At 32.0% G+C, this 243793-nt stretch overlaps 9 protein-coding genes across 11 annotated transcripts; 4 read left to right on the top strand and 5 right to left on the bottom strand.

Moving 5' to 3' along the window:
• Window positions 1-2737: 2737 nt before the first annotated feature.
• On the bottom strand, window positions 2738-38506 carry LOC134710178 (uncharacterized). Its single transcript, XM_063570402.1, has 5 exons — window positions 38379-38506; window positions 25977-26392; window positions 23922-24151; window positions 7729-7981; window positions 2738-6337 (listed from the first exon to the last, which is right to left on the bottom strand). The coding sequence occupies exons 2-5, from the start codon at window positions 26209-26211 to the stop codon at window positions 4092-4094; spliced, it is 2964 nt and encodes a 987-aa protein (XP_063426472.1). The 5' UTR covers window positions 26212-26392; window positions 38379-38506; the 3' UTR covers window positions 2738-4091.
• Window positions 38507-51058: 12552 nt separating this feature from the next.
• On the bottom strand, window positions 51059-51433 carry LOC134710403 (sex-determining protein fem-1-like). Its single transcript, XM_063570758.1, has one exon. It carries the CDS (start codon window positions 51431-51433, stop codon window positions 51059-51061), a length of 375 nt encoding a protein of 124 aa, XP_063426828.1.
• Window positions 51434-51511: 78 nt separating this feature from the next.
• LOC134710184 (ankyrin repeat domain-containing protein 17-like) lies at window positions 51512-53046 on the bottom strand. Its single transcript, XM_063570411.1, has one exon. It carries the CDS (start codon window positions 52758-52760, stop codon window positions 51672-51674), a length of 1089 nt encoding a protein of 362 aa, XP_063426481.1. The 5' UTR covers window positions 52761-53046; the 3' UTR covers window positions 51512-51671.
• Window positions 53047-61352: 8306 nt separating this feature from the next.
• On the top strand, window positions 61353-75977 carry LOC134710182 (sphingosine-1-phosphate phosphatase 2-like). Its single transcript, XM_063570409.1, has 3 exons — window positions 61353-62123; window positions 68158-68247; window positions 69225-75977. The coding sequence occupies exons 1-3, from the start codon at window positions 61461-61463 to the stop codon at window positions 69798-69800; spliced, it is 1329 nt and encodes a 442-aa protein (XP_063426479.1). The 5' UTR covers window positions 61353-61460; the 3' UTR covers window positions 69801-75977.
• Window positions 75978-78354: 2377 nt separating this feature from the next.
• Window positions 78355-106611, bottom strand: LOC134710177 (tyrosine-protein phosphatase non-receptor type 14-like). Of its 2 annotated transcripts, XM_063570400.1 has the most exons (20): window positions 106453-106611; window positions 103338-103561; window positions 101070-101248; window positions 100436-100533; window positions 99702-99772; window positions 98855-99013; window positions 98472-98560; window positions 96358-96439; window positions 94802-94884; window positions 93906-93959; window positions 92244-92268; window positions 91781-91850; window positions 89610-90781; window positions 88689-88811; window positions 86345-86563; window positions 85745-85873; window positions 85364-85438; window positions 83490-83649; window positions 82758-82915; window positions 78355-80832 (listed from the first exon to the last, which is right to left on the bottom strand). In XM_063570400.1, exons 2-20 carry the CDS (start codon window positions 103509-103511, stop codon window positions 80704-80706), a joined length of 3249 nt encoding a protein of 1082 aa, XP_063426470.1. In that variant the 5' UTR covers window positions 103512-103561; window positions 106453-106611; the 3' UTR covers window positions 78355-80703. The 2 variants fall into 2 exon arrangements, with proteins under 2 accessions (XP_063426470.1, XP_063426471.1); XM_063570401.1 differs by lacking the exon at window positions 93906-93959.
• Window positions 103527-111333, bottom strand: LOC134710401 (uncharacterized). Its single transcript, XM_063570756.1, has 3 exons — window positions 110643-111333; window positions 109164-110429; window positions 103527-103561 (listed from the first exon to the last, which is right to left on the bottom strand). Exons 1-3 carry the CDS (start codon window positions 111331-111333, stop codon window positions 103527-103529), a joined length of 1992 nt encoding a protein of 663 aa, XP_063426826.1.
• LOC134710174 (centromere protein F-like) lies at window positions 106788-144578 on the top strand. 2 transcript variants are annotated; one of them, XM_063570394.1, is made up of 17 exons: window positions 106788-106845; window positions 114249-114411; window positions 115957-116169; window positions 116699-116909; window positions 118086-118207; window positions 118517-118865; window positions 119280-119428; window positions 119641-119853; window positions 121076-121227; window positions 121775-121902; window positions 122425-131468; window positions 132443-132634; window positions 133347-133733; window positions 134958-135077; window positions 135909-136065; window positions 141183-141635; window positions 142190-144578. In XM_063570394.1, the coding sequence occupies exons 2-17, from the start codon at window positions 114274-114276 to the stop codon at window positions 142384-142386; spliced, it is 12225 nt and encodes a 4074-aa protein (XP_063426464.1). In that variant the 5' UTR covers window positions 106788-106845; window positions 114249-114273; the 3' UTR covers window positions 142387-144578. The 2 variants fall into 2 exon arrangements, with proteins under 2 accessions (XP_063426464.1, XP_063426463.1); XM_063570393.1 differs by having other exon boundaries at window positions 119277-119428.
• A 10011-nt stretch (window positions 144579-154589) lies between these two features.
• Window positions 154590-156176, top strand: LOC134710187 (adhesive plaque matrix protein-like). Its single transcript, XM_063570414.1, has 3 exons — window positions 154590-154654; window positions 155289-155423; window positions 155866-156176. The coding sequence occupies exons 1-3, from the start codon at window positions 154597-154599 to the stop codon at window positions 156174-156176; spliced, it is 504 nt and encodes a 167-aa protein (XP_063426484.1). The 5' UTR covers window positions 154590-154596.
• A 42001-nt stretch (window positions 156177-198177) lies between these two features.
• Window positions 198178-207199, top strand: LOC134710400 (ankyrin-3-like). Its single transcript, XM_063570755.1, has 5 exons — window positions 198178-198394; window positions 198594-198823; window positions 201830-202229; window positions 204246-205072; window positions 205307-207199. The coding sequence occupies exons 1-5, from the start codon at window positions 198178-198180 to the stop codon at window positions 207197-207199; spliced, it is 3567 nt and encodes a 1188-aa protein (XP_063426825.1).
• The last annotated feature ends 36594 nt before the right edge of the window (window positions 207200-243793 follow it).

The following is a 243793-nucleotide window of genomic DNA, read 5'->3' as shown; positions in this document are numbered from 1 at the left end:
CTTGTGACCTTTGTACACCCATCAAGGTCAATATCGAAAATGTTTAAGACCAAATGTATCGGTCTGGTTGAGCGTTTCATGCTTTTTGTACCCCGGGATGTCGCTTATTATTAAATGATCCATTTTGGTTGAATTTGTGGATGATTTGGGTTATTGTAGAGGCTACAACTTCAGTCTTCTCGTAATTGTATGCAGTGAAAGGCTTCATTGGATCATGCCCCAAACTGCATGTCGCTGGTTGTCAGAAGGTCCTGGCATTTACTCAGATGTTTATTGCAGTTTCCTTACAATAAGGGCGGGAAAATTCATGACATTAGCCAAGCTTTAAATGACAAAATCGTTAAAATGGTGCGTATGTTGAAAAGCGGTGAACTCGGTTTATTACCGTTCAAAATAACCCTTACTTCGCATTTGTTCCAAAAATCACTCAACCGTAAAGTTGTCGTCAATTGTATTAAAAGTCATTTTAAACGAACTGTACAAAGTTCTAATATAAGTAAAATAAAAATTATAAGATTTTTTTGAAAAACAAAAGTGTTGCGTTTTCATTGGCACTCAGTATATATATATATGTATAAGAAAAAATTACGTAAAGTTACGTATATATATATATATATGTTAGATCTGTAAATTTGCTTTCGCAAATTTTTGGTTCTTCCCTCGCCGGGATTCGAACCCATGCTACTGTGATATCGTGACACCAAATCGCCTGCACTGCAGCCGTCCCGCTAGACCACACGACCACCTGGGCTCTCAAAAAAAGAGCTTTCGGTGGGCATGTATCACCTTTTCACGTCAGTTATATATATATATATATATATATATATATATATCATGTACTGTAGTACGCCGTTAGATTAAAACTGACGAGGAAAGGCAACACATGGCCAGCGAAAGCTCTATAATTGTAGAGCCCAGGTGGTCGTGTGGTCTAGTGGGACGGCTGCAGTGCAGGCGTTTTGGTGTCACGATATCACAGTTGCATGGGTTCGAATCCCGGCGAGGAAAGAACCATTAATTTGCGAAAGCAAATTTACAGATCTCACATTGTTGGGTTGATGTTTAGACGAGTTGTATATACATTATGTACACAGCCATGTATCACCATCATTGATGGCGATCCGATGGATACATCTGTTGTAGAGTTGTCAATGACTCAGACGTACTTATAAATATAATTATTTTCTGTTACTGTATCTTACATTCATTTGTAGGAGCCTTTAAAATAGATAATTTAGCTGATCTGTAACAATAACATCTTCATGCCTTATATATCATGAGCTGAAGTACGCCGCTAGATTAAAACTGACAAGGAAAGGTCACACATGGCCAGCGAAAGATATATTATTGTAGAGCCCAGGTGGTCGTGTGGTCTAGCGGGACGGCTGCAGTGCAGGCGATTTGGTGTCACGATATCACAGTATCATGGGTTCGAATCCCGGGGAGGGAAGAACCAATAATTTGCGAAAGCAAATTTACAGATCTAACATTGTTGGGTTGATGTTTAGAAGAGCTGTATATATATTTATATATATAAATGGCGATTAAGGGCGTAGCAAGAGATGATTTCTCGTTCAATGGCAGAATTGGGTTTTTCTTGTCAGGGAATGAGGAATCACTAAATATCGGTATGTCTCAGGAAATTTATTTGGAAAAAAGTGACGCAACTTACCATTATGGAAAAGGAAAAACTACAACCAATCCTTTCTTAATGATTCTTTATTTGCTACATCAATCGAGGGAGACGTCCTTACATTGGTAGCATTTAACTAGCACATGTCTTGTTACAGGTTTCTTAATGTACTTTTTTTATATATAAGTATATCACAGACGACACAAATGTGAACAACCAGATAAATTTTCTAAACAATTTTATGATACCTTTCAATTAATAATGTGCACTTCATTAGGGACTTTCATATGCTCATTTTCCTATTACATGTACCTTCTGATATGTGTGGTTTTTTTTGTCTCTCACATCAAGGACTTATATAGACTTATATATTCTATATACGTCCCTGCTCTGCTCACATATATATATACTTCCTATTAAATCAGTCAACCATGTTCGACAAAGTTTCATATTATTACTCGCCAAAACGTAATACTAAAAAAAATTAAAGACTGAAAGTATATATACATAATATTTATGTTATATGAATTTAAAGTCATAAGAAACCTCAAATCAAAAAAAATAATGCATATGTTTTTTATAACTCAATGGATAGTTTTCATTATAAAACTTATGTACATATACTTTTTTCTGACGAAAATTCTTTAATTTATTCATTTTTAGAAGAAGTTTACTTTATTTTAATTGCTTGCTTCCAGCAACCAATTCCCCCGACATATTTTCCGTATGCAAAGTGACCTCAGTGTAACCCATCTCGTAAAACTCCGGTGATCACAATACGCATGGATGTCCTTAAAATAAACTATTATCTGAATACACATGTTAAACACGTGCTCTCTTTCCATGCTTTTTTGTTTATTTTTTGTCGATTGTTGACAAACAGGTGACCATCGTTAAACTTCGGCTTCAAAACACGAACTTTAATTACCTGCCATATTTTCACAACAACACTGACCGATTGAAAAAAAAATTGACGATTATACGAAATTTACAAGAAAAAAATGACAAATTCGTGCACAGAAGACTAAGTTTATGATGTGTGTATGCATTGGTTCAAGAATTGGAAGAACATAATTTTTCACCGGTCACTCGTTTCTTATGACTTTAAGGCGGAATTTCTACATAAGTAAGCCCCCTACCAAAACCAATAACAACAACAATGAATACGATTTGTAAGTAACAATTAATTCCATATATATGCTCTAATCAACAAAAGTTTTGTCACACTGAGTTATATTAACTAAATTATTAGAACCTAAATGATTTATAATATGAGAATAGTTTGGTAAACAAATATCTCTACACTTTATAATGTTTCTTAAAATATCTATCCTGTCCTTTAACCCTGACCCGATCCATGTAAAATATGTCATCCAAATGGTTCCCTATAGAATAGTCTGTAAATGCCTATATAAACCTTCTTATTGATCCCAATTTCAGAAAGACAATTATACAATATTTTTGAGAGTATTCAAATGGCTTATCTGTGGATTATAACATCTAGAAATTTGAGGTTTTTTTTCAGTTGAATAACGAATTTCAGTTTGAATTCACTACATGTAAACTATTTGACAATTTATAAAATCTTATTTTAAAAGTCTTCTAAACCGTGTTCCAATTTTCCCTAGATGTTATCAACATATTTCCAGTATGCATACAGCTGTAGATAACTCTTTTGAAATTATTATTCTTCACATTGTGCGAGGTAAGTACAATCATAATCCATGACCTGATGAAAACTGATAGCTGTTCCTTCGATTTGAAGAAAGTCTTTCTTATCATGCTGAAATCATTAGTTTCTAGGTTCATCATTTGAAGAACATCTTCAGTTGTGCTTGATTTATAAGATCGATTTTCTAATGCATTTTACATGCTTATCATGCTTCTTTTCCTGGTACACTTGGATACAACTTAGTTACATCTAAACAAAACATTATTGTGTTCTCTAGTAATTAATGGCTGTTGAATTTCATTTAATTTGTTTAAAACATCAGTTGTGTTTTTAATATAGCTGCACACAAGTTTCGAAATTAAATCGAAAGCTCATTGTTTACTACTTCATCTATCTTTTCTGTAGAATGATTCCGTCCATTAATAATTGTTCTTATAGATGATTGTTCTTAATATGCAATTTAAGATTTGCTTTCTAGGACATGTTACTTTCGGCACTTCAGCTTTTTGTTTGTAGTCTTCTGTGTTCATTATAACAACACAGATGGATTTATACCTCAGTATTATCACGATGATTTCAATATATAACAGTTCTGGCATTACCTTTTTGCTTCTTCCTTGGTAATTAGAAATATAAAAATGTGGTAAGAGTGCCAATAAGACGAATTACTATACTAACAATTATAGGTCGAAGAACGGCCTTGAACACAGATCCTTGGCTAACACCCAACCGGAATGTTAATTTTAAATTTCAAAATTAATCATTGATATAAACTATAAATTTACATTATTCATTAATTAAAGCTGACTGGTCATCACATCTATTGTAGTCTGCTCCTCTATCTAATAACAACTTTACTATTTCGGTATGGCCTTGTGTGCAAGCCTTCATAACAGATGAATGACCTAATTTGTCACATTTATCGTATTCTGCCCCTCTGTCCAACAACATCTTTACTATTTCTGTATGACCATGAGCACAAGATATCATTAGAGGTGACTGTCCACGTTCGTCAAATGTATTAAAGTCTGCTCCTCTGTCTAGCAACATCTTTACTATTTCTGTATGACCATGTGCACATGCTATCATTAGAGGTGACTGTCCACATCTGTCACACCTATTACAGTCTACTCCTCTATTCAACAACAACTCTATTATTTCTGTCTTATCATGTTTACAAGACATCATTAAAGGTGATTCACCATAAAGGTCACACTCATCACACTCTGCCCCTCTGTCTAACAACATCTTTACTATTTCTTTATGACCATGTGCACAAGCCATCATTAGAGGTGACTGTCCACGTTCGTCACATTTATTCAAGTCTACCCTTCTGTCTAACAACATCTTTACTACTTCTGTATGTCCATGTTTACAAGACATCATTACCGGTGACTGTCCACACATGTCACAATTATCATAGGCTGCACCTCTGTCTAATAAGATCTTTACAACTTCTGTATGACCATGTTCACAAGACATCGTTACGGGTGATTCACCATACCAGTCACATGTATTACAGTCTGCTCCTCTGTCCAACAACATCTTTACTATTTCTGTGTGACCATGTTCACACGCCTTCATTAAGGATGACACGCCATAAAAATTACGTTTGTTGACATCCACACCAAGTTTAAAACACCATCGAACCAAATCAATATCACCAATAACACAACATTTCAAAAGAACACTATCATCCTCATCATTATCATTATCGTCATCCTCATCATCATCCTCCTCTTTCTCCTCCTCCTCCTCCTCATCATCATCATTATAATTTTCATCATCAATGCTTTCCCTGTGTTTGGGTTTATTACAGATGTGTGCAAGCTGTCTTTGGTGAAATTTATCAAGTTTATACAAATGAATAAGAAATTGCTGTCTGAAATTAGACATTTGCATATTTATGTTATTAAATACATCTTGAATTTTTCCATTTGACCAATCACTGATCATTCTCTGGATATATGAATGATGATACTTTTGAGGTATGACAGTAATAAACTCATCCAAGCAATCTGTTTTTTCGAGTGAAAATCTCTCCTTGATCAAACCACTGTTTGCATTTTTTATCAAGCAAGTAATTATTTTTTGTCCAAAGTAGTAAGTTAGAAAGTCAAATATTTTATCATGTATGATCTTGTATATGTTTTTTGATTTCTTGATGAATGTATCTTTCAGCGAGTTTAGTTCATCCAGTAATACAAATCTTGATGTTCCCCTGTCTAATCTACATGCCTCAAATGTGTTCTCAAAGATAATCTTTGTTTCTTCATTTACCTCTTCTGTCAACATTTCATCTTTTAATTTGTTGTTAAATATCACGCATAAAGCCAAAGCACAGTATTTAGTGTTATGTCCTTTTTTATGGAGCTTTTCAATCTCCGCTTCATAAACTGAAAAAGGTTTTCGAAAGAATTTTGTAACATTAAAATTAGGATTATCATGGTACAGTTTACATAAAAGAGGGAAACAATCATATAAGTTGTAATAGTCAGTAATAGCTGAGGCTTCTGTTTTCAGATATAATTCTGCAATTGACTGTTTTTCACTTTTTGACAAACACATGTTCTCTGATAACATGTTACAAACACACGATTTGGTGAAAATTGATAACGATTCAAACTTCTCATCCTGATACACTTGTAACCGACATGCTGCTAATATTTTGGTTTGATGTTTTTCAAGCATTTGGTTTATCTCTTCAATGACTGGTTCCCAACTTTTAATGTCACTCTGGTTAACAGAAAAATTTCCGCATAAATCATCAACAACAAACAATGTTTTCTTATTTGTATTGTTAAACTTGACAATGTCGCCTGGATCTGTCACCAGAAGAACATCATACTCTTCTTCTGCCATTTGTAAAGCTACATGTCGGAGAGTGACTGTTTTTCCTACACCAGAACTAGCAGTTATAGTAACACAACTGTTTTCCTTTATTGATTTAAGTACTTTTTGGGCAGCTCTTGTGGTTATAAACATCTTATCATCATTGTCCTTCCAGGATTTCAGTGTTTCTTTAGTTCTTTCTGAAATATACATTAAGGAATATTTTAAAAGAAGGGCGAAAGATACCAGAGGTTCAGTCAAACTAATAGATAAAAAATAAACTGAAAATGACAGGACTAAAAATAAAAAGACACACATACAAATACTAGTACACCTGTCACAACATAGAAAAGCAAAGACTAAGCAACACGAACCCCACAAAAATCTTGGGTCGATCGCAGGTGCTGGGGAAAGGTGAGCAAATCCTGCTCCACATGTGGCTCCTGTCATGTTGTTCATGTTATGACAAACCCCGGTTAATAGTCTAATTTCCTACGGTGTAGGTTTTACATTTTTTGGTGTATGGACCCTGAATATAAATTAAAAATCTGTATTACACATTTACCTTAAAATTATTTGAGTTGTTTCATCATCTTTAAACATAAACAGATATATTTTCACATCAACAATTGTGTTTGTACTCTAAAAGAAATAAAATGCTTCGCTCAGCACAGTCTGATGAGTCAGCAGAGGTCAAACCCTGAACATTCGAGAAGTTTGGACACAATATTCAAGTTTGATGCTGTCTAAATTTGGATTGTGATAACATTTTTGACATGATCTAGGTTTCTGTAACAAAGTGAGTGTTATCAAAACTCTACAAAATTTGAAATGGGACATTTAATGATCTTAGTATTATTTTGTATCCGAAATCTGACAACATGGTTATATTCAGCATATTAAAATAAGGCCAAAAATTGAATTTAAGTTGAAATCAACTTTATTTTCGGACCCTTCTAACATAATATGGACTAACTTGAAAACAGGGCTCTAAATAAAAAAATCAAGATGCACAATAGGATTCAGCATACCATAGAGCAGCAACAATTCAGTTTTTGATGAAATCAAATAAAGCTAAATTTTGGAATCTTTGAACCCCAATGTTGACAAATTCAAAATGGGGCCAAATATCCATATAAATAGCAAAAAGTGAATTTAAAAAAATAACAAACTCCAGGAAAATTCAAATCAGAGAATTGGTAGCCAAATGTTTTGTGAGTAAAGATGTGTATTCTGAATCTAACCATGTTGTTAGATTTCAAGTCATACTAGGTAAATCAAATGTCCCATTTCAAATTTCAGCCAGTTACGATTGCGATCAATGGAAATCATTACTTTGTGCATCCGCAATTCTATAACACCTTCAAGGTCACATTAAAACAACTGCCATATACCTAACTTGGTACAAGCATTTCAAAAAGAGAATGATGAGTTAAACTACAGTTGTTAATAATGAGAGTATTGTACTGAAATTTAAAATTAATTGGTAATTTTAAGGTTTTAATTATATTACAACAAAGATCGTTTTCACTGTCAAATCCTTCCAAAGTATAATACTTATTAAGTCAGCTTAATAAAATGAATTGTTTACCTCTAACATTCCAAGGTACTGTATCATTTTGAACACTTTTCAACCTTTTTACTTCTTTTGTCATTTCTATATGATTATTTTGAAGGACTTCATGGGATCTTTTTAAACTATCAAGTGACTCTCTCAGTTCCCTGATTTCCTCATTAGAACGTTTGATATCCATCATAATTTCTCTATTTGTTTGGTCCAGTGTTTTGGTTCTTAGTTGATCACAGTCCTCCTTCATATGCTGTCCTCCTAATCTTCCTATGGCCTAATCATCAATAAGAACAATGTTAATTTGTGTGTTTATCAAATTAACATATATCATCATAAACGAAACCCAATTACTTTACATTGCCAATAAATTCATAATGATTGTAATAAATAATAAAGACGACTTCAGTATGTATCATAAAGAAATTTATCCTGTTGAACTAACTTTAAATAAAGCTAGCTAATACTAACAATGACCACTGCCCTTTCGTCAATCTTGATATGTATATCATAAATGGGAAGCTTAATACAAAAAGAGATGATAAAAGAGATGATTTTTCATTAATAATCCATTTTTAGATGGTGACGTTCCATTGTAACCATCTTATGGTGTTTATATATCTCAACTTGTATGATACACTCATGTATGTAACAACATATTACATTCTAGAGAGAGAAATTTATGTATTACTGAAAAATTATTACACCAGGGTCTTCGATATAACAAACTAGTCAAAACATTTCTTTATCATCGGTACAAGGACATCATTTGTAAATATAACTCAACATAAAATTGAGAATGGAAATGGGAAATGCAGACTTAAAAAATATCTTATATGGTCAGGTATTTCACATCAAATCTTTTATGGTAATATTCTTTACAAAGCACAAAAATGTCAGATTCACTTCAAAAGCTAACAAAACCTTTAAACAGATTTATTAAGAAGGGATAGATACCGGTAGTTACAATACTGTTGTGAGGTCATTAAAGATGGCATATTTGGCTTTAATATTGATTCACTTACAGGGTCTTTGCATCGGAATTAAACACATTTATCCTAAAACCATTTGTTGGCATGACACTGGTTATGTTCTTTTCATATATTTTATGATGGTATAATACTAAACCCGTTATGGGAGGTATTGTGCTTGATATTCATATGATGAAGACATAATCTTTCAATCAGTATAATTGAGATCTGGAGCTGGCTTGTCTGATTAATTTAATTTGTTAATTTATGTATTATTGTCATTTTGTTTAGTTTCTTTTGTTACCTTTTCTGACATCAGACTCAGACTGCTCTTAAACTGATTTTTACTGTGCATATTGTTGTGTGTTTGCTTTTTCTACATTGGCTAAAGGTAAAAGGGGAGGCTTGAGATCTCAAAAATAAAATTGAGAATGGAAATGGGGAATGTGTCAAAGAGACAACAACCCGACCAAATAAAAAACAACAGCAGAAGGTCACCAACAGGTCTTCAATGTAGCGAGAAATTCCCGCACCCAGAGGCGTCCTTCAGATGGCCCCTAAACAAATATATACTAGTCCAGTGATAATGAACGCCATTCTTATTTCCAAATTGTACACAAGAAACTAAAATTAAAATAATACAAGACTAACAAAGGCCAGAGGCTCCTGACTTGGGACAGGCGCAAAAATGCGGCGGGGTTAAACATGTTTGTGAGATCTCAACCCTCCCCCTATACCTCTACCTAACAATACGCACATTAAAATTCAGTTCAAGAGAAGTCCAAGTCTGATGTCAGAAGATGTAACCAAAGAAAATAAACATTAAAGAACCTTAGTGAGCACGCTCACATACCCCACGTCCCCACATTGTCTTTGGAGAAATTAAATAAGTGTAAGAAAAAAAATTGTATAAGAAAAATTAATTTCCTGTTAATATGCACATCTAAATAGTATGTCCTTATTATCTAAAACATTTCATGAAATTCTGTTGTGTGGTTTCAAAGGAGTTGAGATGACAAACTGTTGCAGAAGTACATTGAAGCAAATAAGTTCAAAGGGATGTAACTCCTAGAAAAAAAATTGAATCGCAATTTCCCGTCTATATGCACAACTACATAGTATGTCCTTATTATCTACAAAATTTCATGAAATTCTGTTGTGTGGTTTCAAAGGAGTTGAGATGACAAACTGTTGCAGAAGTACATTGAAGCAAATAAGTTCAAAGGGGCGTAACTCCTAGAAAAAAAATTGAATCGCAATTTCCCGTCGATATGCACAACTACATAGTTTGTCCTTATTATCTGAAAAGGTTTCGTAAAATTCTGTTGTGTGGTTTGAGAGGAGGTGCGATGACAAACTGTTGCAGTAGTACATTAAAGTAAATAAGTTCAAAGGGGCGTAACTCCTAGAAAAAAATTGAATCGCAATTTCCCATTGATATGCACAACTACATAGTATGTCCTTATTATCTGAAAAGGTTTCGTGAAATTCTGTTGTGTGGTTTGAGAGGAGTTGCGATGACAAACTGTTGCAGTAGTACATTAAAGTAAATAAGTTCAAAGGGGTGTAACTCCTAGAAAAAAAATTGAATCGCAATTTCCAGTCGATATGCACAACTACATATTATGTCCTTATTATCTGAAAAAGTTTCGTGAAATTCTGTTGAGTGGTTTGAGAGGAGTTGCGATGACAAACTGTTGCAGTAGTACATTAAAGTAAATAAGTTCAAAGGGACGTAACTCCTAGAAAAAAAATTGAATCGCAATTTCCCGTCGATATGCACAACTAAATAGTATGTCCTTATTACCTGAAAAGGTTTCGTGAAAGTAACTCCTAGAAAAAAAATTGAATCGCAATTTCCCGTCGATATGCACAACTACATAGTATATGTCCTTATTACCTGAAAAGGTTTCGTGGAATTCTGTTATGTCATGTGGTTTGAGAGGAGTTGCGATGACAAGAAACAGGACTGACAGACGGACAGACGGACTGACGGACGGACGGACGGGTCAAAAACATTATACCCTCCGCATCTCGTTGCGTGGGGTATAAAAATGACAATAATACATAAATAACAACAGACTACTAGCAGTTAACTGACATGCCAGCTCCAGACTTCAATTAAACTGACTGAAAGATTATGATTTCATCATATGAACATCAGGCACAATCCTTCCCGTTAGGGGTTAAGTATCCTACCATCATAACATATATGAGAAGAAGATAACCCGTGTCATGCCAACAACTGTTTTTAATAAATGTGTTTAGTTCCGATGCAAAGACCTTATCAGTGACTCAATATTAACGCCAAAATATGCAATCTTTAATGACTTGACAACAGTATCGTAATTATATCCCTTATAAGTTTATTCAAAGGTTTTTGTAGGTTTCTGAGGTGAAAACTGACACCTTTGTGCTTTATAAAGAATATTTCCATAAAAAATTGGATGTGAAATACCTAAACGCATTAGACGTCTGCATGTTGAGCTATATTTATGAATGATGTCTTTATACCGATGATAAAATTTAGTAAATGTTTTGACTAGTTTGTGATATCGAAAACCCTGGTGTAATACATAAATTTCTCTTGTTCAAATCTAAATAAAGGCAACAGTAGTATACCGCTGTTCAAAACTCATAAATCCATGGACAAAAAACAAAATCGGGGTAACAACCCAAAACCGAACGAAACGCATTAAATATAAGAGGAGAACAACGACACAACACCGAAACGCAACACACACAGAAACGGACCAAGCATCAGACAAAACACCACGAGAATAACAAATATAACTTGAAAACCAAATACATGAATTTGGGATAGACAAGTACCATGCCACGTCTTATCTCAATATCTCAAAAATAAGAGAAAACACAAACGACTCAACGTTAAAATGCAACACACAGAGAAACGAACAATAATATAACTATAACCATCTTCCTGACTTGGTACAGAACACTTTTAAAGGGGAATAAAAGTGGTGGGTTGAACCTGGTTTCATGGCATGCCAAACCTCGCACTTTAATGGCAAAGTTAAATATAACATTGAAGTGACAACATAATATTACAGGACTACAATACAAATAAATAGGAGAACATATTAGACAAAGAAAAACATGATTAATAGATAACAAAAAGCATTAGGTTTAAAATTCAATACGCCAAAAATGCGCCTTGTCCACACAAGACTCACCAGTGACGCCCAGATATAAAAGATTGAAAGTGAAAAAAGTACAAAGTTGTACAGCACAGAAGATCAAAAGTTAAAAAGGTTTCGCCAAATACGGCATTGTTTTTATGCCCGCGATAAGAACATTCTTATTATATAGAACAATTCATGCTATTGCAAACAGTAAATTTTATCAAATGAATATGAAAGAGATATACACAAAGAAACTGAAGTATTAACTAATTACAGAAAACTAAACCTGAATACATAACGCCTAGATATAAAAGATCGAACGTGAAAAAGGTACAAAGTTGTACAGCACTGAAGATCAAAAGTTGAAAAGGTTTTGACAAATACGGCATTGTTTTTATGCACGGGATAAGAACATCCTTATTATATAGAGCACTTAATGCTATTGCAAACAGTAAATTTTAACAAATGAATATGAAAGAGATATACATAATGAATCTGAAGTATTAACTAATTACAGAAAACTAAACCCAAGTTTATCACAAAATAGACACACATCCGAATCAGTCCAGGCGTCAACGTAATTTAAAAAAATGTGACGTCACATACGATGGCGAAAAGGCAGAAACGTTATGCCACATTTGAATTTATGAAATTTAGAAACAGCATGACGTCACATATGAAAAACTATCATTCAAAAATGAGATAGAATTAGGATTGATTTAGAACTTTAGTTATTTCGCAAACTGGCCCATCTAAAACATTGTTACATACACGAGCGAATCGTACAAGTTGAGATATATAAACACCATAAGATGGTGACAAGGGAACATCACCATCTAAAAACGGATAATTAACGATAGGAAATGAAAAATCATCCCTTTTATCATAAATTTTAGTATTCAGCTTTCCGTTAGTGATATAGATATCAAGATCGAGAAAAGGGCAGTGGTCATTGTTAGTATTAGCTTTATTTAAAATAAGTTCAACAGGATAAATTTCATTAATATACATACTGAAGTTGTCATTATTGAGAGCCAAAATATCATCCAAATATCTAAAAGTATTATTAAATTTGTTTGTCAGATGTTGTTTCTATGGGTCTTTGCTTATTTTTGTCATAAATTGTAACTCATAACAATTCAAAAACAGGTCCGCAATAAGTGGTGCACAGTTAGTCCCCCATTGGAATTCCGATAATCTGACGATATACGGAATCCCCAAAGCGAACAAAAATGTTATCTAGTAAAAATTCAAGGGCATATATAGTATCAAAGCATGTCCAATTAACATAGTTTTTTTGTTTATTGCTAATAAAAAATGACCTAAAAGAGTTTGAACATATATATTCACATTCTGATTTTTTGAATGCCCATTTAATTAGGTGTGTGAATTTTTTCTTAATTAGAATGTGAGGCAATGTGGTATACAGGGTAGAAAAATCAAAACTTTGAACAGATTCAAAATCACCAATATAAGCATGCAATTTATCAAGTACTTCCAACGAGTTCTTGACACTCCAAAAGTAATTTATTCCACTATTTTCGAAGGCCTTATTTGAACAATTTATTATCAGGTTTTTAATTGTACCAAGTGTGCTGGTAAGAAGAATAGACAATTTAGTAGTTGAACAATGGCTTGAAGACGAAATAATTCTATATTTGTAAGGGGTTTTGTGTAGCTTCAGAAGCCAATACATAGTTGGGACTTTCATTGTATTTGGCTCTGCTTGTAAAGCGGTGGCTAAAAGTTTATGTTTGTTACAGATTTCGTTTTCTGAAAATGGAGTCAGTTGGAATGTTGGTGAGTTGGTGATTTCCTTTTTCAGAACCTCAATGTAAAATTTAAGTCAAACAATAATAATATTATTAGCAGCTTTATCGGCCGGGACAAAAACAAATTCCTTGGCTAGTTCTTTTAGTTTATGTTTGATACGAAAAATAGGTTTATTGTGGTTATTGTTAATAGTAAAATGTTCTTTAAAATGTTGAATACGTATATCAACTATCTTCATTTCTGAATTAAAAAAAGAGTCCAAAGATTTTTTGTCACCTTTTTCCCGTTTTATCCATTTCATACAGTTTGTATGGCGTGAGTCGTGGATGATATTACGACACTCATTCCAATTAATAATTGATGGGGGACGATATTTAGGTCCTTTACTGAGGAATGATTTTAACTTCGTCTTGAACGATGTTAAGATCTCCTGTTATAACATGGGAAATGGGTCCATAAATATATTCGGAATTACTGCAATTACATGAAGTAGGTGTATTTTCACTGATATTAACATCTTGACACAATTGACTATAATTAAACACAAATTTCTGGGTAGATTTCTTGTAAATATAACAAATAAGAGGTAGCTCAGTATTGTCAAAATATCCAGGAATTTGTTCTTTAACAGAATGGTCGTTAAATATACCCGCAATATTTACAAAATCGAAGCCTGTATTGACATACTTAATTTTAATAAAATGTTTTTTATGATCTTCAGTGCGATTAATTTTGGGAAATAATTTAGAACAACAATATGCCATAATAATTTGAACAATTTCATACTTAGGACTGCTATATGAAATTGTGTTGCAATCCTTCAAAATTTTATTTAACTTATTAACCGGTAACGAACAGAGTTTTGCTAACAGATAATGTCTGCCGTTGTTTTTTGAAATAGAAATTAGGTCCGAAATATTGGTATGATTGGCCCGAGATTTTCTTTGATTGCGATTTGTTCTACGACCATGAGAACGTTTTTTACGAACAGTTTTAGAAACTATATCCAAAATGCTAAGGGAATTGGTTCTAGATATATTACCAATTCCCATGATATTATCATTTAGACCAAGAGGGTAAACTGTCTGTAATTTTTTAATCCAATTTAATTCAATAATTTTCCGTGATCGTAAAACATGTTTAACCCGCCACATTTTTGCGCCTTTCTCAAGTCAGGAGCCTCTGGCCTTTGTTAGTCTTGTATGATTTTAAATTTTAGTTTCTTATGTAAAACTCAGAGTTCAGTATGGCAACCATTATCACTGTACTTAGTATACATATTTTTTAAGGGGGCAGCTGAAGGACACCTATGGGTACGGGAGTTTCTCGCTACATTGAAGACCCATTGGTGGCCTTCAGCTGTTGTCTGCTCTATGGATGGGTTGTTGTTGCTTTGACCCATTCCCAATTTCCTTTCTCATTTTTATCATAGACTGGGCCACTCACCTTGGTCTATTGCATATTTAAAAATTTGTAAGGGTTCCGCGGAACCCAGTGTCTCGCCTACTTTTGCTGTAAATTGCAGGATCAACAAAAATGAGGGAAAAAAATCAATAAAACTATTCGCTTGATACCATGTTTGGGTTGTAGGAAGCTTCTGTCCAAGTTTGGTAAAAAATCCTGGATAGTTTATGAATCTAATAAATGTTTTAAAAACTTTAACTGCAGACTGTAGTGCGGTGACTAAAGGCAGATTTTTTTGAATTTAATCTCCCCACCGAACACACACCTATATAATATATCATTGGAAAGAGGAAATCGTGTACTATAATACTATGCCTGTCGTCATCACTTGATATGGTCACATTTTTTTCAAATTGAGGTCAAAGGTCATATGTAAAAATCTTTGAAAATTTGGGAGGGTTTGAATTTTGACATTTTTTTCTATTTCTAAACTATACCTAAATAAAAATGATACTGTTTTGGCTTTATTAAGTTTGTTATTATACATTAACCTCAATCATTGAGATTTTTTTTATTAAAAAAAATCCTAAAACGACGTTTTATAAACAAAACTTCAAAAATCAAGTTTTCAACCTATTAAATGTTTTTAGCACCTTAACCTTATGAAAAATTTCAATTTCGGTTAAAAAATCAAGTGTCATGCAGGGCAATACTTTAAAATTATTTTCTAAACTATCATTTTGGTTGAGGTATCAAACCAAAGCAATATAACTCTTCAGTCAAATATGACCTCAAATTGAATTTGTGGATACTTATATAGACTACTCATTGTTTTTGGTTGTTTTTTACAATTATTACTACTTCCATAGTATAATTTGTTGTTGTGTATTTAACTCTGGTAAATATCTATTATATCATAGGTTTTGTACCTATATCCCCCCTTTTTTTCCTTGCAACGTACCACAAACTTTAAAAGTATTTCATATAAGAAAAAGAAGATATTATATGATTGCAAATGAGACAATTATATGTAACTCTCCAAATGAGACCAAATGAGACATAAATTAACAATTATAGCTCCCGTACAGACTTCAACAATGAGTAAAAGTTATACCGCATAGTCTTCAATTCCAGAAATGAATAATGTAAAACAAACGAAAAATCTATCGACTTGATTAATATACAAAATTAATAAGAAAGAAACAAATATAGTTTATAGAAAAAAACGGCAAACACTGCATTACCGTCTCGTGACTTGAAACAGACACATATAGAATGTGGCGAGGTATAACTTTTTTAAGGGCGCGCCAACACTCCCCTAACCTGGGGCCTGGGACCGTGTGTACCAGTGCAGAAAGCTTTATACCTAATCAACCGTCATCCCCATCATTTTCTTTTCCATCAACCGTCACAAGACATGTTTTAATATTTCTACACATTTCACTCATGGCCACAGGGGTGCACATGAAAGGTTCTGCTCAAAGCAAACACCTTATTTTGAGTTTTTCTTTACAAGTACAGACAAGGTATTGTAGGAAATCTAAGACATTGGTTCCTTAAAAATAACAGCTTCAAACCATCCCTATCAATTTATCCAAAATTTAACAGAGCTCTAAAGGGGTTTTTGGAAAGTGCGATGGCAGCCATATGCTTGTCTGCAAATATACTGGGGAAACATAATCAGAGACGAACACGCTATCTTGAATTCGCTGAATTTCATGGTTGGCAACACATTAGGTAGCGTACTAGCGTCGCACTTCAATTTTAAAAGCATAAAATCCATTGGCATTCAAAGTTTCAACAAGGTGTTTTAAACAAAACTCATGGTACATTTGTAATGCCAATCCTAAATGAAAAGGAGGGGGGGAAAAGGCCACACAAACGACTGACTCAACAGTTGATTAGCATTTACGCAATTTCTCTGGTGCCATTTTCCGAGAATAGTCTTGGCTGTATGCAATTTCATCGAGTAACCATAAAATGAATTGCGATAAATACAAAGGCATTGGCTGAATTGAAGAAGGAAGAGACGATTCATCCGAAGTTGGGTATTCTTCTGTAGAGTCTCGATGTCTATTCTAAGCATACATGAGCGGAATGAAACATCTGTCCGTGATTTGTATCTATTACAGTTGACATTGAGATTCCGAGGTCAGTTTTCAATTGACTAGCAGCTGATATGGCATCTCAAATAGTTGTTTGTTAAATATTGTTATATTTGCCTTGAACTTGTTGAAATTGTTTGACAACTGAATTTCCATAAAAATCAAATGATAAAATTGAGAAAGGAAATGGTGAATGTCAAAGCGACAACAACCCGAGCATAGAGCAGACAACAGCCGAAATGAGTTTAGACTACATTTTACAAGTAGAATGTTTTAAATCTGAATCAACAGGAAGGAAAGATCTATATTTATCAAGTAACGGTGTCATGGGAATTACAATTAAATTGTTTTCAATAGCCAAATTTTTTTTAGTAAAAGCAGTATCGTGATCTGAGATATCTGCTTTCATGGGTTTGGATTTTCTTTTTTTTTTCGTTAAGTTAGCAAATAATTTGTAATGCTATCAAAATGACAGTGCTTGAAGTTAAAAAGATGGACGGGAACCTGTTTTAACTTTAACCCTATCTGACACGGATAAAACATTCTTAATACGCTCATCTGATTCAAAATTTCAGTGGATTTTTTTAAGCACTGCATAAAATTTAACGACTTTTGTCTTTTCTTTGGACTAAAATGGAGCAAGTTGCAACGGACTTAATATATCACGGAATATTTACTGAAGCTATACGTCAATTATTTTGATTTTACAATAAGACTTTTCTGACAAAGTATATTTGTTGTTTTATAACAAAAAAACATAGAATATAAACATATTCAAACAACGTATGTGGCATATATCAGTGTACAATAATGAAAATATGTGTATATAATAACGAAAAAGGTAGTAATTCCATGTATCAGTTGAAAGCAAATTATTGACTAATACACAAAATGTGACGGAAGGCAAGTGATTCAGTTCCGTGTTGAAATTGAAGTTTTTTTCTCATTCTTATTCCATTGATTTCTTAAGGTTTCTTTCATATTTTAGTTCCGAATTTTTATCACTTATTAGTTTTATGAATTACTATATGCTTAAAATACAATGGGATAATCTTTATATCTACTATGAAGAAGAAACTGAAGTTTGTGTCTAAATTTGCAATTAAAATTACCTCAATTTTAAACAGTCCAAACTTCGCAAATTTTATAGATTAAAATAAAATAAAATACGGAATAGAATATTTTGACATATAAAAATAGCTCAAGGAAAAACTATTTCAATTAAATTTAAGCAAACATACACTATTTTTCATTTTGAAAAAGGGGGATTGAAACTCTCCAATATACTACTAGTCATTAAAACGACTTTTTAGAAAAATGTGACCGTACGAAATTTTGACGACAGGGCAAAAACGAAAGAAGACATATTTGTCTTTAAGTTAAGACCATTTTTAGCCGTGTGTTATTTGGGGAGATTAAACTCGCGATCTAGACGTCTTTTTACACTTCTGTCACCGCACTACTGGATGTTATGTTAACTGGAAGAAAAACTAAGTCCATTTATAAGTAAAATACAGATACACAGGTAAAAAATATAAACAAAATTTCCTTCTAGATACTAGCTTTTGATCATAAACAAGCTTCTGTCTTAGTTTGGTACAAATAAAAAATAGTATAAGAAAGTTATCAAAATTTAAAAAAATTTAAACACAGAGTGTTGTTTCCTGGCAGAAAAAAAGTCCATTTAAAGTAAAATATGGAAAAAATGGATTTGTCATTTTTCAAAATTAAAAAATACTCCTGGATACTATCTTATGATCATAAACAAGCTTCTGTCCAAGTTTGGTACAAACCAAGGATAGTTTAAGAAAGTTATTAAAATTTTAAAAACTACAACCACAGAGTGATGTAATGTTTTCCCGCAGAAAAACTAAGTGCATTTATAAGTAAAATACGGAAAAAATGGAATTTTATTTTCACAAAATTTACTTCTGGATACTATCTTATGATCATAAATAAGCTTCTGTACAAGTTTGGTAGAAATCCAGGATAGTTTAAGAAAGTAATTAAAATTTTAAAAACTTTAACCACAGAGTGTATGTAATGTTTTCCCGCAGAAAAACTATGTCCATTTATAAGTAAAATACGGAAAAAATGGAATTTTATTTTCACAAAATTTACTTCTGGATACTATCTTATGATCATAAACAAGCTTCTGTCCAAGTTTGGTAGAAATCCAGTATGGTTTAAGAAAGTTATTAAAATTTCAAAAACTTTAACCACAGAGTGAATATTTGTGGACGCCGCCGCCTCCGCCGACGATGGAATGTAGGATCGTTTAGTCTCGCTTTTTCGACTAAAGTCGAAGGCTCGACAATAAAGGACAGTAAAGTTGACAAGAATAGAATTCATGCCAAAAATCTCTGTTTTGTTGATATTGTTGTACTAATCAATGAGTGATTAGTTTCTCTTTATCGTCTTTAGTCATGCAAGTTTTTGCTTAAAACACAAAAGTGGGTAAAAAAAATCTCCTTGAAGAACACTCACTCCTATGTAGAGTGACAGTCTACAAATATATCCATAAAATTGGACTTTTTAGTAGAATTTGCCTTGTTGATAATTTTTGCCATTTGAAGTTTCTTTTTATCTTTTATGATTTTTAAAAATCATATAAGGCATAATGGGGGGAGAAATTGGGAAAATCTTCATTACAGGGCAATAACACCAATTATCGATTTTTATAGTTCGTTCTTATGTTGTACTATCATACCACTGTCCAAGGTTACCGGAGAGTTGAAATACCACTAACATGTTTAACCCTGTCATATTATGTATATATGTGTCTGTCCCAAGTCAGGAGCCTGTAATTCAGTGGTTGTCGTTTGTTTATGTGTTAACATATTTGTTTTTCTTTCATTTTTAGTAATTAAATAAGGTCGTTAGTTTTCTCGTTTGAATTGTTTTACATTGCCATTTCAGGGCCTTTTATAGCAGACTATGCAGTATGGGCTTTGCTCATTGTTGAAGGCCGTACGGTGACCTATAGTTGTAAATTTCTGTGTCATTTTGGTCTCTTGTGAAGAGATGTCTCATTGGCAATCATGCCACATCTTCTTTTTTATATAGTATATTTCCACCTTTAGAGTAGATCTTGTTTTGGTGATCATTTTTTATTTTGCTCATTTTAGTTTCTTTCCATTATAATTTTTAAGGTAAATGGCAGAAAACGCCCAAAAAAAAGGTCATCACAAGGCAAACAATTGAGGAAGGAGTTTTCTCCACATTGTCTCAAGAGTAAATCTTGTCTTCTTAATCATTTTTGCTTAAGTTTCCTATTTTCGATTATATTTTTTGAAAGATGAAGGTAAAACGCAAAACATTGTTAAAATTGTGATCAAAGGGCAATAACTCTTATACATTTGTAATTTGAATCATTTGAAAATATGGACCATGTGTGTGTGGTCTAATGTTGTACTGTTACACCACTGTCCCAGGTAAGGTGAGGGTTGGGATCCCATTAACATGTTATATAATTATGTTTGTGCTTATTCCAAGTCAAGAGCCTGTAATTTTTAGCGTTGTCCTCTGTTGCTGTTTTACAAATTTGTTCATTCATTTTTTTTATTAATTAATTAGGCCATTAGCTTTTTAATTTGAATTAATATTGTTTACAATTTGTGATTTCATGGCCTTTTATAGCCGACTTAGCGGCATGGGCTTTGTTGATGGCCAAAGGGTGACCTGCAGCTATTAAATTCTGAGCTATTTGGTCTCTAATCGAAAGTTGTCTCATTTGCAATCATCTGATAATTATGTTATACTGGCTAGAATAACATGTATACCTAACATGCCTTATAATCATCTTATACACTAAATATAGTTGACCAGTTATTTAAAGAACTTAAACACACAAAAACACAAATGAGTTCAAGGTCAGATGATACCTGCCAGACAGACATGTACACCTTACAATTATTTCATACAACCGATATAGTTGACCTACTGCTTATTTATAGTACTAGAAAAACAGACCAAAACACCAAGAACTTAACATTGACCAATAAACAATGAAAATGAGGTAAAGTTCAGATTAAACCTGACATACTGACATGTTACCATTACAGTTATTCCATACATTACATAGAGTTTACTGCTTATAGAGAAATGGACCTTATCATGTAACTTTAACCTTGATCACTGATCTATGAAATGAGGTCAAGGTCAGGTGAATCCTGTCTGATGGACATACAGACGTTGCAATTTAAATAACTCATGTACCAAGTACATTATTTCTTTTACTCATTATATATTAGTGTGAAATTCTTATAAAAAAAAAACTTATTTTCAAGCAGTCACTGATCCATAAAAATAAGGGTCAAGGACATTGGACATATGACTGATGGAAACTTTGTAACATAAGGTATCTTCTACCTTCTGAAAAATAAAGCTTTACACAAAAAGTTTACGCTATCGCTGCCTGATAGTAATAACTATGTCTTACATACTGGGACTTCACAGTTGAGACAAAAGAAAACATAACTCAGAAATATATCATATTAAATTTATAAAACTTAAATGTCAATAGATATAAACCATACACCAAATTTTCCAACATTTAACTGTCTGACATGTTGACGACGGAGGGACAAACAGACAGACAAAAGTATACCATAATACCTCCTGTAAAGGGGCATATAAAAATTAAAACTTCTACTTAGTTTTTTATACCAATGAGAAGTTATACGTGTTATATGTGGCTCTGTTTTCATGATATGGAGGCAAAAAGTTTTAAGTGAGTTCTTTTAAATTCAAATACATTTATGCTATATACATACTGCTATACATGTACATTACATTAAATATTTCATATCACATTGCAGACTGTTCAGGTTGTTAGTGCTGATTAAAGCATATTCTAAATAGCCTTTTTATCAATTCAGGAAAATACATACATTAAATTGAGAATGGAAATGGGGAATGGGTCAAAGAGGCAACAACCCGACCATAGAAAAAACAACAGCAGAAGGTCACCAACAGGTCCTCAATGTAGCAAGAATTCCCGCACCCTAAGGCGTCCTTCAGCTGGCCCCTAAACAAATATATACTAGTTCAGTGATAATGAACGCCATACTAATTTCCACAAGAGTGCACACACTGAAATGTCTCGCCTTCTTTACTAATCATTGATATTATGTTGATAGTCCTAAGTATAAAGCTGTATTACAACTGTCACATAAACTTAACATTAACCAAGACAGCTAAACAAAGACAAATGAACCATGAAAATGAGGTCAAGGTCAGATAAACCATGCTAGGCAGACATGTACAGCTAACAACGCTTCCATACATTAAATATAGTTGACATATTACTTATAGTTTAAAAAAAATAGACCAAAACACAAAAACTTAACACTGTGCAATGAAACTTGAAATTAAGGTCATGGTCAAATAAAACGTGCGGGTCTGACATATAGACCTTTGGCATATATTATTAGATAAAAAGACCAAAACTCAAAAAGTTAACTGTAACCACTGAACCTTGAAAATGAGGTCAAGGTCAAATGACATCTGCCCGCCAGACTTATACACCTTACAATCATTCCATACAACAAATATAGTAGACCTATTGCATAAAGTATAAGAAAAACAGATCAAAACACAAAACTAAACTTTAACCACTGAACCATGAAAATGAGGTCAAGGTCAAATGACATCTGCCCACTAGACATGTTTAGTATGACGTTCATTATCACTGTACTATTATGCATATTTTTAGGGGCCAGCTGAAGGACACCTACGGGTGCGGGAATTCTCGCTACATTGAAGACCCATTGGTTGCCTTCGGCTGTTATCTGCTCTATGGTCGGGTGGTTGTCGCTTTGACATATTCACAATTTCCTTTCTCAATTTTATGTACACCTTACAATCATTCCATACAACAAATATAGTAGACCTATGGCATAAAGTATAGGAAAAACAGACCAAAACACAAAAACTTAACTATAACCACTAAACCATGAAAATGAGGTCAAGGTCAGATGACACCTGCCTGTTGGACATGTACACCTTACAGTCCTTCCATACACCGAATATACTAGCCCTATTGCTTATAGTATCTGAGATATGGACTTGACCACCAAAACTTAACCTTGTTCACTGATCCATGAAATGAGGTCGAGGTCAAGTGAAAACTGTCTGACGGGCATGAGGACCTTGCAAGGTACGCACATACCAAATATAGTAATCCTATTACTTATAATAAGACAGAATTCAACATTACAAAAAATCTGAACTTTTTTTTCAAGTGGTCACTGAACCATGAAAATGAGGTCAAGGACATTGGACATGTGACTGACGGAAACTTTGTAACATGAGGCATCTATATACAAAGTATGAAGCATCCAGGTCTTCCAGCTCCTAAAATATTAAGCTTTTAAGAAGTTAGCTAACGCCGCCGCCGCCTCCACCACCACCGCCGGATCACTATCCCAATGTTGAGCTTTCTGCAACAAAAGTTGCAGGCTCGACAAAACTGTACACAAGAAACTAAAATTGAAATAATACAAGACTAACAAAGGCCAGAGGCTCCTGACTTGGGACAGGCGCAAACATGCGGCTCAAAATACATGTAGTCATGATAGTCCAAATAATTATGACGTCTTGAAAGGCTATTATAATTTTTTTCTTTGACGCCTTACATCAACGTCGATGTAAGGCGTCAAAGAAAAAAATTATAATAGCCTTTCAAGACGTCATAATTATTTGGACTAGTAGTCATGATAGTAGTATTACTGTAATCTTGAACTAGATGAAAACCTTATCTTCAAGTTGATTAGCATTTGTTGTCATGGTTGTAGACAGATTTCAATAAAAATACCTACCCCAGATATAATTTCCCATGCTGTATTGAAGTCCGTTGTCCCTATTTTCACTTCAACCAGGTGAGCCAGGTAGTTCCGGTAGTATTTAATTCTAGCCAAATCGGCACCTGGTGTGGTTTCGATGTCAGTAGGTAAACAGTCAAATCCACCATGAGGATGGGTTATATTAGTGAAGTTTCGAAGAAGTGTTATCATCAATTGGATGTCAAATGTCTTGGAATCTGGAACATCTGGAGAGAAAAAATTACCTTCAATATTGACTAGTTTAAGGTGACAACATAACTATTCCCAATAGTCATCAAAAAATGGTAATCTAGTTATGCAATAATCTCATGAATCTTTCTTCTGATTATTGCTCTTTTATTCACTTTTCTTAAATCTACTATATATACAGCAAGAAGGTAGAAGGTACAGCAAGAAGGTAAATATAAAAGACTCCAAGATGACTGTTTAAACATGTTAAAAGCCTATGGAACATATTTTTTTTATTCATATAAAAGTTCATTGTGGTATGTCCTAAATAAAGATTATTTAAATTCATTTCATTGCTAAAATCCTTGGAATAATAAATAAAACAAAACTCTTGGTATAGGTTTAGTTGCTTGCAGTTACTTTTCTCTTTTCTAGCAAACAATGTTTAATAACATTTAAACCCCCCAAAAAATATATTTAACATTTGTAACAACAATATAATTTATTCAAAATACAAACAAAATTATCCAAAACATTTAAATGGACTGACACTTAACTTGATATTGTAATCATATATTAATGCAGGACAATAAACTACAAACTGTCACTGTTACAGTTACTGTGTGCGCCTTTTGATGAAATGACACCCAAAAAAATGTCTTTTATATATATATATAACAGAACCCAACCTTCTAAACCGCCAGAGTATAGACTAAATTGTTTCTAAAGATCAAAACAAAATGGCTGCTTCAAAGGAATATTTTTCAAATTTAAATAAAAATCTTAAATAATTTAATTGAAAATAAGAAAATAAAATAACTGACACATCATGCATGTCATGTTAAGTGTTATTCTTTAATTACTGTCAGTTAACTATGATTTTCTCATAATTTTGTCTTTTTTGTTATTTAAACAAATTGAATAATGACTATAAAAACATAACATTACATCATAAAACTAATGTAGGGACTTGCAAGTTTAGTACATAATGAATGTCTTTGATTAAGTACCTATGATTAAGAACTGTATTTCAGAAAGTTTAAAAAAGAATTGTCTATATACATGCAGTACTTATTTGAAACAACCTGCATCTTAGGTGGATCCAGGGGGCCCTGGGGGCCAGGTCCCCCCTTTTGTGGGAAAAATTTGTTTGATTATATAAGGAATCACTGAAGAATGACTGGACCCCCTAGGGTTTGAATTGCACATATGAGCATAAAGTTAGATTTTTGTGGGCACATATGAACTACCAAACTGCACATGTGAGCAGTCTGATATGCATACATGTACAATTCTTACTAATGCGTCTCATGTGCTTTACATGTGAAACATTATTGCTGTTTACAGTTTATCTCTCTCTTTAAAAATATTCATGATAATAACCAAAAACAGCAAAATTTCCTTAAAATTACCAATTCAGGGGCAGCAACCTAAGAACTAGTTGTCTTATTCATCTAAAAATTTCAGGGCAGATAGATCTAGACCTGATAAACAATATTACCCCATGTCAGATTTGCTCTAAATGCTTTGTTTTCGGAGATATAAGCCAAAATCTACATTTTCCCCTATGTTCTATTTTTAGTCATGGCAGCCATCTTGGTTGGTTGGCCGGGTCATAAGACACATTTTTATAACTAGATACCTCAATGATGATTGTGACCAAGTTTGGTTAAATTTGGACTTGTAGTTTCAGAGGAGAAGATTTTTGTAAAAGTTTACAGACAACAGACAAGGACAACAGACGCCAAGTGATGAGAAAAGCTGACATGGCCCTTTGGGCTAGATTGGCTAAAAATACCAATGCCTGAAACAAAAAAGAAATTTACATATCAGTAGATTATAAACTGGGCTTTCTGTACTTACCAGGAAATCTTGGGAACATTTGACTCCACTGTGATTGGTTGATTCTGTGTTTGCTTTTTAATTCCATCAAGTTGCAATACTCTTTTTTCAGTGCGGCATATAAACATGCTGGATCAAATTCACTATCAAAGAAAGTTCTAGCTGCCCGTGGAGAAATTCCTGTTAGTAGTAAACTCATTCTAACATAGTTTTCTTCCTCTACAGAAAGGGAGGCCATCCTGTTGGATGTGCTCATCAGAGGTATGAACTGGTATAACAAAGTTATTGACTGGCTCCTTTGGCGCAGGAGATTTGATGAGCATTAGCTGGAACTAAGTTAACAGATACTGATCTATGATTGGCTGTCATGATAATGACAACATTCTAGATAAACTGCACCCTCTTTGATGACATCTGACAAAAATCTGGAACTATTCCTGAAAAAGATTTTTTTAAATTACTTAACTGATGGCTAAATGATCTCCTTCCTAATGTTTGAGTCTTTTTCTTAAAATGGAAGTAGCTGTATAGACAATACATGAGGGTGTCTTATCACAAAATCCCTTATTTTTGCTTAATCTCAATTTTTTAAAAGTTTTATTTAACAATATTCAAAAATCAGGATAAAATAACAGGTCATTTTTTGTCAAAGTACTTTAATCAGTTACATGTACAATGTATTGTATACTTTTAAACCCAATGCAATAAGTCAGTCTGTTGTGCAGATTCTCTTTATCTTATCAATATGATATAGTTTAGTTTATATATATCTGTTTATCATATACTTCGACTAAATAACATATGATTTTTACTGTATGATAATAGCATTAAATTAACGTAAATTTCATATTTTTCGAATTGGTGCTTAGCGGGCTGATATGAAAAGTTTATCACATGCTTCGATTGTTATCACATGCCTTTCCGTAACGTTATCGCATGGCATTCCGGTGATACTCTGCAAATTCCGGAAAAAACACCTGAGGTGACCTCAATGTTACGTTTTTAGTGAAAAACATTACAAAGAAGTGTATAAAACAATTATTTGGATACTGGAAAGTATATTGTGTAAAATAAAATAAAAAAAATAAAAAAAGAAGACAAGCAAACAAACAAATTATAAAATAAATGCATTTTTAAAAGATTCAAACATGATTTAGAAAGTTACTTTAAAAAAGTTGACTTTTCCAAACAGTGTAACAGTTCATTGTGTATGTTTTTGCCGATTAGTCCATATTAAAATATTGTTCTTCTCTGTTGAGGCATATGATGGAAAGATTGCATATCGAATGTACTAAATTTGGGATCCGACGTTATTGAACTTTTCACTCTTTGAACTTCAGAATCTATCTGGGAACCACGTAAAAGGATCAACATATGAATCTGTTATTTTTCTCCATTGTTGAAGCATATGATAAAAAGATCAGTATGTGTATATATGTTACAGTGAATTTGTATAATCAGGGATTATGTAGAATCCCTGATTTTTCAGGGAATATGTAGAATCACTAAAATCATTAGTAATTATATATAATCCCTGAAAATGACCAGTGATTTTACATAATCACTGAACATTTTAATAATTATTCTACAAATTCCCTAATGTGATTTCAGGGATTATGAATAATTTAATGGTCCTTTGTTTAATAAACAAAATTAATATAGACAAATTATAATTTTAAGTTTCTTTCATTTTCCTTGCCAGATGAAATAGTTTAGCTTTTAAACACAGAGGATGATCTAAAAGATATAACCAACACAAGGTTTCAAGATATAGTTGAAGACTTCAAAATTATAAATATAAACCTTCCCTTTATAACGATAGCTTTAAATGTATTGTTTGTGTATTAAAAGCCAGGTTCAATGGATATTAATGCTCTATTTGTAAATCCACAAGCATGTTTTTTGTGATACATGTAAGGCAAATGGTGAAGTAGATTATGGAACGACTGTTTTGTGTGGTGTTTTTTTTTGTTCAAAGAACAATTTGCATGAAATTCAAACTGTCATCGGAGAATTAAGGCATCTTAATGTAAAGAAAAACAGGCAGAACTTGGGATTGACAAATAAAAAAAACTTTAAGAGGAAGCTTGCATATTCTCATATCAATTCGACAGGATAAAAAAGAAAAGGGAAACCCAAAAAACATAATGGCAAGTCTTAAACTAGAGGCTCTCAAGAGCCTGTTTCGCTCACCTGTTACTGTATTTACTGATGTCGGTCATCTTGGTTGGTAGGTGGGGTCATTAGACACTTTTTTTAAATAGATACCCTAGTAATGATTGTGGCCAAGTTTGTTTAAATTTGGCCCATAGTTTCAGAAAAGAAGATTTTTGTACAAGTTACAAAAATGACAAAAAGTTGTTCAATATTGACTATAAAGGGCAATAACTCCTAAAGGGGTCCTCTAACAATTTTGATCATGTTGACTTATTTGTAGATCTTACTTTGCTGAACAGTATTGCTGTTTACAGTTTATCTCTATCTATAATAGTATTCAAGATAATAACCAAAAACTGCAAAATTTCCTTAAAATTAACAATTTTAGGGCAGCAACCCAACAAGGAGTTGTCGGATTCATCTGCAAATTAGTGAGGGGAAAGATCTTATTCTGATGGACATTTAAATCTTGAAAGATTTGCCCTTAATGTCTTAGTTTCAAAGATATAATTCAAAAACTGTATTTTATCGCTATGTTCTAATTTTAGCCATGTCGGCCATTTTGTTTGGTAGGTGGGGTCATCGGACACATTTTTTAAACTATATACCACAATGATAATTGTGGCCAAGTTTGGTTAAATTTGGCCATGTAGTTTCAGAGAAGAAGATTTTTGTACAAGTTACAAAAAATGACGAAAGTTGTTAAAAATTGACTATAAAGGGCAATAACTCCTTAAGGGGTTGACTGACAATTTTGGTCATGTTAACTTATTTGTAGGTCTTACATCGCTGAACATTATTGCTGTTTACAGTTTATCTCTATCTATAATAGTATTCAAGATAATAGCCAAAAACTGCAAAATTTCCTTAAAATAACCAATTCAGGGGCAGCAACCCAACAACAAGTTGTCCCATTCGTCTGAAAATTTCAGGGCAGATAGATCTTGACCTGATCAACAATTTTACTCCGTCAGATTTGCTCTAAATGTTTTGGTTTCAAAGATATAAGCCAAAATATACATTTTACCCCTGTATTCTATTTTTAGCCATGGCGGCCATCTTGATTGGATGGCCAGGTCACCGGACACATTTTTAAAACTAGATACCCCAAGGATGATTGTGGCCAAGTTTGGTTAAATTTGGCCAAGTAGTTTCAGAGGAGAAGATTTTTGTAAAAGTTTACGGACGACGGACGACGGACGACAGACGACGGACGCAGGACGATGGACGACGGACGCCAAGTGATGAGAAAAGCTCACTTGACCTTTCAGGTCAGGTGAGCTAAAAAAGGTCTAAAAAAGGAACTTGCCTGACCACAAAACAATGGTATCTTTATATTTCTTGCTCGAACCAGTTCAAGGTTGCAAATTCCCATATATATTTTTTTTCTTTTTTTTTGTGTGTGTGTGTGGGGGGGGGGGGGGGGGATACCTTCGTATCTTTTTACTGAACTTTTTATTTCTCTTAGGCGTGTTGTTAAAATCTGATTCGATATGTGCAGGAAAAGGATTTTTAACCTGTGGATATTGTGGTAAAAACAGATGTGAAGCATATTATCTTAATATATTGTGTTTAACATTTTAATATAGTGTGCCTTACTTTTAAAACAAATGGATTTATCATTTTGATATATTGTTACAATTTTTGTTAATTTATTACGATGTTTTAATGTGATTTTATAGAATATATTATTTCATTTTTTATTAAATTTCTTTATGATTACAACTATTTCTTCATTTCAGTTATTATGTAGAATCCCTGACGTTTTTTCTCGTGATTATACATAATCTCTGAAAATTTCAGGGATTCTACATAATCACTAAACTAGCCAGTGATTCTACATAATCCCTGAAAATTTCAGGGATTCTACATAATCACTGATTATACAAATTCACTGTAACATATATATGTCTCTGGGTGAACCAAGGACCTCAAATAAAAAAAAAACTCACTACAAAGGATCTACAATGTAACAAATGGGTGAATTCAAAATAAATGAGGCACATCATATTTGTCCAATCATGGAAGTAATATATCCAATATTACTTCCATGGTCCAATTAACCTAATTTACAGTCTGAATGATTTGAGGCAAACCATATGATGTGTACTTGTATACCAAAAATCTAAGAGATATCTTTCAAAATAATGAATTGGTGCAAAATGATGCTAAAAACTTCAGGAGTGCAACACTTTTTTGTAACATAAAAAAAAAGACTTTTCAAAGTCTGGCCTTTTAAATTAAAAAGATTTATATCAAAAGGCAGCTGATTTTTCAAAAACGTCAATGTATATAACTTTAATTTCAAATAATGATTAAACATTTGAGGCATAGGATGTCACTCTTTTCTCAACTCAAAAAGGTGACATTAGTGTACCCTGTCAGGAGTGCAAAACACAAAATGACCAATTTGTTTAGAATGATGTATTTTTATTTTAAAGATTGCAATGTATGTATTAAAGACATTTAAACTTTTAAAACAATATCTCATCTGTCTAATCAAACACGTCCAATTTGTGAGAGCCAATTTATTGAGCATACCCTACATGGTCAGGAGTGCAACATTTTGACTTTTGACAGTTACAATTCAAAATAATCACTTCAATATAAACTTTTGCTTTATTTTTCTGGAGAGGCAGTATATGAGACTTGTTTTTTTTAATTTTTGCCAACAGGGCTATTTACTCTATTTCAGGAGTGCAGCACTTTTACAATACAGTTATTCAGCTTTGATGTTTATCATAAATAAGTACTTTTATATGTAAATTATTGTCAATGCATTAATTCTTACCATTAGTAGAGGTGTTTAAGCAAAAAAAAAGTATTTTGTTATTGATTTATTTATGATACAGTTTTCCAATTGAAAATTAGAAGAAATCATATTGGTAATATATGAATTCTTCTATTTTTCATTATATTTGTTGTTTCTCATTTCTTAAAGATAAACATTACTTACCGGTAGTGAATGAATCCTTGAAAAGAATTATGAATGCAAAACACACTCTTTTTGATTATGGACTTTCCGAATTGATTTTCCTCTAAGTTCAGTATGTTTGTGATTTTACTTTTTATAGTTTTAATCCATTTAATAATTGTTCTACATTAACAATGTCAGGAGTGCAACAGAAATAGGTGAAATTATGGTATATTTCTATGTATGTCAAGGCTCCGTGTTGAAGGCTGTACATTGACCTATAATGGTTTAATTTTTTAAATTATTATTTGGATGGAGAGTTGTCTCATTGGCATTCACACCACATCTTCCTACATCTATCTATAAAGAAAATTTTAATAGATATTTATGTCAGAAATCATATATGTTTGCTTTGAGAATACTTATCATTTAAACAAATCAAAAAATTAAGGATCAAAACCAATTGGTGATCTACTTCCATGACTTCAACTACTTTTTGAAAACAAAATGGAAGATAATTTGAGATATTTTGGCATTTTTTTTACATTTTTTATTAGAAAAATTACAAAATTGTAGCCAAAATATATATGCAGAAAAATTCATTTACTATATTTTTTTTAATATAAATGTTAGATTCATTGTTCTTTAGTTCATGTATTTTTCATTGAATTGTTGTACATAAACAGTGTCAGGAGTGCAACAGAAACAGGTGAAATTGTTGTATATATTTTTCTTTGTGTGCATAAAAGCAGAATTGATATAAAAATATGACTAAAATTATATATGGTTGTTTTCAGTATGTCTGTCATTAAGTCATTAAAAATGAGGCATTTAAATGCATGAAAACTCTTTTTTAACTAAAAAAACCAGTTTATTATAACAAAATTGACTATACACTTCAGGATATTTTGTCAAAAAAAATTACAATTTTGATAAAAAAAAAAAAAAAATCAACACTACAAATGGATGAAAATTTCCTTTACTTTAATTATATATTATACGAGAAAACTAATGGCCTTATTTATGTTATAAAAATAAACAAAAAAATAATATGTAACACACAAATAAAGGACAACCACTGAGTCACAGGCTCCTTATATCATGTTCTCAAATCTAGATATCTCCCATTTAGAAAAAAAACACTTGAAAAAATTAACCTATTATGTGTTGCTCTCCCAGCTACAAAATGTATCCAAAGATGTTGAACATGTTCTATCATAATCATTTGGTAACTAATGTAATTACTGTCTCCCCATGACTGTATTGAACATAAAAAAAATATCAAATAAATAACACTCCTAATGCTCAGATCGGTTGTCACCTTGCAACACAGTTATTGACACCATATAGGAAAAAACATAGAACTCTTTTTGTCATAAGACACTGTCAAACATCCAAACATCCACACTCATCTGTGTCCACACTTGTATATTATATAAAAACTTCTGAATCAACTTATTCTTCTTTATTTCATATATTTTCTTTCAACTGTAGTATAAATGGTAAGTGTCAGGAGTGCAACAAAATCAGGAAAACAGGGTTTTCATATACAATGTATCATTTTTTTTATTTTTGATATTTGAATAATTTTTTTCAGGTGTTTGCCTTCTATAAGGATTACTCTTACATGGAAATTAATTAATCTTCATTTTTCTTATCATTTGTTATCAATATAAAAACTTTTTGAACCATCTCTATAAAAAATGAGGGGGAAAATGACAAAACAAAATTAATAAAAAGAATGTAAAACAAACTGTATTGCTGTATTGACAAGCCTGAAATAATAACTATGTGATTAACTGCACTGTAAAAAACTGTCAATTTCTGTATTGCATTCTTTTCAAAAGATAATATCATGCAATGTGTTCATGTTAATATTTTTTTTGGTTATATTCTAGCTAGCTGTTAGGTTTTGAAATCAAACATACAAAATTTCTTTACCCCCCCTATAATATTATTTGATCCCCCCAGTAAAAACATCTCCCCCTCTATCAGACATGCAAAAATTCTAACATGCAAAACTAGAGGCTCTCAAGAGCCTGTGTCGCTCACCTGTTACTGTATTTACTGATGTCGATCATCTTGGTTAGTAGGTGGGGTCATTAGACACTTTTTTTAAATAGATACCAAAGTAATGATTGTGGCCACATTTAGTTTAATATGGCCCATAGTTTTAGAAAAGAAGATTTCAAGTTACAAAAATGACGAAAAGTTGTTCAAAATTGACTATAAAGGGCAATAACTCTGTAAGGGGTACTCTTTCAATTTTCATCATGTTGACTTATTTGTAGATCTTACTTTGCTGAACAAAATTGCTGTTTACAGTTTATCTCTATCTATAATAGTATTCAAGATAATAACCAAAAACTGCGAAATTTCCTTAAAATTACCAATTTTAGGGCAGCAACCTAACAACGAGTTGTCCGATTCATCTGAAAATTTGCGAGGGGATAGATCTTATTCTGATTGACATTTAAATCTTGAAAGATTTGCCCTAAATGTCTTAGTTTTAAAGATATAAATCAAAAACTGCATTTTTCCACTATGTTCTAGTTTTAGCCATGTCGGCCATTTTGTTTGAAAGGCGATGTCATCGGACACTTTTTTTAAACTATATACCACAATGATAACTATGGCCAAGTTTGGTTTAATTTGGCCATGTAGTTTCAGAGAAGAAGATTTTTGTACAAGTTACAAAAACTGTAATAGTATTCAAGATAATAACCAAAAACTGCAAAATTTCCTTAAAATAACCAATTCAGGGGCAGCAACCTAACAACGGGTTGTCAGATTCATCTGAAAATTTCAATGCAGATAGATCTTGACCTGATAAACAATTCAACCCCGTGTCAGATTTGCTCTTAATGCTTTGGTTTTTGAGTTATAAGCCAAAAACTGCATTTTACCCCTATGTTCTATTTTTAGCCATGGCAGCCATCTTGGTTGGTTGGCCGGGTCACCGGACACATTTTTTAAACAAGATACCCCAATGATGATTATGGCCAAGTTTGGTTAAATTTGGCCCAGTAGTTTCAGAGGAGAAGATTTTTGTAAAAGTTTACGGACGACGGACGCAGGACGACGGACGACGGACGCCAAGTGACGAGAAAAGCTCACTTGACCTTTCAGGTCAGGTGAGCTAAAAAACCACTTGTCATGTTATTTCACGAAAATATTGAAAATGATATATATATTCTTAGTGGATTGAGTCAAAAAACATATTTGAGGGTAAAACGTCTTGAAATAGGGCACTTCCATGAGGCCTCTTCCATGTTTATAAGTAGGTAGTGCAAGCCAGTGCTTTGAGATATTTGTTTCTGACTTTTTTTTCTAATTTCCTGTATTGTGCTACAATGTATTAAATAAAACTTGATCCAAAGTAACTCTAAATCAAAGCGCTGTAAGCACTGTAGGCAGTTAACCAAAAACCAAGGCAAACATAATTATGAAAACTGTGGCAATGTTGCTTCAACTTTTTTTAAAGATTTAAAAGAACAAACATCAAACATTCATATATAATTGTACATTTATGTTCATTTGATGAATTAATCATTAAGGCAAATAATTCATATTTTATCAAGGTTTTCAATAACGTGGCCCCACGAACTCCACCTATATTTCATATAATTTGTTATATTGTCCCATACATGAATATATATGGTTTAGGGGTGGGGATCTTGACCGTTACCAAGTTTAGGTAATTTTTGTCTCTTGTGGAAAGTTGTCTCATTGGCAATCATACCACATAACTTCCAGCTATTTTAACTAACCTATCAAAATTGAGAAGAAAACAAGAAGTAAATGTAACAGGATGCTGTTACGAAGTCTCCCAAACAAAGCTCCCATAACTCGCCATGCATATGGTCCCATGTTCATTTGATTTGATGATTTGTCCCATACAAGAATATATATGGCTTACGGGTGGGGATCTCCACCATTTACAAGTATTCAAACAAGAGGGGGAGGGGATGACCCCTAGGGACTTTACCTATATTTCATTTGATTTGTTTTATTGTCCCATACAAGAATATATATGGGTTAGGGGTGGGGATGTTGACCGTTTGCAAGTTTTCAAACAAGAGGGGTTGGGGTGACCCCCTCAGGACTTCCCTTTTATATCATTTCATTTGTTTTATTGTCCCCCACAAGAATATATATGGTTTAAGGGTGGGGATCTAGACCGTCTACAAGATTTCAAACAAGAGGGGGTGGGATGACCCCTCAGGATTTCCCTTTTACTTCATTTTCATTTGTTTTATTGTACCCTACAAGAATATATATGGTTAAGGGGTGGGGATCTGGACCGTTTACAAGATAATAGTACATTCTCAAATTGAACGGGGTGGGGGTGACCCCAAAAACTTCCATTTAATTTCATTCAATTAGTTTTATTGTCCCATACAAGAATATATATGGTTTAGGGGTGGGGATGTTGACCGTTTACATGTTTTCAAACAAGAGGGGGTAAGGTGACCCCCCACGGAATTCCCTTTTATTTCATTTCATTTGTTTTATTGTCCCCTACAAGAATATATATGGTTTAGGGGTGGGGATCTGGACCATTTACAAGATAATAGCACATTCTCAAATTGAACGGGTTGGGGAGGACCCCAGGGGACTTCCCTTTAATTTCATTTGAATTGTTTTATTATCCGATTCAAGAATATATGAGGTTTAGGGGTGGGGATCTGGACCATTTACAAGATAAAAGCATATTCCCAAATTGAAGGGGTGGGGATGACCCCCAGGGACTCCCCCTATATTTCATGTGATTTGTTTTATTGTCCTATAATCATTTCTGAAGACTACATGTATCTATCACTTACAGTTTTCAAGTTATATTCATTTAAAAATTTTAGAAAATAAAATCCCATAGGGTTCTTAGTAAACCCCACCCTTTTTTCTGCCCCCCCCCCCCCCAAAAAAAAATACCCCTTAATAGACCCCAATGCACAAACAAAAGATTGATGGCTCACCTAGACATATTAGTCTAACATTCTATGAAAGCCTAAGTTAAACTTTGTTTGGGAGACTTGAAAATACCCCTTGAAATTGCAGTAATATGTTCAACTTGAAAAGCATTTAACACGCATTACCAACATTTATCACTGATAAAAAAAAATTATACTGTTACCAGGTTGTTAGATAAACTGTTCCCAGCTGTAACAATGTATTGGATTTTCACATTAAAATTGGTGTACAAAATCTTTTCTGCTTTTTCTTTCTTTTACATATATGTCTTTTGGTTTTCAATTCTAGTGTTTGTATTTATTTACCATGCATAGATGTATTTTGTCACCTGTCTGGATTTTTTTAGTAGCCAAATCCAGGATTACCCTTATCCGCTTCCGGAATCGAATCCGATATTGTAATCTCGTGGCAGCCATTTTGGTTTCAATGTTGTTTTTGACAGATAGTGAGATACGATTTTACTCGGATTTACACATTATTTCTCGGTGATTTTATGTATAAAGCTAGCGGTTGAACAAATTGAACATCGCTGCCATGAATAGTAATAATGAAAATAAGTGTGAGATCGTTTATTAGTAAACTTTGGTAAAAATGTTTGCAAAGTTTTTATATTCTTTCAAGGTCCGTCGGGCATGTGCGTAGCTAGTAACCAAGTAGAAAGTCCGACAGCAAAAGTGGACGGTCGCAGACCTCGCTAATTTGAACTCCTGCGTCCAAATTATAAAGATACGAAAATTTCGTCTTCTTTTCAATTCAAAATTGCCGCCAACAGTGTGATCAGTTGAACTTATATACGTAGTTGATTACGTATAGACGACAAACAATATTCCTACGACTTTTGCAATTTAGGAAATCTTAACTACTTGTCTTTAGAAATTTTCGGCGATTAGATATTTCATACATTTGTTCTTTGACATCTTAGCCAAAAGCTCAGGGGAAAATAAACTACATAAGGATTCCTAATGTGCTCTACTTCCTATGTGCAACTTCAAAACTTTTGGGAAAATCGACAATCATTTAAGGTTTTTCTGGTCATATTTTTTGTAATCCAGAATAAAAAGCATAAAAAAACTGTCCAATAAGTCACAAATAATATAGTAGCCAGCTAGATGATAACAATGACACGTATTTCAGCATTTATTGGGTAGCACACAAATCAAGGGTGCTCGCATAAGGCAGCTTAACTGCCTAAAAATAACTTTTTGAAACAGTTACAACACGTTATTTACTAAGAGGACTCTATTATATGTCCTTCTCTTGAACAGTCAACACTATTTAAACTTAAGTTTTATGTATAAGGCCTTATTGAAATGTCAATTGAATCGCTAAACTTTTATACTCATTTATTGTCACATTTCATTCATAAATGTGTGATAGCACATGTAGCCTCAAAATTATGATTTATTAGCCTGAAAGTATAAATTTTGCGGGAGTAAAAGGTATAAATGGACCTAATCTTGTAATGAAAACAAAAAGTTACATTAGTGGTGTTCACCATCTCAAAATCATTTTGTATTCAATATTCAACTGTTTGTATGCAGCTCCTAAGATGAATATATATTTAATCATTTATTGGAGAATTTATTACTCTACACAATATTCTTTCAAGATGCGACATGCTTTGTTTTTTTTGGACAAAATTTTGCACAAATCACTGTAGATTTTGCTTGAATTTTTTAAACTTAATTTCTCTCAAACTATTAAGCTGATTAAAATAAAACTTGGCAATAATGCTTGTTGATTTAGATATCAAAGTGAGTGAAATATATGTTTAATGACTGAATTATTTTGGATTATGAAGCACCTGCATCACCTAATTATTGATGTCTCAAAATGTACATTTATATTCCAATTTGACTGTTGCAATGGTTTTTTTTGGACATATTGTCTCTTGAAGTATGTGAAATACTTATTTCCATGTGTAAAAATATTGATCCCCCCACTTTGAATTTATAAAAATATTTGAACCCCCCTTTTCCACATACAGAAATAAACTTGACCCCCCCCCCTGTATTTTGACCAGCCCCCCTCCAGATAAATAATGATAAGTCCCTTTAATATTAATAATAAAAATGCTGAAACTTTTTAAATTATTTCTTGATGTTATTGCCCTCTTGGATAACAGGGGCTTGTTACAATTTATCACAATTGCCGGGTTTACTATCCATACGAACCCCTGTTTTTTAGGGGTTCGTATGGATAGTAAACCCGCCCCTGTGCTTGGATTTACGAACTTCAATGAACATACAATCTAAAATTACAGTATGTCATCAATAGTATAGATGTAGATGTAGAAAATCTATTTCAGCTTGATTGACCAAAAAATTGAAGTTTGTGCCTCATTTATTTTGAATTCAAACGTTATGAACCTTAAAACCTACCAGAGGCAGAGCGTGTCCATTTCAACTTTAAATTATTTGAGTGTTTTGATAAAGTTCTCAATGATATTATATAATCAATCAAACGACCTGGATAACGGCATGTTTGTTACATAATGATCCATAATATTGTTACGAATTTGCAGTTTAAGAAGGTTATAATAGTTCTACAGTTATATATTTTCCGATATCTCTATTACTTTTCCATATCATCCGTTTATCGTTGAAAACTGTATCTAAAATCATCCCTTTATCCTTGGTTGCTATCAGACGCTTTACCTGTACAGTTGTTACTAGGGTGCTCTCTTCGAGGTCCGCGTTAGAAGTATAAATAGTGGGTAGCTATCCAGTGTAAATGTCATTCTTATCGGAGACATCGGAAGAAGAAGTTTGAAAAGGTAGGACCGTTAATATTTATAAAGACGAGTAGCAGGATAAGTCAAACAAAGTGGAGTGTTTGAAACCTGTTGAGAATATATAGATAGTTTCGGTTTCGTAGAAGTTGTATAAACAGGATAAGTGCGAAGGTTTTGCGTTCCACATCTCTCACTATTGCAGTGAGTGTTTGCTGTTAAACCATACCTTAGTGCTGCCCTGTCTCAACAGCTTTTATAAATATATGTTAATAAAGTTTCAAACATCGAAAGTTACAACAGTTTGAATAGTTTCCATACATTCGTTTTATTTAGGTTTCAAACAATAGTTCCAAACCGTTTGACCCGTTTCAAACATTTAGGTTTCAGACAATAGTTCCAAACCGTCTGACCCGTTTCAAACATTTAGGTTTCAGACAGGTTCCAAACATTTGGGTTTCAGACAATAGTTCCAAACCGTCTGACCAGTTTCAAACATTTAGGTTCCAGACAGGTTCCAAACATTTAGGTTTCAGACAATAGTTCCAAACCGTCTGACCGGTTTCATACATTTAGGTTCCAGACCAGTTTTATACATTTAGGTTTCAAACCAGTTCTATACATTTAGGTTCCAGACTATAGTTTCAAACAGTTCGTTTAAACAGAATAGGACAAGTTCGGGTTAGGTTGATAGGTGTTGAAAATCGTTTTATGTAGTAAAGTAGTTGTTTCATATTTAATAGTGATAGTGTAAACTTTTTATTCACTTAAGTACTTTTGAATTGCTTTTCAAATCCCAGGAAACTGGTACGAACCCGAGGATAAAAACATCTAAACGTCCCCGCCCGGTTACACGTTACAATATTTCCTCCTTTGTTGTTTCGTCTCGGATCAAAATACCAAAAAGTAATAACGGACTACAATGTAACCTCACGATACCAAAATCACACATAGTATAGTGTCAAATTGCACCTATTTAGCAAAAATAGCAGCATAATCTTACAAGATTTCCTAGAGATTAAAGAATTTCTATTTTTATGATTTGATACTTACTAGTTTGCACGTCTTTCAACATGGGTAAATATAAAGATATTTTATTTCCTAATCATAGGTATGGCACGCCTGAACCACTTTTATTAATTAATCTTAGATTATCTGAGATAAATTAGGTTTATCTGAGATAATCCCGGTTTATCTCAGATAAACTAAGATTATCTCAGCTTAATTCAAATTCGAAAAAATCATAGTTTATCTCAGTTAATACAGAAAATTCATTAGTGTAACCCCAATTGCGTCATAGATCAGATGGAAAATCCAAAATCCCGACTAAAAATAAACGTATCTCACTGGTCAGGACATATACCCCTGTTTGACATATTCTTCCATTCAATTTCCTCAAGACAGAAACGTAAGGAAAGGGGATGAAGGGGAGGTGGGTGGGACCTATAATTTATGATGGTAAGTATCGCAGAGCGTGTCCATTTCAACTTTAAATTATTTGAGTGTTTTGATAAAGTTCTCAATGATATTATATAATCAATCAAACGACCTGGATAACGGCATGTTTGTTACATAATGATCCATAATATTTCCTCCTTTGTTGTTTCGTCTCGGATCAAAATACCAAAAAGTAATAACGGACTACAATGTAACCTCACGATACCAAAATCACACAAAGTATAGTGTCAAATTGCACCTATTTAGCAAAAATAGCAGCATAATCTTACAAGATTTCCTAGAGATTAAAGAATTTCTATTTTTATGATTTGATACTTACTAGTTAGCACGTCTTTCAACATGGGTAAATATAAAGATATTTTATTTCCTAATCATAGGTATGGCACGCCTGAACCACTTTTATTAATTAATCTTAGATTATCTGAGATAACTTAGGTTTATCTGAGATAATCCCGGTTTATCTCAGATAAACTAAGATTATCTCAGCTTAATTCAAATTCGAAAAAATCATAGTTTATCTCAGTTAATACAGAAAATTCATTAGTGTAACCCCAATTGCGTCATAGGTCAGATGGAAAATCCAAAATCCCGACTAAAAATAAACGTATCTCACTGGTCAGGACATATACCCCTGTTTGACATATTCTTCCATTCAATTTCCTCAAGACATAAACGTAAGGAAAGGGGATGAAGGGGAGGTGGGTGGGACCTATAATTTATGATGGTAAGTATTTATCTAATAAAATCCAAATTTACTTTAAAATTTGAATATTTTATAGCTATAAATACGTTAAATTACCATCATAAATTCTGAGTAACAGAATCTAACGTAAAGCTGAATCCCCTGTAACAGAAGAAACAGGAGGAAAGTTCAATCTTTGTGCTGAAACTATAGGTCCAAGATAGTATAAACTCTCGGCAAAAGTAGCCATATATTGGAGGTAGTGAGATATAAAAGAGTTCTCATTTCTCCAGAAACCTACAGACAGTACCTCTTCTAAAGATGCACTGTTAAACAGAGCCCAGGATGTAGAGATACCCCTAACATCATGAGCTTTAACATTAAAACTATTTAAAAGTTCTGCCTTAGAAGAACCATAAGCTAAAGATATGCATTTGCATATCCAAGTAGAAATAGTTTTAACAGAAAGATCTGAGATTCCTTTTTTAATAGGAATAAAGAGTCTTGAGTTAGAAACAGAACGTAAACTACACGTTCTAACCAGAAAAATAGAAAGGATTCTTACTGGACATAAAAGTACAGAAATAGAATCGCTAGGGAGTGCAGGAATCACGACTGGTTCTGCACCCTTATCTGGAATCTGATTCTTTGCCAAAAAAGCAGGATCCGTTAAAAGAGTAACAGAAGATTTATCCCTGTTAAATCGAAGGCAAGCATCAGAAATAGAGAAGGCATGGATTTCACTCCTTCTCCGTCCAGAAGCCAAAGCTAAAAGAAAACAGCATTTATAGGAAAGAAACCTTAAATCTATTGTTTCTGCTGGTTCAAAAGGAGGAAGTTTTAAAAAGGATAAAACTAGTCCAAGGTCCCACTTAGGAACTAAAGTTTTTTGTCTTGGTCTTTCAAGACTAAAACTACGAACCAAAAGAGAAATATGCTCATTGATTCCAAAATCTGGGCCACCAGAAATATGAATAGTTCTTGAGATAGCTGATCTATATCCCTTAATATTAGAGGGACATAATCCTTTGGATTCAAAAAGAAAAACTAGAAAGTCTGCTAATTGTTGTACAGTGACTTGGAAAGGATCAATTTCCCGCTCACTACACCAATCAGAGAAGATTGACCATTTTGCATCATAGACAATGCTAGTGGAGTCTCTGACAGACTTTGTGAGATGCTTGGTTGCTCCTTCAGAAAAACCTCTCTTTCTGAGGCTAACCCTGAGAGAAGCCAGGCGTGTAGATGAAGTTTTTCTGGATTTTGATAAAGAACCTTGCCCTTGATTAGAGACAGAAGGTCTAGTCTCAGAGGTAGAACTAGAGGACAAGCACATGATAGGCGCAGAAGGTCTGGAAACTAAGACTGTTTTGGCCATGCTGAAGCAATAACTATGATCTTGCAATTTCCCCCTGCTATTTTCTGAAGTACTGGGGAGAAAAACCTGAAAGGAGGGAAGGCGTACCCGAACATTCTTTTCCAAGATAGGCTCATTGCGTCTACCGCAAAAGATTTTGGATCTGGAACCGGAGACACAAATGTTAGAAGTTTGTGATTGAGACTGGTCGCAAACAGATCTATCTGAGGTGACCCCCAATGAAGAGTCACAGCTTTGAAAACTACTTGAAGTAGTTCCCACTCCGTGTTTACTGGGGCAAGGGATTTTGATAGAGTGTCGGCTAGAATATTGAGGTGCCCCGCAATATGTCTCACCACTAGATGAACCTGGAGAAAACACAGAAGGAGAATGTCTCTGGCTATCTGATAAAGAGAAGGTGAATGAGTTCCTCCCTGATTCTTGAGATAAGCTACAACTGTTGTGTTGTCCGTGGCCAGAATGACAGACTGATTCTTTAGAGACATTTGGAAATGATTCAGTGCAAACAGAACTGCTTTCATTTCCAATACATTGATATGCTCTTCCAAAAGATCTGGATTCCAGACTCCCGAGATTGTAAGCCCCTCCAGATATGCTCCCCAACCGAGGGTGGAGGCATCTGTGAATAATGTTAGACTGGGAACTTGAGGGGACAGACATAGGCCCCTCATTACATTTTCCCGTACTAACCACCATTGAAGGTGTGGAAATAAAGGCTGAGTGATTGGAATCAATGCTTCCCATTCTTGAACAAAACTGGCATGTTCTCTCTGATCTTGGCAGTGTAATATTTTTTCCATGGTCATCAATTTTTCGTTCGTAACGGCCTCTCTGTATGCGGAGACTAACTATTCTAAATCTAGTTAGTATGACTCTCTTGTCTCTGATTTTAATATTGAAGTAATCTTCAAAAGTGAAATTATGTTTAAATTTAAAGTAGTTGCTCAATTTACTGTGATCATCTTTTTTAATAAAGTCTTTTTGATGGCTCCAATATGTTAAAAAATCAGTTTTGATACATTTTCTAAGTAAAATTTTGAATTTATCTATTCTGAGTTTTTTACAAAGTGCTAAATTTAAACCAAGTTTTTCACTAAAAAACTATTTAGAGATATATACAAAACATCTAACTTAGGCTTACTGTAGAAGACGTAGATAGTTATCAAAAGTACCAGGATTATAATTTTATACGCCAGACGCGCGTTTCGTCTACATAAGACTCATCAGTGACGCTCAAATCAAAATAGTTAAAAAGCCAAACAAATACAAAGTTGAAGAGCATTGAGGAACCAAAATTCCTAAAAGTTGTGCCAAATACGGCTAAGGTAATCTACTCCTGGGGTAAGAAAATCCTTAGTTTTTCGAAAAATTCAAAGTTTTGTAAACAGAAAATTTATAAAATGATTATATAATTGATATTCATGTCAACACCGAAGTGCTGACTACTGGGCTGGTGATACCCTCGGGGACGAAACGTCCACCAGCAGTGGCATCGACCCAGTGGTGTAAATAGTTATCAAAAGTACCAGGATTATAATTTTATACGCCAGACGCGCGTTTCGTCTACATAAGACTCATCAGTGACGCTCAGATCAAAATAGTTAAAAAGCCAAACAAATACAAAGTTGAAGAGCATTGAGGAACCAAAATTCCTAAAAGTTGTGCCAAATACGGCTAAGGTAATCTACTCCTGGGGTAAGAAAATCCTTAGTTTTTCGAAAAATTCAAAGTTTTGTAAACAGAAAATTTATAAAATGATTATATAATTGATATTCATGTCAACACCGAAGTGCTGACTACTGGGCTGGTGATACCCTCGGGGACGAAACGTCCACCAGCAGTGGCATATGAACTAAGAAATTAAACAAAAGCTCTGTTAATCGACATTGTTGTTGACGGTGCGAATTTTAGCTTTATAGTGATAGATTTTGTTAAATTGTATCTATGATTTTGTTTAGGGAGCTACCATTTGAGTTGGGGGGGGGGGGGGGGGGGGGGGGCTAGGATGAAATTTGAAAAAAATAGGCAGGACAGGAGTTTTGAGTAAAAAAAAGGCAGGATGAGACACTTGCAAAAAAAATGTCAGGATGACAATTTATGTAAAAAAAGTCAGGATAAACTAAAAAAAAAAGCAGGACCGGATAGAGTGAAAAATAAAAAGCCAGGACAGAGATTACAACTAAAAAAAAATCAAACGGTAGCTCCCTTATGACGTTATTTTTTTAATTTAAATCCATTGGATGCTAGATGTGTTTAGGATTAATATAATTTAGATTAGATGCATGATATTTGTTGACTTTGTTGTTGGCTTTACACTAGCTCAGTGTCAGTAACTGCGATCGGATACTGACTCGGGGCATTTTATAGCTGACTTTGCGGTATGGGCTTTCCTCATTGTTGAAGGCCACATTGAGATAATCAAATTTATATTTGTACATTCATGTGTCATCAGCCTAAAAGACCATGTGAGCTTTTCTCATCACTTGGCGTCCGTAAGTTGTCCATCGTCGTCGTTAACCTTTACAAAATTCTTCTCCTCTACTGGACCGAATTTAACTAAAGTTGGCCACAATCACCATTGGGGTATCTTGCCAGTTTAAAAAAGTGTCGACGACCAAGCCCGCCAATAAAGACGGCCGCCATAACTAAAAATAAAACATAAGAGACTTAGATTTAGGCTTATATCTCTGAAACTAAGGCATTTTAAATAGAACAAATCTGATAAGTGTAAAATTGTTCATCATCTCATAGTCTGATTGCCCTGAGATTTTCAGACAAATCACACATGCCGTTGTTGGGTTGCTGCCCCTGAATTGAAAATTTAAGAAAATTTTGCAGTTTTTTGTTATTAACTTCAATATTATTATAGAGCAACTGTAAACTGCAATAATTTACAGCAAAAAAAGGTACAATTAAGTCAACATTACCAAAGTGGTCAACTGAATCTGATCCCTTAATGAGTCATTGCCCTATATTCATCAAGTGAAGTTCTATCTGCCCTGATATATTTAGGAGAATCAGACAACTCGTTGTTGGGTTGCTGTCCATGAATTTGTTATTTGAAGGAAATTTTGCAGTTTTTGGAAATTATCTTGAATATTATTATAAATAGAGATAAACAGCAATAAAGTTCAGCAAAGTAAGATCTACAAATAAGATCAACTAACCAAAATCGTCAATAGACCCCTTATTTATGGCAAGCCGTTTTACGATTTATTCGAATTTCAAGATATCTCCTATAATATATAAGATATCTCCTTTAATATATAAGATATCTTATATAATTTCATTTTTATAAGATATCTCATATATTATATAAGATATCTTTAATATTATATGAGATATCTTTAATAATATGTGATATCTTTAATGTTATATAAGATATATCATTAAGTTTATATGATATCTTATATACTTTATAAGATATCTTCCAAAGTTTATAAGATATCTTATATAGTTTATTAGATATCTCTTATAGTATCAAAGATATCTTATATAGTTTTTGAGATATCTTAGAAAGACAATTATATAAGATATCTGATAAATTATATGAGATATCCTATAAACTATATAAGATATCTTATAACCTATTATCTTATAAACTGTATAAGATATCTTATAATCTATATAAGATATCTTATAAACTATATGAGATATCTAGACATCTTATAAACCTTAGGATAATATCCTATAATATTTGAGATATCTCCTATAATATACAAGATATCTTAAATAATTTCATTTTATGAGATATCTTATACATTATATAAGATAATTTGATGTGTTATAAGATATCTTCTAAAATTTATAAGATATCTTATATAATTTATAAGATATCTTCTAAAGTTTATAGGAAAATCTTATAAAGTATATGAGATATCTTATAAACAATTTTTATATAAGATATCTTATACAGTTTATAAGATATCTTATATAGTTTATGAGATATCTTATAACGACAGTTATATAAGATATCTGATAAATTATGAGATATCTTATAAACTTTACAAGATATCATATAAATTATATAAGATATCTTATAAACTATATGAGATATCTTATAAACTATATAAGATATCTTATAAACTATATAAGATATCTTATAAACTATATAAGATATCTTATAAACTATATAAGATATCTTATAAAGTTTATGAGATATCTTGAAGTAAGAATAAATGGCAAAACGGCTTGCCATACTTATTGTCCGTTATAGTAATTTTTTCGTTAATTTTTGTAATCTTTTACAAAAATCTTCTTCCCCGAAACTAATGGGCCAAATATATTCAAACTTTGCCACACTCATCATTAGGGTATTCAGTTTAAGAAATGTGTCCGATGACCCTGCCTGCCAATAAAGATGGCAAACAGTAGAATATATTGGGTAAAATGCAAGTGTTTTCTTTTTTTTTAATTCTGATAACCGTTAGAAAATTTAAAGTGGAAATCTGAAAAGAGTAAAATTATCCAGAATGTTGAGCTTTAACAATTATCCATAAACGTCAAAACTGTCAGACGATTTCCTGTAGGAGTTATTGCCCTCAAATGACAAATTTAACTAACTTTTTTCGATTTTTGCCTTTTATCCTGAAAACTATAAAACTATATAAAAAAAATAGAGAGAGAAAGTTAAAAAATGATCAGAAGGACAAGTTCTACCATTTAGTATTATACTTGAAATCATAGGTTGACTCCTTATTGGAGTTATTACCTTTGATGCCGAGTAATTTGTACATTTCCTTTTGAGTTTTTGTCTTATTTTTAATTATATATTTTTAAATTGCAAATGGCGGCTTTTGTACAAGCTTATCTTGTGTTTTTCGACAACTGTTTCACATTTCACAGCGGTATAATACTGACCTTATTTTTTTCATCCATTATTTTATTGATTTAGTTTTCTCATTGTATCATATAGATCAAATTTTATTCGTTCAGTGTATGTCCACTTGTGTTAATATGTCTTTTGATTGAGTAAGGCCATTTCAATTGATATTTTATAGTGTGTCTTTCTATGTTGTGATGTTACACTATTCATTTTTAGATAAGGGTGGAGGTTTTGTACCATTAAAACGTGTAAACCCGCTGCAATTGTTTGCACCTGTCCTAAGTCTGGAATCTGATGTTCAGTAGTTGTCGTTTGTTGATGTGTTTCATAATTGTTTTTTATATAGATTAGCTTGTTGTTTTTCCCGTTTGAACGGTTTTACATTAGTCATTTTTGGGTCCCTTTATAACTTGATGTTCGGTTTGAGACAAGGCTTTGTGTTGAAGGCTGTACCTTGACCAATAATGGTTTACTTTTAAAATTGTTACTAGCCAAGGATGGCTTATTGACTGAGAGAAAAGATCCAAGGAAGATAAAAATGTACAGTTCATTGTGTATTTTGTATCTAAGCAGCTGCATGGTTCAAACCATTTGACATCTCTATCGTTTACTAAAGTTCTCCTTCCAAATTTAATACAGATTAGAAAAGTAGTAAGAACAATTTGGTGAACAGCGAAAGTAGCTTAGCAAGGGATAGACACCTAATGAATACCAATCAAACAAACAATTATTTTATACTGATATCGCAAAGACGCAAGGTATTCCTTTGAAATTTGAATAAAGGATAACACATTTTTATACATTCAGTTGTGTATGTCTGTTTCTTATCTTGTCTTACATTTAGAATTTTACTGATCAGTAAAAAAAGTTTATAACAAAACAAGTGTTTTCCCGCTTTTTTTTATCTGTAATAAACGGTTCTTCACGTTTTTTATTACTTATTTTCACGAAACAGCTAATGCATATCCTTATAATTTAGAAAAAGGCAAATGTAAAGCTTCGATAAAACGACAGATGCCTTCATTATACTAATAATAAAACCCCTGTTTTGAAAACTGAACTAATTTCTTTCTATAAAAAAGTTCGGCGAAAAGTTACAGACATGTTTTGTAGTGATTATTTGATTACCAGACCAAGTATTTTATTATTATTTCCGAATCCAGGACTGTATTATTACTCTCCTATCGACGAAGTCAAAAGTACCTTAACGACGATTACCCATAATGTCTGTTTGTTTTGGTTACACGTCAATTTTTACGTTTTCAATATAATGGAATTAAAAGCGACTGTCATCATAAAAGTGAGAGGTTTAGCTAGCTATAAAACCAGGTTTTATCCACCAGTTTTTACATAAGAAAATACCTTTATAAAGTCAGGAATATGACAGTTGTTATCAATTCGTTTGATGTTTTTAAGCTTTTGATTTTGCCACTTGATTACAAGAAACTCTCCATTTTCAATTTTTCTCGGAGTTCGGTATGTTTTGTGATTTTACATTTCTCTCAGTTGTTATATTAGTACTTTATTTTAGATCTATGAATTTGAAAGTTCCTCTCGTATCTTTCGTCCCTCTTTTAATCTTATAACCCTGGTACCTTTGATCACTATTTACACCACTGGGTCGATGCCACTGCTGGTGGACGCTTCGTCCCCGAGTGTATCACCAGCTCAGTAGTCAACACTTTGGTGTTAACATGAATATCAATAATGTGGTCATTTTTATAAATTTCCTGTGTACAAAACTGATTTTTTTTCTCGAAAAATAAGGATTTTCTTATCTCAGGCATAGCTTACCTTAGCAGTATTTGGCACAACTTTTTGGAACATTAGATCCTCAATGCTCTTCAACTATGTACTTGTTTGGCTTTATAAATATTTTGATATGAGCGTCACTGATGAGTCTTATGTAGATTAAACGCGCATCTGGCGTACTAAATTATAACCATGATACCTTTTATAACTATTTACTACAACTCACATGTAAAGACTTGCAAATATTTTTTTATGCATATTTACTTTTAATTTCACCTTTCGGTATATTGATGATGTACTGTCTCTTTATTATAATAGATTCAGTGATAACTTATATTTAATATATCCAAGTGAACTTGAAATTAAAGATACTACCGACTAAGATAAATCTGCTTCATATTTAGACTTTTTTTTTATCGAAATGAGTACTGATGGTAGGTTAAATACCAAAATTTATGACAAACGCGATGATTTTAAATTTCCCATGGTCAACATTCTATTTCTGTGTAGCAACATCGCAGCGGCACCAGCATATGGAGTATATGTGTCTCAATTGATACATCACTCTAGAGCTAGCTCAAAGTACGTTGATTTTGTTGAACAAGGAATACTGCTTTCTCAAAAGTTGCTAGGACAGGGCTATAAATCAATCAAATCAAGGTCATCACTCAAGAATTTTACGGTCGCCATCATGAGCGGATTGGCCATTATGACAAAAGTGTGTCAGAAAACATATCTGATATTCTTCTTCAGTCATAACAACTTTCCATCATTATCGGACTGAACAAAGAAATAACACGACGGGTGCCGTATACGGTGCAGAAAATGCTCACCATTCCGGAGCACCTGATTTCATTCCCGGTTTTTAGTGGAGTTCGTGTTGTTTCTTATTTATTATTTATAACTGTTGATGTAAATGTCTTTTGGTTTCACGAGTCTTTGTTTACTCATTGGTTATGATTGTTATTGTATTAAATTCTGTAAAACTACCATGACTATCATGGTTATGGTTGTCATCAGCCAAGGCCTCTGTGACTTTAATTTGAACTACTCTCTCCAACAAAACACTTTATAATGACTTTTATGATTGTTCTCTACATTAATTATTTTCAATCGATTTATGAATTGCGAACAGCGGAATACTACTGCTGCCTTTATTTATGATATTCTTATTGGAATTTTTCTCACCAATAAAGACCATCAAACAACTTTAGTCCTTGTTATAACTAACATTGGAATTACTCTCATTACAGAAGACCTTATGAAAATTCAAAGGATAATTTCTGATAAAAAAAGACCTCCGCATGACTCTTATAAAGGCATTACAATGACTGGTGCCAGTGGTACGTATATATCTACATTTCCCCTATATTCATATATTGGAACGAACATAAAAGATCTGTCTCAAAATAAGAAAATGTACAAATATTTTACTGATAATACAATAAATACATAGAACTATATGCTTGACATAATAACATAAATAATGACATAAATAATGTGATCATTGAATATGTTAAACATTTACAGGAAAACTATATCGTTGAAAGCTATTCCCTTCTCTGTTTCAAAATAACATATAAATAAAATTGAGAATGGAAATGGGGAATGTGTCAAAGAGACAACAACCCGACCAAATAAAAAAACAACAGCAGAAGGTCACCAACAGGTCTTCAATGTAGCAAGAAATTCCCGCACCCGGAGGCGTCCTTCAGCTGGCCCCTAAACAAATATATACTAGTTCAGTGATAATGAACGCCATACTAATTTCCAAATTGTACACAAGAAACTAAAATTAAAATAATACAAGACTAACAAAGGCCAGAGGCTCCTGAATTGGGACAGGCGCAAAAATGCGGCGGGGTTAAACATGTTTGTGAGATCTCAACCCTCCCCCTATACCTCTAACCAATGTAGAAAAGTAAATGCATAACAAAACAAGCTTGATAAAGACTATTATACATTGGTAAGTCGTCAGAATCATTGTTTTTGAGATAAACTTATTAAAAATTTGGCAGGAAAAAATTATCTCTAGATTTTTTCATCCATTTAATAATGGCACATATTTTCTTTCAAACATAATGATAAGTTGGTCTTTTAAAAAGTGGCAGTATTTCCCTTCCATTTTTTTTTACAACAGCAATATTTATGTTTAACCACAGGTATACATAGTTTCTTCACAATTTTGCCTGTACAATAGGAGATAATTTGCCACTTTCACCTGATCGAAAGACATTATTTAACCATTTTTGTCTGACTTGAATGTTGATTAATAATATCAACTATATCTTTGTAACCTTTTCTAGTAGCAATATTTAAAGATGATTGACCCTTAGAGTCACATCTATTATAGTCTACCCCTCTTTCTAGCAACACCTTTACTATGTCTTCATGTCCGAGCTCACAAGCCTTCATTAAAAGAGACCCACCCTTATAATCGAATAAATTCTTGTCTGCACCTCTTTCTAATAACATTGATATTACTTCTGCATGACCATTATCACATGCCTGCAATATATGTGATTGACTTATCTTCTCACATTTATTAGAATATGTGTCTTTATCTAACAACTTTACTATTTCTATATGTCCCTGTTCACAAGCTATCATTAACTGCGACTCATTCCAATCATAACATTTATTACTATTTCTGAATAATCATTTTCACAAGCTACCATTAAAGGTGATTTACCGCCACTGTATCATTCATTACAGTCTGCTCCTTTGTCTAACAATATTTTTACTATGTCTGAATGACCATTTTCACAGGCCTTTAGTATAGGTGACTCAGCCCACATATTACATCCATCACAATCTGCTCCTCTGTCTAACAACATCATAACTATTTCTATCTGACACATGCCTTAAGTAAGATAGACTCACCATCATCGTCCCATATATTATGGTCAGCTCCTCTGTCCAATAACATCATAAATGATTCTGTGTGGCCTTGCTCATAGGCGATCATTATAGGAGATTGGCCCAACCTGTCACATTTGTCATAGTCGGCTCCTTTGTCTAACAACATTTTGGCTACTTCTATTTCACCACATTCACAAGCTTTCACTAAAGTTGGCTCTATCGAACTGTTACATTTATTATAGTCTGCTCCTCTATCTACCAACATCTTCACTATTTCGGTATGACCATGTTCAAGCGCTTTCCTTATAGGTGACTTATTATCATCATCGCATTTATTAAAGTCTGCTCCTCTGTCCAACAACATCTTTACTATTTCTGTATGACCATATTCACAATCCTTCATTAAAGGTGACTCGCCGTCATTATCGCACTTAGTATAGTCTGCTCTTTTGTCCAACATCATATTCAATATTTCTGTATGACCATTTTTGCAAGCTGTCATTACAGGTGACTCGCCATATAAATTGCATCGTTGACTGTCTGCTCCACTGTCTAACAACATCTTCACTATTTTTGTATGCCCATTTTTACAGGCTTTCATTACAAGTGACTGACCATAATCATCATATTTATTATAGTCTGCTCCTCCTTTTAACAACATTTTTGCTATTTGCGTATGACCATATTCACACGCCACCATCAAAGGTGACTGTCCCCATATACTAGTATCACATTCGCTACAGTCAGCTCTTTTGTCTACCAATGTTTTTACTATTTCTGTATGACCAAGTACACAGGCCTTCAGTAATGGTGACTGGGCCAAGTTATCACATCTAATAAAGTCCGCTCCTCTATCCAACAGTAACTTTATAATTTCTGTATGACCATGCTCACAAGCCTTTATAACAGGTGACTTCCTATCACGCACATTACAGTCTGCTCCTGTGTCTAAAAAAATCCGTACAATTTTTGTATAACCACGCTCACAAGCCTCCATTATAGGTGACTCGCTTTCATCATATGTAATAAAGTCTACTCCCCTGCTTAACAATATCTGTACTATCAGCATGATCATGTACACAAGCTTTCAATAAAGGTGACTGGCTATAATCATCTGTTTTATTACAGTCTGCTCCTCTTTCTAACAAAATTTTTACTATTTCTGCATGACCGTATTCACAGGCTTTCATTAAAGGTGATTGGCTATCATAATCGTATCTATTAAAGTCTGCTCCTCTTTCTAACAAGATCTTTACTATTTCTGTATGACCATGTTCACAAGCCTTCATTACGGGTGACGCACTTTCATCATCACATCTATTAAAGTCTGCCCCTCTTTCTTACAAGATCTTGAGTATTTCTGTATGACCGAGTTCACACGATTTCATTAAAGGTGACTCATCAAAATAAATATAGTTGTTAACATCCACACCCAAATCACAACACCATAAAACCAAAGAAATGTCACCCATAATGCAGAATTTTAAAAGAACATTATAACCGTCATCATGAAGTTTAGGCTGATCACAAATATGTGCTAGCTGTCTCTGGTGTGTTATATCTAATGTATCTAAATGAAGCATAAAATGTTGTCTGAATTGTTGCATCTTCATATTGATGTTACTAAATACATCTTGAACTTTTCCCCTTTGACCAATCATCAATCATTCTCTGTATGTACATTTGGTGATATGTTGGTGGTATAATAGTAATAAACTGATCCATCTCATCGTTGCATGCTCATAAAAACCTATTCTGGATAAGACTACTATCTGCATTCTTTATCAAACATTGTATTATTCTCTGTCCAAAGAAGTAAGCTAGAAAGTCAAATATTTTATCATGTATTATCTTGTACATGTTTCCGACTTTCCTGATGAATGTATCTTTAAGCGAGTTCAGTTCATTCTGTAATAAAAGCCTTGGTGTTGTCCTATCCAGTCTACATGCTTCACATGTGTCTTCAATAATAATCCTAGTTTCTTCATTAACCTCATTTACCAATATTTCGTCGTTCAATTTGTTGTTAAAAATGACACATAAAGCCAGAGCACAGTATTTAGTGTAATGCCCTTTCTTTAGTAGCTTGTCTATTTCTGCTTCATAAACTGTAAATGGATTCTGGAAAAATCTTTAACATTAGGTTGAGGACTATCATGGTATAATTTACATAAAAGAGGAAAACAATCATATAAATCACTATAGCCAGTAATATCAGGGGCTTTCGTGTTTAGGTATAAATCTGCTATTGATTGTTTTTCAGTTTTTAACAAACATATGTTTTCAGACAAGAGGTTACATTCAAATGACTTAAAAAACTGACAAAGATTCCAATTTTTTATCCTTGAATACGTGTAAGTGACAAGCAGCAATAATTCTTGTTCGTTTATTTCCAAGAAGCTTTTTGATATCCTCTATAACAAGTTCCCAACGTTTAACGTCACACTGTTTGACAGAAAAGTTTCCGCATAAATTATCATTAACAAACAATGTTTTTTCTCTAGGATTGTAAAACCTCACAATGACACATGGGTCCGTAACCAGAAGAACATAAAACTCATTGGCATTTAAACGAACAAAAAATGTTTGAAAAAAAACATTTATCTAACCACAATTTAAATAACAAAATGAAGTGTTTTTGTACAAAAAATGCATTTTACAACTTTTACTGTAGTCGAACTTTACAATGTCAGAAATTTCAAAATTAATCTTCAGATGATTGTTCACATCATGGTTGATCGTTATGCGTCAAAGAATTAGTACTTTGTGCGCAGCCTCCATTCAAACGGATAACCGCCTCTTAATGCTTCTGATTCCTGCCTTAAATCGACTAATGTGTTGATAAGGTAGCTGAAACCGTTTCTGATGAAGGTCTTTGTTTATTTCTTAACGTGTTTAAACTGGGGTGTCCTTTCGCGCGCTTTACGCCCAATAGTGTCCCATATATGCTCGATATGGTTCAAATTCGGGCTACGATCGTGCCTAGGAAGATGAATCGAATTCCATTTGAACAATGGGTCTTCCTCCACGATGCTAATTCCCAACTTTTGCGAGCTCTGCACTACATTGGATACGGACAACTGTGTGTCTGTTCGTAAGCAAAGGTTCCAGAAAATTAATGTTCTTATCGCACGATAACCAGTAGCGATGAGTCGATCTCGAACAGTTCTTGTTAAAAGGCTCCTGTATGCCCACCACTCTCTTTTTAGGATTGTATTGTATGCAATGGGTTTCCTTCTGACCAACCTTTATTATGCTTGATTTTCCCTAGCAGATGGTATAGGGGGTCTTCTTGATCTCGGAAGATCTTTAACATCGTTTATTGTCTGCTTTTTATTATTAAAACGACTTATAGTGGAATGGTGATGACCAACAATACGTGCGGTTGTCACAGCGACATTCCTGCATCCCTCGGGCTGAAAATCGGCCATCTTGCTGCAGTTAAAGAGTTATGGAGGACCCATTACAATCACATGACTGTATACACTTGGTTATTTAAAGTGTTGTAAACAATGAGGATAAAAACATCTGTTTTGCTGTTTACGGGTACAGTAGCTGCATGTGCAGATAAAAACTTATCGAGTCAATATTTATTGATTAAACTCAGGTGATATTTAAATAATGTTTAACTAGTTCTTTTTTTAACAAATTATATCACAAAAAAATAAAGAGTGGTTTTTTTTATTTCAATTTCAATTTGGTATACTTTTTTCCATATGTATATGAAAAAAACACATGTGTTGTAAGACTTTATAATATAAGAATTTGCAAATTCAACCTTGATTTTTGAGGGGGCTCGTGGGTATAAATACTTTTTTTTTAATTATAGGATTTCTCTATGTTTTTCTTTAAATAAACTTTGCCATATACTTTTAAAATAGAAAAAAATAAATAAAAAAATGGAGTTACCGATCATTTAAGGCTCACAATCTGCTTTCAAAAGAAGCATGCATTTTCGTAAAGGTACTTTTTCTTTTAATTAAAGTAATGGGAGAAATATTTGTAATATCGAAATAAAAAGAGAAATAAATAAAGAAATCATTTAAATTCTACAACATGTTAGTTTAAGCTTTGAAAAAAATGAAAATAAACATAGGTCACCGATGAGTGAAAAAAAGATATTTAAATTTTAATTCAAAAACATGGCATTTTTGGGCCAAAGGGAGATAATTTGAAACTTTTTCGATGATATTAACATTTTAAAGTCATCTGGGGCCAAACCGATTTTTTTTGTACCATATCTTAAAGGAACAACTAATAGTGTAATAAATAAAATTTGTACTGAAAATAAAAATGTTGAAATTTTGGCTGAAATTTTTGTACCTTCGAGTCTCCTTAATTGATTTGCAAGAGTTTTACATTGGTAAACCTTTGTAACCTTGGTAAACCTTTGAAACCTGCAGCTATATCTATATTGCTGATATTCCAAAGAGTCAGCATGTCCTTCTGTTTACTGCTTATATATAAAATATGGCATGAAACTTATCTCAAGTTTACCTCTTATATTGCAAGGTACTGTATCATCGTGGGAAGTTTTCAACCTTTTAACTTTATCTGTCATTTCAGCATGTTCCTCTTGGAGTTCTTCGTAAGATCTTTTCATTTCATTATGATCTCCTTCGAGTAGTACTTCATGAAATCTCTTCCGACTGTTAAATGACTCTTTTAGATTCTCCATTCAATTTTTAGAAAATTCGATATCCTGTAGTACTTCATTGTTTGTCTGGTCCAGTGTTCTGGTCCTTAGATATTCACAGTCCTTTATTATTTTCTGTCCACCTAATCTCCCAATGGCCTAGAAAATTTCACAAAAATTAAAAGTCTTTGCATGTCTTTGCATGTCTCATTACTTGAAGTTGATTTTTTTTAGGTGTTCTTATGTTGTGATGTTACACTAATGTCCAGGGTAAGGTGGGGGTTGAGTTCTCCAAACATGTTTGACCCCACCATGTTCTATATTTGTCTGACCCAAGTCAAGAGCCTGTAGTTCAGTGGTTGTCGTAGGTTCATGTTTGTCATAATAATTTTTCGTTAATTGATTGTTATAAACTAGGCCGTTATATGAACATGATGCAATAATTTTTTTTAAGCATACTTCACAGTGGTAATTGTAATTGTATGAGCTCTTATTTCAATTTTTGTGCATGCTAATACAATAGAAACCAACACATAACAACTCACTACTGTCAGATTGCTGACCAAATGAGAAGTCATTGTGTTCAGTAGTATCTGTTAAACGAGTTAGTTTTAAGGACATGAGAAGAGTTTTCCTTTGCTATCGATGATGATTTAAAAGCTGTGTTCACTACTGTCTGAAACCTTACATTTTTAAGTATCTATTTTACCGTTTTACATATAAAATTTAGCGTTCTGACATAATATTCTATATCCAAGTCAGTCTCCTTTTGTATATCTTCTTATATGTTATCTAGACATTAAATGATTGGCATGTCTACAGTAATCAATCCTATAAACAGCTGATCACAATCTTTCTTGAGTTTTGCAAACTGAGGTGTTTATACGATATGAATACTGTAATTTGTCAAAAAGATTTTACGGAATGCTGTATTCTATATATTTATGTATGTAATACCATCGTGTTTCAATAAATTGAAATATAAAAACTCCAGTAATTTACTTACTACGCACATCAATCACTCGGATTGCAACTGTGTACAACATCAAATTAGAGTTGTCTCCCTTTACACATTTCACCAACCTTTTATCTTTGGTGATTTTTTTTCTACTTTTCAAACGGTGTGTCGCGCAATATATTGTCTTTTAGTTTAATTATAGAAGATTTGATTTGGTTATGCGAATCAGTAATATTTTCAGGCAACTGCATGGCATAATGAAAAAATGAGAGACGGAATCAGAAACCACCATACAGAAAAACTGACTACTGAGTAAATTTTTTATTCATTTGTCCAAAGTTTCTTCAAGACGTCAGACAAACTTTTTAAGTACCTGCTTGGTTCGTAGGGGATATTCATATCTACTGACAGAAATGTTCTTAACCTACTGGTATTTTAGAAATCACGATGGTTTTACACGATTATTTTGGCGGGCCGGCTGTACCGTGTGCAATGTGTTGATGTTTGTCTTTTTCTTAGTGTATTTACTTGGAGGAGTCGAATGTTTGTGGTTAATGTAGTCTGTTCACGGTGCTGTCAAAATATTTCGATTATAATTGATATTTTTTTGATGGGCAATCAGAGGTCAAATAGGGTTTCAATTTAAAACACTTGCAAATTCTGCTATATGCCATCACAGTTTTGATAAAAAGTTGCAAAGGACTTATGCATGGCTCGATTTTGATGAAATCTTCACTGTTAACCTCATAAGTGTCTAAAGATGTTTATAGCCACGGGTAAATATTCATACTACATTATATTAAACTCAGAAAGTATTATTCTCAAACAAAAATGAAATAAAATGTATGTCGTTTTCATTTATGACAAGTGTGGACACAGATCAGTGTGGATAGTATGGTTGTGTGTTTGACAGGGTGTTTTGACTAAAAGAGTTCTCTATGTCCCCCCGTATGATTCTTTTCTAAACTGTGTTAATCAGAGACAGTGAACCTGTACCAAACACTCAAAATAGCAGTGTGGTGTATATATAATATTTAGTTTCAATGTTCATTTTTGTGATAGTGGATTAAACATCAATTGCATGTGCTACCAAATGATTCTGATAATAATGTTCCACAAATTTGAATTTGGATAGCAGCAAAATCTCAAAATTAGAAGAGGAACACATTGGGTTCATGATAACACCTTTCTGCAATATGTAATTTTAATATTTAATATGATAGATAATGTCTGAGAATAATGTACTATTTGTATGGTTCTATCTATGTTCCTTTGTGATGGTCATTTCTTAACTTAGGTTTATTCACAAAATCTGTAAATTAGTTCTCACCAATTTTAGTCCTAGTCACTTGGATTTTCATATGTAACCCTGCATATTGATTTGTGCAGAAGTTCCCTAAAGATTAAATTAAACAAGCAATAACCGAAGTAGATGATCCAGATGCATGTCAACATGACTGACTTCAGATCTGACGTTAATAAAGCATATTATTGATTCTTTAAAATATGATGAAAAAGGGAACACAATAAAGCAAGTACCATTGACAAGAATATTTTACTTTTTTGCACATAATGTATCAGAGGGACACTCATAAGTCGAAAACAAACTGACGATGACATGGAAGAAATCATAATACCAAAAAGACAAACAACCGAACAGATTACAAAAAGTGATCTTGTGTGTTCCGGAAGGGTTAACATATCATATATATCATATTCCACATACGATTTTTACCCGTCTTGTCAAATAATAAGATACGTTTATACGTTATATCAAGTGATAAGGCATCGCAAATTATCGTACTAGACATTGACTGTTATCTTTCCCTTGTTAAAACATCATCCGTCGAAGGAGTAACTTCACGAAGGGGTAGAATATGCCCTAAATAAAGGCAACAGTAAGTTACCGCTGTTCGAAATTCATTAATCCATTGAGAAAAAAAAAACAAATCCGCGTTACAAACTGAAACTGAGGAAAACACATCAAATATAAGAGGAGAACTACGACACAACAGAAACACAACATTACAATCGAAGTAACACACAGAAACGAACTATAATATAACAATGCCCATCTTCCTGACCTTTTAATAATAAAAAAATAATAATGATTTTGTGGTATGCCAAACCTCCCGCTTTATGGCAATGTTAAACATTAACATTAAAATGACATAATTAATTATAAGGACTACAATACAAGTAAATGGGAGAACATATAGGACAGAGAAACAAACGAATAATAATAGCTAACAAAAGGTGTCATGTTTAAAATTTGAAGCGCATGACGCGCGTTTCACCACACAAGAGAAACCAGTGACACTCTGATGAAAAAATTTCGCAAGTGAAAAAAATAAAATGGTACAAAATAGAATAGTATTAGGGGCCTAAAGTTCCAATAAATTGTGCCCTATACTGCTTGGGTTTTTTGCCTGGGATAAGAACATTATTATTTTAAGATTTTGATGAGTGTTTCTTTTTACAATGAAATCAAAATACTACAAATTTCACAAAATAGAAAAGATATTACTATATCAAATTTCATTTTGTCACATCAAATTAGATATGACGAAATATTTACTCATTACGTATTATTTGTGTTGAAACGTTACTTTTGGTTAATTTTTAATAATTCTAGCTAGTTTTTAGCATAATTTCATTGGTCCGTCACCCATGGTCCAAAACATCTTTGTTTCCATGGATTTTATATCATCATTGGCAACTTTTGGTTATGAAACATAGATGTCTCATTGGCAACCACACCAGATCTCTTTATTTATATATTTTGACAGTTTACAGATACTAGATATAAGTATAATATAAAAAAGAAGATGTGGTATGATTGTCAATGAGACAACTATCCACAAAAGACCAAAATGACACAGACATTAACAATTATAGGTCACCGTACGGCCTTCAACAATGAGCAAATATCATACCGCATAGTCAGCTATATCATGTCCCGATAAGACAATGTAAAACAATTCAAACGAAAAAACTAACGGCCTTTATATAAAAAAAATGAACGAAAAACAATTATGTAACACATAAACAAACAACAACCACTGAATTACAGGCTCCTGGCTTGGGACAGGCACATACATAAATAATGTGGCGGGGTAAAACATGTGAGGGGGGTCCCAACCCTCCCCTTAACCTGGGACAGTGGTATAACAGTACAACATAAGAACGAATAAGACAATTTCCAACAAATCTGAGACTTACTCTAACACACTTTTTAGTCAAAGGCACTTGACTCTGAAAGTTTTTTTCATTTTATTATCACAACTGCTTGGTTTTACATTATTAGTAACGAGACATATACTTTTAAAATACAATTCGTCTATGATAAGTCCATAACTATATATAGCCATTTATAAACTAATCGAAATACAAATGAACTTTTTGATATATTATATCAAGGATTTGTATAGTTATTTGTATAGTATTTGTAACTATACAAATCCTTGATTATATCGAACAAAAAAAGACCCTTGTATGTTAATCATTGTAAATCAGTCCAAATGTGAAAGATTATTTTTATGCAAATTAAGGTTAAGTGCTTATACTGTTTCAATTGAAAGATCGCGATATTTTAAAGTACCAAAGCAGAGTAGGAAATGTCTTTGCTGCAAAAATGAAGACATTGAAGATGAACTCTTTTTTCTTTTAAAATGTTCATGCTAATATATGAGAGTAACCTCATAAAAACATTTTTCTCATAAGTATCCACTGCCACTCTTTCATAGTTATTGTATTTTTTCTTTAATGTGTTGCCATAGACCATTTATTGTGAATGTATTAGATCTGTTCAATGACTGTGCTTATAAGTTATCTTACAGCCTCTTATCTTATAATCTTTTTTTATCTTAGTTATAAAGCCTTTCAGTTCTTAATTCAAGTATTGTTTTTTTAAATTAATTAGTTTGTGAAATACATATCTTATTTTTGTTATGTACAAACACCATCGATAAGAGTTTAAACATCAATAATTTAAAATCTCAAATTAATATTTTTAAATCACTATCCCTACGCGCTGTATTTATGCCTCGATTATCAAACAGAGTTATCTCCCATATTTATGAATTGTCGCTGTTGCTTGGGTCAAGATTAGTCACATCGGGACCTACACACAGTTTACACACTACTACAGTGCAAGGGAAGTATATATTTACAAAGTGAAAATGAGTTCTGTTATAAATTATATATTAGGACTGAAAGACCCATCTCTTGTAGCTAATTTCCAGAAATATTGTCAAATTGAAATTTTACCTGGAACTGAGTCTGAGGAAAAGGATTCTGAGTCTGACTACCTGTCATCCTCATCTCATGACAGTCATGTGACCAAAGGAGATTTACACCAAAGACTTACCAAAACCAATGGGTTTGTGCAGAATAATAGCAATGGTGTCATTAATAACGAACACTGTAGTCAAAATGGCTCTATACACTCAAACAATGTTGACCAAATGGAAAATGTGCAAAAAGACTGTACACAATCCGAGAATAAACCAGAGACCAGGTATATTATACATAGCAAATTTCTATATTGGACTTTTCGATTGGGAGCTGGATTTGGGAATGAATTCTTTTATTTGACATTTTTCACGTTCTGCTTATGGAATCTCAACAGCTTAGTAATGCGACAAATGGTCATTATTTGGCACGCCGGAATGTATTTAGGGCAAGCGGCAAAAGATATTATTGAATGGCCTCGTCCCTCTTCACCACCATGTGCCAGGTTAGAGAATAGATACTTAGAAGAATATGGAATGCCTTCAACCCATGCGACTGTTGGGGTTATAATTCCCTTTGGACTAATAATTATTGGCCATAGACATTATGAGGTAACTATCACGATTATCTAGACAGCTTTTGAGTTTGTGCACTTTCCAATAAACGTCATACATGTACATGTATGTCACAATAGTCTATAATTATGTTATAAGGTAACAGTCAGTGACAGTAAGAAGGTTGAGGAGACCTTTATAGCTCATTCAAAAAAACAATTTTAAATCAGTGTATTACAAAATTTGAACAACAGACCAATTTCACCAAAAAAAAATCAAAAATTCTTGTACATTTTTGTAAGCCATTAATATTATGATATTATAACTTGGTATCAGTTTTAATGTAAGATGTTTTGTCAAACATTTGTGAAAAGAGCCAGACTCACACTCACAGTTAAAAAAGTGCAGTGTTGATGAACATGATGAACAGTACATGTATACATGTATATGCATACAATGTACATGGGTAAAAAATCATGTACGCTGCCAATACGCTAGTAATTTTGGATGCATTCAACCTGTCAATCATATCTGTATCGTGTGCACAATGAGCTTTAAGCATGTATTGGGCGTAGCTTAGTGTATATTGGGCATTCAAGTAATGTTTGTTGACGCATATCTGGCATGTATGTTACTTGGATGGAATGTACGCTACGTATGAAAAAAAACCTCTTGAAGGTATTTGAGACGCGTCCCTGTCTGATTTGGAAGTTCTATTATGGGGTATTTGTTACAAACATACCTGCATACGTCTTTGATAAAGAAGAATGGTCTTGAAGCGTATACAATGGCCCTAAACAAGCTCAAACTTATCTGTAGCGTTTTCAACGCGCTTGTAGCGTTTGTATTATGTACCTGTAGCGTTCAGGTATACATTTGTACACTACCGTCACTAGACACACGTTTGAGCTGGATGAAATTTTTTATGCTGTTGCGCATAAAAATTTCCTCGAGTTTGTAGTGTTCACCAAGCGCATATCTTTGTATTTGGACGTACCTGTACATGTATTACAAACTCATGCAATGCGTGTTTAAAGATTGCTTAGCGTACCCCTGTTGTGCAATAACGTAAACCATCTTTGTCAATTTTCTCTGTACCTTTGGTGCACACCAGTCTATACATGTACGCTAATGTGTGACACCGGCATTAGAATTATTTTCTAAACAAGGCAAGGGCTACATTTTTGTACATGTATGTACAATGTACATGTTTGTAATTTGAATTTATACTTTCGTTTACATATATTATTCATGTTATTGAAAATGATGACTAGGCACTTTATCGATCAGCTCCAAGGCATTTCAGCACCCTGTCCTGAAAGAAGCTGTATTTGCTCTATACTCAAAGGCAAATTTTATTATCTAGCAAATACATTTAGACTATACCACTATCTGACTATATTGAGCATTGTACATGTTGTAAAATTTGTTGAGAGTGATACAATATTTACTCACTCAGGCCAGTTAAAGTTTTAAATATTTAAAATTTAACTGTCAAGAGTGGATAAATATCATATTCAAGATTTGGTGGTGGAATCTGGTTCTCTAATGATTTTTGAAAATATGAAGCATATGAAGATTCAATCCTTATTTTGAATCATCTGCAAAAATATGTAACAGGCTATTATTTCTACTTGGAATTATTTTTAATTATGGAATTTTCATAATTTCTTGTTCTTGAATATTTTTAATAAGTTCCATTTTTATTCTGTATTTTAATGTTCTGCGCAACACACAACTCTTTCTACAATGTATAACATATATTACATTTTCGATAGGAAGATATTACATTTTCGATAGCTACATTGTATACGTACAACATGATGTACATGTACTGTGCTGCGCATTACACTATCTATATAAAAACATTGTATGGAAAGTGTTATGCACTGCTCAAAACACTCTAATACAGATCTAGAATAAACATGGAATTTATTAAAATTTAAGCACTAAGAATTGTGCAAATTCCATAATTAAAAAAAAATTCCAAGTTGAAATAATAGCCTGTTATATGTTCTTTCCATGTGAAGACCTTTCTTCCTGACGTCACAATATTAAGCATATTCAGAGAAAAGCTAGAAAATTTATGCGACCTTCTAATTGAATTTTGACCGATGAAGAACTCAGAGATCAAACTCAACACTTAATTGAAAAATAATAATCAACAGGTCTGGAAAAGGAAAAATCATGTAAGAATTAGAGAAAATGTATAAGAATCTAGGAAGAATAAATAAGACATTAAATTAACAATTCTTGTGTTTTTTGCATTCTCCTGTTTTTAATTGACCATTTTGACAGACAATGATAGAGATGAAACAATGATCTTACTGATCAATTACTAAAATCTATTAAGATTATGATAATAGAATATTCTTCTGGAAAAAAGCTGAATATTTTCTTTTTCAAATCAATGCCATTGGAGTAAGGAAACAAAGTCCTGAGTGAGATTATTTTTAAAACTTGATAAGAAATGATGATGAAACTGAACTCAGCTGATATAATCTTAATGCATCTGTGTACTGACCAATAACAAAAAAATTAGGAGTAGGCTTCATGAACTAACTCAAATGACAACCCTAAACAATGCAACATTTGCATGCAATTTGGGTATGAGAAATTCCCCACTCTGATATCCATTTCTACCCTATATCCATGCATTAGTTCATATTTATATACTTACTTTTCTAATGTTTCATGCATTGCTGAAAAACTATTTTCATGGATATTTAAATTTCATTTCATGGTTAAAATTTTCTGCACACAAGCATACAGAAAAGACAATTTTTTTGTTGAAAATTCAAATGTATAAATCCTTTGTTGACTTGTGACCCACCAAATCCCCCCATAAATTGGTATCCCAGGAAAAATGGTGAATCAACAGTCATGACAGTCAGCCATGATTATTTTGAAGTACTGTAGTAAAATTCTTAAATAAAAAGCAGACCACTGTCATGACGGAGAATAAGATTTTCTCACTTGTTGAGGAAATAACAGAAAGTTTGTCATCCACTACATTTCACTATAAGGGTTTAATTACATCCTCTTCCTTTAATAATGGAAATTACATGTAGTGTTCTGATTTGAAATGCAATCACAACACATCTCCTTATTTTGATATTAAAAGGAAACAAAATAAAGGTTTGCCTTTTTTATTCAAATCAAAACGGGAAAAAAAATACTGAACTGTTTAACCCAAGTTTAAAAAACCAGACAAACACAAGCAAAGAATTATATGTAAAAAAGTAAGGCAGTCACAAATGTAATGCATGTAGAATATTTTCTTTCATGCGTTATCCGTATGTCCATCATACTAATAATACTAGGTATACATGTTCTTAAATGTGAAGGATAAACTCTCTCATGTGTAGCATGCTGTAGGAGTACAATATCTTTAGGCTATGTCACAAAATATTCACATGTTCATAAAATTGTAGTCAAATTTCAAACACCCACATAGGGGATGATACAATGTACTTGTATAAGTACAACATATGAATAATACTAGGAATTAAATGTGAAATAATGTCAACATAATTTAAATGCCACAGACATGTACAGTATTAGCATTTTTATCATTGTGATCAATGTGGTGAATTTTAAACCCATGATTGATCAAATTTTATTGATAGCAATACATCGATGTTTTGTCCTTGGTGGTTCTTTAATGTAATTGCTTTCTTTGAAAAAAGAAGTGCATGAATATTTCATTCAGGTCATACGTATACTCTCTCTTTTGTGTTACAACTGACACAATTTTTTATAATGAAATAAAAAGTAGGAAACAAATGTAGAACGGTTCTGAACCCTAGTTTACAGACATTTAATGTACATATTTTATACAAATGTATATATATAACTACAAACAATTAATATTGATTTTACATAGCATAATTAATTTTAATTTTCTATTTGTACATGTTGTAAACCACTTTCAATAATTGATTGATACATGAGTATATAAATAGGTATCAGGCTGTCTGTGGGTGATGACCAACTTCTTTCTCACAAAATTAATCATGATATATATATACAACATGATGTTTACAAACAGGGTCAAGGATTAAACTTTTCTATATTAGTATATGATAACACTATATATTTCATTTAAGACTTGTTTATATAAATTGTAATTGGGCCATTCCAGTTAATATCTGATAATGGGGGATGGATGGTCCTTTCTGAGGGGTGTAAAATTTATACATCTTAGGGGTGAAATTTTGGGTTTTTTCATCTGACAGGTAACACTTTTACGCAACAATTTCTGAGGGTCTTGCAACAGTAAATAATTTAAAATAATAACATCTTAGGGGTTACAAAAAACACCTATTTCATATCTTAGGGGTGCTTTGGAATGTAGATAGTTTCATATTATGCATTACCTGGTATTGGATTTAAAATTCTGATGGGAAGAATCCTTGCAGTAAAAATTCTAATAGGTCAATTTTTCCCATGAAAGCCCATCCACCCAATATGAACAGAAACTCTACATCTGATAGGTCTTAATTTATAGATCTGATAGGTAGTTTTTCATGATGTTTTTTTCTGATGAACACATGTCCAAATCTCCCCATCCATCCCATGGCCACCTGTCAGAAATTAACTGGAATGGACCATTATAATCATGATACAATGTAGTTACAATCCAGGGGCATTATGTTTTCTGGTCTGTGCATCTGTTCGTCTGTCCGTTCGTTCGTCCGTCCGTGTGTCCCGCTTCAGGTTAAAGTTTTTGGTCAAGGTAGTTTTTGATGAAGCTGAAGTCCAATCAACTAGAAATTTAGTACACATGTTCCTTATGATATGATCTTTCTAATTTTAAAGCCAAATTAAACTTTTGACCCCAATTTCACGATCCACTGAACATAGAAATTGAAAGTTCGAGTTTCAGGTTAAAGTTTTTGGTCAAGGTAGTTTTTGATGAAGCTGAAGTCCAATCAACTTGAAACTTAGTACACATGTTCCCTATGATATGATCTTTCTAATTTAAATGCCTAATTATATTTTTTACCCATTTACACGGTCCATTGAACATGGAAAATGATAGTGTGAGTGGGGCATCCGTGTACTTTGGACACATTCTTGTTTTTTATAAATAAGGTTGTATCAGAGTTAATAAATTCAATGAAAACTACATATGTAGGTGAGACATGCACATAAGTGATAGATACATACATGTACACACATGCATGGTTGCTGCTACATTTTTGTACTTTACATGAAAATATTGGTCATTAGATGGGCTGTGGTAGAGAGTTCTCTGTCTGATCCCGAAATGCAGTGTTTACTAATAATTGATCCTGAATTGTGCTAGATAGATTGCTATAGCTAAAGGGGTTCCCTATCTTGCTAATGTGGAGTTTTTACTGAATTTGGTACATATCATTTAAATTAATACATTAGTTTAAACATATTTATTTAGAGTGGATTGGGAAACAAGTTTTGCAACTTATATTAATCCCTTTCCACTTTGCAAGTGCGAGTGCTGCCTTGTAGCGGCAATAGCCTACTCTTTTTCGAAATCTACAAGGGTGTCTTTAACGTGCAAGAGATATGGCTCTCTCTTAACAATACATTAATCATATATATATGCATCGAAAAGGAATGGGCTGGATCGTAACCCTTAAATGTACATTGTAGCTTCATGACGGAGGGGAACTTCCCCTAAACCCCTTAATCCACCTCTGGTATACTGTAAATTCAGAAATTGTTACAATTTTCAAATATTTTGTAAGAATTAGACAGAATTCTTCTCAAATTTTTGAAAAATTAAAATCGCATTTAAGTCTAAATTGACAAAACTGCAATAATAAATGCACACAATAATTTCTCAATTTACAGTATATTATGAAGTGATTTCAACAGTTCCCCAAAAAAAAGAAAATTTCAAACAAAAAACCACAATAGGAAACAACATTGATTAGGCCAAAGACTCTCATGACTCTAAGGTGATATTGACTTCTCAAATACTGTAGAGTATATGTATGTTAAGTTAGAAACAATGTGTTTACTTAAAATTGAATGTTTTTAAAATTTATGTTATCATGGTTGTAAAGTTCAAAATAATCTAATTGCATGGTGGTTTTTTTTTCAGTTTGATTTCCCTCTTCCATTAATAGTTGCATTTTTTTGGGCAACAGTTTGTGGACTGAGCCGAATTTATTTGGGAATGCATTCAGTTTTGGTAAGTTTCAATAAGTAATAAAATAAGTAGATTTGGTGTGATTGTCAATGTGACGACTATCCATCAAAGTTAAAATGAAGTGGATGTAAGCAATTAAAGGCAACTGTATGGCCTTCAACAATAAGAAGAAAAATTCCAATTTTGTATAGTTGCCTTTAAAAGGCCCTGACAGGAAAAAAAAGAACAGGTCAACATGTTCAACTGAGAATACTAATTTTATGAAAAACAAATATGATGGACCTAAACCAATGACAACAGCTGAACTACAGACTCCTGACTTAGGACAGGCACATAAAGAATATGGCATTTCATCATTATTTGTGTTAGGAATTCAAAATAATTAGACAGCAATGATTAATAATAATGGTATAATTTTGTATAAGTTTAAAATGAAGAATAAAGTGACATACTTTCCCTTATGAATAAAAGAAAGAGTTTGGAATTTGCCTGCAGTGAGAGAGCATAAAGTACCTGTGCATACATGTACATGTATCATATGCAACTTCTATACATGTATACTCTATCACAGTGTTTGTGAGTTCCAACCCTGAACATGAATGAATCCAAACTAGATAGAGTAGTTTTCTAGCCTAGGGTTACTTTTTCTCTCCTTGCACTCTGACTTCCTCCATCAAAAAGAAACCATCAAACATTCAAAAGTAGTGTAAAACACCAATAAGGAAATGTGCCTTATGACACCCTAAATCATTTAGTTTGACTTATAACATGTATAACTGTTATACAATACATGTGAAAGCATAAGAATATAGTATGCCCATGTGGATTTAGGACACTAGTTGTGTGTGACGTTTTATACATATATGAAATGATTAGTGTTTGTTTGTGAGAGGCTTTAATAATTACATAATTTTTGAAAAGTAAACGTGTCTAGAATTTTTCTCTACAATTATACACAATTGCAATACCATTGACCTTTGACTAATAAGAAGTCTGTATACATTTGTATTTATTTTTAGGATGTCATTGTTGGAGCAGCCATTGGAATAATCCTGATCCCACTCATGTTACCATATGTAGAAGCCCTTGATAATTTCCAGGTTACCAGCATGTACAGCCCTCTAGTTGTGGTTGGAGGAGAAATATTCTTATTGTACATATACCCAAATGCAACAATTTGGAATACGGCCAAGGGAGATACAGCTACGGTGGTCGGCATCGGAGCTGGAATAGCGGTTGCCACATGGTTGAACTATCAGTTAGGTTTTATGATGCCGTCGGAGGTGGCTAAACCTTATCATATACCATCGCTATTTACATTAATATCAATGATACCTTTAGCTGAAGTTCGACATTTAATAGGTATTCTAGTTCTAGTCATTACAAGGGCTGTTGCCAAGCCAGTCACTCACAAACTATTCTGTCTATATTATAATGTAGATAGCAAAGACGAAGAAACACAGAGGAAAATGGGCATGGAAAAACCACAGAAGTTTGTTGCCTACTTTTGTGTGGGTTTCGCTGCTATATTTATAGTCCCTAATCTGTTACGGCCTTTAGGATTAATGAGAATGTCATTTTATACAGAATTTTAAATATGTATTGAAACAGTGCAATCAATTAGTTTGTGTTTTAATTTTTTACTTGTAGACTTAGCTGTTTATATATTTGCATTAATTTTTTTAATGTTTTATAATTATTCCAGGGCCCTGATATTAATGCATGATAAATGTTGGACTACTGTGACGATCCTTATAGGAATAATCAAACTGTAGATTCATTTATTGTTGTAGATCAAGGAAATTTTTTTTTTTGTGGATATTTGAAATCGGCATTTTTCTAAAATATGCTTTAAGAAAATTAACTTTGTGATGTACCTTTAACCCACAATTCTGCAAAGAAAGGACTCCCATGAAAAACAATGAATCCACATTAAAAGTTTTTTTTTACCTAGTCCTATATCCATCAAAAATTTGTATCCCTTAAAAAATAATGCACATGGGATGTTATGAAATGCACCAACTGATACTTATACCCTGACAGAAGGGTTCTATATAAAAATTCATTTAAGAAATTTCCCCTCATCTGCACCAGTTGTAGTTCAAAGTTTGAACTTTTAGTTTCATTTAATTTATAATAATGAGAATTAGCTATATGGCAACTACCGGTATCACACTTGAGTTACAATTTCACAGATATACTCTGGATTTTTTCTTGAGAACCAATTTAAAGTGGGTTGACATGATTGAGGAAAACTTGTATTTTCTTTGATGTTCTGGTTTTGCAAACATAGCCTTTAGAAAAATTGTGTACGTTCTTTTTCAATTAAATTCATAGTTCACCTTCACCCTCAATTTCTGTGAAAATTGGGTATCACAGGAATAATAATAAATCCACAGAACAAGGAGCAGTAATTAAAATGGTGATTTTATCAATTTGAAAAGTTTTGGAGGAGCTTTTATGTTGAAAACACTCCAATGCTGTTTGCCCAAGGCCAGTATAATCATGTCATGTTTTAATTGGATTTATGAATAGGAAATTCAAATTCATTTTAATTCATCAGGATCAAGGATTTCATATTAAATATCTGTTAACGATCCATGTACATTATTGTATATATTCAACACACAGGTGTAATAGAGCATTGAACATATTTTACATAAATAAAGACTTCATTGTTTTTATTTTTTTTATCATTTCATGATTTCCTCTGACAGCCAGTATACTATAATATGTAATTCACCATAAAGTCTTTGCTATAATAAAGAAGAATAATTATTGGATACTTTGTATAATTACATATACATTGTTTAAGTAATTTTTCAAAAACAACTAAAATATGGAATAAAAAAATAAAATTGAAATCTCAAATAGAAAGATCTTATTTATGAAATCTGTGTTACCATTACAACATTGAAGAGCTAAAATAAAAGTTTACAATGTTGGACAGAAAAAGATCAATTTCCTGATAATACTCAACAAGTTCATGGTTACCTGTCTGTACGATGATTCGGAACATTTATGTGATATTAATCAATTTAATATGATCTGGTTTAAAGACCCTCAAAAAGTACTACCTGCACTTTGAGCTTTGATTATTACAAAAACTGATTTAAATTTCTTCCTGTTATTTAATAAACTTATATAAGAAAGTTGAGTAATTTCTTTGTTAAGGTTATGTCTTTCAATGAATACTTACTTTCAATTCTAAGAAGTTTGATTTGATAATTATTTCAACAATATACACATGTATAAAACTGTCATAAATACTTTGAAAATTTTATTATTAAATCCTAAAGAAATATAAACATGTATAAAACTGTAATATACTGTGATAATTTTTATGTTTAAATTCATAAGGAACTAGATACTGGTATATAATTGTCAAAAGTTTATTAAATCAGGAAGAAGATGCTGGCAGGGGCGGATCCAGCCATTTAAAAGGGGGGGGGGGGGGTTCAACTATATGGTCCCATTCAAATGCATTGATTGTCCAAAAAAGGGGGTTCCAACCCCTAAAACCCTCCCCACTGGCTGGTTATTCAAATATTTTTAGATTATTTTCTGAACTATTTTTATACTACATTCCTTCTGTTCTGATAGCAATTGATATTTCACACTGTCCCTTTTCTAGACGTGTCAATTGTTGACTTAGATTTTGTTCAATAAATGTGATATAGTGTTTCTCATTTGTGTATTATATACATTTGTACCATGACCTCATGAACTTGATCACATGCTTAATCCTGAAAAGATGTAGGACTGCATAAAAATTTATTTATTAATTTTATGTTGCTTGTATTTACATGAGATATAAGGTTATACATGTATTTGACACAAGTTGCAGAATAATTTTCCTCGTGTAGACTGTAAGACGTCATTTTCATTTTTTTTTACTTTCTGGTTGCTGTCTTGTAGATATGAAGTAAACTATTCAACTCATTTACTTTAAATTTTCTTGGCACTATGATGCCATTGTATGTATTTGAATATCATGCATTTGTCATGCTTTAATCATAATATCAGGTAAAATTGCTTTAAGCACCCCCTTCAAAAATTTTGAATTTGATCATTCTATTTTCAAATTAAAAAAAAAATATATTGAATATCTCTGTCATAAAAATAAATGTCACCTTGGATTTTTAAATTGGTTTTATGCACCGAATGTACTGATAAAAATTTACAACAGGTGACGTACTATGGGCTGACTTTTAGTAACCCAGTTTTGTTATCAAAACTATTATAAACTTTGCACATGGTGTCATTACTTAACTTACATAATGTACTGAACTTTGAACCTTTGTGTGTAAGCTTCAATCAGGTGACACAGGTATTTGCCCCACCTTTGACCTTTTGATATTTTTCTAGTTTATATTGTTTTATATAATAGAAAGTAGGTCTATTCAGTATTGGAAAAATTGGAAATCTGATTAAACATGTTAAAACAATTTTGATTTGATTATTGTAAAAACTCAATCATAAGTACATTTAATAAAACCTATCAGAAAATGTTTTGTTTTGTCCATAATTCCTAGATATTCATTAAATAATTATGCAGTTATGATATTCCGGTGATTATTTTTTTTTTGATATGCATGTGTACTTAAAAATTAGGACAAATATTTTTTTCTTGATAGATAAGTGTCATGAAAAATGGACAAAAGATTTTATTTGACCAATTAATAATTGATAAAGAATAACCAGTGTAATAATAGTTGTATGGGCAACTTAGACTTGTATCTTTTATGTAACATATAAGTTCCTTATAGAGATTTTATGTATTGAGGTCAGGTGATAAATGGACAAAAGATTGTATTTGACTAATTAATCTCTGAGAAAGAAGAGCTCGTGTAATACTGCCTGGCTGACTCAGACTGGTTTCTTTTATTTAAGATATAAGCTTCTTATAGAATTTATGTATTGAGGCCATGTCGAATTAATTCTTTTCTTTTTTTCTTTTTTACAAATATTTTAAACTTTGATTATTTTTCTAATTGTTTGAACAATTTAAAAAAAAAAATATCCTTATTAAAAGTGAATAATTTAAGAATATACTAACAATTATTTTTTGGATGCATGTTTGGGATGTCTAAGGATAAAGTTCTTATCAATGATTTTTAAAAGATGAAATTCCTGATAGCAGTGAACTGGAATTATATTTTAAAAAGGAATTGTTCCATGAAATTATACACAGATTTAAGGCATTATTAAACATGGTGAATGAAGTATAAAAAGACCTCTCCCAGTTTTTAATTCTTTTGAAGAACTTTCACTTGAGAACAAATAACAGACATAAACTATATAAACAAATATACTATAGAATATATTGATGTGAAGTCTTTCAGTCAGCATATACTCATTATAAATTCAGCATTGATATTTTTGCATTTGAACCATGTCTTATTTATGGATTTCTTTTTGACATGTTTATTTTGCTATTGAAAATGTAAATATGTAAAGACCTAAGAGAAGAATGTTTCAGTTATAGCAAGTTTACATTCCAATGTTTGATTGATAAATAGTTTAACATGTCCTTATCAAGGTAATAGGAGACCAGAGAGTTTAGGGGGAGAGAGGATAAAATCTTGCTTTATGGGAGGATTCTTTTTGTCCAGCTACAAATATTACATTTGTTTTTCAAAACAAAACCTTTGCTTCCAATTACAGGGTATATTAAGAGCATATAAGGTCCACTGGACGACCTGTTACCCTATATGGTCACATTATTTAATAGCCTCCTAGTAGGTTTTGCTCTTTTTAATATCAAAATACCAAGTGCTTGGCAAAGAAGTAATTTATTGTTGTCTTTGCTGTGATCCTGTAGGTTTACCAACCACAACCTCCTTATACATGTACTTAAGTTAATCACTCTATCACAAGACCAATTTAATATGTTTGTTGCCAGTATTTCCAAGTTTATTTTTTTTTGCCAGTTTGTTCATTAGTCCAATTGATTGTTGTCAGTTTTAGAAAATAAAGTTGTTTGTTGCCAATTTTTTATTCTTTGTTTGTTTCGAAGTAAAAAAATGCTGGTGAGGCTTTGAACCACTATCAATCAATCAACTACAGTCAAACCCAGTTGATATTGAGTGTGTTCATAATTTGCTTTTGATGACCAGTTATTATGTATGTGAAGGTCCAGTGTATGTAAATTTTACATTGTATATTGTTCTGACTATTTACATGATTGTACAAATTCATATGTTCATTTTATTTGTACAAATTCATATGTTCATTTTATTTGTACAAATTCATATGTTCATTTTATTTGTACAAATTCATATGTTCATTTTATTTGTACAAATTCATATGTTCATTTTATTTATTTATTTTTGTCTTTGTCAAGAAATGTCTCATTGATTTTTAACACCTTTTTCCATTTAAAATATAGTGCATTTATAAAGCATTCCCAAATAACCTTGTGTTTATGCCAAAATATTTTATGAAAAGAAAACAAGTTGTTATACTAAGAATTATTAAAGTCTAACCCGGGAAGTAGATATTATTTTTTAACGGTTTTTAAGTGCAACAAAGGAAGTAAAAATTGATAAGGCCGTTCTAAATTAATTCTATGTTTAAAAGTCGACATGGCAATACCTGCAATACTAGTAAATGTAGAAGCTTAAAGCTTATACAAATATTAGATTGGGAACAAAAATAACAAAATTTACTATTGAATGACATTATTTTTCATTAGTCATTTTGTAAATCTGTAAAAACAAATTATTTAAAGAAATATGAATACTAGTACATGTAGTCTCATTTTAAATATGGTACTTTATGTGTATTTTAAAGTATAAAAAGTGAATTATTGAGTGAAATTTCAAACTGATTATGTCAACAGTATAAGTTCAACATGATATCTTTTTTACTTTCTTTCTGAACCCTATTATGACGTGTGATGTTAAAAATAGAATTATTTTTGGATGATTATAATTATTAGGTAATAGTATGTGAACCTTTGACCTTTCATTGTTTACACATAACATTAGTACATGTAGCTCTATATATTTAAATCAATCAGGATACTGACTGTGAAAGGGTCATCCTAAATAAGTTTATATGTTGTAAATCAACAAAAAAAAATCCGATTTTTCTAAAAAAAAAAATATTTATTTTTTGGTACATGCAGCAATATGCATGATCAGGATAAAAAGTAAAAAAAATAAAAAGCAAAATAAAATGTCTATACTTTATTGTAAATCATATCATGATGGCATTAAAAAAACCCAAAGAACATGAAAATGAAATACTAGATCTTGAAAAAAAGATGAGATTAAGATTCTAGAGGTGCCCTCAATGATGGGCAAACAACCTTTGGATATTTTTGTGGTGAGAATAGCATGCTTGTGAAATAGATGAGGTTCCTGAAAGAGAGTGGCAAAAAGAGAAATTTAAATGTTTATTTTATTATTAATGGAAAACAGTTTAAGGTAGAATGATACGTTTGTAATTATTGGCAATAAAAAAATGTAAGTTTTCCCATCCTAGTATTAAAATCAGAAATCATTTATTTTATTTTCAAATATTATATGACAAAGTTCATAATCTACAATAAAAAACTGTAGTTCATTGTATAGTTTAAATACAAATATGAATATTATTAAGAACAACTGACTCTATAGAGAGGTATTATATGTATAAGAAATCCTATGTGAGTAAAATGCCTTGTAGAAGTAAGAAAGATATGTTAATACTTCTTGCTGTGATATGTGTGACTGGCAATGTATTTGTTTTTACTGTGAACAAAGTTAATAAAATTCATATCGTTATTTCTTTCTTGATTATTCTTTTCGCCATGAATGATTATAATTATGATAAAAAATAGCAAAGATGGTGATGATTAACATGTATTACTGTTTAGCTTCCATTGGTGAAAAATTACATGCATATCAGGACAAGAACATGGAGCTTAGTTAAGTGGTTACCATTGGTTAGTGTTGTGTCATATTTGTTTTTAGTATAAATAAGGCAGTAAGTTTTTCTCAATTGAATAATTTCGTATTTTTCATGTCAGGGCCCTTAAAAACCAACTATACAGGATTCTCGTTTCTGAAGGCCTTGCTGCTGTCCATAATTGCATGAAAACTAAAACATGTTAATGAGTTATAAATATAGACCCTGTTTTGAGTTAAGAATACAGACCCTGTTTTGAGTTATGTATATGGACCCTGTTTTGAATTTTTATGTGCTGGTTTAGGTGGTTTATATCCGTTCTCATTCTGTAGTTAGTCACCAGTTTTATCATAAAATTGAGAATTGAAATGGGGAATGTATCAAAGAGACAACTACCCGACCATAGAAAGAACAACAGCAGAAGGTCTCCAACAGGTCTTCAATGTAACGAGAAATTCCTGCACCCGGAGGCGCCCTTCAGCTGGCCCCTTAAAATATATATACTAGTTCAGTGATAATGAACGCCATACTAATTTCCAAATTGTACACAAGAAACTAAAATTAAAATAATACAAGACTAACAAAGACCAGAGGCTCCAGACTTGGGACAAGCACAAAAATGTGGCGGGGTTAAACATGTTTATGAGATCTCAACCCTCCCCCTATACCTCTAACCAATGTAGAAAAGTAAACGCATAACAATACATACATTGTACATTATATCTATTATATAGTCATTTTATAAAAATTTACTATATGCAAAAGTATGAATTATTCTAAATGATAAGGATTTTCTTATCCAAGGCAAAAAAACACTAGCCGTATTGGGTACAACTTTTTGGGACTTTTGGTCCCAGGTGCTCTTCAGCTTTGAACTTGTTTTGGCTTTCAAACTTTTTCATCATAGCGTCACTGGTAAGTCTTGTATGGACAATACTTGTATCTGACATATTAAATTTTAAACCTGGTACCTTTTGTTAGCTATTATTCGTGTTTCTCTGTCCTATATGTTCTACAATTTATTTGTATTGTAGTCCTGTCATGTAATGTTGTCATTTTAATGTTATATTAACTGACATTGCCATAAAAGTGGGAGGTTTGGCATGCTACAAAACCAGGTACAACCTACCATATTTTATTAATTAAAAGGTCCTGTATCCAGTCAGGAATATGGTCATTGTTATATTTTAGTTCGTTTCTGTGTGCGTTACATTCTAATGTTGTGTTTCTGTTGTGTCGTAGTTCTCCTTTTATATTTGATGCGTTTCCCTCAGTTTTAGTTAGTAACCTGGATTTGTTTTTTTCTCAATCTATTTATGAATTTTGAACAGCGGTATACTACTGTTGCCTTTATTTTGTACTAGACAGGCATACTCAGCGTTCTCATTCCAAATTTTATCATGGCAGTTTACAAGATAAGTCTTTTTGTGCCAATAACTGTTTTTCAGGGGTATGATTTGCACCAAATTTTGTTTCCTGAATGTGTCAATTGCACCAATTTTCCTGTACACATATCTTTCATAAGTATTAATGATTGATATCTATTCTTATTTTTGGCTTTAAAACTATCATATGTTCGGAGATATTTCACAATTAAGATGAGCATCTGGATAGAAATGACTTGGAATGTATTAGACAGTACATGTAAAGAGAGAGAAGAAAACTTATTGCTTTGCAGAATATTTAATACAAGATATGCCAAAAGAGAAGAATAGAAACTTTAAATTGGTGATTATTTAGCAATATATGTTGATGACACATTGCTTTGTTCCCACGATCCGTATGGGTTGAAACTATCTACCGCAAGGCATACCAGTAATGGAGCAGAAGCATTCAACAGGCATTGTATAAACCTTTGTATGCATTTCATCCTTCAATGTTTGTCTTTTTAAACAATAAAGTGAAGTTACTAGCTAAATAGTGAAGTACCCATGCAGCAGCAATAAGACGAATGCACGTTTCAGAAGAGGAAACATTTGTTGTGTAAACTGCCAGTTCAAAGTCCAAATAAAGGAGGAGGGACGTAATTTTTCTTCTAATTGTCGCAATCGTAGGTTTTATTTTTGGCGCAAATGATATCATGTAATCTTAAAACAGGTGGCGCAAACGTAGCATTGGAGGAAAAAAGATGCGACACAAAAGGAAGCATTTTTGGCGCAAACAGATCTCTCCCATTTTAATCCTGTTATCTATAAAGATTTTGTTTATCCACATCTCTTAAGTGTAATGTCATAAAATGAAGAAAGACACATGTTTAGTATTTTAAATATTTTATTTCAACAAGAACAACTTATTTATTAAAATAAGAATTTAAAATGTGTATTTCACAATAAAACAAGGTCTAGCACCATAAATCAATTATGTTATGCATGAATAAAGCATATATTTACACATGTGTAAAGCTTAATAAAAAAGTTTATACAAATAAAATAGTATATTGGAATAAAAAAATCTATATACAATGCAATTACAACCTATTACAAGTTCTTGTTGTGACCTTCATTACCGAGAATCTACTGACCTTGACAACATTACTGAAATCTACCGGCCTTGACCTTCATTACTGAAAATCTAATGGCCTGAAATAAGAACCTTTTAGTATTCAATTCATTTGTCAGGCCAGACATTCAACTTTTTTCTAAACTATATCACAAAAATAAATTCTATATGTGAAGAAAAATAAATATTTACAATTACATGTACTGACCATTGATAAACATAGACAAAAATTCTGAAAGAACTAAAATATATTACGAGTACAGTTATTAGTCAAAATTTATATATACTCAATTTCCAAAACCATTTCACCCTCAAAATAAAGTTTACTGGTGGTATATATATTTCATTAGAAAAGATAAATACATGTTATATAAATAAACACTATAAGTAAAGAACTCTTGGTACTAAAAGCCATGTACCATATATGTATTTCAAGAAAAAATACATAAAATCTATTGGACACTGTGATGTTGTCTTAAGAAAATGTAAAAAATCCACATGAGGCTGTAGTATTGTCTTCATTTAGATCATTTTCTTATTGATACTTTCACAGTGTTTAAAAAGAATGTGTCCATAGTAAACGGATACCCCACTCGCACTATCTTTTCCGTGTTCAGTGGATCGTGAAATTGGGGTTAAAACTTTTTTTAGAAATTAAAATTAGAAAGATCATATCATAGGGAACATGGGTACTAAGTTTCAAGTGGATATGACTTCAACTTCATCAAAAACTTTAAACTGAACCGGGACGGACAGACGGAGGCACAGACCAGAAAACATAATGCCCCTCTACTATCGTAGGTGTGGCATAAAAAAATGATTGTCATATTGTCTATAAAAAAAATAAGTCCAACATGGACAGTGTCACTATTCTTCTAATGACTTCACAATATATAATATCATCCTAACCCTCCTGATAATTTGAACCTGTCCTTGACCCATTTGCCGTCTGTCAACTTGATATTCTTATTATAAGTGAATAAATAGAAAAAATACTAAAAAATGTATTTACAAATAAGTCAAATATACATAACATTAATTTCTTAATTCCAAAATAATTGTATTTTGAAAACAAACGATAATGCACAAAGTTTTCTAACTTTTTGTTTTTTTTACATATTGAGAGAAGCATAAATTAAACTGCATACAATCCTTTCCTTTAATATTGTTATAATGCTAATCTTGAGTTACAAATTTTCTGCTGTGTCGACAATTTTTTTTATGCTTGATTAAAAGGTATATCAAATATTTGACAAATCTGGGTTCATATGACACTCATTCACTGAAGTAAAGTACTTTAGAAATATTTATTACTGGTATTATTGCCATAACTGAATATTTGACAAGAACATTTAAAAAATTTTTTTTTTTTAAACCTATTATGTCACAATATTTTATGCAAATATAACAAAAATATTGAGATTTTTTTTTTTATGAATTTACAATACCGTTTTTCAGTGAAATAAAAATATTTTAAGCCTTTGATAGTAGTTAATCAAATATATTATAAGACGAATTCCAGATAGCATACTTTTGAGATGCAACCAGTTATCTTAAAGATGTCAGATAATAAAAGACAAACAGTTAAAGTTCAACATGTTAAAGAGTAAAGCACAAGTTCATCAAAAGAAAAAAATTCGGTAAGAACTTTCTTAGAAAAATACAATTTAAGATTACAATAGACATGCACCACATAAACATTCAGATAACAAGAAGTGATAAAAAAACATTAAAAAATTTAAACAGTATAGAAATTCATTCATTTTATAGCAATAATATCTTTAAGTGAAAGTATATTTTTTGTGACAATTTATATTTGCTATTCCTTTTCCTGGAAAACTAGATTGTTTATCATGTTTGCTAGTTTGCTTCTCAACAAGCTAAGTTCCACTAGGTGCAATAACGCTATATATCAAATGCCAGTTACTTGAATATTTTTTATGTGTTTTATCCATCTTTTCCTGCAGTATAAAATTTAACTTTCCGAAAGTATGAAAAGAAAATTCTTCATAGTATAGCTGTTCAGAAGAGAATAGATGTTTTAAATAATGAAATTTAACTCTTCCGTTATAAACACCAAATAAATGTTGTTATATGAACGTTTCAAATCAACCTTGTATTTTTAAGATACTGTATTAATGTTTTATGTATAAAATTATATTGTCCTAAAGTCTGCACCATAAACATTCTTTGGTTTCGGATTCCTGCAAGAGCTTTTGGCAAATCTATATCCTGAAAAAAATATTTATACATAATATAAAATTAAGATGCATATCTAAATAAACTACAGTCAGAGTATTTTAAAATTATTAACACAAATTCCCTGCAACAACTAATAAATTATTTCAGTTTAATCTTTCAGTTAAGCAGTGCTAGGCTTTCAAAATGTTGTAAATTAAAAAAAAAATCAAGAAAAAAATATCTCACCAATAGGCTTTGAACATTTTGACAAAATGCTGTGAACATATATTTAGTATATTATGAGCATGCAAGTCAGGAGGTGAAAATAGTGGTTGTCGTTTGTTTACTTGTTACACATTTGTTTTTTGTTCATATTTTGAACATAAATAAGACCGTTAGTTTTCTCGTTTTAATTGTTTTACACTGTCATTTAGGGGCCTTTTATAGCTGACTATGTGGTATGGGCTTTGCTCATTGTTGAAGGCCTTATGGTGACCTATAGTTGTTAATTTCTGTGTCATTTTTGTCTCTTGTGGAGAGCTGTCTCTTTGGCAATCCTACCACATCTTCTTTTTTTTTAAAGAAATTTCAGAAAAAGGTGTCAAAAGTCAAATATACCTTGGGAGAGGACAGTTGTTTTCTAGCCCGGCTCATCCTTTTTATTCCCAAAATTCCCCCTTTTTTATTTTCTATTATTTTGATAACACATGGATAATTGTAGCTCTTAAATGTATATTATGTACATTCATTACTATAAATTGCATATTTGTTTTTCGTTCATATTTTGTACATAGATAAGGCAGTTAGTTTTCTCCTTAGAATTTTTTTACGTTGTCATTTCAGGGCCTTTTATAGCTGACTATGGGGTATGGGCTTTGGTCATTGTTGAAGGCCGTACAGTGACCTACAGTTGTCAATTTCTGTGTCATTTTTGTCTCTTGTGGACAGCTGTCTCTTTGGCAGACATATACTACATCTTCTTTTATTGAAATCAATATTTTTTTGTAAAAGATTTAATGAATTTCAGAAAAGGTATCAAAAGTCATAGGTACTTTGGGACATGACAGTTGTTTTTCTAGCCAAGCTCCTCCTTTTTCCCCCAAAAATTCCCCTTTGGTTTCTTTTAATTTTAATAACACATGGATAATTTTAGCGCTTATCTGTATAGTATGTACATTCATGTGTATTTGTATTTTACTTTAATTTTCACTTTACTAATCGATCCACGGGCCAGCAGTCATTGATATATTATACAGACTCTCTCAAATAATAAACTCTGTGACCATTGTGGATAGTTAACTTGAAATGATATCAGATAGAAAATACTCTTTATTCCTAGTATATGTATGGTCAAAGTATAAAGAAAACGCAAACCGAAAGTCTAATCTGACTTAAAATTTCGTCCAATGACGATTTTTTCTCGTTTTTCTCCCAAAATAACTCAATCTGAATAATCATATGAATGGATGACAAATGCGACTATGCCATGTACCTGTAGGACATAGAGGCAAGATGATTAAATTTTGTGGAAAGAAGAGAAGCGACACACAAAATGAGGTCTTCTCGTTTAATAGTATAGATTTAGAATTATGACAGTTTTTCTCCATTCTGAAATACATTTTTTATTAATGAGATAGGAGAGATAATCATAACATTTTTTTCCTCCAAAATTCTGTTTTAACATACCTCAACATCTTGAGGCAAACTGAAGTAACAAAATGGAAACTATAACTTTTGCAATTTTTCCATTTATAAAGGGACATTACTCTAAAATGGTTAAAGTGACGCCACCAAAATTCAAACTTGATCTGTGTTTTGCGGTAATAAGCACTGTGTATAAGTTTCGTAACATTTGATCAAAGGCATACTCAAGTTAAAGAACGGAAACCATTATGTACAGACAGAAAAGGGTAAAACTTAATGCCCACTTCGCTACAGTGGAGGCATAAAAATTCAAAAATTGTTTGAAAACTTACATGATTATGTTCTAAGCACCACTTCATAACCTGTGTAAGTATGACCACACCCGTTCTCCCTACTCCAGCACTACAATGTACCACTATGGGGGATTTCTTACCACTACCCTCCTCACTTTCTGCCAATCTTTGGACAGAGTCAACTTCATCTAAGAATCCTGTAATAAAGACAAGAAAATTATATATTTTTTCTAATTATCTCCCCTGAATTTTACCTGTCAGCAAAACATTTGGTGACAATTGCTAAGAGGGTATATGTAGCAAATAACAACAGCATTGCTGTATGCAATGTTGTTTTTTTTAAATGGAATTCAAAGAAAACAAAAACATACATAACTTCAACAGAAAATGCTCATCTTATGGAATATATGTTGACATATTTTGCTTTAAAATAGCTGAGAATAGATAACCTCTGGTTGTTAACTTCTATTTTATTTTGTATTTAGTTGTCCCACTAGGAATCACACTACATCTTTTTATTTTTAAATTGAAACTTGATGCATGGACAGTAATTACAATGATTTCCCCCCTATTCTCAACCTAGTAACTGGGATTTGTATTCTATCTTTTTGTGTCAGTTACTTTATAGTTTCTAGTTAATTTTTAGTACTGTGGGACTAGGTATTTTGAATTCATGTCACAACCCATACATCTTCCCCACAAAAACATTTAACCACTAACATGAATAAGTTAGATAAACATGCAAGATCTGTCTCCCTTTACTTCACTTACCCAGAAATCCATACATATCGTCAGGACAACCATGATCTGGCCAATCAGTATACTGTAAATGCCATATCTGCCTTTCCTTTTTAGAATTCGTATGGACCACAGAAATTCTGTTTGTGATATAACACAAGGAATCATTGCAAAACAACAGGGTCACCTCAAACTGAAAAAAATAAAACAGCTCATTCATTATAAGTTTTGTTTTCAAATATTATTCAAACTTTTTCATGTACAATGTATTTATTTTAAAACCAACCCTTTAAAGTCATTTCAATTTTTTGTGTTACAGTAAAACCTGTATAAACTGGCCGGCTACGGGACTATGAAAAGGGCCGGTTTGGAGAGTGAGCCGGTTTATTCAGGTTTCTGTTTTGACCGGAAGTTAATGACTTGTGACGTGCGACATTTTGCATGTAGAAGTTCTCTTTGATTGTAAATTATATCTAGTAATTTAAAATACTTTCATTTCGTTTTTCATTGTTTGCATTTGCTTCATAATGCTCGCGTTGTTTGGATTGTAAGACAAGAATTTCGATTTACTCCCGTGATCAAAAATTTGAAATGTTGATTAAAGAGCCAGAATATTATCAAACGTAATTTCATCACTTTCGAAACGTTGTCGTACAGTGTACAATATCCATTGATTGTTGTCATCCGGGTGTTTTTCATTATCAAGGTCATTTCTTTAGGGGTTCACAACAGGGAACCCGGAATTTCGAAATCACGATATGAATTTCATTCTCCGCAATTTTAATTGTTTATTCAAGTTAAAACATAACTTCAATCCGAGATATATTCGCTGTGTCTTTAATATGGTTTAATTGACATGTTTATAATGTTTTAATAAATAATACAGTTCACTACTGTACGATTGTAGGTTCACAGTTTGACACCTGACTAATTGATTATCAAATATGTTTTGATTGCATATCGATCATCGGTATTAATAAGACAGTTTTGACAGGTAATAATTAATGTAATAAAGAGTATTTGGACTTCATAATTAGATTGGAATTCACCCAGGGTCTGGTTTACAAAGGGTATTTCAACAAAAACTTTGAATTAAAAAATATGGGACTTTCATTTTGGCCGGAATGGACAGGAAACCAGTTAATTCAGGGTCCGGTTTAATCAGGCTTGACTGTAGATTGTAAATGTTTCATGCAATATTAAATCCTAGAAAAAAAATCAGATTGACTGATCAAAACAACCATGCCAAATTAAATACTGTAAATTCAGAAATTATTGTGTGCATTTATTATTGTGATTTTGTCATTTGAGACTGAATTGCGATTTTATTTTTTACGATTTTGAGAAAAAAATGCTGTTTAAGATGGCTCGTGGGTAATAAAATTTCAGCAAAAAATTAAACCTTTTTTTTATTTCATTTTTCTTTTAAGTATATGATAAAGTTCATTTATAAAAAAATATAGCAAGATCCTATATTAGAAAAAAAAATTGATTTATACCCAGGAGCCCCCTTAATTCATATAAAATTTTTCAAAATGCAAGTTTAAATTATTACATTTACAACTCAGTCGCATTTTTCTAAATAATAAAAACCTTGCAATAATTTATGAATTTACAGTTGTTGAAAAAGTAAAGAACATTAGCAGTGGTTGAGACTAATCATGTCATAATTATAGTAATTGTCAGTCCAAGATACCCTTGATGATGAATAATATTTACAATGCTGTGCCCAAATTTAAAAAAAAAATGACTATAAAGCAAAGCCTACTAATATCTGTATACATGTCTATCATGGCGGGTTGTCTCATTGGCAATTATACGACATCTTCTTATTTTTATATAACCTTAAAAGTTTTAACTGTAAATCATATTTTATATTTAAATCAGTATTTGTAATCATAACTTACAGGTCCAAATGTAATTGTATGCTCTGGTCCAACTTCTTGTGGCCAGTAAGGAAAACATTTCTGTCTACCCATTTCCTGAAAAATTAAATATATTATTTTAATTTATGCAGAGGGCAGAACATTGATTTGGGAGTATAGATAATAGACTATAGTTATAGCGACCAGGCTGTTAAAGAATTGAATGCATTTAGAAGGAGGAGGGTTTTTTTTGGTTTTTTTTACCATTACCAGATTTTTTTCAGATTCCCATATCCCACTGTTTTATTAACAGCGCTAAGACATACATATTCTGCACATGCAATTTTTTTAATAAGTATAATTCATATAAAAGGTTTAAAAAATAATTCTCCACTGCATAAATGTGAAAATAAATCAGCATACCACCAAATCTGTCAGCATGGCTATAACATCAACTTCTTGTTCCCATATCAGCTGCCAGAAATCTATACATGTGTTGGGAAGTGGTGCTTGAGTGGCAATATACCACCAGACACGATCCCCAACTGAAAGCTGAAACATAACAAAAATTTGTTATTACTTGTGTGCAGAACTTTATGTAATGATATATGCAACAGAAATAACATGGTCAAAACAACTGACATTGGCAAAGTTTTTAAACACGAGTTGATCTGTCTTTGACTGCTACATTGGACAGAAAAAGTTATTTTAAAACTGACCTCTGATTGGTAAATTAAACATAACTTTATACAACTTGTATCTATAAGACTTGTTGCTTGCTTGTTTTATCCATTTTATGCATAACACATAAGAAGGATATACATTTCAGCATGAAAATTGTAATTTATTCACTGTAAGAAAGAATACTATTGTTTTGACCATCATATCATCACTTTTTTATGAAATTTTTCTTTTGATCTTACTGACTGACAATTTCCTTTCTCAGCAGAGTAGAGTGATATGAATAATGATCGCTAGAAACTAAGGGCGCATGTGCAGTTGTCAATGTTAACATGTTTTTACCTTTATATGAGAACCATTAACATATCCAGAGTGATTATCTTTCCTTGGAGCAAGTTTAACTCGGGATGCATCATAAGGTAGAACATCTTTGAAACGATTTCTTGGCCCATTTTCTGGAAGTTTGGCCACAGAACAATCATTGTTTGGATTTTTCTTAGGAATTTCCTCAAATTCTTTAAAAACTAAATTTTCAGATAATTTTGTTTCCAAAAGTTTTCTCTGTAAAAAAAACAGAATTCATTAACATTTAAATGGCATTTCCACATTAAACAAGTCTACAAATGAAGTTAATATGAGGGGCCTGATGGGGGGTTCTCATCACGATTCACGAGTTGATTTTTTTGTCAATCACGAGTCACAGAAAATAAATTTCCTTGATCACGGATCACGAAAATATAAAAAGAGTATCGCCAATCAATCTCGATAATAGAGATTCAGAAGCTGGTTGTTTGTGTTGTAGATTGGTGCAATTAAGCTACAATCAAATACATTACTGGCTCATTACTTGTTTACATGTTAAATTCTCCCATGTTCTAAATTAAATCGTTAAAAACAGTCACATTCTGACTTCTTTTATTGTATGATAATAATATTTCATAGAAATGTTTTACTGGCGTAAATACCACGGAACCACATCTGTGTTTTATCTTGAGACTAAACTAAGAGATTATAAAGTATATATATTTATTTTGTCAATAAAATTTACTGCTGAGCCTGATTGTTTTCTCACTCCTGCTGGTTGTCCCTTGAAGAAAAGTAAGACATTCTGGGGTGTCAATAACATTGTCCGTTTCTTCAGTGTAGTCCACATCTGATTCTGAATCATATTCAGAAACTTGATCGTAGTAGTTGCATTTTTGTACAAATTAAGTGGTAATGTGCCAGTGTTGTACATTGTCGTTTGCTGTCGTACTGATCTTTGTCGAACACGCATTTCTCGTTCCTGGGCCCACTCACGCATTTCTCGTTCCTGCGCCTTTCACAGCAGGGCTTTTGGTTTCAAGTGCTCCAAAGCACTCAGGGACGACAATAACATGTCATTTTCAGGAATAGGGTAATAAGAGGAGGGATGCGTAAAGTAGTAGGCAGCCCATAGGACACTCCTTTTTATTCCCTCATACACCGTATTGCTTAAGTTCCGGGCATGTTCTAACATAGTTGGTAATTGGCATTTGAAATGTCCAAGAGCATGTAAGTTTTCAACGTATACAGTGAGACAAGACAACATGTTAATGCGAATTGACGAGTTAATTGACGTTATTTGACTTTGCAAATAACTCAGTTCACCACATGTCTACGGACTTAAAAGTTTTCGATGATATGGTTACATCTGGCCCATTAAGTTTCCGTAATGAAAAAAAAATCACGAGAACGAAATATATGTCTCAATCACGAAGAACGAACATAAAATTCTAATGAAAACGATTCACGAACAATAGTTTCATCACGAATCACGAAAAATAAATCTGTAGAAAAACGGATCACGATAGCGAAAATGCGCCGATCACGAAGAACGTAAATAACCCATCAGCCCCCTCTAATATAGTTTAACCATAATTTAAATGTTCTATATATAGACTTGCATGCAGATTTTGGAAAACAATGAAATAAAAAATTCACAAAAATATAATTTTTGCTCATATCTCTCTAAATTGCTACCAATGATAGGAAAATATTTTTATACAGTGTCCTCTGAAAACAGCCTAGCTGGAACACTGATGAATACTTAAGGAAGCTGGCTTGGCATTTTTAGGAATTTTAATCAGATTTTCAGAAACCTCTGGTTTTATCCATTCTAATGCCTTAATAAACTTTGCCCAGTGACCCCCATTTTTCTTTTTATAAATCTTTTTAATGTATAATGATAAGCTGTCTGATAAAGACTTATAGAATTTTTATTATTTTTTAATAGTTTTTGAAAACTTAAACTTGTCAATGATAAAGCTATGAAAAGTCGAGAAAGACTTTTCCTGCCAAAATTTCAATGGCCAATATATCGAAAACAACCAGGTTGACCTCTATATTTTTTTTTTATCTCTTTGTATTTCTTTATTAATCCCCTATAATATAAACTAGTGTTTTGAACCTGAGAAACGAACTCCATTAATTTTGGAGGTTTGCCTAGGTGTACATACATGCTTAAAGAAATTTCTTATTTGTTGTTATATTTCTTGTTCTTGTTCACCTGTACCCTTGAAATCCAAGAAAATAAGTATTCAAGAAATAATTATGAATCAAATAAATATTACATTGCACGGTACTTAATGAGAAGTTTTAAATTATTTATTATGGCTTTTTTTATATTGCTTTATATTTTTTACTCAATACATGTAAGTAAACAAACCCTTTCATCCTTTGGTGCTCTACTTTCATCATTCATCAAAGCTAGAACCATTGGCCTTGACATTGACAAACCATTCATGGCAGCCATCTTTAATGGTCCCATTCTCAACTTAATAGTACCATCCTATATAAACAATACAAATTATTAATTTTATACAGATTACACAAAAACACACTTTATTGATTACCCAAGTATGACAGTGCCACTTAAAATACAATATTTATAAACAGCTATAATGGAGCAGGAGCTGCTTACTCTTATGAAGCACTCACAGTTTTAATGAGGTTTAATTGACATTTTAATTTGGTGTTTGGTTCTTTGTAAAAGTCATGCTTTCAATTTTGGTTTACAATAACGGTTTACTTTTATAAATTGTTATTTGGATGGAGAGTTGTCTCATTGGCACTCATACCACATCTTCCTATATCTATTTCTATTGAACACTTATGATTTTTTTCTTTTTTTTTTCAAAGACTTCCTCTATTAAGTTTTTTTTGGTAATGTGAACACTCAATTATTTCATTTTCAATAAAAATAAAATCTGACATCAATCTTTGGCCATCGGTTAACTAGTACATAATTAACTTTGATCAGATCTGTATGTATTTTTCACAATTATACGATGGGTAAATGTGAACTAACACTCAAGATATTCTTAACACAGACATATATGAAATAACATACACATTTCATTCATAGAATAACTTTTTATATAAATAAGGCCGTTAGTTTTTCTGTTTGAATTGTTTTAAATTGTCTTCTTGGGGCCTTCATACGGTCACCTATAGTTGTTAATGTCTGTGTCATTTTTGTCTCTTGTAAACAGTTGTCTCATTGGCAATCATAACACATCTTCTTTTTTAATATTTACCTTGTACAATTTTTGAGAGACTTAACACCATAAAATAAACTATAAATTACCTGATCAGAATCAGAATCTGTGTCTCTTTCAGCTTCCTGATCTGGTTCCAGCTGTGTGCTATCACTTTTAACCAGAGCGTCAACTGGATTCTCTAATCCTGCTGCTTTCTCTGATGTAACTTCAGGTATAACAGATGTATCAGAGGAACCAGTTGCAGAATTGTCAGCAGAACTCAATGAATTAGGATTAAACTGACCTGACCTATTTGCAATCATTAAACGACGGAAACTCTCTCTCCGTACCACAACCTCTTTTGACGTCGATGGAGGAGGTGCTTTGTTAGGGGCCACATATTTTATCTGGATGGGTGTGTCCTCAGCAGGTTTATTATGAGCATCTTCTATTTCACTGTCTGTCTCCTTCACATGAAATGTTGTTTCTGAATACTCACTAGAAGTGTCATCAGTTTCCACGTGACTGATTATTATTGGAGGTGGATTGGTAATCGGTTCACTTGATGGATTTATTTCTTCCACATTCTCTGTAGGAAAGTCATGATCTCTGATCTCTTCAATAGATTCTGCATCAGGGGGAGGTAATCCCATGTTTTTGCGAGAAATAAGATCGGGACTATCACTAACATTAGTTCTGATTGTCTGAACTGCCAGATCTGGTGTACTACTACTTGTCCTGGGATAAGGGGGTGGGGGTTTATATTGAAAAGGTAAAGGGTCATGGAATATATTTTCCGTAGGATATTCCTGTGGAAGCCCCGTTAGTTCTGGAGAACTGTATGTAGGTTGTATTATAAGATTACTAGTTCGTTCTCTATATTGCATGTAATTCTGTTTTTCCTCTTGAAACACATTTGCATATAATGTATTATTATTGTAGTTGTGTATTGTCTCACTATTTACATAATCACTTTCTTGCCGACTATAATTAGAAACATCAGACCCAATGTCAGGGTGACTGTAAGTTATATTTTCCTGAGGGGCAGAATACATTTGTGAGTTAGATATATTTCCTTTCTGTTGTTGAACGCGGTGTCTCATGACTTGATCATAGCTAGGACTTGGCCTATAAGCTGGTAACATTGCCTGTCGTGGATCAGGCTGTGTGGGACTGTTCTGAGATTCTGCACTATTGTATTTACGGCTGCCAGTCTCTAAACTTTGCTGTGATTGTCTGAAAAAATCCTCTGCTGATGTCGTTGTTGATTGGGACAATTCTGTAAAAAAATAATAAGAATTTTTAAAGCCTTTAATATGCCAAAGTATAACATAAATTATTTACTAATCGATGGCTACTAAATGTCAAGCAGAAAATATAACATACATATTCAAGACAATTATAAAACAAATTTTATATCCTAAAATGTTTTTGATTGACAGGCTGAAGTTTTGTTTAATAAGTATTCTTATGCAAAATTGTTTGTAACATTCATTTTGATTGGATAAAATTACCAATTTACATGGCATCAATTTACAATTAATGCTATAAAAATGTACGTGCAAGCACAGACAATGTATGACAGATTTTAAATGAATGACTTGATGTTTGTTTTCTGTTATTTTTATAAGAATGCCAATAACAATATTGTGTTTTAAGGCATCAATTGGTGATTTGATGGTTGCAAATACCCATTTACGGTCTCCACTAACATGTCGTCATTAAACTTAATTTGCCACCATCAAATCATCACTGATGTCATATGAGCTTAAATACAATAGTTATCTCTTAAAGTCACAAGGTAAAAGTCAGCTTGAAGTATGATACACTCCTCATGTAAATTATATCATATTTCATGCAAACCAACTTTAGCTCTTAATGCAGGATGCTTGACAGAGAAGAAGTGATGAACTATTTTAAAATTATACCCAATCATGACCTATAGGCAAACATGCTACAGTAATAACACTTGCTAACATTTGGAATCATAAAGCAATAAGTTTAAAAACATCTAATAAATTGGTGACAAAATTCTTCTTCCTTAAACTAATCATACACGTCATATTCAATGTACCACTTTGAGTACTTCAGTAATTAATTTCTGTATGAAAATTGTTCTGATGAAGACTGCCTTGCAGGTGAAACATGTAGACCATAGCAAATAAATTTGCAGACCATTTGAAATTGAAGTGTTGTTGTCAATTTGGAGTTTTAATTATACATGTATACAATAATTATCATATTATTTTAATAGTCGGACCTCTGACAGTCAACATACCTTGATCAAATCTTTGGTCCTGTGATTGATAAGAAAGCTGTGAATAGGTTAATGAAGTCTGTGATTGGGTCTGCAATGAAAATGTCAGATTTTCATACAAACAATATAGAGAAAATTGGTATTACATGAGTAAACAAAATACCAATGTCCTTTAAGTTATCAATTATTACACATTTGTAAATAACATATTTATTAAACTAAGTCCAACACAGTGATTGCAACAAAATATTAATTTCTTCTCCCACCATTCCTATTTCCTGTAACAACTGTAAGAAAATAAGGAGATATAGTAATATGGCTAATAACTTAACTGTAAAATGTAGTTAGCAAACTGTTAGCGATTTGAAAGTGTCTGTTTTTAAAAATATGCACCTTAAATAATTTCAATAGATAGAGGAAAAAGTTAAAAATATGGTCAAAATTATATAAATATTATTTATAATAAATGTAACACAAATCTTACCAGAGGGTCCATTGGAGGTAAATCTCTGAAAAAGATAATAAGGAAAACATAAAATTGACCATAATTTATAATTAGGATCACTGAAAAACTGAAGAAAAAAAATCTCAAATCAGAAAACAAGTGTTTAAGTACTTTTGATTTAAAAGGAATAATCAGAGAATTTTCCTTATTGAATTTTTTTTCCACCTTATGTACCTTTGTTCTCCCTGTACACATTGGTTTTACACACTTTATATAGTATCTTAAACTGTTGGATTATTTCCCCTTCCTAAAAATTATAAATTTTCTTTTAATGTTGACATTTTGTTTTAAAATAGATAACCTGCAATCCTCTACATTTGATCATTTCCATTATATAATCCCCCCTGAAACTAAAATTAAAAAAATCTGAAACTAACTTTGTTGGTACATTTAATGCTAGTAGGTTCAAAATCTAGATGTAATAAGTATCTGACCGCTTATAATGAATCATATTTATTCAACTTTCTTAGGATCCAATTATTTTTTTGAATTTAAAAATACTATGCAAGCATCTAATTCAATAACCAGTATGAAATATAAACTACTAGAAAATTAAAGTTAGATAAATGGTACAACAACATATGAATGTTAACATTCCCTATGGATATAAATGAATATTTCTGTTTAATATGATTAAATTTGATTTGTATCTGACTTCACCAAACCTATCAGTTTAGCAATTGCATGACAAGCTAAATATTAATATATTTTCCCTGTTGAGAGATACAGATTAAACAAGAGCGCAAATGTTGAAATGTCTGGTATGCTTAATCTATGATTATGGAATAATGTGTTGACAAGTCTTTAAGATTAGGATTTGAAGATCTCATACCATGCAGAACAAACATCTATTTTTACTTATTACCTCCCCTTGAGTTGAACTATAACATTGGAGAAAACAGTTTCAGAAAGAATATGCATGGAAGGAATATAAAAGAAGAAATAAGTTTTTAACATTATGTAGCAGTTATAAGTAAATTTAGGGTTTAATAATATGTATGAAGATTAAAGTAGATGTTAGACTGGTAAATCAGAGATATATAAACATGTTTATATGTATGTGAAAGACTCAAGTCTTTTGAAGAAAGGCATTATCATTTTCTTTAGAATAGAGCTACAGAAAGTTGTATTTAAAATGCTGTTGTAAGGATACAGAAAAATCAAAATGTAGGTTTCTTTGGAAATAAACACAAAGCTAAGTAATTTTTGGAAGGGTAAAAGTGTAAGGGTGCATGTATAGTTTCCTTGAACTAACTTAATAAACCTAAACTTCTTGAATACTGGTCTTGAATTTTTACACAAACATTAGTTATAAAAATTCTGCAAGATTTTACCAACATTGAAAAGACTAAGTGACAAATATAATGCCCTTATAATCTAAATTTTAATCTAGCTCTGACTTTTCAAATAATAAAATATAAAATAGAAGCTGTCCCTTTATACTGAGTGAAAAAAATAATTTCAAACACAAACAAAATATTCTTCTCTATGGTACCTATCCCCCACCATTTAAAAAACTAAGTGTTGAAATACTAGTGTTCCATAGTAAAGGAGGTCTTATTACTAGTATGTATATAAAGCCAGATGATGATATAGATGTTAGTCTTGTCACCTGTTGAATCATGCGTGAAATATGCTTACGATATATACATGTTGCTCGTCTCTGGAAATTCGTTCAAATCTACAACACTTGAACTGCAATCAAAAACCATGCACAAGCAGTGAATAGGTGTTTTGAAAACTCAGCAAATAATTAATAGAGAAAAAAAAATTTTGTTGTTCAATTTTGAAGTAAAGCTGTTTGAATTGTAGTTTGTAAGTTATTTTCAAATTAAAATCATTGTTATAATAATATTTTTTTGACAAAAAATAGACTTTCATTACAGGTTGATAATTTCATAATAAAAGCCTTATCACAAGCTGATACTTATTTCAAAAATAAATTTGCAAATTTGTACATTTTGCTAAGAATGCTTTTTCCTCGATATACAACCGCCCTAATTTTTTTAATCAATTTTACTTGTTTAAAAGGAGGCTGTATAAAGAGGATATACCAAATACAAAAAATTGCACACAAAAATAAAAATTGAAAAAAATAAGCTGTGAATAGAAGATATTGTTATTACTTGCAAAATAAAAATAAAATACTAGCCATGGACCAGGTTTCAATATTTGACATTGTGGATTGTAAACACTCAAAAATGTAGATTTTTTAACATAAACATAGAACTTTTGCAATAAAGTTACGATCTGTATTGACAGTGTTACATTTGCATGTATTTTCTTTTTAATTTTCTTGCTAATTTTAATAACATCCATTCATTCTGTTCACTATATTGATGTGTAGTGAACAAAATATTTCTTAATTGCAAATGAAGATTTTTTTTTAGTGCAAATGCATGTCTCCAATTGAAAATTCAGGTGGGGTGAGCTAAAGCCAATCAAAATGTGGGAGGAGCTAAAGCCAACCAAAATGTGGGAGGAGCTAAAGCCAATCAAAACATGGGAGGAGCTTCAGTCAATCAAACTTCTATTACCTTGGTGTTGTTTTATTCATCCTGTAAAACTTTTGTTGTAACAAACCAAATCTTCTCACATATTTTGCTGTATCACTATCTTCCTGTAAAAAATTGAAAGCAAACAAAATCTTAGTATTTCTTCCATTCATTGAAATTATAGAGTTTTGAGAATTTAAGGGGCCAGCTGAAGGACGCCTCCAGCAAGGCTTCCAAAACGGTCATATATTCCGGTCATTTGTCTAATGTCCGTTCAAAGTCAGGCTGGGCAAAGCATGAAACGGTCATATACTTTTTAGTTTTCAAGACTTTTTAGGTCATTTAAATATAATTCACGATCTTTTTGACCCAAACTTTTGCTTTAAAAGCCCCACATTTCCGGTCATAACAGTGACATGATGATTAATTACTATCAAAACAACCCCAACTTCAATACTTTCTAATTTTAATCAAGGCAAATTAGTTGTTGGACAGCTAAAAACTACCTGTTCAGGTGACAGGTAAACTATAATTTTCAGTACAGTACTGGACATCGTATTTAAATTAATGGGTCTATTCACAATTATTTTCGTACATTTCAGCGATTTGTATCTAATTGATTTAGTCCAAAAGATTAAGTTATAATAAATTCATTTATAAACATGATTTGATGAAGCATTTAAAAAGGTTTTAAATGAAAAATCATCAGAACTACATTGCATCAACAAGTACACGTGTGCGCATGTGCACAGTTGGGAAATTTAGGGAAATTTAACTATGCATCCTACATTTCTTCAAAAATGCTAAAATTATCATTGATACCTGTATCTACCGTTCATTTCAAGTATTTTGTTGAAGAAATAACGTGGAAAGAGCTTCTTAACTCAGTCGTGCTTTGTAAACGTACACAGATTTTACGTATCCGATTTTGGTCCATGTTTTACCATTGACAAGTCAACATCCGGTTTGGGAAAATGTGACTTTAAAAACTAAATAAAGTTTTTGACAATGTCATTTTGCACAAATAAAGAGCCCAAAGCAGATATGAGCACGCTGATGTGTACACTTTGAATGATGCACTGCCAATTTTAACAGTTTAACATCGAATTCATATTAAAGTAAAGTTTAATATCATTTTTTTTTAATCTAGACTAATGTCAATCATTGGGATGGCCATCTGATTACCATAATTGCCTTGTGTGACGTAGTCTTAGATATTAAAATCGGGATCATAAATAGAATGTCCGGCTGGCTCAAAAATTTTTTGGAAGCCTTGGCCTCCAGGTGAGGGAATTTCTAATTACATTGAAGACCTGTTGGTGACCTTCTGCTGTTGTTTTTTCTATGGTCAGGTTGTTGTCTCTTTGATACATTTCCCATTTCCATTCTCAATTTTATTGAGTATATTAAATTAAATGTTGAAATAAGTGTATTTTTTTATATTTAAGTTTTTCTTTCTTTGTTCAAGGCATTACTAGTGATATTAAAAATATGGTACTTATTATACTAAGATAAATAATGATTAGACTAAAATAAGTATCCTATGAGTTATAACTGAATAATTATATAACACAAAATCTTAAGAATTATGATATTACCATGTGGTACTGAGATGAACTTTTGGATGTGTCTATTTCTAACGTTTTCTTACTCTGGTTTAGACGAGCTATTTCATTCCACCTGAAATAGTAAACAGAATTACTATAATTAAATAATGCATGAATAGTAGGAAATATGTGAAGCATACATCAATGAAATAGCAACCAGACTACACAATCAAAGTACTTGTGAGCACTGAAGGTTTTTTTTATTTTGGTATGTGAACTTAAAATTGTATTTCGCAGTGAATCACGTTATATATTTGGAATTGGATTTATCTTCCTTTGTTTTACCATTGAACTTATTTTTATATCTGACAGATAGATGGAAAACTTCATGGAAATTCTACATAAAATTATTTTTTTGGTGGTCTTGTGGTAGTGTGTTTGCCTGGAGTGCTGGAGGTTGTTGGTTTGAACACAGACCGTGTCAAACCAAAGACTTTAAAATTGATATTTGCTGCTTTCCACTAAGCATGCAGCACTAATGAGTTCAAGCAAAGACTAGTCTGCTAAGAGTCATAATAATCTGGCCACATAAGGTGATATGTCTTCTTGCAGACTGTGAACTAGCATATAAAACTTCCAGCTCAGTGTATAGGTCTAGTACAAAGCAGGATTAATATTCATATAACATATGCATATTAATTTGCCACTGGAAGTTAAGGGCATACGATACAGTTTTGATCCTGTATTTACAAGTTGATGAAAATTTGCATATAGGCTATTTTTTACCTGATCAAATCAAATATGTGATAAAAAATATACATTCATGTGCTACTTTTTGAGTAAAATGAGGTCGAAATTTGGTATCATTGCTCAAAATTAGGATTTGTAGCCGTATATTTTTCTTTTCAAAAGAAAGGCATAACTTTTGTGTTTTAAAAGATAAACACAAATTGTATTTTGTTAAATACATCTATAATACTAAAATTACGAGGTCCAATTTGTCAGCCGTCATCACGTAAAAACGACGAATCAAAGAATTCAACTTTATATATAACTAATATAGTACAAAGGTGTAGATTAAAAATTACACCACTCCAGGCCGTTTCGTTTTCCACGTAATTAATATTGCCAATAATTAAGAAGTTCCGGGTCGAGTCCGATACCGATTCCAATATAATATTCATCTGTTACCTATTACCTTATATGTACGTTCCGCATTTGACAGGCGCACCACCAAACGGTGTATTCAGGATATGCTATATACACGGGTCATAATCATAGGGTTGACACTACTAAATTGTCAAATTGTTACCTATTGTAGTATTTTAATCAGTAAGACTTTATAAGACAACAATACGAATACTAAAAATAAGGCGTATATGTACAGTTTTCAATTTGTTAGCGGGCATGACGTAAAACAGCGAATCAAAGAATTCAACTTTATTTATAACTTATATAGGACAATGCTGTTGATTAAAAAAATACTCCATCCCAGGACCTTTTGTTTTCTAAATAATTAATATTACCAATAATTGATAAGTTCCAGTTAGACGGGTTCAAACAGAAAGATTTGAAAGCAGAGAAAACTGTGATAACTATCTTATAATCGGCTTGACTTTATCAGATGACAATGCTAATAGAAAAATAAGTCTTGCGCATAGTTATATACTTTAATTCAGTCACGATATCACGGGTGTGTTCTAGTGTAGTTTGTAATTTCTCTATTTTATAAGTAACTCAAAAAAATTATACATTTTTAATTAGAATAACTCATATTTATCAAATGATCATGAATGTAGGAAAAAACATCATTTTTTGCTGTATATTTATCAAATTAAAAAAAATTGCACTATTTACGTTTTCATGAAAATTGGCACACATAATCTTCTGGCGTAATCAAACCAAATGGCATATTAAAAAATAGGGTCCATGAACTCGTTTTTAAGTTAAATGAGTTTGAATGATAAAAATCAGTCAAAAACTGCATCTTTTCTCAATAAGTCATAGTTTGACGTCGCGAAAATAACAATTTACGTTAGCAACATCATTACCTCCCCTGTAACTGTATCGTATGCCCTTAAGCAGCCATCCATCATCAGCAATGATAGGAGATCTTTTACCAAACAAATCACTGATAAAAAGTAACAATTTATAGGGAATCTTACCTGAAAAATACCGTAGCCTCTCCATGGAGATAACGAGCAAACATTCCCTGATAAAATGTTCCTAGATACAGTTCTCTCCCTTTCTCATCCTGCAATAGATACAGCAAAACATACTATACATAGGAACTTGCCATTTGACTTCCTGTTTACATATACATGTACATGTATGTTTCTTAGAGTTTTGTTGGACATTTTCTTTCTTTTTCAAGGCAATTACTTACATAACTTCAATAAATAGAAGAACAAGCTAAAGTGCAAATTTCCCTGTGTCAAATCAGTAGGTCACCCATGATACAATCAGTACATGCACAGATCAGCAAAAAACCCACACAAAATAGGAACAGTGCTTTTATTGCTGTTCTCCATATCCTAATTGTAATTACCTTAGCAGCATAGTAATCCATTCCATACCCATCCATCATTTGTATATCCTTGATGTAATTGATTTCAGCTTTAACATGATGTACACCATGTAAACTTATGTAACAATTCAAGGCTTCGTGCATCATTTCTGTAACTGTGGTCTCATCTTTACACATGGTCTGTTAAAAATAAACTTTTATTTAGTATGAAAATGAGGAGATGAGGTATGATTACCTATGAGACAACTATCTCTCAAATTTCAAATAAAGTGGACGCAAGCAATTAAAGGCATCCGCATGGCCTTCAAAAATGAGAAAACACATGCTGTATTATCGGCTACAAAAGGCCTTGATAAAACTGCAGAAGAGGTCAAAGAAGCAATTTATTTTAAATTTAATTAAATTTGAAATCAAAGAATCAACTGTGAAATTTTTTTGAACTGTTGAAACTGTAAACTCAGAAATTAATACGAGGTTTTTATTATTGTGAAAAATGCGACTGAGGTGTAAACACAATAATTTAAACTCGCATTTTGAATTATTTATATGAATTTAACATGTTTAACAGGATTTTTCTCAAAACCTTAAAAATTAAAATCGCATTTACCTGTTAGTCTAAAATGAAAAAATCGCAAATAATAAATGCACACAATAATTTCTGAATTTACAGTACTGTATAATGCATTGAGAATAAAATTGTCTATTTTTCTTATGGACAAGAGATAACCAAATACATGTTTCTCTCTTTATAAAGATATTCACTAGAAACAGGAAAATCAAAATAAAATACAATATCCTAAGGATTTTACCTAAAAAATATGACAGTGCAGATATTTGTGACTTTGAATAGTAGTTACACAAAAATTACCTTAGGAAATAAAGCGTTATCTTTGAAGTAATCTTGAGCATTCTTATCTTCTTGGTAGTCATCAAACTCAGCTGGAAAGATAAAAATATAACATAATAGGTAAAAATAAGAATGAACAACCTGTGCCACCTCATGCCATACATTTATTCAAACAAGCACTGGCTTTATAGTTGTAGAACATAGAACTTCAATTCTGGTTAAAATCAATTCATGTTATGTCTCTTTTTCAATGCATTGTATTTTTTATACATATTTGAAAAGTTTTGAGTCAACCTGATGGAATAATCCTATAAATTTCAGAAGAAAAAATCTTCAAGAAAAATAACTTGTTAGTCAAGATCATTTCATATATGTCATCTATATTTACATGTATTGAAAGCTTATTTGAAGTACATGTACCTAAAAGACCAAAAAAAATGTTTTACTATACATCATATTAGGATTTATAAGATAACACATCTTCAAATGACCTTTACCTTGTAAACTAAGAGCTGAGAGACGAACAGCCTGATCTACAGACAATGGAATTCTTCCATCTACAATATCATAAAGTAAACTTTACCTTGTAAACTAAGAGCTGAGAGACGAACAGCCTGATCTACAGACAATGGAATTCTACCATCTACAATATCATGAAGTAAACTTTACCTTGTAAACTAAGAGCTGAGAGACAAACAGCCTGATCTACAGACAATGGAATTCTACCATCTACAATATCATGAAGTAAACTTTACCTTGTAAACTAAGAGCTGAGAGACGAACAGCCTGATCTACAGATAATGGAATTCTACCATCTACAATATCATTCTTCAGTTGGAGGAAATATTGAAATCTACAATGTAAAAATGCACAGAGACTTTTAATACTTTTGTTCTTATAATAACATGTATGATAATTTTAGGGCCCTTTATAGCTTGTTGTTCGGTGTAACCCAATGCTGCATGTTGAAGGCTGTGCTTTGACTTATAATGGTTTACTTTTTCAAATTGTAACTTGGAAGGAGTTGTCTCACCTTGTAAACTAAGAGCTGGTGTGAGAGAAAGCCTGTGATTCAGTGGTGGTTGTGTGTTGCTGTGGTACACATTTGTTTTTCATTCTTTTTTTTGTACTTTAATTAGGCTGTTAGGTTTCTCGTTTGAATTGTTTTACATTTGTGATTTCAGGGCCTTTAATGCTGACAATGCTGGTTGGGCTTTGCTCATTGTTGAAGGCTGTACATTGACCTATAGCTGTTAATTTATGTGTCATTTGATCTCTTGTGGAGAGTTGTCTCATTTGCAATCACACCACATCTTCTTTTGTCATATAACACTAAACAATTTTAATTTAGTTTTTTTGCCTTAAATAAAAATTCATATTAATGTTTACCTTGCTACTTCATCTGCTAGTTTATGAGCTCCAGGTATATAAAACATAACCCCAAAGTATAACCTCGGTGAATTGGAGGCTTGAGCATGTTTGTCTAACTGTTTCTTCAGTGGTTTATCCAACTCGATCCAGTGAAACTGTAATTTTTTAGTCACATAGCGTAATCCAAAATACTGAGTCTGGAAAACATATAAATATTTTGAATAAGCATGAAAAGTAATACATTGTATATTATGTAACAATTCAATATTTCACATTACAATGCCCTTAATAGTGTATTTGTTGTTAGCATTATCATATGTATTCATTTATATAAAAGTAAAACTTTGCTGCATGCTAAAGACCTTAATGCAAATTTCAGATGAGAATATCAACAAACCTATTGTTCCTTTGTTATTGTATTTTTCACACATATATAGTGATTTTTTGTTTCATGAATTGATGCACTATATGCTTTCTGTTTAGCTTAAAACAGAAAATACTGCCATTTAACTTTTTGAAGTAAAAGTCAGATATTAAAATAGCATTAAATTTCCATAAAGGCTTGGGTATTTCTTAGTATGTTAGGATACATGCTGTTGTATATTACATGTATTATATCTGCTATTACTACAGATCTTATTATAGGAAAAGAAAATCTAAATTTAGCAATGGCAAATGTTTGAACAATTTTTTAAATCACAGTAACAAAAGGAAGCATTATTTTTTTAATGTTACATTTTTTCCAAATAAATGATAAATTTCAAGGTCCACTTCCTTTGTTAAATATACTGTAAATTCTTAACAATTAATTCAGAAATGACATTTTTATTGTAAACAAATATTAAAAAAAACTTCATTTACAATCCTATTGATATATTTGTATGTCTTTTGTTACATGTATGTTGAACATATTTTTTGTGTCATTCATATATTGCCAATTATGATAAAAACATAATGTACAGTTGTCTTTTTAATCTCATCTATATTTACACATAATCTTTTTTTTTAATCTCATCTATATTTACACATAAACTTCTTTGTCTGAATTATTTACAGATAAAGATACGATCAGATAATTCTGATAAGACAATCATGTTAGACAAATATGTGGTAAATATTTAAAACAGAGATTTAAAATCAATCAAAGGTAATAAAAAATGTAACAAAGGGCTGTTGAAGTCATCAATAAAACAACAAACAAATGATTCAATCATGAATAATAAAATTTAGTCTTTTTTTAAAATGTTACATACGTGACATACATGTATAACACTGACCACGCATACATGTAATAAATTTTAAAAAAAAACATGCAATAAAAAAAATAATAGATCTTTGTTAATGATTAGACTAAAAACAGCATAATTCATCAAAACCATGATAAAATCTTTTTTATAACAAATATTTTGTAGACACAGTTTATAGTGTACATGTGTCAGAATTAAAAAAAAAAAAAGTTTGGTCACAAAAAAAATCTAAATATCTCTTCACCAAAGAATATTCAACAGAATGATACATTTAAATCTTTGTCATTAAGATCTTCCCCAAATTGTTTACATGGTAAAATCCCTACTTTACTAACATGACTAAATAGATGTAGGAAAATGTGGTATGTGTGCCAATGAGACAACTGAAATCTCCATCCAAATAACAATTTATAAAAGTAAACCATTACACTAAATGTATGTTTTATAAAAGCTACATGCCCAGACTGAATGAAGACATAATATTTTCAGTCATTTTACAAAAAAACTCCATAAAAATCCTGACCAAAGCAACTCTATAATATTGAGACAAGAAAACCTAACTTAGATATTTATTATATTTAACCATTTCCCCCTGAAAGCAGGATGAAATACTGCAAAGGTATATCTATGACCTTTGTGAAACTACAAAATGTATTTCATATGAATATCATCGAAAATATTTTGTAATGAAATATTTGACTAAACATGCTAAAGATTCATTAGTTTCGATTTAGACAAATTAATTATAATATTTTTATTCAAACCTAAATAAAAGTGGTATTTTGACATGTTAATTCACTATCACATATTGTTGCCATTTGAATTTATTTATTTAAATAAATTGATAAAAAGTAGTTACAATGAATTTAATTGTGCTGTAAAATTAAAAAAAAAATTCAATAAAAACTGAAAGGTTTTATTCATACATGTATTTGATCAATGGGTTGCTGTCTCTTGATGTTTGCCCTGGGCCCATATCTCCTTTTAATTCTACTAATCGGCACAAATTATAAAGAGAAATAATAAAAGGTCAATTTACCTCCTCAAGTTCAATCCTTTGAGCTATGCTGTCCAGACATTGTTGACCTGTACTCTCTGAGGTTAGTGTACACTCTAAATAAGAATTGTCCAGCATGTGTACACCAACAACCAACGCATTCTTTGATGATATCTCATAACGTCTTGTTCTTTTAAATTTTATTCCAAACGGCATTATTTTAAGTAATCATTAGTCCTTGTCTTTAGAATAATACACCACAAAATCTGAAAATAAAACAAACAGGAAATAATGAGTAAATATAATGTACAATAAACTGCAATGTTAACCCAAAGGCCAATAGGAATCATTTCCAAAGTCAAAATCCAAATACTTAGAAAAAAAATATGTCATACTGATAGACAAAATATGAAATAAATTCAGGAAAATGAAACAGAAATATTAACATATCTATTACATTTGTTTTGATAGTTATTTATTGCAGCTAAGTTTACAAAAAAAGTTTTAACATTTTCTTACCTTTGGTTCAGTGATTGACAGATATAAAGTTCATGAAGTTCATCAACATTAAAATACAAGAATGCACTAAAAACCATAAAGGGGTCACCATTCTTCAGAATTATAGAAGAGTGAGAAGTGAAGACCCAACAGAAAGACTTCAGGGAAACTCAATGGATAGAATTTATACTTTTTAACAATTAAATTATCTAAGAATATAGCTACATGTATGCAAATGATCCAGATTGACGTCACAATGTCTATGATGTAACTCTCACAACATTGAGCGCCAAATTCAACACATTCCAGTTTCCCTGTCTCTGTATTGAAAAAGTCTTATATTTAACTACCATTAAGGTTCTACCATACACCCCATATAAGATATGTCAAATTATGGCATAATACACCATATACAATGTAGCTACATGTATTTGAAAATCTGTGATAGTTGACCAAAGAATCTGTGTCTCTACAACTTATGATGTCATCACGCGTACAAAATTATAAGGCATATTATGCCTGGAAATAAGGCGTAGACCAGGAGTAAGTGGTAGCTACGTGTCTATATCCAGGCGTAAGGGAGCCTGAAACGTAAATTTGTAATCCTTACGGGCATAGAAAAAAGTGGTAAACCTGGTGTAAATTGAAATTAGCAAGCTAAGACATAAATTTTCTTACAAGCGTAAAACTGATGGTATGACATAAAAAAAAATATAACCATAATGATTTGTTTGAAGGATCATAGGATTTTTTTTCAAAATTTGGCTCTTTGGTTTTAGTTTGCAAGAGTTGAACTTGGAAGCTTTATATATTCAGGGATAATTAGCTTTTTTATATTGTTTAGTGCTTTTTGGAAGAATTTGAAATTTGAATAATGGAATCAAATTGATTAATGAAAACTGTGAAATAAAATGAAAGTAGTATACATGGTTAATAATAATTATGTGAGTTGAACTAAGTTAATAAGTTTTTAATGTTCTATCAGTAATTTTGAAATAAAAATAAAAAAATCTTGGATAATTACATTAAAATCTTTTACTTTAGGTTGAATTGCAGTATTATCATTTATATTTTAGTTAAAAAGAAAAATGCTACATTTGTTTTAAGAAAAATTAATTATCATAATTCTTATTTGAGGCAGTGTTTGTCAAAAATGTATTTATTTATAAATTAGCTTCTTCAATGGTTAATACTTCAAGTTTTTTGTCAAACAATTAGAAATAAAAGTAACAGTACAGAAGTTTGTATCAATACACAAAAGTACATAGTTTTACATTATTTATGTATGTGCCTGTCCCAAGTCAGGAGCCTGTAATTCAGTGGTTGACGTTTGTTTATGTGTTACATATTTGTTTTTCGTTCAGTTTTTTACATAAATAAGGCTGTTAGTATTTTCGTTTGAATTGTTTTACATTGTCTTAGGCCACACTTAAAAATATTTTGGTTTGCCCAAACCCTACCCAAAGGTTGAGACAGTGGGTAGGTAGGTAGGCATTTTCTTCTTTTTTTTTCAAAAGAAGAAATTAAAGTATCAGATGTTTATTAGTCTTCATGTCTATTTGATTAAAAAAAAACTTCTTCAAATCAGGACAATTAAAGAATTTGAGTAGGCAGCTTTTTTCTGGGTAGGTAGCGTTTGGGCAAACAAACCTATTATTTATTATGGCCTTATCGGGTCCTTTTATAGCTGACTATGTGGTATGGGCTTTGCTCATTGTTGAAGGCCATACGGTAACCTATAAGTGTTAATGTTTGTGTCAATTTGGTCTTTTTGTGGGTAGTTGTCTCATTGGCAATCATAACACATCTTCTTTTTAATATATAGCTATTGTAATACACGGATCTAAAATAAGTGTAGTATTATGTAAGTACAAAAATGTAAATTACGCCTGGTTTATTTATTGACCAGACATACTCATTTGCATATTAGGCCTGTGTTTTTGTAGGCTGCCAGACATACTCATTTAAATATTACGCCTGGTTTCCACCTCAGTTAAAACAGTTATCTTTTTTGTTTTTCATTTAAAATCTTCAATGTTTTACTCATACCAAGCTATTAATTCATTCAGTAATTACACCAAAACAATTTAAAACAACAATCATGATGTTCCAATTATTCAACTGGAATATGAATTAAAATTGGGCGCGAACATTTAGAGTGCAAAGGGACCTTAGGTGCGAAAGTGTATTGGGCACGAACAGACCAGATACTGTCATTTACCGGCGTCACACTTCGTACAGGCACTTTTCCATTACTGTGGCTTCAGATATTTTGTATTGTGACGTCAAAATTTATTACAGAAACTTTTTAGTTGTCCATTCAATTAAAATTGGACATCAAACAAATAGTGTTATTGAGGTGAACCAATTTATGATGAATTAAATAGATTCAACTCGTAACTTGGAAGAAGAAGAAATACAATATCTGTTAATGAGGGAAAAATCAAAGTTGTGTGTGCATTTCTTATGAAATATATATTCAATTTGAATGACTATTGATTTGATAACCTGAATCGAAGAAAAAGCATCATAGTGTGAAAAATAAGAAACTTGTTTTGTTACATGTCTATGTAAAGTAAGTTATAAAGTTCTGCATAACATTTTTACAAAGACCTTCGTGTTTTATTTTTCGTTTCTAAGAGTAAAATAAACAGCTTACCTATGTTCACTTAGCTGTGCAATAGATGTATTTTTAAATAACGCATCTTTTATAATAAATAACTAAATAATCGAATGCAAATTAATGTATCATTGATGCAGGTGTGCCCAGGTAGATTTAGAAAAATTTGTCAACATTTCAAAATGTCGTAAATCGTGTCGTGCCACGGATGTCGTAATATCAATGTTATCAAATTATTTAATTATTCTTAATAAAAAAATAGTAAAAACATAGTTATTTGTTTGAAATTATAGTTTATACGTGTAAAGACTGAATATCATTTTCAAATGCTTTTGATTTTTTACGATAATGTATTTTTGGCATATTTGCGCACGCGCACTTTATTAATGAGGGAAATTTGAAAATATAAACAGCAACTTGTTGAGTACCTAGGTATAATTCGAAAGGTTTCCACCCATATTTTATTCTTTTACATTACCAAAAGAACCTAATTCTATCCATTTCATTAAGCACAAATCGAACGAAATATTGGTGAATGAAGATTAAAGTGAAATAGAAATTAGAATAGAATATAATAATTTTATTTCCCCAAAAAATTATGGCAAAATTATATATGATTTGAAATAATTTACAGGAGGACACATAATCGACATAAACTGATAAAAGCTTAACTGGGCATGTTTTAATTCTCATATGAGGCAAGCATTACCTGATTAATACAAAATGGGGATGAAGTTTGTTTGAATTATTTTTTTTTTAACTTGAATATTTAGTTAAAACCACAGGAGTTTGAAATCCTATCAATAACGGAGTAAAAATATACCAAAGTCGACTATCACAGTAGCGCTTCTCTCAAAGAATTTAGAACTCCTGTGTTTAAACATGAAAAGAAACAGAAATACCGTCACATTTCCAATTTTGGTTCTGTTGTTATGGATTATAGTTGTGACTATTTAAGTTATGAGGTCATATGCAATGAATCCAGGTCCGTCCGCCCTGATTCTGGTTCGCCCTAATACCTGTTTGCCCTGAGTCCGTTCACCCTGATTTTATTTTTCAGTATAGTGTTGCATTGTGTGTATAGAATAGAATAGAATAGAATAGAATATTTTTATTTTCCAAATTAGGGCCCCAGGAGGGCATATGATACAGACAATATTATTATAAACATTAACATATGCAATACACACATAATAAAAGATATATAACAGTGTTATAAAAATAATAAAATAAAATAATATACCACAGAAAATACACTCAAAATAGTAGCAATGTATTATTATTCAATGAATACTATGTTGAAATTGACTCAAGTGCACCCGGTAAGTGTATCTTCACTTTAAAAAGACAAACATGAGGCATTAGTAGTTTGTGCGGAGAAATGTCAATATAAAAAATGACTATGAGGTATACTGCAAATAACAAAGTATATTTAATAAAGGATATTTAATATGACTTATCTGCAGAAAGCACCAAGAGTCGGTGCTTAAAGGGGAGTCCCTACTTGTACTTTATGCAGATGAGTCAAGCTCCTTAATTATTGAAAATATATTTTTAAAGCATATTTTTAAGATTATAGATTCTGTGTCCAGCCAGCAAAGATCATCAAGGGACGTGCCAAAGAATTTGAAATTCTTCTTATGATCTGTGCAGGCTGAACAGGATATCCAAATTCATATTAAAGAGTTATAGTAATTTAGTTATTGCAGATTAAGTTGTACTTTAATTCTTAGTATCTTCTATATATTTGTAAAATGCAAATAGTACATTGGGATCCTCATTATTCATTATCCAAATTAATTTGTTATCAATATTTAAATTTTGAAAGTTTGGACATGATTTTAATATATTTTGCATCAATTCCTCTCTTTTTAACAAATGAGTATCACATTTAAATAAAAAATGAACTTCATCCTCAACCTCACCTGAGGTGCACCTGAGACAAATTCGGTTTTGTCGAAGAGTACCCTGGTATCTACCAGATTCAATTTGCAATTTGTGAGCAGATATTCTTAATATAGTAATACATTTCCTTTGCTCAAAATGTCGAATTATTGACAAATAATTTTCAAAACCGAAGTTGCACTTGAATGTTACATAAGTTCGTAGTTTACCAGCTTTATGTATATCTAGCTGTTTTTTCCACAATGCAGTATAGTATCCCTTAACTATCTGGCCACAGTGTAGTTTAAATGTTGAATATTTTTCAAGAATATGTTTTTCTATGCCTGACATTTTTTCCCTTAAAATATTAATTGATCCATACCAAGAGGTTTTTTTTGTTTCAAATAGCTTTTTAGAACAATTATATGCAGCTTTTAACAAGGGAAATGATGAGCCAATATTTTCTAAACGATGCCAATATCCTAAAACATGTTTGACTATATCATAGTGAAGTGGAAAACGGCCTAATTCAGACAAAACTGCAAAGTTTGTACTCTTCCTATTAACGCCTAAAATATATTTGCAGAATTTAATATGAAGTTTTTCACAAAGTATCCTTGAGTAAATTGTATCCACTGTTATGTGCTCTTTTTTTAAACGTGCAGTAAAGGGATTGAAATATCCCCAAATTTCACACCCATATAAAAGTATAGGCTTTATTGTATGGTCAAAAACATGAATTGCATTTTTAACAGTAGGATTATGCACTAAAAAATCATTACATAGTTTGAAGTATGCTTTTAAGGCTCTTTGGTATAAATCATTCTGAGCATATGAAAAAGAACATGATGCATTAAATTGGATACCCAAATATTTATAATTAGATACACACTCCAGCTCATCTTTGTTGAAAATAAATTTTTGAGAGATATGTCTGCCTGCCTTGTTGAATATCAACACTTTAGTTTTTTTAGTATTTATATCTAAGCACCAGTCATTGCAAAAATTATGAAGTTCATTTAATTTCTCTTGTAGTCCTTCAGCTGAGTTAGATAAAATTACAATGTCATCAGCATACATAAGGCAATGAATGAGTTTGCCATCCAGCATTATTGGATCTCTGGTTTGTGTAAAATAGTCTGGAAGGCTATTTATAAATATTTTAAACAAGTTAGGACTCAAGTTATCTCCTTGTTTAACACCAAGCTTTGTTTGAAAGAATTCAGCTATTCTATCATGTATTTTTATACAAGATCTAGTTTCAAGATACATATTCTTTATAACGCTATAAAACCTTGAACTAACCCCAATCTCTAACAGCTTAATTCTAATTCCTGTATGTATTACTTTATCAAAAGCTTTATGAAAATCAACAAAGCAAGCAAACACTCTCCCATCCTTAGTATTACAGTATTTATCAAAAATACATTTTAAAACAAACATATGGTCAGATGTTCTTGCCTTTCTTGTGAAACCTATTTGACAATCATTAATTACATTATTTTCTTCTAAAAAACTATCCAACCTTATATTAAGTATACTGTTAAAAAGCTTACCAATTGCATTAGTGATTGTTAGTCCTCTATAATTATTTGGGTCAGTGACTTCACCTGACTTATGTAAAACTGTAATATAACCTTCGGTCCAATTTCTTGGGTATAAACCATGAGACAGACAAGAATTAAATATTTTTGAAAGAGACGATAGTAAAACATTTTGACTGTGTTTAATCATATTGTTTGAAATGTTATCCAAGCCTGGTGATTTGTTACAACGTAGTTTAGAAATGGCAAAAGAAATTTCTTTCTCTGTTATAAGTTTATCAAGATTATTAAAACAAACATTTTTTTCAAGATTATCTAGCTTTTTTTCCAACTTAGCCACTCTTTCTTTGAATGACTCATGTAATTGATATAATCCATTGAAATGTGAAACCCACACAGATGGTGCCACAGCAGAACTATGGTCCTTATTATCATTATTTTTTAAATCATTAATTAACTTCCAATAAGATTTAGGATTATCATCATGTAGATTCTGTAACTGCTCAACAAGTGATTTTTTATATTCTTTATACTTAAATTTTCTAAGTTTAGAATATTGCTTATTAAGCTTATAATAGTGACCTCTCACTAATGGGTCATAAGGAAATTTTGAATATATTTTACCGTAACTTATTAATTTGTTTCGGAGATGGTACAGATCTCCATCAAACCATTTTTTTGTCTTTATTTTCTTATTTCTTAGTTTATTTCTTTTTAAAGAATTAGTAGCAGCAGACAAGAAAATATGTGATAATTCTGCTGCAGCCTCATCGACAGAGGATTGAGACTCTTTAATTATACTTTTATTAAATGTATTAATTTGTGTTTGTATATCTGGTAATAATAGAGCTGTCTGAAAGTTTGTAGGTGATTCATCTGACCATATGAAATTTGGAGATTTATCAAACAAATTAATATTACAATCATTATCATCAACAGTAAATTTACTTGACATTTCCCATTCCAGTATACAATGACAATCTGAAATGGTAGGCATAAAGTTGTGAACATAAAAATATAAAATTTGATCCAGAATACTCTCCGACACCATCACATAGTCAACCACACTACTGCCATTTGGCGTATAACATGTGTACTTTCCAAAAACATCCCCTAGGACTCGACCATTTAGTATCCTTAACTGGTTTAGAATACAGAGATCTAATAGACTCTTTCCCCTTGAATCAATTGTTGTATCACTGCTTTGTCTTTTTAAGATTTGCTTATCAATTGGGTAGTTATCAAAAAGAGGTAAATAAGATTGATCATCATTTAAAATATAATCAGGGGAATTGGCAATTCTTGCATTAAAATCACCACACAGTAAAACATTACCCATTTTCATATATTTTGCAGTTTCCTGTTCTAAACATTCAGTAATGTCCCGGTCGAGTCCCTGAGTATATGATGACATTGAGGGTGGGTTATACACTACACACATATACAAGTCTTTTTGAAAACCAAAAAAATCCTTTTCTAACTTTATCCACATAATGTCAGTACAAGTGTTTTTAAGAATTTTTACATAAGGTTTGATATTTTGTTTAACTAATACTGCCAACCCACCAAAAAATCTGTTGTTTGCCCTAGTTTTAGGTCTACATACATTATAACAATTAAAAGGACCTATTCTATGAATATTGGACTCATATCCGATGTGGGTTTCAGCAAAAAAAGCCAAATCATATTTATCAATTTTGTTTAAGAAAAGGGGATCATCCGTTTTGTTACCCTCCTTGTTCATAAGGCCCCCTAAATTAAGAAAGCACATTTTTAATGATGTGACTGTTCTTGGTGACATAGTCCCTTCTATTCTTGTATTTATTTTAAATATCAAAGAAAAACAAAATGAAAAAAGAATTATTTAAATACTTTCCAAGTATATAAATATTTTATAAACAATATGATAAAGAATATATGCAAAAAGATAAACCTTTTTATAAGGTGCCAATTAAAGAATTAGAATTAAATGGCCGTCAAGTTAAATCAGTTGATTTTGTCCTTCACTTGATTTTGATTCCTTTTTTATCTTTCTTTTTGTAAACTTAGTTAGTCATGTTAGTAGTGTACCAAAATTCCCTTGTGTGCAATTCACACATTCAATTGTAATAAAGGGAATAAATCTAAGGCAATCCTTGCGTTCTTTGATATTCACTATGTTATTTAGAACTAATTAGTTGAATTTATATATGAGTTTTAACTTTTCAAATAATAATGAACAATATTAAAAGTTTACAATGTAATGTTTGTTCATTTATGACATCCTGAATTTTATATGGAAAAACAAAATAGAACATGCAAGTTCTACTGCATATACATGTATTTGTAATGAAAAGATAATTATGTGATATGAATATGAACAATATACATAATATATGTGTAGAATAAAATTGACATTAGTATTATTATACAAAGTTAATCTGAATCTCCACGGCCACGACCACGACCTCTACCTCTTCCTCGTCTGTTCCGTGATTGGCTCCTAGGCCGACGAGTGGGTGGGAGCGGAATATTGAGAATTTGGTGTACTGCTTGTTTAATATTTGATGCAAGAAATGACACACCTTTATCGTTTAAGTGATACAAGTCATTCTGCAATAAATCCTCATTCGCCTGACCCTCATAATACATGTTATTATGTTCAATGAGTTGGAATTTCTTAAGCTCTGTGTAATGCCTTCCATAGAAATTTTGTTTGATGAGAGCATTAACAATCTGCCCATTAGTGTGGTGCATCATGTCATCCTTTCTTGGTGTAGCAAGTGATACTAGACATTTAACTTCACACCATTTCTCTTGAATAGTGGATATAAGTGCAAACAGCTCACATGCACAATCCTGTGGGTTTTTTGTCTTCAGATCGTTGGTAAGTATGTGTAAAACAACAACAGCTGGTGGAGTTTGAGGATTATAACCAAGGATATATTCATTTGTTTTATCCAGATAATTGAATGTGTTGACGTTAGTCTAAAATTTTGCTGAATATTTACGATGTATTATGTTAACTTGTATAAAGCTAGCTGTTATACTATAATTTTTAACAAGCCAGGAAAATTTTTAAAATGCTGTTTACATTTTGGAGGTAAAGAGATTGAAAGTGAAACATTATATAGATATCTTGGAATCACATTTACATCTAGTGGTATTTTTAAGCAGTGTAAAGAATTATACAACAAATCTTTATAAGCATGTTTTAAGCTACAGAGATGCTTATTATTTGATGCATTTATATGTTGAAAAAGAAACCCTATCATCATATCAAGGATCGAATTATTAAAAATGAAATTGGTATTGCGTTAATTTCCTTCCTATTTTATACTAGACTGAAAAATATATATTTTTCTCAAAGTTTCATACAAATGAAACCGGAAAAAGGAAGAACATTGTAGATTGTTGCGCAGATGCAGGAATTCAAAACATGACATCAAAAAGGCAACAATTTTGAGTTCATTAATACAATGAAAATTTCAGGAAAAATTTCCCAATTTTTTTGTGTTTTTGTTTTTAATGATTTTTCTACTGTTATTGGGGACTTTGTCCCCATTTAATCATCATCATTGATCATGAAGGACATAAAAATTATCTGTTTAAATACAATTGATATTTATAATTGAAAATTCCACCAATAAATATTTGTTTGTTTTTGTTTTGTTTTGTATAATTTAGCCCTTATTGAACATCTCACAGGTTCCCATAAAATTTTGACTTCAGAATTCAAAACATTTGAGGCTACAATGGAAAAGTGATTGTTGTATGACAACAATAGGTCAAACCGCCTTAATGGGACAGATTCTCGGGGGAGCTGGGAATAGCGATAAGGTGTACATGTATGCAATTTTTAAATTTCCCAAAAAACATAGAGGTACATGTAGCACTTTTTTCGTCACATTATCTGATGGAGCTCCAATAATTTGAAGAGAACCATAATCATTCACAATAACGGTTTGGTTTCCAATTATAATACAATCTTCCACTTGGGTAGGTTCTATCGTAAATTCCTCAGCCATGTTTGTGCAAAAAAGGTGTGCCCTTGATTTGCAGAAATCCAAAACAAAGAAATTATCTATAATTTATTATTTCCAACCGTATTTTTAAGATATCTTTTCTTCTATAATCATACATGTCATAAATCCAAATTAAAATACAATTTCCTGACTCTTCATAGAATTAAAACCATAATTCAAATACATTTTTCCCAAATATAAAAATCTAATTTGCCTATGAAAGGATCAACCTCGTTCAGATTTGTGTCACATGATTAATTGTTCATTCATGTGATTCTGGGTAGATTGGACTTATTGAATTATGTCTATGAGCTGATACATTTATAGATGAAATGTCATCAAGGGGACAATCTGTTTCCATATACATGGGTTTTCTATGTTAATTTTGATTTTGTCATTACAGGGGGGAGCTTGTACCCACATACGCCATGAGTTGGGTTCAGGACGAATGGAAGGAGGGTTTGCCTTATAAGGCATTGCAGAAAGTCAATCAACTTGAACAACAGTTTGAACGATTGAAGAAAGAAAGAGATCAAAAGCAGTTTCAGCTTGAAAGCTTAGAACAGGTATGTTTTACATATAGATAAGCTGAGTTTTATAATTTCCAATAAGACAACTGTTGATGGGAGTTATAATTTTCTACTCCCTGCTGAAAAGTTGTTGAATAAAGGTTTTCCTAATACATGCACATGAAAAGGATAGCAGGAACTGCTATGTACTATAACATTGGACTTTTCACATTTACACACTATAGCTTAAAAAATGTAAAAACAAAGACAAACAGAACATAGAACAGATAACCCAAAGTTATAAACATGCAAAATGTGATTGGGTTTAACCAGCTTTATTTCTAACTTTAAGGTAGATCACCAGTATATATTTTTTGAGACAGAATTTTTTTATAATTTGCCAAAATGAAGATTTTACTGTGCTCTTTTCAAAAATTTAATAAAAAGTATGGGTCACCGTGCTATTTTTCAAGCTATGAGTCGTTGAAAATTGCCAAAATTTGGTTAGTTTGTTCATGAAAAAACACATTAGTGTGCATAAAAAAAAATCTATGAGATAGAATTTTGAAATAAATTGTGAGAAGAAAGGTTTCATTATATATTTTAAGAAAATAAAAAGAAAACATGGTGTCACCGAACTTGTTTTCTTGCTACAAGTAAATATAAAAAAATTCCCTATTAGCCCAGTATAAATTTTGTACTAAAAGAGTTATCTCCCCTTAAATGGCTCCTTTGAAAAAAATGATTTTAAAACCAAAGAAAATGATTTTTGTTAAAATATTTTGTATAATACAATTAATTAACAAGTTTTCTATAAATAGAAAAAACTTCTAACAATTAAATTGCAAATCTGTCTCCAAATTTGCAGATTAAGGCAAACAACTAGACCGATTTTGTACTGTGTTTGTACAATCCAAGATGGCGGTATACCATCAATCTACCTTAAACCATATTAAACATTGATGACTATTCCTGAACAAAATAAAATGGATAAATTTGATAAAATTATAATGCAACATATCAGACGGCTTTATTAAAAAGATCTAACCAGTAAACACACACAAAAATTTGTGCTTAAAAACCATCAGAACAACTATGACAAATAAAGCTTCTACAATGTTCTGTGTAAAATCTTATTTAGCAGAACATTGATTATTTGTAAAAACTTGTACGCCATAAACAATGATTAAAGTTATGTTCAAAGAGAAACTTATGGTCATGCAGTCTTACAGAGTATGTAGTTGAGTTTAAATGTTTTCTAAGATTAGGTAAAAAATAATGCAGAAAATTCTTGTATAAATTTTACCTCTGACTGTTCCTGGGATATTACTTTTCTCTTATTATGTGTGCAATGGTTAACCACAAATTTTAGTTTTCAGTTACATGTTAATAAAAAAAAATTATAGGCTCAAATGCTGAATTTGTTAAGATAAATGAATCAACAGTAATTATTTTAACTGAATTGTTTTCTCTTACTTTTTTATTGATTCGAATCATGACAATTTGAACTTAATACTTATTTTCATTACTTAGACATGTTAGAGACATCAGGTATTTTAAAAACAACACGATTTAATCTATTCACTATTGTATGTATTTCAGGCTCTTCAAATTCAGAAAAGAAAAGTAGATGAAGAGAAAAATCAGTATTCAGGACTCAAAAGAGAAAATCAGAATTTATCTGAGACATGTCAGGAAATAGAGAAAAAGAGAGAGAAGTTAGCCCATGATTTGACACAGAAAGAGAACCAGTTGTCTTGTCTGGATGGGAAACTGTCTCATACAAAGTCACAGTTAGATGCTGAAACTAAAAAAGTAAATAAATATATTTTACTGGAATTTTGAGTTTTTATTATATATCAATTTTTAATTCTTGTTAAAACAAGAAAACAAATAAAAGAAAAAGAAAATAAAACAAAGAATGGAGATTGAAGGAATATGCTCAATTTTTTTTTGTTTTTTTTATAAAAATTATTTACTGATAATCAGGTTATTAATGATGCTCATGAGGCAGTATCACAAATAAATATATTCTAAAACAGAAATGTATTTATGATGGACATAAAATGAGAAAATGATATCTGGTGGGGTCAATAATCTTGAGTGGTAGAAAGACTTGTACACTATATGACAACAATCCTTAAAATATCACATGAACTCACAATGTTAAGAAAACTAGGTTCATGGCAAAAAAAAAATCTTTTAACAAAAAATGAAAGAAAGAACAAAACAATGTACATGTCCTATAAAGGTTTTTTGACAAACAAAAAAAGTTTGCTTGTGTAAAAGCGCCAGGGTAGAACTTTTTATACTAAAATTTTATGTATTTATGATGTTTTCTCAGTCAGCACAGACACAGACAGAGCTAGAAAAGATACAGAGAGATCACCAAGAGACAGAAAAGAAACTAGAGAAGTTAACTAGTGACCACAATAAGTTACAGGAGTACAGTAACCAACAAAGGGCACAAATAGATCAGCAGACCGACAAAATTAAGCACCTGGAAAATGACTTGAAAAAAATAGCAGATAGTGCTTGCAGTGTATCTACATCAGGTAAACAGCTTAACTGTATGAATGTACAACTGTTTAACAAATTTATGTTTTTTTTCACTCATCAGGTTAAGTATAAAAAAGAAGATGTGGAATGATTAGACAACTCTCCAAAAGAGACCAAATGACACAGAAATTAACAACTATTTGTACAGCATTCAACAATGAGCAAAGCCCATACCTTATAGAAGTAATGTTCAGCTATAAAAGGCCCCAAAATCACAAATGGAAAACAATTCATTTGAGAAAACTAACAACCTAATTAATGTACAAAAAAATAAATGAAGAACAAATATGTTACACAGCAACACTGAATTATAGGCTCTTGACTTGAGACCTGCACATACATACAGAATATGGCAGAGTTAAACATGTTAGCAGGATCCCAACCATCCCCATACCTAACCTAAAGCCAATAACAACTAATAAAGAAAATTATGCATCTAAGAATAAGGGTCATTTGTAGAGCTAAAGTGAATTTTGCTTATTCAACTCTGATATCAGATTAAAGTCAACGATCCAATATATATAGATACAACTGAAGCAAATTTTGTTAATTCCACTCTCCAAGTAAAGAGTAAGCTTTACACCAGTACTGCATGTACTGCTTCAGTAAATTTTTCTTTTCTAGTCATTAGAGATTACTCTGACAGTGTTTGGGGAAATTGTTTATGATTGGGATTCCATTGTCAAGAAGATATTTGAAAAAATCATACACAACTTGTTTCCTTGTTAATTGTTCTTTATGAATAATGAAAAATTAAAATTTCGATATTTATTGAAAAGATAAATAATGGATAAACACAAAAAAAGATTTAGTTACGTCCAGATAACACACTATTACTGCAGAGTTTACGAAAAGTGGTGGTCCTCAGGATTTTACCACCAAAATTTTGCATAAGACTGACTCAACTTTAGTATTTTTCAATAGAATTGATATTGAGGACCAGCAAATTTTCTTCAAGGACCAACATGGAAAAAAAGATTTCGTGAACGTGAATTTTGACTATTTCAAAATAAATTGTTCAAGGGCTCAAAGAATCATCGACTATGTACCTTGATTTAGAGTGACTATAATTGCTATCTAATGTTCATCATTTGAAATATATTTTAGTAGAAAGATCATGTACATGAATACAGCCTTCACATAGTCATGACATACTAATATTTAATTTCAAGGTGTGAGCAGTGGATCTGATTCTGGACTTCAAGAAAAACTCCAGCAAATAAATGTATTACGTGAAAGAGATGCTCAAGAACTGAAGCAATTAAAGGAGGAGTACAATAATCTAGAAAAGAAGGTAGATATGTTGTAAAAAAGGGCTTTTAATTTTTTAGGCACCTAACCACTAAAGTCTTTATCTTTTACAAAGCATCAAGTTGGTTTTTAGTGTTGAAGATTTACTCACATCAATTTTGCATATAAAATGTTTATGAAAAAATGATTTAAATTTATTTTGAACGAAAAACACATAAATTGTGGGGAAAATATCATTCACTCCTGTTTTAAAACATTTTGTTAAATTTTAAACAATTTTCATCTCTGAATATAAAATTTAAAGTTTTGAATATCAATCATGGAAAATAAAATCTTAATTTTTTGCCAAAAGACAGCACAAGAGATTGAGAGATACCAGACAGAGTTGGCCAAATTGAAATCAGAATCATCAGACCAGCTGATCAAGATAGACAACTTTAATGCAGCTAATACTAAAAAAGAACAAAGCAGCTTTCCAGGTCATGGAACTGCTACACAAAGCATGGTTCAGAATAGGAACAATGTTGATAATGATCCTTTTGGATTTGGTATTGGGAGTACAGGCAATAATAGAAATACAACTAAGGATAATGATGCCTCAGGGTTTGGACTTGGATTTGGAAACACGTCAGCACCCAGAAATCGATTTGGACAAGGAAATAATCAGAATTCAGCTCCTCCTGGTTTTGGCAGTACAAATGGTACAAATATTAAACATGGACATTTTCATCTTAAATTGTAAAAATTGTGAAGATATATGTTTACATATAGATTGTCATTTGAAGGTCTCTTTTTAAAGCCAGCTTCAAATCATTTAGAATTTGACGATTTTTAAGACATTTACTTTTTTAGTGACTCAGTTTCTGACTAACTGTCCGGCATGACATTTTTTTTCTTTCCCTATCTCAGTTATGGCTAGCAAGTTATCAATAAAATTTAAAGTAGGAGTCAAAAGGCAAAGCAGAATTTTTTTTATAGATAATAAAAAATGTTAGAATCATTATTTAATTTATAGGGTGTCAAATGACGTTATAAATCATCAAAATTGTTCTTATATATACCATCTATAATTAATTTTGAATTAATCCTTATCTGTATTCTTTCTTTCTTAGCAGGTTCAGAAACCAGCAGTTGGTCATCAGGAAATTGGCAGGATGGTTTGTCATCTGCAGCTTCAAAGCATATATCACAGTTGGAGACACAGGCTGATAGACTAAAGAAAGAGAAGGATCAAAAACAATTCCAGTTGGAAAGTTTAGAACAGGTATGTATTATAGAGAACGGTTAGAACCATTCCAAATGGAAATTGATACCCACAAAAATACATAAATCTACAGTATTTGCCATTTTGTATTTTCATGTAAAACCATCCTTTCTAGTTATTTTACCAGAATATACAAGAGCATCAATAATCAATGATTATTTCATGTAATAAAAGGAACCTCATGGATGATAATGACTATACTTTTATTACAGGCACTGGCCAACCAAAAGAAGAAAGTAGAAGAAGAGAAGAACTTAGGAGCGTCACTACAAAGAGAGATACAGAATTTATCTGAGTCATGTGAAGATGTAGAGAAAAAAAGACAGAAAATAGCACAAGAACTTCAGATAAAAGATAATAAATTATCAATAGTGGAAGGACAGCTTAGTCATTCAAAAGCACAGCTAGACACAGAGTTACAAAAGGTAAAACAAAAGCATATCACATAATTATTGGTCATCGCTTTGCTAATATCATGTTGTTAAACATGTTTTACCTTTTCATGTTAACATTTTGTTAGCTTGCAAATCAAAGAGAAGCTAACATTTTAATCTTGAAAATCCAACTTCCAGAGCTTTAGGCTGTAGTAACTAACTGAAAGCTTCTTTTAATACTTAGTCCATAGATTTTTATACTTATAATCCAGGAAGGTGATATTGGTGCATATTATAAAAATAAGGAGATGAAGTATGATTGCCATTTACACAACTATCAAATGAAAATGAAAAGCAATTATCTGCAACTGTATGGCCTAAAACAATTAGAAAACCCCATACCATGTGGTCAGCAGTCAGCAATAAAAAAGGTACTGACATAAAAAATGGGAAACAAATTCAAATGAGAAAATTAACAGCCTGATTTATGAAAAAGCAATTTAGGCAAACAAATATGTGACATGAACCAACAAGAACCGCAGAACTACAGGCTCTTGACTTTAGGACAGGCACATTAAGAATATGGCGGGGTTAAAATATGTTTGTGAGCACTCAACCAATCCATTAGCTTGGTGAAACAGGACAGCATACAAATCATTTGAAATTGGCTTAACTGAAAAGATCAGTACATTACACAAAATTGCTGTACTAGCATAAAAACAAAGAAACAAAGCCTGAAGAATATTCACAGATAGTGAAATTTTAGTTCAATGCAAATTATTACAATCAATGAATAAACCATGTTCTCCAAAACTTGGGTATCAACCAGTACACATCCAACTGACTTGCAATATAGATGTTTGCACCTTAGTCAGGAATCTGATTTACAGTAGTTGTTGTTTGTTTATGTAATTTATATGTGTTTCTCGTTTTTTTTATATAGATTAGACTGTTGGTTTTCCTGTTTGAATGGTTTCACACTAGTTATTTTGGGGCCCTTTATAGATTGTTGTTCTGTGTAAGCCAAGGCTCTGTGTTAAAGGCCTTACAACCTATAAACCTATAATGGTTTACTTTTATAAATTGTTATTTGGACGGAGAGTTGTCACATTGGCACTCATACCACATCTTCCTATATCTAAGAATTGTAGGCTCACCATACAATCTATATTATGTCCACTGTCCCGAGAATCTTGGGATTTTATTAGGTGTGATTACAGTTGCCTCAAGCTATTAAGATAAAACATTTGATTTTGATTTTTTTTTTTGACAGACTGGTAAGCTTCAAATAGAACTAGATAAAAGCCAGAGAGAACACCAGGATTACATGAGAAAGACTGAGCAGACTGCTGCAGAACAGAGTAAACTACAACAGAGAGCTCAGATGGCTCAACAGGAACTACAACATACTCAGGAAGCTATCAGGTATGTACTGGTTTAATCCCTTTAGTCGGTGATATCTTTTATTGTTGTTCTTCATCTCAAAGTCACAGAAAGGACTTTACTTGGAACAAAAAAAACTCACCTCACTGCAAGTTTAATACGGCCCCTAGCACTGACTTGAGCGTAATTTTTTGCAATACTAATTTTGATAGACTTTTGAAAGACTTTACACCATCTAATCAGACCTGGTTGTTATATAACATGAGTTGGTTTTTGCTGTTTTATTTTTGATAGTGGGTTTCTTGTTCCCACCTCTGATTTTCCTTATACAGAAAATCTACAGTATATTCTTAGTTGACTTGTGTTGCTGTGTTTGAGCATTTTAATAATCACATTTATATAAGAATTAACATCTGAGTTTTGCTTTATTTTAAAAAAAGAAAATTATGAAAAGAAAATTTGAAAACAACTGATTGATTCATAATTTAATTTTTATATCATGTTGATAGTAGTTTTTTTTAGTACAAAATGTTAAATTAAATATATTGTTCTTCTATTAAAACTTTATGTAAAATTATATATTTTTCAGTGCACTGAAAAAGTCAGAAGCAGATCACCAAAAGAAGTTGGAGTTTAAAACAGAAGAGCTAGAAAAATTAAAGGATGAACAGAAAACTATTAAAGATTCAATAACAGAGAAAGATAGAATGATGCAAGGTATTATAAAGGGAAATAGTATTTTATTTTAAACATTCAAAGGACAGATCAATCTAAAATTCATTAAAAAGGTGAAACCTGGGATAAAAGCCTACACATAAACTCAAAATTTAAAGAAATGCACTGGCCACATCCATTAATCTCATTGAAAATCAAATAATCTGTTGTTCAGGTATATAACTTGAAAGTAAGGGATCTAAATTTTGAATTTTATTCCTGGAATCACCAACATCTTTTAAAGTAGCTAAAATGGAGATTTCCTAAATGAATAAATAAAAAAAAAAAAAACACTTATAAAAATAAAACATTCTGTGAGAAGTTTGATTTTTAATATTCAGACTATAGTTACATTTTTTTCAGAAAGCAAAATATCAAAACCTACCTTCTATTTCTAATTTATTTGTTATAGCTATTATTGTTATCAATAATACTGTGACTACTGCGTTAAAATATATATGCCATTGATTTTTTTTTTAACATTTTCCTCCTTTTTATTAATTTTTTTTCATTATTTGATTACAGAGGCTAAGAAAAACTGGCAGCAGACAGAACAGAGCTTGAAAGGAAACCTCCAGGAGAGGGAAAATGAGACAAAAACAGCTACAGAGAAAATGGTATCCATGGAAAAGGAGTATAAACAAATGCAGAACGAGTATCAAGGATTAAAGAACCAGATCAGTGATAACAAAGCTACAATTGATAAAAAGGAGAAAGAATTACAAAGTGTTAATCATCAATTAAACCAATGCCAGGAAGAGTTGAATACTCTACAGGGTAAACTGACAAAAAGTACTGAGGATTATCAGTGTCTCACGACAAAACATGATCAACTACATTCTAGCCACCTGACCATGACCAGTCAGATTCAAGACTTCAAGAAACTGGTGGAGAGTAAAGACCAGACTATTGAGGAGCTGCAGGGTAATATGGATAAACTAGAGAAAGAGAAGGAAGACAGAGAAAATGAATTGCAGACAGAGATTACCGACCTCCATCATAAACTTCAACAGGCTCATACAGCAACGGAAGAGAAAATCAAAGAAACAACTTCCCTAGAAATGCAGATACTTTCTGTTCAGATGCAGGCTGATAGTTGTACATACGATAGCTTGGAGAAAGTCAAACAGATGGAAACTGAAGTGAATCAGCTCAAAACAGACCTAGAAAAGAAGCAGGATGTACTAGTTTGTAAAGAAAAAGAATTGTCCGAGTTTGGTGAAAAGTTTAACGACATGAAAAAAGACCATGATGAAAAATGTCAACAAAATGGAAGTCTGCAAGAGAGTGTTGACTCCCTGACTGGAAAAGTTAGTGATTTAACCTCTCAAATTGATCAGATAAAGGATGCATTGACACAGAAGGACAGTGAATTGACAGAATTAAAGCAGCAGGTGGCCTTAGTTGAGGACAAGGCTTCACAAGATTTACAGATCATGTCTACTGAGCTAGAAACAGTCAGATCGCAGGCCAAGGAGGTCTCTGATGAGAAGGAAAAGATTGCTGATATACTCACACAGAAACAATCGCAGATAGACGAATTAGAAAAAGTAGTTTCTGAATTAAGAAGCGAAAAAGATGAACTTCAACGTAAATCCATCCAGTTGACTGAATCATACGAGGATCTCAGGGAGCAAATACAGACCAAGACTACACAGTTGGAACAAGCAAACGATGCCCTGTCTCAAACAACCTCACAGCTGGAGATAAAGAAAGAAGAAGTACAGCAATTACAGACAGACGTCGACAGTCAACTTTCTAAGAAAGACGAGACTATTAAAGAAACCGAGAATCATGTTAAAGAACTAAAGGAAAAATTAGAATTGTCAGAAAGTACTGCTGCTATTAAAGAAGATGAAATAAAATCGCTGAAGGAAGAGGCGATTGGATTGCAGTCACAGACTACCAGCTTTGGGAAAAAGCTCCAGAGCCTTACTGAGGAAGTTGAAAGTCTGAAATCTCAAGTGGAAAATTTGACAGAAAAACTTGCCAATGCATCTGAAACTGTAGATGCCAAAAATTCTGAATTGGAATCGGTAACCAATGAACTTTCTCAAATTAAAGAAGAAAGTGGGAACTTTGTTAAAAGACTGGAAGAGAAAAATGGAGAAATTAATGAACAGCTTAAGACATTGTTAGAGGAAAAGGACAAGCTTTCAGAAATTGTAAGCTCAAAAGAGAAACAGATTGAAGACTTGGAGAATAGAGACATTGAGGGGAAAACAGACATTGAAAAGATGATGAAAGATTGTTCAGCATTACAAGAAAAGAACGAGGCACTTAATACATCAGTGTCTGATTTGACAGCTAAACTTCAACAGGTAGACGAAACAGTTACCAGGATGTCAAGTGAACTTCAGGAAAGTTGTAAACAGCTGGAAGAGGTCAACGGACAAGCAGCTGAGGAACAAATATCTCTGAACAAGGAAGTCTTAGATCTGAAGCAGGAACTAGAGGATGAAAAAACTAGCAAAAATAAACTTGATGAAGTTCTAAGAATAAAAATGGAACATATTTTGTCACTGGAAAGTGAGTTGCAGGAGGCAAAAACTGAAAATAAAAATACCTCAATTCAGTGTAGTGAACTGACAGAAAAAGTGTCAGCTTTACAGGAGGAATGTGACAAAGTGTATGAGCACCTTCAACAAGCCAGTGATGCATTAGAGTCAAAAACTAGTGAACTTCTGAAGCTGACAACTGACATGGAGGATTTAGGTAGGGAATCTGGAGAATTGAATATGAAGCATGATAATGATAGAACAAATCTTTGTCAACAAATATCATGTTTAACAGAGGAGAAAGACAAACTACAGAATCTATTGGAATGTAAAGAGGAATCCTGTAAGGCTTTGGATAAGACTTTGTCAGAACTTAGAACTGAACATGAACAGTTAAATGAAAAAGCTGGAACTCTTCTGAGTGAACTGACTGATTTGCAGCAAGTTTACAGCAATGGTCTGACTCACATGCAACAGGCAGAGGAAACTGTTAATCAGAAAAATCAGGAATTGTTGGACATGAAAAACCATCTTGACAAGCTACAAGAGGAAACTGCATTGACTTTGGGAAACATTTCATCTGAAAATACAAAACTAACAGAAGAAGTTGAGAAGATGAACGCTGAAAAAGAGAAACAAGGAGATTTGATTAGAGCATTACAAGAGGAGAAATCATCCTTGATAAAAGAAAAGGGAGCTTTGAATGAGCAGTCTCAACAAATGCAAACAAAATTGGACATGTTACAAATGGATTTGGAGGACCAAGCGGATGGCATGAATGGAGTCCAAGAAAAGGCGGGAAAATTAGAGGAGATCATCAACAACCTTAAAGATACATTACAAAGTAAAGATGCAGATTTGAAAGCTGCTAAAGAAGAACTAAATAATGCAATGTCAAAGTTAGACAATCTTACCCAAGAACATGAAGATCTTACTAAGAAACATCAAACCATTTCAGAACAATTTGACCAGCAGACGACAGCAATGTTAGAACAGACAATATGTCTCCAGCAAGAGAGAGATAACCTGAAATGTCTCCAGGAAGAATCTCAGACACTGAAAAATCAAATGGAAACCCAGAATGTCTCATATGGAGAAAAAGAACAGGAACTATTGGAATTGACAACAAAATGTGAAGGCCTTGATGGAACCGTGAATAGTTTGAAACAAGACCTTGAAACAAAAAGTCAAGTTTCACAAGACATGGAATTAAAATGCATGCAGATGCAGGAAAAACTAGAATCTCATCAGGATAAACTGAATGATGCTGAAGAAAGAACCAATCAGATGTCAAAACACATGGCTGAATTAGAAAGTCAACTTACAAGTTCAAGGTCACAGTTGTCTATTAGGGTAGAGGAGACTGAGTCAATCAACAATAAATGTTCTAGTCTGATGGAGGAACTTGATGATAAAAACAAGGCAATGAATGAATTAGAGTCCACCCTGGCCAAACACCGTGAGGCTATACAACATTTAGAGAACAAGGTGATGAATGTGACATCAGAGAAGGAGTCATTGTCTGCCAGTACATGTAAGGATATTGAAAACATGAGAATCAAACTTGAATTCAAACAGGATACTCTGGAACGAAAAGTTAGTGAACTCCAGAAGTTACAGATAAACATAGTTGATATGGAGAAAACCGTACAGAAATATAGAGCTAATTTGGAACAGAGAAATACAGACAGTAAAAATATTTCTGATAAATGTGCTCAGCTACAAGAGTCATTGGACAATTTAACGCAAGAAATGTTAGAAAAGAACGAACTTAGTCAAAGAATGCAGGATTCTTCAAATATGATGGAAAGTAAGTTGAAAGAAGTTCTACAGAAAAGTAATGACAAAGAAAACGAATTTTCTGCTGAATCTAATACACTCAAAGGGAAATTAGAAAAGATGGAATTGGAGATGGATGAAAAACAAACTCATATTGAAGAACTTAATGACAGAATACAAAATATGCAGCAGAGCATGGATGTTAGTAAAGCAACATGTGAAAGACTGACACCAGAAAATGAATCACTGAAGCATGAACTCAATCAGTCTAAATCAGAAAATAATCATTTGAAAGAAAGACTAGAAGAATTTAGTGAAACTCTGAACATTCATAAAACCAAAGGCACTGACATGGAAAATGAATTAAAACAAAAGATTGACCAGTTATTGAAGGAGAAAACTGAACTGAAAGATGAAATGAGTAAGCTTAGTACTGAACTAGACAGTGCCAGTAATTTGTGCTTAGAAAATCAAGATGAAATAGAGACATGTAAGAACACTGTATCAAATCTAGAAAGCCAGCTAAAACAATTTGTAAGTAAAGCGGAAGATCAAAATAAGAAAATACTTGAAAATTCTGATGAACTCAAATCACTGCAAAATCAGTTCACAGCATTGAATGAGGAGAAGGACAATTTAATGAATTTGAAAGATCAACTTGAAAATGACCTCAGTGTCTTTAGAAATAAACTTACTCAGCAGGATGAATTGTTGGGAGAGAAAACTTCTGAAATTGAAAAATTGAAGAATTTAGTTGGAATGATTGAAAAATCCAAAGAAGACTTAGAGAATGACATTGCCACACAAAATGAACAGTCAATCATGCAGGAAAAATCTTACAATGGAATGATGCATGAACTTAATTTGAAGGTCGAATCACTTCAAGGTCAGCTAGAGAGTTCTAAAAGTGAGATTTTAGATACACAAGGTCAGATGAAGGAGCTGAGTAGAGAGAAGGATGATCTGGAGATAGCAATGTCATACAAACTGGAGACCATCCAAAATCGGCTGAAGAAAACAGAAAATGAAAAGTGGCAACTACAACAAGAATTAAATGTATCCAAAACAAAGGAGGCAGAACTTGGTCTAGGAATAACCAGTAGTCAATCAGAATCGGACTCACTCCAACATCAGTTAGCGGAGATGGAAGAAAGTCTTACAAAGGCCAGGTCAGATGCAGAAAACCAAGATAGCAAGTTCCAGGAAGAGACTAAACAGTTAAATGATCAGCTGACTTCTGTCAGGATGGAGCTGAAGCACAAAGAAGAACACTTGTTTGAAGTTGAAACGAAATTGGAAGAGTTGACAGCAGAAATTGCCAGTAAAGAGAAATTGTTCAATGATACCAAAAATAAATCAGAATACAAAAAATCTTGTATGGCAGATAAAATTACCAAGTTGGAAAGTAATCTAAAGGAAAAGGAGGATGAAGTTGATAATTTACAGAAAGAAATTCATAACCTCTCCATTCAAAAAGAAATTGACGACTCAGAGCAGAAACAGATGCTGGACATGCACCAGAAGGAAAAGAACAGTATGTTGACAGAGTTTGAAAATCAGTTGAGTATATCAAAAAATAAATTAGAAGAGGAAAAAGATGAACTTAGATTGATGTTGTCTCAGATGGAAGATGCATGTTCACATTCAGAAAAGGAGTTAGAGTTCGTCAGGTCACAGTTGAATGACCTGAAAAATATTTCTAACGTTAAGAGTGTTGAGGAGTCACAGTTGGTGGCTGGCCTGAGAAATGAAGTTGGTGAACATCAGAACATGAAACTAGACTTTGAACAGCAGATAGAGAAATGTAATCAAGAAATAGCAAGTTATCAAGAAAAGGTGAATGGTATGGACCAACTGATTTGTAATCTAAGGTCACAAATAGAAGAATTACAAGTATCTGTTTCAAAAACTGAGGAGGAATGTAGTACAAAGGTTATGGAGATGGAACAAATGTCACAGAATCTTACTTCTATGGAGGAAAAGCTTGAGGAAGAGACAAGTAAAAACCAGAGGGAATTACAGAGGGTTCACAGAGACCTTGAAGACGTAAGATTATCTGATGTAGAGAAAGACAAATTAATTTCAGATTCTCAAAGTGAAATTAATTGTTTGGTTACGGAAAAAGATCAATTGGTTGAAATTATTTCTAGACTAGAGAGAACAAATGAGACATTGGAAGAAAAACTGTCAAATCTGCAACAGAATCTTTCATCAGTGGCCTCAGAGAAGGCTAGTACAGAAATGACTGCCAGTGAAACTACATTTGCCTTGGAAACATTGCAGAATGAAGTTGGGTTACTTCAGGAGAAACTTGTGACATGTGAAACAAAAATTTCATCTATGGATGATGAGATGAATAAGTTAACAGTGGAAAGAGATGATCTAAAACAGCAGCTGCTTTATATTACAAAGGAGAAGGAGTCTACACAAACATCATATGATGAACTTGAATCTCAATCTAAGCAGGAAATTACTGAATTGAAGGAAGAGTTATCTACCTTGAAAAGTAAAATGATGGAGGAAGATACTAAATTAAGGCAAAAAGACAATGAGAATATTTCTCTTCAGAATAAAAATAATGATCTGGAAAACAATGTTACTGAACTTCAATCTGAAACAGAACAATTAAAACAGAAAATAGATTTTCTTTCTTCAGAGTCGGGTGAAAGAAAGCAAGAATCCTTTGGAATTGAACAAAATCTAAAAGATTTACAGAATGATCTGGTACAGTGTGAACGAAAATGTTCAGATCTGGAGTCTGAAAAGACATCTTTGGAAGAAAACATTACAGCAATACAACAGGAATTAGCAGAAACCAATGAAAATCTACAGTTAATGAAAGATCAATTGTCATTAGTAAAAAATGAACTTATTTCAACCAATAGTACATTGGAAAACAAAAAAGAAACAATAGAAGAACTCACCAAAGACATTAATAGTTTGAATGAAACAGTATCAATGAAGGAGATAGAAATTCAGGATCTGAAATCAAGTATGTCTTCTCAGAATGTTCTTGAGCAGAACCAAATAAAAGAAGTTTCAGAAGTTCAGAGAGAGGTTGAGCAATTGAGACTTCAATTGATGGAGAGAAATCAAGAATATGACCAAGAAAGTGCTACTCAGTCCAGCAGATTATCTGACTTAGAGTCTGAACTCGATTCAGAGAAGGAAAGAGTGTGTTTACTTACTGATCAAATTGAAAGTTTACAAAACGATAAGGAAATGAGTGAAAGGAGTAAAGATTTATTGGAAGAAGAAATGTTGAGTCTTCAACAGGAGAAGGAAGATCTAGAAAATAAACTGATAGATAACATCTCAGAAGTGAACGAGCAGAAAGATCAATTTCAACAGTTACGCAGCCAAATTGAGCTTCTGGAAAGTGAGAAAAATGACTTAGCCTCACAGATTACAGAGTCTCAATCTCAGCTTATGTCAACACAAACATTCTCACAAGATGTTCAAAGTCAAATGGATGACCTTTCTAATGAGAACCAGGAAGTAAAAAGTCAACTCACAACAGTGAAAGAGGAAAGGGACCAGTTGCAGGAACGTCTCCAGCAATTGGTGGAGGAAGCAGAAAGACAGAAGGAAGAGCTGGAAGGAACAGTAAAACAACTTCAGCAAGAAATTGACAATTTTTGTACTGATAAATCTGATCTAACTGACAAGCATAGAGATCTGGAACAGAAATATAGTCAAATGTTGATTGAAATTAAAGTTTTGGAAAATAAAAACCTTGACCTCAGCGATCAACTAAAGACAGATGAAAATGTTAAGTCTGACTTGGAAGTCAAACTGAATGAGGTTCAAAGTTCACTGAGGGAGAAAGATGCAGAATTAAAAGATAGTGAAAAAATGATGAAAGACTTTGAAAATGAGGCACAAATTTGGAAAAATCTCCACGATGAGTTAGTAAGCAAAGATGAAGAAAAGAATGTTGCTGGAGGTAGATTAGAGTCGGAACTTTGTGAACTCAAATCTGACAATAAAACACTAAAGGTAGAAAAATCTGAGTTGTTGGAAAAAGTGAAATATTTGTCGACAGACTCAGATAATTTAAGAATGGAAATTGAAGCTTTGAACATGGAATTGTCAAATGTACGAACTGACAAAGACAATTTACAAAGTGAATTTCAGCATTTAAATGTAGAATTTGAAGAGAGTAAAAATCAACAAAGTAAATTATTTGAAGAGGCCAATATGTTGGACAGTAAATTGAAAGAGGCTATGAATGAACGGGAAAGACTTTTGTCAGATGTAGAATCGATTGCGCAAGAGAAAGATGTTTTGATTGAAACAGTAGAGACAACAACAAAAGCTGGACTCACTGATTTCAAAACCACACTGGAAAAACTTCATGACACTATTAAGAAATATGAGGAGTCCCTTCAAGCTAAGAGAGCAGTTATTGTAGAAAAAGAAAACCAACTATTGGAAAAGAGAAAAAATATTGAGATGTTAACTAACCAATCAGAACAGAAAGATGGTGAAATAGAAAGATTGACAGAACAAATAGACGGATTAATAAAGGAGAAAAAGGCTGCGGATTCTGACATTGAGACATTTAAAGACGTCATTGAAGGACTTGAAATGGACAATGAGGCTCTAACCGCAGAGAAGTCTTCTTTGGAATCAGAACTGAAGATTGCAAGTACTGAACGTGATGACCTTATTTCAAAGGTTGAGAGGTTGAATAAGGAGGTCAGAGAAATTGAGTCTCATAAAGACTCACAATATCAAGAGGAGAAATCAGAATGGGACACACATAAAGTTGAACTAGAAAATAGAATAGAAAGTTTAAACGCTGAAATGATGGAAATACAGGACAAACAAATGTCTCTATCTCAAGAGGAGGACCAATCAAAAGTGGAGATCAGTAGATTGCAGCAGAATCTTACAGAGTCCCAAGACCAGTGTAAAAAGTTCGAAAATGAAGTTATCTCCCTTACTGATAGAATTGATATACTGAACGCTGAATTTTTAGAGATGAAAGATAAATATGAATTATTACAAAAATCTGAAAGTGAACTAAAAACAGAGAAAAATCAAATAATTGCTGAGTTAAAGGAAAATTCTGAAAACAGCTCACAATCAATTGAAAAATATGAACAGGTGGTTGAGGAAGTTAAATCTTTACAGAAAGAAGTGCTGTCTTTGACGAGTGAGAATATCAAATTAGAACAACAAAACGCTACCAAGGAAAGGGAGAAAGGAGAACTTCTATCGCAGTTCTTGAGTCTTGAGGATCAGAAAGCAAGCCTTAAGCAGACTAATGATGCCTTACTGTTAGAGGTAAGTGTATAGAGTTCAAGATTTCTAATGTAGTGAATGATATACCATGGAGGTATTGATATAACTTAGATTAAATTGGAAGACATGTTAAAAGAAATATGACCATGGCATTAATATATAAACTAACACATATAACTACCAGTAAAGTATTAGCATGAATAAACAATAAAAGGAAATGTGGGATAGTTGCAAAGGAGACAGACCCTCCCCCACCCCCCACCCTAAAAAAAACAAAACAAAAGAAACAAAAAACAAACCAAACCATCTAGAGGTCAACATACAGTCTTCAACAAATGATAAATGCCTATACAATAAATTCAGCTGTAAATCACTGATTTTAAACAAATTTAGAGACAATCACAGAAATATAGTCCCAAAAAATTTTAAATGACTAAACAGTTTTAAGATATATATATATATATATATAGACTGACATGACAAAAGGCCACCTCTAAATTTTTCTTGTTTTCATATCTTATGAGGGAATATTAACTGATAAATAATATTCTAAGCAGTATAATTGATTCACTTTAGTACACTGCTCTACTGTCTGGAAATGTCATATGTCTGATTCATTTCCATGACATGATGTTGCATAATGAACTTAATGGATGAACAGAATTACTGCCCAACATCATATGAAAATAAAAGAACTTGAATGATAAACATTAAGGGGATGGGTAAGATATGGGCTAAAAAAGAGGGACTAAAAATAACAGAGGGACATTCAAACTCAAATCAAAAGTAAACTGACAACACCATGGCTAAAAATGAAAAAGACAAATAGACAAACAATAATACACATGACACAACATAGAAAACTAAAGACTTATCAACACGAACCCCAACAAAAACTGAACAGCTAACAGTGCACCTGTTTATCGAAAAGGAACAGTTAATTTAAAAGTTCAAAAAAACATTCTTTTCTCACGCATTAAACCGTTCTGTTTATAAATTCATAATGATTTCTGTAGGTGAAAGATGCTGAAAATGAACTGAAAAACAAATTTAGTGAGTTAGATACCTGTAAGACACAACTGATAACACTTGAATCACAACTATCAAGTAAAGATGATATTCTGTGTTCACTCAGACTTGACCTAACTGAAGCACAAGGTTACCAAGAGAGATATACACAGTCTAAACAACTACTAGATTCTACAAAGGTAAGATAACTTATATATGGTGTGTGAAATGGAAAAGATGTGATATAATCTTAAAGACAATTTTTTTTTAGGGCAATTTTTGAAACAATCAGACTATTATTGTAGATTCATTATTTTTCATTGGATACCTATTTTTATAGATTGAGGAAATGTAAAATTTGTATTTTTTTAGGTCTCTGATTTCATGGTTTTGCCCAAGTCTTTATACCAGCCTTTTGTTCTTCGATTACCAAATACATAAATTTGTGGTTTATCATGAAATCAATGAAAACTATTATTATTTGAATTTCAATGAATCTGCAGTATAATACCTAAACAGAAAATTTGAATTGTCAATTTTATACATCTTTTAAATCTATTTTGGTCTAAAACTCTTGATTTGCAAAAAAGGAAATGGACTTGACCTGTTTTCTCATCACAAACAATATCTTAAAGTTTCAAAACAATTGAATGGTTTTCAAGCGGTAAATTTTCATTGAAATAAATGTATTTTACAGAAAAATATTTTTCTTAAAAATCAATTAATTGATTCATGGTCATCAACAGGAATCTTTGAGGAGGGCGTAAACTCCAATATCACTTCCTATTGAATATCAAAAACTTTATTTCAAGAAAAAAATTTAAGTATTAAATTCAAAAAATATAATAGATGGTTTTATTTACTAGAATGAAATGATCGTTGAAAAAAAAATGCACTTTTTTTTTTACACAGGCTGAAATGCACAAGAAGACAGATATATTGGAGAAAGAGATAGAAGAAAAGAACAAAGAATTACAAGTGTGTGTTAAAAACCATGAATCAGAAATCCAGAATCTGTCTCAAAACTATGAAGCACAAATCAAAACAATTAATACGGAACATAAATCAGAGATAAAGAAACTTGACGAGACAAAATCTCAGGAAATCTCTCGACTCAGTTTGGAACACTCAGAAGAAATATCTAAATTGAAAAATTCTTTGAGTAAGATAGAGGAAACACAATCGGTTAGTAATGAGGTGATGGAATTGAAATCTTCACTAGAAAAAACTGAAGAAGAATTAAAAGAATATAGAGGGAAAATACAGACACAGGAAGAGGAAATACAAAAATCTTCTGAGGTATTTATTCAATTTATGATTCGTCTTAAATATGCATGAAATATTTGCCACTGGACATTAGGCAACAAACACTATATCAATCAATCATTTGATGATTCATCAGTCCTTCACCATATCTTTACTGTTTCTTTTGAGGAGAATTTACTGAATTAATTTAACCCTTTCCTCCATAATGACGCATTTCTACCCCTGTGTAGTACCTCATTTGAAACGTCTTACCTACAAAAAATCTGTATCAGACTTTATAATATTTGCATTTTATATAAAAAGGATATTCATGAGAATATCTTACTGGAATTTCATCGATGAAATATTCATTTTGCAATAATTACATTAGATGTATGTTTCACTATGATACATTATTATGATTGGCTAACTGCACTGCTCGTGTTATTCCGTAAGCAATTGCATTACACAATAAAACTTATCATTCATGACAACACCAGGTCCCACAATAAAGTGCACGGGTGAATTAAATAAAAAAAATGATAAAAATAGTGTTTTAATTATCCTAGCTAAAAAATGTAATTAGTATTAAATACTTCTTTTTGTAACTTTATAGGGTTGTAAAAGCGTTGACCGTTGCGCACATTTTTAGAATGAAGCGCGGAAAAATTTATTTCGGTCAACACTTTTACACCCCAATAAATTTCCAAAAAGAAGCATTCAATTCTTAAATGCATTAATACTTTAAACTGTTTTTTTTATTGAAAAAATCCTATGCGAATCAAGAATGTAGAAAAATAAAATCCATGGAGGAAAGGGTTAAGTACATTTGATGTTTTCCAATAGTTAGAATTTATCTATAAAATTTAATTGAGCATAGGCTCCTTTTTTTTGCTGCTCAGTAAATCTGAGAGATCAACATCAGATTTATATCATCAGTAGCTGAGAATAGGGTAAATGAAACCCTTTGACAGAAGTTTTTAAATCTTACAAAATACTTTAAAATTATATCTTAACCAATAGCTTATCCAAAACAATTGTTAAAGTTATATAAAAGAATTGAATGTTTCCATTGCACATAAAATATTCCTTTTTCCATCTCTCTTGAATATAACAATCGAATATGTATCAACTGCAAGAATGTAATAACACTTTTAACATATAAAATGAAAGATTAAAGTGAAAAGAGAATGTGAAGTTCATACAAAAATGCATTGTGGGTACATACTTAGTTATTTAAATTAAAACATACAACATAACCATGGTATTTTTGTTAAGGTTTTGATCAAATGGGAAAGCAGATGTTCACGTCTCCAAACAGAACTCACAGCAGAGAAGTCGAAATATATGAAGTTACGTCAACAGTTAGAAAGAAAATCTCAATCCAGTGACGAGACAGTAAGTTTACATAAGTTTATATACATATATATGTCCTACTGCCAAAAAATTGATCTGTGGAAAAATTATAATATCCTGAGTCAAAAGTTGGTATAAATATGAAAATAGTCTATAGTATATATTTGATCAAAAATGGTACTCTGTCTTCTTCATATGCGATTTCTTTATGAACAATGTTAAAAAAGACAAAATAATTGATTTTCATTCAATTAGATGTAGTTTCCTTCTAGCATAGAATATTTACAGTATAAAATCCATTGGTCCCTCCCCTTTCGGGTTAAAGAAATGAAAGAAAGCTAACCTTGTCTAATCTTCAAGAAAGGAGACATTATGTTTGGGTAGTACTTAATCTTCTCATAAACACAAGTCTGGGCGAAAACTTTTATCTATTGACACTCGAATATAATATTTGCATGAAGGTGTATTTCAATAAAACTCTGTTTAAGACTGTTTTGCATATTAAATTACCTTTCTGTGACCTCAAGGTCAAAACGTTTTATTTATTGATTATGACCTTTTTGTTTTGCTGAAATAATATTTATCCTTTGACATGGCTATTTGGAGCACTGAATGAGAATGTTAACCTAGATTCCAATGTGGATTTGTGGTTATTGAGGATTCATTTATTTTTTGTGGATTGCTGAAAACTTCATTTTTGTGGATTTCGATTCTGTGTTTTTGCCAATCTTTGTTTACAAATCCAATTGAAATTATGGTATTCATTGAACATTTGAATTTTTGGGTTCAACTGTTACCACGAAACCCACAAAATCTGTATCCAACAAATAATAATGAATCCACCATATTCATCTGTATTGTTTAATATTTCAGAGTATGAAAGAATTGGAAGCCAAAGTGACAGAATTAACAGAGGAGAAAAACAAGGTTATTGAGGATTGTAAACAGGCCTTTATTAAACGGAATTCACTGCAGGCTGAAAACAAACGTCTGACTGCCACTGTCAAAGCTTTGTCTCATAAATTAAAAGGTAATTGTATTCAAATAGATAACATGTAATTTAAACATCAATGAAAAATAGAATAAACCTAAAGATGCTTTCTATATGTATGTAATGTAATGTAAAATTAGCCCAGTGAAAGTAATGAAAGCTTTTCTTCATGTAGAACAGTGACGATACAAGCAATTCCATGTGGAATGAAAAGTTTCTCTGACTGAGAAAAACTGTTCACTGTGCTGAAATCACACTTTCCATTCCTACATCTGAACAGAACTATTTAATATTCATTTATTTTTTAGCTTGACAAAGGAGTTACATTGTATGAGCTTTTTTAAGATCTGTACAACAACAAAATTCTGTTAGCATTTTATTTGAATTTTTCACTATGTTAAATCACCCCGTATAACCCCGATACAGATGAAACCGGACGTTGACGCGTTCGAATCGAACACACCGTGTAACACTGAGTTCAGACAGTAAGAAATTCATACTTGGGGCCCTTTATAGCTTGTTGTTCGGTGTGAGCCAAGGCTCCGTGTTGAAGGCCGTACTTTAACCTATAATGGTTTAATTTTTAAATTGTTATTTGGATGGAGAGTTGTCTCATTGGCACTCACACCACATCTTCCTATATCTATTTTAAAGACAATCCAATATCTAATCTTGGGATATTTTGCTCCAATATATTCTTTGCCATAATACTCATTAGTTACTAAAAGGTTTTTCAAAAATGTGACATTTTTATATACAAACATAAAAAAACGCACGACGATATCAGTGATAAAACGTGCTTGGTATTTTTAAACATTCAAAACTTAATGTTTCTCGTTCCTCATAGTTTTTAAAACATACATTTTTGAAAACTTCATAGTATAAATTAACAAACGTATAAAGGTCGTTTGTTTATGTTGTATCTAGAAACAAAAAAAATACACGTTTTAAAGTGTCTTTATTTTCATGTTGTGTACGCTTCGTTGTCATTACACCTTTTTATACTGTACGCTTCGTTGACACAATATTGCGTTTTTCAATGAATTTTGCATGTATTATATTATGCTTTGATATGATTATAACCAATATGCATGTTTGAAAATAACAATTTAACACCATAACACGCAGACAGCAACCGTTGTATTGTCAAAAAACTCTTGGAGGAAATTTTTACATGTAAAAATATCCTGCGGCTCATGTATACGAAAGTGTGAATTGGTAGGAAAATACAATAATTCGACAGATGCAACTATGGCTAAGCATACAGATACACACGTCCGATTTCTAATTTGATAGAATTTTTGAAAGTGTTTACCATACGACATTCAATGTACGCTTAGATAGTGGGTTGGGTGCCCGCTAACATGTTTAATCCTGCCATATTCTGTATGTGCCTGTCCAAAGCCAGGAGCGTGTAATTCAGTAGTTATATATATTTTTTGTTCACTATTTTGTGCATAAATTGGGTCGTTAGTTTTCTCGTATAAATTTTACTACATTTGTCATTACGGTGTGTTTTATAGCGGTGTAGGCTTTGTTCATTGTTAAAGGCCGTACGGTGACCTATAGTTGTTCATTTTTGTTTCGCGACATATCAGAAAACGGGAGCGATGAGAGATCGGTTTTTAATTAGATTGAATGAACATGTAACTGATAGCCATCAAAGATATAAAGACGAAGAGACAATTCTTAATTTTAACTGGTTTGATTTCTTCAATTATGTTTTTGTGTTTGTTTAATTTTTAAGGTATAAAGATTATGCTTGAATTCCTCGAACATTACAGTTTATCTACTTTGGTGCAAAAGTCTAAATGATTGGTCAGGTCATTCTGGTTATCAAAAGCACCTTAAAGTCTATACCCACCCATATGCATTTCATTCAAATTTTGATTTATTTCGCAGAAGACCACAGGAACCATATTTATATTCCCCAGTTACCCTTGGCGTCATTGGTAAATTGTCGGTTGAGCAAAGTATCAATCATCAACCTAACCTTAAACATTTTCTTCTTTCGTGTTGGTACTGAACAATTTATGGACCCTTTTATTTGTTTATGACACGCGTACGTAATGGCTGATTGTTGGTTGCTAAACGCTCAATTGTTAATCTGGCATGCATGTTCAGGATAAGCACAAAGTAGCAACATATAATAAGGACACAAATGTTGCATTTCAACCGGCTATTTATGGACCTCTCTTAAAGTTTTTGCAAGGGTTCGTACAGTGTAGTTAGCGTGGTACTCTCTTTACACGAGACATTGGATTTTATATTCCAATTCGGACTGGACTGTGTACTTTTACATACCACACAACTAAACGGGTGGCCAACTTCTGTCAGTTTTTACTGCCGGTCTGAAAAAGACCAAAGTGATCATATCTAATAGTATATATCCCAGTCACCCTTCGCCAAATTCTTTCATAAATAAAAAAAAAATGGCCACAATAAAGAGAGTTTTGCTGTACCTGTTAAATCAAAACTTCACTAAGTCTTAGCATTATTACAATGTATGCACACTTATGAGAACTCATTATACCGTACATCCTCTCGATACTGTTTATATTTGGCATTGCACAAGTTCATGCGTTTTATTAAGCCACTTTACCCAAAAGCGTAGGATATATATAGATTCTTACATTGATACCAGTGGATTATCGGATTTATCCAATCGAGATAGTTAAATTATAAATTTTAAAGTCCAATTTAACTATCGAGATTGGATAAATCCGATAATCCACGAGTAACTATGTAAGAATCTGTTTCTCTAATGATTAAAAAGACATTTTCTTTTTTTGTTAACCGAAAATCCCCTTCGAGTGCCTTTCACATTGCACGAAGTTGTCAATTTCATTAACACCTGTTATCGTATTTTGATTCATTCTGTTAGCTAAAAAGGTCATGACCCTCAAAATCATCCAATGATCTTTTGAGATCACCAGCAACCACACGTTGATTAATTTTTTTTATACAATGGGTTCGGAAAGGGATAAATTTCCATAGAGTTAGAGAAACTGATTTAAAACACTTTAGATACATGATTTACTTCTTAGTTGTTATACGCTTTAAAATAACTATCAGTTACTACAATACTCCTTTGTCGATAGTTGATGTATATGGTTTACGTGCCTTTTACCGACATTTTGAGTTTAGCCAATTGCAACTGATCTTTTTTTATCATCTTGTGCTGTTACACCAGTGTTCTAGGTTCAGGAGAGGGTTGGGGGTTTACGTGTTTAATCCCGCCGCTATTTTTTGTCGGTCCAACTTCAGGATCCTGTAGTACATTGCTTATATAGATCTCTCATTTTTTTTCTTCTTTAATACATAATTTATAAGTGATAAATAAATAACCGTTAGTTTTATCGTTTTAATTTTTCCTTCTTTTTTTTTTTTATAGCGGGGCCTTTTTTAGCCGACTGTATGGTATAGGTTTTCCTCATTGTTAAATGTTTTACATTGGACTATAATCATTTGCTTTATACACCTACTTTATTTAAACTTTGGTGGAAAGTTGTCTCACTGGCCATCATACCACATCTGCAAAGCTTTATATGTAAAACAAAATATTTTAAAAATAGCAGTTGGAATGCCATCCATGGCATTCGTCAAATTAAGTTCAACGAGCTCTTACATGTATGTCGGCCTTCGTCTAGGGGAATTTGGACTAAGATCGGCATTTGGAAGAGCCTCAAATTGTGAAAAGGAAGTCATTAAAGTTTTAATGACTGTACTATACTTTTTGAAACTTTATTTCCTTTGGAATATTTTTGTTTACTGTTTATTTCATCTGGAATAACATTGAAAGTCTCAATTTCCAATTAAAACATTCCCAGCAGATGTACGCTGGTTAAATATTACAATTTTAGCTTTGTATGACAGACATGTTAAGTTTAACTATTTTGACTAAGTTAACAGATAAATATTTACAATAAAATACAGAAAAAGGGTCGCCGATACCATCTCGAAAACCTTGACAAGAAAGTGTTTGGTAAGGTTTTTGTCAACGAACTGTACAGTGGTTATTTCAAAACGCACAACGAACGCGACACATTTGTTGGAACGAACAATACAGTAAGAGAAATTTTATTTTGTATGATATCGCGTTTATTCTAAATTCTATTGCACATTTGAAGGCACGTAGTAATTTAATGTATAGTTATTTAGTATTGCTTAAGATATTAATACGCAAAGGTGTATGCACGAAAAGATATTCAGCATTGTTTATATCATAAACCGTATGAAACTGCACCATGTCTGTGCGTTTTGCATCTAGCAGTTTTATCAAACGTGTTATACAATATTTAAAACTTACAACACCTGTATAATTGAATAAATAAACTAACATGCATATTGGCATATTTATATATATATTCTCAAATAAGTTCCAGAGAGGCATTCGAAATTGTTGTCATCCCAAATGTTGTCCTGATTATCGCTTCGAACGCGTCAACTTCCGGATTCATTTGTATCGGGGTTATACGGGGTGTAAATGAACTAATTTTGTTTGAATTTTTCACAATGTTGAATGAACTAACTTTTTTTTACTGTTTCTATTATTTTTGCATTATGAGTGGGGTATGCTTATGATAACAACACATACATTTCTGTTCTGTTGTTGTGGGAAATAGTCAGATATTGACAGGATTGTCATTTGAAAGATAAATGATTGGTATATGAGTTGTCATATCTTGCACTTTCTTGAACTGTAAACAAAATTGTGCATTCATTTATTTTTGTGAGTACCAATTTTGTGGATCTATGAAAACGTACATTTCCTTTTATAGATATTTGATTTGTTATAGCAAAAAGTTGTAATTCAGTGAACATATAAATTTTTATTTCCCATGTACCAATGAACTCCACAAAAATTGGTATCCAAAGAATATCAATGAATACACAGTACTTCATGCAAATCAAACAACAAACACAAAAGGCTGTGGGGAGACCTATGGTTGGTAACATTGTTGGTCATGCAGATCATATGCATGCTTTTTCTATGGAAACTGTCAGGTCAAAATGCATACTTAGTAGCATGAAAGCCCTTGTGATGAAGATATGTCATTTGGTCAAGGATTGATAATTGTCTCATTGGCATATCGTCTTATTTTGCTTATACATTGTACTGAATTAAATCAAACAGAATTATGTTTTATTTACAGGAGACCATACCAAGCCAGTATCTACAACAGAAGAAACAAAAACCCCAATGGGATCTACTGTTTTATCTACAAAGACTGATATCTCAGAAACAAACTCTTTAGTTAGTGGAAAATCTCAAATTATAGACTCAAGACATTTATCATCATCAAATTCTAAAAATAATCATCCATCTATATTTAGTTCAACAGACTGTGCTATAATTAGACCTATTCCTAAACATCCTGCCGTTAGTCAGGAAGTAACTATGTCTTTTGAGCAGTCGGAATCTGGTCGTAGAATGAGTATTTCTAAATCTACTAGTTCTTTACCTGGAGGTGAATCTAGTCAGAGAATGACAAGATCACATAGTGTTGCTGCTGTTCAACAAAAAACAGTTTCTCCTTTGACAAAAATATCTGAAAAACGAAAATTACCACAAGATATAGAGAACAACCAAAAGAAACTTAAATCAGGTTTGTTTTTCTTCAATCAACTAATTTAAGATAGATGATACATTTACATACCTATTTCTTAATGAAAGTTTGATTTTCTTGGTTATCTCCCCTTATATGGCTAAGCTGGATTTTTTTAAAAATTAAACACAAAATATTTTGTAATCATAAAAAATAACTCAAATAATAAGATAAAACTAATGTTTTTCCTCATTTAGATGAAAAACCTTACAACTTTCTCAAAATTTGAATGTTAAAGGGATCTGGATTGATTGTTTTCTGTGATTGTTACACTTCAAGATGCAAGAAGACATCCAATTTACCACAATGAGGCTTCCTCATAATCTTCACCTTATTATGCCATTAGGCACCTTCAAATTTTTTTTTTTCGGAATTAGTTTTGGGGTTTCCTTACAGTAGCAAATTATGTTCTTTGCAGGGGTTGTGTGTATCATTTTGTTAGCTTAACTTTCAGTACTGCTAGTTCAGATTGATATTACATGTGTATCAGAAAAATGTTCACACTGTTTTTGACAAGTGGAAATTAACTGTTTATAATTTTTTTTTCAAACTAGATTTCCATGTAGAGAAGAAGCCACTGAGTACCATAACTAATAGTCCTTTAAAGAAGATACGGGAGGAATCACCTCGTGCTTTACCAAAACGTACACTCAGTTTAAAACGGTCTCCAGAGGTACGGAAAAATCTAAGACGTCCAAATAGTCCAGAAGAAAAAAATAATACTGACAATCAAGACTGCAAAGTATCATAGCGAACTTCATTTCAGGATTTATATTGGGTTCAATAACTTTCAAGGACTTTAAGTAGTATAGTATTTTCAAAAACTTTCAAGGACTTTACGTGGTATAGTTTGCTCTATAGCATTCAAGGACCTCATGTAGTTTTGGACTTATTTTTTTATACTTACAACATACGTGTAGTTTAGCATTATATTTTTACTATTGTAAAAATTTATAAGAATATATCTGTGCTTGTTTTATAGCTATTTCTGTGCAAAATTGTAATTATAACAGGATTATGCATAGAATAATCACAATTATATGAATAGAATAAACAGAGTTTGCCATTGAAGGAGATACAAAACATTTTACATTTAATGATTTGACAAGAAAAATAGAAAGAGTATGATAATTATTCATTTGTTATTCACATATTCATGCTATCATAAATGATATCTAAGTTTTCTCCCCTTCTTAAATTTTTTTGAAATAAATAGAATTAGTTATGTTGTTTTTTAAGCAAACAGTTTTTACATTTACTGCATTCCAAAATGGCTGCTGTTGTTAATTAAAAGATTGTAAAAGTGCTTTAAAGATTTTTAATTGACCTATGTAATCTGTGAAAAGCCTTACCTGATATTATATTTTTTCTAAACAAAACTTACTTATTTTGTTAAATAGATATTTTAGAAATATGTATAAATCTTTTCATTGTATTTTGACCAAAATTTGTACCAGTAGTTCACTTATAATGTGTCATACATTAAATTTTACATGCAAATGTAATACTTAAAGGGAAAATAGTTTATTTCCAAGTATCCAAATCTGATAACCTATAAAAAAGTTGATGTATTTTGATTGTTAAAGATTCTGTTATTATTAGGTTAAGTGTTAGTGGAAGGAAATAACTAAGTCTCTGATAGGTATTTATGTTTAGCAAGAAAAACAGTAAAAAAAATATTTCACTGTTAGTCTTTTTTTTAAAGTTTTTGGTGATCAGTTCTTTTTGCCTACGATTTTTGTAAATTTTTTACTGTATTCATTTATGAAAAGATCCATGTGTGATTTGTTGACGATGTATTTTGTATGCATTAGTTTTCTTGTCACAAAGAATAATGGCTTTAATAAGTAAAATAAGTTGGTTGACAGTATGCCAGAAAACTTTAAGCAAAATGTTTTCTATAAAACTTTTTGAATGTTTTATTGATGTTTATTATATGTCACTGTTCTTTATAGAAAGAAAAGAGTAAGTCAGTTTGTTTATTGAATTGAATATTAAATTAATGGCTTGAATGATTTATCTGTAATAACACTTACATAAAAAAATGTCTACCACATGCATATAAACCAAAGAAAATGTGTATTCAAACTTTTAAGCAAACCATTATAATGCATCTACATAATCTTTCAACTAATATACAATTGGATCAAATGAGGTCATACGACTGCCTTTGTTTGTTATTTATTATTTAAGTGTGTTGAATTATTTTTTGTTTATCTCATATGTGTATAAAGCTCTTCTGCGTGTTAAAATAGTTTTAGTTTACCACATTAGTGTTTAAAGAAAGCTCTTCTATGTGGAGATTTTTATACAAGTTACATAAATAAATATTGTAAAGTCACTTTTTATCATGTGAAGAAAATTATTCAAGTAATTTCTATGTAAATATTTATGAATCAATGTTGAAGCCATGAAAGTATAGATAACTTGTTTGAACCAGTAATGGAATAAACGAAAATATACGCAAAAACAGATTTATTTCTTGTTAAATATGGAATATTTTTTCTATGGAATGTTCAATTTGTATTTAAAAAGAATGATTTGTATTATCTATGTGCCGTTTCTATCTTTTGTTATGACAGGGTGTAAATGGAAACTTTGTTAAACTGCATTTATGATGTTTTATAACCTTAAAAATAATTATCTGTGTGTATGTGACTAACTCAATAGTATATAGAAATTGGATGCTATGAAAACATAATATGTTCCTCTTATATTCATCTTGACCTCTGTCTTTAGTCTATAACCTCATTAGAATTTTTAATTGTGCCTGTATATACCTTGTATTAGAAGCCCAACCAACAATATTATATAAATTACAGATGTTTTGTATATAATGATCCCCACCCAGTGACTATTTTGAGTTATTACATGTTATTGTTTTGTGTTGTCATATTTTTATTTTGATGTAATTATTATTTATAATACAGACTAACATTCTTATTTGCCTTTATTTTTTTCTATTTGAGGCTGAGTTGTAAGAAAATTCCTTATCAATGGAATGAGAATATGAATTTGACTTTAATTTTGTTTCTGTGAATAAGCCATTATGTGTCAGTTGCTGCTTTTTGGCTGTTCTACTTTGGCTGTCAATTTGCACACAATAGTGTGATTTATCTCAACCACTGTTCTTTGGTTCCTTGTTGATTAAATTTTGCTTTTTCTTTTTCTGAAAATCTTCATGAAATCTACAGCAAACTGCAACAGAAATTCCTAATTTTTATCAACAGAAATCTTACTGGCAATAATTGATTCTCTGTAGTCAATTTTCAAAATCGTATAAATAAAAAAGTTATGGAAGATCGCAATTGAGATAATTATCCACCAGAGACAAAAAGCATAGATGCAAGCGACTGTAGGTCACTGTATAGCCTTTAACAATGAGCAAAACCAATACTGTATAGTCAGCTATAATAGCTCCTGGAATGACAAAATGTATAACAGTTGAAATGAGAAAAATAACTATTAACCTGGTTTTTGTAGAAAACAAAGAAAAACTATATAATTGACAGCCACCAATGAAAACCAGTGAATTACAGGACTTTATATTTGATAGGCACATATAAGATAAAGTGGGCTAAAATCAGTTGGAAAAAAAGTTCAGATTGATACCAAGCACAAACAAGAGTGCACACACTGAAATGTCTCGCCTTTTTTACTAATCATTGATATTATGTTGATAGTCCTACGTATAAAGCTTTATTACATTTGTCACATAAACGTTACATTAACCTAGATAACTACACAAAGACCAATAAACCAGGAAAATAAGGTGTTCAGATGAACCATGCCAGGCTTACATGTACAGCTAACAATGCTTTCTTAAAACAAATATAGTTGACCTAATACTTATAGTTTATAATTAAATAGACGAAAACACAAAAACTTAACACTAACACTGGCCCATGGCGTATAGTATCAGATAAAAAGACTAAAACTGAAAAACTTAACTTTGACCACTGAACCATGAAAATGAGGTCAAGGTCAGATGACATCTGTCCGCTAGACATGTTCACCTTACAATCATTCCATACAACAAATATAGTAGACCTATTGCATAAAGTATGAGAAAAACAGACAAAAACGCAAAAACTTAACTATACCCACTGAACCATGAAAATGAGGTCAAGGTCAGATGACACCTGCCAGTTGGACATGTACACCTTACAGTCCTTCCATACACTGAATATACAAGCCCTATTGCTTATAGTATCTGAAAAATGGACTTGACCACCCAAACTTAACCTTGTTCACTGAGCCATGAAATGAGGTCGAGGTCAAGTGAAAACTGTCTGACGGGCATGAGGACTTTGGAAGGTATGCACATACTAAATATAGTTATCCTATTACTTAAAATAAGAGAGAATTCAACATTGGACATGTGACTGACGGAAACTTCGTAACATGAAGCATCTATATACAAAGTATGAAGCATCCAGGTCTTCCACCTTCTAAAATATAAAGCTTTTAAGAAGTGAGCTAACACTGCCGCCGCTGGATCACTATCCCTATGTCGAGCTTTCTGCAACAAAAGTTGCAGGCTCGACAAAAACCAAAGTACATATTTAATACTAAAAAGATAAATACAACTAATAAATAAATCATGTTCTCCAGACTAAATCAATCAGCATACATCCAATGGATTAATTGTAACAAAAAATCATAATAGTCTGTGTAAAAAAAAGTGTGTACAAGGCGAAAAAAAAATCATTGACAGGATGTGTTATCAGTATTTTTAAGAGACTACAATTAAAGTTATTAAAACATCAAAAACCCTTTCCAAACCTTCATGGAAAAATTGGCAGAAGCTTCTTCATAATTGAAAGATACCATATAGGAAAAAGTTCAATAACTTCTCTGGAACTGAAATTATCAAGATGCTTGATTTTTTTATTGACAACATATTTGTTACGTTTAAAGAACGTGTTTTTCAACAGACTGTCGGCATTCCAATGGGAACAAACTGTGCCCCTCTACTTGCCGACTTATTTCTTTATTATTATGAGGCTGACTTCATGCAGGAACTTCTTAGGAAGAAAGATAAGAAGTAAGCAATATCCTTTAACTCTACTTTCCGCTATATAGATGATGTTCTTTCACTAATAATTCAAAATTTGGTGACTACGTGGAACGCATCTTTTCCATTGAACTCGAGATAAAGGATACTACAGATACAGTCGGCTTCATATCTTGACTTACATCTAGAAATTCACCATGAGGGTCGGTTGAATAAAAAACTTCACGACAAAAGAGATGATTTCAGCTTTCCAATTGTGAACTTTCCATTTCTAAGTAGCAACATTCCAGCAGCACCTGCATACGTAGTATATATCTCCCAATTTATACGATATTCCCGTGCTTGCATTTCCTATCATATTTTTTTTGATAGAGGGTTGCTGCTCACAAGGACGCTATTAAACCAAGAGTTTCAAATGGTGAAGTTGAAATCATCCCTTCTTAAATTTTACGGACGCCATCACAAGTTGGTTGACCGTTATGGAGTAACCGTTTCACAAAGGATATGTTCCTTACGTCGTAACTACAATCCCCTTCCCTTTCATGAATGTGACCTACCGAATTAGACTATTTACCGGATTTGATATCACATAAGCAACACGACGGGTGCCACATGTGGAGCAGGATCTGCGTACCCTTCCAGAGCACCTGAGATCACCCCTAGTTTTGGTGGGGTTCGTGTTGTTTATTCTTTGGTTTTCTATGTTGTGTCATGTGTACTATTGTTTGTCTTTTTCATTTGTAGCCATGGCGTTGTCAGTCTGTTTTAGATTTATGAGTTTGACTGTCCCTTTGGTATCTTTCGTCCCTCTTTTATAAAACTTGGCCACAAGTTTATTCACTATCAAGATAGCTCAGTGAGTAATATATGTACATTTTCTTCATTTTGGTAACACCTAGCACCAAAGTTACAAAAAGCGGTACAGAGGGATTGCAATCGGGGCAGCTGCAGGTGTCAGACCAGCAATTTAAGAACGTGAAAGTAGCCCTACTCGGACAACAAAGGTGCATTTGATGTCATTTTTTTCCTGAAAATTTACTTGTCTATGAGTTGCATTCAACATTGAGGATTAATGCACTCTATAGTATACCAAATTTAGATTTCCAAAAATCCAGGGGTTATTTTTAGGGGTACTCCTATTCGGGAGACCTCTTCTTTCTTCTATGATTTTAAATGTATGTGGAAAATTTGCATGTAGAAAGCTGATACATGAACAACTCATGATATATCTGGTTTCCATGAATTAGAAAAATAAATTTCAAAATTTGATCGAATAAGGGATTTTTAATTGGTGGTCTGACACCTGCATACACTAGTATAAAGCTTTATATTTAAAGTAAAAGACCAGTCTTTCTTACCTTGTTTGCAGATATTTACCTTATTTTACACGATGCATATAATGGATTAAGTGTAAAAATGTCCCTAAAAGTCTGGGTAGAACACCAATTAGAGCAATGTCAAAATTTAATTTTAGACAGGATGTAAGTACATAAACAAAAACTATACGTTTGATAATTATTTTATACTCTGAAGAACATTTTGGGGTGATTGAATCACTTACCTGGTAACTATGATTCACTTTTTTTCGTTTATCTTAGAGACTACAATTATATACAGTTTGGTGTTATTAATGTGCATGGTTTAATTCACCATTTTTTACCTAAAAAAAAGTCTGTATCAAGTCAAGAATATGACAGTTATTTTCCATTTGTTTGATGGGTCTGAACTTTTGATTTGATTTGATAAAATACTCTCTTTTTTGAATTTTCCGTATTTTCATATTTTACATTTAACAAAATCTTTCGTATGTCAATTGTCCTTGACCTCAATTTTGTTGTTTGGTGATTGCTGGTAAAACATATAATTTACTATGAGTTATGACATAACTATATTTGGAAAATGGATTTTACATGTCTGGCAGGCATAGTTTTGTCACCTGACCTCAACTTTATTCTAATGGATTAGTGATCAAGATTAAGAGTTTGTGATCAAGTTCGTATATCAGTGCAATCAATCAATGTGTCAACCATATCTATATTGTATGGAATAATTGTAAAGTGAACATGTCCGACAATCCGAGTTTCATCTCAACTTTATATATAGTTCGTAAATCCAAACGGGGATGTATGTGAATAGTTATCTAAGGTACCAGACTTATAATTTAATACGTCAGCCGCTCGTTTCGTCTACATAAGACCTACCAGTGGCGCTCATATCAAAATAGTTATAAAGCCAAACACGTATAAAGTTGTAGAGCATTGATGACCCAAAATTCCCAAAAGTTGTGCCAGATAAGCTTTTTATTTCGTCGGACAATTTTCCAAATATGAAGACGCGAAAACCAATAAACTCATACGATATCGATCAACGGAACAAGTGCAAACCAAATGATATATTTCTGACTTGGCATACACACGTTTTTGTCGGACATATTACATACAGTATGCACTATTCCCTTTCTCGACGTTGAATCAAAATTAAGTAAATAGTAATACAGGGTAAACAAAACAAAAAACTTTATAAACGCAATAGAATGGTGAACCTATGTTTAAACCTAACAAGTCGATTTAGAGAGAAACCAAGGTTACTATCAAATATTGATGGAATCGCATGGAGTTCAAATGCATTGTTCATGATGCGCTGATTTGGTAAGTTTCTACTGCTATACATCATGCATGTGATAAATTATAAAAGGGGAAGTCGATAAAATACTCACAAAATCAAACGCTATCAAACAATGGAAGGAAGTGAATAACAACTGCAATATTGCAAGCTTGCATCAAGGCACAATACAATTTCACAATCGGGAAAAGGACACATTTACAGATTTGACGACTATTCTGGTATCTATAGAATAAAGATCGAATAAAGATCGAAGATTGCGAGAACATATGTCGCAAGTGAGCCGAGACACACGTTGACCGTCAAAAGTAAAAGAAACAAAAATAGCAAACTTAGATGTAATTCAAAACGGAAATCAAATGGCAAAATCAAAATCTCAAACACATCAAACCGATGGATAACAACTGTCACATTCCTGACTTGGTACTGCATTTTTATGTAGAAAATAGTGAATTAAACATGTTTCATAGCTAGCTAGCTTAACATGTATGGTAGTCGCATAAAATTTAAGTATCTTGAAAATATATATCCCCAGGAGTCAGCAACTCAGTGTTGACATGAATATCAGATATATGGTCATTATTATAAATTTCCTGTTACAAAACTTTGAATTTTTCGAAAAACTAAGGATTTTCTTATCCCTGGAATAAATTACCATAGCCGTATTTGGTACAACATTTTGGAATTTTGGGTCCTCAATGCTCCTCAACTTTGTACTTGTTTGGCTTTATAACTATTTTGATTTGAGCGACACTGATGAGTCTAATGTAGACGAAACGCGAGTCTGGCGTACTAAATTATAATCCTGGTACCTTTGCTAACTATTGATGATAAGTATACTGAATGTTCTCATTAAGCTTGAATATAGATTTGTGTTTGTTATATTTACCAAACAATAATGGCAATACTTTTGAGAAACGATATGGACAATGCGAGTGACAGGTTCTTGAAATTTTCAATACAACTCAGTATTTCAGGGTGTCAAAAGTAGTTGCCAAGATTCTCCATGTTTTGATTAGAAAACTTTGTTAGTTATACTTAATGCTGTTGTATGTGATTTGTCGGAAGCTCTCATTGAAGCTAGAGTTTGGTTGACCCACTGTCTGATCTAAGTGAAAACAGTTTTGAATGTAAAAAAAAGTGCAATTTATAAATTGTGGTTTTCCCTTTTTTTCTCTCCGTTGTTTGTTCGAAAGGGCTTATATCATTGACACAGAAAACGAAACTACCCTGACAAAATCATGTACACCCACCATAGAGGCAAATGCATAGAGCAACAGCGGTAGCAAAAACAGATGAAGAGCCTAAATGAATAAAAAATATGGTTATTCCTTTCATTGACTCACCTGGACACCTGATATTCAGAAGAAAATTGAACCATGCCATTATATTATAATCTTGATGCTATATTATCGAGTCAAAATGAATAAGGATTTATTGTAAATATTGGTAGAAGAATTCAAAAATAATATTTCACTTAGTCCATTGGTGACAAAGATTTGTGTTACATCTGTATTCTATCTTATGCAATTTGGTAATACAGGCACAGTTTGAAGCCTTAAAGTAAGTATGTAAGACAGACAAAATCAAAATTACAGATACAAAAATCTGACCAGCAGACGTTTTATATTGGTTTTTTCCGTGGTTCATTGGGCCAAAATTTAAAAAAAGAGGCCTCATCATATTTTTCCTTTAAGTTTATCGCAGTTTATATAACTGTATATCATTACAATAGCATATTTTTATCGAAGAATTGAATCGAAGTGCACCGAAAACTTTTTTTTATCGAATACTTGTAAGAACAAGTAAGCTCATTTTGGTTACCAATATCATACAATGAGATTAATACGTAATACTGTTGAAAATCGTTTGTAGTCGTTCATGTATAATAAGAATGAAATTGTTTACAAGCATTGCATTTAAAACATCATACTTTGATGTAATGCACCGACCACATTGTATTGTAATGTCAAATGAAGGCTAACAAACTTTGTGAGGTAGACGAATCGGTATTAAAATTTCAAATTAACTATGTATATGCAAAACTAAGCAGACTGGTTATATTTTCTCTTCATTCTTTATAAGACATGTAAACGTTATTTTCTGTTAAGACACACACACACACGTTTGACCTTGTATGAAAATAAATTTTAATAAAACACTATGTTTAAAGAAAACACATGATTTGTAAAGTTTTTCAAACATTTCTGAAGAATATGCTTTTTTAGGCTAGCAATATTCCTTAATATTACGAAAATGATTTGAAAAATAGCATATCTCAACCAGTAATATGCAAAAGTAAAATAACAAAAATATCGAACTCTTTGGAAAATTCAAAACGGAAAGTCCCTTATCAAATGACTAAAATGTAAAATAACAAAAATACTGAGCGCTGATGAACATTTAAAACAGAAAGTCTCTAAATTAAAAGTCCCCTATTAAACTATCGAAGAAGTGCGTAATAAAAATGCAAAATTCAGATAAATAGAATATGAATGAATTACATTTTAAAGGCATTCAAATGAGGAACTTCAAATTAAGTTAACTTACCATATCAAATTAGTCTTGAGGTATATATTCCAGGTACTGACGTTGTTTATCATCTTAATGACGTGTTATAGTGTTCATTTATTTGTCTTTGAAATTCATTAACTTTTACTACTGTTTAGTGTTTTGTGGTAATATCCTTTCGGTATGGCTAGGCACTTATACATCCCACCATTGTGTTATGGTAATTTTTGTCGAGCCTTCGACTTTTGTCGAAAAAAGCGAGACATAGCGATCTTACCTTCCCCCGTCGTTGTCGTCAGCGGCGTCTACAAACATTCACTCTGTGGTTAAAGTTTTTGCAATTTTAACAAATTTCTTAAAGGAGGGACAAAAGATATCAAAGGGACAGTCAAAATCATAATTATAACACAAACTGACAACACGGCACAGTCTCGCATTTCCCCGTTTCTAAGCCTCATCCTTATATCGTTGATATGTCAAGTCAATGCACTATAATTGTCTATTTACAGGTTTTTCAATTATCATTAACAGGCACTAAGTATTGTATTGCATTGTAAAGTCAGCAGGTCAGCAACCTTACACAATTAGTTATAAAAAAGACATCTATTGGCTGTTTCCTATATATATAATTATCAAAGTCTTGAAATTATCAGAAACTCACTTTGGACATTCAGAAATTAAAAAAAAAGTTTACAAATGTTAAGCTAGTGAAAGAAAATATTTCTGACTTATTTAGCTTCTGCATTAATTTAATATCCGCCAAGCAGAGACCAAAATGCAGCTATGAAAAGATCTCAATTTATTATATTGGATTTTTCTGTCTATTCTAATTTATTAAGTTTGATAAAAATTCGATTGCATCAATATATCTTTGCTTAAATATCTGAACGATTATAAGTCAATGTACGGCCTTCAATACGGAGCCTTGGCTCACACCGAACAACAAGCTATAAATTGCCCCAAAATTACTAGTGTAAAACCATTCAAACGGGAAAAACAACGGTCTAATCTATATAAAAAAACGAGAAACGAGAAACATGTATATATTACATAAACAAACGACAACTACTGTACATCAGATTCCTGACTTAGGACAGGTGCAAACATTAGCAGCGGGATGTTCATTTCACAGTATTACCATCTTCAAAAAGTGTTTCCATTTTGACTAATATTCAATGAAGCGAAATAAAGAAACGGTCGTGTTTTACTTTAATTGGCATGCATGATGAATTCCGCCATCTTATAATTCGGATTATTTTATCATCAATTTATGTTATTGAATTTAACCTTTAAATTACTTTGAAGTCGAATCAGTTTATATTGAGAATTCAGCCTTGCTTCATAGCCGATGAGACATTGTGAAATACAATGAAAAAAAGTTCGAACACACGTAATGTTCTGTGGTTTTCTTGGCTGTAAACCTGATACAATATATCAAGAAATAATGCTGATATTCTTTTAGATAGCATAACTTTGAATTTCCTCAAGGTCATCCTTCGAACGTATTGATTATTTATTTTACCGTTCTTTCTGTTATTCAGAGATAGCCTTTATTGACAAGAGTAGACCGGATTACTCTTTTTGTAAAATTTATTGTTGAATGGTTTCCTATTTGTAATTACATCCATAACTTCGAGATTAACATCTTTCATAACAAGCTTTCCATGCATGTTAATTCCGTATTTATGAATTGCTAATGTTTTGTAAAATACAACATCATTCTTTGTCAATCTGTTTGCACATCAATACATTTGAAGTTGAAAAAAATGTAAAAACAATGTAATAATGTAAAATCATGTAAGATCACCTAGGAACAAGCCACAGGAGCTATGCTTTCGTGTCCGTCGAAATCGGCTAACTTGTAAGGTATCTTTTTTGCTTGTTTTCTTTTTAACCCGCATAATTCCACTCTCACTGGTGAAAAGATTGTGTACTCCAAAGAAATCTCTGTAATTGTCAATTTTTTTTACATGTCGTTTATTTAATCCTGGTAACTTCGATGAGGTCTTTTTTGGAGCCTCATATAGCTCTCTATGCGATATACTGGTTTTGCTTGTGAACTCTCAAAGTTCCCCTTACTTTGAACAATTGTTTTACAGCACAAAATAGACAAAAAATGCAAATTTGCGACTCACTTGTTGCAATGACGGCAATGTTATCCCTACTGAATGTTTTGTACTCGTAAACTATAAACAAAAACTGTGTTATCGTAAGAACTTGTACACATTCTTGGTCTTGATATAGTGGGCTGATATACAAAGAGACTGTTGTGACTCACAGACCCGTCTCTTTTAAGCTATTTAGAACTTTCATAATCATATTTGAGATCCACTAATGTAGACGGAGTTATCGTAAAGCAAGTATGTACCAAGTTAGGAACATGCCAGTTGTTATCAATTCGTTTGATTTGTTTGAGCTTTTGATTTTGTCCTTTGATTTGGTTTGAATTTTTGTCGTAGTACCGTGTTTTGTTATTTTACTTTTTACAAGAAAGCGATTTTCAAGATGTACATGATGCAAGCAGCAATATCTTATAATAGTTAGTAAGCCAGGTGAGCGGTACAGACTCAACTAAGCCTCTTCTTTTAAAATGTAATCATCATTTTCCACAAATTTGTTATACATTATTTTAAAAAGCGGAAGTCATCTGTTGTGCGTGGTTGTAAAGTATTTTAATTCCATTTTAAAAACATAACTTGCGAAATCTTGCATGTAATTAGTGCCACATCTGTTTAAAAAAATCAATGTCACGTTAATATTTAAAGCAACGTATTCAACAAAGATACCACATTCGTAATCTACAGCACCAAGATGATCGCAGCCCAAATAATCCTCGGAACTTTAGTAATCGCCGCTCTGTGCGGTACAGGTAAGTTCTATGTCTAATAAAAAAGAACTGAATTTTCCTCTATTTCTAGAGTGGTTGTTTTAAATAAGAAAAGGATATGAATACCAATTACTTCAACTTTCTATCATTTTGAGGGTTCATACTATGTTTTGAATAGTAATACTTGTATGCAGAAGTGCATTAAATTTTGTATTTAGAAAATAGGTACATGGGTCGCACATTGTGTTACACCCAAGAATTCAAATTTAGTTTTTAATACAGGGTTTGAAGTTTGTTAAATTTTGATAGGACGTGATGTATTTATACAGATTTTTTAAAGCTGGAATATAATTATAAAATGATCTATTTTTTACATTTAGAAAAAAAAATGGCACCTTATTTCTTCACATCTATAGTACTACTTATTGTTTACATTGACTATGTGTATTGCTTATCACAACTTCAGTAATAATAAAAGTATAACAAGTAGGATATCAACACCAACAAAACAAAAATCAGAGAGAGAAAAATCATTTTGATTTATTCATATTTATTCTATCTTGATAAAAAGACAAACTGTCAAATTGTATTTGTTATCCCTCCACCACACGATCACCTAGTTTTCCTTATATGTATATTATTTCTTAATTAATTTCATTTATATTTTAATTATCAGGTTACTCGTTCCATAAGTGTGAAAGTGCAGGAAATGGCTATTGCACCCGTCACTATTGTAAATATGGTTACTATCTGGAAACGGACCCAAAACTAAGTGATTGTAATGACTATAAAAATTGTTGTCGACGTAACAGTAAGTACTAATACTAAGTTGATAATCCTTCATTTACAATCCGTTTAAATACAGCATTGAAATTCCCTTGTATGTTTGATTGAGCAATCGATTGATTATTGGTGTCTAACGTCACTTTCAGCCCTGCTGAAGTCTGAAAATCAAAGTTTGTTTCCTTCATATTGATATCTGCAGTCTAAAGTAATGAAATGAGTACATTTATTATTTGTAATATTTAATTCATATGTTACTTATAAACATGTTATAGGCATGTTTTATACGCGTCTGGCGTATAAAATTATGATCCTGGTACTTTTGATAACTAATTATAGAACTATATGACTATCAAGAATTGAAATGTGAAATACTTTTTTTATTGATGCGATATTCAAAAATTTTCACAGTTATAAAGTGTCTGCTATTTTCGCCCACACCTCATTCAATTCATGCTCATCTTTTACAGAACCTGGATATGGAGGATATGATGCAAAATATGAACCAGAATATGCACCACAATATGCACCACAATATGCACCACAATATGCACCAGAATACAAGCCATCATATAAGCCAGCATATGAACCAGCATATAAGCCATCATATAAGCCAGCATATAAGCCAACATATGCACCAGCATATAAACCAACATATAAGCCAGCATATAAGCCATCATATAAGCCAGCATATAAACCAACATATGCACCAGCATATAAGCCATCATATGCACCACAATACAAGCCATCATATGCACGAGAATATAAGCCAAATTATTAAACAACGGAATGTCTTCCACACGATAGGCTATAAACGGAATCTTCAATGTTTTTGTTTTTTTAAATAAAATTTTCGAAATAGCAATTTGTCTCTGTTGTTCTTGGTCCCAAATGACTGATTATATGATTAGCAAAAGGATCAAACATATTTATTCTAAAATGCTCTTTAACTGTTTCTTCTGCTGCGGTTGCTCTTTGTCTGTGTCGCCCTGCTATTACGGTTAATAGTAATTTCTGCTACAACGAAAGATGACTTTTCAAATAAAAGATTCATTGTCAGTACAGTGATTAGGACCCATTATGTCAACTAAAAGTCTTGCTTTAATATGAGATACCACAAACTCACATGCATCAGCTTTGAGTACTCTATCAAAGTATTTAAACTTTGAAGCTGCGATTTGTATTGAATCAGAAGCGCTCCTTTGGATTAAACTTCAACAGAAACGCTCAAAGCCAAATATTTGAAAGCCGAGGCTGTATAAGTATCGAAACAGTCACAGAGCTATAAGATCAAAGAGGGACGAAAGATACCAAAGGGACATTCAAACTCTGGCTAAGAGCAAAAAAGACAAACAGACAAGAATAGCACACATAACACAACATAGAAAACTAAAGAATAAACAACACAATCCCCACTAAAAACTAGAGGTGATCTCAGGTGCTCCGGAAGGGTAAGCAGATCCTGCTGCACATGTGGCAGCCGTCGTGTTGTTTATGTGATAACAAACCCGGTAAATAGTCTAATTCGGTAGGCCACATTCATGGAAGGGAAGGGCATTGTAGTTACGACGTAAGGAACATATCCGATATCATTTATGAAACGGTTATTCCATAACGGTCAACCAACTCGTGATGGCGTCCGTAAAATTTACAAAGGGATGATTTCAACTTCATCATTTGGAACCATTGGTTTAATAGCTTCTTTGTGAGCAGTAACCCTCTATCAAGAAAATCATGATAGGAAATGCAAGCATGGGAATATCGTATCAATTGGGAGAAATATACCCCGTATGCATGTGCTGCTGGAATGTTGCTAATAAAAAATGGAAAGTTCACAATTGGAAAGCTTAAATCATCTCTTTTGTCGTGAAGTTTTGTTTTCAACCGACCCTCATTGTCAATTTCTAGATGAAAGTCAAGATATGAGGCCGACTTAACTGTATTAGTAGTATCCTTTATTTCTAGTTCGATGGGATAGATGCGTTCCACATAGTCACCAAATTTTGATTTATTTAGTGAAAGACATCATCTATATAGTTGAAAGTAGAGTTAAAGGATATTGATAACTTCTTATCTTTCTTCCTGAGAAGTTCCTGTATGAAGTCAACCTCATAATGAAAAAGAAACAAGTCGGCAAGTAGAGGGACACAGTTTGTTCCCATTTGAATGCCGACAGACTGTTGAAAAACACGTCCTCCGATTGTAACAAATATTTTGTCAATCAAGAAATCAATCATCTTAATAATATCAGTTTCAGAGAATTTTTTGTTTGAATCAGAGTGATTCTTTATAAAGTAGGATTTATCCCTCCCTAAGACAAGATACTTGTATCTACGTTGGCCATTCTTTTTTATGAAGCAAAGCAATACCAACTCTTTCAATTTTTCATTTAGTTTGGAATGTAAAATATAATAATGTTTTAATACTGTTACAAGATGAAAGAGAGTTAAATCGAATGTCTACTCTAAAAGATCTTTGAAATTTTTAAGTATCCACATCCGATCCACGCTACCTCTAGAGTAGGCAGTTTAACAATAACTTTGAAGCCCGTCTTTGATTGCTGATAAAAAAAGATGTAAATAATTTAGAAAGAGGTTTCGTGGAGCACTTGGAAAACCAAGCAATATATCGTTGTTTGTAATGACTTTATGTATCCAATACAGGAATGGAAGATCCAGTTTTTCAACTGTGGTTGAAATTCCAAAGGAACATAGAACAGACCTATGATTATCCAGAATTTTCTCTTTGGTAAGTGTCGTGAGGGTATATGTTGAATTTTCAAGTGAAATGTCAATACCTTTTACACACACAAACGATGTTGTTTGGGGCTTTATCTGCGGGGACAACAACACATTTGTCATGGAGGTAGGATACTTTTTTTGCAACATTTGGGTCTTTAAAAATTGACGTGGCATGGGCATTGATAGACCCATTCAGTTTCTTAATTCTGATTTGTATCAACGACCTCACTGCCTTAATCCATTCGAAAAGAGTGTCTACGTCTTCCTTCTTGCGCTTAGCCCATTGGCTGGCATAAACATACTTTTAAAAGGGCATAATCCATCCAAGGTCCACTTTGCACTACGGAGCAGAAACCTTAGTTTATTTATAATTCCACAATTTATTAACAATACATTTGAAAAAAGGGTTTCTTATAAATCACGTCAGTACCGAAATTTTGACTACTAATTTGATGATACCCTCGAAGACAACACGTTAGATAATTTAATGCGACCGAAGCGTTTTTCCTGATTTACCTTCATTAGGAACGTTTAAAGTCAACTATATGAAAGTCCTAGAATGTAAAAGTACAGAAAAAGTTGCAGAGCTATATGACAACAAATACATATAAAAAGGGCCAAATCCATCTAAGATCAACTTTGCACGAGGGCGTTAAAACCTTAGTTTCTCTATAATTTCAAAATTTATAAACAGAGAATTAAAAACAAAAGGTTTGTTATCAATTATGTCAGTACCGTAATTCTGACTACTGAGTTGATGATACCCTCGGGGACTGATTGTCCATCAGCAGATTTATTGACCTTATGCTGTAACAAAAATATGAAAGGAACACGTTTCATAGTTTTATGCGTCCGAAGCACTGTTTTTGGATTGGCCTTCAGTAAGAACGCTCAAAGCCAAATATTTCAAAGCTGAGAATATAGAAGTACCGAAACAGTTGTAGAGATATAACACAAAAATACCTAAAAAAGGCAAAATCTGTCTTAGGTCCATTTTGTACAAGGAAGTTGAAACCTTAGTTTTTTTTTTAATTTCAAAATGTATACACGGAAAATTAAAAAAAAAGGTTCGTTATAAATAAAAGTGCTTTTAATTGTACACAATTTCTTGTTATATGTCAAGAGTCTAGTCATTGTTTTTTAGAAGTCGTGTCAAAGTCTACTATTGAGGTTCATTTGGTTTCAGAGTGTGAACAGACTATCACCGTTTATCTAGATGAAAACATATGCCCCCCCCCCCCCTGCTCAAACAAGGTCATGGTTGTCTTTCTGATAATAATTCTTATAATCATGTTATTGATTTTATATTAACATTGTGTCATAGATCAGATTAATTCGTTTAGTATATTTTCACTTGCTTGTGTTGATATGTCTTTTAAGGTTCATCATAACAAATGGACACATTATGTTGCCGTATTTTCACCTCAAAAACTACTCTGTGTACAGACTTACCTGTGCTGTTTTGAAAGTTGTAATGCCTAGCATCCACTAAATATATAAAGGTTAAATGCATTTTGTGTTTAAGAAAGATAAGATCTTTCTTAGTTTTTGAAGGGCATTTTTTTCCTTTCTTCAGAAGGTGTAAAAATAAGCAAACACTTAAATTACTTTGATACTGTCCACTCACTGTCTCAGATAAACTCTTTAACTCACCTATAGTTGTGAAGATACCTGGTGTCCATATCAATTAAGGACAATGAAAACCATACAAACCGGTTTTTTACCTGAGGGAGCATCTCATAGTTGTACCACAACTTAGTCAATTTTCACACCTTTTGCATGAAGTTTTTGAAGGGCATTTTTTTCCTTTCTTCAGAAGGTGTAAAAATAAGCAAACACTTAAATTACTTTGATACTGTCCACTCACTGTCTCAGATAAACTCTTTAACTCACCTATAGTTGTGAAGATACCTGGTGTCCATATCAATTAAGGACAATGAAAACAATACAAACCGGTTTTTTACCTGAGGGAGCATCTCATAGTTGTACCACAACTTAGTCAATTTTCACACCTTTTGCATGAAAAAAAAATGCCCATCAAAATCAAAAAGAGATTTCATCTTTCTGAATCACAAAATGCATTTAACTTTATTATATCTAGTGGATGCTAGGCATTAAAACTTTTTCAACTGTTCAGGTAAGTCTGTACTCAGAGTAATTTTTGGCATGTAAATACAGCCATATTTATCCGTTTGTTATGATGAATCTTCATTGAATTGAGCCATTTCAGTTGATATGTTATAGTGTGTCTTCAAAGTGAGAGGGTTAGCGCTATAATACTAGGTTTAATCCACCATTTTCTGCATTTGAAAATGCCTGTACCAAGTCAGGAATATGACAGTTTTTGTCCATTTTCCTCTAAATTCAGTATTTTTGTGTTTTTAGTTTTTTTTCTGAAACTGACATTATCAAGACGTATTTTTCAACAGACTGTCGAAATTCCGAAGGAACAAATTTAGCCCCTCTTCTTGCCGACTTATTTTTTCATTATTATGAGGCTTACTTTATACAGGAACTTCTTAGGAAGAAAGATAAGAAGTTAGAAATATCATTAAAGGTAGCACAATACAAGAATTTCTTTACTCCCAATCAGACAACTTAAAACTGATGTTTTATCATTTTATCCTTCTTTATATTTTATAAATGAGGTACCAAAAGAAAGAAGAAAAATTAATCTTTCAAATTGTGATAATTTCATTTTGCTATATTGTGATGTCCACACTTGAATGAATTTAGCGTCTTTGTTCTTGATAGCATCCCAAAATATTTTATAGATTCTTGTAAAACACAGCTTGACCTCCAAAACTGTTTCTCAGATTTCTAAAAACATCAATAGAACAAATAATAACCAATTGAATTGAGTGGTCTTCTATGAATTGATGTTGCAAACTTCATTGAAGATTTATGAGAGAATGACGTACAATAGGAAAAATCTGAGACACTGTTTTGGATCAAACTGTGTTGTGCAAGAATCTATAAAATATTTTGGGATGCTATGAATAACAAAAAAGCTAAATTCATTCAAGTATGGACATCCCAATATAGCAACTAATTACATAACAATTAATTATGTAATTATTATGTCATAATGAAATTATCACAATTTGAAAGATTTATCCTTCTTTTTTCTGTAAAGAAAGATGAGTGGAATTACATCAATTTAAATATATCTGATTGGGGATGAAAAATCTTTGTATTGTGCTACCTTAACTCTACTTTCCGCTATATAGATGATGTTCTTACACTAAATAATTCTAAATTTGGCGACTATGTTGAACAAATCTATCCCATCGAACTAGAGATAAATGATATCACAGATACAGTTAAGTCGGCCTCCTATCTTGACTAAGGAAGCAATAAACAGTAAGGAAAAAATATTGAAGTTTGCCCTTATAGATTTTACTATCCCCTTTTCATTGCTTTCTTGCAATAATAAGCTTACTGTTCGTGTCATATATGTGCACATGTATGTAATCAGAATCTACTATAGATTTTATAACCAGTATATAAAATTGTAAAATATATTTTCTTTTGGGTGTATTCATGACAACAATCTGCATTTATTTGTTATAAAATATTGCAAAAAGGGGGGAAAAGATGTCACATATTTCCCCAAAATTTGGCTAAAAGTAGAATTTCAATCGCTTGAAGTAATACCTTTTCTGAAACTGTGTACATAAATCATTTAGCAAATCAAATGAAAATCATATGTCTTTTGTCTCATTTTTTTGTAAAATTGCGTCAAAAACTTTGTGTAGTGAACTTTCCATTTTTTTAAGTAGCAACATTCCAGCAGTACCTGCAAACGGGATATATATCTCCCAATTGATACGATATTCCCGTGCTTGCATTTTCTATCATGATTTTTATGTGTGGGGTTCGTGTTGCTTATTCTTTAGTTTTCTATGTTGTGTCATGTGTGCTATTGTTTGTCTGATTTTCATTTTTCATTTTAAGCCATGGCGTTGTCAGTTTATTTTTCGATTTATGAGTGTGACTGTCCCTTTGGTATCTTTTGTCCCTCTTTACTATGTAGTGATGTTACACTATTGTTCAAGTCAGGGCGAAGATTAGTACCAATAAAACGTGTAAACCATCTGTATTTGTTTACAACTATTCGAAGTCTTAAACTTGATGTTTAGTGGTTGTCGTTTGTCCATAATGTTTGCCGTATTTTATATAGATTTGACCGTTGGTTTTCCTGTTTGAATGGATTTACGCTAGTACATTTTGGGGCTTTTTATAGCTTTCTACACAAGTTTGAAAGGTAACCGTCTCCTAATTTTGTTATATCTGTACTGCTTGTGCTCATATTACTAGTAATCGATAGACTCAGTCCTACAAATGGTGCCGATTTTGACATAACACGTGTAGTAACTTCAGTCGCACAAATGGTAATGAAATTTTCCACATTATATATATTCAAGTTGCTTGAAAAACAATATTTATTTTTGTACAACCATAACCTCCTTTGACCTTTGAGGAAACTAAGAGAGAAGAATATTACATATCTAACATTGATCTCAATCTTTTTAAATAGGGCCACATAACCACTTATAGATAATTTAATAAATTTCCCTATGATTTGTTTGGATTTGAAAATGTTTTCATTTTAGCGCCAGTGATCTTTATAGTTATCCTTTCCTACTTTCTTCTATCCAAAAACGGAAAAAGTAGAAAACATGTCTGTGCGAAGTTAAGAAGAAACAAATGTATGATATTTAGAATAACTTTATTTTTTTCTAGTATTACTTACTGCAAGTCCCTATTTATTTCAAATTGAACTGATAACATGCGTTTTTTGTAGATTCAATTATCAAATGTCCGTCTTATTAACTCTGATAATAATAGAAATTATTGAGCATAGAAATGGGGGATGTATCAAGGAGACAACAACCCGATCACCAATGTGTCTTCAAAACGACGTACACCAGTTTGTCTTCAACACAACGAACATAAATTTGTCTTCAACACAACGATCACCAATGGGTCTTCATTACAACGATCACCAATGTGTCTTCAAAACAACGTATACCAATGTGTCTTCATTACAACGATCACCAATAGGTCTTCAATACAACGATCCCCAATAGGTCTTCAAAACAACGTACATAAATGTGTCTTCAACACAACGAATACCAATGGGTATTAAGTTGATTTCTTATCGACCGTAGGTATTATCGATGTTCTATTTACTTTTGAAATTGTAAAGTAATTGTCATTTATTTTTTAACCGAACTAGGAATATAATGAAGTGTTGCTTTATGGATGGCTGAATCTTTTTCAATCATACTATTATTCAACTCTTTTAATAAATACTATTAATCCTTTTGTTTCTGCAATCCTTATGCAATGGCAGTGCCTTTCCAATTACTATCCATTTGTTGTGTCTGAATATGAATTTTACCTTTTTACTGACTTACAAGGGTATAAAGAAATCATCAGAACATGTAGAAGACACATACAGAAACAGCACCAGATTATTTGATATAGTAGGTTCTAAAAGGAAACTCTGATTTGGATAGCTTACCTTCAGGGTAAATGCTTTTATTAACCTAATTACTTGTAAAATGAAATTAAAAAACAAATTATTCTTACAACATTTGTATAAACTTCAAGATTATAAAAAAAACGTTTTTTTTTCTAAAGTGAACATTGATTGGTTAAATATTTCTCAGTGTGTTTGAATTTGTTTGTTAGCTTTTTGGTCATGAATGTTTGTCTCTAATATTCAATTAACTGTGCATTTGTATTCAGATATCGCAGATCAAATTTATTCGTTCATTGTGTAATCATACGTTTTTTGATTGAGTTAAGTCTGCCAATTGATATTTTATCGTATGTTTTTCAATGTTGTGATGTTATGCTACTGTTTCAGAAAAAGGGAGAAGGTTTGGATCCATTAAAACGTTTAATCCCGCTGCAAATGTTTGCACCTGTCCTAAGTCAGGAATCTGATGTACAGTAGTTGTCGTTTGTTTATGTAATATATACGTGTTTCTCCTTTCTCGTTTTGTTTATATAGATTAGACCGTTGGTTTTCCCGTTTGAATGGTTTTACACTAGTAATTTTTGGGCCCTTTATAGCTTGTTGGTCGGTGTGAGCCAAGGCTCCGTGTTGAAGGCCGTACTTTAACCTATAATGGTTTACTTTTAAATTGTTATTTGGATGGAGAGTTGTCTCATTGGCACTCACACCACATCTTCCTATATCTATGTTAACACTGAAGTTCATTATTAAAAAGAAAGATCACCAAAACACTGAACTCCGAGGAAAATTCAAAACGGAAAGTCCCGAATCAAAGGGCAAAATCAAAAGCTCAAACTCATTAAACGAATGGATAACAACTGTCATATTCCTGATTTGTTGCAGACATTTTTGTACATAAGAAAATGGTGTTGGCATGTAAGACCGTCATAGTCTTAACATAACCCTATTTTGCCTCATGTTGTATTTGTTACAATTATTATACTTCATCATTATATTTGTGTGTTTGCATTTTCGGCCGGCATAGCTATTTTTGATTGAATAGAGCAATACATAAGTTCGGAGGTTTAATTTTGATATGCTATCTTTTAAAGTATTTTAAGTTCGTTCTAGTGTCACTCAGATTCATTGTTCCTCTGCCATGTCTTAATTTAAATAGTATTAATCTGATTGAATACAAATCCTATAACTTCAGTCATGTAAAAAGAACCAGATATACCAGACATATTATGATAATGAACAAATTCAGATACTAAAGGACATTTTATCAAAAATTTGACAAACATAAAATAAACGACAAAGGATTTGAAGCTTTTCAAGTTTTCATCAAACTAAGCTGACAAACAAAAAGCATTTAGAAATCAGGTTTTCAGTCTCAAGCTAAGACTATAATGTTATTGACAGACAGGAAGTTTTTGGATTATTTGTGTAAATTCTCTGGTTTATCGGCAGACAATCTTCATACTTTTTTTAAAGTATTTTTTATCATCTTTGAGGTAGGTAAGCTTGTTGTTTGAACAAATTATATCCAATTTGCATGCTGGACGAAATTTCTTGATTGATTTTTCATTTGTTCGTTTAATCGTATTTAGGACTATTTTATCAGAGATGATTTTAAAGATATAAGAAATAGCATACATATACAACTCAAACATTATTGCTGACGTCTGTTTTTATGATGAGGGTCAATATATCAATGGACAATTAACGGAGTCAATGTAATAGTTCAGTATCGACAAACTGAATCTTTCTGGATTTGGTTAGGGAGGTCCACATGTGATTCGATGCACTATAGAACATTAATGAATCATAAACTTGGTATTTTTGGTCTAAAAAAATATCATTTACATTTATTTATTGAAAGTAAACAAGATACATGTCAGTTTGACTACTAGTTTTTGAAACATTAGAGGTAAATTATTTTATAGTAGTAAACGTATTTAAAATCAAATGAAATGCATTACGTTTTGACCTTAATTTTAATTGCATTCAGTATTCATGTCGAGATACATGTGTGGATAGTTTAAATCAAATTAAATTACTGAGATTGTTACAATAGTTTAAATGCTTACTAGTAATCTTCACACAACCCTATTTAGCCTCATGTAGTATTCGTTTACAATTTATTGTAATTTATTAATCTTTTTTTGTGTTTCGATGTCAGGCCATAATAGCAAAAATGGTTTATTGACTAAACTGTTTGGATAGAGCAATACATAAGTTCAGAGGTTTGATATGCAATCTTTTAACTGTATTTTATGTTCGTTCTAGCGTTACTCAGATTCATTGTTCCTCTACCATATCTTGAATACACATCCTTTAACTTCAGTCATTTAAAATGTAACAGGTATACCTGATATTATAATTTACAATGAACGAATGAAGATAATGTTAGACAATTTAAAAACATGTTATAAGCAACAAAGGATTTATTTTCGTCTGTTTTCATATAAAGTGTAAATTTATCAATGGACAATTATGAAGAATTATGTTATAGATAAGTATTGACTCACTGGTTACTTAACTGACGATGCCCTCGGGAACTCACCCCCTCTCGTCCAATGAAAGGTCTTGGGCTTAAATCTTCATAAAACATGACCAAGTATTGTTTAACCTATAACTATTTGCATTGCTGAAAATAAACAAGATAAGTGTTAGCCGTCATGTATATGAATATTGGATAGTTGAAATCAAATTTTAATCACTGAGGTTGTTACAATAGTTCAAATGATGTGTATTAACATCACCCTTAATTCGCCTTATGTTATAATTGTTACAATTCATTGTATTTTAATTTCTATTTGTGTGTTTGCATGTCATGCCGTCATAGATCTTTTTGTTTCTTTACTTAATTATTTGACAAGAGCAATACATAAGTTCAGAGGTTTGATATGCTATCTTTTAAAAGTATTTTAAGTTCGTTCCAGGGTTAATAAGATACAGTGTTCCCCTTCCATATATCAATTTAAATACTATATAATCTGATTGAAAAACATTTTAAAAACTTCATTCATTTAACAGGGAGTCTATCCTTATAATTTAGATGACAATGGACAAATTCAGATACTTACGACAATGATATTTATAACTTGAAAAACATTTAATAAACGATTAATAATTAGGCGACTTTGCAAGTTTTTGTAATAAAATCAACGGTACCAATTCTGTTGCACCAGATGCGCATTTCGACAATACATGTCTCTTCAGTGATGCTCGTGGCTAAAATATTTGAAATCCGTAAAAAAAGCACTAAGAAATCAGGTTTACAGTCTCAAGCTAAGACTATAATGTAACTGAAAGTCAGGAAATATTTGGATTATTTGCGTTAATTCTTTGGTATATCGGCAGACAATCGTCTACTGTTTTCTCAGTATTTTTATTTATCATATAGGTAAGCTTGCAACATTTTTGTTTGAACAACTTATATATTATTGGCTTTCATGATTTTTCTTATCTTTTATATCAAAGATTTTTTAAAGGTAAAAAATATTGCACATAGAAACAACTAAAAAATTGTTGTTTTGGTCAGGTTTTAAGTTGAGGTTGATATATTAACATACAATTAATGGAATCAATGTAATAGTTCAGTATCGACAAACTGAATCTTTTTGGATTTGTTTAGGGGGTTCGAATGATCTTAAACATGATTATTCTAATTATTGAAAGTAAACAAGGTAAGTGTCAGTTGAAACATTACAGTCTCTAATTAAGAAATACATTGTTCTATAGTTGTAAACATATTTAAAATCAGACTTGGTGAAAATCATAACGTTTTGGACTCAAATTTAATTACATTCAGTATTTGGCTGCTTCTCAAGTTTCGATCAAACAAAGCTGACAAACATAAAGCACTAAGAAATCATGATCAGGTTTACAGTTTCAATCTAATAATGTGATTTGACTGTTTCTAAATTTTATAAATTCAAATGTAGCATAACGTTTGCCTTTTCGCCATCGTATGTGACGTCATTATTTTAATTGCGTCAACGCCTGGACTGATTCTGGTGTGTCTATGCTGTATTGAACTTGGCATCATGTATTCGGGTTTAGTTTTCTGTAATAAGTTAATACTTGAGTTGCATTATGAATATATCTTTCACATTCATTTGTTAAAATTTACTGTTTGCAATAGCATGAATCGTTCTATATAATAGGGTTCTTATCCCGGGCATAATACAATGCCGTATTTAGTAAAACCTTTTCAACTTTTGATCTTCAGTGCTGTACAACTTTGTACTTTTTTCACTTTCGATCTTGTATATCTGGGCGTTATGTATTCGGGTTTAGTTTTCTGTAATTAGTTTTTACTTCAGTTTCATTATGTATATCTCTTTCATATTCATTTGTTAAAATTAACTGTTTGCAATAGTGTGAATTGTTTTATATAATATGAATGTTCTTATCCTGGGCATACAAACAATGCCGTATTTGGCAAAACCTTTTCAACTTTTGATCTTCAGTGCTGTACAATTTTGTATTTTTTTTCGTCACTGGTGAGTCTCGTGTGGACTAGACGCGTTTTTGGCGTATTGAATTTTAAACCTGATGCTTTTTGTTATCTATTGATCATGCTTTTCTTTGTCTAATATGTTCTGCTTTTTATTTGTATTGTAGTCCTGTAATTTTTTGTTTTCATTTTAATGTTCTATTTAACTGTGCCATTAAAGTGCGAGGTTTGGCATGCCTTAAAACCAGGTTTAACCCACCACTTTTATTTCCCTTTAAAAGTGTCCTGTACCAAGTCAGGAAGATGGCCATTGTTATAATATTGTTCGTTTCTGTGTGTGTGTTGCATTTTAACGTTGAGTCGTTTCTGTTTTCTCTTATTTTTGAGATAAGACGTGGCACGGTACTTGTCTATCCCATATTCATGTATTTGGGTTTGATGTTATATTTGTTATTCTCGTGGTGTATTGTCTGTTGCTTGGTCCGTTTCTGTGTGCTGTTGCGTTTCGGTGTTGTGTCGTTGTTCTCCTCTTATATTTAATGCGTTTCCCTCGGTTTTGGTTTGTTGCCCCGATTTTGTTTTTTGTCCATGGATTTATGAGTTTTGAACAGCGGTATACTACTGTTGCCTTTATTTAATTGATATTTGGATTATTTATGTTAATTCTCTGGTTTATCGGATATAATCTTCTTATACCTTTATTCTCAGTATTTGCCATTTACTTTACATTGTGTACGTAAGGTAAGCCTACATTATTTTAGTTTGAACAATTTATGTAAGACGGTACTGTGGGAAGGACCATTTTCATGATTTATTTTTTATGTGTTCGTCTAAACCATTTTAAAACTACTAAGATATCGATGTTTGTTTTAAATGTTACATATATGGCATATGCTGTTGTTGTCGTCTGTTTTTTAATCAAGGATGCACTTAGTTGAGCTTTTGAAAATTTGAGAAAGATGTTCGGACTCCTTGGTATTTTATCTACGATACAGGGAACAACGTTTACCACCATAACACTCATAAATGTTTTTATAAAAGACTTTAATAGCTCATAAATGTCATTTTCCTAAAGTTAGGCAGATTCTTGATTTTATTTTACGCTTTGAGACCAAAATAATACGAATGCAAATGTTAATTTAATGTCCGAGTTAGTCTTTTCCCGCTATATTTAAAAACTCAAATATCAGTTTTATTTTTTTATTTTTAAAATTTCGTCTGAGTACATTATTAAGGGTCATTATATCAAAAGACAAATAGCGAAAGCAATTTTAAAAATAAGTCTTGACATACTGATTACTGCAATGTAATGGTTTTTGAGTCTAACAGTATACAATTATTATCCGAATTTGTTCAATTATTGTAAACGTATCAAGAACCCATAATGAGTACACGTAGAAATAAATTAAGCTTCTTATTGTATTAAAAATATTTTATTCCTTATTCCAGCCGAAAAAAATGTGTGGATATTCAAATTTAAACTTTATGATGATTACAATAACTTTAATGTTTTGTCTCAGCGAATTCCTATATCTAATTATGATTTATTTGTTTTAACTCATTGTATTCATAATTCTAATACTATGTTTGCATGTTAGGTCGTCTTATCTCTTATTGTTTCTTTCCTTAATGGATTGAATAGAGCAGAACCTACGTTAAGATTTTAGATATGCAATCTTTTCAAAGTATTTAATGTTCGTTCTCGGGTCAATAAGATTCATTGTTCCTCTACCATATTTTAATTTAAATAGTATTTAATTTGATTGAATACACATCCTTTAACTGCAGTCATTCAAAAAGGACTCAATCCTGATATAATGACTACGAACAAATTTAGATACTTACGCCAATTAGACAATTGACAAACATAATAAACGACAAAATCTTTGGCGGCTTTTCAAGTTTTTAACAAACTAAGCTGAAAAAAAGGCACTTCGAAGTCAGGTTTACTTTTTCAAGCTAAAACTATGAGATAACTGAACGTCAAATAATTAAGGATCATTTGTTTTAATTCTCTGGTAAATCTGAAAACAACAATTTTTATACGTTGTATTGTCACTTTCCGTTTACATTGTGAACACAGGGTAAGGCTGCATTAAAATTGTTTGAACAATTGATGTATCCCAGTTTTGTAGGAACGAACATGTTTCACTACTTTTTTCATTTGTCCGTCTTAACGTAGTTAGAACTACTAAGATATCGTTGTTTGCTTTAAACGTTATAGATGTGGCATATAGATATAACTCAAAACTGCCATTGTCGTCTGTTTTCATATTAAGGGCATACGATACAGTTTTGATTCTGTATTTACAGTTCGATGAAAATTTCCATAAAGGCTAATTTTTGCCTGATAAAATCAAATATGTAATAAAAGATATACCTTCATGTGCTACTTTTTGAGTTAGATGAGGTCGAAATTTTGTATATTTGCTCAAAATTCGGATTTGTGGACGTATTTTTCCTTTCGAAAGAAAGACATAACTTTTTTGATTTAAAAGATAAACACAAATTGTTTTTTGTTAAATAATTTGTAATTATTGATTTTTATAAGTATCCTAAAATTATTGCATTTTTTATTCAGAAATAACTCATATTTGTCAAATAGACATGAATTGAGAAAAAAAAACGTCATTTTTGCTGTATATTTATCAAAATTAAAAAGATTGCACTATTTACAGTTTTATCAAATTTGGTCCACATTATCTCCCTGCAAAATGAAACAAAATGTCGTTTTAAAAAATAAAGGGTCCATGCACTCGTTTTCAAATTAAATCAGTTTGAATGATAAAGATCAGTGGGAAAATGATCTTTTCCTAGTATGTCACAGTTTGACGTCGCGAAAATAACATTTTACGTTAGCAACGTCATTACATCCCCTGTAACTGTATCGTATGCCCTTAAGGGTCAATAAGTCAAGGATTAATTAACGAAAATAACGTTAGCAATCAGAATTGACTCACTGGTTACTTCCCTGACGATACTCTCGGAATCTACAAAACTGTGTCAGTCTACATGTGCAGTCTTTGTGATATGATAAATTTAAAAAAAATGGATTTGTTTAGGGGGTCAACATGTGATTTGACACATTATACAACATGAATGAAATGTAAACTTGTTTATTTTAATCTACAAAAAAAATATTTTCATTAAGGAGGTTTCAAAATAACAAACTTTTCATAACACTAATATATATTGATAGGGTATTAATAAGGGAACCAAAAAAGCAAACAACATGTATAGATAAATTTGCTAGTTTTCTAGATATTCGCAATTGAAATTTTGGCGGGAAAATGGTCTCTCTTGACTTTACATAGTTTTATCATTTTTATTTGGGTCTATTTGCAGAAATAATAACTAAGGATTTAGTATCAGTTATATTAATTTAGGCAGCAATAAGTTCTACATTTTTGCTTATATATACTTCTTGGCAAATAATACCTTTTTTAATGGCGATTAATACACCCCCACCTTCTTTTCCAACCCGATCGTTTCGGAATACATCTTCAAATAGTGTGTTTGGAAAAAATTCAGAAGATGATACATCTTTGTTTAGCAAAGTTTCATTACCAATAATAATATCTGGTTTAGATGATGTTAATAAATTTTCAATTTGAGGAACTTTATTTTTACAACTTCTAAAATTAATCTGAAGAACTCTTAATGAGTTTTGTCTATTAGTATTCTTATTTTTTTTATTGCTTCGTCACTGGTGGTTTTGGTGATGATGTAGCAACTGGGTCTCCAAAGTTTTCATGATTATCATTTATATTAAAGCTTAAGGAAAAAGCTGACCTATCTGAAAGTACTAAATATGAATTAGGGTTCAAAATAGAATTTAGCCCGGTCAAAATCAAGAACATGATTCTGAAATGATAAAAAAAATAGTTTAAGTTCATAAAAACTATTAAAAACTATCAAAGATTTTATAAGATTTCTACAGATGGCTTATGAATATATATGATAAAGATTTATATAGAGAAAACTGAGGGTCAATTGGTATTTTTTTAAGGTATTCAAATTGATAAAACCAGAGGAATCAGAATCTGACAAAAAAACAAAAACATGACAAGCGAACATCCTTGAGATACGTGTCAACTGAAGGTTATTTTTAAAATGAGAGATGCATTATTATATAGTTGTAAACGTATTTAAAATCAGATTTAGTAAAAATCATAACATTTCAAATCAAATTAATTGATTGATTAATTGTTGAATGCCTAACGTTCAGTTGAACTAAACTTAACTGCATTCATTATACCGTCGAGATACATGGGTGGATAGTTCAAGTCAAACTTTAATTACTGAGAATATCACAATAGTTCAAATGATGAGAAATAACACAACCCTAGTTTGCCTCATGTTGTATTTGTTATAATTCACAGTATTTCTTTTTTATTTGTGTCTGCATATAAGACCGTCATCGATCTTCTTGTTTCTTTACTTAATTGATTGCAAAGAGCAATACATAAGTTCAGAGGTTTGATATGCTATCTTTTAAAAGAATATTAGGATTCGTTCTAAGGTCAATAAGATACAGTGCTCCTCTACTATCAATTTAAATACTATATAATCTGATTAAAAACATTTCAAACTTCATTCATTTAACAGGGAGTCCATCCTTATGATTGTGATGACAATGAACAGATGCAGATACTTACGACAATGATATTCAAAAGTTGAAAACATTTAATAAATGACAAATAATAAGGCGACTTTGCAATTTTGTCAAACAAAGCTGACAATCAAAAAGCACTTAGAAGTCAGGTTTACAGTTTCAAGCTAAGACTTTTATGTAACTGAAGGATAGGAAATATTTTGATTATTTGTCTTAATTCTCTGGTTTATCGGCAGACAATCGTCATACTGTTTATTCAGTATTTTTAATCATCTTTGTGTAGGTAAGTTTGCATTAATATTGTTTGAACAACTTAACTATAATTGGCATGCGGAAACGAACTTACATGATTTGTTTTCCATTTATTTGTTTAATCATGTTTAGGACTATTATATCAAAGATTTTTTTTATAAAAAAAAGATATAGCATACATATATAACTCAAACATTGTTGTCGTCGTCCGATTTCATGTTGAGGTTAATATATCAAGGGACAATTACTGGGAGCAATGTTATCAATCTGTAATTACTTTACTGATGATACACTCGGAGACTTACAGTCCACACGTGAAGTCTTTATGATGTGATATAATAAAAAGAATCGCTTTGGATTTGTTATGGGGGGTTCCATATGTGATTCGACACATTATATTACACAGGCAAAATGTTTCTGACATGAAATTCATTTGAAAGTTTCACGTGAGATTCATCTCGTACGATCTTATAAATGAAACCCACGTGAACATTTTTTCATGTTAATTTCACGTGAATCGAGATTCACATGATTTGCAAGTGTAATGTATCACATGAATTTTACGTGAATTTGTCTTAAAAAATTGGTATTTTCATGATTTCAGTTATATTTAAAAATTGAGATGTTTTTTGATTTACTTAATTTTAAAAGGACTAGGGGCTATAAGGGCCATTTTTGGCCCCACCCCCAAATTTCATTTAATTTGTCATGTTGTAAGTCTATACCATAGACCTTCAGAAAATAATCAAATTTTGAGTCTAGCTTGTTTATTCTGTTGCCTAGCAACCACTAAAATGGCGGAGTTAAACTCATCAAATATGATTATTATACAGCTTTAAAATATCTATATTTGAAATTAAACCTGTTTAGCATGTAGTGAATTAACCCTTGTACACTATTTAAATATTACATAATTAATTGCACATTTTTGCCAAATTCACTGTTGTTTCTCCCTAGCAACACATCTGTGCCCATGGCAACCGCGATTTGTTTTCTATTTACAAGATTTAATTTTAAATATATTGAAACAGAAAGGCAATTTAAGATGTAAATTGTAAAAAGAAACAAACTCCGAGGTAAATATTAAGAGGGAAAGCAATATTGAAACACCAACAAACAAAACAGAACACCGGGTATTGCTGATATATACAGATTGTGCATCTGATGCTGGGTGGGGTCTCACTTATCAGCGACAAGAAGAATATTATAAAGACAAGACACATTTAGCGCTAAGAAATCTTAATATTGATTATCTTAAATAAATAGATACAGACACATGCATTAAAGGGTGTTTTCAAAAGTCAGTGTATTTCCATGACAGTAGTTATGTTTCTGGAAGGGGTTGGGGTTGAAGGGGGGCACTTCTATTTACACCTTTTTTTAGCTTGAATAAGTGAAAAATTAAGAAAACTATCAGATATATATGATATAACTGTTTTTCCTACACAATTCATGAAAAGGTATATATTTTTAAAATGTAAAACTGGGTAAGGTGACAAACCAGCGGCACCCCCTATCAATTAAGTATTGAAGTACACCCCCTCCCCACCCTACCCCCTCTAGACTTATGTAAAGGATCATTAGGGTTGACTTTTCGAAATTCATCTTATTTTTATTATCTATTTCAGTCATCCAGACTTATAACCATATCATTCTATAGAATTACAAAACTGGAACATGCTACTATATCAAATAAATCTGTATTCTTAGATTTTTTTCTATATTCATTATATATATATATTATTTTTTTTATTGTAGTTTTTGTCAATGTGACTAGTTTACTTTTCGCCTTCACTATTCTTAGTGTCGTATGACTTGGTCTTTGATCATCATGACAATGTTCATTATATATTCGTGAAAATTATTGAAAACAAGAATGTGTCTTTAGTACATGGATGCCCAAATCGCAAGACTAACAATGGCCAGGAAATCCTAGGTTAGGACAGGCCCAAAAAATCGGCAGATTTAAACATGTTATTTTTGGGATCTCAAACCCCCTCTCCCTTTACCTCTAGGCAAAGTAGAAAAAAATCAAACACACAATACACACAGTAAAATTTACTTCAAAAAAGGTCTGAGTCTGATGTCAGATTCAACTACCTTGACCAAAACATAAACCTGAAGCGAGACACAAGGACAATCGGACGAACAGACTGACATACGCACGGATGAATAGACGCATAGATCAGAATACATAATGCCCACAAATGGGGCTCAACAACAAAGCCGGGTCACATTTTAAAATGTTCACTTCATTTGCATGCATGATTATAAAACTATTCAAAACATAACCTTTAAAAAGGTAACAGACATGTTGTATGTTTACAGACTTCAGGCTCTTGTTTCTATGCATGGAAAGGTCAATTATCCATATATATATATACATTTGCAAATTTACAGATCCTACATTGTTGGGTTGATGTTTAGACGAGTTGTATATACATAATGTACACAGCCATGTATCACCATCACTGCTCGTGATCCAATGGATAAATCTGTTGTAGAGTTGTCACAGGCTCAGGCGTACTTATATAATTATATATATATACATGTTTATACGGATATATGGATAGTCTACCTTATGCCGTTTCCGTTTTTTTACCATCATATTTTATAGAACTTGTTCTCTGTGCACATTACCAACAAAGACACATCCAATTGGAATATAGGTAGTTTCATTTTCGAAATAAATCTCGTGTTTCTCGCCAATTATGGAAATTTAAGTAAAATACCCCCCCCCCCCCCTTTTGTTACATAAATCATGAATCTGACCTAATACCAGAGAGAGAAGATTGCCCCATTCAAACAACGAATTTTGAATTTATAATTAGCAAAAAGATCAGAAATGTACAGATTTTGTTATATTGAAGGTCTATCTAAAATTTCATAATTAAAAAAAATGCCTTCAAAGTTGTTATTGACTCCCTTACACATGAACTTGATGAAGTTCATTGCTGTCGGATTTTTTAAAGAAATTTAACAAGATAAACTTACGGAAATATAATTAGGAATACACTTTACATTCATAAACCAAAAAAATAAGTTTCTATAGGCATAAGAATGTATAAACTAAACTTTGTCAGATGAAAAGGTCCAATTTGGACGGCAAATTTCAGCTTTTTATTGCTCCGCTTGGCTATGAAAAATATAAATTAAACTATCGCACCAACCTTGCACCAAAAAGATTTTTTATCCGAAGTTTGATATGTATGAACTTGTCAAAATGTTAAAATTTCTTATTGGTGCAAGCATGGTGCGGTGGTCAAAATTTAGAAAAACCATCAAATTTTCGGTATTTTTGCTTATTTTCCCAATTATTACGTCATTTGCACCTACCATTGTGACGTCATTGAACCTTTTTTAGTTAAATAAAAACATTTTTTTAAATCATTTACTCATATTCTTATAATTTATGGAGAAAAATCTGCTCTGTTAGAATTTTTACTATCTTGTAAATCTGGGGCCATTTTAGGCCATTAAAGCCCCTACTCCTTTATCTGAATTTCACGTGAAATAAAAATCATGTGATATTCATGAGAAATTCATGCAACTTTCACACCAGTTTCATATGAAACTCACATCAATTGATTTATTTGTGAGTTTCATGTATAAACTCGTTTGAGGTGAAATTATCGTGAATTTTATATGAAATTCACATAAATTTAAATACACGTGAAATCATTGTGATTAAATTTGCCTGTGTAATGAAACATCAACTTGGTAATTCTGATCTACAAAATAAATATTATCATTGCTGAAAGTAAACAAGAACCGTGTCAGCTGAAGACTATATGAAACATTAGAGATCAATTATTCTATAGTTCTAAACGTATCAGATTTAGATTAAAATTTTACGTTTCTTACAGAAATTAAATTGCATTTTATTATACCCTTCGGGATACATGGTGGATAGTTCAATTCAACCTTTAATTACTGAGATTGTAACAATAGTTCAAATGAGGAGTATTAACACCACCCTTAATTCGCCTTATGTTAAAATTGTTACAATTCATTGTATTTTTATTTCTATTTGGGTGTTTGCATGTCAGGCTGTCATAGCTCGTATTGTTTATTTACTTAATTGTTTGAAAAGAGCAATACATAAGTTAGGTTTGCTATGCAATCTTTTAAAATGTTCGTTCTAGCGTCAAAAAGATGCATTGTTCCTCTACCATATTTGAATTTAAATGGTATATAATCTGATTGAATGCACAAACTTTAATTACTGAGATTGCATATTCTTTCAAGTTTAGTCTTAAAAAAAAAAGGACCAGGTACACCTGTTATATTTTTACGAATGCATTTAGATACTGAAGCAACTTTTATCAAAAATTTGACAAACTTAATAAACGACAAAGGATTTGGCGGCTTTGCAAGTTTACGTCAAACTAAGCTGACAAACAAAAAGCACTTAGAAGACAGGTTTACAGTTTCAAGCTAAGACTATAATGTAACTAAAAGACATGAAATATTAGGACTATTTGTGTTTATTCTTTGGTTTATCGGAAAACAATCTTTATACATTTTATTGGTACTTTCTATAGACATTGAAAAAAGTATTGCAACACCTTGATTTTTTATGATAACATTAGCATTGAAACTAACAAAAAATGTTTGAAAAAAAAAATGATTTATATAACCACAATTATAATACCAAAATGGAGTGTTTTTTGTACCAAAAAATGCATTTTACAACTTTTACTGTAGTCGAACTTTACAATGTCAGACATTTCAAAATTAATCCTTAGATGACTGTTCATATCATGGTTGATCGTTATACGCCAAAGAATTAGTACTTTGTGCGCAGCCTCAATTGAAACGGATAACCGCATCTAAACGTCTTCTGATTCCTGCCATAAATCGACTAATTTGTTGCTAAGGTAGCCGCAACCGTTTCTGATGAAGGGCATTGTTTATATCATGATGTGTTTGAACTGGTGTGTCCTTTCGCGCACTTTCCGCCCAATAGTGTCCCAAATATGCTCGATATGGTTTAAATCCGGGCTACGATCGTGCCAAGGAAGATGAACCGAATTCCAATTGAACATTGGATCTTCCTCAACGATGCTAATTTCCAACTTTGGCGAGCTCTGCACTACATTGGATACGGAAAACTGTGTGTCTGTTAGTTAGCAAAGGTCTCCGAAATGGTCTTATCGCACGATAACCAGTAGCGATGAGTCGATCTTAAACAGTTCTTGTTAAAAGGCTCATGTATGGCCACCACTCTCTTTTTAGGATTGTCTTAGATATAGGAAGATGTGGTGTGAGTATGCAATTGTATGCAATTGGTTTCCTTCTGACCAACCTTCATTATGCTTGATTTTCCTTAGCAAATGGTATAGGGGGTCTTCATGATCTCGGAATGTCTTTAACAGCGTGTATTGCCTGATTTATTCTCAAAACGACTTAAAGTGGAATGGTGATGACCAACAATACGTGCAGTTTTTACAGCGACATCCCTGCTTCCCTTATGCTGATAATCTGCCATCTTGCTGCAGTTAAGAGTTGTCAAGGACCCATTATAAGGTGTCAATCACATAACTTTAAACATTTGGTTATTTAAAGGGTTGAAAAAAATGAGGATAAACCAACTGTTTTGCTGTTTACGGATACATTAGCTGCATGCGCAGATAAAAAATTATCGATTCGATATTTATTGATTAAACTCAGGTGATACTTAAATAATGTTTAACTAGTTCTATTTTACCAAATGATATCCCAAAAAAATAAAAAGTGTTTTTTTTTAATTTCAATTTCAATTTGGTGTTGCAATACTTTTTTCCATGTGTATATTTACAATGGTAACGCAAGGTAAGCCTGCATTATATATTGTTTGAACAATCAATGTATCCCAGTTTTGTGGGAACGAACATTTTCCATTACGTATTTATTTATAAACCAAACAAATACAAAGTTGAAGAGCATTGAGGATCCAAAATTCCAAAAAGTTGTGCCAAATACGGCTAAGGTAATCTATGCCTGGGATAAGAAAATCCTTAGTTTTTCGAAAAATTCCAAGTTTTGTAAACAGGAAATTTATAAAAATGACCACATAATTGATATTCATGTCAACACCGAAGTGCTGACTACTGGGCTGGTGATACCTTCGGGTAAAACATTATATAACTTACCTGTATGAATATTTGTGTGATGCAAGATGTATGAGAAATGTTTTTGAGAAACACTTTTTAAAGAATAATATTCTGGTACAAGAAACTGAAGGTGTAATAACATTTAATTTCTAAATATTGTGCTGATTATATATGATTATACTTAAAAACATTGCCTTGTGACATTTTTGTGTAATATGTAATATATCTGTTGTATATATATGTTGAAGAATTGATAAAGATAATAAAAAACCTTTCCTCTGTATTACCAGATTTTGTATTTGTAAATGATTACATTCAATGTTGAATTATTACAAATAATTTATATTGATTAGATTTTAGTAATTATAATTCATTCAAAAAGACATACATCTAATACATGGATTTTTTTAAATCATTTTTGGAAAGTTGATTTTTTTTTAATTACCAACATTTAGAAACCTTTCATATTTACATATATAGTATTTAGCAACCTAATTTTCAAACCAATGGCCATTTTGATTGAATTTACAAAACACATTCAAAATTACTATAAACAATTCAAAACTAAATAAAGTGTAAAATTCACAATAACACCACTTCACCAGACACCAGTTGTTGATAGAATAGAGACTATGATTAGTCATTATTGAAATATTATATATACATTTTGTTTAAACTGGTTCCCTCTCATTTTGTTTTGATTTTTTTAACGTTATTGCATTTGTCATCCATCGTCAATCAGTTAATTAACTAGTATTATTTGTGGTACGCATCCTAAACCCAAGCAGAATTGCTTTTGCTTCAAATGTACAATATATAACTCTGTAAATTTTGCTTTCTGTCATGTAAGCTGTTCATAGCCGTGATCGTCTAGTCGTTGACACCGAAAGAAAAAAACTGTGATAGTAACAGTGCCAAGTTCAAGCCTAGTACCCAGAATGATTTATTTTTGTAATGTTTTTCTCTACCAAAACATTGTTTTTAATCCAAGAGGTATTTTTATATTTAATTTTTACTCTAAAATTGACGATTTTGTTTCTGGTTTCACCGTCAAAGAAGTAGTTTTACAGTCGTAGTTAATCACACTTTATTCACATAAGAGTCAGTTTAATGTTGATGTATATTTGGACCATTTATAATCAAACAAAGATTAACTAAGGGATCATAGTATGATATCATTAAAATCATAGAACCAAAAGAGGATGAAAAGGGAAAGGCCTTGTACCTTAAAAGTGATAAGTGTAATGTGCACATGGATGTTTATTTTGTCAAGGAATTGTACTTATAAGTAATATCTACAATTCCTTGATTTTATAGTGTTTATATATTTCATTAGATAACAAAAAGACAGAAACACAGTTTATTGACATGCATTGACAGATATACGCTATAAGAGTGATATTTGAATCAAAGTTATATCAGCACTCGTGGTCTAGTGGTATGATGCATAGACTACCGACTTAACTGTCGAAAATACGCGCGAGTTTGAACCTCGTCACTCGTTTTTGAGAGGATAAAATCTCGTAAGTTAAAAATTATTATATAAGTTATATTAAGTTAACATGGTTGTCGGTGGATTCTTGAAAAATAATCCACCGTTAGAACAATAGACTGAAGTCAGAGAAATGGGTAAAATTACATGAATGAAATGTAAACTTGGTCATTTTGATGTACAAAATAGTTATTTTCATTGCCGAAGTTATGTGTCAGTTGAAGGCTGTTTAAAACATAAGAGATGAATTATTCTATAGTTGTAAACGTATTCAAAATCTGAATAAGTAAAATCATTGCGTGTCTAACAAAAATGTGATTGAATTCAATATACACATCGGGATACATGGGTGGATAGTTAATTACTGCGATTATTACAAAATTTTAAATGCTGTGTCTTAACACAACCCTATTTTGTCTTAAGTTTTATTTGTTTCAATTCATTGTAATTCATAATTCTATTTGTGTGTTTTATTTGTAAGGTTCTTTGCTACGCTATTCAGATTAATTGTTCCTCTACCAGTTTTAAATTTAAATAGTATTTAATTTGATTGAATGCACATTTTTTTTTACTTCAGTCATTACAAAAGTAGCAGGTATATTTGATATAAAGACAATGAACGAATTTATATACGTCATAATTTTAGAAAATCGACAAACATGTTATAAACGAAAAAGGATTTTGAGGCTTTCCAGGTTTTCCTCAAAATAAGTTGGCAAACAAAACGCACTTGGAAGTAAAATTTATAGTTTCAAGATAAGAAAGTGATGTTACTAAGTTCAGTTTATATTCGTTTTATTTGTGTTATATCTGTGGATTAACGGAAACCCATCTTCATACGTTTTATTGGTTCTTACATTGTGAACGCAAAATATGCTTGAATTATATTTTTTTGAACAATATATGTTTGTCAACGTTTTTAGAACTACTTCAACATTTGTTAAATATTGAGGTTTATTTAAAACGTTAAAGATATGGCATAAAGATATAACCCAAACAATGTTATGGTCGTCTGTTTTCGTATTAAGGGACACTATTTCAGGAATAATTAACGAAAATGACGTGAGCAATCAGTATTGATTCACTGATTACTTCACTGTTGATACCCACGGAGTCTACAAAAGTATATCGGTCCACACGTGCAGTATTTATGATATGGTTATTAAAATATTTTTTGGATTGGTTTTGGGGGTCCACATGTGATTTGACACATTATAATACATAAATAAAATGTAAACTTGGCCATTGTAATCTACAAAACAATCATTTCCTTAAGATACGTGTCAGCATGGTCAGCTGAAGGCTATTTTTAACATGAGAGATGAATTATTATATAGTTGTAAACGTATTTAAAATCAGATTTAGTAAAAATCATAACGTGTCTACTAAAAGTTGGTTGCTTGACGTCTAGTGGAACTAAAACCTTATTGCATTTATTATACCGTCGAGCTACATGGGTGGATAGTTCAAACTTTAATTACTGAGATAATCCAAATAGTTCAAATGATGAGTATTAACACAACCCTAGTTTGCCTCATGTTGTATTAGATATAATTCATTGTATTTCTTTTTTTATTTGTTCCTGCATATAAGAGCGTCATAGATCTTTTTGTTTCTTTACTTATTTATTTGATAAGAGCAATACATAAATTTAGAGGTTTGATATGCTATCTTTTGAAAGTATTTTAGGTTCGTTCTAGGGTTGATAAGATACAGTGTTCCCCTTCAATATATCAATTTAAATACTATATAATCTGATTGAAAAACATTTAAAACTACATTCATTCGTCAAAGATATTTATTTCAATAAATCGTTGTCAAAGCCTATCCCAGCACCCCAACTCCATAGATCATAAGGTGTTTCGAGCATCTATTTAGACCAATTAGAATTAACTAATTGACATGGCCATGTCCATCGTCAGGAGCCCAAGCCATTGCATAGTGACACTTATTATAAAAATACTGTAATTTTTATTAGGGGCTCCTAATAAAAATTACAGTATTTTTATAATAAGTGTCACTATGCAATGGCTTGGGCTCCTGACGATGGACACGGCCATGGTTAATTAGTTAATTCTAATTGGTCTAAATAGATGTTCGAAACACCTTATGATCTATTGAGTTGGGGTGCTGGGATAGTCTTTGACAACGATTCATTGAAATACTTGAAAAACGAACTTTAATGAACGACAAATAATAAGGCGACTTTGCAAGTTTACAACAAACTAAGCTGACAATAAAAAAAATGCACTTAGAAGTCAGGTTTACAGTCTCAAGCTAAGATTATAATGTATCTGAAAGACAGGAATTATTTGGATTATTTGTGTTTATTCCCTGGTTTATCGGCAGACAATCGTCATACTGTTTTCTCAGTATTTTTAATCATCTTTGTGTAGGTAAGTTTGCATTATTATTGCTTGAACAATTTATATATTATTGGCATTCGGGAACGAAATTTGATAATTTATTTTTCTTATCTTTTATATCAAAGATTTTTTTAAGGTAAAAAAGAATACACAAAGAAAAAACTCAAAATTTGTGGTCAGTTTTCATGTTGAAGTTTATATATTAACGGAAAATTAATGGAATCAATATAATAGTTTAGTATCGACAAACTGAATCTTTTTGGATTTGTTTCGGGGGTCCACACGTGACTCGATGCTTTATCGGACATGAATGAAACATAAACTTGGTAATTTTGATCTAAAAAAGTTTAATTTACATTGTTGAAAGTAAACAAGATACTTGTCACTAGAATACTTCTAGTATTTGAAACATTAGAGTCTCCAATTTAGAGATAAATTATTGTTTAGTTGTAAATGTATTTAATATCAGATTTATTGAAAATCATTACGTTTCGAACTTAAATTCAATTGCATTCAGTATTCCTGTTGAGATACATGGGTTTATAATTTAAATCAATTTAAATTACTGAGATTGTTACAATAGTTTAAATGATTAATCTTAACACAACCCTATTTCGCCTCATGTTGTATTTGTTACAATTCATTGCATTTAAAATTCTATTTGTGTGTTTGCATGTCAGGCCATCATAGCTCAAATGGTTTATCTACTAAACTGTTTGAATAGAGCAATATATGAGTTCAGAGGTTTGATATGCAATCTTCTAAATGTATTTAATGTTCTTTCTAACTTTACTCAGATTCATTAATAGTTATCCCATAAGGACGAGTTGCGTCAGTGTAAGATCATCCCGATGGCCCACACTGTAAAAAAACGAAAAGGGTTTAAACCCCACTGAGTAAAGGTCTGCAAACTCGCCCCAGTTATAAAAATATCTTGCTTCCTTTAAGTATGTTAAATTTCTGATAGTTCGTATCCAGACGTCTTGGTGAAGTGGTATGTGTCGTGGCTTCGAATCCCAGCATATACACTGGATTTTTTCTACGTGAATTTTGACTCCGTATAATTAATTATAAGTTTTATACTGAATTTGACATTACCGCCAAAATGTTACAGAACAAAGGAAAGCATGCATAACAAAAAAACTTAAACTGGGATGATCTGGTAAGGGTGATTCGGCTCAGATCACCCCTGCTAGAACAAAAAAAGCTGGGATGTAATTGTTTATATACCATATTTTAAATCAAGTATAATTAAATCTGATTTAAAACACATCATTTAACTTCAGTCATTTCAAAAGGTAGCAGGTATACCTGATATAATAACAATGAACGATAGAGAATAATGTAAGACAATTGAAAAACATGTTATAAACTACAAAGGATTTATGTTCGTCTATTTTCATATTGATAGTTAATATATCAATGGACAATTAAGGAAAATTATGTAATAAATAATTATGGACTCACTGGTTACATTACTGAAGATACCTTTTGGAGACTAACAGACCACACGTGCAGTCTTTATGATTGGATATAATAAAATGAATGTATTTAGATGTGTTAAGGAGGTCAACATGTGATTATATGAATGAAATGTAAATTTGGACTGTTTGATCTACAACATAATTATTTTCAATGCTGAAAGTCAAAAGATACGTGTCATCTGAAGGCTATTTGAAATATTAGAGATGATCTACTCTATAGTAAACGTGCCACATTTATTGAATTTTCACGTGTTAACTAAATAGATATAGGAAGATGTGGTGTGAGTGCCAATGAGACAACTATCTATCCAAATAACAATTATTGAAAGTAAACCATTATATTTCAATTTACGGCCTTCAATTCGGAATCTTGGCTCACACCGATCAATAAGCTATAAAGGGCCCCAACATTACTAGTGTAAAACCATTCAAACGGGAAAATCAACGGTCTAATCTATATAAAAAAACGAGAAAAGAGAAATGTTTTGATTGATGAATTGTTGGTTGCTTAACTTCCAATGGAACTAAAATTTAATTGCATTCATTATACCCGTCGAAATACATGGTTGGATAGTTCAAATCAAACTTAAATAACTGAGATTGTTACAATAATTCAAATGATACGTTTTAACAGCACCCTTGATTCGACGTCTGTTGAATTTGTTACCAAAAGAAAAATCTCAAAAATAATAAACTCCAAGGAAAATTCAAAACGGAAAGTCCCTAATCTAAAGGCAAAATCAAATGATGAAACACATCAAACGAATGTCAAATTCCTGACTTGATACAGGCATTTTTAAATGTGGAAAATGGTAGATTGGACCTGGTTTTATAGCGCCATACCTCTCACTTGTATTACAGTCGGGTCAAATTCTGTTATATTTACAACGATGAGTGAACAAAACAGACATACATATAATTCATTGTATTTCTATTTCTAATTCTAATTGGGTGTTTGCATGTTAAGTCTTCATAGCTCTTATTGTTTCATCACTTAACTGATTAAATAGAGCCATACATAAGTTCAGAGGTTTGATATGTTATTTTAAATGTATTTTAGGTGCGTTCTAGGGTCAATAAGATGCATTGTTCCTCTACTATATTTTAATTCAAATAATAAATAATCTGATTGAATACACGTTTTTTTACTTCAGTAACTTAAAGAGAAGCAGATATAAATGACAATGAACTAATTTAAATACTAAAGCAAATTTTATGACATGCATAAAATAAACGACATAGGATTTGGCGGTTTTACAAGTTTTCGTCAAACAAAGCTGACAAACAAAAAACACTTAGAAGTCAGGTTAACATTTTAAAGCTAAGACTATAATGTAACTGAAAGACAAGAAGTATTTGGATTATTTGTGTTATTCTCTGGTTTATCGGCAGACAATCGTCATACTGTTTTCTCAGTATTTTAATCATCTTCTTGTACGTTAAGTAAGCTTGTATTATTATTGTTTGAACAACTTATATCTCAATGGCATTCGGGAACGAATTTTCATGGTTTATTTTGTATTTGTTCGTCTAATCGTTTTTAGGACTATTATATCAAAGATTTTTTATCAGTAAAATATTTAGGTAGAACTCAAACATTGTTGATGTCGTATGTGTTCATGTTGAGGTTAATATTTCAACGGACTATTACCGGAAACAATGTTATCAATCAGTATTGACTTAATGATTACTTCACTGATGATACCATCGGAGACTAACAGTACACATGTGCTATAATAGAATTAATCTTTTTGATTGGTTTTGGTGGTCCACGTGTGATTCAACAAGTTGTTTAATTGATTGTCGGTTGTTTAACGTCCAGTGGAACTAAAATGTAATTCCATTTACCTGTCGTGATACACGGATGGATAGTTTTAGTCAAACTTTAATAACTGAGATTATTACATTATATTTATATGAATGTGTCTTCATATAGTTAACACAAACATATTTCGCCTCATGTTGTGTTTGTTTTATAATTCATTGTATGTCTATTTTCATTTATGTGTTTGCATATAAGGCGGCATAGTTATTTTTGTTTCTTAACTTAATTGATTGAATAGAGCAATACACCAGTTCAGAAGTTTGATATGCAGTCTTTAAACGGTTCGTTCAAGTGTTTATATGAAGCATTGTTCCTCTACCGTATATCAATTTAAATAGTATATAATCTGATTGAATACACATTTTAAACTTCAGTCATTTAACAAAGAGTCCATCCTGATATGATCACAATGACCAAATTCCGATACTTACGCTAATAATATTCAAAAGTTGAAAAACATTTGATAAACGAAAAATAATTAAGCGACTTTGCAAGTTTGTCAAACTAAGTTGACAATCAAAAAGCACTAAGAAAGTAAGGTTTACAGTTTCAAGCTAAGACTATAATGTAACTGAAAGATAGGAAATATTTGGATTATTTGTGTTTATTCTCTGGTTTATCGGTAGCCAATCGTCATACTGTTTAATCAGTATTTTTCTGCGTGCACGTTAGGTAATATTGCATTATTATCGTATGAACAACTTATATTTCATTGGCATTCGGGAACGAAATTTCATGATCAATTTTTGTTTTGTTCGTCTAATCGCTTTTAGGACTATTTCATCGAAGATGTTTTAAAGGTAAAAGGTATGGCATTTACGTAGAACTCAAATATTGTTTTTATCGTCTGTTGTCCTGTTGAGGATTATATATAATAAACGGATGTTATTGTGCAGTATTGACAAAATGAATATTTTTGGTTTTGTTTAGGGGTCCACATGTGATTCGATGCGACATTATTTGAAGCTACCAAGTTCTATTTCCATTTCTATGTAGCAGCATTCCAGCAGCGCCTGCATACGGAGTAAATATGTAGGACTCTAAAGTGCGATGGTACTCTAAAGTGCGATGGTCACGCTAAATTGCGATGGTCTACGCTAAAGTAAGATGGTGTCTCACGCTAAAGTTCAATGGTATTTTGTTTGCTAACGCACGATGGTATAGCACGATAAAGTGCGATGGAACAATAGGGTACATTAAATGTTTACGGGCTAAAACATAAAAGTACATGGAATAAAAAAAAAGTCTGTTTACAAAAGCTAGTATGCTAAGGTTTAACATTTGGTGTGATAGGCTTTATGATTTACCGGTAGGCTTAATGGTATCTAAATTTAGAGGTTTGACCACGTAACAAAGGTAAATAAGGGAATATTTTAAACTTTAATTCAAGTGCTAGAAACGGCGGTGTTCGTCAAGCTTTACCCTTTTTCTTAGCGAGTACAAATAAATGTTATAATTTCCTACAATCAACAATCTGATGTTTTCGTCCACAATTTATAATTTACACTTAAAAAAATCTACCTTTAATTAATCGACGTTACTTTTCACAAGGGGACCGGGAAGTAAACTCCAAAATAAAGCATGATTCAAATGTATTTGTTCGCTTCAAAGAAAAGCAGGATGCATGGTATCTAGTCGAATACTACGTGTATCTATAGGGCCTATAGTAAATCGGCAGACTGGAGGATACATATTTTTCTTCAAGCTATCGAAGTAAACACCTTTGATTTAAGAAGCCGACAAAGCACGGATCGGTTTGAATTAGTTAAGTCATTTAATACTGGTTTATTTAAAAGTTGTTAATCGATATTTGAAATTCATGGTTAGTTTGTATAAACGAAAGTTAATAAATCTCATCAACTACGTTTCTTACGTCTATACTTTCGCCATCGGACTTTAGCGTATGGAGGCACAGCAATTCAGCGTATAGCATCGCACTTTAGCGGGACCATCGTACTTGATCGTCCCCATCACACTTTAGAGTCCTACATTTATTTCCAAATTGATACGATATTCTAGGGCTTGTATTTCCTATCATGATTTCCTTGACAGCAGGTTAGTGCATACAGGGAAGCTCTAAAACCAAGAGTTCCAAATGGTGAAGTTGAAGGTTGAAGATGCCATCACGAGTTGGTTGACCGTTATAGAATAGCTGTTTCACAGATGATATCGGATATGTTCCTTATGTCGTAACTACAGTCAACTAAAGTCAACTTACCTTTTCACCACGAATGTGACATACCGAATAAGAATATTTATCGGGTTTGTAATAACATAAGCAACACGACGGGTGCCACATGTAGAGCAGGATTTGCCTACCCTTCCGGAGCACATGAGACACCCCCAGTGTTTTGTGGGGTTCTTGTAAATTAGTCTGTAGTGTCCGGTGTTGTTTGTAATGTACTATTATTTGTTTGTTTGTCTTTTTTATTTCTTTGGCCATGGCTTTGTCAGTTTATTTTCAATCTATGAATTTGACTGTACCTCTGGTATCTATTTGCCCTCTTTTGTGAACTGTTAACAATTTCGGTTTAATTAATCAACTATTTTCATTTTAAACCGAATTACTTTAACAACTGGGTTTAATTAATTTGTCTAATCAAAGACTTTATAGATATAAAATAATTTTTTTTATTCATTCTTATCAATTTGTATGTTAACGACAATGAATTTGGAATATAAATGTATACATACAGTATTGTCAAATGAAATGATAATAAAGGATATGTATTAAATGTTTTGGATCGGTCTGATCTTGCATGTAAACACTAGTTTCGTTTCGATCCATCTTAATACAAACAAACTAATGTATTTGTATGTTGTTTCAACATGATAAATTTTTATTTAGAGAATTAAAAAATCACCCATGCAATATTTTAAAACAAGTGATAAAGGATGCCAAAGAGACCTTCACACTCATAATTAACTGAAAAATGAAAATTAAAAAAGTGTATCGTCAGGTAGTAGGTATTCCTATGGGCACCAACTGTGCCCCTTTAATAGCAGATTTATTTCTATATTGCTATGAATCTCAGTTTATGACCAAACTCAGTAAAGACCCATCATTGTTACATTTGGTTGATACATTCAAAAATACCTACCGTTATCTGGATGATATTTTTTCGTTGAATAATCCAGAGTTCTCTAAATATACTTCAGAAATTTACCCAAACGAACTTACTTTAACTAAATCTAACATAAACAGCAGCAGTTGTCCTTTTCTAGATTTAGACATTTCAATTTCAAACGGGAAACTTCACACTAAAATTTACGACAAAAGAGACGATTTTTCATTTCCTATTGTTAATTTTCCTTTTTTAGACGGCGATGTGCCTTTGGCTCCATCATACGGTGTTTATATATCGCAACTCGTTCGGTTTGCCCGTGTGTGTTCTGATGTCATAGATTTTAACGAACGTAATCAATGCATCACTGGTAAATTGTTGTGTCAGGGATTTCGATACCATAAATTACTTAAAACTTTTACTAAATTCTTTCATAGATACAAAGATTTGATTAGTAAATTTGGCTATTCCTGTAGAAAGCTTATTAAAAATGGTATTTCTCATCCTAAATTTTATGGTAATATTGTACTTAAAGCGAGGAAATCACTATGTGATCCTTGTTAACTCATCGAACCTTTAAACAAACTTATAAGTAAGGGTTATCGTACCAATATTGTAATTAGATCTCTGAATATAGTTCACATTCGCACTAATATTGATTTTGTCATTAGCAAATTAAAACATAACTAAATTTCATTATCTTTTGAGGCGAGATGTATAGGGGACACAGCCACGTTAACTTTTATTTCTATAGAAGTCGCTCTTCACTATACTACTACCTGTCGATACATTTATTTTTGGCATTGCACAAGTCATGTCTTCATTGACTATTAATGACGTTAAAATACTAAATCCCTGTGATGTGTTTTAGTCGATTTTAGTCTCTGATGCATGATTTTTTACTATTAATTGGTTTTGGCTTTTAACTAGCTGTCAGTAACTGCGAGTACTCTCAAATCGTATTTTCTTGTTAATTCGACCTGTTGATACTGTTTAGAATGCTTTTTTGTCATTTTTTATTTATATGGATCTTGTCTGTATACCAGCTTGGATTATTTGTAATATCTTCAACTTTTCACTTATTCTTACAACATTTGTATAAACTTCAAGATTATAAAAAAACGTTTTTTTTTCTAAAGTAAACATTGATTGGTTAAATATTTCTCAGTGTGTTTGAATTTGTTTGTTCGCCTTTTGGTCATGAATGTTTGTCTCTAATATTTAATTAACTGTGCATTTGTATTCAGATATCGCAGATCAAATTTATTCGTTCATTGTGTAATCATACGTTGTTTGATTGAATTAAGTCTGCCAATTGATATTTTATCGTATGTTTTTCTATGTTGTGATGTTATGCTATTGTTTCAGAAAAAGGGAGAAGGTTTGGGCCCATTAAAACGTTTAATCTCGCTGCAAATGTTTGCACCTGTCCTAAGTCAGGAATCTGATGTACAGTAGTTGTCGTTTGTTTATGTAATATATACGTGTTTCTCGTTTCTCGTTTTGTTTATTTAGATTAGACCGTTGGTTTTCCCGTTCGAATGGTTTTACACTAGTAATTTTGGGGCCCTTTATAGCTTGTTGTTCGGTGTGAGCCAAGGCTCCGTGTTGAAGGCCGTACTTTAACCTATAATGGTTTAACTTTTAAATTGTTATTTGGATGGAGAGTTGTCTCATTGGCACTCACACCACATCTTCCTATATCTATATAAGCAACAACCACTATCTTTGGTTGTTCATCTTACATGATCTGGAAGGGAAACCAGATCCTGATTATTTTTGTTTCGCCCGTCATGCTGTTTATAAAATCACACTTTCGGTGAATAATCTAATTCGATAAGATGATGACAAATTAAATAAATAGAACGGAAATTGACTACGACAATTGGAACATGTACGTGGTCAGCAGATCTTCCATAGCGGTCAGTAATCTCGTGATGGCATCCGTAAATCACGACAACGAATTCAACACGTCGAACTTATTTTCAATAACATATATTCAACAATCATTTTAACTTGAAGACACGTTGTTGGAAAATCACGGTTTTCCATTGTAAGAAATAATGTACAACGTATATGGTTTAATGCATGAGGATAGAACGCATTGCTAATTGAATTTTATTAGCAAAGGGTCATAATGTTTCCAAAACGTAGATACTTAAGCTTTTTCTGCAGTGCGATATAACTATGCGTGTACAATTTTATAGAATAGTAAGGTCGTTTTTAAATTGAGCATCCAAACCATTAAAATGATTAGCCTTGATTTCAGTATGAGGTATAATGATTTAGAATATAGCAAAGTGCTCTCGTCCAATAAAACTGTAGGATTTGGGTTTCTTAACTGTGAAGAATGAATTAAATCATGTTCTTAGTAAAAGATTTACCTTTTGTTTATGCCTTTTTACAGATCAAAACAAAAAGTTTATATGAATGATTTACGAATGCCCAGAAGCACATTTATCAGCATAAAATAATTTATGAAGAATACCTATTAAAAATAAAATTTTGTAACAAACAATTAAATCAAATGCATAGGAATTTTACTGATGCAGTAGCATTAGTACCGGTAACCTTATATGAGAAAATTAATAACTTCAAAATTATACTAAAACAATCAAACAATTTCATAGCAATACAAGAACAAAAAAAGATTGAATAATATATTAAACTTCCTAACTAAATATACTATTTTAAAATCTCAGATAATTTGAAAATGGAATTTAGTTAAAACTTTTTAATATAATTTGAAAGCATTGTATTTTGATATTTCCCTGACAAATATTAGTAGTAACTGCAGTAACAGATCCAGAAATTTGATAAAATGGGGGGGGGGGGGGGGGGGGGGGTGCGCTGAATACTTAAGAAGATGGCCAGCTCCATTTTTGCTTCAGTGAAACTCTGAATTATCAACCGAAAGTTTCCCATAACAGAGGGGGCGGCGTCTTGCTTCCCCTTATTTTATGATCAGGATTGTACTCACAACGGCTGTAAAATAAAATTTAGTTGTAATTAAAAATTTTAAATTAAAGATTTAAACAGCACGTAAACAAAAGAAAATTCCTCACCAATGTATTACATGATTTCCATTTATACTCACTATCAGGAAAATTTTCTTACGATTTCATCGTAGTGTTTTGTCATCTAATGTCTAAATCACAATCTTTTATATTTTCCAAAATTAAAAAGAAAGTCCTTACATCACTAAAAATAATCCATAAATGAAATATATAATAAAGGAAGTAATGCATTTATTGCAAAGATTGAACTGACAATGAAACTTAATTTTTAAAACAACTAATCACGAGATCATTTTATCCTTCAGCAGTTTACAATATTCCAAGTTTGTAAGTGAATGATAATCCCTTTCTTCATGACAAGTAGTCGCTAACGCTCGTACATAATCATGAAGAAAGGTATTATCATTCTCTTACATATTCAAAATATCGTCTTTGTATAGGGCGGTTTTTAAATAACGTAGTATCGTCTAGCTCCATTTCACTTTAATAAAAAGTATAAAGCTGGTTTTAAAAGGCTTATTAGTACAATAACTATTTATATGCATTAAGTCATTTTACATGTTATTTTTATTTTTAAACTCGGATTTTGAGTTTGATAAATTCACGTACACCATTTTCAAAAGAAATCATTAGCTGGATATGCAAATATTTAAAACTTGGTTGAAATTATATAATCCATTATAATATCAGGTTTATGATTCGTATTTGATTCTACAAATTACTCATTATTTTTATTACAGTGACTTGAAAACTGGAAACTTCATCTTTGCCTATGCTGTATCATGTGACAACATATATCGATATATATAAAAAAAAAAAAAAAATATTTGAAAGAAAAAGCATGGAATGCTCTGTTGTATCGTATCGTTTTTAAGGTACTTATTTCTGAAAAAAAATTAAATTATATTTCCTTTTCATATGTGTTAGTTTTATTTATTAATTTTCGAGTACCATTTTTAGTTGGCCTTATAAGAATTAGTTATCATTATTAGGTCCTTGTTAACAATATAGCTCTTGAAACGTTTCAATTTTGTACATCATTGTCTTTCACATATTCGTTGTTTTTTGGCGTTTCTGATGAAGATAACTTAAGAAAAGCTTTCCGAACTAATGAAATGCATATAGTGTTTTTTCCATTCTTTTCAATTTAGTTCCAGATACATTTCCATTAGCGAAATAAAACAAAATGCAATAAACAGATAGTTGTGGAGAGTTGTCTCAATGGCAATAATATCACATCTTCTTAATTTTATATTCAAACCCTTGAGTAAATACAAAAAAATAGAAAAACGACGATTTGACAATAGTTATAAAAGGTACCAGGATTCTAATTTTATCTCTACCACTAGGAAACCTTGATTCAATATCTTATTTGTTGAAATTTCACTTGGCAATACCTGTTTTCGGAAATCACAATTTTTCATTGAAACATATCTAAAAGATTGTTTTGAATGAACGAGGGTTGGAAAGATAAGCACTGCTACATTTATTGGCGTAATATTTGAGTTACATATACAAATGAACATTGAAATATTAAAGCACTTTTAGTAATGCCACATGCAAATGCCTGGACACTTTTTAATAAACAGAAATGTCGTATTTATATGTCATATATACAATTTGAGCCATTCAAAAGAATTCCTCAGATTACAACATAAGAAATAATACATTCCTTTGTGTAAATAGTGTTATTGAATACGTCCCTTTTCAACTGATTCTCGTTCATCACATTAACATGTCAATAATTGGTTCAAGTCAGGAGCCTCTGGCCTTTGTTAGTCTTGTATGATTTTAAATTTTAATTTTTGTGTATATGTAGGAGTTTTGTATGACGTCCATTATCACTGAACTAGTATACATTTTTGTTATGGAGCCAGCTGAAGCACGCCTCCGGTGCGGGAGTGTCTCGCTGCATTGAACACCCATTGGTGGCTTTCAGCTGTTGTCTGCTGTTTGGTCGGGGTGGGGTCTCTTTGGCACATTCCCCATTTCCATTTTCAATCTTATTAAAACTTGTTTTGAAAAAAGTTTTAAGTACAATATCTCTTTCGAAAAATAAATGGCACTATTGACTCACCGTTATGTATTACATACAATACAATGGTAACGAAAAAACAGGCCGATAACAACCATTGCTAGATAGTTTTTCTGCTCGATAGGTCAGGTCATCTGTTTCCGACGTGTTTTTGTTTCTCAGCTTTGTTTTGGATCTGACTTGTGCGACTATTCAAGTAAGATGATTTACATTTTGCATTTAGAAGAGGTTTAAAAATTCAACAAGTTAGAAACTTAAATGGTCAATGTTAATACCAGTTAATGTAAAATTACAGTTTAAACAAACTCTCTTTATATCCCTTCAGACGAGTGGTTTTTTTTCTTTCTAGTGTTTACCACGGGAAATCAACAAGTTTCCAAGTTTCTGTACATAAGAATGCAACTTTCTAAAGTATAAAAAAATGATGCAATTTTCCTGTGAAAGGTGTGTTTATCTTAAAATCATATGTGAAAAGGTGTACTCATTTTATAAAACTATTTTAAATTAAAAATATTAAATGTTCTATCTAACTTGATGTGAAGCATTAACACATACCATGCACATGCAAAACGATAACCTATGATTTCGTATAATAATTTCACATTGAAATACAAAGTTGAATACAAAAATAAGAAAGTCAATGTGTACATATACAAAAGATAAAACATTTGGAAATGCATAATTTAGAATAGTATTTCAACGTGTTTCGCAAGATGTCGCTTTGATTTTTGGTATATGATATCGCATAGTTTAAGCGCCGTTGAAACTAACTGTGATAAATCGTATACTTCTCTTTATAAGAGTTATCTCCCGAACAATGTTTTTCTTATGTGTGCATCTCCTCCCATCACCATAAAAGAAAGCAACATACTGATTTTTTTTTACTAAATTGCTAATGATATCCTCAGGATGATTTATGCAAGTTTGACCAGAAAGTAAAATCACAAAAATACTGAACTCCGAGGAAAAATCAAAATGGAAAGTCCCTAATCAAGTTATAAAACACATCAAACGATTGGACAACAACTGTCATATTTCTAACTTGGTACAGGCATTTTCAAATGTAGAAAATGGTGGATCTAACCTGGTTTTATAGCGCTAATCCTCTCACTTGTATGACAGTTGCATCAAATATCATTATATTTACATCGATGCCTAAACAAAACAGACATAATAGGTAAAATTGTCAAAATAGAGGTTCAGCGGTACGAAGATTCCATACGAGAGTTATTTCTCCTTCTGTATTTGACAAAGTGATAGATGAATGTATAGCACGAATGGCTAGTGATAGAGACTAAAGTACATTTAGTCTCTACTTTAGTCTCTTAGTGATAGAGACTAAAGTACATTGCTTTGAGGTCTATGGTTCACCAAATTGAAATTAAGGTCAAAGTCAAAGGTCAATGTCATATTCTAAATTTTTACTTTTCCTTGTTTTTATAATCTCTTCTGTCACTTCTAAAGATAAATATAAAAGAACTTGTTCAAAATGTTTATCTGACTGTTATGAATATATGATAATTTTAATCTGAAACAATCCAATGACATCTTATGCGAGTTACTATCCTTAAAATGATTAAATCAAGGGTTAGTTGAATATTTCTCCAACTTTGTACTTACCCTTCCGGAGCAACTAATATCGTCCCAAGATTTTGGTGTGGTTCGTGTTGCTTAGTCTTTAGTTGGTTTCTATGTTGTGTCTTGTGCAAACCTGTCAATTGTCACTAGAGGCTCCAAAATGGAAATTTTGAAAGATCAATTTTGTCCTCAATTTTAAACAAAACAATTAATTTTAAATTGGCTAAAGGCTTGTATAAGGAAGCCAAAAGAAACGAACTAGTTATGCCTACCCAATAGTGTCTTATGTTCGACCCTATGTTTTTTTATCGATGTCGATAACTGTCAAAGAACAACATGAACAAGATGTGTGTGTTGTTATAAGTTTTCTCACATTCCTGTTATCTACATGACCTAATATTATTGAGCATACTGTTTAACTGTTAAATTAACGTCAACATTAACAGATTTTTTTATATAATCATTTTGTCATGATACATGTACAAAATGTATTCACAGTCAGATAGCAGATGAACATTAAAACACATGTTCACCGATTTGACTCAAATTCTCATATTCGACTTATAACATACCAAAACGTATATCCAAATAAAAACAAGTCTAAAATAAACAACCTACGATGCATAAACTCAAGTTATGTATCAGCATATCGTGTGTATTTTAGTCTAGACGGCATCTTATTAACCATCGAGGTGACTTTCCAAAGACTGCCAATGACGCTGTAAACACATATATAAAGATATGATGAACTCATGCAATTGGATTTTTCTAGGTCCGTTTTATTCCATATCAAAGGTTTAAACAAAACTTAATTTTTTTTACCTGTAGAATTACAAATGAATAATTCATTAGCTATGTTATTTGCTTATTTTGACAAAACTGAACCAAACTGGCGACTAAGAGCGAATCGTATTTCACTTTTCACTTTCATTTACAGTTGAGAAAAAAAATTTTTGTATTTTTTCTATATCTCGTAGCTAGTGCCCCTATAATGCTTTATATAAATCTTAGCATTCATATTCTCAGTATGGATGTACTTTACCTTAAGAGAAAGAAAAATGATTTGTTACTATGGCACCAAATGGTTGATATAGAAGTATAATTTCTTTAGTTATTTTAAAAAGCTAAAATACCATTTTGATTAATTAAAATAGACTTTAAACCTTCCCCCTAAAAATAACTACGATGGATGAAAATAGATGTGAGAGGTTAAGCTAACTATAAAACCAGGTTTAATCCACCGTTTTCTACATATCAAAAAACTCCTGTGCCAAGTTAGGAATATGACAGGTGTTATTTATTCGTTTGATATGTTTGAGCTTTTGATTTTGCCATTAAATTATGGAGTTTCCTTTTTAATTTACCTCGGAGATCAGTATTTTTGTGATTTCATTTTAGTAGTGAAATCTATGCGTGTAAAATTTTATAAAATAGTATGGTCGATGATTTTTAATTTAAATGATTAGCTATGATTTCAATATGAAGTGTATTTTTTTGACTGTTTAAGAGTGCATTTCTTTCAAAAATTTTTTAAACGTTGTGTGACGTTTGTTATAGTTTCTTAAACGTTACAAAAGGAGAAATAAATGCATCGGTTAGTCAATGTGAACTCACCCTGTTTTAACTGTTAAAAATGTAAAGAAACTTATTACGCAGGAAAATAGATTCTCTTTAAAAAATGGTCGGATGAAACATGTTATCAAAAAAGTGCACTCCATCCCCCTTCCCCTAAAAAAGCAGGATGACAATTCATGATAAAAAATATTCAGGATATCTTAACAAAGGCAGGCAGAACCGAAAAGAGTGAAAAATAAAAAAGGCAGAACGGAGATTACAACTAATAAAATACAGGACAAAATTTGACAAGATCTATAGAATATAAATATAACCGTACCATCAATTGTTATTGCCCTGTAAATGATAATTTTCGTGAACTTCTAATGTGTTTTTAGAAATTACTTTCTTTGTAATATGTTAAACATGCTAAAAGGAGATAAAAGTATCAGTATACACAGTAATAAACCAAAAAGCATCCAATTGACAACTTCAGACATTAAAATTCAGTTATATCTTATTTTTCAGTAAACAAATGTTAGATACCAGATTTTAAAGTGGTTGGCTTCATATCCGGGACAACAACCAAGATTTAATCCAGCTTTAGTGTCAGGAATTATTGTCATATACTAAGTAGTGAATATACTCTAAATTGAAAGTTTTAATTTATATCTTTTGCTTGACAGAATTCTGTCAACAGTAAGAAAAAGGAATAAAGGAAACTTACTATGGCATCCCTTTCTGTTGAAGAAGAAAACTATGTTCGAATGAGTTTGTTACTAACAGGAATTTCTCCTCGTGCAGCTAGAACTTTCTTTGATGGTGAATTTTCTCCCGCATGCTTAGATGCTACAATAAAGAAGGAGTATAACAAATTGTTCGACTTAAAAAAGAAGCATATAATCAACCAATCACAGTGGAACCTTTTGTTTCCAAGATTTCCTGGTAAGTGCAGAAATAAATCTTTTATAATATCCTGTTCTTTGATAGATTCATAGAAAGTGTACACAAAACTTCGCTTTAAGATGTTTATAAATATTGTTCATGGCCAAACTTTCTGTTTTGGCTAAAAATGTATTGATAAAAGAACAAACTTGCAATTTGTTTTACTTTTATTACCTTTATTATCTTATGAATTTTCTAGATGTACCAGATTCTAAAACATTTGATGTGACTTTGATGATATTATTACTGAGGAATTTGGCTCAAATCACCCCTCCTCTTTGTGGATTTGACCGTCTACCCTCTGCAAAAGAAACCACACCAGCCTCAGACTTAGCAAGGATCAAACACTTCAGAAATTACCTGGCTCATTTGGATGATGACAAGCTAGACTCAGGGATCTTCAATACTGCTTGGAATGATATAACTTGTGTATGTATCTGTATCAAGGTTCATTTACCTGATTTTAGGTCACATGTTGAAAGATATCTGAAAGAAAATTACAAAAAAACATATTAATTAGCCTTTCACACATTGTAAAATTTATTTATGGAAAATATATGTTTCTGGTTTTAATCATCTTTAAATATGCAAAATCTGAGACTTACATGAGTCTTGTAACAAAATGTAGTGATGCATATTTTGGTCAGCTGCATCATCAGTGACAGCAACAGCTTTGATTACTATTGTAAATGACACCATTTATATTTTGCAAGCTAGTAGACCTGGATGCTTCATACTTTGTACACAGATACCTTATATTTCGATGTTTTCATGTGTCATATATCAATTTGATTGTCCGCATTTTTCTAAGTCGGGTGTGTCTATTCTGTGTTGGTCTTAGCATTATGTATTCGGGTTTAGTTTTCTGTAATTAGTTAATACTTCAGTTTCATTATGTATATCTCTTTTATATTCATTCTATAAAATTTACTGTTTGCAATAGCATTAATTGTTCTAAATAATGAGGATGTTCTTATCCCAAGCATAAAAACATAGCCGTATTTGACACAACCTTTTTCAACATTTGATCTTCAGTGCTGTACAACTTTGTACTTTTTTTTCACTTTCGATCTTTTATATCTGGGTGTCACTGGTGAGTCTTGTGTGGACGAGGCGCATTTTTGACGTATTGAATTTTAAACCTGATGCTTTTTGCTATCTACTAATCATGTGTTTCTTTGTCTATTATGTTCTCCTATTTATTGGTATTGTAGTCCTGTAATATTATGTTGTCATTTCAATGTTATATTTAACATTGCCATTAAAGTGCGAGGTTTGGCATGCCACAAAACCAGGTTCAACCCACCATTTTTTTCTTTAAAAATGTCGTTTGTTTTCTCTTAATTTTTTTATTGAAATTCACATTGCGATACGGTACTTGTCTATCCCAAATTCATGTATTTGGTTTTAATGTTATATTTGTTATTCTTGTGGGATTTTATCTGATGCTTGGTCCGTTTCTGTGTGTGTTACATTTCATTGTTGTGTCGTTGTTTTCCTCTTATATTTAATGCGTTTCCCTCGGTTTTAGTTTGTTATCCCGATTTTTTTTTGTCCATGGATTTGTGTGTTTTGAACAGCGGTATACTACTGTTGCCTTTATTCCTAATGTCCTCATTTTCCTAATTCAGCAATAGCTTGAAAAAATATAGTTTTTGTGGAACCTTTTACCTCTGTCACAGAAAGCTTGACAAAGGGATTGTAATCCAGCGGTTGTGGCGGCGTTAAAAAACCTCTTAAAAGCCTTAACCTTGACTTTTCATACTTTGTATATAGATAAAGAAAGGCAACAGTACCGCTGTTCAAAACTCATAAATCCATGGACAAAAAACAAAATCGGGGCAACAAACCAAAACCGCGGGAAACGCATTAAATATAAGAGAAAACAACGACACAAAGATGCCTTATGTTATAAAGTTTCCGTCACATGTCCATTGTCCTTGATCTCAGTTTCATGGTTCAGTGACTACTTGAAATAAAGTTAAGATTTTTAAAATTCATTTTTATCTTGTTATGAGTAATAAGATAACTATTTTTGGTGTGTGCGTACCTTGTTAGGTTTTCTTGACTGTGAGCCAGTTTTCACTTGACCTGTTCCTCATTTCATGGATCAGTGAACAAGTTATAGTTTATGTGATAGTCTTAAATAAAAAGGTTGTGTTTAGAAAATGTAACCTTTTTATTTAAGACTATCAACATCTTATCAATAGTTTTTCAAAAAGGTGAGACATTCAGTTTGTGCTTTCTCGTTAACCCTCTTTTGTGTATTGAGCCAAATCTAAAAAAGACAAATGATTAACAATGAAAATAGGAAAAACAGAGATTTTTGTCATGAATTCTTTTCTCGTCTTCATTGATGGAGAGTGGTGTTGAATACGTACATAGACAAAGGTAATAATGATAATAATAAATTCTTTATTTGAAGAGGGTAAACTCAGTTAGTTACAATACACTAATCTTCCATGAGGCCCTAAAAGGTGAGTCACAAAGGCCCATTAGAGCTTTAAGTTTAGCACATGGTTAGTTTTAAATATAGATAATAGATTATTAAGTATATGATAATCTAATCTATGATTAAGCCGTCCATTTGTATTGATATGTTTGCAATAAGACCTATTAGTATCTTGTCTTTTATCAACAATATTAATGAAATCAACAGAGGAAGTTTTATAGATGCTATCTTTTCCAATTATCTTAATTAAGTCGACTGCAGCAGTAGATTCATCCAAGAAAGTTTTCAAATTTCATTGAAATCTCCAAACTGTTTATAAGCTAGATTGTTCTTTGTTTTGTTTTAAGTGATTGGAATTTTATAAAATAATTGTAATTGAGTTTTCCAAAATGTTTATAAAAAAAGGTTTTGGAAGGGAGTATAGGTGTTCTTGACTGACTGTTGTATATATTTATAACCACACTTTCGGCTTGTTTCATCTAACCATATACATGAGGCTTATTCCAACTAGCATATGCAGATACTTAAAAAAGCAAATCTTAAGAGAAATTCAAAGGGAGCAAGCCCAGGTTTAAAATAAAACGAATGAGTGATTTAACAGCGTAATCGTCTTTTAATATCCTTAGGATTCATGCATCAAATTTTGTTTTCATGGTAGGAGACGGTTTTGCAATGTTTTTGGATGAGGCATTTCCTGATCTTGAATTTTCTTGTATCAAAGTTATAAGCACTTTGAATTGTTCCAAGTATTTCAATGAATGGTGTATAAGTAGAAAAATAAATCCATAGTACTTTACCAAGGTGATTGCTGTTTATCAGATTTGTTTGAGCCCTTAGATAATTGCCATTACTTGTTGGTTCTTATTGGGACAAAGTATTACAAGACTCCCTTTAGAACCTGCAATATTTTATCAAGTTATCAAGACTGATTAATAAAATGTCTCATTAAATAACTGAAAAATAACATATTGCATAATTTACAGGCCATAGATAGATTAGGTGGGCGGAAAATGAAGCAGGAGTGTAATCATCTGAAAACCAAACCTTTAGATCAAACCAACCAAGAAATAATCATGGACATCAGCCATTCCAATAATGAAATAAAGGAACTAAGAGAATCATTTAAAAGTTTGGAGCGGTCGCATACTGAAATGATGAAATCTCATGAATTACTTCAAGAACATCATGAAGAAGTAAAGAAATCCCATGAGACATTACAAGATGACCATACAAAAGTAAAAAAATCCTATAAAGTATTACAAGATGACCATACAAAAGTTAAGAAATCCCATGAGAAATTACAGGTTGACTATAAGAAAGTAACAAAGGAAATGGAAACAATAAAGACTTCTCAGGAAGATATTGTGCCATGGAATATAAGAGGTAAACAGTTAAAGGGGATTTGAGGGTACACCTACTGAACTTCTTATAAGATAATATTTTAACTGATTTACCATCTCCATTGTTGATATGCTGTGGGTAAAGGTTAAAAAAGGAGGTATGTTTATAATTTTTAATGTTAGAGGTTTTCAACACAAGAGATCAGGTTGATAGTTAGGGGTGCTAGAGATGATCAATAAAGTTATATTAACACCATTCAATAAAAGAAGTCGAAAATTTGAAAAAATCTTACCTGTAATCCCTTATTTGTTTATTACCTTGGTGTTTTTCCTCCTAACATCATGATGTGTAATGCCATAATTACCTTTGAAATGTACCAGTAGTTGTTGACTACAATACACATTCCTTGTGTTACAATAATGAGGAAAAGTGTTTGATTTGTTGAATTAAATCAGAAACATATCATTATATATGTTTTAGTTATAGAATCCTAATAAACTAATTGATTTACAGTGTTGGTTTTCATGATTAAAAAACGTAATTAATCTGCATACTATTATTTGTATATCCATAAAATTGGATAAAAGCAAAGCAAATATATCACATATAAGTGTAGTATAATTATTAGAAATTAAGACATGTATTTTAACCTGAATTTATTCAATCTTTTTCTAAATTTTTGATAATAAAAATTAAGCGAAGTTATGTATATAAACATTTTATTTTATTCGTTATCATATGTTTTAATTACAATTTTTTTTTAAACTGACAACAAATACAATTGGTTTATCAATATCAAGTTGCAATACTTGATTATGAAAAAATGCAAATTATTTTTCAATCTAAAAAGATAAACAAAAACTAATATAAAGAAAAAATATAATTGTAATACCTGTTATATCTTTAAGAAATAAAACTTGATAGGAAATAAGTGAAATAGTAAGAACTTTGAAGTAATATGAATAGTTGACCTGTAATTACATGTCAATGTCAGTCATGCTTTGTTGATTTTTATTACTTTTACCTGCAAACAACAGGTCCTTAAATCTTTCCAGATGGGAGTAATTACACCAGAATCAGTGTTGGGAGTTTGAGAATATGTCCTCTCTGTGTGTACTGTATTGCTTCAGCTTTTTCGGATTGTTTGTATCTTTATGGTTTTGCAAATTTGCATGGCCAAATATTTAAATTATTCTGGTAAATGCTTGATTTATAACTTTCTCATTATTTGGCAGCCTGTGTACATCGTCGTCATTTAACTCTAAGAATATCTTCTCCTTTATCAGAGGGATTCGTTTAAACATGTTATTCGAGGATTTTGTTTTCCCTTTTTTTTTGTTTTGGCAAAAATAAAAGAAAATAGAAAGACAAAGTAAACTGAAAAAAAATATCAGCAATACCAGATCAACAATATGTAAAATAAAAATTAAGGATTTGTAATGGAAACACTATTTAGTAGAGAAAAAGTGTTCAAGCAAAAAAGGATGAAAATGAATTACTTTAAAAGAAGGTTATAGAAGTAATCAGGAGAACGTTGATTTACAAGAAACAAATTATTCCAATTTGATTATACACACAGATGTAATAGAGCAGTCCACTGATTATTCCTGTAATGAAATGGTGAACTACTGTGGATTCATATGGGTACCAATTTCTGGTGATTGACGAAATCTTGCATTTTCTTGGACATTCAGGGTGGTGCCAAACACCTTGACTAAATTTATTTTGGCTCCTTTAATTTTCATAAAAAGATTAACTTTTACTCTTTGACCAAAAAAAATCATAGGATATATTACATGTTGACAAACATTAATTTTGGTTATTTAGAAGCAAACTATTGAACATTATTAAAACGTTCAATTGATGTTTACAGATTTATCTCCCTGTAGTGTTATGTACCACCTTAACTTTGTCTGCCTTCAACACAGTATATGTTGTTCACCTGTACCCACAAAATCCAAAACAAATTGTATCCCATGATTAATAATGAATCCACAGTATATTATCCAGATATTTCTATGTTAATAAGGATAAAATATTTATTTATTTATATTTCAGCAAGAATAAATGATACACTTACAGATTGGAAGGACAATGATAATAGGATGTTTATAAATACAAGAGCGTCCCAGTATGTACTTAAATGTATAAAGGAAAACAGCTGTGTAACTATAACAGCTAGTTCCGGAGTAGGTAAGACAGCAACACTTAGACATGTAGCTTTACAAATGGCAGAAGAAGAAGAATATGATGTACTTATAGTGACACAGCCAGGTGACATTCTGAGGTTCCACAATCCAAATAAGAAAACATTGTTTGTTGTTGATGATTTGTGTGGAAACTTTTCGCTGAACCAGAGCGACATTAAATGTTGGGAACCAATACTGGAGGATATAAGACAAAATCTTGAAAAAAAACAACTAAAAATATTAGCAGCATGTCGGTTACAGGTGTACCAAGATGATAAGTTTGATTCATTATCAGTTTTTAAGTCATGTGTATGTAACATGTTATCAAAGAACATTTGCTTGTCAAAAACTGAAAAAACATCAATAGCGAAGTTGTATCTCAATGCAAAAGCTTCTGAGATAAGTGACTTTTATGATATTTATGACTGTTTTCCTCTTTTATGTAAATTATGTCATGATAATCCTGAACTTAATATAACTGATTTCTTTCAAAATCCATTTTCAATTTATGAAGCAGAGATTGATAAGTATCTAAAAAAAGGGCATTACGCTAAATACTGTGCTTTGGCTTTATGTGTCATGTTTAACAACAAATTAAAGGAAGAAATGTTGACAGAACAAGTGAACGGAGAAACCAGAACTATCATTGAGAATACATGTGAGGCATGTAGATTAGACAGTGGAACATCAAGACTTGTATTACAGGATGAACTGGACTCGCTCACACATACATTCATAAAGAAAGAAAACAATATATACAAAATTTTACATGATAAAATATTTGATTTTCTTGCTAAGATATATGGCAAAAACATAATATATTGCTTGATAAGGAATGCAGACAGTGGTCTAATCAAGGAACGATTTTTATTGGAAACAAAAGATAACACGGATCAGTTTATTACTATAATACCTAAAAAATATCATCAGATGTACATACAGAGAATGATTGATGACTGGTCAAAAGGAAAATTACAAGATGTATTTAGTAACATCAATATGAAGATACCTCAGTTCAGACAGAAATTGCTCTGCTATTTGAAAACACTAGATATATCCACCCAGACAAAACTGGCAAATATCTCTGATGAACATAAAACATTATTAAATTGTCGTTATTCGAGGATGTTACACGATAAGGAATATGAAATTTCTTTATTACATTTTTGTTATTTAGGAGATATTTGTTTGGTCAAGTGGTGTTGTGATCATGGTGTAGATGTAAACAGATGTTCATCTCATAATCAGTTGCCCATAGTGACGGCTTGTGAACATGGTCATATAGAAATAGTAAAGATGTTGCTAGACAGAGGAGCAGACTATAATAAATGTGGAGGGTATGGTGAGTCACCTGTAATGATGGCTTGTAAAAAGGGTCATAAAGAAATAGTAAAGATGTTGTTAGACAGAGGAGCAGACTATAATAAATGTGATTTTTGGGGGGATTCACCTGTAAAGAAGGCTTGTGAAAAAGGTCATACAGATATAGTAAAGATGTTGTTAGACAGAGGAGCAGACTGTAATAAATATGGAAGCTATGGTGAGTCACCTGTAATGAAGGCTTGTGGAAATGGTCATATAGAAATAGTAAAGATGTTGTTAGACAGAGGAGCAGACTATAATAAATGTGATAGAGATGACAGGTCACCTTTAAAGGAGGCTAGTCAACATGGTCATATAGAAATAGTACAGATGTTGTTAGACAGAGGAGCAGACTATAATAAATGTGACAGGTGGGGTCAAACACCTCTAAGTAAGGCCTGTGAAAATGGTGATATAGAAATAGTAAAGATGTTGTTAGACAGAGGAGGAGACTATAATAAATATGGATGGTATGGTGAGTCACCTTTAATGCAGGCTTGTAGAAATGGTCATATAGAAATATTAAAGATGTTGTTAGACAGAGGAGCAGACTATAATAAATGTGATAAAGGTGATGATTCACCTGTAATGAAGGCTTGTGAAAATGGTCATATAGAAATAGTAAAGATGTTGTTAGACAGAGGAGCAGACTATAATAAATGTGGAGGGTATGGTGAGTCCCCTGTAATGAAGGCTTGTAAAAATGGTCATAAAGAAATAGTAAAGATGTTGTTAGACAGAGGAGCTGACTATAATAAATGTGGATGGTATGGTGAGTCACCTGTAACGATGGCTTGTGAAAATGGTCATATAGATATAGTAAAGATGTTGTTAGACAGAGGAGCAGACTATAATAAATGTGGAGGGTATGGTGAGTCCCCTGTAATGATGTCTTGTAAAAAGGGTTATATAGAAATAGTAAAGATGTTGTTAGACAGAGGAGCAGACTATAATAAATGTGATAAAGGTGATGATTCACCTGTAATGAAGGCTTGTGAAAATGGTCATATAGAAATATTAAAGATGTTGTTAGACAGAGGAGCAGACTATAATAAATGTAGATTGTTTTTTGGGTCACCTGTAACGATGGCTTGTAAAAATGGTCATAAAGAAATAGTAAAGATGTTGTTAGACAGAGGAGCTGACTATAATGAATGTGGATTGTACGGTGAGTCCCCTGTAATGATGTCTTGTAAAAAGGGTTATATAGAAATAGTAAAGATGTTGTTAGACAGAGGAGCAGACTATAATAAATGTGATAAAGATGATGATTCACCTGTAATGAAGGCTTGTGAAAATGGTCATATAGAAATAGTACAGATGTTGTTAGACAGAGGAGCAGACTATAATAAATGTGGATTGTATGGTGAGTCACCTGTAATGATGGCTTGTAAAAAGGGTCATAAAGAAATAGTAAAGATGTTGTTAGACAGAGGAGCACACTATAATAAATGTGATTAAGGTGATGATTCACCTGTAATGAAGGCTTGTGAACAAGGTCATACAGAAATAGTAAAGATGTTGTTAGACAGAGGAGCAGACTGTAATAAATGTGATGGACAGGGTCAGTCAGCTTCAAAGATTGCCTATGAAAGAGGAAACAACGCTATATTTGCTATGATTCATCAACATACCAGTCAGAAAATAGTTTTCAAATGCCTAAAAGGCAATAACAATCGAAACCAAAGGACATTTTCATCAACAGTTATAAATAATAATTAAGAAACAACACGAACACCACTAAAAACCGGGATTGAAATCAGGTGCTCCGGAAGGGTAAGCATTTCCTGTACCGTATACGGCATCCGTCGTGTTATTATTTTGTTCAGTTCGGTATTGATGGAAGGTTATTATGACTGAGGAAGAATATCAGATATGATTTCTGACACACTTTTGTCATAATGGCTAATCAGCTCATGATGGCGACCGTAAAATTTCTAGAGTGATGACCTTAATTTGATTGATTCATAGCCGTATCTTAGCAACTTTTGAGAAAGTAGTCTTCCTCGTTCAACAAAATCAACGTACTTTGAGCTAGCTCTAGAGTAACGTTTCAATTGAGACACATATACTCCATATGCTGGTGCCGCTGGGATGTTGCTACACAGAAATGGAAAGTTGAGAAAAGGAAAATTAAAATCATCACGTTTTTCATAAATTTTGGTATTCAACCTACCATCAGTAGTCATTTCGAGAAAGATAGGTCTAAATTTGAAGCAGATTTCTCGGTGTCGGTAGTATCCTTAATTTCAAATTCACTTGGATATATTAAATGTAAGTGATCACTGAATCTATTATTATTTAGAGACAGTACATCATCAATATACCGAAAGGTGAAATTAAAAGACTGGTCTAGTTTCTTTTCTTCTTTCTTGGATAAATTCTGCTTCATAGGAATATAAAAACAAATCTGCAAGTAGAGGAGCGCAATTGGTACCCATTTGGATTCCAATAGTCTGTTTGAAGACCCAACCTCCAAATTCAACAAATAAGTTGTCAATTGAAAAGTCCAGCATGGCAGTGATATCCTCGTCGGTATATTTTTCCTCGACTCTGTATGATTTTTCACAAAGTAAGCTGAATTCCAGCCCAAAACTAGATATTTAAAACGTCTAGTGCCCTTTTTGTTAAAGCTGACGAGTTCTTTCAGTCGAGCTTTAAGTTTAGTATGTGGAATAGTGGTATAAAGAGTTGAAAAATCAAAGGTTTTAATGTTGGTACAATATTTTAATGATTGAGATTATAAATTCACCAATAACTCTTTTGAATTTTTCAGTATCCACATCTGATTAACACCACTTCTTGAATATGCCGTTTCAGAATATTTCTGAAGTCTTTCTTTGACTGCAGTGAGTATGGCAGTAAGAACTTTAGAAAGGGGTTTAGTGGCACACTTGGAAGAACCTGCAATATACCTTTCCTTATAAGGATTCTTGTGAAGCTTAGGAATCCAATATAAGGATGGAAGATCCTGGTCTTTATCCTTTGGATTAACACCAAAGGAGATTAGAACCGATTTGTGGTTTTCCAGGATCTCCTGCTTCGTAAGCGTACTTAGTGTATATGTAGGATTTCCAAGTGTGTTATTTATCCCCAGTTCCTTAATCAGGCAGTCAATGTATTGTTTCTTGCAAACAAAAACAATATTGTTTGAGGCTATTTCAGCTGGAACGACAACATATTTGTCATGGAGGCAAGACAACTCCTCTATTACATGAGGGTCTTTAAAGATGGAAGGAGCGTTGGTGCTCATTGACCCTTTGAGCTTACTTACTCTTATCTGAATCAGTGACCTCACTGATTTTACCCACTCCGAAAGAGTGTCAACCTCAACCTTTTCTCTTGTTGCCCAGTCTTTTGCATAACCCTCAACAGAATCCATTAGTAGTTTGAAGTTCTTCTTCCAATTGATTGGCTGTGGCTCTCTGTATTTCGGACCCTTTGACAAAAAATGTCTCAACTTGTAGTTATTGACTATGTTTAGGTCTCCAGAAATTACATGGCCAGCAGGATTATACACGAAAAGGGAATGTGAACATTGACATGCGCAGTAGAACCCATGTGTCACATGGGACGATTGTTCAATAAAAACACTAGTTTTACGTGTTGGCAACGTCTTCAGTGATTTCCAGATGTTAATGCTCACTATCCTTGATATTTATCATTTTGGTCCGCCGGTGACACACAATACTTTTCGCAATGTTGTTTACGTATTATGACTTCCGGTGAAGTTTTGGTGTCAGACCACCAATTACTCCCTCCAATTTAGAACGTATGTAGAAGTAGCCCTACTCTGACACAAAATAGTGCTTTTGATGTTCTTGATTACTTAAACTAGCCAACAAATGTGCAGAAATGACATTTTTGGTGTAAGAGAAATATATCTAAACCATTTTGAGACTAAATTTACTTGTCTATGAGTTTGCATTAAAAATTGAGGATTAATGCGCTCCATAGTATACTAATTTAAGATTTCCAGAAAACCAGGGGTTATTTTTTGAGTACCTCTGATTGAAGGTCAGTTATTTTGTTAGAAGGCTTTAAAGGTATGGTGAAAATTGGCATGTAGAAAGCTGATACATGTACAATTCAGGATATACCTGGTTTCCATGAAGCTAAACTTAAGGTTAAAAATTTAGAAAGCTTTGAAAATTGCAAAATTTGGTTGAACAGGTAGGGATTTTTAATTGGTGGTCTGACACCCTTATTGGTGTATTTTAGTTACCATAGAAATTTGTTTAGTACCATGCAAAATTTGTTTATTATATAAAGGTTACTAAAATTGTATATTATTGTGATTTTTGTAATTTATTTGAGAATTCAAATCTTTAGTTGGACAGCAAGCACGCGATCCAACAATGCATTTTCCAACTTTGCCAACAATCCAACATTGACGTAATTTCGACGCTTGTTCGTCAGTTTTGCTAAAACTTTTGGTTATTACAGTTAGTATCTTATTTGCTCGTTATTTATTTTAGTCAGAATGGTTAATTTTTTTTAGAAACTTCATTTTTTTAAGGTTAAATTGTAAAGGAAGATAAAAAAATTTAGCGTTTTTAAAGTTTATAAGGAATATTTCATTTTTGCGGACTCTTTGGAGCCGGACTCCTGTAATTTTGATCATTTGCTTAAAGTATTTTATTCTTTTGGTAAATTTAGGAAAGTTCTTAAAATCGTTTTAAAATATGTTTTGAGTTAATAATCGTATTATTGCTGGCAAAGCTTTATTTTTAGTTTATCTATTAAAGTTAGGATTATTTATTTGTTTACTGTTAACGTTTGTCTTGAAGTTAGGATTTTCTCTTAGAGTAATTTATTTCCTTATTAAGATAGCAGGACTCAGCCATTTTATGTATTTTTCTGACACACCAACATATTATCTCTTGAGTATAGAGATAAATTTATAAATATTTCTTGAGTGTAGAGATAAGTAAATAAATATCTCTTGAGTGTAGAGATAAATTACTACATGTATTATACTGAATAGATTATTGTCATATCATCTAAGTCTATAGTTTAAGTATATTACTAGTTAAAATTGTTGTTTGTCGTGAATATAAATGAAAACAAATGATTCTTGAAATGAATAAAATATAGAAACTTATTTACGTGACTTTTAGCAAATGCCTATATTATACTGACCAGCTCACATCTTGTCATACTGACTTTGTTATTTACAAACTACTCATACAATTTGAGTAAAAACTTTTGGGTCGAAGCATTTCAAGCCCCTGCCCGCTACAGTAAGAGGGAATGTTGCTTTTTACTCTTTTTTGTGAAGAATATTACTTATATTTATAGCATCAATACCCTTGTTTGTGAACCTCAAATTGAAGAATGAACGTTTTTTTCAATTCCTCCGAATGTTCAAAAACGGGTCTGAATAATCTATGGTTAGCAATATCCATTGCCATGGCAACTATTTTAATGTTTTGAAGGCTGTCAATAATGCTTTGTTAATATTTAAACGTGTGTGTGGTATATGTTAATACCTGCTATATTGAAAGTTCGATATTCTTCCTTTTTTCAGAGACTTTCTTGCTATTGCTTATATTACTCAAGGATGTACTACGGTCAGGTGTGGGTATTTGTGTCAGATTTGAGTTTTTCCATACGATACAGGGTAAAATATATTGCACCATAACATCCATTTTTCTTTTCATATAAGACTTCAATAGCTCATGAAAGGTCATTTAACAAAATTTAAGCATATTATAGATTTCTTTTCTTTCGATTTGAGGCCCAAATGATACCAATGCAAGTATAAGGTAAAAGTCTGAGTCAGTATTTTTCCTTCCATTTCTATATATATGTAATTCGAAAAGGAGCCCCAAAACCAATCAATATTTTTAGCTTAGTTTGTATCTTAACTAATGCTCTTCTGACTTATAGTGTCAAATTTAAAAGCCTTAATTGTTTTTTGATTTCACCTAAGTACATCTTTAACCTATTGAAGATATATGTATTTAAAACCGTTGTAAATACTAATATCAGTCCGTTTTGTTTACAAAATACAAATATTATGACAAGATATTTCATAGTCATTGCCTCTATTGTTAAAGTAATATTAACTTCAAATTAAAAAAGATATAATGCATATGTTTTTTAATAACTAAATGTCTAGTTATTATAGTAAAACTTATGTACATTAACATTTTTATTGCAAATGGTTCCCTCAATTTGGTGCCTTTAGTGTTATCAGTTGAACAAACATCAGTGCAAGTCATTATAAGGTTTACGGAAGTGATAACATGACAGTCATTATAAGGCCAACGATAGTTAGGACATGATAATCATAACACGATCTACAGTACTAAGATCATGAGAGTCATTATAAGATCTTCAACAATGAGAACATAAGTATAGTAATTACTAGTTCAACAATAGTGAAACATTAGAATCATTATAAGGTCTTAAATATTGAGAACATGACTGTCATTATTACGTCTGCTAAAGTGAGATCAACAGATTAATTATGAGTTCATCAATAGTGAAAACATGAAAGTCTTTATTAGGTCTTAAATAATGAAAATATGACAGTTTTATATGGTCTACAGTATTAAGAACATAAGTCATTATTATGTAAACAGTTAGCAGACCACGCCAGTTATTATTTGTGTTACAGAAAGGAAACTCATGAGAGTCATTATAAGTTATAGTATTAGAAACATGACAGTCATTATAAGGTATACAGTATTAAAAACATGACAGTCATTATAAGGTAAACAGTATTAAGAACATGCCAGTCATTATAAGGTAAACAGTTAGCAGAGCATGAGAGTTATTATTTGTGTTACAGAAACAATAACATATGGGATTCATCATAAGGTCTACATCAGTGATAACATGAGTCATTAATGGTTCTACAGTTCTGAGAACATGTTTTGTTATAAGGTCTACGGTAGGCAGAACATGAGAATTCGTTTTTTTTCTCTACAGAATGGATAAAAGAGGGGCGAAAGATACCAGAGGGACAATCAAACTCAAATGTGGAAAATAAACAGATAACCCTCAATGCAAAACAAACAATAGAACACAAAACACAACATAGAAAAATTAAAGACCCAACTTAAAACTGGGGATAATTTCAGTTGCTCCGGACAGGTAAGCAAATCATGCTCAACATATGGCACCCGTCGTGTTGCTCATGTTATTACAAACCTGGTAATAAGTCTAATTCGGTAGTTCACATTCGGGAAAAGGGTACGGGATTATAGTTACGACATTAGGAACATACTATCCGTTATCATCTGTGAAACCAATATTCCATAACGTTCAACCAACTCTTGTTGGCATCGGGTAAAACTTCGAAGGGTGACTAAAATTTCATCACTTGGAACTCTTGGTTTGATAGCTTCCTTGTGAGCAGCAATCCTCTATCAAGGAAATCAGGATGGCAAATACACGCCATGGGATATCGTATCAACTAGGAGATAAATACTCTCTATGCAGGCACTGATGGAATGTTGCTACATAGAAATGGAAAGTTTACAATTTGGAAGCTGAAATCATCTCTTTTGTCGTAAAGTTTTGCTTTCAACTGACCCTCAATGTCAATTTCTAGATGTAAGCCAATATATGAGCCAGACTTTAATGTATCTGTATTATCCTTTATCTCAAGTTCGATGAACAGATTCGTTCAACATAGTCATCAAAGAAGTAGGTCCAATAAGACCCATTTTTGGCCCCAAAATATAGCAGTTTTACAAAATTGTTAAAATGTAAATTTTTAATTATTTATTGTACAGTAGAATGCTTCTGCTACATAAACATGTGCTGTTTTTGACAATACAATGCACATATATCGGGAACTAGCACCATTAAGGCTTGCTTAATTACTGACATCTTCACAATTCTAGCATTTTAGTTAAATTTTAGACGGTTTTCGTGTGAAACGAAAGTGGCCGCATTCGTGTTCATCATTTATATTAAAATATAAGTTGTATTTTATGATAATACATAACATATTTATTTGAGTTTCTTGTGTACAATTTGGAAATTAGTATGGCGTTCATTATCACTGAACCAGTATATATTTGTTTAGGGGCCAGTTGAAGGACGACTCCGGGTGCGGGAATTTCTCGCTACATTGAAGACCCGTTGGTGACCTTCTGTTGTTGTTTTTTTTTCTATGGTCAGGTTGTTGTCTCTTTGGCACATTCCCCATTTCCATATTCAATTTTATATATAGATTGAGGATGAACACGGATGCGGCCACTTTTATTTTTGACAAAAACAATCTGAAAAGTGACATTTTTCGGCATATTTGGTAGATTTTTCATATTTGAGCTTGAATCGGGTCGTTTTTAATGACTAAATCAGTTAAAATCTTTCAGATAAACTAATTGATTCAAATGAAATAGACACGTAAGGGTTTAAAAAGTGGTCAAAATCTTTCGTCAGATGAACCTGAAATTTGCGGCAAAAATCGGTCAAAATAGCGGAAAGTAAAATTAGAGAATACCGCTAACTTCTTTTCTTTCTTCTTGAAAGAAGCTCCTGTATGAAATCCGCCTCATATGAATAAAGGAACAATTTGACAAGAGGGACACAGTTTGTTCCGATGGGAATGCCGATTGTTCGTTGAAAACACGTCATTCAAACGTAACAAATATGTTGTCAATCAAGAATCAAGCATCTTGATACTGTCAGTTTCAGAAAATGTGTTCTTAGAAAATCTAAGAGTGATTTCTTTACGAAGTAGGATTTTTCCCTTCCTAGCTCGCAGCGATGTTAAGGCGATTTACATAAGATATTTTCAGGGGCAGATAACCCCATAAGGACCTCATTATGTATTCATATATTCATCAATGGCGGAGGCTGCGTCTATCGATGAAAATGTATGAAATCAAATTACATACATGCCTGTTAACTAAAAACGACTATTAATATGATATAATTTATTTATCGAAATACAAATAGTGTATGTTTGTGCTTGGATTATTATGGAAACAGTTACAATAGCTGTTTTTCAAGGCGATATTGTCGGCTTTTGTACGGTATCAGGTCCGTTCGCGCCCAACATACTTTCGCACCCTACACGTTCGCACCTCGCACGTTCGCACCCAAGGTCCGTTCGCACTCAACACGTTCGCGCCCAATTTTAATTCAATTCCATTTGAATAATTGGAAAATCATGATTGTTGTTTTTAATAGCTTCCGTGTAAATACTGAATGTATTTATAGCTTGGTATGAGTAAAAGATTGAAGATTTTAAATGAAAAACACAAAAGATAATTGTTTTAACAGCTTGGTCCCTTTGATCTGAAACAATGCAACAATAAACTATAGCAATACACTATTATAACCAAAACATGATTAAACATGATAAAATTTATTCAGCACAAAAAAAAAACGTGGTCAGAATCTCACTCCATTTTGAAACAAGTCAATGAAACAAAGATATAGCAATACACTTACCAAATCATAATTAAGAGTTATTCAACACAAAATAAAACGTTGACAGAATCCCACTTTATTTAGAAAGGAATATAATTTTCTTAACAATACACTATCCAAAACATAATTGAGATTTATTCAACACAATAAAAAATGCTGTCTCACTTTATTTTGAGACAACGAAAACAATTATACTTATAGGAATACTACTTGCCAAAAGTTATTGGATTCCGTACATTTTTTTTATACAATGAATATTTTTAGATTTTACTCATTCCCTTTATGGGATTTTAATATTATTTAAAAAAATATCCATGAACTGTGCCACTGTTGGCATTTTTATTTTATATTTGTACGTGTACAATATACTCCTGGCACCACTTGTTCTTGTCTTAAATAAAATTGGTTATTTATATAATCATGATAATTGTAAATGTTTGGCATAAAAAAAATATAAATTTATTTAAATGATGGTATTACAATGCATTATTTGTATCCAGGATTTTCTGTAACTTCAATAATAAATCTCACATTTACCATGTTTATTGTCCTGGCATTGTTTAATATAAATTATTATTATCTTGGGAATAAATTTACTCGCACATTTTGAGTCTATTTGAATGAATGAATGAATGAATTTTATTTGCAAAAGCATATGAAACATGCTATGGCAATACATAATATATACATTATGTGACAAAAGACTAGTAACAGAGAACAATACAATAATAACATACATAATGTAGCTAACCAATAATATCAGATCTAGCTTTCCATGCACTCTTTAAATAGTTACAGAGCTTAATTGTTAGAGATCTAGAATTAGCTTTCAACAAACAAGATAGTTTAAAAATAGTAGGCCATGAACAATAATAGCGTGGCAAAAACAATATTCTAATTGCCCTATATGCTGGACATACCAATACAAAATGAAATTCGTTCTCAACACATTGCATATTACAACATACACAAAGACGCATTTCCCTTGGTATATCAGAGAAGCGACAAAATTCAACATTAGGTTTCAATGTACCACTTCGTAGTTTTATAAGAATGTTACTATTATTAATGTAGCCAAAATAATTTTCAAGACAAAAATCAAACTTTATGCTACTATACACACTTAATTTCTCACAGTCACATATATCTGCTGACCATTTTTGTAGATATTGGTCTTTAATGCGTGTCTTTATAACATCAAACGATATATCAATATTATTCTGATCAATCCAAATATGGTTCATTCCAAGACTAAATAAAAAATCACGCACATTAGATGCCCAATTAATTTTACCATGATTTGCATCGTCATATAGAATTTTATATACATCATATACAAAAGCTGGTTTATATGTAACAATACGTAACCAATATTTTAAGATTAATTGTTTTCTCAAAACATACATAGGTAGATAACCAAGTTCGCCACAAAGAAAACTAATAGGAGCACGTTTACCTAATTTTAAAACAAACCTACAAAAACGGTTATGAATAATCTCTATGTCGTTGGCACGGTGAAAACCCCATATTTCGAAAGAATATATATAGTTCAGTACCGATCCAACCATACTGTCATAAAGAGGACATTGTTGCTTTATAGACATGTAAATATTATCTAAACATTTTAAGAGTGATGAGAGAGCTCTTGATCCTTGTTGGGATAGTCGCTTTTGCGTGTGTAAGAATTTCCCGTTAAAGTGCATCAACATTCCAAGGTAAACGTATGAATTTACGATTTGAAGTTCTTGATTATTAAATATGAAATGATTGTTTACAGGTTGCCATCCATTTCTAAACACAACTATCTTGGTTTTATCAGTGTTAACTTCTATGTTCCATTTTCTACAGTATTTGGATAGGTTGTCAAGTAGCTGTTGAAGAAGTTTGGCAGATTTGGCAAATAAGACAGTGTCGTCTGCAAAAAGTATCAAATAAATTAAAAGACCGTCCAGGTTCACTACATCTTCATTATCTGTAACAGTTATATCTTCAATAATATCATTAATAAAATAGAGGAATAAAAAAAGGAGATAAAGGTTCGCCTTGTTTCACTCCTAATAAATTGTCAAAGGCATCAGAAAGAAGTCCACCAGATCTTACTCGGAGACGCACAGACGTATAAATCGATTTAATTATGGCCACAAATTTACTGCTTACTCCATTGCGAAGTAATTTATAAATCAAAATTCTCCTGCTTAATTTATCGAACGCTTTTCGAAAGTCAACGAAAGCGTAGAATAGTTTCGTTTTTTTGAAGGATATACATTTTAATTATCATGATTATATAAACTTGAAAACTTGATGGAATATTCACAGTATTAGAAGACTAAAGATTCTTATATATAGCATGTTTTGCATGAGATGTGATATATGGCAATGAGACAGCATGACCCCAACACAGACAGAAATTGCTTTCTTCTTTTTTTGAAATTCCATGCATATTTTTGTAATACGGCTAGAATTTGATTTAAAGCATGTAGTTTAATATTGTCAATGAAGTTTTGATTAACAATTAAGTAATTTTACTTTTTGTCATGTTTGTGATTAGGTCAGGTACATCATGACATTTGTAAAGATTAACCAGTGATTGTACCCTTGTCAATGATATTTGGTAGACATGGAAGGCAGTAGTTTTATACATGTAAGCATTCATACATGTATGTCATTTTAATTTCCATGCTGACTATTTTGTCCTGTCCCCTATGTCATGATTCATTCACCTGAAACTTTTGTAAGAACTGTTGTTAATTTAGTGTCAGATTTCTGTATGTGTATATTATATATGGTCCGAGACCACCATTGTCGTCCCTTGATTTTCGTTGTTCGTCCCTTGATTTTCGTTGTTCACAAATATAGTCCCTAGTGTTGACAGTGGGTTACTTGCCATTAATTTTTATACCCCTTCCAAATTTATTTCTCCATGTTTAATGCCTCAAATTGCAAGTAGGGGGATAAAATTACACTGTAAAAAAAATTGGGTCCAGAATTTTAAAGGAAAGTAGTGATTTGGTCCAGCTGAAAAAGGTTGAAAATGAGCACTTCGGAAGCTGTCAAAAGAATTTGAAGACGCCCTAAACATAAAATTGTCCATATTTTGAGTTAAAGGCGATGAAGTTTTCTATAAATTTGACATAATTTGTCCCAAAAGTAGTACAACACACTGTAAAAGTTTCTTTGAGAAAGCGCAGGTGGGATTTTTTTTATTTTCATTTATGTTCTAAAAGAAATGCACTACGAATTAATTGTGTTCTCGGACCTAAGAGGTGAAATCTGTAAATATAGAATTTGTACTCTGGCAAATTCCCTAAATGATTTGATGGTGTCAACTTGTCAAATAGCATGAAACTAAAGGATTTAAACTTTTATTTTATAGAATTTGTGCAAAAACGACCAATTTTGGCATTTTATGGTCAAATAGGCATTTTATAACTTTTTCAATATTGATGCATAAATGGCATCCTGACTTTCTATCTGACAGGTTTTTATGTGTCAATATTTGTGTTTCTATGCCTTTATCTGCTTCTTTTACTTATTTATGAACTCTGAATCAACAGAAAAGAAGTTTATCTCAGATAAAATGTGCAAAATGTGTTGTATAAATGACCCTTGTCTAATGCCTTGTTTGGATGAAGTCAATAGTGGAGAGCTTGGTATATAAAATTTGATGTCCATATTAGAGACCTCACTAAATTTGTATCAAATGCACTTTACAATGTCTATTGTACCTGTTCCATTTCACATAATACATTTTTTTTCTTCTGTAGGATAGCAAGTGGTTTAAATATAAGCCTGTTGAGAATAAATTGCATGCAAGTTTTTCCCTAAAAAGGCAAAAATCTTTGTTTCAGCCCATACTGATTGTAAGAAAAGTTAATTGCAAGAGTCTTTTTGTGCTCACATTTGTTGCATCATGTCACATGAGTATAGAAATGATAAAAAAGACACATATTTTTATTTCTTATAGCCTCAATATGCATTTTTTAATGTAAATATGTGGCACGGCCTAAATTGACCCTAAATTTTTTCCAGTCTTACTTGGCCTAAGACCCTTTTAAACTAATATGATATATTATTTGTAACTTTTCTTTCCATTTAAAGTACTTTAAATACATATGTAAGGATTATTTATAACCAAAAAGCTTCACAAATTTAAAATTGCTGGAAAATATTACATCTTCATGTAAGGCCCCCTTTCATTGAAAAACCTAAATTTTTAGGCGCAGGCTCATATAAATTTGACTTTTGAATAATTATGCCAAGTCTGATAAATCAAATGAGTACTCTATTGCTTTAAGTACATGATAAGTTATATATTAAGGCATTTAAAAAGTATTTGTTTGCAACATTTTAATTTTTAAAGCCCCAAATGTTGATAGTTGAAATTTTTCAATTTTAACGTCAAAATTTTACACGCAAAGATGAGTATAGAACTTAACTTAATGTCTATAATTTCCATTCTATTGTCACGAAACTTTGTAAGCAGTGTTACAATACATTAAGCTTTGTTCATACCAAGTTTTTTTAAGATTTGTCAACTCTTTCTACCCTAAGAGGTGAAATCTGTAAATATAGAATTTGTACTCTGGCAACTTCCCTAAATGATTTGATGGTGTCAACTTGTCAAATAGCATGAAACTAAAGGATTTAAACTTTTATTTTATAGAATTTGTGCAAAAACGACCAACTTTGGCATTTTATGGTCAAAATAGGCATTTTATAACTTTTTCAATATTGATGCATAAATGGCATCCTGACTTTCTATCTGACAGGTTTTTATGTGTCAATATTTGTGTTTCTATGCCTTTATCAGCTTCTTTTACTTATTTATGAACTCTGAATCAACAGAAAAGAAGTTTATCTCAGATAAAATGTGCAAAATGTGTTGTACAAATGACCCTTGTCTAATGCCTTGTTTGGATGAAGTCAATAGAGGAGAGCTTGGTATATAAAATTTGATGTCCATATTAGAGACCTCACTAAATTTGTATCAAATGCACTTTACAATGTCTATTGTACCTGTTCCATTTCACATAATACATTTTTTTTCTTCTGTAGGATAGCAAGTGGTTTAAATATAAGCCTGTTGAGAATAAATTGCATGCAAGTTTTTCCCTAAAAAGGCAAAAATCTTTGTTTCAGCCCATACTGATTGTAAGAAAAGTTAATTGCAAGAGTCTTTTTGTGCTCACATTTGTTGCATCATGTCACATGAGTATAGAAATGATAAAAAAGACACATAAACAAAATGTAGATTTGAATAAAAAGGAAAAATTGTAAAAGAAAAAAAGGCCAACAACTGACAGAAAAAACCGAGCCTTACAAACCCAAAGAATAGAGTTTTTGAATGAAACATTTAAAACAAAAGAAAAAAACTAATATAATTCAAAGATATTGTTTTGTAATAACCTGTACAAAATAATAAAATGTACACAACATATACATCAACAAATTTGAGTTGTAAAATAGAATGTACAAATAATGTTATAATGTGAGCTCACCTTGTAAAATACCACATGAGCTTTTAATTGCTAGTTGTCAATCGTCACCGGTTACTTTCATATTTTTTTCTGTGTTGACCTTTATAAAAAATTGAAGAAATGTCCTGTAAAATTCCTGCCTCATTCCCCTTACTGGTAAAAAAAGATGTTATCCCTTACCGGTAACTATGTAGTTGTTTTACATGTCATTTCAGAGCCTCTTAACGCTTACTATGCGTTATATGAGTTTGCTAATTCATGAAGGCCTTTATCTTACGATGACCTATATATATATATATTTATACCGCACTCGTTCTATTTGAGCAGTCAAAATGCGTTGACTGTATATTTCTATGTCATATACAGTCACTTACCCGATATCACTTTTCCTCATGAATATTTAAATAGAAATTTCCGGAATAATATTGAATTATTCATACGACCTCTTCAACCTGTTCTTGTTTCAAATCCATACAACGATGCGTGGAACGACTCAACATTGTTTCTTTTGCAATTATAGAAAAAAACATATTTAATTTGTTAATATTGTTTGTTTGCAACCTGTAAATCATTATGTTTTATGCTTATGGTTGATATTAAAGTCCATACTCAAACGATTTCGTTCACCATCGAGTGTTGGTTTCAACAGGTAAATGTAGTATCCTTGTGTTGTATATTTCTCCGCGAGCATGATGTGAGGTCTTTTTAAAGGATATTTCCCCCAATATTTAAATCAAATATATAACTTTAACGCATTAAACAACATTTGAAAATGTTTTTTTTTAGATTGCAGTATAAAGACAATAATAGTGCATCGACTTGACATATCAACGATATAAGGATTCGGCCCGAAACGGGGATATAGCTCGGCACAGCCTCGCATTTCACCGTTTCTAAGCCTAATCCTGATAACGTTGATATTTCAAGTCAATGCACTATTATTGTGTATATAAAAGCAATAGTAATCCCTAATGTATTTGTATGTTAAAACTGTTTTGTTTAATTTTTTAATTTTGAGAACATCTGCATAGGTTATTTGTCTTGTGCTGATATACAACGCGAACGTTGTTCAACGCAGGTACGACTCTACTAAGCTATTTAAAACTTTCAAATTTTCATATTTTAATCATTATTTGTAAGCCAGGTGAGCGATACAGACTCAGCTGAGCCTTTTGTTTTCAAATGTAATGCACATTTTCCACAATTTTATTATATATATTCTTAACAGTGGAAAATTAAACTGTTGACAGGTGTGTGCGTGGTTGTTAAGCATTTTAATTCAATTTTAAAAACATAACTTGCAAAATCTTGCATGTAATAAGTGGCACATCTGTTGAAAAATCAATGTTGCGTTTATATTTAAAGCAACGTATTCAACACAGATACCACATCCGTACTCTACAGAACCAAGATGATCGCAGCCCAGATACTCCTCGGAACTTTAGTAATCGCCGCTCTGTGCGGTACAGGTAAGTTATATCTCAAATAAAAAAAACCTGACTTTCCTCTATTTCTAGAGTGGTTGTTTTCAATAAAAAAAAAGGAAAATCAACCAATTACAACTCTCAATCATTTTAAGGGTTCATACTATTTTGTGATTAGTAATACTTGTATGCAGAAGTGAATTAAAGTTTGTATTTAGGAAATGGGTATATGGGTCACACATTTATAGTGTTAAACGCAATAATTCAAATTTAGTACTGAATACAGGATTTGAAGTTTGTTACATTTTGCTAGGACGTGATGTATTAATACTGATTTTATTTAAGCTGGAATATAATTATAAAATGATCTATATTTACATTTAGAAAAAAGTCTAGCGCCTTATCTCTTCTTATCCATGGTACTATTAATTGTTTACATTGACTATCTGTATTGCTTATCACAACTTCAGTAATAATAAAAGTATAACAAAATAAGTAGGATATCAACAACAACAAAACAAAAATAAGAAAGAGAAAAATCATTTTGATTTATTTTTTTATTCTATCTTGATAGAAAAACAAACTGTCAAATGGTATGTGTTATCCCTCCATGACACAATAAGTTTGTTTTCTTTATATATATATATTATTTCTTAACTAACTTCATTTAAATTTCAATTACTAGGTTACTCGTCCAATAAGTGTGAAAGTGCAGGAAATGGCTATTGCACCCGTCACTATTGTAAATATGGTAACGATCAGGAAACAGATCCAAAACTCAGTGATTGTAATGACTATAAAAATTGTTGTCGACGTAACAGTTAGTCCTAGTACTTAGTTGATAATCCTTCATTTACAATCAGTATAAATACAACATTGAAAGTTCCTTGTATGATTGACTGAGCAATCGATTGATTGTTGGAGTCTAACGCCACTTTCAGCACTGCTGGCTATATCATGACCGCGAGTTTTTTTTTGTGGAGGAGTGTCCAGAGAGAACCTAAGACCTTCGATAGGAAAACTAGATATCCTAGTTATTCAAGACATATATGCTAATTGTTTTTTTCATATGATACTTTAGAATACTAGCTGTGTTTTTGTTTCCTTGATTAACATTCTCTTGTTGGTAGGTTTTATAGAATAGTCATTAATTCAAAACAAAAACACAACAACACAAATATTTGGAAAAAAAACACAAGAGAAAGAAACATCTGAGCTCTAGTCAAGTTTATGTCAATTATTAAGTTAATATGCAATACGATTTTCACTGTTATAGCGTTTCTATTCATTATTATACTTTATGAGAAAAAAAAATCAAGGCAATTGTCAATTATACGAATTATAACAAAACACTTAAGTTATATCCAGCATTTGTTATTTTATACACTCAATGTGTTTAGTTGTGCTTTGGACTTCTACAATGCGGTTATGATAAACTCGGCGGAGACAATGTATTTACTATTTCCGTTTTACAATGATCTACAGAATCGACGTCTTTGGTTTTGTTGGCTCTTTTCGTATTTTTATTTGAATGAGGATTAGTTTTTGGAGTCAGGAATTTGGTTGTCTATGTTTATATTATGGACAAACTAACTATAGACACTGAACAAGTACACATTTTTACTTAGGGGCAAGCTAGTTACCACCTCCGGTTACGGGATTTCCTCGCTGCGTCGAAGACCCATTGGTGATCTTCAGCTGTTATCGACTGTTTGGACGTATTGTTGTCTCTTTGACATACAACCCATTTACATTCTCAATTTTATTAACAATTCTGAGTATGTTTGCGCCCGTCCATCGCTGAAGTCTGAAATTCAAAGTTCGTTTACCTCTGTTGTAGGTTTTCTTCATGTTGATATATGCTGTCTTATGAAATGAGTACATTAATATTTTGAATATTTCTTTCATATGTTTCTTATAAACGTGTTGTAGAAATATGACCATCAACAATTAAAATGTGAAATTGCGAGTTTTAAATTTTGCGATATTCAAAATTATTGACAGTTATAAAGTGTCTGCTATTGTCGCCCACACCTCATTCATGTCATGCTCATCTTTTTCAGAACCTGGATATGGAGGATATGATGCAAAATATGCACCAGAATATGCACCACAATATGCAACAGAATATAAGTCAAAGTATGCACCAGAATATAAGTCAAAGTATGCACCCGAATACAAGCCAACATATGCACCAGCATATAAGCCAACATATGCACCACAATACAAGCCAAAATTTGCACCTTAATATAAGCCAACATATGCACCACAATATAAGCCAACATATGCACCACAATATAAGCCAACATATGCACCACAATATAAGCCAACATATGCACCACAATATAAGACAAAGTATGCACCACAATATAAGTCAAAGTATGCACCACAATATAGACAAAGTATGCACGAGAATATAAGTCAAAGTATGCACCACAGTATAAGCCAACATATGCACCACAATATAAGCCAACATATGCACCACAATATAATACAAATTATCAAAGAACGGAATGTCTGCCACAAGATAGGCTGAAAAAGAAATCTTCTATGATTTTATTTTTCAAATAAAATTCTAGAAATAGCAATTTGTCTCTGTTGTTCTTTGTCTCAAATGAATGATAACATGATTAGCAAAAGGATCAAATATTTTTATTCTAAAATGCTCTTTAACTGTTTCTTCTGCTGCTTTTGCTCTGTGTTTGTGTCGCCCTGCTGTGCGCAATTTCGGTATATAGTAATTCCTGCTACAATGAGAGATGACTTTTCAAAATAAAAGATTCATTGTCAGTACAGTGATTACGTATATGACCCATTATGTCAACAAAAAAGTCTTGCTTAAATTTTAGGTAGCACAAAATCACATACAACAGCTCAGAGTACTCTAGCGACTACTAGTATCAAAGTATTGAAACTCAAAAGCTGTGGTTTGTATTAAAACAGAAAAAAAAAATAAACAATACGTTTCATAATTTAATGCATCCGAAGCGCTCTTCTGGATTTACCATCATCAGGAACGCTCAAAGCCAAATGTTTGAAAGCCGAGGATGTATAAGTACCGGATACAGTTGAATAGCTATATGACAAAAATACCTAAAAAAGGGTCAAATCCACCTTAGATGTATAAGTACCGATACAGTTGTAGAGCTTTAAGACCAAAAATACCTTTTAAAAGGGGCCAAATCCATCCGAGGTCAACTTTGCATTAGGGAGTTGAAACTTCAGTTTATTTGTAATTTCACAATTTATAAACACAAAATAAAAAAGAGGTTTGTTATAAATCATGTCAGTACCGATGTACTGACTACTGAGTTGATGATATCCTCGGGGACTGATAGTCCACCAGCAGCGTTATCCATGATGTGCTGTAAAAAAATAAAAACAACACGTTCAATAATTTTATGCGACCGAAGCGCTTTTCTTGATTTAGCTTCACCAGGAACGTTTAAAGTAAAATATTTGAAAGCACTTGGATGTAAAAGTACCGAAACAGTTGAAGAGCTATATGACAACAAATAGATATAAAAGTGCCAAATATGTTTAAGGTCAACTTTACACGAGTTTCTCTATAATTTCTAAATTTATAAACGGAAAATTTAAAAAACGGTTTGTTATAAATCATGTCAGTACCATAATTCTGACTACTTAGTTGATGATACCCTCGGGGGATGATAGTCCACCAGCAGCGTTATTGACCCTATGCTGTAAAAACAAAAGGAAAACAACACGTCTTATCCGAATCACTTTTCTGGATTGACCTTCATTAGGAACGCTCAAAGCCAAATATTTGAAAGCCTGTATGAGTTCCGATACAGTTGAAGAGCTATATGACAAAAAAATACCTAAAAAGGGCTAAATACAGCTAAGGTCAACTTTGCACTAGGGAGTTGTGACCTTAGTTTATTTATAATTCCATAATTCATAAACAGAAATTTTTTAAAATTTAGTTATAAATCATTTCAGTACCGATGTACTGACTACTAAGTTGATGATATCCCCGGGGACTGATAGTCCACCATCAGCGTTATCGACGATGTGCTGTAAAAATTAAAACAACACGTCTAATAATTTTATGCGACCGACGCGCTTTCCTGGATTTAGCTTCACCAGGAACGTTTAAATTCAACTATTTCAAAGCCGTGGATGTATAAGTACCGAAACAGTTGAAGAGCTATAAGACAAAAAAATGAATATAAAAAGGATCAAATCCATCTAAGGTAAACTTTACACCAGGGAGTTGAAACCTTAGTTTCTTTATAATTCAATAATAAACGGAAATTTTTTTAAAGGTTTGTTATAAATCCTGTCAGTCCCGTTATTATGACTATTGAGTTGATGATACCCTCGGGGGCTGATAGTCCACCAGCAGCGTTATTCACCCTATGCTGTAAAAAAAAAATTAAAACAACACGTCTAATAATTTTATGCGTCCGAAGTACTTTTCTGGATTGAACTTCATTAGAAACGCTCAAAGCCAAATATTTGAAAAAATTTGAAAGCCGAGGATGTATAAGTACCGAAACAGTTGTAGAGCTATAAGACCAAAAATACCTTTTAAAAAATCAAAAAAAAAAAAAGGGGCCATATCCAGCTAAGGTCAACTTTGCACTAGGGAGTTTAAACATTGGTTTATTTATAATTTCATAATTTATAAACAGAAAATTAAAAAAAAATTGTTATAAAACATGTGACAAAAAATACATACTAGTATACAAAGGGTCAAATAAGTCTAAGGTCAACTTTGCACGAGGGAGTTCAAACCTTAGTTTCTATATAATTTCAAAATTTATAAACGGAAAATTTTAAAAAGGTTTGTTATAAATCAAAGTTCATTTGCTTTGTACACGATTTCTTGTTATGTGTCAATAGTCTGATGATTGCGATTAAGAAGTCGTGTCAAAGTGTCTACTATCGAGGTCCCTCTGGTTTCACAAAGTGTAATCAGACAAACACCGTTTATCTAGATAAAAAAAATGCTTTTCCAAGTTTTTGTGGTCATACTAGGTCATGGTTGTCATTCTGGTATCGTCTAAAATCTAACCCCTTATGTTATTGATATCATATTCACATAATAAAAGTATTACAAAATGGGTTATCAACAACAACAAAAGAAAAATGAGAGAGAGCAAAAACATTGTGTGCTGCTAAAAATATATTTATTCTATCTTAATAGAAAAACAAAGGATATGGGGTATCCATCCATGACACAATTAGTTTGTTTTCTATATGTATATTATTTCTTAACTATTTCATTTAAATTTCCATTGTTAGGTTACTCGTTCCATAAGTGTGAAAGTGCAGGAAATGGTTATTGCACCCGTCACTATTGTAAATATGGTTACTATCTGGAAACGGACCCAAAACTCAGTGATTGTAATGACTATAAAAATTGTTGTCGACGTAACAGTAAGTACCAATAATTAGTTGATTATCCTTCATTTACAGGCAGTATAAATACAACATTGAAAGTTCCTTATATGATTGATTGATTGAGCAATTGATTGATTGTTGGTGTCTAACGCCACTTTCAAATGTTTTATTTGTGGAGGGAGCCATATTGCCAAGAGAGAACCTACGACCATCGATAGGAAAACTAGCAATCCTAGTTAATTAAGACATTCGTCGAACACACCTGCCACTTGCTGGGTTCAAATTCACATCATCGGTGTTGAAAGGCTCGTGATTGTTGTATAATGAACTACTTAGACCACGCGGCCTTCGATACCCTTTATTTATTTAAGGATAATCCTTCATTTACAAGCCGTATGAATGCAACATTAGAAGTTCCTTGTCTGATTGATTGATTGATTGAATGATTGATTGGTGGTTTGTGTCTATTGGCGATATCGTGACTAACAGTTTTAATTGGTGGAGGAACAATGAAATAATCCTTTGGATTCTAAATCGGCGCATTGACTGACAGATATGCAAATTCTGGATTCATATGATTCCTTAGAATACTAGCCAATCTCAATACATGAGGCCAAAGTTGTGTTTGTTTTTTTGTTTATTTTACATTCTCTTGTTGGTAGGTTTTATAGAATAGGCCTTAAGTAAAAACAAACACAACAACACAAATATTTAAAAAAAGCACCAGAAATCAAGAAAAAGAAAACATCTGAGCTCTAGTCAAGTGCATGTCCAAATTTTAGTTAATTAAATTAAATTGAAACATTCTATTGAACAAATGAAGTTTGCAAGATAAAATAAATGAACACGTCGAATTTAATGTGAAAAAAATTAGCGTCAATGAATGTTGACTGCATCAGAGTTTTAGTCATATCTGTGTGTTTTCGTCTTTTGTGTTTTGTCATCACAGATTATTGGTAGGTTTTGAAAATTTGACTTCACATATATGCATTCAAAAACAGATAGGGCCAGACACAGGCTTTAAAATTTCGTTCTTATTGTTATTACTTATACTAGTTGATGCTATGTGCAATCTGAATTTTGAAATGACTTATGTAAGACACGTGTTTTTGCAACACGTTTTCAAAGATTATACATACGAGTACTAGTAAAACCTTGAAATAAATAAGGAAAAATAGAAAATTACATACTTCACATACTTTCTTTTTAAAAGAATCTAAAATCTAAATGATTTAAAAAATCGCTGGCGATTTCACAATAACGATAGTTCCATAAAAAAGGTTTTGAAAGACTTGTGTTAAAGAAGTAACTGTAAAATTATAAGCCAGAAAAATGTCCCCGTGATTGCCTCTGAGATATAAACATTCAAAAATTTGGTACAAAACAGATTTCTTGATTTTTCATCAATCTGATTAAAATTAAATCCTTTAAAAAAAAAACGTTCTGATATGTCGCGCATCAAAGCACATGACACAGTGCAATCGGAGTTCACATGATATCACAGAAGTCTGTGTTGAAATTCCGCTGATGGAAGAACAATGAAATTGAGACTGGAATGGGGAATGTGTCAAAGAGACAATTACCCGACCAAAGAGCAGAAAAAAACAGACGAAGGCCACCAATGGGTCAACATTTCTAACCACAAAAATGAAGATCCAATATTGTTCTGATAAATTTCTTGTGTTAGCGTTGTACGAATTACGGAGACTTTATTTTTGACAAATAACTCTTCTAACTAGAATGATATATTCTTTCAACGCTTATGTTAATATCGATATTGCAGTATGTTCCTGTTAGTTAAGAAGATTCTGAAAGCCTGTGAGAAGCTGCATTCTTCAGATTTGTTTATCATTAAGAGTTTTTATTTCTCCATTATTAAATGATTAAACAAACTATTTCTTATATATAAGCTAGAGCTTTTCCAATAAATATATGTGCAAAATATAATATGTAGTAGAGATTTATTGATAGATTTATTATTCACAAAAGATGCAGTTATACTATTTGGGTTATTAACAATTTTCGTAATTGACACTTTTAAATTACCTTTTTCTATTCAATTGTTTAAACTATTCTACTTTTATGTAGCGCAGGATCTATTACCCGTCCAGAGTACCTGAGATCAACACTGATTGTTTTGTTAGGTCTATAGTTTTCTATGTTCTGTTTTGTATACGATTGTTTGCCTTTTGGTCGTTTTTCGTTTGTTGCCATGGCATTCTCAGTTTGTTATCGACTTATGAGTTTGAATATCCCTTTGGTATCTTTCTCCTCTCTTGTACAAATTTCCAATAAATGTTGTAGCGTTTCTGGTCATTATTCCACTTTATGAAATCTTTTTTTTTTTAAAGGCGATTGACAATAATAAGAGTTTAAATCAAAAAGACAGGGTTTCACCCTTAGTAATATCCGGCATTTGGTATTTCATACAATGAATTTGTTTAGTTGTGTTTTGGTCTCCTGCAACACCAATATGATAAAATTGGGTGAGTACTAAGTATTTGACCGTTTTCGTTTTACAATCATCCAAATAATCGACAATGGTCATCAATGGTTTTGTTGTCTCTTTTCGTAATTTTATTTAATTGAGGATTAATACCATTTGGTTTTGGAGTCAGGAATTTGGTTGTCTGTGTTCATTTCATGGACAAACTAACTTGACTCTATACGATTTAGAGTATGTTTGCGCTCGTCCATTGCTGAAGTCTTAATATCAAAGTTGGTTAACTTCTGTTGTTGGTTTTCTGTCATGTTGATATTAACAGTCATATGAAAATTTTAAGGGGAGCATTTATTATTTCGAATATTTCTTAAATAATGTTACGTATAAACATATTATAGAACTATATGACCACCAACAATCAAATGTGTAACAATTATTCACAGTTATAAAATGTCTGCAATTTTCACTCACATTTCATTCAATTCATGCTGATCTTTTACTTTCAGAACCTGGATATGGAGGATATGATGCAAAATATGAACCATTATATAATCCAAAATATGCACCAGAATATAAACCAAAATATGCACCAGAATATAAACCAAAATATGCACCAGATTATAAACCAAAATATGCACCAGAATATAAACCAAAATATGCACCAAAATATGCACCTGAATATAAACCAAAATATGCACCAGAATATAAACCAAAATATGCACCAGAATATAATCCAGATTATTAAAGAACGGAACGTCTCCCATAAGAAAGGCTTAAAACGAAATCTACTAAGATTTTTACGAATCAGAATACACATGGAGTAATCAAAGCGACTATTAAGATTTTGAAACTCATAAGCGTTGATTGGTATTGGATGGCATCAGAAAGTTCATTTGTTGTGTTCTCGATTTCTTGTAATATGTCAAGAATCTGTTCATAGTTTTTTAGAAGCCATTTCAAAGTGTCTACTATCGAGGTCCATCTGGTTTCACAGAGTGCAAACAGACAGCAACCGTTTATGTAGATAACAAATATGCTCTTCCTAGTCAAAAAAATATATATAAAAATCTAATGGATTTTCAACTTGCTTAGCTTAGCTTTCATTTCATAATCTTCCTTCATCTAATAGAACCATTGATAAATAAAGTCATTTTCTTACGTAAAATCATGACAGTTTGGCAAAAATTGACATCGCAAAAGTCAAACAATTCGAGCGACATGGTTCAAAGTAATTTGCATCAGACAATTCTTTAATACCGGACATCGATCCAAAATCCCCTGTACCCTTGTATCCTCTTAATTTGGTCAGATCGAAACCTCAATAACGAAGATTTGTCAAAACACTGTGTGATATTGTTTATGCATCAGTGATATCTTAATTTCTATCACTTGATACCCTCGCTGATCATTATCTTTGTAAATAGATCGAGCACTAATCGAAAGCTGAGCTTGATTAAAACTCTCATTTCCCTCATCAGCCATAACACTGAAAATGGAGATCGGATGTATCGATTTAAAATTATTACTTCTATCACTTGATACCCTTGCTGATCATTATCATTTTAAATAGATCGAGCACTAATCGAAAGCTGAGCTTTATCAAAACTCTCATTTCCCTCATCAGCCATAACACTAAAAATGAAGATCGGATGTGTCGATTTAAAATCATAACTTCTATCAGGTGAAATACTTGCTGATCATTATCTTTGAAAATACATTGGGCACTAATCGAAAGCGGAGCTTGATTAAAACTTTCATCATACTTATCGGCCACAACACTGAAAATGGAGATCGGATGCATCGATGTAAACGTTTTTTCTGACTAATAAAAATGTGCACATTCATTCTGTGTCCTCTAGGGAAAGATATTTTTCGTATGGGTTTTCTTTCGAAATATGCCATTTCAATGTTTTTGACAAACGTTGCTTTCCTTCTAAACAAAACTAGTAAGACCATCATCTTCTTCTGAGAGTTCCTTGTTCCAGTTACAGTAGTTATTATAACTAATATTGATATTACTGCCGCCCATTTTCGCTCAATCTTTTCTCCATACGCTTTGCTCAGGTTTTGAGTGTTATAAGGTTGGTGTTTTTTGGGGACAAAATTGGTAAGAAATTGTGTTTCATTTCTGTCGCCTTCAGATGTCTCTCACTTTGAAGATGGATATTCCATCGCCCTCTTTTATCGTTCATGGCATTCCTTTAGTCACGTAATGGCACTTAAACAGATCCAGGAAATGTAATACATAACGCACAATAAGCTTCATCTTTGGACAAAAAATAACTAACCAATGAAACATATATCTTCCCATAATTTTTTGTATGTACGATTATGATTTTGATATATAAAAGACATAGACAACTTTTTGTTTGGAGAAACAATATTTCGACGACATTCATCAAAAAGAGTCATACAACACAAGTTTACAAGGTCAGCGTCTCTCAATATTGTTATTTCTCCACGGCAGGTGCTCTTACCTGTAAACATTAGACTCTGTCCTATGAAGACAATGACTGTCGCAGGTATTTCCACACTATATTTGGAAACGGGGAAGTGTCAAGGAGACAACAATCCGACAAAAGAACAGAAAACAGTCCCAGGCCACCAATATGGATCTTCAACACAACGAGAAAATCGCACAATTTTAGGCGGGCTTCAGCTGGCCCTAAACAAAAATGTGTACTTGATCACAGAAAATAGACGTCACAATAAACGTTTACACCTAAAAACAAGTAATCGTGTGTATTTTTATTGTTCAAAGCTACGTCGGTAAATACAAACTAAATACATATCGAGTGAATAATACTTCCGAAGAAATTACTTCAAACTTATTATTTAGACTATTGTCTCGAACGTTTCCTTGGAAGCAGTCCTGATAAAAGCGATGGGATACCTAATCGAATACATAGGCAGGAGTGTTGGGGATTTAAGTACATAAAAAACATATACATGTAGTTTGCAATGGTAAATTAAAGTCGTCACTTACCAACCCTCACCCTGGAGTGTCTTGTCGACAATTTGGAGGTATAGAAATTGTCGACATTCCAATGATAACGAACTGTTCGCCTCGCCTTGTCAATCTCTTCTTATTTTCATACTTGTTGGAGCTCCTACACACACTTGTCAAAACCAAGAAGATCAAAGAATTTTACATTGAGATATATTGATGAAAGATGTTCTTTCCATAAAAATCCAAAAGTATCTGATTGTGTTCCATTAATATACATTCTCCTGAACTAGAAATTAAAAAACCCAACAGACATAGCTACCTTTGCATCCGTTTTTTAGACTTAAACCTCGAGGTTGACATACGCGATTATCACAATATAAAATATATATGTCAAACGAGACTATATTTTAATTATGAAAGTATAAATTTCCACCACCTTCGTAGCAATTTAAAATTGAGAATGGAAATAGGGAATGTGCCAAAGAGACAACAACCCGACCATAGAGCAGACAACAGCAGAAGGTCACCAACAGGTCTTCAACATTGTATTATGATCTTAATCACCATACAAATAAATATCTATTTTAACAAAGAACAAGAAGATGACATACTCTACATACATTACCTGCATATGGAATATACATTTCCCAACTCGGTATTCAAGTGCTTGCAGCTACTACTTAGACTTTACTTTAAATCGTCACTAGCGTCTGAGCGAAAGAAAGTCTCGTCCTTTTTTTTTTTTTTTTTTAAACGTTCATTTGAAGATATCAAGACCTAGTTGATAACTGTTTGGTATCAACCTTACAAATAATACATGATGGTCTCGAAGTAAAAATTATAGTTACTGACTTGTTTATCGTCTAAATTACGTGTTATAGTGTTCTTTTTATTTGTCCTTTTTTTTGGTAATATATTTTGGAGCGGTTGGAACCTATACATCCCACCACATTCTTTGGGTAAACATGCCATTTTCTTGTTCTTTGTTAAAATAGATATTTATTTGTATGGTGATTAAGATCATGATACAATGTTGACTGATGTACCCCAATTTTAACATTTTTACCTTTTATGTCTGTTTGCTTTGCTCAAACACAGTGTTGTCAATATAATGGAACTATATGCAGCTGCTACACAAGTTATAGGTTTAGCTTGCTATAAAACCAGGTCTATTCTACCATTTCCTACATTAGGAAAAAGACTAAACCAATTCAGGAAAATGACAGTTGTTTCCATTTATTTGATATGTTTTAGTATTTGATTTTGTCATTTTATAAAGGACTTGCCGTTTTAAACATCCCTATTTTATTATTCAACTTTTCAGTAGTAATGTAGACGTCTAATATGTTCAAATAAGAACATGTGGTATGAGTGTCAATGAGACAACTCTCCATCAGAGACCAAATGGCGTAGAATATACAGGTATTGATACGAAGCAGATCTAACAGTATACTAGGTGGCATTATTTATTTATTTAATATTTAATAGAAGTAATCTCATATTCGCACAAACATTGATTTGGTAAAAGGTGCATAATGTACGATTCAGAAACATAAATAAAAGCATTCTATTGAAATATTGTTTCGGTATAAACAGTCAATTTGAAGAAATTTTCTCAAAATAACTTCAACAGCATCTTTGATGTATTAACGACTTACAAGTCAATTATACAACGACATGTCACGCCGTATATTCAATTCTAATTGCAGATGAGTTATTCAAGTGATAGGTATATAGTGTCCATGGGTATTATATATTATCTTACCTTCTATACATTTTTAGGAATATGATTGGTTAAAAGCGTCCGCGTGGAGACCGTGTATATTCCATATTAGGTTAGTAGTGAGGCCGGGCTTATTTCAATACACAGTTAGTAATGGAGTTACGACTTTGGCACCATTTGATTATTTAAATGTATTGAAGGTTCTGTTAAATATTGTTATATCAAGGTTGTTGATACTAAATTGTTATTGTTGACATTAGTTTTTTTGTGCAGACCAATGGAAGTAGGTTCTTGAAATTGAACATTTGAACACTTTTATATAAAAATAAGAAGATGTGGTTTGATTGCAAATGAGATAACTCTAGTATAAATTCAACAAATAAAGATAGTCGGTAAGATAAATTCGTTACATAGTGCGCTAGTGACATGAACCGATATATTACTTTATTAAATATTTAATAGAAGTAATCTCATATTCGCACAAACATTGATTTGGTAAAAGGTGCATAATGTACAATTCAGAAACATAAATTTATAAAAGCATTCTATTTTCACGGATAGTCTGAAACTGACATTATGAAGTGCTTGATTTCTTGATTTACAACATATTTGTTACGTTTGGAGGATGCATTTTTCTACAAACAATTGTCAATCCCATGGTTAGAAACTGAGCCCTCTTCTTGTCGACTCGTTCCTTTATTTATATGTGGCTACAGTCACTTCTTGGGAAAAAAAAGAGAATAAATTAGCAACATCCTTTCACTTTACTTTCCGCTATATAGATGTTAAAGGATACACGAGATATAATTTAGTCCGACTCATATCTTGACTTACATCTAGAAATTGACAATAAGGGTCGGCTGAAAACAAAACTTTACGACAAAAGAGATGATTTCAGCTTTTCAATCGTCAACTTTCCATTTCTATATAGCAACATTTCAGCAGCGCTAGCATACGGATTATATATCTCCTAGTTGATACGATATTCCATGGCTTGTATTTCCTATCATGATTTCCTTGATCGAGTGGTGCTGCTCACAAGGAAGCTGTTAAACCAAGAGTTCCTAGTGGTGAAGTTGAAATCATCGCCTCGAAAATTTCACGAAAGCCATCATGAGTTGGTTGACGTTTACGGAATATCTGTTTCACAGATGATGATGGATATGTTCCAATCATCGAAACAACAATCCCGCCTTCCTTTTCCTGGGATGTGACCTACCAAAATAGACTTTTCCACGTGTTGGTATTGACATGAGCAACAGGACGGTTGCCAAATGAGGACTATGATCTTCCGAAGCATCTAAGATCATCCCCGGTTTTAAGTGAGGTTCGTGTTGCTCAGTCTTTAGTTTTATATGTTGTGTTTTGTATTCTGTTGTTTGTATTTTTATGCCATGGCGTTGTCGATTTATTTTCCGCGTATGAGTTTGAATGTCCCTTTGTTATCTTTCGCCTCTCTTTTGAATGATATTTTGTTGCTCAGTTAGGTGAAATGATAAATGTACTTTTTACTGGTAACTTCAATGACCCGAAAAATCTGATTGATGGTGAATAAATCACCCAGAAATCCATCTCAATGTAGACTGCTAAAAATAACTTGCAGTTATTTTCTTACGCAAGTGTCAAATAGTTTAGCCATGTTTATAAGGACGAAAACATACTTAACAGTGATACAAGTTCACAGTAGCTTATGTAAGCTTTGTTTAATTTTCGTTTTCATAGTTTGCATTGCATATTTAATTTTCTATATATACTAGTCAACAAAAGAAACGATACACGACTTTGAAATAAAATTCATCAAAAAGTATTAAATATAAAACAAAATGAGATACACTATTTTAAAAAGCTTTCATTTGCAATGTATGCACATGTGATAATGAAAATCAAAACTTGTCGGAAAGTATCTAAATTCCGTGTAAACAATTATAGGGTGCAAATTAGTTTTGCGGAAAGTTGAATAAAAATCGACACGTAATTTTCTAAGTACTAAATAAAATTTCAAATTTGTTGAAAAATATTCATTATGCTAATCAAGTTGTGTTTCATGTTGTAACTAATGGGTTGAAATATTTTTTTTTCAAATTTTTGGGAAAAAAAAGTGATTTTTGGAAATCTCAAAATATGCAAAGATTTTTTTTTTATTTTTGTCTCAAATCAATGCTTTAGATACGAAAACAACACATAGTAAATTTGGAACCTTTCGGATACGTTTTAAGATTGTGACTGCTTTTTGAATATCACTTTACACACACTGTCTATGGTAAATCAATTGATAATGTATACATTTTAACTATTTCTCGTGGGGCCGAACTTTGCTTAATAAATAAACGAAGAAACTGTATGATTTTTAAAAACAAATTGATGGCAAACATTGTCTTTAATTTTAAATAAGAGGTTGGCATCATTAGTTGGAACTTCTGTTTTTTCAAATTGTCGTTTTATGTAAATTTTGTAAAAAAAAAAAATCGCCAAAAAACGACACGAAAGCAAAAAAATTTTTTTTTTAAACGGATTTATATTTGCATAATGATTAAGTATTACTACCTTCAATATTGGTCCTATAAACGGAAAACTTTATCTTTAATTTAAAGAACAGTCTTGCATCGTTTCTTTTGTTGACTAGTATATATACCACATACTGAACAATACTAAGTTTGTCTGATCTTGTTTTGAATGCATTTATCCACTCTGAAAATATCCCTTATTTTACTATCCATACTGTCCTTTTTTTTACCAGGTTTAACCCACCATTTTTTCTTAAAATGTCCTGTATCAAGTCAGGAATATGACAGTTGCACTTCAGTGTTTCTGTTGTTCCTTTGTTTTCCTCTTATAGTTGATGTGTTTCCCTCGGTTTTTGTTTGTAACCCGGATTTGTTTTCTCTCAATCGATTTATGACTTTTGAACACCGGCATACTACTGTTGCCTTTATTTAATATTCATAATAACCTTGATTTAACTATCCATACTATCCATGATTTAACAATCCATAATATCCCTAATTTTAATATCCATACTATCCCTGAGTTAACTATCTATATTATCCCTGATTGTACTATCCATACTATCTCTTATTTTAGTATCCATACTTTTAATCCATAATTTTATACAGTTTCAATAACAATTGTTTTAGTGGTTGGAATGCACTGGGTTTTTTTATTTGCTAAGCATTAGCAGTGGATCCATGCAGGAACTATTAAAAAAAAAGAGAATGGTTACGTGTTAATGATGTGAGATGACAGGGAATAAACCTAATATATTATTTTATGCTCGATTTTACAACAGTATTATGACTTAAATACAAAACCCTAAACTTTTTAAAGGTATATTTTCCTTACCAGTGAAAAACTGCTTTGATTTTTCAATTATGTTTCCAGTATAATGGGTACTAATTATTGTATTGCATTGTAAAGTCAGCAGGCCAGCAACCTTGCACAATAAATTAACAAGTACAGACATCTATTGGCTGTTAATAAAAATCACAAATGCTAAGTTAGTGAAGGAAAATATGTCTGACTTATTTAGCTACTGCATTAAAATCCTTAAACTGGGACCAAAATGCAGCTATAAAAAAAATTTCAATATAATGTATTTCTGTCTATTTCAATTAATTAAGTTTTGTAAAAATCCATATGCTTAAATATATGCTGATATCTTTGCTTAAATATATGCTGATATCTTTGCTTAAATATATGCTGCTATATTTGCTTAAATATATGCTGATATCTTAATTGTATAATTTAATACACTGGACTATTTTGCAGCTTAATAAACATGTATTTATTTTTTAACACCGTATGTTTATTGAATTAGTGCATGCGTGTGTGCCTTCATATTGAGAATTATTTGACTTAAAATCTTATAATTAGAGCTAATTTTCCCTTCAGTGTTTATTTCAGAATATGACCATCTTTAAAAAAAATCTTTCCATTTTGACTTATATTCAAAGAAGCGAAATAACGAAATGGCCGTGTTTTACTTTCATTGTCACGCATAATGAATTCCGCCATCTTATAATTATGATTATTTTCTCATCAATTTATGTTAAGGAATTTAACCTTTAAATTACTTTGAAGTCGAATCAATTGTTGAGAAGTAAGCCTGGCTTCATAGTAAATGAAACATTGTGAAATACAACGAAAATAGTTCACAGGAGCGTAAGATTCTACGGTTTGCTTGATTGTAAACCTGTTTCAAAATATCAAGAAGAAATTCGGATATTCTATTAGATAGCATTACTTCGAATTACCTCAAGGTCATCTTTCGAAATTATTGATTACATATTTAACCATTCTTTCTGATATTCGGAAAATACCTGTACTGACCAGAAAAGACCGGATTATTCTTCTGATAAAACATATTGTTGAATAGTTTGGTATTTGTAATTACATTCGTAACTGCGAGACTAACATCTTTTATTACAAGCTTTCCATGCCTGTTAATTCCGTGTTCATGTATTGTTAATGTCTTGTAAAATACAACATAATTCTTTATTAATCTGTTTACACATCAACAAATTTGAAGTTCACCTGGGAAAAGGCCACACGAGCTATGATTTCTTGTCTGTCGTAATTGGTTAACTATTACAGTAAAATCGTTTCTCTGTATTGAATTTTACAGAAATGTAAGGAATTTCTTATACAATTTCTGCATCATCCCACTCTCACTGGTAAAAAACACGATGTCCGCCAAGGGAAACTGTAATTATGTAACATGTCGTAGCCTTGTATCGCTTACGTGAGTGTGCGATGTGGGTTTTGCTCATTGTCGTACCTATAGTAAAGAAAGCTTTTGATCTGGTTAATCATATAATATTATTGAAAAAACTTGAATATTATAATGTTTCAAACTGTACACTAGACTGGTTTAAGTCATACTTGTTTGAACGAAGTCAACAAGTTAAGGTCAATAACGTCATGTCTGATACTAAATGCATATAAACTGGTGTACCACAAGGCTCTATCCTTGACCCTCTGTTATTTATTTTCTATATCAATGATTTACCCCTCAACATAGAAAATTCATTAATAGATTTATATGCATATGATTCTACATTGTATAGTAAAGGTTATAATATACTTGAGTTAAATGCTAACCTTCAAAATGATATTTATGTAATTGAAAACTGGTGTTCACAAAATTGTATGAAACTAAATGCCAAAAAATGTAAATCAATGATTATTGGTTCAAAACATTTAACTGGGAACAGTTTAGATATCGATATTTCAGATGAACCAATAGAAAATATAGATTGTGAAAAACTTCTTGGTTTATATATCGACAAAAAACCTAAATTGGAATGAGCAAATAGTTAAATAAAGGCAACAGTAGTATACCGCTGTTCAAAACTCATAAATCCATTGACAAAAAACAAAATCGGGGTAACAAACTAAAACCGAGGGAAACGCATTAAATATAAGAGGAGAACAACGACATAACACCGAAACGTAACACACACAGAAACGGACCAAGCATCAGACAAAACACCACGAGAATAACAAATGTAACATGAAAACCAAATACATGAATTTGGGATAGACAAGTACCGTGCCACGTCTTATCTCAATATCTCAAAAATAAGAGAAAACACAAACGACTCAACGTTAAAATGCAACACACACAGAAACGAACAATAATATAACAATGGCCATCTTCCTGACTTGGTACAGGACACTTTTAAAGGGGATAAAAGTGGTGGGTTGAACCTGGTTTTGTGGCATGCCAAACCTCGCACTTTAATGGCAAAGTTAAATAAAACATTGAAATGACAACATAATATTACAGGACTACAATACAAATAAATAGGAGAACATATTAGACAAAGAAAAACATGATTAATAGATAACAAAAAGCATCAGGTTTATTTAAAATTCAATACGCCAAAAACGCGCCTTGTCCACACAAGACTTACAAGTGACACCCAGATATAAAAGATCGAAAGTGAAAAAAGTACAAAGTTGTACAGCACTGAAGATCAAAAGTTGAAAAGGTTTCGCCAAATACGGCATTGTTTTTATGTCATGCACAATATCAAATATAATCAACTTATTACAAAAGATAAGAAAATATTTACCTATGCATATACGTATTATTTATTTCAATGCTTATATTCTGCCAGTTGGAAATGGTTTGATTCGTCAGATATTAGTTTATAATTATCAGGCGGCATACTTGTGGCCATGAAGCCACAGTTATCCCTAATGAATATGCATGTTTGTACTCTAAAACTGTAAGCAAAAATCTGTTTAAATTTGTTATTGTAAGACCATCTGCATAGATTCTTGGAATGGTGCTGATATACAAAGCGACCTGGGTGCAACGCAGGTCCCTCTCCAATAAGCTATTTAGAAATTTCATATACATTTTTGAGAGCCACAAATGTAATCATCGTTGGTAAGGCAGGTGAGCGGTACAGACTCAACTGAGCCTCTTGTTTTTAAATATAATGTACATTTTCCACAATTTTATTATTACATATATTTTTCAAAGGCGGGATTCAACTGTTGACAGGTGTGTGCTTGGTTGTAAAGTATTCGAATTCTATTCTTAAACATATCTTGCGAAATCTTGCATGTAAATAGGGGCACATCTGTTAAAAAAAATCAATGTTGCGTTTATATTTAAGGCAACGTCTACAACTAAGATTCCATAACAGTACTCTACAGCAGCAAGATGATGGCAACCCAGATACTCCTCGGAGCTTTAGTACTCACCGCTATGTGCGGTACAGGTAAGTTCTATGTTTTATATTGTTACACCACTGTCCCTGGTTAGGGTATGGTTTGCACCAAATAAAACGGCAAAACCCGCTGCATTTGTTTGCACCTGTCCTAAGTTAGGAATCTGATGTTCAGTGGTTGTCGTTTGCTGATATGATCATAAGTGTTTCTCTTTTCTCATTTTTTATATAGATTAGACCGTTGGTTTTCCTGTTTGAATGGTTTTACATTAGTCATTTTTTGGGCCCTTAATTGCTGTTCGGTGTGAGCCAAAGCTCCATGTTGAAGGTCGTACTTTGACCTATAATGGTTTACTTTTACAAATTGTGACTTGGATGGAGAGTTGTCTCATTGGCACTCATACCACATCTTCTTATATATATTTATAAAAAAATCCAGACTCTCCTATGTGTCTAGAGTGGTTGTTTTAAATAAAAAACAAAAAGGGAAATAGACCAATTACTTTAATTCTCTATCATTTGAAATGTTCATACTTTATTGTGATTAGTAATAATTGTATGCAGAAGTGCATTAAAGTTTGTATTTTGGAAATGGGCATTTGGGTCACACATTTTTAGAGTAAAACAAAATCCAATAATTTAGCTTTGGTACTGAATAGTTTTTTTTTATTCTATAATTATTGTTTCTCATCTACAATGCAGGAAATTTGATAACTAATGTTAATTATATATAATAATCGTAAACATATGGTGTTCATCAGTATAGAACTTTTCGGCTGATTGATTGATTCATAATTTGTTTGTTCAAAGTCCAGTCCAATATTTCAAACATATTCAGGATGAGAACACATTAACTCTTTATCTAGATCAGAGCTGTTGTACAGGTTCTGTAAAATGGGCTGACCGAGAGGAAGGGTGCCGGGTACTTTTTGACAGCCAATCAAAAATGAGTTTATGTAGAAAATTTGTATGTAATAGACCAGCTATGGGCTCTTCAAAAAGTTGTCGCAATATTTCTTATGATAAAGTGCAGATTCTGAGACACGCCATTAGGGACTTTCCTTTTTGAATTTTTCTTGGAGCTCAGTATTTTTTTATTTTACTTTTTCCACGAGTTATCGAAAATAATACCCTTATAATATGTTTATTAACATGATATGAAGGCAAATATTTTTGTTTTCAAAGTAAACAATTGATATTTACACGTAAGTTGAAATAAAAATCCAATACCAGGATCTGTATGATACACACCCTATTTATTAGATTTCTGTTTTAAAACAAGTACTTATGCTATCGTGTTGTCTTCGTTTCCGATTGCTATTGCAATAATATGGATACAGCAAGTTTGAAGTTTATTACATAGTGCATCTGCCGTACCATTAGTCGATAATAGCTAGGACGTGATGGATTTTGTTCAAGCTGGAATATATAAAAAGATCAATTTTTACAATTAGAAAAAAGTCTGAAGCCTTGCCGCGCCTTACACCCAGTACTATTTATTGTTTACATTAAATCTTTGTATTGCTTATCACTTCTTCAGTCATAATAAAAGTATTAATAAAAGGATACTATCAACAACAAAACAAAAAATAAGACAGAGCAAAAACATTGTGTGCTGGTGAAAATATATTAATTCTATCTTAATAGAAAAACAAAGTCTATGGGGTATCCATCCATGACACAATACGTTTGTTTTCAATATTTATATTATTTCTTAACTAATTTCATTTAAATTTTCGTCGTTAGGTTACTCCTTCTATAAATGTGAAAGTGCAGGAAATGGTTATTGCACCCGTTACTATTGTACATACGGTTACTATCTGGAAACGGACCCAAAACTCAGTGATTGTAATGACTATAAAAATTGTTGTCGACGTAACAGTAAGTACTAATACTTAGTTGATTATCCTTCATTTACAGGCAGTATAAATACAACATTGAAAGTTCCTTATATGATTGATTGATTGAGCAATCGATTGATTGTTGGTGTCTAACGCCTCTTTCAAAAATCTTGGCTATATCGTGGAGGCCATGTTTTATTTGTGTAGGGAGCCATAATGCTAAAAGAGAACCTACGACCATCGATAGGAAAACTAGCAATCCTAGTTAATTAAGACAGGAGTTGAACACACCTGCCACTGGCTGGGTTCAAATTCACAACATCAGTGTTGAAAGGCTCGTGATTGTTGTATAATGAACTACTTAGACCACTCGGCCATCGGTACCCGTTATTTATTTAAGGTTAATCCTTCATTTACAAGCAGTATATAATAATCTTTTATTCGTAAGCAATACAACTTATAGAATACAAATATTAAAAATTTTCAATTACATCAGTGAAATATATATAATACATTTAAACAATCAGTCAAATTGCCATATAAGTAAGTATACCCAAATAACAGTACAGCAGAGTATGATAAAATATAACACATATTAAGCATTTATAAATCAATTTAATTACGTGCATTCTCGGCTAGGAATATATACTTCCCTAAATTGTTAAGTTCCTTTACATCATGAACAGATAGCAGTTGTACGAGTTAAAATTTGAAGGTTTTCTCCAATAATATGTTTTAATAAATTTCT

The sequence above is a fragment of the Mytilus trossulus genome, chromosome 3 (genome assembly GCF_036588685.1).
Source record: "Mytilus trossulus isolate FHL-02 chromosome 3, PNRI_Mtr1.1.1.hap1, whole genome shotgun sequence".
In the NCBI taxonomy this organism is placed as follows: Eukaryota; Metazoa; Mollusca; class Bivalvia; order Mytilida; family Mytilidae; genus Mytilus; species Mytilus trossulus.
Note: the sequence above shows the minus strand (reverse complement) of the source record. Positions and strands in the feature narration are given on the sequence as shown.

Bases quoted from the DNA above. Each gene is read 5' to 3' on its own strand.
- LOC134710403 (XM_063570758.1), bottom strand. From the start codon at position 51,433: ATGATAGCTTGTGAACAGGGACATATAGAAATAGTAAAGTTGTTAGAT.
- LOC134710187 (XM_063570414.1), top strand. From the start codon at position 154,597: ATGATCGCAGCCCAAATAATCCTCGGAACTTTAGTAATCGCCGCTCTG. The intron at 154,655-155,288 runs GTAAGTTCTATG...TTTAATTATCAG, and splicing joins CGCCGCTCTGTGCGGTACAG to GTTACTCGTTCCATAAGTGT. The intron at 155,424-155,865 runs GTAAGTACTAAT...CATCTTTTACAG, and splicing joins AAATTGTTGTCGACGTAACA to AACCTGGATATGGAGGATAT.
- LOC134710178 (XM_063570402.1), bottom strand. From the start codon at position 26,211: ATGAGCACATCCAACAGGATGGCCTCCCTTTCTGTAGAGGAAGAAAAC. The intron at 7,982-23,921 runs GTAGGTATTTTT...ATTGATGATTAG, and splicing joins CATGGGAAATTATATCTGGG to GCCATAGGAAGATTAGGAGG. The intron at 6,338-7,728 runs GTAAACAATTCA...TGTATATTTCAG, and splicing joins AGTACCTTGGAATGTTAGAG to AAAGAACTAAAGAAACACTG.
- LOC134710401 (XM_063570756.1), bottom strand. From the start codon at position 111,333: ATGTGGATAAAGTTAGAAAAGGATTTTTTTGGTTTTCAAAAAGACTTG. The intron at 110,430-110,642 runs GTATAATTAAAG...ATGACCCATTAG, and splicing joins AATTAATACATTTAATAAAA to TGAGAGGTCACTATTATAAG. The intron at 103,562-109,163 runs GTATCCAATTTA...TTTTATTTTCAG, and splicing joins ATCTAATTATAAATATTTGG to ATTTTGTGGTGTATTATTCT.
- LOC134710400 (XM_063570755.1), top strand. From the start codon at position 198,178: ATGGCATCCCTTTCTGTTGAAGAAGAAAACTATGTTCGAATGAGTTTG. The intron at 198,395-198,593 runs GTAAGTGCAGAA...TGAATTTTCTAG, and splicing joins TTTGTTTCCAAGATTTCCTG to ATGTACCAGATTCTAAAACA. The intron at 205,073-205,306 runs GTATTACAGGAT...AAATATCATCAG, and splicing joins ACAGTGGAACATCAAGACTT to ATGTACATACAGAGAATGAT.
- LOC134710177 (XM_063570400.1), bottom strand. From the start codon at position 103,511: ATGCCGTTTGGAATAAAATTTAAAAGAACAAGACGTTATGAGATATCA. The intron at 90,782-91,780 runs GTATGTTGACTG...ATTTTTTTACAG, and splicing joins GGACCAAAGATTTGATCAAG to AATTGTCCCAATCAACAACG. The intron at 86,564-88,688 runs GTTTGTTTACTT...TTTTTTTTACAG, and splicing joins GAGCACCAAAGGATGAAAGG to AGAAAACTTTTGGAAACAAA.
- LOC134710174 (XM_063570393.1), top strand. From the start codon at position 114,274: ATGAGTTGGGTTCAGGACGAATGGAAGGAGGGTTTGCCTTATAAGGCA. The intron at 116,910-118,085 runs GTAAACAGCTTA...TTTAATTTCAAG, and splicing joins TTGCAGTGTATCTACATCAG to GTGTGAGCAGTGGATCTGAT. The intron at 121,228-121,774 runs GTATGTACTGGT...TATATTTTTCAG, and splicing joins CATACTCAGGAAGCTATCAG to TGCACTGAAAAAGTCAGAAG.
- LOC134710184 (XM_063570411.1), bottom strand. From the start codon at position 52,760: ATGATCATGCTGATAGTACAGATATTGTTAAGCAGGGGAGTAGACTTT.
- LOC134710182 (XM_063570409.1), top strand. From the start codon at position 61,461: ATGAGTTCTGTTATAAATTATATATTAGGACTGAAAGACCCATCTCTT. The intron at 62,124-68,157 runs GTAACTATCACG...TTTTTTTTTCAG, and splicing joins TTGGCCATAGACATTATGAG to TTTGATTTCCCTCTTCCATT. The intron at 68,248-69,224 runs GTAAGTTTCAAT...ATTTATTTTTAG, and splicing joins TGGGAATGCATTCAGTTTTG to GATGTCATTGTTGGAGCAGC.